General features: G+C 35.7%; 9 protein-coding genes and 3 long non-coding RNA genes across 13 annotated transcripts in view; 6 read left to right on the top strand and 6 right to left on the bottom strand.

Annotated features, from left to right (window-relative positions):
* Window positions 1-52,359: 52,359 nt before the first annotated feature.
* On the bottom strand, window positions 52,360-54,086 carry LOC137404923 (protein P200-like). The gene is made up of 2 exons (XM_068091151.1): window positions 54,078-54,086; window positions 52,360-53,799 (listed from the first exon to the last, which is right to left on the bottom strand). The coding sequence occupies exons 1-2, from the start codon at window positions 54,084-54,086 to the stop codon at window positions 52,360-52,362; spliced, it is 1,449 nt and encodes a 482-aa protein (XP_067947252.1).
* A 6-nt stretch (window positions 54,087-54,092) lies between these two features.
* Window positions 54,093-56,687, top strand: LOC137404329 (uncharacterized). The gene is made up of 2 exons (XR_010979665.1): window positions 54,093-54,187; window positions 54,891-56,687. It is a non-coding gene; the product is annotated as an uncharacterized lncRNA (long non-coding RNA).
* A 21,553-nt stretch (window positions 56,688-78,240) lies between these two features.
* Window positions 78,241-81,282, top strand: LOC137403694 (uncharacterized). The gene is made up of 3 exons (XR_010979610.1): window positions 78,241-79,990; window positions 80,233-80,307; window positions 80,743-81,282. It is a non-coding gene; the product is annotated as an uncharacterized lncRNA (long non-coding RNA).
* Window positions 81,283-90,999: 9,717 nt separating this feature from the next.
* Window positions 91,000-94,976, top strand: LOC137403693 (uncharacterized). The gene is made up of 2 exons (XM_068089700.1): window positions 91,000-91,444; window positions 94,558-94,976. Exons 1-2 carry the CDS (start codon window positions 91,032-91,034, stop codon window positions 94,745-94,747), a joined length of 603 nt encoding a protein of 200 aa, XP_067945801.1. The 5' UTR covers window positions 91,000-91,031; the 3' UTR covers window positions 94,748-94,976.
* Window positions 94,977-106,765: 11,789 nt separating this feature from the next.
* On the top strand, window positions 106,766-107,916 carry LOC137403695 (uncharacterized). The gene is made up of 2 exons (XR_010979611.1): window positions 106,766-106,931; window positions 107,638-107,916. It is a non-coding gene; the product is annotated as an uncharacterized lncRNA (long non-coding RNA).
* Window positions 107,917-108,392: 476 nt separating this feature from the next.
* LOC137404094 (chromatin assembly factor 1 subunit B-like) lies at window positions 108,393-148,900 on the bottom strand. The gene is made up of 10 exons (XM_068090248.1): window positions 148,814-148,900; window positions 134,000-134,160; window positions 132,421-132,553; window positions 131,393-131,513; window positions 130,444-130,644; window positions 128,201-128,416; window positions 125,183-125,344; window positions 122,178-122,285; window positions 110,913-111,038; window positions 108,393-109,345 (listed from the first exon to the last, which is right to left on the bottom strand). Exons 1-10 carry the CDS (start codon window positions 148,848-148,850, stop codon window positions 109,141-109,143), a joined length of 1,470 nt encoding a protein of 489 aa, XP_067946349.1. The 5' UTR covers window positions 148,851-148,900; the 3' UTR covers window positions 108,393-109,140.
* A 335-nt stretch (window positions 148,901-149,235) lies between these two features.
* Window positions 149,236-173,955, top strand: LOC137403730 (serine/arginine repetitive matrix protein 1-like). 2 transcript variants are annotated; one of them, XM_068089748.1, is made up of 16 exons: window positions 149,236-149,368; window positions 149,834-149,923; window positions 150,019-150,141; window positions 152,390-152,560; window positions 160,245-160,336; window positions 161,207-161,329; window positions 162,929-163,087; window positions 163,282-163,443; window positions 164,049-164,153; window positions 164,247-164,396; window positions 167,328-167,435; window positions 167,576-169,051; window positions 169,548-169,678; window positions 170,979-171,030; window positions 171,649-171,697; window positions 173,594-173,955. In XM_068089748.1, the coding sequence occupies exons 1-16, from the start codon at window positions 149,345-149,347 to the stop codon at window positions 173,801-173,803; spliced, it is 3,225 nt and encodes a 1,074-aa protein (XP_067945849.1). In that variant the 5' UTR covers window positions 149,236-149,344; the 3' UTR covers window positions 173,804-173,955. The 2 variants fall into 2 exon arrangements, with proteins under 2 accessions (XP_067945849.1, XP_067945850.1); XM_068089749.1 differs by lacking the exons at window positions 149,236-149,368; window positions 149,834-149,923; window positions 150,019-150,141 and adding an exon at window positions 150,426-150,536.
* A 246-nt stretch (window positions 173,956-174,201) lies between these two features.
* LOC137404410 (molecular chaperone MKKS-like) lies at window positions 174,202-189,472 on the bottom strand. Its single transcript, XM_068090609.1, has 9 exons — window positions 189,435-189,472; window positions 187,309-187,557; window positions 185,897-186,024; window positions 183,949-184,164; window positions 181,494-181,636; window positions 180,852-181,023; window positions 177,026-177,210; window positions 176,112-176,284; window positions 174,202-174,854 (listed from the first exon to the last, which is right to left on the bottom strand). Exons 2-9 carry the CDS (start codon window positions 187,548-187,550, stop codon window positions 174,665-174,667), a joined length of 1,449 nt encoding a protein of 482 aa, XP_067946710.1. The 5' UTR covers window positions 187,551-187,557; window positions 189,435-189,472; the 3' UTR covers window positions 174,202-174,664.
* Window positions 189,473-190,306: 834 nt separating this feature from the next.
* Window positions 190,307-198,823, bottom strand: LOC137403799 (protein FAM50 homolog). The gene is made up of 8 exons (XM_068089850.1): window positions 198,628-198,823; window positions 196,891-197,030; window positions 196,169-196,256; window positions 195,914-195,983; window positions 194,128-194,230; window positions 193,071-193,254; window positions 192,525-192,614; window positions 190,307-190,846 (listed from the first exon to the last, which is right to left on the bottom strand). The coding sequence occupies exons 1-8, from the start codon at window positions 198,809-198,811 to the stop codon at window positions 190,707-190,709; spliced, it is 999 nt and encodes a 332-aa protein (XP_067945951.1). The 5' UTR covers window positions 198,812-198,823; the 3' UTR covers window positions 190,307-190,706.
* Window positions 198,824-227,766: 28,943 nt separating this feature from the next.
* Window positions 227,767-242,505, bottom strand: LOC137405474 (uromodulin-like). Its single transcript, XM_068091753.1, has 3 exons — window positions 242,383-242,505; window positions 236,439-236,597; window positions 227,767-228,125 (listed from the first exon to the last, which is right to left on the bottom strand). Exons 1-3 carry the CDS (start codon window positions 242,414-242,416, stop codon window positions 227,854-227,856), a joined length of 465 nt encoding a protein of 154 aa, XP_067947854.1. The 5' UTR covers window positions 242,417-242,505; the 3' UTR covers window positions 227,767-227,853.
* Window positions 242,506-280,125: 37,620 nt separating this feature from the next.
* On the bottom strand, window positions 280,126-283,088 carry LOC137404924 (uncharacterized). Its single transcript, XM_068091152.1, has 4 exons — window positions 282,369-283,088; window positions 280,901-281,947; window positions 280,665-280,794; window positions 280,126-280,409 (listed from the first exon to the last, which is right to left on the bottom strand). The coding sequence occupies exons 1-4, from the start codon at window positions 283,086-283,088 to the stop codon at window positions 280,126-280,128; spliced, it is 2,181 nt and encodes a 726-aa protein (XP_067947253.1).
* Window positions 281,007-288,358, top strand: part of LOC137404457 (uncharacterized) — an 8,909-nt gene continuing 1,557 nt past the window's right edge. The window contains exons 1-4 of the mRNA XM_068090670.1: window positions 281,007-281,100; window positions 281,494-281,681; window positions 287,433-287,526; window positions 287,648-287,941. Of these exons, the coding sequence (XP_067946771.1) occupies window positions 287,466-287,526; window positions 287,648-287,941 (355 nt within the window). The 5' untranslated portion in view covers window positions 281,007-281,100; window positions 281,494-281,681; window positions 287,433-287,465. The remainder of the gene's footprint in view (window positions 281,101-281,493; window positions 281,682-287,432; window positions 287,527-287,647; window positions 287,942-288,358) is intronic.

The following is a 288,358-nucleotide window of genomic DNA, read 5'->3' on the forward strand; positions in this document are numbered from 1 at the left end:
CTCCGCCACGGGGGAAATCGCAAATTACATGATGATGGGCAGGGAACTGCGATTGCCAGACCAGCTCTCAGAACCCGTTGCAGTCGCTGGTTAGGCGGTACAGCCCTACGTACTGGAACTAGCCAGTCGACTGGAAGAAACTTATGAAATCCTCCGGGAACGCCAGATGAAGAACCGAGTGGAGGATGAAGAGGAGCCCCCGTTATTTGAGGCAGGCGACTTGGTACTACTAGTCAACAAGAGACGTCGACGAGGAGAAAACCCCAAATTACAGCCCAAATATGTGGGGCCATATACCGTCACTAGGTGTAACCCTAACCTTACCTACCAAGTGGAGAGGCAAGGTCAAATATCCGTACAAAACGAGGAGAGACTAAAATCATACTATGCAAGCCCGGAAGCCGATGGGAGGCCCCGGCCACCAAGGAACCCACCAAGAGGCCAAACATGAGAGGTGCCACTGGACGGAGAGAGAGGAGGCCGGAAGGGCTGGTAGAGATGCTGCCCACCTTGGAGTGCACTAGAAGGGAGCTCCCTCCGCCAACACAGCAAGGGAGGCTGGACCCGCCCCTTGATATGGACAGTGACACGTTCAGGAGGCGACTTCTGGAAGTCCTGGCCAGAGAAAGAGGATCTGCCTCGGGAAGTCACGATCCTACCGAAGGGGTTGGGGAGGCAACAGAGCGACCCGGTGTACCCAACCCAGAACCAGAGGAACCGAGTCTCGAGCCCTGTCCCGAACCTCCGGTGGAGCCTTCCGGGTAGGACCTGACGGAAGGGCAGGCAGACAACACCCCAGTCGGTGAGACCTCCAACACCGGGGCCACGGAGCAAAGGGATCTACTCCAACCCGACGCTTCTATACCAGCACCAGTTGAAGAAAAAGTGCGAATAAACCCAAAACCAAGGGAAGCAGAAAATAGTATGGGAGGAAGACGAGACGGGAGACCCCGGCGAATGGTGGGACCTCCCATCAGATACGGCCAGGCTGTATGCCACCAGATTGACCCTGAAGACGAAGGGTCGGAAGCCGGAGAAAGACAGGCCAAACGCAGGGAATGGTACTAGTCTACCAAAGTTATGGTGGAAAAACTAGAAACCTTAATAGAGAGGGAAGACCTGAGAACGAATCTAGAATTGATGTCTCAGTACGCAATTTTAAAAGAGTCGATTGCCGAGCTAGAAGAGATGCTGGCCACGAGCCAACACGTGGAAGAGCAACCAGAATCAATTATATCTGACCGAAACATCTTAGAAAAGGAGGCGGGGACTGAGGCAGACGAAGAAAATCAAGGAGTAGGGGAACCGTCCGGCAATGAAAGCTTTCGACAGCAGACTCCGGACGGCGGAAATTTTCAGGAACAGAAGCACGGCGGGACCGGAAAGTGGCCATCTTCTGAAATTGATACTGTCTCCAGTCACTTCACCCGCTGTACGCTGACGAATAACCAGCTCTCTCCACCTCCACAAACCTATATCGCGAAATTCAATATGAGACCGACTTCAGATGAAACCGGAGCGATCGAAGACCAGGAACTGCAGGTATTATTGACAGAACTGGATGAGATCCTAGAAGAAACAGAGGTAACGGCAGAAAGACAAGATGTCGATCAAGAAAAATTACCTGTAAATAATGTAGCCAAGGGAAATACCGCACCCATTGCATATAAGGGGAGAGGCCGGTGGAACCGGCGATAACTAATACTAGAGTGGTGCGATTGGTAGGAAACAGGACGCCCCAGGACAAGGCCAAGTCAAACCAAGCCAGGCAAAATTCTGAGGGCCAGAGTTTTCGAGTCAGGAGCAGAGGGGAACCACTCCAGGGTGGCCCTTCGCTAGAGACTAACCAGAGGCGCCAGTTGCACACTCCACTACTACCAGACAACAGCAGACCCAAGACCCTGTCAGCAGCAAGGTAGCCAGAACCAACGAGAACACACGGCCCCGGCAAGAAGAACACAACCGCAGAGCAGAAAGAGAAGAAGAACGATACCAACGTTACATCAGGATGGCCGATGAATGCCGTAAAGAAGCCCAAATATTGAGAGCACAAGCTCGACGATTCCGCTAAAAACACTCACTTAATTGTTCACCCCTAGGCCAAACAATTGGGGGGAGAGTGTGGAGGACCGGGACATACATGTATATCAATTACTGCACTTATATATATATATATCCTCACTAGCACTTGCCCGAACCTCCCGAACTTCCTTTATGTTATGTAATCACATTCTTGAACTGCCTTTTTGTTATATAATCATATTCCTGAACTGCCTTTTTGTTATATAATCATACGTTTATCCTGTACTAATCTTATTATATCTTGTACATCCTTTGTGCTATAAATAGATTGATGGGTGGAGCTAGACCATAGGCGCTGGCTATATAAGCCAGCGCAGTAAGTAGGCAAGGTGTGCTTGATACCACTCATACTTGTGAACACTTGTGTTGAAGCTATCATTAATAAAACTATTACATACTCGTACGAACTGATTCTATTGACGCCTGCCTGGTTGGCTCACCGATTGCACAAGCAGGCTCATTGTAACCATCAGACGGAACTGCCAGGGTGACTCTAGAAGGCTAGGAGGCGATCCACGGCTTTGTCTAGACTCGATCGGGTGTGTCATGGCACAAGAGATCCAGTCCTAAGACCAGCCACTAGTGGATCCGGACTAGCTTGAGATAGAGACCCAGAAGGCAGGCCGAGGGTTTGGTTTCGGAGCAGGCCTGACTAGGCAAGTCAATCAGGCCTCGGACAAGGCCGGCCAGTAGCTCAGGTTGCGTCTCCCTTGTTAGGAAGTAAAGCTGACTCAGCTACCGGGGTCAGATCCTTTACAGTATATTATAAGGATATTTTTATATGCGTCAAAACAATTTGAATTTTCACAGAGTTGAAAGGGCCGTGACAAAAATTGCAAAGAGCTGCATGCGGCTCTAGAGACGCACTTTGCCCAGCCCTGCTCTAGGCTATAAATACGTACACATTTTTGTATGTATAGTTACATTGATTCTTGTGCACATTTCATACAGGACAAACTACAACCTTCCCTGGATTATTTTACAAGCGTTAGCTAGCTAGAAATTGTCAGCATTGCACCAGCATTTACAGTGCACCATCAAGCAGCATCCTTAATAAGTGATCAAGTAGCTATCTTCTACATTGCACCAAGTTAGCTCGTCTTGACAAGCTAGCCTGTCTTGACCAGCTGTTGTTTTTGCGTAGTTGTCCCCCCGTCGAGCCTCGAGCAACAACAGCTTGTCACCAGACGTACTGCACCTGATGCATCAGCTGCACTTATAGGGAGTTGTTCTCTTTCGTCTACGCGGCTTGGCCGCGATGTTATGTCGGTCGCTCCATTAGTAATCATAACGGATTTCAAGCAAAAATTTATGTAGAAAAAAAACAAGATTACAACGTTTAACCAAAGACCAGTTTTTGTGATAAACTTTAGTAGAACTTAAGAATAAAATAAACTTAAAATAAAATCCATTAGAACAAATAAAACTGACTGATACAGAAATAGAAATAAAACTGACTGAGCGCACAAATAACGACATGTTTAGTCGCTGTTGTTACCTAAGTTCTTAAGTTCTACTAAAGTTTACCGCAGAGACTGGTCGCTGGTTAAACGTTATACTTTAAACTTTTACTATAATATGAACCGAGTTTGCCTGTTTGAAACCACAGTTGGAGGTTGAGATAAAATAATTGCTTTATGTGGGATTTGAACTCACAACATGAAGTTTGGTAGACTGGCTAGTGACTGCCTCTTGGCACATTGCCATAATTGTGCAAATAGTCTTTCTTTATTGACACGTGATAATCTCTCGCAGCCAGAGACTCCCAGGGTACTAGCAATAATAATACCGTATATCCCCGCATATAAACCTACCTCGTGTGTAAGCTGACCCTAGAAAAACAGATATTAAAAAACTGGACTACCAGGGTACTTGTGATAATAACAGTGTAGTAACCATTACTGTAAGCACTTGAATATACTGCTAGCAATCAGGCGAAACATTAAATGTTGACTTGCAATAACTGTAATGGGAATTTTGCTGCAGGCCTGCAAATCATCTCAATGGCATGCGGAGATTCTATGGAACACTCTGGTTACTGGCATTAACCAACTAAAGGAAAGCTAGAAGCGATTGCCTTTCATGCTTATTGAAAATGTTGGGAGGGGGTAGCATCCCTCCTACTTACATGGAAGATATTCGAAGATACAAATAGCCCACATGCAGATGATAAAAGCACTATGGCTTTACCAAAATGAATAAGAAAAAGTACCTACTCCTCTGTGATATATATACGACTTACAAAAAAAGCTAGTATAGTAAATTGCAGAGGGAAGGAGGAGATAACCAAAGAGATAATATTTATCAAACACAAATGTAAACTAAATTTAAAGATTCAACCAGTTTACATTCTGTGAACACAAGTTATCTCTGTCATTATAGAGATGCTGTAATCTGATATAGCATACAGAGTAGTATAGCAAGATAGCTACAGTGTCAAAATATTGAAGATATTGGGGGAAGGTAGCATCCGCAAACTTATGTGGAAAATATTCAAGGAAACAAATAGCATGTGTTCAGCTAATGAAGCTATACATTTGTCATTAATCTGTCTGCTACATAGAGTTAATATAATATATCATGTCATCAATTATATAGTATATGTTAGTCTCTAAATAAAAATCATTATCACTTTTTGAAGACAACTTCCATATTTCTCAGACGTGTCATCCTTTCACAAACCATTCCTCATCTTCCTCAGGATAGTCTGAAACCTGTTCAGACGTGCCAAATGTCTCACTGTCTGTTTCTTCTACTGGAGTAGGATTATTAGGCATAACTCCTAACTGTAACATAACATATGGAAACTATTTTCAAGAAACTTTTACCAGAGAAGTTAAGACCATTGTCTCCCACAGTTGGTCACATTAACCCTTTCGCGGGCAGTGCGACGTTTTTGTCGCTTTGCGATACGGCTACTAATAGGCAGTGCGACGTTTTTGTCGTTTCGGTAACGTATTTTATTATTGCCGTTTCTGGTTAGCTAAATGCCGTTTTTTGCTTACTTTTTTTACCAATAGCAAGCTATGATATAATTGTTTCGGTTAGCCTCAAAAATTGACTTCAAGGTTGAAAAAAACCATCGTTTTTAGCAGTGATGAATAAATAAACTTTCGAAAAAAATTAAAAAATTGTTCTAAATAAGTTATCAACTTTTATTTTTCTTGCTTCGGTTTTAGCTTTTATTTACCGAATTTTTTGAGAGTTTGACTTTAATTTACCGTCATGGCGACTTCTAAAAGAACCTCCCGAGATTATTCTCATAAAGCAAGTACTAGTACCGAAATTACTAAGAGATTCAGAGATGACAGTGACTTTTTAGATTTAGTAGCAAGAGATGACAGTGAATCAGGTTTGAATTGTGATTGTAATGACTTTACATCTGAAAGTGACAGTGATGAAAAGGCTGGTAGCAGTAATGATGAGGATGTGAGTAGGAGTGATGCCAGTGCCTGGAAGAATATAACCAACATATACAGAGATAAATCTCCTACAATTCAGCAGTTTAGAGCAGTGACAGGCCCAGTATTTACTCCAGTAGATGCTTAACCAGTAGAGTATTTTGAAAAGTTTTTTGAGTCTGTCAATCCAAGAAGTACAATTTTGTGGGAACTCTTTGTTGCACGAATAAGTACATGGTGCAAAGACTGTGATGTGGGCCTTTGTAAAGGAGAATGCTTTCGAAAATATTATTCGTAAATAGACAATTATTATGAAAAGCATATATTTTATGTTATACATTTTTATTTGTTTATAATATATATATATATATATATATATATATATATATATATATATATGCCTATGGACATATACATGTATACATATGCACCTTTAAACATAGAGATATGCACATAATAACACACAGAAAAGTGTATGAACCTTTTGAAAAAAATTGATTTTTTGGAAAATTAATTCGCCCATGGGAGCCTGATTTAGTTTTGAAAATTCGCCCACGAAAGGGTTAAACAGTAAACAAAAGCTATTCCTGGCTGTACCAAGTGCATTATTTTGTAATGTAATAAACTTTAAAAACATTAAAATAACCTGTAACATCTAATTATATTTACAAATATTCATATCAGTTAAGAGAAAGAAAGAGAAGAGCTTGTTCAACAAAGCCTAAAGACTGTTTAGTATTATTCTATACAGAGATCTCTATTAAAGTAAGAGAGACGCATAGAGGATATACTGAGGTATGCTGTCTTCTATCAAAGAATTCTTTATCTACCTCTTATTCTAAAGATGTTAAAAGATTTTACTTACAAACCAGCAGACCTGCATATCAGAGACAAGTCTGTATATAGTACACTATGTTGATTTTAGCAGCTACAAAGTACCATCTATGTACTTAAATTATGATACACTATAACAAGTATATATGATGTGTTAAACTTACCAGCTGTCTCTATGCACCACACAAGTAAATATGTAGGTAGACTTGATGTATACAGAGTATATGATGTACTCCTTATTCCAAGCAGTGTTCTTATATTAATGGCTAGTTTTTTATTGTCTACCGCGTTGTGTTGGCGGTTTGGTACTCTTAATCACTCCAAAACGCTCAACCGCTTATGCGCGCATAAGATTCCTACAACATGATAATATTCCCAATATTATCATGATCAAGGATAAACTCACTGATGCATACATCAGATTTATACAGCCTGCCTTAATGCGGGAGGGGTAACACAACCCGCCGTAACACAGTCAATGTGACTAGAGGTCAATTTGAGTCAATCATCTATAGGCTTAATTCTCCAAAACGCTAAAATGCATAAGATTCCTACAACCCTCATTGATATCATGATCAAGGATAAACTCACTTATGCATACATCAGATTTATACAGCCTGCCTTAATGCGGGAGGGGTAACACAACCCGCCGTAACACAGTCAATGTGACTAGAGGTCAATTTGAGTCAATCATCTATAGGCTTAATTCTCCAAAACGCTAAAATGCATAAGATTCCTACAACCCTCATTGATATCATGATCAAGGATAAACTCACTTATGCATACATCAGATTTATACAGCCTGCCTTAATGCGGGAGGGGTAACACAACCCGCCGTAACACAGTCAATGTGATTAGAGGTCAATTTGAGTCAATCATCTATACATGTAGGCTTAATTCTCCAAAACGCTAAAATGCATAAGATTCCCACAACCCTCATTGATATCATGATCAATGATTAAACTCACTCATGCATACATCAGATTTATACAGCCTGCCTTAATGCGGGAGGGGTAACACAACCCGCCGTAACACAGTCAATGTGACTGGAGACACAACTAGTAATTTTACTCACTTGCTTTGTTTGCTCAAACCTTGTCTACAAACGACATACTCAGCTCATACGCCCATGCAATTGGGTTATTCCAAATTACAACAAATAAGTTGCTTTGTAACCTACACTTTATGTATATATATATATATATCTCAAAATTTAGAAATGAACAGTTTGCTTCGTATTTGAACTCATGAAGATTGCACCCCAAGTTTGAAAACAGGCGCCCCTAACCGCAAGGCCAGGCCATTCTCACCATTCTCATCGCGCTTACCATACGTGTAAGGCATACGCTTTTACATACGCTTTTTTGTTAGTGTGACTGTTTGACGCTCTTTCTTCTTAGCCAAACTCTCTTGTTGGATTTTCTCTTTTATCAATGTGTTGGTCAGCTCCAACGTCTCACCTATTTTCCTTTCTCTTTGCCCTTTTCTTGATGCTGCCTTGGAGTAGGGCCTTAGCACTTTCGGTACTGCTTTAAATATTGGTAGTGGCTGATCTGAAGTAAGCAGTAAAGTGGAATCTATACGTTTAATGGCAGATGTAGGGGTGCAAGCCTCACACAAAACTGGAGCTTGACGATTGGTGACAGTGGCTGGCATAAAATCAGCATCTGTGAATTTCTCCCTAGGAAATCTGTGAATTTTCTTGGGGTTATAAGGAAAGATTCCTGCTGCTGTAAATTCAGAGATAATGTTTCAGGTGTCTGAGATCAGTGTAGAACTTTAGCAGCAAAGCCAGCTATCAGGTATAGGCAGATCGTCTTACCGGCATTGTCCAACATCCAAAAATTGTGGGCAGAAGAGTAATACCTACAATTAAGACAACATTGTGTCAAAAATGCATCATAACTGAATCTGATAACGTCAAGAAATATTGGCTCTATAATAAAGTTATATACTTTTTTGTAGTTTCAATAGGCCTTCTTTTCAAAGGTCTATAGACAGATTAGTCTAATGGTTGAAGATGGTTGGTCACATGCGGCAAAAATATGAGAAGCACCACGATGTTTTCTTTCGCCATTTCAATTGCTTCATAGGACAAATAGCTTTGGTGGTAATCCAAAATCAACAACACTGGTGACTCCTTAAAGAATAGAAAAAGCATAAGATTATTATGCTTTATTATTTATCTTGAGGTGTTGACTGATGTTCTAAAAAAGAATCAAGGAGATTGACCAACCAGAAGCTGAGATATACCCAGCCAAACATAGGTCTACCAAAAACATAAGTGTTTTGGTAATCATCAATATATGACGTATGAAATCGACTTGTGTGCCATTGGTCAATTAAGCCAACTAATGCGCTCTCCTATAACAATCACGGCGTTTTAATTGGTTTAATCCCTGGAAGTATAGAACAATCAAATTGGGCCTAACAATCATTGCTCTGAGAATTCCGAACCAGTCCCTCTGACGTGTAGATTAGTTTTAGCATAAAATAATTACACGCATCAATTATTTCGCAACATTTCGCTATATTTAGTTAGTTAGGTCGCTATCTTGCTAGATCAGCTCAGTTTTGTTGTTCTCCCACTTAGCTTCCCTATTCAGACTCACTTTTAGCGCTGTTCAGATTTTTTTAACTATAGCTAATAAATGGAATCCATTAAATCAATCATCAATTTTGGTTATCATTGGGAATTTTCTACAAATTATATTAGTTACATAATTTATTATAGTGACAGTTATATTATTATTTTGTATAATATGCATTATGATTATTATATTAATCGTAAAAAATAATCATAGATAAGATAATAGATAGATAGAAAAATCAAATCAAAAGTTATCGTTTTCTTTTCTTACAGCAAGAGCAGCACGGTTAAGTTATTCTTTTTAAAATTATGGCTGTAGTGAACTTACAGTCTGTTAATAGTGACGATAATCATGAAAATCAACTGAATGCTGCAGAAGGTACACAGTAGAAAAAGGATGAATGAACAAAAATTCACATTCCCATTTCTTATTCTAAACAAACTGCAGATCGTGGATGTCGCATATAGACTATACACGCGCCGTTCGTTGAACAGAGGATCTTCGGAGCATATCCGTGGAGATCGAGTTAAAATTTGAAGCACAATAGTCAAAATCTGCTCTTCTGTTTTGAAAAATCATGGCGAGGGGTTATGGACAAATGCCTTTACCACACAATGTTTGCTTGATTTTCCTGAGAAACCAGAGCTAGTCTATAAATTCTTTACTATCGCGAGAAGTGTTTCACATCTTGTAGCCTAAAACGATCATAATACGTAATGGCGGTAAGGGTGTGCAACTCCGGCACATGACCAATAAGTCGATTTCATACGTCACAGTTCTCGGGATTTTCGAAGGGTTTTCCTCTGATTCGTTATTAGGTAGACCTGTGTTTGGCTGGTTATACCCTAGGACACTTATATTTTGCTAGTATTTAGTTTCGTGAGTAGCTCACAGAGTAAAATTTTGAAGCAATTTAATTTCGCAGCTCTGATGAGTGGGAAAATATAGTGATGTGAAAATAAATGCAATGGAACAAACATAATTATATTCCTCAGGTTCGGTTCACCGATAAAAAAAATTCAATTTGCGACTAGTTTGTAATTGTGAACCGCAGGTAGAATGATGTGGGCAAGGTCGATAATGCAATTTGATCGCTTGCTGCCATTTGTTTCTTGGACTATCAACAGGCCAGTTTTCACTGGGGCAGCTGGCCGGCTGAGCCGCCCCAACTTTTTGGGAATTTTTTACGGTAAGTACAGTCCAACTCGAAAAACTCGCCCTCAGATAAAATGTAACATTTCATCTCAAACACAAGGTCAACTCAAACGGATTTGTTTGGTCAGTTCCAACGCAATGATAAATTCCTTCAGATAACTCGACCTCAACATCCTTTATTCGAAAAGTTATTTGCCCAACGGCCATGGACGCGGTTTTTATCGCTGTAGAATGTCACTTCATTCCAAGCCATAGAGACAAACATCAACCTCTAGTAGTTCTTAGGCATCATTATTATCATCAACAGAGGCAAAATATTTTTTGTTAACGACTTTTATAAAGGTTTGCAAAAGATTCAGTTTTATCAATCATCCGCTTGGCCGTGTCCCATCGAAAGCGTAAAAGCCTCCGAATGAACTTAAAATAAAATCCGCAAAATTGATCTTTGTTAAAACGCTCAAAAGGAAAAGATGTTTTTTTTCTGAGCGTATTAACTGCGGTCATGTTTTGCCTATTTTAATTTAAAAACGTCTCGTCAGTCACATCACTTAAAACAAAACAAATCTAAAAAAAATTACAAGTTATTGAAGAGGTGTCAGTGGTGAATCCAAACCTTTCCAGAGCCATGCTGCTTGTGTAGTACTGCGAGTGTCAGTGCATGTGTCTTATTTTCTTTCAACACACGGTGCTCACTGCATTGATTGACGTCCTCAGCAAACGATAACGCTAACTAATGCATGTGCATTGACATCAAATTCCTATCATTATAAATCATTCCTAATGGGAAAATAATCCTAAATAATTGCAAAATAATAACGTAATAAATTTTGACAGTCAAATTATTTTGTCGGTTTATATTTTAACGATGCTATAGTGGTCGTTAAAAACGTTAAAATAAATGTCGTTATAAAATTCAATTATACAGTATCAATGAACAAAGCTATTTAGTTTCGCTTTTTCGCTCGTTTGTTATGATAGTTTAGTTTCGCACATGAAACTTTCGCGAGAGGATGACACCGCGAAAACGCGAAAGTTAGATGCCGCGAATACATAAGTGTCTTAGGGTATCTCAGCTTCTGGTGGGTCAATCTCCTTGATTCCTTTATTAGAACATCAGTCAACACCTCAAGATAACTAATAAAGCATAATAATATTATGCTTTCTCTATTCTTTAAATGGTTTGCTGAAGCTGATGAAATGTGCAATCTACTTATTGAAGTTTAAAGCTGTCATCCAGTCACTTTCATGAACTAGCCCTAGACTGCCTGATGGAAAATTGGTCATATATGACTCCAGATTACACTAAGGTTTGCGTGGCTAAATAAATGTGACCTCTCGCGTGAAAATCGACCAAAAGTCGGCATTCACTATCATTAGTAATGTAGCTTCAAAGTTATCATTAGGCTTATTGGGGAGCACATGGCTACTTTGTTTATTATTTTACCCTAGACCAATCAGAGTGTGAGGAATTCATTTCTGAAGTCAAAAAGTGATTTCATTGGCTCCTTATGCCGAAATTTTGCGATCGAAGTCGTTGCTATGCGATCGTGACGTCATCAAAATGGCGACTCGTGAAGATTCTAAAACTTCGAATTTTTTTTTAATCTGATGAATCTGAAAAAATTGGCACATTGCTCGATGATATTGATGCTGAAAATGGAGAAACAATGTCTAGAGATACAGATTTTCATGTTACTGATGACCTGTAAGCTCGGATGCCCGAATTTATTAACGATGAAGAAGACGATGTTGAACCTACCGAAGGATTAACTGTTATTCACTCGTATAGTACTCCGGTTAATGACTCATAATCACCTGCTGCCAGCTTACCAGCTCATCCTATGGTGCCTGATGAACCTATTAGCTTCAGTTGCAAGTGTGACTGCATCAACAAATTTGATAGAACTCTGATTTTCAGTCAGCTGACTTACAATAAAGGAATTTCAAAAACAGAGTTAGATTTGATTATCATGGGCCGATTTTCTACTTGTGTGGATGATGGAAACACCACAAACACTTTCGAGCATAAGGAGAAGATCAGAAAAAAGCCTAGATGCAACTTTAAATATCATGGTGAGTCTTATTGAATTTTTTCTGATCAACCCTGTTCATTTTCGGTAATAATAGTATAGGTGTAGTAGCCTACTAGTTGCTGGCCCAGTGTATGCCTCCCTGAGTCACATAAAATTACATCATACAATACATGACTCAGTGATCAGTCGTACTCACTGGCCTGAGGTGTGTTTTCATTCATAATTGATTGCCAGTTGCCACATGACTTATTCAATGGGTCAATGATTGTGTGTTTATTTTTTTGCCTGCTGACATTAATCCTATGGCATGAGCAACCAATCCCTTCGTCACACGATCACTAGGCCACTAAGTCGATTACTCGTAAAAGTGTCTCAGAGTCAGTGTCATCCGTTGTCAATCACCTCATTAGCTCATTCTTTAGATTTTTTTCTAAATTAATTATGAATTAAAAAAAATTCTAAATTTAAGGAGTTTAATTTTAATTTAAAGGAATTTAAGGATTTAATTCTAAATTAAAAGAATTAAGAGCTTTCACAAGTTTTCTATCAGCCAAGCTTACCCCGATACGATGACAGGTTATTCTCATAGATTGTTGTGTGTACTGTTTGCTAACCATGCTACCAGGGTCACTTTAATGCACAGCCATGTTTTTGTTTTGTTTAGGAAAAGAAAAAGTTCAGACGTATCTAGACTTCCCTGCCATGAAGTAAGACTCGAAGTTATCAATGGACTGCCGAATGTGATAAAACCTGAAGGTTTAGACTATGACCGCCAAAAATACTTGCATACTAACATTCAAGAATTTTGCCGTCTTGGCACTGAGGGTTTAGTTTGCCTGAAGCCTTATGGTAAAAGACGTAGAACGTGACCATAGCATGAATTTTAGCCTTTTTCTGAGTCAGATGTGAGTAGGAATGTAATCGTGGTTTAGGGTCTGATACCCCTTGTGTTTTTTACACTCAGTGTTTTGGCAAAATAAACCTCAGTATGGATTTCAGATGTGATGTTAAATCCTGAAGCCTATCAGTTAGTGGTGAGATACCTAGGAGCTTCTCATCTTATTCCTATTGTGCGGTTAGTGTAAAGTATGGATGCTTAAAAATGACAAATCTTTTTCAATTTGAGAGCAGGGTTTACCAGTCTTCTGTTGTCCTGGCCTTAAAATGATGTGCACCAGCTGTTTCAGCACGCTTACTTACCCTATAGACCAAGTTTCACCTCAGTCAGTGAAATACAAATGGCCGTATCCAAGGAGAACCTAACGTAAACAACCTATTTATTTGTGTCGCGTCTTTATTCGCGATTTTCTCCATTTCAGATTTTGGGAGTTTTGGCTGACGTGCCTTCCAAAAATTCGCAATATCTCATGAACTACTTGAGCTAACTCAAAAATTCAAAATGCTTTAAATGCTCCACAAAATTTTGCATCTGGCTGTGTTACTAACTCAAAATCTGAAAATCCCTCATTTTGGTTGATTTTCACATGAGAGGTCACAAATGTAGGTGGAATTGAACTGCCATCAGCGCTTATGTAACAAACAAGGGTGACTAAGATGCTTCTTTCTCCAGAAGGTAACCTGACCAACTTGCTTCATAGCCCTAGGGGCAATAGCCTTTGGGGGTACATGAACTGTAGTTGAGCCAGTTTCGTCAATTTTGTAAGCAGTGAAATTGTTCTTGCCATGGATTTCTTTGAGAATATCAAAGAACTTGCCAACTGTATTTTTGTCAAATGCTGTAGATCTGGCAAGGCTAGTTGCCTTCGGTTTCCTGAGAGATAATGCCGAATTATGTTCCATAAACTTCAAAAACCAATCTTTTTTACAGTTTTCTTTTCATTCCAGAACTGGGGGACACTGATATTTTTAGCAGATGCAAATGAATATGCAAGGCGCTTTTCTTTCTCCATCGTCAATTCAAAATTCATGTGAGAAGACCGTTATCAAATATTCGGCGAGCTTTGCCTCTGATGCAGCGTCAAAAACCTGGTGTGGAGCAACGTAGCCTATATGTTTTTCTTTACAAAATCTAGACAAAGCGGATTTGTGAACACCTGCATTTTTTGCTGCCTCTCTCAAGCTAAAAATGTCCGCAGTCATCAAGTGAACAGTGTACAGAAGCTTCTCATTCGAATTTTTGTTACCTCTGTCAGTGTTTTTTTTGTAGCTGCTCACCAGCTTTGCTGCTAATCTGCAATCGATATGTTTGACATCTACATGTCGGCCCTCCTACATAACATTTACATTACTGTAAAAAAATAATACTACATGTAACAAGATTGCAGCCAAATGGTGCACTACACTAGCAAGTTACTTATACCTGGTATTGCATTAGAGGTGAGGCAAGTTGTCGAGTGTTGGTGAAGCAAGTTGAGACAGTGTCTCAACTTGCCTCACCGACGCTGTCTCAACCAACCCCTCACTTCTTTGGAAGATTAAACTGCTCCAATTTAAAAATGCTTTTTCATTTAAATCTATAAATTTTGTGATTTATGGTGAACATCCAAAACTAAAACGTGGTCAAGTTTCAGCTTTGTGATTCAAACTATTTTCTCAGAATTAAAAATTATCTGTCAATAGAAATATTTAGAAAAATTACTCAAAAATTGAAAATTTTATTCTTACCTGAAGTAGAGTTATCCAATGTCTCTGTATCCAACAAGGATGACACCTACAGGAAGTGCCTTTTATTGAGTAAAAAGGGCAACTCTCTAATATGAAGCAAGCTAGAAATTATGGGACTGTCTCAACTTGCCCATTGTCTTAACTAGCCCAACCTTCCCCTACATATGTAACCTTTGACCTCTATTTTTTCATACATTATTTTAGTTTCATGCTTTTTCTTGAGCCATCAGCTCCAACACTGTTGTGCCATCTGTCAGCTTCCTTTATCAGATACATTCATATGTAATTGCCAATATAAAGTGATATTTTGATGTTTTTCAAGAAACAATATATCTATCAATCTAATTCGCAGATCTTACTAGTCTGTTGGTTTTGGATTAGAGATAAATTGTTCAAGTTTTTAGTTGCAATTAAAGGAATGCAGATGCTCTCATATTTTTAGGAAATGTAACATATAATAGCTTATATAAAATTTCCCTTATCTTTCAAATTTTATAATGAAACTATGATATTATCATTATGTCATATCACTAGTTTCAAACCAGCATTTAATTACATTACTAACTTTCTAATGCTGAACAGAAGGTAAAATCTCACACATCCAGTAAGGGATTGATACATAAAGGAATATCCCATGAGTAACTAGGTATCACTTAAGAAAAAAGGAGTTGTCTACTCAGTACTTCTACGTAAGACAACTCGTAATCTTGGATACATTCTAAATGTCCACAACCTACAATACCGGATGTGACTCATAATCTCAGTAAGTTGAAAGTTGAAAATTATCAAAATTTAGATAGAGGTTCAGCTAAACAAAAGAGCTGCTAAAGCTATTGCAGCAAAGGTGATTTAGTTTTTATGTTGGTTAGAATGAACTATATGGTTAATTCCAAGCCTAAAAAGTTACACTAGAGAATTTGAGTTATGCAATATTTCGTGACGGTTAGAATTACCATAGAAACCACCACTAAATTTAATGATAATCCTACAAATATTTGGGTAAAATTTTTTATTATGAGAATCTTGCATAAAATTAGGTGAATTTTCAGTTTTTTCAAGCATTCTTAAATTTAGTGTGTCATAATATAATATATTTGCTATATGAACTTTAAAATTTTTTTAAAATCGGTTTAATGGTACATAATACATTGACAGAATACAAATGCATGCGACAAAAAGACAATAGGGTAGTCATGAGACACTAATGAACTCGGTAGCACAGCATGATGTGACACCTTGTGGTTACTGACTTGCAGGAATATAGTGCATTTCTTGGCGTTTCATATACTTCACATCTCTTAGCTTGTATTATCTCCTCAATCATTTTGTAATTAAAATGCCACCACCTGTTGTTTTGTTCTTTCTGCTCTTTGCGTAGAGTTCTCTAACATTTACCTTCTTTCCATTCGGGTAGGATGTTTTTAAACTTGAAATGATATATGTTAGTTGCACCAGTAGAGTATTATACCAGATAGCCTGCGTAGCTATTATAGTACTTTACTCCTAAACCGATCCGAGTAGAAAAAATATTGTTTAGTTAATGCATAGAAATTAACAACACATTCATTAATTCAATTAAACAATATTTAGCTAATAATAAAAGTGAATCAATAAGCAAATGTTTCAGTCAATAAATTTATCTATATTTATTTATATATTTATATATATTTATTATATGTATAGAAATCAACAACATATCCACTATCAAATAGAAAAAGATTTAGTCCAAATAAAATTGCATTAATATACAGATGCTGCAGCCAATAAATCTATGTATATTTATTGAATACTATTCAAAATTTACTTTTTATTAATTCCCCTAACTAAAAATTAGTAGCTTTTCTTGCGACTTAATAAATCCTTGATAACTAACATTTGAAATACTAATAATAAATATGTTATATAATATGAAAAATAAATATTTACTCGTAGCATTGTAATCTGTGCCTAGGAGATAATAATTTAAAGTAATATTGTACAATTTGTAATAATTAATAATAATATAATTATTACTATCCTGCTGCTAGTCCCAAACCATCGCACAGTCCCTTTTGCTGTATGTTTGCGTTTTTTTTATTTTTATGCGTCACCTATAAACTTTATGCAATAAAACATCGCACACATTTTATAACTAATGTTATTATTATCATATTTGTAAATAAGATAATATTTATTATTTAGACAATAAATGTGATGAGTAAATTAAAATTGATTAAAAATGAATATAACATAACAAATCTTAAAAATAAATATGAAATATTTGGGAGATATTACATTTATAAGATACGATTCAGTTTCTTAAAAAAAAAAAAAATAAAAGTTTATAAACAATATATATTAATATTTATATTGTTGAAATGAAATTAATTAGTTTCCTTTAATTTTTGCTTTGCTAGATCACTGTTTACCAAAAGAATAACAAGTGATAAAAATATGTCAAAAACACATTAACTTACTTGTTAGTGTAAGCCACAGTATAAATATACAGTATAAAAACTTTATTTTCAATAGGAATTTACTAACAGCTTTCGTATTTGTTCACATCACAAATCTTTCATAGAAATGTATCTATACACTAAAGAGTTGTGACTGTGGTGATCATCAAAGTGATACATACCCTTATCAGTATTACTACATTTATAAAAAAGGTAAAGCCTGTCAATGTTATTAAAACCAATAAAAAGCAACTCACAATGATATTTTCTGGAATTTTTTGTATATTCTATTTTGCCAAAGAAGTACCTAATTTTTGTTCATTGTTGAAAGCAGAGACTGGGATAATTTTGAATTAGCGCTGCTGGTGTAATAATCATAGTTGAGTAAGAGTGCCATGTTCAAGGTCAATTATTATTGTAAAAAAACTACTAGAAGTGTCAAATTTTCTATTTTACTGAAAGCTTGTCTAGATGGTTTAGTGAAATAAATATAATCATTTTTACAAGTGAGCATATTACTATTGTCTGTCGCAAGTTCTAATGACCAGTGGGATGCTGTAATGAAATTGCTAATAACGGTAAAACTAGTTCTTTGAAACTAAACCGCTTGGGAATTATATTTAGACGATTTAAACAAAGATTGTTTTAATTAGTTTGAGAACATTTTGGAAGTTATATTTTATTTTTATACGGAGAGCAACATGAATAAAACTGAATGTTACTTCCAAACACATTGTCATTGCCGCCTCAATAACCAATAAAATATTAGTTTTATTTTTATTTCTTTCTGTGATAATATATATTGTACTATACAGCTTATAATTGGCTAAAATGTGGAAATTATGAAAACAAATAAGTTTACATGTTGAAATATGTTTTCAGTCAAATCTTAACAGGAGGTTCCAAAATCTGGCAAATCTCATAATAAAATTTTTTTTCCACACGCATAAGTAGGTCAGAGAAACCTAAACTTTTATCTATGGTCGGACGGCTGGAGAAACTGCAGTAGGCTGGCTATTGACCATTTAAATGGTTTATCCACTTTTTCAGTTTCTGATTAGTAATTACCTAGCTATAGGGATTATTTAGCAGTCACCTTTCATAGCCGTAGGATCCTTGATCACAAAACGGGTTGTACTAGTTTACATAGCACATGTAACGGACAGATTGACCTGCAAAAAGCTACCCATTTATCATACAGTTAATGATGCATGACATCAGATGAGATGAAAGTTTTCAGCAAACACCAGCATAGAAGGAGCCACTCGCTACAGCTCATAAGGTTAAGATAGAATCAACGGTTATAAGGTAAGATTTGTATTGAATTTACTGGACTGACAGCACAATATGTGCTTGACAATTACTTAGTCTTCCTTTTGTATCTGCCTCTTGTATTGTAACCGTCTCTAACTTGCAAAAGTAGATTTGCAAATAATCTACTTAAACTGAATGAAAATTTGCTAGCAAGGATTTCCTCATACGAATCACAACGACAAAGCATTGATCAAGACAACTTATACTTTCATTCATTCACTAATATTGATGGAAGTATTTGGAGTACATATGGTGATATAACTGAAGCAGTAGATTATGGAGCAAGTCTTCATATGGTGGCAAGTAGCACATCTGGTAGCCCAGAAGTTACATCATAATTTCATTCATAATTAATACATTCATAGTCTATACATGTAAATCTCAAAGTTTGTCTGTGATTCTGTGTGTCTAGCTATAACTATTAAAACCCTGGAATGCAAAATCCGTTTTGCAAAAGATTGATATCAGACCCTCCCGTTCTCCAGACAATAAGCTAAATCATTGATTTAGCCATGATTTATAAATTCATTGGGCGATATATGTCACTATGCGAGTAGAAATACGCATACCGCTCTCCATTACGATGCAACATAATTTTATGCTTGCTCTCCCGGCTCTTATTAGCAACTAGCATTTTATTGGTCAATTACTGCGAATGTGCTGGTTGACCCATTCGTACATATCATGTTTTTCTTGCAGTCAGGCTGAATAAACGTTTATGAGCTCTAATGTGTTATTGTACTAGTATGTTTTGCATTACTTTGTCTCATTTGCGAAACTTCCGTAAGCACAATATTATTTCCTAGAATATCGTGAAAATGATGCTGTAATTTGAACCAAATATAAAATCATTAACTTATTTTGAAATAGCTACTTTAAAATTACCATATAGCCTCATTTTTATGGTTCATCTGGACTGGCAAATTGGCTTAAAAGCCCAACTCCTCGAAATAAAAGCTATTAAACTTCTATCTCAAAAAGTTGCCTTTTTGTTAATGGTGGGCACTTTCCTATATTTCTTTGGTTTATTAGACAATTTGAGAACCGAGGGCGTTTTAGAGAAACGAAGAAGGGTTTGCAAGCACTTTGCACTTACACTTTCCAAAACATAACCGGAAAACAGCAAACTGCAACAACGGCTATTATAATATCTCCGTCCAGGAAAGAGAGATATATCATACATACCTAAATAATTATTTTGATTCTTTTTTTTGATTTTAGCAAAAATTTTATACCATGGGAAGTAGTGAAGCTGTGCAAACTGAACCATCAAGCATGTAACAACTGGTTACCTATATCCTTTACCTTAGCAGATGTTTCTGTTGTTCTTTTACAGTCATGACAATTCTAGTGTCAACCTTGGTTCAGTTTCTTGAGGAATATGATGCTGGTAAAGAACTTAATTGGAACCGTCTTGAAGTTTTGAGCAAAGACATAGCACCAAATGAAATGGGGCGTATTTTGATGATGATTCGTCGATAGTATATTTCTCCTTTGGATGACTCGATCAAATTCTGTGAATGCCAAGATACAGTTCGTATTTTGTTTCAACTGCTGCCACCACTTGAGAGATATCTTGTGCTAAAAATACAGAACACTCAAGGAGATACGGGTTTACACTATACAGCGGCTCATGGCCACACGACAACACTGCAGTATATGCTAGAGGACATACCTGCAGCGTACCTTTTTCAGCTATTTCATATTCGAAACAACAAAGGACAAACAGCTTACGAAGTTGCGCTGTCAAACTTCAATATATCTCTGGCTTCAAGAATGTGTTATTTTGGAGAAAAGGCTAACTGTAGTGCCGGTAAGAGAATTAAACTAATAGTAAGATTTGCTATTGAAAAAGTGACTAAACAACTCAGAGGTCAGAGTGAAAGACTTGAAAGTTTAGCATAAGCTAAAGTTTTCACCAAAAACCCAGTTTTTGAATGTTGAAGAAAAAAGATTTTAATTAACACATCATTAAAATGATTATATAATTACCACGAGTTTTTACCAATTAACGAACGCCAAAACCACATAACAAAAATATATCAAGGTAATATATATATATATATATATATATATATATATATATATATATATATTGTAATGACCCTCTGTTTAAAAGGATTATTAATTATAAGTGCTGGATTGGTGGTTCAAGTAGTTGGTTTATGATTTGCGAATTTAAAGGACTGTATTTCAGGTGTAGATTTAATGTCAAGAATTAGACTGGTTTGTTTTAGCTAAAAACTTAAAAACAGATTATATTTATTAAAAATTCAAACTTTCAATTGCAAAAACATAAAATATATGAAGGCTAATCAAGTCAATGGCTGATACTAATTGCGCAAGTCTAAAAATATAAAGAGTGATACAAGAGCAGAGCGATACGTAGAGCGAGAGTAAAATATGAAATTCGAATTGTTTCTGATCTACGCAGGCTTATATATGTTTGCCTAATCAGTCAGGCAATCATCACATCCGTAGATCACAGACGATTGGGCGCTGCAAAGTTTCCTAGGAAGTAAGCGAGTAAGTACAAAGAAGCAGATAACAATTATGCTAAGCAGTAAAATAGCAGGTGCTAGGAAGTTGGAATAACAAATCGGCGTGTCAGGCTACCAAGAGTCCAGAAAGCTGTTTCCTAATCATATCAAAAATGGTTAAATAAAAGGGGATGAGTAGTTCCGTAAGAGGTGTATAATACTCTTACGACAGGATACATAAATACTAATATAGAAGTTGATTAACATGATGAGTTCCTTTGTTTCACAATGACAGGTATTCATGGGCTGTGTAACTAAAGATTACAAATGCTGGGCGCTTCACAATATATATATATATATATATATATATTATATATATGAGTACTTATGAGAAAGAAAAGGTAGAAAAATATCTCCCTCTTGGAGAAGAAATTGAAAAATGCTGGAATGTAAGAACAACCGTAATCCCAGTAGTGATTGGGGCACTGGGCGCAATAACACCGGCGCATAAAATGTGGCTTGCCCAAATACCAACAACAATCAACTCAGGTGAGTTGCAGAAAAGTGCGCTATTGGGAACAGCTAAGATCTTGAGACGAGTGCTCAAACTCCCAGGTCTCTGGTAGGAGACCCGAGTTAGAGCAGAATTTACCACCCATACGGGGTATCCGGGGTGAGGAAACAATTTTTTTTTTTTATATAGTACTTATGTATATATATATATATATATATTACTTATGTACATATAAATATGTGCTATGTTATGTTACACATACATAGCATACATATACACGTGCGCTAGATAGACAATAAGATAAACAATAAAATAGACAATAAGGTAGACAATAAGATAGACAATAAGATAAACAATAAGGTAGACAATAAGATAGACAATAAGATAGACAATAAGATAAACAATAAGATTGACAATAAGATAGACAATAAGGTAAACAATAAGATAAACAATAAGATAGACAATAAGATAGACAATAAGATTGACAATAAGATAGACAATAAAACAAACAATAAGATAGACAATAAGATAAACAATAAGATAGACAATTAGATTGACAATAAGATAAACAATAAGATTGACAATAAGATAGACAATAAGATAGACAATAAGATAGACAATAAGATAGACAATCATATTCTGTTTTCCAAGTTTTTTATGTGAAGAGGTCTTGAGGTCAAGGCATTTTTAGTAATGAGTTTGCTTTGATGTTCTGACATAGCGGACAAGGAAGAGTTGGAAGCTCAAAGTAAAAACTTGTTGAGAGCAGCTTTCAACTTCCAGAATACTAATCAGCCACCCATCTGTCGAAGACACAAACAGCAAGCGCTTCACGGAGAAACTTTGGATAGAAAAAACCTAAAAGGAGAGAACCAGGTAATAGTTAGGCTGTTAAATTTGTAGAAAAACCTCGGGTCACATGAACATTCTTTTTGACCTGTTTTAGTATTAATTTTCAGAAAAAAATGATGTACAGGCACAAGAAATAGAGCTAACAAGAATTGCTTTTGAAGCAAAGAATCTTGAGAAGGCATCAGAGCTGAATCGCTGTCGAGTTCCACAGCTTGTCAAGGTCGTAGAGAGGCAAGCTCGGCGCATCCACCAACAAGAAGAGCTTTCAAGTTAGTGTTTAACACAGTTAATATAAAAATATTTGGATTGTAAATTGGTACTAAAACCTGTCGCCTTCACTGCTTGTTACAAAACCTTTTTGCTTCATCACTGATTACAGATCAATTGAAAAACATGTTGCATAAAGTTTGCAAATTAAAGAGTGAGATATTAAGGGTCATTTGAATAAATTTTAAATGATTTTATCAAAAACTATTGATATTTTTTATCAGTTGAGATTTTATTTGTTGTATTGGGTGATCTGATAGTCAGGATGTTTTAAGGTTAAATTCAGCAAAACTTGATTGCAGTTAAAATAAAACGCTCAGAAGAAAAAGACATGTCAAAAATTCCTCATCAATGATGTCACTATTCCTGCATATTTTTATAAGTGCTAAATACACGGTTTCATCAGCATCCGATACTCAGAAGTTTACACAGCTTTTAATAAAAATATTGGGACGAACTCTAACCAACCTATATTAAAGCATTTGAATCATCTATAGCGATGTATCTGAGGCTACATTTGACGCTTTTTCCAACAACCGTGAGGAAATACAAAACAAAGTCTATATCAATAGAGGCCTGTAACACTACAATTTCAACACAATAAATAGCCTAGGTCATAAAGAGAGAGACAAACAGGAAGCGTGAGGAAAGGAATTGTTTTTATTTTGAGTGTTTGAACTGCGGTCAAGTTTTGTGGACTTAAATCATAAAACATCCTGGTAGTCAAATTGCCTAAAACCACAAATAAAATCTGAAATGATAGAAAAATATCTCGACTTTCTGATGAAATATTTTAAAATTTGACATAAGTGACCCTTCAAGGGTGCTGTAGGATTTCCCACACATAACCTATTTGGGAACACGTAACACAATAAAAAGACTACTATTGTGGAATGGAGTAAGTGACAGATCAAATACTCAAATGAGTATAAAAATATTTTTAGCTTGCATCGACTTCATTTGTTACAAGACCAGCATTCAATAATTGTAGCCTAAAATGTTAAAATATTTGCAAGGATCTCAGGCCAAAGATGCATCACTATGGATATGCTGATCTAATATCAATAGACCTGATTAGACTATAATAAAGTACTGCTTCATACTGCAATCAGGGCCAAACCTACCAAATTTCTCCTAAAGATACTATAATCTGAATGTATCATATGTCCCAAATTGTGTAGGAATCTAAAATCACTCATATAGTTTTAAACCCAAGCCTTTTGCCATAACTAAGTTTATGTTTCCATCCACAGGGCTATGGAGGCTGGTAAACCATTTTCATTCAGAAGTTAACAACGCTCAGTCAAAGTTGTGTACAGGTGATACTGTACAGCTTTATACTGAGTGCACAAGGTCATTCACTCCCTTGAACAGATCATTCTAAGAACAAGTATACTTCTACCAACAGCAAATAAGATGCTTTGAATCTCCGATAAACACAGTTAATTATATTTTGCATGATTCAGGAAACTTTCTTCACGTTTGCCGTGATTTGCAAGCTTTGAAGTTGAGTGATAATGCAACGAGACATAAGAACTAACCAAGACAGTTGACTAATCTGAAGGGGAGGTTAATGAGTCCCGTAACTTTACCTGTGTTATATATCACTATTAGTAACTATGGAAACCTTCAATATTATGTTAACCACAATATGTGTAGGCTATACATTATTGTAGACGTATACTGTATAATTATAATATATTGTATACGTATATCAGACTGATGGCTGCTTAAAACAATATAGTAGTTATTGACTAACAATTAAGTGCACTTTATATATTTATACGTATATGTTCTTTATAGATATTTCATATCTTATTATAATTCACTCTGCAGATAGCGTATTGAGTGGCTTTCTTTATTATTTTTTATCATCACATTTATAATATATAACACAATATATATGACATAATATATAACATAATATATATAACATGATATATAACATAATATATATAACATGACATATAACATAATATATCACATGATATATAAACATAATATATATAAACATAATATATATAACATAAATATATAACATAATATATATGACATGATATGTATAAATGTATATGGAGCTATCTAAATATGCATATATATGTTGTATATGTATCTAAAATATATGTATCTAGATATATATACATAAAAAATATGTAAATATATAATATATACGCATGTTTATATGTGTCTATATATGGTTATTATCTCTTGGCAGAGGTAAGACAAAAGAATTCTCTTAATATGATATTACTGAGATATATAATTACAATAACATAGCTCCTTGAACATTATCATCTATGACATATATAACTATATTTAATAAAGTACTTATGTCTCTGTTATATTTCTCCTTGTAATTTTGGATGCGGTAAAATATATATTGGCCAACATACTAAAAACAAGAGACCATAACTCCTTCAAAACAGAAGAGGTATACTGCAGAATGGTTAACAGCAGAACAAAGAAAGTTGATCTCCGCCATTGTGAGCATTTGTGACTCAAAGATTGTCTACGGTTCACAATCGGTTCACACTATATTGCCGTATGTAGGTGTTACTCTCACTCTGGTAAACATCTGTGATATCAATGCTCACACTATCACATTTCATGTAACCCATCAGCTTTTATATCAGTGAATAGTAGCTCTCATTATAAAATACGGTCACAGAAACAATGAAATACTAGTACTGAAGCCATTGTCATGAAAGGACACGTAGATGAAACTATCAGTGACAGCCAATCACAATTAAAGTGGTGCACATTTCACAGGATGTCATGGATGCTCAGTGAGCTATTGGGAAGGCTTGATAGCTGCAATCTTTTCTGACATATCCGTGTTGCTCCGGCAATGCCATCGGCTTACGGTGCACATAATCGACGATGAACTCTGAAAGGACGTCGACATACAGCTACATACTGTAAACCCGCCCTTAGCTTACTGCAAGCAGAGGCTGTATGTGTGTTTTAAGAGCAAGATTACATAAACATTGATTTGGTGATCTTGACTGAACATGTCTGATTCCAGAGGAGATATATCCTCGACAACTGGAGACATATACTCAGTTGCAAAGAGCAATGTAAGGTTGGATACCATTCCTGTCACCACCTGTCACTACCTGTCACCACTTATTTGGTAATTGAACATAAGCACGTTGTTGGCTGGTCAGGCATTTTAGACCTGTGAGTATTTTGTACTGATTGAAAGCTATAAGCATACTGTAGATATCAAGTCCACAATTGTTTTGACAGCAGTTACCAAGGTTTGTCATAAGTTCCCCCAGTGTCAACCCTGTTTGTTTCATCAATACAACCCACATATTTTCCTGATTAATTGATTTAACATCGCGCCCTCATATACAAAAAACCTTGAGTTAGACTTGTGCCTGTGATCCTTACAACTTAAAGGTTAGCTTGAGGGCTGACTGCCGCTAAGCCACAAACTCAGCAGAACTTTAGTACAAAACGATATATATATATATGGTTATTTTCATTGTGACATCATGAGTAGGTAACTCTTAAAAATTTATTGGAAAAAAGATACAGAAAGTAACTTCTCTAGATAAACTTTAACATATTTTCTGCAGGCAGCCTGTTTAGGCTCAAAAAAGCAAGTTAGTTTTGCCTGTAGTCTATAGTTATAGAAACAAGAGGGAGATCTACGTTTCTAGTGTATCCTATGGCATCAATTTTGTAAAAGCAGTGTTTGTAGCCCACTGATGAAAGGTTTTTTTCATCGTCAACCCGTGTTGTAAAAGAAAAAATCTTTTAAGGCTTCTGATCTTTACATTGCTGCCAACTTTATTTAGAGACGTCTAAGCTCATCTTTTTCTACTGAGCGCTTTACCTGCAATAAAATTTTTAAGATTCTAATCTTGAAACACTAAAATAACATTTAAAAAACATTAAAACGACAGTAAAATCATCTATAACAACAAATATAACCTCAAATGATAAAAAATATTTATACTTTCTGAAAATACCTTTTCAAAGTTAGTTGACTTTTTAACTCTTTAGCTGATCTGTTTGCACAACAACTTCCTTGGTGTTTTGGATTCCTTATTGCACACTATGGTTTGGAGTTGGAGTGGCAAAACATCAAAAGAATACACGTAACTGTTGGAAAATTTGCTATGTGATAAACATTTACCGTATTTAATCCTATGAGTGTTCATAATATTGGAGTTATCTTCTTTATGTCTTTTTATAAATGTATTATCGTCAATAAGTAGTGTAGCAATGGTTCACTAGTAAAAACAATAGAGTATTTTATCATATACTGAATGTGTTTGTTTAGAAGTTTGACAAAAAAGAATACTTTGTACAAGATTTGAACCCAGAACAATCAGCAAATACACTCAGCACACTATTACACTATGCCTAGTCATTTGGTGTGATTGATTTGGTCACTTGAAAATCTCACACTAGACTTCCAGGAAACTAACATGACAAAAATTTCAGACCATAGCTGTCTGTGAAACATGAACGCTCACACACTTTTCTGCTGTCAATTAATATTACTAACTCAACTATCGTGTGCCATCATGTAACCTAATCAAGATGAAAATGCATTTTAAAATTGCGAGAATTAGAATCAAAATATTTCACATCGACCCAAATCATAAATCTTGAAACTGTAACTAACCTTAAAGTGTTAATGCAAATCTATTTGTTCATTCGTCTTCATTCGTTTCAATTCAAGCAAAATTTACCCACAAGTTCAAAGGCATCAATGAATTTTATCTCACGGTTTTTTTAATAACTTTGTTTATTTATCGTTTTTCTACAAGATATCAATGCTTTCTATAATTTTGGTCTCTAAATTTATAGCAACTTTTGCTTTTACTTATTTATTGCTAGCTCCAAAGATTTTAGTTTTACAGAGAATTTCTGTTTAATTAATACAAATTATCTGTTCAGTGATGTTTTGTGATGCAGGGTTAAAATTAAGCTAACAAAAATAGATTTCACCAATTTTTTACATTACGTTGAAAAAATACTTAGTGACAATCTAAAGAAAGAAATTTGGACGTTTGAAGATTAAAATAGGAAAAACTTGATCGCGATTGATACGCCTACGCTCAGTGCGCAATACGAAAGTGCGATTATGACGTCTATAATTGCAAAGAGACCAACAAAAGAGAAGCATCAAGCTGCAACTTGAACACAATAACCGATGTCTACTGTCACAATAATAACAACTTGTGATGTCATTTCACACATACTTTTATTCTGAGTGTTTTAATTGTGATCAACTTTTATCGATTTTATTCTAGAAACGACCTGGCAGTCAGATCACCTCAAACATCAAAAACAAATGATAAGCAATACTTATGCCTTTTGATAACATTTACACAAAAATTGTGCAAGTTAATCATTAAATTAAAAATAAGAGGAACTGTCAGAAGGCCTGGCACTACCTGAGAGTGTCCACAATTATCAACTCAGTCTGGCTGAGGGTATCACTATGTTTCCATGACACAACTAACACACAAGTCGGAATAAGAGGAACTGTCAGAAGGCCTGGCACTACCTGAGAGTGTCCGCAATTATCAACACAGTCTGGCTGAAGGTATCACTATGTTTCCATGACACAACTAATAGACAAGTTGGAGTCGTCTGCAAGATGGAAACTGTAAAAACCGGCAAGTCTGTTTCTTACGAGTTTTTATTGAATGTTTCATGCTTAAGAGAGGTGGAAATGACACTTGCAAATTGTGTATAAGAAAATGCCGCGCAATTGGTTCCACGGTAAATATTTTCCTGACCTCAGTCGTTCTTAATTTGAAAAAGTGTGGCTAAGTGAGACATCTGTGCACCGCTATGACTTCTGGTGTAAAAATCATTATCTTTTATAACAAAACTCCCGTGTTAATCCGCAACATGTGAATGTCTATTGAAACACTTATCACACGGTAATTCAACATGGGCACACAATTCCAATTCCGCATCATCTGCGCAATGAAAGTGTAATGTGTATCATTCCAATCAGCTAGTGTTACTGAGAAGCAGGCAGGCGGAGGCTAAGCTGACTATTTTGGATAGGCCTGCCCTGTTTCTGTATCTACTTCCATGTGGTTCAAATTCTCAACGCTGATTGCATCATCATATCAACCGCTCTGATTCTATTATCGGTTTAGTTATTGCAATAATAGGGAGGGATATGAACAAGGGGGTGGTAAATGGTAAATGTATAGATGCGAGTGGTTTAGCAGAATTATAAATACAAAATGTGATATAATACAAATTCTTAAAACATAAATAATGTTTGGGATAAATACCAAGGCTGCTAGACCCATCTTAATAATTGGCTTGGCTCTCATTGCATCGTCTTTACCTTCAAATAGGTTTCAGAGGAGAGTTCTCGCTGAAGACTTGCTCTAAAACCTCAAGATTATATTACTTGTCCTAAATAGTCGTTTTACACCTAAGAGGATCTTCCTAGAGATTGTTCTTATTCTTCCTACGGCTGACTCCAGGATGCCTTTACCTTTAAGCATGTTGAAGTGTGAACTATTCTGAGCAGAGAAATGGTCTTCAGCAGCTCTGGCAGTTTTAGTGAGTAGAATGATGTATCACTTTCACCTTGCCAAAAGAGAGTTGATAAATACAAAATTATAGTATAATACAATTGTTAAAGCTGGTCGACACTATACTGCTCTATGTCGGTGCTGTTCTTTTGGAGTTCATCGTTGCTTATGTGCACTGGGGACCGATGGCGTCAAAGAAGCAATGTGGATACGTTGGGGAAGGTTGCAGCTGTCAAACTTTTCCAATATTTCGTCGAGCATTGACGACGATCTGTACAATGCGCATGATTTTGGCGATAGCATATCGCGGTCGCGGATAGCGTGATTTTTTTTTCCGTTTATGATAGCTGCTGCGAGACTAGTATTTGATTTAGGCAGACAAAAATGAAAAGGTTTCTTTGTGATAAGTTAAAAAAAAATGGGAACACTACATCGCAGAGTGTTTATTGATGCGATTGCGGATGCGTTTATTGTTATAGTGTAAAAGCTGTTATCATCAACGTATTGTTGCATAATTGCTGAGATACAGCAATATAGTGTGAACCTAGCCTGGGCACGACTCTCGTGGGGGATTGGGAGAGAGAGCCTGGGACACATAGCAACACGCGAGGAAGACAACTATAAAAGTCAACTTCTGCAGTCGCTAATATCACAATCGATATTTCCGACGGAGTATCATGTGACGGTCTTTTTTATGATGTTCGCGAGTATTATGCATCATTTTTAATCTGAATTGGCAGCAAGCAAATGCTGGTTAGTAAGTATGAAATGTTGGTTGCAAAATAAATCAATTACGGGAGTTATGTTATTTCATATGTTTAATTAATTAGGTTTTGATTTAATTATAATCAAAAGTTAAATCAATTGAATAAAAGATTTTTACAATAACAATACAAATGAATAGCAATAGAACAATAAAATTGAATCACACGCTGCTAATAAAAAAAAGTTTATCTAGTAAAAAGTAATCTCAGTTTTATTTTACTCGCGAGTATTGTGATTGCTCGCGACAGTTATTATGAACAACTTGGACCTACCACTGCAAAATGGTGCCATCTGAAAGCAAATACTCTTTCCAAAGCCAGTAAGAAGAACTATAAATTAGTCAAAACCTGTGATAATATGTTGTAAAGCTTGAGATTGTTGTGGTCTCAGCGTGACTATGCCTAGCTTAGATAGATGAATTTTGAATCGCTCCATTTTTTATCAGTAAATGAAATGAAACTGCTAACGTGAAAACGCAAGAGAATAGTAACCTATGGTTCTTATTGTTTTGTTATCAAACGGGGTATTACATAACTACCCAGTCTATCAAAAACATAGGGTCTTTCACTAGATCAAGTCACGTGACCGTGACGATAGGCTTTTAAATGCGTCACATCTAATACATTGTGAGATCTGAATCTATCGACACACTTCCATTAGTATCAGTCTGAGCAACATATGTGACATATGTCACCCGTTTTGCAGAAGCTATCTTACCTTTTTTCGCTAAGTGTCCCAGGCTCTCTCTCCTCCCACCCCCCCCCCTCCCAGAGAGCCATGCCCAGGCTATCGCGGTCCTTTTGTTATTTTTTGATTATCTGATTATGCAATTCATCACAAGAGCATAGTTCTTCGCCATGCTTCCCAGGCTATAGGCTTCATAGGCTTCTTCCTATGCATCCCAGGCTCTCTCTCCCAATCCCCTACGAGAGCCATGCCCAGGCTAGTGTGAACCAGCCTTAAGCTACACAGCCTCTTAGTATGGGGAGATTTGTCAGTATGAACTCAAGAAAATATAATATATAGCCAGAATATGTGAAAACACGCTGTCATGGCAGTGACAATGCATAAACACCATGAGTCGGATGGTGCCACACAATTTCCACCTTCAGCTGAAAGCCGGTTTAATGGAGTACTGTGGCCAAATCTATGTATAGACCAACATCATAGTCACAGCAATGTCACTAAACCAGTTACCTAATAAAGAAAGAGACTGAAAACTTTATAGTTAATTGGCAACTGTTACTCATTAGAGCGTATGATAATTGTGATGATAATAGAAAGTGTTGTTTACAGTCAAACAGGTGGGCTGGAATATCAGATTAAGAATGATCATGAGGCACGGGGACTGCAGATATTACAGTAACAATTAGATCATTCATAATCAATTTTTCTGGCAGTCCTTGATGCATTCAAACATTAGACGCTATATATTTTCACAGGTATGATAATATTGTTGTATATATATGAGCAATCTTTATTGTGGTAATCAATAGTCATATGTTACAACATGTTTTCCTCAAGGTACTCAAATGTTTGAACACATCAACCATTTGAACAATACCCTCAATTCACGTGTAGAATGCAAATTTATGTATTGTTTAAATGCTTGATGTGCTCGATGAAGAATTAATTGAGCTATTGGAAAATTGCTTGATGTGTTCAACCATTTGAGTCTTTAAACAATGGGAGAGCAAAAAAAATACATGTAGTTTACTTGTCCCGCTAGCAGTTGGTTGTATGAGGAAGCATTGTTTAAATCCTGATGGCATACTAAATGTTTATGCAAGCATGAGCGTTTGACTATGATGACTTTCATGATAGGTAGTAATGTTACACTGGCATTAATACACTAACATAAGTGGAATATTGCACACAAAAGCAACTCATTAATATAGACGCACGGCTTAGGAAAAGGTGTCCTTTATATAAGCCTACACTGAATACATAAGGTCTACATACAGATGTGCTTGTGTGGTACACAGAGACAGCGGGTAAGTTAAACGCATCACATATACTGGTTATAGGTATATCACAACTTAAGTATATAGATGGTATTTTCTAGCTGTTATAATCAACATAGTGTACTATATACAGTCTTGTCTCTGATATACAGGTGTGGTGATTTGTAATTAAAAACTTTTAACATCTTTAGAATAAGAGATAGATAAAGAGTTCTTTGAGAGAAGGCAGCATACATTATCCTCTATGTGTGTCTCTTACTTCTAAAGAGAATTCTGTATAGAGTAATACTAAACAATCTTTAGAGATTGTTGAACAAGCTCTTCTCTTAATTTCTGTTACTGACATGAATAATTGTAAATGCAATTAGTTGTTACAGGTTATTTTAATATTGTTTTCAAATACTTTTATTATATTACAAAATATTCCACTTGAAACAGCCAAGAATAACTTTAGTGCACTGCTTAGGATAGTAATTTGTAGCTGCTCTGGCAACATAGTAAACTAATAGTCTAATATTGTATATTTTAATATTGTTTTTAAATATGTTTATGAGATTGTACAGTATTACAGTTGGTATGGCAAGGAATAGCCTTAGTGCTCTGTTTCCTATGACCAACTGTGAGGAGAAAAGTTCATTTCTTTGGTAGAGTTTACTGAAAACTATTTCTCCATGTTATGTTCCAGTTAGGAGTTATGCCTAATAATCCTCCTCCAGTAGAAGAAACAGAGAGTGAGACATTTGGCAAGTCTGAGCGAGTTTCAGATTACCCTGAGGAAGATGAGGAATGGTTTGTGGAAGCATAACAGGTCTGAGACATATGGAAGTCGTCCCCAAAAAGAGCTATCTGTTTTCATCCCGAGACTATCATATATTATATATAGCGATGACCTGTGATTTATTATATATTATATTCACTCTATAGACAGATTGATGACAATTGTATAGTTTTATGTATAGCTCTATAGCTTTTATTAGCTGAACAAAGGCTATTTTTTCCTTGAATATTTTCCCCAACTTGAATACCCTCCCCAACTTCTTCAAAACTTTGACACTGTATATATTTTGCTATACTACACAGTATGCTATATCAAATTCCATGTACATCTGTAATAACAAAGATAACTTGTGTTCACAGAATAAAAGCTGATCAATTATAGTTAATACTTCAATTTGATTGATGTTGCCTGTTCAGTTATCTCCTTTTCCCTTTGCGATTTGCTACATATATATACACTACCTTATTTTCTAGGTTGTATATATAGTTATCACAGAGGGATGAAAGAGTAGTCTGTGTTGCAAATATAGTCATACCTTGACATATGAGTATATGTCAAGGTATGACCTCAACATTTGGGTGCCCCAACATGGAGAAAATTGAGATACTAGCAGAATTTTGAGCATTGTTTTGCCTTGAGATATGAAAAGAATGTGAGATACGAGCATTCGAGAGTGTTCGCGATGCAGGCGTGATGAGAGAGGCTGCTTTTGAGATCAATATCACTCAGTCTTTCTGGTCAGTTCAGTCTAAAAAAGTTATACACAGACCGGCTAAAAGTGATCGTGAAAGTAAGGAAAAAGCGCAAAACCGAAAGAATATAAAATTTGTGAAAATGATGACAAAATTAGCACCAAGACTAGTGTATGGCTAAGACTTCGTTTCAAGTGTGTGTATAATAAGCTAAATTTACTTAAATTAAAGTTAACGTTTATGTTATGTTACGTAGCATCCCAAAAGTGTAACATACTGAACGAGCTGCCGTCAAGTCTCACTCACACCGTCATTAGCCTGTCACACCGTCATTAGCACCGTTACACCTGTCTCGAAGTTAAAACTCCTTTACAGTACTGTACATAATAATGTTACATTTTATTGTAGATTATAACCATTAAATAGGTATTTGTTACTTCGTGAGTGTAGGTAGTGATTTAGAACAATTAAAAACACATTTATCCATCGTAAGTTCCTGTTTTGGAAATTTTTTCACAAGATAGAACGAATATATTTGTATTTAGCTGTATCACATAGGCAACACGACTTTGAGATACGATATCATTGATATACGAGCTCAGTCCCGAAAGGCATTAAATTTGTATGCGGGTGTATGACTGTATTTATATGTATATCTATATATATTTCTCAAAATATGACACCTGTCATCCGTTTTCTATCGTCTGTTAGTTTTCCGGCTATTGATCTTAAAATCATGATATTCAGCATTTTGATGGATTTGAACTCATGTCGATTATCACATCCACGAATGTTGGGACGCTCTACCACTGAGCTAGAACACCATAGTTATCAGATAGGTTTTCATATAAAATATACAGCATGCGCGTGCTAATTATTTTAGCCTTAGATTTTCCACCAAAAATTTTGAGATTTGTTTGCCTCGGAGCTTGAACATAAATTCGGTTCACGACTAAACTGGAGCATGCGCATTGGAATTAGCAAAGCTCCGGAAACACTTGGAAACGGATAAGCTTCATGAATTCTTATAAAAAGGGAGCTTCCACTTATGCTTCATAAATTCTTTATAAAAAGGGAGAAACCATGTGGGAAGACGCCTCCTCTACCAAAGAATTTTGCTAGGGAGTGAACCCTTCCAGTTGAGTTACCCTAAATTGTTTTGGAGGATGAGTCTCCTTTAAAGATGTAAAGTAAACAGGCCATTGCTGTTTATATTTTCTTTTTCCTACAATTTTTGATGTAACTATCTGTTGTATATTTTTAGTATTGTATTTTCAGGTGTTTCCTGCATCTTTTGTAGTGCAGCAAGACTTATGATGACTTATGACTTATAATATATGCCATGATGGACAAATTTACTCTGAGTGTTGAAATTAGAACACGATTCAGCTTATAATTCCTTCTAGGTGAAGAACAAAATATTTTTTATTTACTTAGGTAAACAGGGTGTATTTTAAGCTTTAAAATCATGCATAGATTTGTGCACATAGAGATGAGAACATCCATTTTGGACATTACATTTTGGTCACCATTGTATTTGGTAGCTGTTGGAATGTCAGAATTCCTTCTCCAAAGCACTGTTAAATATATATGTACCATATTGTCATAAAGATTTCTCTCCCAATCATGTAGTGCCTAGCCAGTGAAGCTACAAAAAGCCACTTACAAACGCTTGTATTCCTAATCACTCCGCGCAGCAGTAGCTTGTAAAAGAGTACAATTGATAAGAATTATGGTAGCATGAATATTTCTAATCAAGACTGCTCAATAGTTTCCTGTGCCTAGCTGACAAGGTTTATGTATTGTTACGCTTCAGTTGTTTTGACGTTGACAGAACATAATTATGTAAGTAGGCTAATCAATCGGAATGGTTCTCACGCGGCAGTAAGCTGCGCATAGGGCACCACCATACATATTCTGTTCGGACTACATTTCCGGACACTGACTCTGTTCGGACTGTGTATCTACTAAATCCACAGAGTTTGAGATAGTAGCCATGTAAGTTACTCTACCTACTACTAGTGCATACATGTGGTTCTTATAATGATAGGAAACCTGGTTGACATTCACCTGGCACGAAAAGAGTATGTAGGTTTGCCGGCAGTTTGGGAATGGTTTGGGCTAATCAAGAGCTTGCACAACAAAACAATGCTTATGAAAGCTGGTTCACCCTCTAGGGTGAGAAAGTTGTGGTATGCTGTTCTCTTTAAAATTTTAGCTGCGTGTAAATAACACTAGCTGTCCACGGATATGGTAAATTTTGATACTTCCATTTATCCTGCGATGAGCCATGAAGTTTTTTATAGGGAAACCTCCTTTTTAAACCATTGGAAAGATTGTCTATCAGAAATAATGAAGCATTACAAAAAATTGGCAGTCTTAGTACTACCAGTTTGTGTGAGAATACCCTTTGAAGCAGTTACTCATTACGCCACCTAACTAGTTCGATACTTATTTTTGCTATGCATAAGATGCGTTGCTAAAGATTGAATAGTGCTGGTTGGAAGTAAATATAACTAAATTATTTCAGTGTAAAAGGTTGTTATTTAAGCGTGAATGTCCAATTTTTCCACTACATTAGACAGAGTAGTATTGAAAAAGATAACCTATTACCACCTTCAATAATTTCATGGGTTATAGTTTGGGAATGCAACCGGAATCAATATTTACCTTAATAGCTAAATATGTTCAACCCCTCTAAAACTGAAACAAACAGTTTTAGTGTACCCACATAACCTCGAAAGGATGACTTCTTGGTTATTACGAAAACATCTATAGCTGCTCTAAACTGTGATGAGCAGTATTAGCATAAGCCCATAACCCGAAAGGTTGACCTTCGTGTTATAATAACAACCCAACTAGTATTCCTATGTAATTGAGACAATCAACGATCATAGGTCATAAACTCGACATAGTGACATGATGACTATGCAAGCCGTAGAAAAATCACAGTCATCTGAGACAATCAGGTTTATCTTAGTCTAAGAACTCTTACACAGTGACAAGCTGTGGTAGAATCAACTTCAAATACATGTATCTAATTATAATACCTACAATGTGACAAAATGAACAAGATGATGGTATAAGTAATAGTTTTCCTCTATTTTATTTACACGCATACATACCTTCCACAAGAAATGAGTCAATTGCAGCAACGGCGAAAAGTAGAATCTAGATGTAGAATTTTGAAGTATAGAAAATTAGCCTGACTAAATGCTCTTACACGCCGATTTATATTTTTCTAGCATAAATCTTAGTACCAATAAGTTTTCAAGGAGCACTAAATTGGTGACTACAAAGACCAATCACACCTAATCCACGTGGATTGCTAAGTTGTTGTTGTTGATTGGTACCAGCGGCAGCAGTAGACACGTTCCATTAACCACTGTCCTGACACACAAGTGTGAATCATAATTTTGCAATCACTACTCTGTCGGGGTAGCTTGGCAGGAAAGAGACAAAGTGTACTGCCAAACAGCCTAAACAAAATGGCCCTACTACCCAAAGCAGGTAATATACATACAATACATAAAGCCATCACAGTATAATTACAACAAACTACTACTTAACAAGTTATTGAACCATTTGGTTTGGGAATCTTTTCGTTAGGACTCGGAATGAAACTAAAATAGCTGGGACAATATATGAACAATATTAGATACCGTACAAACAAGGCCTACTAGATATTAGACACTAGATTATACTATACACTATACTAAATACTAGACTATACTATACACTATACTAGATACTAGACACTAGATTATGCTATCCACTATACTAGATGCTAGACACTATATTATACTGTACACTATACTAGATACTATACAAGATACTAGATGTAAACATCTAGTAAATTGGTCAGAAAATCATAGTCATACAATAGCAAAAATAGGGACACGAAAAAGATAGTGTTTAGACAAATCTCATGAGTTGAAGGTACAAATCAAGATGGCAACTTTGTCTTTTTATAAGTTGGTATTGCGCTCAGCAAAGGCGGCGTGTTCAACTGGTTTGAACCGGAATAAATGTTCATTGACTATAGCAGCTTAGAACTGCATTATTCAACATGGAATTAGCTCAAGCCAAGTGCCTGAATAGATAAGTCGCTGGTATCAAGTCTAAAGATAACTGTTAACACCAACTCAGGCTTTTTATATATGAGGGCTTCAGATGGGGCATTATTTTCGTGCACCGGTTGCCACTGTTGGCATTTCTAGTGTTTTAACTTATAGATTTTTAGGTCACCGATCAGTGGCTAGTTAACGTAGTTCACCAACTAGGAAATGACACTTGATATTCTGCTGTATATGTACATGTACATTGAAGGCAGGTATGCTGAGAAGAATGATGGAGAGTTTTGTTTTTCTTAAAAGCATTACAAAAGTCTATTGAGTCTTTTTTGAAAATCACAGCTTTAGTTGGTTTATGATTTTCATTATACAACTTTTGTTGCTTCTGATTAAAAGAGAAGAGTAATAATCAAGTTAGGCTTGGAATATCTACAACCTTATTAAAATTTAACTGTTAGCCTACTGTGTCAGGGCTAGTTTTGGCTACTTTCATCTACCGTAAAACCTCTAATTGAAAGCCACCTCTATTTGAATGCCACCTCTATTTGACAGCGACTTCTATTTGATCGCCACAATATGACATTCTTTGATCTTTACAAACCTGTAATAGCAAGTGATCAGTAGAAGTGTTTAGAAATGTTAGCGCCATGGCGTTCAATTAAAGGTTTTACGGTAAGTTAGCATTGTTTAAAGTTAATTATTTACGCCTTCTTTGAAAATATAAACCCAGCTATCATGCATATTTGTATTCTTCTAAATTTTTGTTAGCAGTTTTTAAGTACTTAAAAGATCCCATAAAATCTTATCAAAAATAACTTCAGTAGATATTGCGTTAAAGACAATCTTTGCTACAGTCGACATCTGTTGGGTCATATGCTCAGTTATTTTCTCCGACTTACTAAAGTTTTTTGATGACAGCATGTCGGTGTACATTGTTTATATAAGCTCTATGAGTCTGTGGGTCACTGTTAGGTGTACTGACAGTAATCTCCATATTCCTAGAGACATAGATATCTATTAATATATACTCATCATTGTTAGGTTAACTAATAATGCATGAAACACATATAAATAACCTTGTACAACATAGATATGCGCTCACTAAACAGTATGAAAAATGACATTCATGCTATTTAGACACATAGATATTGTATCGTATTGTATGAAAACGGAATTGCTCGAGATTTATGCGGATCAGACCTGATTAAACTTGCCGCATAAATCCGATTTTGGAGCCAATTTGTGTCCGATCAGAACTGGTACCTACGTCAGAAATAATCGGCTTCCGGCCAAAGAAATAGGTCCTAATCTGACTTGGACAAGTCTAGAAAAACGTCCAGAAAAATAACAGAAAATTACTTTTAATATAAAAAGACCAACTTGTGCTCAGGCTCATCAGTCGTTTGCCAGCGCTTTAACGAGACTGAAGTAGAGCACGCAGAGCTTACATACTCACAAGTAAGCAATTTGTGTTGATTCCAGGTTATTAAAACTTCAGATGGGAAACACTAAAGGGAGATGTTTTAAATTTAAATTGAGTGTTAAGTTAATTTTATAAATTATATTATGTTTGGAAGATAAATGTTCAATTATTTTATACAGTTGAAGATAATTGATATTTATTGTATTGAGATTTAACTATAACTGGACAAAGTGACTCTGGAAGTTTTGGTTGCTATAAATAAAGCCAGGGTTAACCGACAAACTAATAAATCATCTAATAAACTAAAATTTTATTGCTTATAGTATGGTGTGAAGAAGACCCCCAAACTTGCATTTTCACTAATTTTCAGGCTCACTAATGTAGTATACGTTTTGCCTACCACTAATGCAGTGAGTGAGAAATCCTTTTTTGCATTGAAGCCAATCGAAACATCAATGAGGAGCACTATGGGGAAGGCTCATCTAAATAATCCTCTAATATCACACATATATAAAGATGTTGAAATAGATACAGAATCAGTAGTGAAAGATTTCTGCCATGGATACATTGACAGAACAAGAGTTATTGCAATAAAGAAATAATAGCTCTTGTTCTGTCAATGTTCCTTAGAGGAAATCTGTAGTGTCATGAGTTTTATATCGTTCATTGAATAAAAAGAAAGTTTTGCCAACCATGAACCATAAACAATATATTTATGTAGACTTTGATGCTTACAATTTATTGCATTTATGGATACTTTGAGAGTTGGTTATGCTTAAAAGGTCCGAAGCATCGGGGTGGTGCCCCGAACCCTGTTGCGGGGCTTACACCGCCCTCAAACCTCGGGATGTTTATAACTAGTCACCAAACATTTGCAGCCCCAACTTGCAACCCGGGAATACAGGCCTGATATTTATTGTATTGAGACTTTCAACTATAACTGGACGAAGTGACTCTGGAAGTTTTGATTGCTATAAATAAAGCCAGGGTTAACTGACAAACTACTAAATCCCACTTTCTTAATTTTGAGTCGTATAAAGCCATTGTTGAAGGTTATAAGTTCACACAGCAGAACGGGTTGCTCAGTTCAAAGTTCAAACATGTAGTGTGTTACGCAATCAATATGTTTCCATTATGCGCAGTACTTTGGAGTTGCGTTCTTTTTGAATCATGGAAACGGCGTCTTCGCACTGAAATCACTGCGCACTGATCGGTGCGAAGCCAATGCAAATTCGCAGCAAGGAAATGGCAATTGCGCAGATTCATTGAGGTCCATAAACTAGAACAAAAGTTATCCTGCTAATCTTGTTTTTTCTTCTGTTCTTCCGACCTTTTTTCACTTAAATTTAATTATGGTCTGCATCCACGAGGATGATGAGGTGATTACTTTCCTGAACTTTGTTACCGATGCCAACACTTCGAAAAATAGGTGGCAAGTCCTAGAGTAACGTTTAGATAATATATTACTTAAAAATACTTATTAAAAATATATTACTTTGTAAAAATTGTGTAAAGGTTTGTAAAACCTTGTGAATGTGTATTGTAAATAAAAGTATAATGACGACAGAAGCATAAAAAGAACATTTTTGACGTTTGGTATCCATGATCGATTCTATTTCTCCATCAGGCGATTCGATTTATACAATTTCTCTTCTCTGGCTAATTTACAGAAAACCACTGGGCAGCATGTAAATGTAGAAACTCCTCGATATGGGAGGTGGCTGCATTGCAGTACTGCGCATCATGGAAACATAGTGATAGACCTTGTAATAAGACTTATATGCTTGCGAGTGAATAATAACTGAATAGCAACAAGATAGACAGAGAAATAGCCAACTAAAAAGATATTAGGGACAAATTTGTAGCACAATAAATAACAATGGTGTGCTGAGCATATTCTTCCTATTACATTTGTAACATCCTGCTTACATCTACTTTACAATCAGTGCATTCGCTTTTGCTTGAGAATATTTGTTACCCCTACAACGACTAATGGTGGATTTGAGATTCAATTTCTGGATATTTTTAGGTTCTTGCTTCATTCTTCTTGTCTGACCCCTAAAATTAGTTGCTCTTGCAATCATTTTAAAGTTATAGTAGTTTTTCATCATAAATCCTTTTAGAAAAAACATTTTGCAAAGTTCAATCAAGCTTCATGTGACACTTTAGAGTAACATGTGGGCATTGTTAATAATTATGTTAAAGATAAATTTGCATGAATTTTTTTGGAAATTCTAACTGAAAGTATCAGTATTTTTTATCATTTTCGATTGTTTTTTGATGTCAAGGCGAACCTGATTGCCAGGATGTTTCACAATCAAAATTGATAAAACTTGATCGCGATTAAAATGTCTAGTTTGATGTTAAGTTGCTGAAATGAAATGTTCAGTTTCTATTTAACTAATAGTCATACCTCTTGTATTATGTGTAGAGCACAACCCAGCGATGTCCTTTGTCCTCGCCGTGAATATAGTTTGACGAATATATGTCTCTCTCTGTGGCGAGTGTCTGTGTGGCTTGGAGGACCACTACTGCATATAGTTAATGTCCTTTTCTATAATAGTTGTGGTTTCATGAGGCCAAGTGTCTGTCTTTCTTGGAAGCTATCTTCTCCTAGCTCACCATTAGCTATCTCACTCTCCGCTCCTTAACACTTCCCTCTATATAACTAGGGTAAGTGCTAATATTAGGTTAGTATACTATAGAATTACATGTTCCTGGTTGTCGTTAACAGCAAGTAAAGGTATAATGTTATCTGAGGTGTAGTCTGTTCAGTATCTCGGTATAGACTACCCAAGGAAAAGAAATGCACTCGCTATTATACTATCTTGTCAAGTGTGAGTTGTCTGTCACTAGGCAAACAATATAATCATGGAGCGGCAACTCCGAATCTCAATAACTATGTGATAAGCAACCAGGCACTGCTGGGAACTGGGAATAGTAATGGCTAAATGAATATGAGTTATTTTACTCATATCAAGTTCAAGCAAAAGTGTGATTATCACATCTATAGACGCAAAGAAATCGACAGAATAGAGACTTGTAATACTGCAGCTTGAATGCAATAGCCAACATTAGCTATCAAAACAATTACAGCTAGCAATGTCATTTTGCTCTTTTTTTTAGCGTTTTAATCGCGATCTAGTTTTTCGATTTTAATCTCAAAACATCCTCAACTTAAACATTAAAAACATGACAAAAATGACAAAAAATACTGTTACTTTTTGATGAAATCCTCTAATATTTCGTGTAAGTTCATTTTTAGGCCCTGACAAACTATACTGCAATTTATGAAAGGCAAAAAGTGTGAAGTAGTCGGAGTGTCTTGACATATCGAAAAGACTATCAACTCTTCAAAATTAGATGAATTCTGAATATTTCTGAGTTTTTGGTGATTCTTCTGTTTCCATCTTTAAAACAATTTTCAAATGTGTTTGCATGTTTTGTAAAAGTTTATTGGTAATATATTTCACATTTTATAAATTAGGTTGAGAAACCAAAACCATATAACAAAGCTCAACATCGTTAGTTGTGACTATTTTGTAAGTAGGATTAGTGAACATAAAAAAGCTTTTCAATTAAAAAAGCCCATACTACAGGGTACTTACAAAAACTCAATGCATTGAAAAGGATGCAGAATTTTTAGAATAAATTATTACTGTTTGATATCATAACATTATAGCGCACTTTCATGGTTTGTCAATTCGTACTGTTTGGATGTTTACAATATACGACTTTTACAATGCGCTTTGGTTGCCATTTTTGTACAATCAGTTTCTTTTGATTTCATTTTTTTAGTTTGTTTGGTGTTTCAGATAATTATATAATGGATCATCACTTTGTCCTTTGTTGTTGGTCCCTTAGGGCTCAGACTACCACAACATTCTCTTCATTGTAGCTCTACATGTGGCTAGGCGTTAGCATTTCCTTTATCAGTTACTGAGGGCATTAATCACTGCATTGCCAATTGTGCAGATCTGCTAGTAGTTTGATAATTTTCTCTCTGCTACTCATTGCTCAATAGAAGAACGTAGCATAAAACTTCCACATGTTGTAAACGTAAAAATAAAGCGAGATATTCTAAAGAACAAACTCTATGAAAGGAGTGGTGGCCATGAAAAAGACCGTGGGGGGAATAACTCCGAAGAGTTGTCTTATTTGGATGCTAACGGTCCCACGGACGTCAGGCTCATCAAGGCGCTCCGGACACCCGTCACAGAAAAACATGGTGAACTGATCAAAGGGAAAAGGTGACGTAGCCAATATATATATAGAGAAGAGACTTCTGGGATAGTGGTTGACCTAGAAAAGATAACAGACGCCATTTATTAAGGCTTTTACGCAGTGAACAATCTTCTATAATTTATTTCTTACCGTTCACTCATTGGAAGACATTTTTTATGTTCATGGTTACATGTCAAAATATTCTAAGTTTCTGTTATAATTAATTGTTAGTGGTTTAAGATTACTTAAACAATATTGTTTTCATTTTTGTTCTACGTTTTCTTGAGATAAGATTTTGTAATTAGCCCTTTTCGTTATCGAAATATGTCTTAATGTTTTTTTACACTTACTGTTTGCTACCCAGTATATGTACTGTAGAATTTCCTGGGCTTTTTGTTAGTGTTTAGATTGTTATGCTATAATGGCTCATTGTCTAGCAATAATTTTTTATTGTTCTGTATGTGAAAATTCTTAGAAACTCGGCAGTCAGCAAGACTATATGATTGGTCGGTTTGAACGATAACCGTCAATCTCTAGGCCAATCGCTTATGTAATATAAATACTGCCACTAATTTTTGGCAGTTCAGCTTGGGTGTGACTCTTGAATTGGATGCATGATTAGTATTACTATAATAAAGTCATTATTGTTGGAGAAATATCGTTTATAATCGTCACTAACAGCAAGCTCACATAAAATGACTACAAATAAATAGGGTAATTAAATAATTATCCTTACAAGAGTTGTGTTCTCTCCTGTTGGTTTCAGCAGGTTACAGCGTTGGTTTCAACGCACTCTGTTGGTTTTAGCACAACGGAAGTGAGTTGGGTTCAGCTCCCTCCTGTTGATTTCAGCAGGTTGTACAGTCAGCAGCGTTTGGTTCAGCGCACTCTGTTGGGTTCAGCAGAGTATAAATGAGTTGGTTTCAGCTCCCTCCTGTTGGGTTCAGCAGGTTGTAGCGCTGGTTAAAGCGCAGAGAACTAGAGCTAGGGGTTGTCCCCACCCCACTCTTGCGAGTTTTCTTCACTGGTGGCAGCAGTGGGATAACAGTGAAGCAATTCTCTCAAACCCTTTTAAATCCAAACATGGTGCGCAAGAGTAGAAGTAAGGACGGCCCATATGATTTATGCACTAGTATGATGGAAAGAGGGCACATACCTGCAAAAGTAGCCATGCAGCCTATTCCTGCTCCTTCATTTGATGGCACAAGTGATGTGGAAGAGTTTTTGCATTGTTTTGAGGCAGTGGCAAAACATAATCAGTGGAGTGAAGAAGAATGTAGGCTACGGTTAACATTGGCATTGAAAGGTCCAGCTACCAGAGGTGTTGGTGGCAATACCTATGAAGAAGTTTGCCATAAACTTAAGGCACAATATAGGCTCAGTACAGACACAGCTAGCGCCATATTAAAATCTATGAAATTAAAGCGAAAGGACAACATATATCATTATGCTGAAAAGGTACAGAAGTTAGTTCAAAAGGCTTTCCCCGAGCTAGATAGCTATCAGCATGACCAGCAAGCCAAACGTGAGTTGATTGCAGCAATTCGGCCTAACTCACAGCTGGCCTGGACACTGCGCTTATCTCCTCCCAGCACCATGACTGATGCCATAGAAACTATTCAGAAGTATCAGGATATGGTAGAATATGATACAAATGTCCACCGAGTAGAGCTAGACGATGTCCAACAACTAAAAAAAGAAATGACAGAGCAAATGCAAATGAGTCAAACAGCTTTGCTCAAACATTTTGCAGAAACGCAGAGTAAGTTTATGCAGCAGATGTTGGAGACGCAAAAGCAAATGGCGGCATCACAGCAAGCAATGATGACACAGCTAACATCGACGACAATGAGAAGCCAACAGCCTCAGAGAGAAGTTCGATGCTACAACTGCAATGGCAGAGGCCATGTCGCTCGTTACTGTGATAAGCCAAAACCATCGGGAAACGACCAAGTTCAGGCAAACTAATTCCCATACTGCCTGAACTTCGTGATGTGGGCAAACTTAGGATACAGGCATGTTGGCTCACCAGTGCATACTATGTTCCTGTACGGATACACCAACAAAAATTTGTCATGTTGCTTGACAGTGGTTGTACAAAGTCCGTACTTCCGAAGAAAGTGCTGGAGACATTGCCTAGCTCATGTTACTCGAAGTTGTTACCTGTGCGAGGTAGCGGGATATTGGCAAATGGGCAGCGAATTTTACTTGAAGGCATGACGAATTTAAAATTTCGACTGGGATCGATACAACTGCAACATCAGTTTGTAGTATCTGATGTGGACAATCACATTCTGCTAGGGTTAGACTTCTTGGAGGATCAAGAATGTCAGATGGATTTCCGTCATTCGCAGCTACGATGTAAAGGCACCGAAGTTGCCTGCTGCGCCGAGGACGGAGAACCCCTTTCGGTGAATGTGCAGGTCAAAAGGAACACAGTTGTTTCGCCAAATACTGAGTGCTTATTGTTGGCAAGGCTTAGTCGAAAGTGGACGTCAGGGCCAGCTTGCATTAAAACTTTACACAAGGTTTTGGGCTTAAAGGTTGTCACATCGCTGTGTGAACCTACAGAGCAAGAGGTCAATATTCGTGTGATGAACACAAGCAATAAACCTATTCATCTACCTTCTGGAAGAAAGGTAGCCGTCTGTATGCCCGTGGAAAGACAAGAACAGTTTCAAAAGGACTGCAATGGAACTAAATGCCCTAAACACTGCAATGAACATTTACCCAGTTGGACGCAATCTCTGTCAGAAATGAAACCAAAGCAAGTCAACACACCGCTGATAAAGCATCAGAAAGTGTTCAGCTCCAGCAAAGGTGATGTTGGTGGCGACCAAGTAGTAAAACACGATGTCTCGGTTATAAAAGATAGACCGCTTATTAATCAGCTAGCATATCGGCTGGGACCGATACAGAAAGCTGAGGTTGAAAAGCCAGTAGAGGAGTTAAAGCAGCACAATTTGTATAAAGGAGGTACAAGGCTCTATTTACAAAAGTGGAAAATGCAAGATGATATGAAAGATGAACCCGCCACCTTTTCTGTCAGAAACAAAGCTTCATTGAAATCATTCTTCACGGGGAAAAGATGCAGCACCAAACTTAAACCAAGAGATGATAATCTCTGCACCATCAGCAAGTATCTGACAAACCGGAAATTTAAAATAGAGTGCAAGGAGGGAACCCCTATTCAATATGAAAGTGATATTAGGCTAAGCACCACCAGAATATGCAGAGAAAGTCTACCTAAGCCAACGGATCGCCCTCCTGACTCCGAGGTGATGGAGCAACCCGTCCCTCTGTTCCAGGAGCAGACGAAGAGATCCAAGATGGGGGATCGCACTATTCCGCCAACTCAGCCTACTAACTTACGTCAGCACCTGCCGGACTACCACCTAGATGTCTGCCACAGAAGTAAGGCCAGTCTGGGACAGAATGAAGTTTTAGGGGAGGATAGTGTTGTAAACGTAAAAATAAAGCGAGATATTCTAAAGAACAAACTCTATGAAAGGAGTGGTGGCCATGAAAAAGACCGTGGGGGGAATAACTCCGAAGAGTTGTCTTATTTAGATGCTATCGGTCCCACGGACGTCAGGCTCATCAAGGCGCTCCGGACACCCGTCACAGAAAAACATGGTGAACTGATCAAAGGGAAAAGGTGACGTAGCCAATATATATATAGAGAAGAGACTTCTGGGATAGTGGTTGACCTAGAAAAGATAACAGACACCATTTATTAAGGCTTTTACGCAGTGAACAATCTTCTATAATTTATTTCTTACCGTTCACTCATTGGAAGACATTTTTTATGTTCATGGTTACATGTCAAAATATTCTAAGTTTCTGTTATAATTAATTGTTAGTGGTTTAAGATTACTTAAACAATATTGTTTTCATTTTTGTTCTACGTTTTCTCGAGATAAGATTTTGTAATTAGCCCTTTTCGTTATCAAAATATGTCTTAATGTTTTTTTACACTTACTGTTTGCTACCCAGTATATGTACTGTAGAATTTCCTGGGCTTTTTGTTAATGTTTAGATTGTTATGCTATAATGGCTCATTGTCTAGCAATAATTTTTTATTGTTCTGTATGTGAAAATTCTTAGAAACTCGGCAGTCAGCAAGACTATATGATTGGTCGGTTTGAACGATAACCATCAATCTCTAGGCCAATCGCTTATGTAATATAAATACTGCCACTAATTTTTAGGCAGTTCAGCTTGGGTGTGACTCTTGAATTGGATGCATGATTAGTATTACTATAATAAAGTCGTTATTGTTGGAGAAATATCGTTTATAATCGTCACTAACAGCAAGCTCACACAAAATGACTACAAATAAATAGGGTAATTAAATAATTATCCTTACAAGAGTTGTGTTCTCTCCTGTTGGTTTCAGCAGGTTACAGCCTTGGTTTCAGCGCACTCTGTTGGTTTCAGCAGAACGGAAGTGAGTTGGGTTCAGCTCCCTCCTGTTGGTTTCAGCAGGTTGTACAGTCAGCATCGTTGGGTTCAGCGCACTCTGTTGGGTTCAGCAAAGCACAAGTGAGTTGGTTTCGGCTCCCTCCTGTTGGGTTCGGCAGGTTGTACAGTTGGCAGCGTTGGTTTCAGCGCACTCTGTTGGTTTCAGCAGAACGGAAGTGAGTTGGTTTCAGCTCCCTCCTGTTGGTTTCAGCAGGTTGTACAGTCAGCAGCGTTGGGTTCAGCGCACTCTGTTGGGTTCAGCAGAGTATAAATGAGTTGGTTTCAGCTCCCTCCTGTTGGGTTCAGCAGGTTGTAGCGCTGGTTAAAGCGCAGAGAACTAGAGCTAGGGGTTGTCCCCACCCCACTTTTGCGAGTTTTCTTCACACACTAATAACCATTTTATTATTTGGCTGGGATGTGCTGTTGAGTATTCGTCTTGGAGTTGTCATAACAATGTTTACAGTTTCCTGTTTCAGCTACTGTAGTTTTGGACTTTTTAACTAAAATAAGCTCAAACAATAAAGGTTGTCATCAAATTTTTTTGAACTGCTTGGCGGAGTGTAATCTTAGACAAATGGTCAATAGGCCGACACATTTTAAAGGAAATATTTTAGACTTGGTCTTAACATCGGACTCAGAATTTATTGAAAAAGTTGAGGTTGTGGAACCTGGTCTGAGTGATCATTTTTTAGTAGAAGTTGAGCTCAACATATCAAGGACTGACAGGGTAGCTAGCAAAGATTTTTATTTTGTATATGAAAAAGCAGATACCATGGCAATCAGGAAATTTTTACTTCAAGCTTTGGAAGACATCAAGGACGCGATAAAAACAGGACACAATATTGACCAATTGTGGAATATTTTTGAGAAAGCCGTTAAATCTGCTGTCAGTGATTTTGTTCCTAAAAAGACAATAAAACAACGAAATAACAGGGAACCAGTATGGTTCAACTCTCAGGCACGTAAGGCTGTGTGCAAACAACGAAAACTATACAATAAGTTTAAAAAAACACACTCTCCTGACTTGATGGCCGAATACAAAATTATGAGACGCGAAAATAAAAAGATGTTTCGCAAAATTGAGCAGGATTATTATAATCGAGTTTTGTACGAACCACTCCGGGCTGGCATAAGCAAACCTTTTTTCTCTTTTATGAGGCGCACTCAGGGTCGCAAGAACAGCCCCTCCGCCCTACTAGCTAATATGCAATCAGAGTCGGAGATGGTTAATAATTTTAACATGTTTTTTCAAAGTGTTTTCACAAAGGCAGATGAATTTTTTCCTGAATACGATTTACCGGATACCAGCACCAGTCCAATAATGGTCACTTGTGAGGGCGTGGAGAAAATGATCGTAGGTCTTGTAAAGGGCAAAGCCCCTGGGCCCGACGGCTTAAGAAAAGAGGACTTCATGGTTGACGTCAGCACAGTGTCAGCAATGCTCACACTGGTTTACCAATACTCTTTAAATACCGGAAGTTTACCTTCTGCATGGAAATTAGCCAATGTCACACCAGTTTATAAAAAAGGCGATAAGACTCTCGCCGGAAATTATCGCCCTGTCTCACTAACATCAATAGCGTGCAAGATGCTTGAACACATCATTTTGAGCTATATCAATAAGAGCCTAGATCTTTCCTCGCATCAGCACGGCTTTAGGCATGGACTGTCGTGTACCACTCAACTGGTCACTGTTGTCCATGATCTTATGGATGCAAATAATGAAAATCAGCAAATACACGCTGCAGTTCTTGACTTTTCGAAGGCCTTTGATAAGGTATCACATTCTCTGCTTATAGTTAAACTTTTAGGTGCTGGGGTCCATCATTCGATTGTTTATTGGATTCAAAATTTTTTAAGCAACCGATTTCAAAAAGTTATTATAAACGGTCATGCATCAGCACCCTTAAAAGTCCACTCTGGAGTGCCGCAGGGCTCCGTTTTGGGGCCCACACTCTTTTTAATATATATTGACAAGGTCGGATCAGTTTTAAAACACTCCACCATCAGACTGTTTGCTGATGACGCTCTTCTGTACAGTCGAATTGATAATCACCATGATTGCATAAATTTTCAGTCTGACCTCACTGCCTTGGAAAATTGGGCCTCTGAGTCCAAAATGATTTTTAATGTAACAAAGTGTCAAATTGTAAATTTTAATTTCACGTCAGACTCTGGCGTCCCAGCTGAGTACAACCTTTATAATACCAATCTGGAAGTTGTGGATAGCTTTAAATATTTGGGCGTGATTATTACAAATACATTGAGCTGGGACCACCATATAACATCGATTTGTACCAAAGCATTACAAACCTTGGGAATGATAAAACGGGTTCTTTTTAATGCTCCTAATAAAGTAAAGAAAATCGCATATTTGACTTTATGTAGACCCGCCTTGGAGTACGCTTGTGAGGTCTGGGACCCTTTTTTAGTCAAACACATATCTCAAATTGAATTTATACAAAGAAGAGCCGTGAGATTTATATGTAATTTGAAAGGAGTTGCTAGCGTAACGGAAGCTCGAGAGAATATCCAGTTGGAAGTTTTAGAGATCAGAAGAAAACGAGCAAGACTCAACCTTTTAATAAACATTTTATCTAATAGCACACACTCAGCGCTAATTGAAAGTTTTAATTTTTTAATGTCCCAACCACACCAGTATGACACCAGATCATCTCGGTCTAACGCTCCAAAGGCAATCGCCTGCAACACAAACACATATTTTAACAGCTTCATTCCACGAACTTCTCGGGATATTAGATTGGGAGATCATTAGAACAGGAAAGTTTTATTAATTGATGTTTTAAATTCACTTGTTCAAATAGATAAATTTTTATTCTTATACAATCTATGCAAACGGTCTCCACTTCCTCCTTTTGAGGTCTCGAGACTCTTTTTAATCAGAATCAGAATCAGAAACTTACTGGCGCGATTTCCTGTTAGCTAGTACGCAAGATAAAATCTGGCGTAGAGCAGATTGATGGTGAGAACGGTAACAAGTTTATTGTCCTTGCATCATTTGACGCAACCAATTGATGTCAGTTAAGGGCGTTGCTATTTCTACACTGTATGGATATTTACCGCAATATTCACTCGTGTAAAATATTGAACGGTATAGTGTGTCGTTTTAATGTGTTAAGAATTACTTGAATAATGTTGTTACGGAACGCTTCAATTTAATGTTTAGCTTGTCTCTAAGTGATTCCAGAAAGAGTTCTGCGTCATTTAAGTCAATGCAGCTTGTGTTGTAGCGTTGAAATCACAATGAGTTGATTAATTGCAAGTGGTGTCGGATGCGAAACATTGTTAGAACAAGCCAGCAAAAATTGTAGGCCTAGCTTTTGTTGCTTTGCAAAGAGGTACAATTTAAAGATGCTATGTGCTACTCAAGCGAATTGCTTGTAATGTGTTTTTGTTAATATTCATTGTCTGTCGTGCAGTGATTTTAATTTTGCATCATTGGATCAATGATATACCGCCCCCACCCCCCCAGCGGGGATGTATATCATTGATTGGATAGCATTTATTCACATCGGGATAATCATATCAAATCTTTGAACTTTGGAAAAAAATTTAAATTCAATGAATTTAAGCACCACTTGTAATTGTCAATTTAGCATTGTAGAGCGTATTTGTCTTATAATGTTCAATTGTTATTATTTGAAAAAACAATATTTGATTCAAGGACAAGTCATAAGTGTTGTATTCGTTAGATGCGACCCTAATCATAAGCTATTATCGGATTGTCATTAGTACTGAATATATTAACGTTTTAGAGTAGCAAGTAGAACCCGGAAAAGTGCTTTATTACCCATAATTCTCACGTCATCTCTAGCATACAATGTGGCAATACACATAAACACTATCAAGGACAATATTGATGTCTATGCATAATTGGTACGAAATAAAGCTAACTCACACTGAGTAAATAATGCAACAATAAGTAAAATGCTTATAATATTTAGATATAATAAACCTGTATTTGAAGGTTGTTATGAATTTTTTAGTCTCTCATGGTTTACATTGCGGCAATATTGTGTTACATAATTTTGCTCATACATCATCAAAATCGTACCATGTATGCATGAGCTCTTTTTCTCGTAATACTACTTACCCTAAGTTTTGCGGTTTGTTGATCAAAAGTCTTTGTCAAAACAAAATTGTGTATGTTTTCTTTACACCCTCTTTGTGGGCAGATCTAAAAAAAAGTTCATCCTTCTTGCATATTGATTTTTACAATCCGCTATGATGTGTGGATTTTATTGAGCAATGTTTTTGGTGCGACATGACAGATCAGATGTGATTATTTAGGTGAATGTGTGTGCCCATTTTATATTCAAATAGGTAAAAATGTTGTGAATTTCGTTTAGTTGATATGATCTTGCTATGAATTGTGCTATGGCAGACAATGAAAAATTTGTGTCAATATTTGTTTCAACATATGAAGTGGTTCCCACAATAGGATATTCCAAGTTTATATACGTATCACCACCTATATGTGCACACAATTCTCTCTCACATAGTTTTGTTCTGAAATAATATTAGCTTCATACCTTCTTTTTTAGTTATAAAATATTACATCAAAAAAAGACTGGTTCGATTAGTAAAAATCACTTAGCGCTAAAACAAGTAACAGAAAAAATTATGCAAACCTCTATGAATCAATTATTTAACAAATATCTACTAAGTCAATTAGTAGTGATGAAAAAAAGAAAGTTAAATTCACGCCAAAGAAAATAAATCTTATAAATATAAATAAATATATATATATTTATTTATATTTATAAGATAAATATAAATAAATATCAAAACAGTTATATGGGATATGTGTGTAAGTTGGGCTAATTTGAACTCTTGGTACTTTCCTTAAGTTCGATTAGCCTTGTATTCCATTACCTCTACCTGCGCACCGTCTATCACTACCTCTACCTGCGCACCGTCTATCACTACCTCTACCTGCACACCGTCTATCACTACCTCTACCTGCACACCGTCTATCACTACCTCTACCTGCGCACCGTCTATCACTACCTCTACCTGCGCACCGTCTATCACTACCTCTACCTGCACACCGTCTATCACTACCTCTACCTGCACACCGTATATCACTACCTCTACCTGCGCACCGTCTATCACTACCTCTACCTGCACACCGTCTATCACTACCTCTACCTGCACACCGTCTATCACTACCTCTACCTGCACACCGTCTATCACTACCTCTACCTGCACACCGTCTATCACTACCTCTACCTGCGCACCGTCTATCACTACCTCTACCTGCGTGCCGTCTATCACTACCTCTACCTCCACACCGTCTATCACTACCTCTACCTGCGCACTGTCTATCACTACCTCAACCTGCACACCGTCTATCACTACCTCTACCTGCGCACTGTCTATCACTACCTTTACCTGCGCACCGTCTATCACTACCTCTACCTGCACACCGTCTATCACTACCTCTACCTGCGCACTGTCTATCACTACCTCTACCTGCGCACCGTCTATCACTACCTCTACCTGCACACCGTCTATCACTACCTCTACCTGCGCACCGTCTATCACTACCTCTACCTGCGCACCGTCTATCACTACCTCTACCTGCGCACTGTCTATCACTACCTCTACCTGCGCACCGTCTATCACTACCTCTACCTGCGCACTGTCTATCACTACCTCTACCTGCGCACCGTCTATCACTACCTCTACCTGCACACTGTCTATCACTACCTCTACCTGCGCACTGTCTATCACTACCTCTACCTGCGCACCGTCTATCACTACCTCTACCTGCACACCGTCTATCACTACCTCTACCTGCGCACTGTCTGTCACTACCTCTACCTGCGCACTGTCTATCACTACCTCTACCCGCGCACCGTCTATCACTACCTCTACCTGCGCACTGTCTATCACTACCTCTACCTGCACACCGTCTATCACTACCTCTACCTGCGCACCGTCTATCACTACCTCTACCTGCACACCGTCTATCACTACCTCTACCTGCACACCGTCTATCACTACCTCTACCTGCACACCGTCTATCACTACCTCTACCTGCGCACCGTCTGTCACTACCTCTACCTGCGCACTGTCTATCACTACCTCTACCCGCGCACCGTCTATCACTACCTCTACCTGCGCACCGTCTATCACTACCTCTACCTGCACACCGTCTATCACTACCTCTACCTGCGCACTGTCTATCACTACCTCTACCTGCGCACTGTCTATCACTACCTCTACCTGCACACCGTCTATCACTACCTCTACCTGCGCACCGTCTGTCACTACCTCTACCTGTGCATCGTCTATCACTATCTCTACCCGTGCACTGTGTTTCTCTTACAACGCCCTCATTTTACCTGTTTGAAATGTAAAATCTATGTTACAATGAATGCTTTTTTATTGATTATTACATTATTTATATGGCCTTGTCATATCATTTTGTTTTTGGGAAGTTCTATCTATATAATGCGTTTATTATAACGCTATGTGTAATTACCTGAAGTATTTGAGTTTTAAAGATTTAGTTTTGCATTTTTGTTGTCTTGAGTGGTCATAGGTTAGTCTATAACTTCTATCATTTATGTTTATAGCGTTCTGTGGGAGATACGAACTTTTAAAACATCAAGACTGTTCATTGGTACAGGGAAGAACTGAGGAAACAGATTTTAGATGAAATCCAGTAAGTCGGCATTGTGCTGTTAAGTTAAAATGTTGGTTTTTGAGACTATCAAATGCGCATGCATGGGTAAAAGTTTTTAAAGAGAAAAGTTAGTAGATCGATAAACAAAAATTTATATATTATTCTGTGACATGAAATATGCAAGTACCAAGATCATAGATCAATTGAAAGTGAGGCAGTTTTACTGTCATATACAAGCATTGAATGTGACCTTCGAATTTTTATTGAAGTAGTGACTTAAATAAAGTTGTCTACACGTAATTCATAGCTTTCATGGTAAGAATATGTCTACATCATATGCGTAGTTCAGCTTATTATTTAATAATGGTTTAATCTTTTAAGGCTTTCAATATTAGTAGTTTGCGTGAAAGTCTGATTGTCAGCATTCTTCTACAGCATTATGTTGTGAGAATCCCAATTTAGCCTCGTATAACTAGTATGTGTTAAATACTACCGACATTTTTAAGGGGCCACCACCCAGCTCCCAGACTGATATTTTTGAAGAGGCCTTAGTTTTTCTTGGTAACAAGTTTTAACCAAAGTAGTTTCATACTTTCATTGGCGAATATACAAAAATAATAAAATTAGATTGAAACTTGCATTTGCTAATAGCCCATCATCTACGCAAACTCACGAAAATGAAATGATAACATGAATCTGTAACATAGTGTGACGAACTTAATCTCTCGTGGCTGTTTTGCAGGGTTGGTCAGCTGAGTCAATTGACTGAAATTACTATATCTGTGATTTACTTCAAGGGGCTTCCTGTTCTTCCTTTTCATCTTCGACAACTACAAGAGGCGGATATCACCAGCGACTTTGATGTCATAAAGAGCCACTCTCAGGTTTTGAGACTGCCAAAGTTACCGAACTGTTTAACTGCCAACATTGTTCAAAGCTAGTGTCATCTACATATGCTCTATGCGTGGAAGAAATTCATGATATGCGAACATTTTTCTTTGCTGCCAGTTTTTGTGGAGAATTTCTGGTTTCTACTGCCCCAACCCTCATTTTTGAATCTACTCTCATAGTCATTGTCAAGAGTTTTCAAAAAGGTGGAAAGGTTTTGACTAAAATGTCAAAATCTGTTGGTTCTTCAACTAGTGAACCAATGAAGGAGGTCGAAATTCATGAACTGAAGTTGCAGTATCTACGGTCAATCCCGTTGATTATGGTGAACAGGATATATACCACATTTTTTATTAGTACATATTAAAAAGCGCAGCTTTTTCTGTTTGATCTCAGTTTGCTGCGAATTTTTAGACTTCTCCTATTGGTCCTTACACATGCTCTTTTTGTCTCTGATGAATTCCTTTTGAGTGCCTTTGAAAGCATTAAGCAACTCCGAAAAGAAATGCTAAATGAGCAATGTGACGACTATCGGGAAAGTTCCAGAAGGTTCTGCAGTCATCAAACACGAAAATGTTTTTGCGGAAGAAATGCCAGTGAAAAGATCGACATCACATGATTGAAGAAAAACATCTTGGAAGAATTTCTTACATGAATCAAATAAAGTAAAGCTGCCAAAATCTGCTGTCCATTTTATAGAGTTAGTATAGGCAAGAGGTATACTAAGTTACTTAGCAAATATGCTAAACGAACACAACATCGTCGGTTATGAGCTCAGATTAGATTCTACATATTTCTGAGGAGAGAGGAGCAAGAAAGGAAAGAGGTAGTTTCAAAAGAAACCTGCTGGAAATGGCTGTCACATTTCTACCATATTTGCCCACTTTCAGCATCTTGTACTATTGTTCATCCACGCTATGGCTCTTTATGGTAGAGGAGGCTGTAATAGCTACTATGGAAAGCATGGAACAATTGAAAAACGATATGCTAGATTGGGCGAATTAGCACCACTGTCATAAAAAAAAAGAATTTTTTTAGAAAGTTCTGTCTTGACCTAGAACTGCGAAGAAATAGCATTATTTTTCAGCAATGATAAGATTGAAGAAAATCCAACTTTGAGTTGTTGGGCCAATGTTTTCAGTTGATGCTGACAGAGCCAAAGAATGCCAGTTACAAACTGACAGTGCCTAATAATGTTCCTGCCTTCAAGCAGGAAACTGAAAGTTCTTTTTATTCCCTGTCAATAATCCTCCCAGCTAATACAAAACTCCGTAAGTTGTGATAAACTTTAGTTTTCAAGTTATTAACTGTAGCAGACGACTTCTAAATGTTCTTATACATATTTTTAGTTTTTCGTATTGAAAGTGTATAACATCTTAATCATGAAGCTTCTTGAGGTGTGTTTAACCCTTATTAACATATTGTTTTGTCCCCTTTAACAGGTTTATCATAGACACTTTTATTATGTTGTGCTGACAACTCTCACTGTATTAACCAATTGATGTTGAATTTTTTGGATAAACAACTGTTTTAGTGTTTAATTATTCTTGAACAATATTTTTAACCTTAAAATCTATTATTGTGATGCTTGAACCAAGTTTTTATGTTTCTGTGTGGACATAAATACATGTATATGACAATCCTGAGCAAATGCCATATCACTTGCAAAATAGTGCGAAATGGTCGATAGCTTTAAGAATGAAACACGTGTTGACAATGAATTGTATATATTTTATTCCCAAATGAAATTTTATTTTTATCATCCAATGTCTTTGAAGTTCAAACAGTCATCATGGCTGCGGGTAGTAGACGACTCCACTTTTCTGGAAGCTTGATAGAAGAACTCTAGTCAAGAGCACTGTTGGGTAATTGGCTAATTTGGCGGACCAATTAGAATACCAAATACTGGAAAATATCATAGCCAAATACCAAATAAAATACCAAATACTTGAAAATCTCAGAGCCAAATACCAAATAAAATACCAAATACTCACAATTTTATAAATCAAATACCAAATCAAATAGTACCACTGGGAAATTTGAGAATCAAATACCAAGTGAAATACCAAATACTGGCAACTGTTCAAACCAAATTCCAAATCAAATAGTAATACGTGGAAATCCCAAGGCAAAATACCAAATACTGCAATTCTTGAAACCAAATTCCAAATCAAATAGTAATACTTGGAAATTTCAAAACGAAATACCAAATAAAATATCAAATATTTGGAAATCTCAGTACCAAATACCAAGTCAAATAGAGATAAGGGAAAATTTTATTAAGATACCAAATAAATTACCAAACATTGCAATTTCTCGATATCAAATAGTTATATTGGGAAGTTTCCGAATCAAATACCAAATAAAATACCAAATACTGGAAATTCTAGAAACCAAATATCAAATAACAGTAGGCTACTGGGAAATTTCAGAACCAAATAATGTATAATCTTACAGAGCCGACTCTAAATTGAATAATGGGAAGTGTCAATTCAATATCAACATCATTATGTTAACTATGCTAAATATTAACTGCTAGAAAGTATCAAGATTAAATTTATTTGCAGACTGAATTATCAAATTATTTAAAAATCACTGATCACGTTCACATCCAACAACTCTGCCCATATAAAAATGTATACATTATTTATTACGTATTTATGTTACATTCAAATTGAATCAATATAATGTAGACAACAAATCGTTTATGGTTGACAGTAATTTTAAAGGTACTTCATTATTCATGGTATGTTCAAATTTAATAAAGATACTATTGACAGAAAATCGAGACAAATACAGAACGGCTTATTGTGATTGTGAGTTCTAAAGAATAAAATACACTATTATATCAAGGTAATTATGTATGCTGATGCAAGTTAGGATTGGGACTAATTAGGTTAGGTTACAATGTAAACTGCTGTATACATTATTGAACATTAAATATTGCCAGACTTCTGCAAGAACGAGTTTGAGCAGATGTGCAGCTGTGCCTCAAACATCTTGTCCCCCATACGCATGCGTTCTGGTCGTAGGAAACGTCAAATAATGCCAAATAAAACGCCAAATAAATTAGCAAATATTTATAAATTCAGAACCAAATACCAAAAAAAATTCTAAATACCGGGCTATCTCAGAACAAAAATATCAAATAAAATATCAAATACTAAAAATTATCCAAACCAAATACCAAATCAAATAGTAAATACTAGGAAGTCGCAGAACCAAATGTCAAATAAAATAGTAATACTGGGCTATCTCAGAACAAAAATATCAAATAAAATACCAAACTCTAAAAATTCTCCAAATCAAATACCAAATCAAATAGTAAATACTAGAAAGTCACAGAACCAAATATCAAATAAAATAGTAATACTGGGAAATCTCAGGACCAAATATCAAATAAAATACCAAGTACTAAAAATTATCGAAACTAAATTCCAATTCAAATAGTAATACTAAGAAATTTCAAAATCAAATACCAAATACTGAGAAATCTAAGAACCAAATATCAAATAAAATACCAAATACTGGAAATTCTCGAAATCAAATACCAAATCAAATAAATATAGTAATTGGTATTTGAATTTGCAAATAGATCTATTTGAAATAAAATCAATTACTCAACCCTGGGACTCAAGAGTTACTTAATTAACTAGTCTAGTTAGTAGTAGTCAGTTAATCATATGTCTATTTGCTATCTGTCAAAATGAAGGGATAATCTAGATGCATGTATATAAATCTCAGCTTTCATCCGTGCGTGATTTAGTCTGTCCATCTATAGCTGTTAAAGTCTTGGAATGAAGCATCCGTATCACAGAAGATTTGATCTCAGAACCTCCCATCCTCCAGACAACTACCTAACCAATGGAGCTACACGAGATGCATGGATCCCTTGGGCAGTATAAGTCGCTAACTAGGTTAAAATGGGCATAGTGACTGCGTTACGGTGTAAGTCACTAAAGCTTGCCCTCACGACTCTTATTAGTAAGTTTAGCAATACGGATACTAGCTTGCTCAAACTAGCCATTGGCAATCTGCCAGGCTAATGGCAAGTGGCAGGCAACTACATTACCTGCGACTGTTTACAAGCTGTTTTAATACCAGTGCTACGCCGGACATTATTCTAGTACATTTATAAAAGTGATGTATAAATTAAATCTGTCAGAATGAAACTATCGTCTTGCAATCTGTCTCGTAAATATTCTGACCTTCAATTTGAAGACATTGCTGACACATCTAAACGTGACATTTCTTTCAAAGGAATTAATGTCAGAAGAAGGGGTCTAGTAGACATCCTTCGCTGGTGGAGCCAGCGTACGGTGCCATATCCATACAAATTCTAGTTTAGTGTGCTTGGCTTGTTGCAATCTAGCTAGAGGTAGAACGAGACATCTCAAGTATTGACCTATCTCGTCCCGGATTGATCTTGTCTTGCCCTAACTATTGCCAAACTCGAGACAGGAAATAGTACTAAAGCGCCTGCGCACGGCTGTTAAAACATGGCTTCTCGCGGTAACAACAACTCCATATATTGTAAGGGATTGCTGGCAACTGCCTTTAAATTTATGTCGGCCACTGAGTCTAATCATGTAGTCCGGACAAAGGCCCTGTTAATATATTGTAGTCCGGTTCTGTGTCCTTAAAACAGATACTGAGTCACATCCAATTACCCTCCAGATAATTCGATTTAATAAATAAGACTGTTGCCGGTAAAATATCTTTATTTTATCGTTTCGTGTCCAAACACCAACTGCCCTTCATAAAATTCGGGCCTCTTTTATATACAACCAATTGCAGGTAAAACTTGCCCGGATCCGGAGAAACCAACTAATAGCTATGTCCACCATAGTCCGCGTTCTGGGTAACAATGACATTATTGTTAGTTCAATATAGGGTAAAAATATATGCAGTAATTCATATAATTTCATGAGTACAATTTCAATATAATTCACATACTACTGTTTATACACAAACAAAACTTAACATAAATGAAACAATAAGAATGAAAGTGTTATCGTGTGTTCTTTTAGTTGCGGTACTTCTTTGTAGATCGGCGGCTATCGGTTTCATTATAATGTAAGACCTATTTAATAGATGGTAAAAATATACATATACAAAGCAATATGTTCATAATTATTATTATCAATCAAGCTCAAAATTCTTGGAAATATTTAACGTTGCTACTTTAGAGTTGTTTGTGTCACTTTTGTTTACAAAAACTACATGTATGCATATCGCTAATAAAATGTTGTATTTAAATCATTTACACCAGGAGAAAATTCGATTTAAAAAGAGGTTTATCAATTTTATATGTCAAGTACGCTAGTACTTGTGTAGTGAAATCATCACCAAATGTTCATTATGTTACTGTCTCGTGTCTCGCATTTTTACAAGACAGTGTCTCGAGTCGAGTCTCAAACTGAAACAACCTGTCTCGTTCCACCTCTAAATCTAGCTATTTTTTCAGACTTGATAATTAGCAATAGAGATGCTCCAATTTTAAATTCAACAGACGATACCGATTCGATCTACCGATTCATATTAAAAACTAATCCCATTCAGATTTTTGTGTTTCATAGATAAGTGTTCATGATATTACAGAGAATATAAATATTAATGTATTCATTTGTTTGTATTTATGAAAGTAAGAAATGTATATATTCACATACTGCGCATGCTCTACCAAAACTTTAACAACCCAAGATGACAACGCCAGCAGCACCCGCGGCAGAACAGCATTTTTTTTATTCCTAACCATCCCTGCAATAGTTTACTCAACGATAATTAGTTTATTAAACAATATCTAGAACCATAATTATTTAGATAAACTTTAAAAGTTGATGTTTAAATACATATAATTAAAAAAAACAAACTACATTCCCAACCAAATCAAAAGAAAACAACGCAACAAACAAACTATATATCGTCAAAATCAAGAGATATAGATAACTTTATGGATCATCTGCTCAATTTACTTTCACAATGCAAGTAAATAGAAATATTACACTGCATTCTCACCATCTTTGTTACCTTGTTCATGAGTGGCTGTAATAAATCTCATAGCTGTAATTGGGAAGTACCACACTTTGATTACGTCCTGGCTGAAGGAAAGAGGTTTCTCAGCTGTGTTGCTGTGGATCAGGCTACGAAAATGAAATAAATAGTGTGGCAGGTCTGGAATTCATAAGATAAAAGTAAGGAATTTGCAGTTAATGATCTTTATTAATGTAACTTGCTAAAATACTGTTCTCTGCTCAATAGTTGATAGTAGTATGTAGAGAGCAGATCTACGCACGTTTGCACTTAAAGTGAGATTTTGGGTACATTTTAGCCCGAGAAGCTGGGGGCATGGTGTTGTCTGATGGAAAGTTTGGGGGGGGCTAGGTGTGTGAGTGTTGGGAGCTAAGGTTATGAAGTGCTCGCTGAGTCATGCTGAGTCATGGTGTGATGAGGTGAGGTGAGGTGAGTCACGCGGTGTGAGGTGAGTCACGGTTGTTTTTGATTTACGGGAACTTGTGGGGTTCCGGTAGAGGTCGCTCTTCCGGGCCGTTTTAGGGGTTGATGGGGAGCTCGGTGGCGGCGGGTTGGCGGACGGTTTGCGAGAGCGTTGGCGTTCGTACGTCTTCTCTTTCTTTGCCGTTCCCGAATGAGAATGACGTGTCTGCAATGGAATTATACGTTATTTTTAGAACTCGAATATATATTGAGTGGTAGTATGATATAAGAGATGAGCTACGGAAGGGATGGTATATAAAGTCAGTTGGAGCTCGATAATCTCGATAGGGTTTACAGACGGATTAGATAATTCGGTTAAAGTAAGAACCTCTTATTATTCACTTCGATTGTAAACTTCATAAATTCTGAAATTATCCACCACTGTTATGGATCCACCACTTTTTAAAAGAAAATATTATGTTATTGGAGCTTCCGAGGACTCAACTTCACGTACTATGAAATTCAACAATATTTCTGAAAGATTATCCCAATAGGACATACAGACAGACTATGACAAAATAGGACTTATAGTAAAACTAAAACATTCAGACAAATTAGTTCATTCAGTTGAACTAAGGAAATAAATACATGTAATACTTACTGAAGAAGCAAATTCTTCCATCCTTTTCTGAGTATGTTTAGGGATATATCCATTTTGCTGGTGAGGTATGGAAATCTACAATAGCATTGATTACAGTCAGACTACAATATACATTCAAACCAACTCATTCAATTAACTCCGAAGAACCAAATTCATCTGTTTTAATCTGAGTAGGGATATAACATACACTTTGCTAAGATATTGGAGTTTGCAATTGCAATGAATACAATCAGCCTAGAACACATAGTTACTACTCAGAAGAGAAGATTCATTGTAACATTCCTACATAACATCTAGATTGAATTTGTAGTACTTACTGTAAACCGTAATCTTTCGTTGAGATCTTGATAGAACTTTTCACGTAAGAGAAATCGACAAGCTTTTCGCTTCCGGTCGCTTATTTCCATTCCATGAGAGCAGTAACCCCATCGCTTCACACATTTATCTGCACATTGTAATCGTTCTTGAAATATCCTTTTTCTGTTGTCTCTGGTACTCATTGTGAAGTTATGAACTGAATTGAAAAGGCATATTCGCTCGAAGGTTTTATAACAAGTAGAAGTGTTGTCGTGGTTCATTAATTTTGTGACCTAATGATATATATAAACAGATTTCGCGAAATTGATCTTCGCGAAATTCACTTTCGCGAAATTCAATTTCGCGAAAGTTGACTATATAATATATATAATGTGTAATTTTTGCGAAATTCACTTTCGCGAAATTCAATTTCGCGAAAATCAATTTCGCGAAAGTTGACTATATAATATATAATGTGTAATTTCACGAAATTGAATTTCGCGAAATTCACTTTCGCGAAATTCAATTTCGCGAAAGTTGACTATATAATGTGTAATTTCGCGAAATTGAATTTCGCGAAATTCACTTTCGCGAAATTCAATTTAGCGAAAGTTGACTATATAATATATATAATGTGTAATTTCGCGAAATCCAATTTCGCGAAATTCACTTTCGCGAAATTCAATTTCGCGAAAGTTGACTATATAATATATATAATGTGTAATTTCGCGAAATTCAATTTCGCGAAATTCACTTTCGCGAAATTCAATTTCGCGAAATTCAATTTCGCGAAAGTTGACTATATAATATATATATAATGTGTAATTTCGCGAAATTCACTTTCGCGAAATTCAATTTCACGAAAATCTGTTTACTATTTTCGCTTCATTGATTCTGTTGGATACGCCACTATTCTTCAATACCCTGTATAAGAAGCTTGCTCAGTGTAATTTTCCTTTTCATCACTTAGTCCTGCTCCTGATGCCTACTTATATACAGATTGAGATTTTGGAGCAATCGAGCGTTGATACCATAAGGCTTGTATGCTTCAGCTAGAATTCTGTTAGCCGGCTACTCGCGATTAAGTTCGTTGAGTGTCGCTGTGTTCAGGCTGTCGTGTGGACAAGCGCCTTGGCATTCGACCTGACTGTTTTCCTAGGCTTGCCTATGGAATTCTCCTGTTTGGTTTGGCTTAACCATTCCATAACAGTCTCTTGCCCAGTAAATAGAGGGATGAGCAAAAAAAGAAGGCCCAATGGACAGATGGAGGAATTGTACTAAGGTAGGTATAGGTAAGTATTCGTTTTGAAGAGAATATAAAGAAAATGAATATATGTATTGTTTTGAATAAATGTAGTATGTATCATTTATTCTCTCAAAGATTGATGAATGATAACAGCGTTCTCTTTACCAAAAGTATTTTGTCATGATTTTATCGAAAGATTGTGTGTTATATATCACTTCACAGTCTTTTCCATATTTTGAAGATATCAGTTAGAATGTGATGCGAGTAGATTCTGGTGTTATTTGGATTAGTTGGGGGAATATTTGAATGAGTGAATTTTTTTTTGTAATTATTCGAAATATTCAATTCGTTTGTCGTTCAGCTTTTGTCATTGGTTACATCATATAGATAGCAACTGAGAAGTTTTTCAAGTTTTGGATTCCATTTTAAGATTCGTCTCTTCTTGATGAACAGGAAAATTACATCAACCCAATGAGATAGATAGGGTAGAGGCGATACGTACATTCACTGTTATTAACTAATGACGACTCGAGCAGTCCACCGTATTGTTGTAGTCAAAACGTAAACAAAAGCATGTGCTCTACCATTGTTGATGTATAGGATGCAGCTAATTATTGGATCAGCAAGCGTACGCACCTACTTCTGTTTACGTAATGGCTTTGCCTTTACAACCATAACTGAACCATAGAGTTATCTCCCCCTAGAGTGATAACTACCCTAGCGTTTCCGGTGCCATCAAGGAGCGTTTAGGCCACGCCCATTTTTTGTGCTAGTCACTCGTAGTGATTGACAGAACAATAACATCAGCCATGAGAATGATCATTAATTTGCACAGTTAAGATAGTAATTAATGCTCATATTAAAGAAATGATGATTATAGTTTATTACTCTGATATATGCTTATTATTTGAAGCAATTCAATACCTACCAAGGATCGCTAACCATATTATGGAAATGTTTACTTTTTCCTATCCATTTCCATCAATGATATGCGACCCCCCACAGCCCCATACAGCAATGATATACAGCCAATGATATACAGCCCCCCTGTATATCATTGTTTTCATAAACATAAATATTTCCATAATTTTAGGGAAATGGATATGGAAATTTTATTTTAGAAATATGGAAATGTTATTGAAATGGAAATAATATGGAAATGTTATTGAAATGGAAGTAATATGGAAATGGAAATAATATAGAAATGAAGTAGGGAAATGTTATGGAAATAATATGGAAATGAATTATGGAAATGGAATTATATGGAAATGAATTATGGAAATTTTATGGAACAGGAAATAATATGAAAATGAATTATGGAAATGTTATGAAAATGGCAATACTATGGAAATGAAATAGGGAAATGTTATGGAAATGAAATTAATATGGAAATAAATTATGGAAATTTTATGGAATTGATATGGAGATGAATTATGGAAATGGAAATTGTGACATACACGTAATCCCTGATATCTATTTGACTTGCAAAGGCACTGAATAGATAGTGTTAAGTAAGTGAGTTAATGCAATCAGTTACTCATAGATAAGATAGATAGTCATACTGAGGTTGTATTGCATTGGTGTGTTGGGAAGCTAATCGACTGCCATCAACTATGAGCTGTACTACCTGAGTTGCCCGAGTAATAAAAAAGTCTGGACAGAAAATTTATTTTTATATAACACTTACCATTCTAACTTTTAAATTTCATATCATGAGAAAATATTTCTAAGCAGTCCAAATGAATTAAGAGGAAAAAGAAAACAACTGTAAAGGTTTTCAAGCTTTTTCAAACAACTACAACTTTTAAATTTCATATCATGAAAGAAGTGTTTTGTTGAAATAAATTAGGAAAAAAAAACTGTAAATGTGTTTAAATGTAAAATAATTAGCAAGTAATGTTGTATAATCGAGCTGGTGGGCCGCGGGCTACGCTAATGCCCGAGGTCATGGTAGTTACAGGTAGTTACGAGAGGTCACGGGAAGTACGAGAGGTTACGGGAAGTACGAGAGGTTGCAGGAGTATAAAGGCGTGGGGAGATTGGGAGTGCTTGCTTCTTTGCATCAACCGCATGTGAGTACACACGTTTATATAACATGGCGCAGTTGACGAAGCTCTGATTTTTTTTCTTGTTTTGTAATCATTAGCGATAAATTTTCTGGTTGCGGGTAAGTTAAAACGGTTGAGTAGACCCTTTCACGGGCGTGCAGGTGAGGTAACGTGGGGTAGGGTAGTGTTGTGAGGTGTAGTAGCGGTGAAGTAGCGGTGTTGGTGAGGTGTAATTATTTATTACATATTCGGAGGTGGGAGTTACACTAATTATACGAGTGGGGTGGAGTGTATTTGTGGCGAGGGAGATATTGTATCGGGTAGAGATGGAGAGTGGGTTTCCGAAGCTGGTGTTTGGAGAGCACGGTGATGGGTCGTGGGAGAGATTCATAGAGGAGATGAATTTATGTATCGAGAGTGCTGTTGAGAGAAGAGGTTACGAAGGTGAAGGTGGCAATAGACACCCTATTATGAGAGGTAGAGGTAGGTTAGTGCCACTATTGGGAGCTATTGGGCACAGTGGTAGAGAAGTATTGAGGGGTGCAGGGTTTGACGTAGATGGCGTAAATTCTACTTATGAAGGAGCAGTGGAGGTTTTACAGGGTTATTATGGTAGACAGGAGAGTATGTTCGTAAAGGGGCATAAGTTCCTTACGGCTAGGCAGACACTTGGGGAAAGTGATAGAGAGTTTTTACAACGGGTAGAGAGTTTGAGCAGATATGCAGAGGTGACTAACAATAATGATAGGGTAAGGTTTGCCCTTATTGTGGCGGTTAACGGGTTGAGAGATAGAGAAGTAAGCAGAGAGTTAATGAAGAATGCCAATCTTACTTGGGCGTTATTGCAGGAGGCATTGAGGGCTCGTGAAATGGCCAACAGCTCTGATAGATTTTTGAGAAATGAGGGTAGAAGTACCGAGTTGAAAAGTGAGGTTAAGAGAGAAGTAGCAAAGGTATCAGAGTTTGATAGCCGAGTGCAGTACAGGAGTAATGATAGAAATAGAAGTTATGATTCAGCAGGTAGATCTTCCCCTAGGGGTAGCCCTAGGAGTAGTAGAGAGTATTATGGTAGTGAAGAGCAAGGTACTAGTAGATATGGGACAAGAGGCAGGGAGTATCACAAGGACAGTGACAGTAGAAAGTATAGAGATAATAGCAGGGAGAGGCATGTCTCTAGATATAGAGCAGGCAGTAGAGAAGGCAGTGAAGGTAGAGTATGCTACAATTGCAAACGTAGTGGGCATGACATGAGGAGTTGTCCCTCCATTAAATGTTTTTGTTGTGGACAGCGAGGACATGTATCCCGTTATTGTAGGGATAGGAGAGAAGTAGGTTATGACGGGCGAGGTAGTAGTAGGAGGTCAGGAGGTAGTCGAGATAATAGCTATGAGCGGTATGGTAGCAGGGACAGTAGTGGGGAGAGGTACAGGGGCCGAGAAAGCCCCCGCGAAATTAGAGGCAAATTTGGCAGGTACAGGGACAACAGTATGGATAGGTTTGAGGGGGAGAAGTATAAGGAGAGGTACCAAGATAGTAGTAAGGGCAGAAGTGTTAGGTTCTCTGGTTCTAGAGATAAGTATAAGTATGAGGATGACAGTTGACTAGGAAGGAGAATTGTAGAGGTTTTGAAGGTCAATGGGAAGAACGTTGAATTTACGTTTGATACTGGGGCAGAGGTGTCGACTGTAACCAAGGGGACGGCCGAAAGGCTGAACCTACGGCTAGAGGAGCCATCTACTGTTTTGGCGGGAATAGATGGTCGTAAGCTAAGAGTAGTCGGTAAAGCAGGTGTTCAGTTGGAAAGTAAATATAGATTTATAGAGACAGAGGTATACGTGGTGAAAGGATTGAGAACAAACGTCTTGGGCATAACTGAGTTAAGGCAGCTTAAATTATTTGCTGTTGTAAACGCGGTATGCGAAAGTAAGTTTGAGGCTGTTAAGGAGTGTAGAAGTATTAAGCCAGTTACGCCGTTTTCGTCAAGAACCATTATTGCTGGGTCAAGTTATGTTTCAGATGATGTCGAGTTGCAAAACCTGACAAATAAGTCTGACAGAGAGAGCGAAGTTAAGAGAGGTCACACGGGTCAAGATTGGTGGACTTGCAAAACCAAGGAAGTGAAGAGTGGCGGATATGTGGAAATTGGTAGCCAACAGGGGACAGCCCGGGGCGCCAGGGATGTGCGGGTGTCTATGGGGTGTGATAGAGAACAGAGTCACGATGAGGTAAGGGAAGGTGCTGAGAAAGTAGCTAAACCAGTGTCTGTAATGGAAAAGGTTTGCTCTTTTTTAGCCGAGATATCCAGCAATGGAAGGTTAGACAGAGAAGGTCATGAGAAAAAGGTAGCGGAGATTGAAAGAGAGGAAAGGGAGGTGCGGAGGAAGTCGAAAGAGAAATTAGCTAAGCTGAAAGCCAAACGGGAGGCAGCAGTCATGGAGTTGGAAAATGTCAAGGCAATCAGGGTAGTGGTGCAGGAGTTAGCCGAGGTTCAGAGGAGAGTTGCTAGTAGCAGACCTGCACTGGTTGCAGGTGAGGTCGAGCTAGATAGGTCTGGGCCTATGCCAACTCCCAGCTCTGTGGTGCCATCCCCTGTGCAGCCGGTTACGGCCCAGGTGGAGACCTCCCACAGGAAGCCTGTCGAGCCTGCCTCTTATTGGGGAGAGCGAGGTAAAGATGGAAGAGACGGAGATGAGGTTGAGGAGTCATTACTGACCCAACCAAAAGACCCCGGGCTTGTCAGGGTTGGTGGAAGTAGTGTTGGAGATGTTGGTGGAAGGAGTGTTGGTAGTGACAGTGGTCACGGTAAAAGTATTGGTAGCGGCGGAGGTCAGAGTGATGGAAAAGCCAGTGCAGACTGGCAATGGAGCTGGCAGTAGCGAGAAGAGTACACTGATTTATACAACAGTAAGAGTGGAGGATCAGGAGAGTGAGGAGAGTAGTGCGGCCGGGTACGACAGCAGCCCCGGGTTGCTCGGGAGTGATGGTACGCAGGAGGTGTCGATGGAGGAAGACCTGGGTTAAAGCGTAAGGTAAACTTCACCAGCAAGGTGAGTTGATGAATGAGTCCCAATGTATTTCTGGAAGGTTAGTGGCCCATACAAAAAAGAAAAGAAAAAGGGCATGTTGTATAATCGAGCTGGTGGGCCGCGGGCTACGCTAATGCCCGAGGTCATGGTAGTTACAGGTAGTTACGAGAGGTCACGGGAAGTACGAGAGGTTACGGGAAGTACGAGAGGTTGCAGGAGTATAAAGGCGTGAGGAGATTGGGAGTGCTTGCTTCTTTGCATCAACCGCATGTGAGTACACACGTTTATATAACAAGTAATGGCTAAATATAATCTGTTTAGCTATGATTACAATGAAAAATTATTTAATAAATAAGGTAATAAAAGAGTCTATTTTATTTTTTTATAATTATAATTTAGTATAATTAAGTACGTTATAATTTATTTTTATTTAACATATAACAACATTTGCCACTTTAACTTTCAAACTACATATTATGAGAAGTGTTTTGTGTAATTGAAATAAATGAAGAGAAGAGAGGAAATAAGAACAACTGTAAATGTTTTCAAGCTTTTTCAAACAACTACAACTTTTAAATTTCATATCATGAAAGAAGTTTTTGTTGACATGAATTAGGAAGAAAAATGAAACTGCAAATGTGTTTAAATGTAAATGTGAAATAATTAGCAAGTGATGGCTAAATATAATCTGTTTAGCTATGATTACAATAAAAAATTATTTAATAAATAAAGTAATAAAAAAGTATTTTTTATTTTTAAATAATTACAATTTAGTATAATTAGGTATAATTTATTTTTATCTAACATATAGCAACATTTGCCACTCTAACTTTCAAACTTTTTGATTGCTTACATCAAGCAAAGATGTCCACTAACTAGTGGACATCTTTGCTTTAAGCTAGTCTATGTATTTGATTGATATGTATTGAAATCTAATATTACATGCAAGGGCTGTTTGTGAACTGTGGTGTCAATGAATCACTCTATCACCATACAGTGTCAATACTTTCAGTTGATGGCAGTCAATTAGCTTCCCATCACACCAATGTAATACAACCCCAGTATGATTATCTATCTTACCTATGAGTAACCAATGATATACAGCCCCCCATGTGTGGGGGCTGTATATCATTGGAGTAACTGATTGCATTAACTCACTTACTTAACACTATCTATTCAGTGCCTTTGCAATGCATATAGCTATTGAATTGCTTTAAATAATAAGCATATATTAGAGTAATAAACTATAATCATCATTTCTTTAATAAGAGCAATAATTACTGGCCATTACTATCTTAACTGTGGAAATTCATGATCATTCTCATGGCTGATGTTATCGTTCTGTCAATCACTGCGAGTGACTAGCACAAAAAAGGGGCGTGGCCTAAACGCTCCTTGTTGGCACCGGAAACGCTCGTGTTGTTGATGGCACAGTTTTCACTCTAGGGGGAGACAACTCTATGAACTGAACTCTCGTCCTACCTCAAGTCACGTGATGTCGCCTATAGTCTGTCTATCTTATTGCGCAAACCTACCTTCATTTTATGAATGGTGAATCATAATCTGTAACTTCGACTTATAACCGAATAGAGCATTTGCAAAATCTCGAACACCACTTCAAGATATACTTATTTCAGAATTTTATCAATTGGATTTGTTATCAGCTCTGACTCATTTAGTCTCCCAAGTAGTTCAGTGTCTTGTGCTCTGCATGGAATCGACTCAGATATTCTGCTTGGAGCGAGTGCAAGTACAATTCTTCATGCAACTTTATTGTTTCATACGGATGTCTCAGAATAATGTTAAATGAAACCGAATGATTGAATAATACCGAGAATGAGAATAAACAGTGATGTAATGGTGTTCCAAAGAACTCAATATTCCTATGTGTAAAGAATTAACTACTACAACATTGTTGAAGTCAAATCAATATTTTTGAAAAAAAAACATGTGATGTCTGACCAATTCCGAAGTAACAATAAAATAAACTTTTTTAGTTTCCAGTTCTACAACAATCGATTCCGATTCAAGACTATATTGATAGATATCGCTCCGAAGAGTTAGTAAATATTCCAGCTTCAATGAGTCAACAAGTGTAATCTTAAAAAATGATTCAGATGATCACAAGGAAAGGAAATGACAAATGTTATTGTTTCTCCAAGACCTCATAGGAAAATTAAAGAACCAACTTCTTACCATAATATGGCTGTAATAATTACAAAAATTGAGTTACCTAGCTTTTCTAATATTGAATTTTTCATGAGTAATAGAGGATTTGAAAGAATTGACCACAGGTTATGAGTAACATAATTAGAAGAGCTGACTCAGATATAGGAGTTCTATGTGGAGATGAACAATTCCTGAATCCGAAGTAAAAATGCAGAGGAAACAAATTAAGAATTCATCGCATGTAGGATTATGACTCAGATAAGCCACTAATCTTTTTGGGTTCACTATAAAAGGTATTCTTCAGTTCGTGATATTCATAATTCTACTATCGCCGTAATCTTGATTTTGAGATCACATTTCCAAAAGAAAGAAAATGGATAAACAACAACGATCTTTGCTGTAAGTACACTTTATAAATTCACATATCGATATCATATATTCATATTTTACATTGTTCTATTAATTATATTCTCAAAAATTACATAATTTTGATTTAGAGAGATTTCCACTGAGAACATGCTAAGCGCTGTACATGGAAGGGACGAGAGTGCTAATGACTTTCGAGAACTCCAAGACTTATCCACTCCGTCCAATTCCAAAGCGACATCGCATCCAAGATCTATATTCGATTCATTCGTGGAGCTGGAGAGAGTTAATTCTCCAGAAAAGTTCTTCGAACCTGAAACAGAGAACAAAATCATAGGTAAGTTTAAATGGGTTACTTTATGTAGTCATCAATAACTCCATCTAGTCAACTGATCTTGGAAAGGAAATATATTGTACAAGGAAATGTAAAACTAGAAGTCTCACCACTAATTTTTAATTTGTAAGTCAAACTTATATTAATACGATTTTAGGAACCAATATCTCCCATTTTATACCATCTAATCAAGTAGTTTTGGATGATGTATAGATTGTACAGGAAAATGTAAAACTGGCAGTCTCGTCGCTAATATTCGAATTGTAGAAAAAGGGGATGATGAGATGTCTACACCATCCAGACAAAAGAAAGGAAAAGCTTTGCTAAGTAAGTCAAAGTTATAACATTATATTGATATTCATCCTATACAACTTTGATCCTCTTTTTAGTTACTATCTCACGCTATTCATCCACTCTATGGAAATACAAAAAACTGTTTTCATTGTTGGTTTTTTAAATTGTAGAAAAAAGAACTCCTCGAAAGTCATCTTCTTCTAGTTATACCGAAGAAGTATTATCTTTATCTTCAAAAATCCCAGAAACTATGACAAATGAATTAAAAATTATAAGAAATCGAATTATTCAAGACAAAAGAACGACTGAACGTCAGATTGATACTTTATCTATATTGATTGGCGACAACATAACTGATTGATATTATTCCAAAAGAATGGATGAGTGAAAGCCTGAATGAGTTTTTAGTAAAAGAATGCTGTACGAATGGAACTTCAATTTATCCGTTACTGTGATATATCCATCATGACTTTATCAACAGACGACAATCTTGTGATATACAATCCTCACGATATTTTTTGTAACATGTATACTTATATGGAAATATAATGACATTAGCATCCCTACACAGCTTCATTTGTCTCATTGTATTTTAACATAAACACAGTTACATTCTACATCGATGGAATAAAAGGTTTATGGTGATTTCGCCGAAATTCTATTAGTCGAAATTCGCATTTGCCGATAGGCCATTTGTCGAAATTGAAGCCTTTCGTCGAAAAGTGTAGTTTTGGTCGAAAACTTAGGCTATTGGTCGAAAACTCAGGTGGTTTAGTCGAAAATAATACTATTGGACAAAAACAACAATAATTCTAATATTATTAGTAAGTTTTCACCTGTTAGTTAAGTTTATCTTCAACTTAGTGTTAGTTTAGTTTTAAGATTTGTGTACTAGCTCCATCAGCTAAACATATGCTATGCTATAACTGCTGTATCAGAAAATACTTCGCATACACACTTGTGATATACATTCAACTGATTTTTTATGGAGTTCTGGACATGCGGGTGTAATAATTTATACATGTACAACGTATTGCATGCTTCTTTACTACATGATAAAATTTGTGAGAGCTTGTTAAAAGCTATCACTACTTTATCGACACGGAAGTTCATTTGTTTCACAGCCTACAGTGAAGTAGGCTGTGAAACAGCCTACTTCATTTGTTTCACAGTGAAGTATTTTGAAAGTGTATCCTAATTTTAGAGTAATGGCTATACATTTTTGTTCAGAATTATAGCACAATGGTAGTGGTATAATACAAGTTTTTTTATGTGCAACTGTGTTATAATCCTGTATACTTTCTAAGCTTGTGGATTTATTCATCAGTATAGCTGTGCAACCACCCTAATCAATTGCATACATACATGTGTATAAGATATGCCTATATGCATATTGTACAAGTATGCTTGTAACTGCATAATTAATATTCATAGAAGCGCATTGATTCATTGTAACTATGATTACAAAAAGTTAATGTTGCAATTTTACAGAGTAGTGCTTTGGGATCTTTCGTGAGAGCTATTTGGAATATTTGTTTATATAATTATGAAGATTCAACTCTCAAAGTTTTAGATTAAAATTGTAGTAGCAGCATTCAAAAATAAATATAAATCAATAAAATTGATTTATTAAACAGTTTATTCAGTAGTGAATGACCTGTTAAAATTAATATATGGCATAATTCATAATATTATTAAGAACAGCAATGACAAATAGCTAAAAATAACAATTATTGATATAATGCCATAATACAGCATCAAATTCTATGTTGGAAAATAAAAGAAAATATAGGTAGTAAAAGTAGCGCAATCAAAAGCCATCAAATGTTGGTGTGAGATTTTTGGCTGCTTTGATAAACTTTGAAAGTGAAATTGCTTTGTTTTTGAATCTGTTCCATAAATTTTCTAATTCTTTATTTCTATATTTTGTGCTGTGTGTCTGTTTTCTTAGTTGCTGCTCATTTTCTAACATTTGTATGACATAGTTTATATTTTCTGCCTCACTATATAGGATGGACAAAAGTAAATACATATTAGGGTGTGAATGCGGTAGCAGCCCATTTAGTTTTCTGTGCCATCCTTCTAAGTCGTTGTTGGTTCTAATTTTTAAACCAAAAACACACTAGTCTTTTGGGCTCTACCCTTGATTATTGGCACTTAACCAAAATCTTTCAAAGTAGTCCAGTAAGCTAAACATTCTATAGTCCTGTTCCTCTATGTCTCTTTCTGCTCTAATACATATATAATTAAACACCTCTTTTACAATGTTGGCTGGTACCAGCGCTAAGGCATACAACATAGTGACCAGTTCTCTCACTTTACCATTCTTATTGCGATAGCCCTTTGATAGTCCATAGTTTTTCATATTCCGGTAGATCGATTGGCAAAAGTGAAAATGACAACCTCTCATTTCTAGTTCTTTCCCAAACACTTCATGGACTGCTTTCCACAGTGCTAAAATGGAGAAAAATATTCTATTTATATTCATTGGCATTGTATTGAAAATCACCATTGTTATCATTGACTAAACCCAAATCGTTGTACTAATCACAGATGCGTCCTGTTACACAACATGGTGATACTGAGACAGCTTAATGTTTTACAAAATTAAAAATTTTCTTTAATGTTTGAAAATGTGTCCATAATATTTTGAAGTGGACATATAACCGCTTAATTTTTGTGACAAATTTAATTTGGAATGGACATAGCAAACCTATTTTACATCATGAAACATTTCAATGTGAACGCCCGTGTAATTAAATGTTCATTCCAGATATCAGTGTTAACAAATACTTACTTATCCAATTCATAGTCAGCCATTGCATATTTTGCATTCAAACCAGGTGCTAGCCGTTATTTAATGTCTTTATATACCTGAAAAGAAATGATGGCGCTGATAACACAATGAGATAGCATTTAAAGAGGAAGTGTTGGGTGAAAATCGACTCTTGTAATACAAATATTCTATAAAGATTTGCACCTGAACATAATCCAATTTTCTTCTTTTTGACATTAATACGTATAAAAGTGGCACTTGTTTGCTGAAGCATCCCTGTCTTATGAAGGCGTATATCATTAGCAACTGCTCAAAAGGCCTTTTCACGCACTTGAAGGTTCCATCCAAATACAGAGTTCTAGATTTCTTTAGTTGATCTAGCTGAGTGTCAGTGGAAAATATTAAGTGCCTTTCGCCATCAATTTAAATGTCCACCCGCAAGAAGTTTTTTAGTATGGTATCAAGTATAAGCTAAAAATATTTTAGATACTGTTTTGATATTTGCGTCACAATTGAATTACCATATAAGATGTTTAGATTACCAATCTCTATTGCAAAGTTAAAGCACAAGTGAAGTTAGGTTTTCCAAGCAGCAGTACACTCAATAAGATTATAATCAATTTTTTTTAATTAAGGCCGGTTATCTTAATTCAATATTTAAATTATGTATGATAAACTTCTAGGTTGACTCACCTCGAAATCTTTTGACTTCGGATGTTTTGGTCTGTTTTTCTCTCTTATTTTATTGGCCATCCTAATTAAATTTTGTCTTGAAAGACTGCTGCTGGTTGCACATTTTGTCATAAATTCTTTCAAGTTGTTGTCTACTATCGAGGTAGCACTTGAGAAAGGTTTCAGTTTTGTTTCATCTTTAATCTATAATATCAGTCAGAGTCATGTACAGCTTTTTTATAGGCTAATATTCAGTATGAAAAGGTTCAGCCAAACATTACATTAAATAAGTTTTCAGGATTATTAATGAGATTGAGTGCTTCTAACATTACTTCTCTTACCTGAGTTATTAAAGCAGTTTGCTCTTGTAGGTATTCTTGCGATAAACACGTGTGTAAGCCAGATGCATTGTATGCAGATTCAAAACTGTCACTCTGGGTAACTTTGGCTCTGCATTCTTTTAGTTTGCTATAAATCCAATAGACTGTCTTTCTACCATCCATTTTTTGTAAATTTTATTGATGACGTAGCTGTACCCATTTAATGACACAATCTCCTTGCTGCTTTCTCCCAGCTGGATAAATCTCATAGTTCACCACACTAGAAAAGTAAATGTTAGTTATGGTTATCTTTCTATAAACCAACACCAGAATCGCAAACATGTGAGGCGAAATAACTGCATTGCATTACCGCCATGAACATAAAACACATGGGAATGGTACATGGTGTTTTTATTTCTGTTTCAGTTCTGCTCTTCGTTGATTTCTCGGATGTTTTTGGTACCACCTGATAGCATGACCCGTAGATGTTCATCTCAATCGATGCTGGACAATAATTCCATAGTTTGAATCGATATAGAAATTTTGTGCCTTAAGACACTTTTCTTTTATATATAATTAATAAGTGAATCCCACATATATTATTGTGTAGTTAGTATATGAGAACCACTCATTGTCGTATTGATGATTTATTAAAGAAGCGATAGATTTTTCTGTCATATTTATTGTATGGTTTGTGCTAATAATAATTATATTTATATTGACTTACGTATCATCAATGTCACTGTTGTTAAAGTCATTAGGTCCTGGATCAAGATGTATAATTGATGATGAGGAATTTGACCCGCTATAAACAAATAATATTATCATATTGTATGCTGCGCTATCAAAACATGTATTAATAATTATGAAAGAGGTACGCTTAATAATTTTATTAATAAACTTTATCTTTAACACAAAGAAAAGAGCCAGCCTATTAATAGATTTTGGCTCAAACCTCTGGAAAGTCATTCCAGGGTTTACACTTTTCCTTGTTTGAGTTTGTTGAGCTTTTGAAACCAATGCTCAACAACTCTAAACACTTTCTCTATATTTATCTTTTTCACGAACTATAAATATGTGTTAGGGTTTTCGTTAGATGAAAGCAATAGAGTTGAAATATACAAAGTTTTAATTGCATATTTAATCTGCTTGCAAATTCTGAATAAAAATGATACACACTATTGAGTTACTCAGTTTTAGTGATTTTCAGTACGGCAGTCTTAAATGAAACATAACATTCTATTGTTTGGCTGTAACTTTAACTGAATTTATCTCAAATTTTGTGAGCTACCATTGAAATACATTATTTTTACAGTGTTTATGTTCATGGTAAATCAGCATATTACGTCTCAAAGATTTTCTGCTCAAGGCTACAGTCATGGCTACCTTACAGCCTCGATGCCGCACCCACATGACATGTGGGTGCGGCACGACATAGCAGGCGACATGACATAACATCCCATACAATGTATAAGATGTTTTAATTTACAATGTATACATACTAAAATATATTTGTATATATATTTATGTTCTGGTAGTATAATCTTGTACTGTGAAGTCAAATCACACATATATAATAATTAAGGTTGTGTCCATTACAAAAACTATTACAGTAGATTGATAAGTCCTTATAGATGACAAGATGTAAAATAAGTTGCAATAACATTGAAGCAATGCAGTAGTGAGCATTTCACAACCATGCAGTGTATATGCATTGAGTACTTTTACTATCACAGCATACATGGAGTACAGCTGCTGCTATTTCCTTATGTTCAGTAAGTATTATTGATGCAATGGAGAATCGCCTACTGCAAATTGTGCAGCTGTAGATGCAATAAGATTGTTGCTAGTACACATTGACTCAACATTATTTTAATGAGCCACAACCCTAATAATCGTATTAACTAGCAACTACAAAAATCAGAAGATATGGCAGTACTATAACTGCAATCGGTTTGTTTGTACTTAGAGTTGTGCTCTCTTAAAAAAATAACATTTTTCGCGAAAGTGTTTGATTATTTCGACCGATAGTCTTAGATTTCGACAAATAGTCTATGAATTCGGCAAATAGTCTTAAATTTCGACTAAAAGTCTACGAATTCGACAAATAGCCTGTCGGCAACAACGGTTTCGACCAATAGATTTTCGACTAAATCTCTATTTCCCGAATAAAACATGGATACATGTATAAAGAAGTTTCAATTAATTTTCACCAATACGAATATCTGAATACAACCTACGTAAAATATTCTGCACGATTGAACCTAATTTTTGATTCACTCGGTCTCTATTCTCAAAATCTTCTCCTGTTCAACAATCTTACCGGCAACCTATGCAGTTGCGCATGTGTAGTAACAGGAATTACGCAGGGATAAATTGTTCGAGCATGTTCTATACAGATGAAACCGAGATATGACGTAGTTTGTCTACCCTAACACCGGATATATGCTCGACTTGAAAATTTTTCCCCGAAGTGGAGTTATCGAAACTTAATTTATCGATAACACTTGTATAATAATGTTTAGTACTTCATCGAATGAGTTGGCAACTATAACTGAAATCCACATGTTATCGTAATTCGTTCCTTACGAAAGTGAATTTTTCGAACTAAGAATACGGAAAATCTACAACTACTAGAATTATTGGACGTTAGACATTCACTTCGAAAATCAAAATTGTGTTGTATATAGACTTCGTAGTGAGAGTAACTGAATCTTTTGTAAATTTATTCCAATCAACATTTTAAAACATTGAGAATTGTACAATCAACCGAATCTTTCTTAGATTCATCTCATGCGAAATTGCAAAATATTGTAAGTTATACAAAACTTATATTCGGTAAATCATCCGTTAATAGTAAATTCAATCCTGTACGATATAACAACATATAATCACTATAAAATTCAATCATATTAACAATTCCTTCACCAAAATTATATCACCGAACAGTTTCCTCAAGTAATCAATGTCTTGATATACAGAGATTGTAATCCTTGCTTATTTTCTCTCTAAATTCCTTCAGATTGCAGGCTCCATCAATCTTAAATAGTTTCAATTCTGAAGAAGACCTAGACTCCTTATAAATCTCATTTCGATCCAAGATCATGAGAGCTGGTACGCTCCATTGAAACGATGAGGAAATGTTATACATTTGAGGATTGATGATTGAACATAATGTCACACGCTCCCCCTTGCACTCGATAACGAATTGCAAAGCGATCTCATTATTGTTATTTTCGTCAGTCTTATTTGCTTGTATTACTTCTAAAGAGGCTGGAATATCCAACTCTTTTAGATCAACCCATTTCCATGGTTCTTGCACGTTCTCGGTTTTAAAAACTGTTGAAGTAGGTGACGATGTTTTCTTCACACCTTCCGTATAACTATCCTCGGATTCAAATAACCGCTTTACTACCGAACTTTTCCTGACTGAACTTCGTAATAACATAGGTTTATTTGATCTAGACTTGGTTGGTCTTCTACATCGTCTTTGTTTTATATTCAATTGGGATATTCTTTCAGAAATATTGTCGAATTTCATAGTACGTGAAGTTGAGTCCTCGGAAGCTCCAATAACAATCAGCACTGACTAGTAACGTATCGTGAATTTATATATTTTCTTTTAAAAAGTGGTGGATCCATAACAGTGGTGGATAATTTCAGAATTTATGAAGTTTACAATCGAAGTGAATAATAAGAGGTTCTTACTTTAACCGAATTATCTAATCCGTCTGTAAACCCTATCGAGATTATTGAGCTCCAACCGCGAAATTCAATTTCGCGAAATTACACATTATATATATTATATTGTCAACTTTCGCGAAATTGAATTTCGCGAAAGTGAATTTCGCGAAATTACACATTATATAGTCAACTTTCGCGAAATTGAATTTCGTGAAATTGAATTTCGTGAAAGTGAATTTCGCAAAATTACACATTATATATATTATATAGTCAACTTTCGCTAAATTGAATTTCGCGAAAGTGAATTTCGCGAAGATCAATTTCGCGAAATCTGTTTATATATATATCATTAGGTCACAAAATTAATGAACCACGACAACACTTCTACTTGTTATAAAACCTTCGAGCGAATATGCCTTTTCAATTCAGTTCTTAACTTCACAATGAGTACCAGAGACAACAGAAAAAGGATATTTCAAGAACGATTACAATGTGCAGATAAATGTGTGAAGCGATGGGGTTACTGCTCTCATGGAATGGAAATAAGCGACCGGAAGCGAAAAGCTTGTCGATTTCTCTTACGTGAAAAGTTCTATCAAGATCTCAACGAAAGATTACGGTTTACAGTAAGTACTACAAATTCAATCTAGATGTTATGTAGGAATGTTACAATGAATCTTCTCTTCTGAGTAGTAACTATGTGTTCTAGGCTGATTGTATTCATTGCAATTGCAAACTCCAATATCTTAGCAAAGTGTATGTTATATCCCTACTCAGATTAAAACAGATGAATTTGGTTCTTCGGAGTTAATTGAATGAGTTGGTTTGAATGTATATTGTAGTCTGACTGTAATCAATGCTATTGTAGATTCCCATACCTCACCAGCAAAATGGATATATCCCTAAACATACTCAGAAAAGGATGGAAGAATTTGCTTCTTCAGTAAGTATTACATGTATTTATTTCCTTAGTTCAACTGAATGAACTAATTTGTCTGAATGTTTTAGTTTTACTATAAGTCCTATTTTGTCATAGTCTGTCTGTATGTCCTATTGGGATAATCTTTCAGAAATATTGTTGAATTTCATAGTACGTGAAGTTGAGTCCTCGGAAGCTTCAATAACATAATATTTTCTTTTAAAAAGTGGTGGATCCATAACAGTGGTGGATAATTTCAGAATTTATGAAGTTTACAATCGAAGTGAATAATAAGAGGTTCTTACTTTAACCGAATTATCTAATCCGTCTGTAAACCCTATCGAGATTATCGAGCTCCAACTGACTTTATATACCATCCCTTCCGTAGCTCATCTCCTATATCATACTACCACTCAATATATATTTGAGTTCTAAAAATAACGTATAATTCCATTGCAGACACGTCATTCTCATTCGGGAACGGCAAAGAAAGAGAAGACGTACGAATGCCAACGCTCTCGCGGAGAAAACCTATACCTTAATCCTATAGTGTCAGCTTCATCGGAGCAAGTTCTAACATATTCTGAATGTGAATATTCAGTTCAAAATTCCACAATCGATATTCTAATTGATTTCAAATTATTCTTCAGAGGAGAATTATGTGGATATAACTCTACTCTTTCAATGTTGCAATGTCCTCCAGGATCGAATTTTCAAGATATTGACTTTATCTGTAATCTTCAGCCTATTTCAAATTTTACTACACCTAAAGATACCTTCATATATGGTAATATTGGAAATAATGAAGGATTAGATTTGTTACTTCCTGTTCAGTTTCTCAATTCTTTGGGAAAATCAACTCTTATTTTAGTTCTTCGATGTGACACAGAAATTGATGAAAGATGTATTCCAAAACTTTCCTTTTTAAAACGAATGACGGAATGATTTTGAATTTTTTGTAACATTTATAGTTTATATTTTATAATAAAAACTTATCTCTCATTCAACCAAATATATAACATTCTCCGGAAAATCAACCCCTCGGTGTCTCAGATGTTAACCCCCTCACTCATCCGGTAATCTCTCGCTCTCCTCGATAATCCGCGAGATCCACTCCGGAAAACCAACCAGCCCTCGATGTCCCAGATATTCACCCCCACTAATCCACCGATAATCCGCAACGATTCGGCCGACTAATCCGCAACGATTCCCCCGACTAATCCCGCGATAATCCACAGTTAATCGGATGACTCATCCCCCACTAATTGGATGACTCATCCACAGATAATCCGCCGATTACGCCAGGAGCGGATCCATACCCCCTCGAATTCAACCCCCTACTCTACACCACAATTTCCCCCCAAACTCTAACATCTCATTCAACTCCACGCAATTCAATCTACACCCCTAGCCAATTTAATTCGCAACCCCCTTTTTCTATCCCCCCCCCCTCCCCGCTGGATCCGTCACTTTTTTGTGTAGATCTGCTCTCTACATACTACTGTTGATCTGTAAAAAGTATCTCAAGTTTCAGATTTTTTTTTAGAACAGATTGGCCGATCGGTAAAAAGCATCCACATCAGAATGATACCAACATCGGGGCAATTCTACTTAGTAGGAAACTGGAAGACAAACAATGAACCCATTTCTATTCACTCATTTTTGAGAGCCAATTCTATGGTAAATAGAGATGTGAAATACCTAAGGTGCAGAGGTTTTGGTGGCTGCTATGCATAGGGCAACTTAATTCTATTCGTAGTTGATTCTATTAGCTATAGTAATAGTAGCTCTCTATTCCTTGTCGAGCCTAAGGCTTGTCTACTTGAGGTTAGGCTTAGGTCCAAGCAGTCGAGCATGCTATTGTTTGCTATATCAGGAAACCAGCTAGCAGTATGACTGAAACACTGGTATCAGAGTCTTATATGAGGTTACTGATGTCCGAGGTCTCAATCAAGGTCATCAGTTTCTCTGCAATTAATGTTTGTTTGGCTGGTAAAAAATAGCTGGGTCCTCTTCCAATTCTCTCTGGGGCATCACTCTTTCTATTCAGTACCACAACGACTCAGAAAATAATGTATATTCCAGCATATAAGTCAATGTTAAAACGGAAAAACCATCGGCTAATATGTGATATAAGCTTTTATGCAGGAAAATACTGTATTTCCTGTGGCCTGACCCTATTATAACGAAATAACTCTGCAAGATGCATGTTTCACCCTGTTTAACCCTCTTATTTTAAAGTATTTAGTACGGCTAGCAACAGATGCCTTAGCAAGGTCATATTTCAAAGCCTCTTGCGCAGAATAGGCTGTTTCACTCAGTTTAAAAATTATCTTTTTTCCTGCTACAATTGTGTTGGTCTAAAGCAGGAGTTGTCTGTGTACACGGCTACAGCCTCCATTTGAGAGACAATTTCCATGATTAAATGTTAGCGCTAGAGAAAATGTATTCTAGAGCTGTCTCTGTGGTTCAGCTGTATAAATCATACAATAACTTCTTTTATAAGATTTGCTACCTTCTTGTGGTAGATTAGTACCTTTAACATAAGATAGCCTGAGAGCATTACTTAGAAAAAAGTTTTGCTAATAAAGCTTAAGCTTGCTTAGTTGAACGTCTTTCAACTGTCTAGCAAACAATTCAGGATTTTTTTTATTTCAGTCAAATTTTTTTATTGAAGTAAATTTTATAATCTTTTAATACTTTTCATTTTTCCACACATTTTTGTTCAGTTAAATTGTCTGTCTGTAGCATGGCACATCAGAATACTGGTGAACCCATATTTCTATACTGCTGACTTACTTGCTTAAGACTGACAATTGCTTATATGTCTTGCATTTGGCAGCTTTGATTAGCAAGCACACAGCAAGATTACTCTGTGTAGCCTTCACGTAAGTTAGTGGAGTTGGGCTACTAGCAGTTTCACACAAAAATATGAATAAGAGACAGACATAAAAAGGCAATATGAAGTATTTAAAGATGTAGTTGCGTCAAAATTTAAGTTGATCTTAAAAGAAAGCATTTTTTTTCTCTATCAGTTGATATGTTGTTTGTTGTGTTACGCGATCGCATTGCCAAGATATTTGAAGATTAAAACCGAAAAAATCTGATCGCCGTAAAAACGCTCAGGCCACAAAAACGTGCCCAGCCTCACCAAAAATGATGTCACGCGTTTGGCAACCTGTCTCTATCTCTCGTATTCACATCGGCTATTTGCGATAAAAGTCTAGTCTTACACGGCTCTATTGGCATATATCTTATTTTGTATTTGCTCGTGTTGGCTAGAATAAAATTTTAAATCCTGCTACAGATGCATTATTATGAATGTTTAAAAGGCCTCAAATAACGAAAATTGAAAATTTGTTCTACTCACTTTCTCCAAATGTTGTGTAAACATTTGGGTACCGACTACCAATTCTACCGGTCTACGGTAATTCTGTCAAGTCACTTTTGTAGAACGCGGTCTTTGTATCGCCCACATTATGTCGCCTATTACCTACGTACTCGTTTCTTGCTAGTAGTATTCTTACCGAATACTAGATAAGTGAAATAAGCAAGCCACCTCTTTGAAAAGAATATAGACAGGGATAGAGTTTTAAGATTGAGAAGTCTGCTGCAAACTGGATTTGAACTCACATTCTCCAGTTCTGCGGACACCCATATACCATATCCGATACACTACAATATTCTGCAAATCATGTTTTGCATTATCTTCAACAATATTATTTTATTATATAATTTTTACAAGCAAAAATATTTTCATCTCGGCATAAAACTTTTATTAAAAATATTCATCAAGTCGTGGCCACTCAGATAGTATTAGCTGATACAATAAGACAAATTCATCTACTGCAACAAACTCAAACAAAACATCATGGCTTATGCAGCACGCATTCAAGTCTCTCTTTCCACTTTATGGCAGTTTCCACACTGACAAAGCTTCTTCGGCTGGTGGGATGACATAAACATTCTGTAATCAGTAAAAAAAATGCAATAAATATATGTCATTCTAAAGCGTATCTATTGACAGCTTCCAAATTGGGAGTTAAATAGATTGCGAGTGTAATTTTAAAAACGAATAAACATTTAATAAAGGCACAAGTACGCCAAGCCAACGATTCGAAGCTTTGGTTCTGGAAATTAAAGATTTGCAATGATCAATCGATTTTACCCACTTCCTACGAGTGAAAATAATTTGTAATCATGACTCTAATTTACCAAAAAAATTCGAAAAAAATATTATAGCTAGGTAAAACGGCAGATAAGCTATGAAACGATGATTGGAGATAGCAAAGAATTATCATTTTATTAATTAGTATATGTATTTATGACTATAAAAAATATTACATTTACTAAAGTATAGAAGACTCTAAGTTAATTTACCTCCATTCTGTCTTCTTCTGCAGCAAAACGCTGCTGACGCCTGTCAGCTTTGGCCATAGGCTGTCTACTCTAATCTTTTACTAAAAGTTGCTCAGATAACTCTGAGTAGCGGTCGCTCGAACTTGAAGCCATTTTAAAACTATGTATAACTTAGTAATTGTTGAAACGCGTTGAATCAGTAAGGAGTAATGAGATCTATTTAGGAGAATCTTCGAGATCACAGACAACGCGTTTTACGAGTGATAACATTTATTACGGCCTATATAAAAATTTCGCACGCATGATTGGCTAACGAATCGACCTCATATTTATCGCTTGTGGTTTCGTTTCAGATAACAAGCTTGTGACGTCACGAAATTGCCACCCGCTGGAACGTGAGCTTTTTAAAAGAGGGCCTCATTCAAACGCATATATCTCTGGACAGGGTTGGTCTACAAAGACAAAAATGGCATCAAATTGTAGCTGATGTTTTAGCCTTTTATGGGTCCTAATTTCATTTTTGACGCAACTACATCTTTAAGCATATTCCTCCTTGGTGCGATCACTTTTTTTGATCATGGGAAATGTAAATACTAACTCGCCAGCGTTTTCGGTACCTAGCCAATTTCTTATTTTTTAATGACCAAAGCCAAAAGTGGAGAATACTCTTTCGATACCTGCACGTAAGCTGATTGCAGTAAAGAGTTTGATGCTATGTCATTTGTTAATCAGATTAGAGAGAGAAAACTGTACCAGTTACGGTTGCTACCCCACAATCTTTCCAGCTTTGAGGCTTACTAGCCAAACTCCTAGGTATTTACTTCAAAGGTCCTTCTGTAGCATTGTATTACACATGCAGTCAATTATTTCCATCAAACTATCCAACAACAACAACCAAAAAATCAATTATTTCCACCAAACTTGCTAATTCATAACAGAGGAGTGTTCACAGATTTGTTATACACACCCTTAAATAAATATTGTTTGTCGAGGAACATTAATTTTGACTAAATCATAAAAAATAAAAAGAAATATTTATGTCATCCTAAAAAAATTATTATTTAAAACATTATTATTTTCAGAACGAAATCAAAATTTTTTGAATTTATGAAATCAATTTAATTTTTATTTAAATCATAATTTAAACTATTTGCTTTTTTGCGCCAATCCTAAAACTTTTCTTAAAAAAAATGCTCAAACAACCCCTAGTAACATGAGGTGACAGTCACTATGTTTCCATGAAGCGCAGTACTGCGAAGCAGCCCCCTCCGAAGTCGAGGGGATTGTACGTTTCCATGTTGCGCAGAGGTTTTCAGCAAATCAGCCAGAGAAAAGAAATTGTATAAATCGAATTGCCTGATGGAGAAATAGAATCGATCACGGATACCGAACATCCGAAACAGTCTTTTTATGCTTCTGTCGTCATTATACTTTTATTCACAATACACATTCACAAGGTTTTACAAACCTTAACACAATTTTTACAAAGTAATATATTTTTAAGCAATATATTATTTAAACGTTAATTTAAGACTTGCCACCTATTTTTCAAAAAGTGTTGGCATCGATAACAAAGTCCAAAAAAGTAATCACCTCATCATCCTCGTGAATACGGACCATAATTAAATTTAGGTGAAAGAAGATCGGAAGAATAGAAAAAACAAGATTAGCGGAATAACCTTTGTACTAGTTTATAGCCCTCGAAGAATCTGTCTCCACAGCATGAGAGCTATGCGCAGCCACTGCGCAATCGCTGTTTCCTTGCTGCGAATTTTCACTAGCTTCGCGCTGATCAGCGCGCAGTGATTTCAGTGCGAAGACGCCGTTTCCATGATTCGGAGATAGCACAACTCCGAAGCACTGCGCATCATGGAAACATAGTGAATGAGTTGCTTCGTAATATGTCGAAATCACTAGAAATCAATGACTATTAACTCCCTCATAAATACTTACAAGTAACCTGGCAGTTGCCTTTTATAGGTCGTGTAATATACAGAGTAATACAGGTGTAATGACTATTTGCACAATCACTCCGCAAAGCAGTTAATTAGAACAGATGCTAGAATGTTGGTCTAGCAAGGTGAATGTTGCAAGTTCAAATCCCGCATGCTACCATATTTTTTCCAACACCCAACTGTGGCTAAGGACAGGCACGGTTCTTATTATTGTTAAAACTGTCAAGCACAAACTGAGCTCCAAAGTCTGAGGACAAAGAAGGAACAAAAACACCTATGATGAAGCAGTTCGACCAAGCCATCTGCTTTGGCGACCATCAATCATACCTTTTGTGAAAGAGGAACAGCTGTGACGTCACATATTGGAATTTTTACAGCTATGTCTGCTGAATTGGCTTCAAGATCTAAAGAATGTGAGAGCTTTGCCAGTTTTAGGCACGTGAAGCTAACATCTGCATGCGGATATAGGCCACTGAGCCGGCTTTCTGCTCTGTGATTGAATGTATGCATGAGGTGATATTCAGCCATTTTTAGCTGTAGGACAAATAGTGATGCTTATTATATCTTATCTACAACATAACAAAAAGGGCTGTTTTAAATAATTGCGGGCTATTTATCTAAGATGTTGGTTGCACTATTTTTGCTATAGTAAAAGCGGTGTCCATCTGTTTGCCCATCCAAAGCCAGGGTTAGAGGTAATGATAAAAAATACCTTTTCACAGAGCAAGAACTTGTGACATTTTCTTTAGTAAATCAACACTCAAAACCTGTGCCAATCTTGTATCAACTCATTCAAATCCAATTCACAAATGCTCCTAAACTGGTGCATTGTAAAACATTCTGTAAATGACATGATGCATGATGTAATCTTTAACATAGAATCACTAAATTATCGGCTGTTTAAAGACTCAGTCTTCTCATAACTGGCTAAAATGTGCACATGTTTAGTCAATAGCTAGCAAAGCACCTGCAGATGCATGTTGGCATAAGGCATGGCCTCTCAGGCTGACAAATGAACAGGTAGTACAGACCCACTCGTAATACTGAATTTTTCAAGTATTCTACTAAACAAAAGTTCCTTATTGCAGAGGTAGGTAAGGCTGTACCAATCCTCCAGACATTTGTAATTAGAAATAGGCATGCGAGAGCAGCTGGCAGAAACCAAGTCATAGATTGTTTATGATTATTTTCTCTAATTATGTGATAGACCGTGCAGTGCAATTAATCTCTATTGTGATAATAGTCGATGAATCTTAGAAATAAACTGGATGAGGCAACTCCTACTTAAAACTGGCATTTACATCAGAGAATAGCCTGCGAAAGAGCATTTTCATTATGCAATGGAGTTGCTGAAATGATGAAATACTATTCCCCATGGCAGTATCCACCTGTTTGAAAATGGTACTGCAGGGAGAGTCCTTGAAGTGGTACCGAGCGCCCTCTCGGGGTGGGGTGAGGTGATGGGGGTCCTGGGGTTCTCCCCGGGAAAATCTTTAGTATAACTAGTCAAAATGGTGCAAATCTAGCACACTTGGCTCCTGATGGGGCACATGTTCTAACAGAAAATTTGACATTATAATCCAGTTTTTTAAATATAAAACTGTTTATTGTGATTGTCTTTAACAACGCTTATTAAAAATATAATGTAAATGGGAGCTGCTAAAGGGGTTGGCCACAGCAAGCGTGAAGTAGAATTATCACCGGGTACAATGCTGAATGGTGTAGGAGATGAGTAGTCTCCTATGAAATAATTTAATTAAATAATATTGTAGAGTTGAAAAGTAAAATTAATAGAGCACCATGTTAAAAATAATGTACTTATACTATAGTCTATAATACTGAGCAAGTAGTAGTAGATTTAACTTTGAGCTATGCATGTTACATGCATAGCTCAAACTTAATTTATTTCTATGAACAAAATCTTTTGTACATAAGCATTCATTTACATATCAACTACTACAAAAAATACAATCATGTACAATTGTCTCTGTATGAAATGCTTGGAAGCATTCCTTTCGGTAGAGTCCAAGGCTATAACGTTGCCGTGCGAGCTACCATAACGATCGTTTTTTTCTGTATATTCCAAATATTATAAGTCTAAAAAGTTTACATGACTTATAGCATTCTAATCACACCAAAAAATTACTTATGATCGGAGAATCAAATACGGTAATAGTTTATTTTACCGATTTGAAAGTCGAGCCGATGTTGACTGGTATTTCCAGCTTTTATTCTTTTCCAAGGAGGCGCGATTTCTTTAGCACAAAGCAACGCCTTTCGGAGATTCGTTTCATATCGTAATTTATCGACTAATATCTTGTTGATGATATTTAAAACTTACTAGCATTCATATCCTATGTTTAACGTTACGAGACGGCAGCTTTATAAACGACTACTAAAAGCGACGTAAATACCGTTTCCCCACGCAACCGGTAAACAACATTTTGGTCATTTCCCCAGCCAAAGTGTTAAAATCAAGCAAAAATGACGTGAATTCCGAAATTTTGAGCCTCAAAAAATGGTACTGCCATGGCAGTAGCTGCAGTATAGGAGGATACGGTCCTGCTAACCCCGCAGCAACTATCATGAAGGAAAGTATAGATGATGCAATCCATGACAACCAATCACCATCGCCGAAGTGGTACACATTGCACAGGCTGTTGTGGATGCTTGGCAAAGTATCGGGATTGTTTAACAGGTGAAATCTTTCTCAATGTAACCGCGTTGCCTCGACAATGCCATTGGTTTACAGTGCATATAGTCAACAAATAATTGCCGAGAGGACAACTCCTACATATGGCAATATAGTGGGAACTGACATTTTTCACAAATTATTTGTAAAAAAGAAAAGTGAACTCAGCAAAATTTATCCTTCCTTGTTAATCGTCATGCAAGTGACCTTGTTAATACAGTACAGCAGATTCTTTTAATACCTGTAATTAGTCAAATGCAATTTCACTTACAGCAAAAGTTCTTCTGCTGGAAGACATTACTTATTATCTAGAGCAGCAAACTGGCAGCAAACTGGCAGCAAACTGGCAGCAAACTTTTGATTGGCACAGGTATAAGATGATGGTCTATCAAGCTGATTGATGTGAGTTCAAATCCTGTTTGAGGCAATCTTTTTTCTAACATAATCAGGTCTTTAGACAAACCTGACTCTTCTTATGGTAAAGATCGTTGCATGGGTGAAGGGCATATGATGTCGTGAGTGCGAACCATAATTTTTGGGACAATCCTTGAGCCCCCCAACCTTCTGGACTGTTTGGAAGTGTGAACTATAACATGTGAGAAAGAAATTATTTGAGTTGTTTCGTTCAAAAGAGAAACTTCTTTTGATAACCGCTTGCCAAGTTTTTAAGTATTCCCGGTAAAAAACCTGTTTATGTTGCCAAAAACTTGTAAAAACACCAACACTACATTAATACAATAGAATGTAATCTAGAGGGAATCAATCTGCCTTGTCTTACCATATTTACATGGTGAATATATATTATATTGAATTATATTAAATTTCAATATATGTTATATTGAAATTATCAGTGAATATATATATTATATGTGGTGAATACATATTATATAGTGACAGGTCATATCATTTTCAATACAAAAGAGGCATTTCAAATGTTGCTCAACGGGCTCTCAAAGTAAAAATTGTCCATGTGACTTAGAGTCATTTTATCTATTGTTTATTAAACATGTTATTATATATTATATAATATATGATATATAATATATATTACACATTATATGTATTACATATAATGTGTTAGGTAATAATATGTAATAATACACATATTATTAGATATAATAGTTCTTTGTTAATTACTGATGCACTCGCTTAAAATTTAATAGTGACTCACAGCATGTAAGATTTTGCTAGTTCAAAGCTCGGTTCAAGGAGTGGTCACGAGCTTTGTTCTATAAATGTAGAATAAATGTTTCAGATATTATGAATAATCATTGAGTATCTAGCTAAAAAGTAAAACATGCAAAAGTTCTGGTGCTGTTGTTGTGAGGTTTAGCGGTAAGACCAGAGTTTCCTCGGCAACAACTCAGAATATCTTTGAGCAGATCCACCCTACACAAGCATGCTATTAAAGACTCACACCTATATATTAGGCTTGTTAAAGTACCAGGCACATGACAAAGCAGTCATAAATAACGCTACCTGGGCTAAGCCTTATAATGTAGCTGTAACAGAGTGAAGAGACGGGCTAGAAAGGCCATTACGTTGTTCAATCATCAGCGTTACCTTCTTGACACGAGAAGGTATGCCAGACATCAATCAAGTTTAAATATTTGCAAAGTTGTCAGAAGATAAATAATGTGAAACAATTTTATCTCATTAGCGACACTCAGTCCTAGCTCTGTCATTGGTTAAGCGGAAAGAATAAGTTCATCCAACTGGCCGTGCGTCTATCAGTCGCAAAAATGAGGGTATCAGTGGCGGCCGCCTTTCTTTGTGTAGTTTTAACGCTTTTGGTACATGAAGGAAACTGTTCAGAAACAGCTGAGAGTAGTAGTGCTCTGGAAACTCGCAAAGTCAGAGTAGCAAGAAGCTATGGAAGTTACTATGGATGGGGAAGATCTCGTGGACGCGGTGGTAATCGAAGGGGCGGTAATCGACGCGGAGGAAGAGGAGGACGAGGAGGAGGACGTGGCAATAGAAGACAAGAAGACGATCAAGAAGATGAGGAGAGACAAGAAAGAGGCAGAGGTGGAAGGAATCGAAGACCTAGCATATTTTCTCGCCTTTTTGGCTCAAGAAGGCGCCAAAGAGGAAGTCCACTCTTTGGAGGCACTTCACTATTTGAGTTTCTAAACGGATTTCTGGATAATGCAGAGTACGTATGCTAAGCATTTGTTATTAATAGACTTGTATGCAGCTATACCATAGTTTATCAAGCCTGCTTCTGATGTCTTCTGCCACATTTAGACTCTGTGCTTCTTATGTACTTCAGTTTAACTCTGGCCTAATTGTATGTGCTTAATCTCAAAATGATATTGACGTCTTTTCTTTGTTTACTTAAGAACTTTACTTGTTTCTTTAAGACTGAAACTAAAATCACAATTGTTTGTGTATTCTAGATTAGCAAAAATGTTTTAAAAAATAGTATAGTCAAAAATTATAGTACTTAGAATGTTTATAAGAGCTCTGAAAATACCGAATCACTGTTTTTTCATGAAAATAAAAACAAAATTTTTGTATTATAGCCCGGTTATGGGACTGGTTGGCAAAATCTTGTTAAAGATTACCTTACACAAAGATTTTGTAGATTTCATCAGAAAGTATCAATAGTTTTCTATCACTAGCGCTTGTTTTTATGTTTGAGGTGATTCGATTGCCAGAATCTTTCAAACTTGAAACCGATAAAACCTGATTGCAATTGAAATGCTTAGAAGAAAAAGACATGCGAGATGACGTGACTAGTTGCTATCATTGCTTTAGTTGATATAAGATATTATATTCAAATTACAGTATTACAAGTCTCCATTCTATCGGTCTCTTTGCAACTATAAATGTCATAATCACACTTTCACTTGATCTGAGCGTTTTAACTGTGATAATGTTTTATAAATTTTAATCTAGAAACATTCTGGCCATCAGATCACCTCAAACATCAACAACAGTCACAAATGATACAACAACCAATACTTGCTGATAAAATTTATTGAAAATTTTGATGAAATTCATCTTTTCTCACATAAAAAAACTTGTTAAAGTTTAATTTTAGCAAAAAAATTAATGCTGGAAAATTTTGTTTTTAGATTATAATCATCTAAAAATAAAGCTGATTAATAGATATATATTTTAAATACAAAGATATCATGGCCTCATTTCCTCCGTCAGTGTGGCTGAGAAAAGCCATTACTATTAGGATAAGTCCACGCCCAAGCCATAATTTTCTAACTTAATCGCTATTAATCTAATCTTCACATCTGCACTGACCTCTTCGTGTTAAATAAAATTCATGTTTTTGCATAGCTCCTTCTTCATAAAATAAATTAATGTATAAAATGTCAGTAAATATGTTTGCTTCTAAAGGACAAATCTATTAGTTCTTATGTTAATGCCTTGTTTTCTAACTGGCTGGAAGGCGTGTGTATCAAAAGGTCAACTGCGAAACCTTTAGAAGCGGTGTAGCTGAGTATTAACACAACAACATAATAGTTGCTTTAAATATAAATAATAAGAATAATAGAAATATATAGTTGGTTAGTTGATCTAAGTAAAACTTGCAAAACATGACCAAAGTTTAGACTCTAAAATTTCTTCAAAATCTAAGATTTCATATTTAGAGCTTTTTAAAGGGTTTGCTAGTGATGTAAAGACTTGCATTTAAAGGAGAATCAAGTATTGAAGCCAATACATCTATACAAGCAGGAGTTGCATGAGGTTCCAAGTTAAGGAACAAGCAACACAACCTTGTGTATAAAGCTGAATTGATTTATTTAGCTGTTTACTTAGTTTCCATGATTTAAGCTCAAATAAACTATTTGTTAAACAATAACTTATTAAATAATTACTGAAAAACTAATTTATATGGACCTTGCTGTAACTCAGCAAATTTTAAAGCTTATGATACTTGAAAATGATTGCACATACATGTAGATTGCGATATAAGTAACCATGACACCATTGTCTTCACTTTTTCTCTTTTAAGCAAATTTAAACCTATATAATGTAAAACTTTATATTTATAATTTTAAAAGCTGCCAAACACAGCCACTTGTTAAGTTATTATAGTAAATAGACTCTTAAGGTGATTTAGAATTGTGGTGCGGTACTTACTTCTACTTTAGCAATCACAAACTTGTTTCAACACATGGTAAACATTTTTGAGTTTGCAGTTAACCTATCGGCAAATCAAGATAACGTATGGTGGCATTGTTCAACGTTTGAGAATTTTCCCGCTGAGAGCTTTTTAGGCACCTGCATTACCTAGTAACAAATACTTCTTGAATTAATTTGCATATGATTAAATTTTATATTCCATATTTCTCCTTGTTTTCTGTTTTCCTCTTTTCCTTTTTCTTCTCTTCCTTTTCTCATTCTTTCCTTTTCTCTATTTTTCCCGCCATTTCCTCATTCCGCTATTTTCAAATGTTTCAACCATATTTTCTCTCTTGTACCCTAAAGGGTACAAGAGAAAAAATATGATTGAAGCATTTTGTATAAGATGTCAGTTTTAATAATCATGAGACGACTAGAGTCATTGTACCACGCTTCTTCATAATATAAGAGCTTCGTTTATGAGAGATTCGAAGAGAGACGACGATGTAACAACAATGGACGTCAATTGAGATTAACTAGGCTCAACAACTTCCTTGACTCTACAATCCTTCCTTGACTATATATATGTAAATAACCTATTTTTGAAAATGTCAGTCTATCATTACATTAATACAAAGAACAGAAAACAGGATGATGAAAACAACGAGGAAAAATAATATGTATGAGAATCTCAACCATAAACTAAGTACATATAGGTAGGTTAACTTGTTCAAATGTTAATCAACTCAACCAGCAAAAGTCGGCTAAAGTCGGCAAAGGTCGGCTAAAAGCCAGAAAAGTCAAAGGGAATATAAGGGACCAATTCAAAGATGCCACAAACCAAACTGTCTAGTTTGAGGAGATTTTTTGTTAAATTGCAGCATGCAAACAAACTGTCAAGTTATTTTTAGCCAGTCTCTATCTTGTAGTCGGTTGTTTCAACAATGTCTGACTGTCTTTTGGTTTCGGCTTTATCACAGATTTTTATGCAACTCTGTTTGTTGCCTTCTCGTACTATCTGTTTGTGTCTAGTTACCTCAACTTCATGTTACACTTGGCTACATCTTTGCATCTCAGTCTGTCTGCCCCAATTTTACTTTCCTTTGTAGAGTTGTAAATAACTATTATATAGGAAGTGAGTAATTATATTTATAGTTCTAAATTGTTTTTCTTGTGCCACAGGGATGATGTCGGTGCGGGTGCTAATGCTGATGCTGATGCTGATGCGGATTTGTCTTCTTCGTCCACCCAATCTTCCTCATCTGTTGGAACTGATTCCACAACTGAAAGTTCTTCCTCCACATCCTCTACAGACTCGACCGTTTCAGCATCATCCTCCTCATCAACGACTTCTCCTACTACACCACTTTAGTAACCAACTCATTGACTTGCTGTTGGGACCTCGGTGATTGTTTCAGATTTTACCAGTGTCTGCTTGCTGTGTAAATGGCCAACTTCCCACTCTATTTTTTTGATTCGCTATTTAAATGTTCTAATATGCCATATTCAAGGTGAGAAGTATTTGTAATAAAGTATTGCGCCCATTTTTATTCTTTCATCATTTGATGCCTACAAAATAAAATGCTCTCTTTCTTACCTAATCATTGTTTTAAATTTTGTACAATTTACTTAAGCAAAATTCTAGTCGAAACACACAAGTTGAACTTTTGGTTTTGCATTTCCTCTTCAGGTTTGAAGAGTTTGAAAATGAGTCCTGCATGAAAGGGGTAGTTGATTTCTTCTAACATTTAGTTGTTTGAAAATAAACATATTGTAAAAGTTAAAACGTTCTAATAGCTATTGTTTTTTTAGAATTTGGTGCTTCAAGCATTCTTTAAAAAAACCATATAAACAAAACCCTCAAAAATTTAAAGAGACTCTCTGTTGAAATTTGAAAGAGAATAAATATCCCTGTTTATAACTATATTGCTTCAAGTTGATTCAAGATTAACCTACACAAAAGATTTAAGTAATCTTATCAGAACGTATTGGTATTTTTTATCACTTGTGATTGCTTTGGATGTTTGAAATGATCTAACCGCCAAGATGTTTCAAGACTAAATTTGACAAACTTGACCGCGGTTAGAGTGCTCAGAACAAGCGAAAGTGTGATTATGACATCTATGGTTGCAAGAGACTGACAGAATAGAGACTTGTAATACTGCAACTTGAACATAAGAGCTGATATCAACTATAGCAACGATAACAAATAGTGATATCATTTCGCAAATATTTGTCTTTTGAGTGTTCTAACCGTGATCAGCTTGTGTTGATTTTAGTTTTGAAACATTCTGGTCAGATCACCTCAAGCATTAAAACCATCGTGAATAATACATTTTCATACCAATACCTTTTGATAAAATCTCCTAAGGTTCTATGCAAGTACATATTTAATGGCTAAAATGATTTGTCACTGATAATAGCATAAAACATTGCCACTTGTCACATTCTGTCTTTCCGCCTATAGAACTCGGTTTAGATTGATTAAGGAGAGTGAAAACTTCTATAAAAACCTTATGACAACCTCAGCAATGAATGAGAGGTCATTGACCTATGCACAGTGTATAAAACACGGTGTATAAAACTTAATTAGGCCTAAATTTGATACTATTAACTACCTCGTCTAGTCTAATCTGTTAAAACTTTTTGTGCTGAGAACAAAATATAACAAAAATAAAATAATTGCGTGTATCAGAATGCTGTGGTGTCATGGTCTAGAACACCTGTCCTGCAAACAACTGGTTGGTGTTCAATCCCTAATAAGGCCACCGGTGGTGACACAAATGGCATTCAACTCTTAGCCGCTCCCTGCAACTGGGTGTTTCTCCAATTGTCAAAGTTCCTCTACCACTGAACTAAGACATGTCTAGCCAAGATTACATAGCCATCGTTTGCACAACAAATGCTCTTAAAACCTTGCAAAGTCTCTGCTCGCAGTCAACTAAGCTGACATCAGTATATCGATCTTCAAAGGATTGCATCACACAGCCAGGTCTCCAATTATACATGGCATAATACAATCATACAACAAACTATATAGTAGTCTGGAATTGAAACTGAAAAATCCAGTTAATCAGTTTCTAATGTTTATAAAACTGAAGTTTTTCATAAATGCATCTCTGACATTCAGTCGCATCATCGCACCAAATCAACAACCCATCTGCTTCCTAGCTCAGTTAAAATGTTTTTTTATTTCCCTCTATGATCGTCTTTTTCTCTGTAAAAAAAATTGCAATGGCCAAAGCTGAATAGCTTGTTGTCTTCAAATTCACAAATCAAAGTCAATACTCAAACTCAGTTGAACCAAAAGATTAAGGTACTCATTCTCCCAAACTCGTCATGCTCATACACGTGTACCAATATACTAATTTCATTGTGGGTGGTCCTCAATGAGTTTAAGCCTAGCACATCTGCCACAGCTTTTGCATATATGTTTCCATGACATGAGCACATTTAAAAAAATTAACACTTACCATTTTTTAAATTTCCTAATGAACCAGTTCCAAAAGCGAAAGAAATGAAATGTTTGAATGTTGCATGTTGGTAAATTTTTCGACATAGAATCAGCTCAAATATGCATTTGAAATTTATATGAACAATTACAAATGACTAACAATGCAAACTTGAAATGTATCATTGGACATATGATTAGTGAAAGAAATCAGCTATAATTCAAATTAAATTATTGTTAGAGAAAGAATACCTAACCACAGTGTCAAGAAACAGCTTATCATAGATTTTACAAAAAAGGGAACTGTTACATTATAATAAACCAGTGATCTGGCCAGTCCAATGTGAGATCTCATATGTGCCGATAACATACAGATATTAACTATCTGCACCATTTTGTACTTCATGTGAAGATGCTTGATTGGTGCAAGTGTTACAGTTTTGATCTACAAAGCTGAGTGTTGCGTGTTTGAACCCTGTATGGAATGATTATTTTTTTAACCTCCAACTGTGGCTTTGGACAGACAAACGAAAGGCTTCTGTTACAGTAAAAGAGATTACAGTAAAAATTGATAAACTTATTAAAAGATGAAAACATTGCTACTTTTCAAGGATAAGTAAAATAGTTTACTAAACATTGAATGACTCAAAACTTTGCCCTCATGCTTTAAGCATCTGTTATGGGTCTAGAACCCTCTTCGGTTTCTAAACTCTGTTCAGATGACCAAAATAAAGCCTCAAAGAGTTAAACAGCTTTTTGCCCGTTTGGCTGCTTTTCATAACGACGACTTGGAGAGGCTGAAGGCCATTTCAAGGCGGGGTACATGAAACCGGCTTGAAAGAACAAAAGTATGTAGAAGTATTCGACAAGCTGAGCCACTTAGCTTGTCGAAGATGGATCACATAATGTGACCTCAAAAGACCAAAAGTGCATACAAATCTTTGACTAGCTGAAAGGATTTTAGAGCTAGTCAAAGATTTTCGCCAAAAATTTTTGGCGATTCACCTTTTCAAAAATGATCACATGATGTGATTTCAAAAGAAAGAAGAGAATGAATTTTAATGGGTTTCTGGGTAGAATTGTGAGCATAAATTTTTTGTCTCGAACCTTTGTAAAGGCCTATAAAACTCTTTGAACCCCTGGAATAGTTTAGGAGGCAATCTATTAGCTAATGGCATAGCTAGAGGCATTTTTTCATTGAAAATTGGCATGTCTTTTCAAGGACCTTCAGTCAAACTCCTACATATAGAATCTTGTTGTATTTTGTAAAATTTGAGGAAATACTATTACGTACAAAGTAATTTCAAATATATGATGTCTAACATTTTTTTAAAGACTGCTAAGCTGGTATCTAAGTTTTAGATATTTAGTGTCAGTATACAGTTATGTTAAGATTTATGAAATTTTTTGTCTGCTCTGCAAAAAAATATATTATGTTTAATCCACTTTTTTCAGAGTTGCCTTACTAAAATCTTGCTAAATGATATGTCCACCAAAAAATTTTTGGCCTTTTGTTTCACCATTTGCTAAAATTATGCTGTTCAGATATCATGTTATGTACAAATAATACATTTTTTCAGCACCAATAGTTGTTAGTGAAAACTATATTTAAAGGGATACCTGAGATTTTCAGTGATTTTCGGGGGATTTTCTATAAATTTTTATGTGAAGATTTTTAAAGTTCAAAGAACACCAGCATATAAACTCACTGGTGTTCTTTGGCATTTAAGTTTATTGATGTTCTTTGAATTTATATGTACAAATATGAAAATAAAACAACAGGTAAAAGACTCTTCTGAGCATTTCCCTGTGATCAAGTTTTGTTGATTTTAATCTTAAAACATCCAGATAGTCAGATCGCCTAAAACGGCAAACAAACTCTCAAATGATAGAAAAATAGCTATACATTCTGATTGAATCTTTTCAAATATATGGTGAGTGACCCTTCATCTAGTATTAGAACTGTCATTAACATGTGAACAACTTACTCCATACACGGATGTACGCTAGCAGTTATGGTGAATGCAGCTGTGTTATTTATACTAATCAATGCAATTAGGAAGATTTAACCAATGAAATCATCCATCATCATTTCTCAATCATATGTAACCCAATTTTATGATGTTTTTCCTGACATATGTGTCATCAGCATAGAATTCCTTGCCAATTTGGCTAAAAAAAATTGGTAGTCATGATGGTTTTAGAGTTGCTTTAAAGCAGTACTCGCTGGACTCTCTGCAGGGATAAATTTGTTCTGATTTCTATTGCTTAAACAACCATGTTTTTTTTCATTGACAATCAATCCCATCTGTTAACTCGGGCTTTGCGCCTCCAATAGTCATGCTACTGCGCATATGGGCCCACATTGCACGTTACTTTTTTTTATAATTTTGTTATGTCATGATTTAATGTGAAATAAAACAAACAAACAAACTCTCATGTCAAATTCATAGTTATCAAATCATAGCTGATGAATATTTGATGCATTATGAGTAGCAGAGCTGGCTACGACGATATCTGAAATGCGTTTGTTGTTAGTTTGGTTATATGTAACCAAAAGTGGTTGCATCACAGGGCACACTTTAATTAGTAATGCCACAGTACAAAGTAACATAGTATTGATTTTATGCAAAAATAGCTTTGGAATATGACATTACTAAAATAAACAGAACATATTAATGCTTTTATGTCGATACTTGCACTTAAGCTGATTGTAGTAAGGAGTTTCTGCTGACCTACCAAGGCCTCGTCAGGTCTTGGTATGTCAGCAAAACTCATTTTGTTTTGCCATTTATATCATTTTTTCTTCTTGCTCTTCCTGTTTTTTTTCTCCTATTTTTCTGTTTTTCTCTTTTTCCTCATCTTCTCCTTTCTCTCATTCTCTCTTTTTTTTCCTTTTTCGGTCTTTCCCTTTTTCCCTCTTTTTCCTCACTCTCTTCTTCCCTTTATCTACATCTCTTAAAGCATTTTGAGAATCCTACTTGTATTGTAAGGAGTAAGAAAGGAAAAATGTTTCAAGTAAAACGGAATACACGATTAGCATATGGTTAATCCTATGGGTATCTATAAACTTGGAGTTATTCTCTAAATGATGTTCACTCTATTAACGACCTGCGATTGAATTTATAGGAATATTTTTAGTGTAAGCCAAAAGGGTTTGTTATTACGCAAGGGTTCTGTTATCATAGCCTAAAAAACCAAAGATTAATAAAATGAAGTATCACCATTCTTACACATACCTACTGTCAGCAAAACCTACTCATCTTGGCTATCATATACAATATTGCATTTTAATAAAAGTTAAGAGTGTTGTATTTTTCCTAAAATGAGAAGGGGTATGCGAGTGGAATCCAAATGACTTATATGCAGCCAATCGTAGAGCCCTTAGGTGTAGCCAATCGCATACCCCATAACTGTAGGGAATAATTGCGAACCCCATAAGTGTAGGTAATTGCGGACTCCTAGGTGTAAGCAGTCCGAAAGCAAACTTCATCTACCTCCTTTTTATCTTCCCTCTTTGTTTCTCCGCTGTCCCTCCTTTTACGTCTCTTTTTCTCTTCTTCTATGCGCATCCTTTTTGTTTAGTATTTACTATAACCTTTACTATAATAATAGCCGTGTCCATCTGTTCAAAGCTAAGCTAAGAGCACCACAAACAAGGATTGCACCTCACTGAAATCAAACCCAAGTATTCAGATTCCCAGCCAAGTGTACTACCAACTGCGCAACTCAACCACTCTTCACTTGTAGGAATAATTGTGCGCATACTTATTATGCATTATGATACAACCTGCCTGGATACAACTGTTCTATAGAGCACCCAACAAACATTGGTGTCAACCAAAACCAAATACTGGTCTTTGACAAACCCCCAACTAGATGTAAACAGAGGTTGCAAATCAGAAGGGCTTTAACAGTGAAGAAATCCTCGCTGCATAGCGAGGATTTCTTCTTACCAATCGATCCGATTTTCTCAAAAACTAATATGAGTCAAAGTGTTTTAGTTTTTCGTAACTCAGCGTTAATGTACAAAGAGATTATTACTATAATATTATTATTATTATAATAGAACATTCATACTTCCATAGCGCTCCTGTTCAGATTATTCCACCCAATTCCATCGCACAATAACTGCTTGATTTTATTACAGACATAAATCTTCCTGTAAGGTAAAGCTGAATGCATACAGTTAAAAGATTAATAGGTTCTACGCTTACATCTTTCCACATATCAAGGGTCTAGAATTGACAAACGTGACTTCAAACTTTCTACCAAGTGCATGTTCAAAAGACTGTGATCCATCGTAAACGTAATTTATTAAACAATCCATAAACGCAACACAATCGTTTGCTTTTACTTAAAAACTCGTTGGCTTGAATTCATAGTTTGGGTGATGAAATTGGTGCCTTTTTATGGTTTGTTTTACCTTCTGTTTTCATGTTGATGAAAGAAAATCTATTTGCTAAGGCTGTACGCTGCTATAGTGTGTAAAACACCTAAAAACTATATCAAGCATGCATTTCACCCGCTGCCTAAATGAAAGTAGAACAACCAACACAATATGAAGCCAACCAACATAAAAACAACCTACACAATAAATAACATCTTAGAAAACCAAGTAAAAATAAATCTATACTATAAAAAAGGCCTTGTCTGTTTGTCCATCTTTCCATTTGTCTGTTCGAAACCATGATTAGAGGTTAATAAAAAGAATTGCGTCACACAGGATTCAAACTTGGACTAGCAGCCAAACACAATACCATCTGTGTCACTCAACAGTCTTGCTACTTGTGAAATCATAGGTTTATAGTTGCAAATACTATGAATACTTGTGCATATAGTTATTACACCTGACGATCTCTCTCGGTGATCCAGACTGTCAGAGAACTAGTTCTTGCTATTTGACAACTTCAACAAATAGAAATTGATGTATTGTGGCGGACGTTGCATTTACTTTCTTTACTCCTATATGCCTTATACTGTCTTGTCCTTTTAAATATCGTGATTCGTCTTCCCTGTCTGTTGTATATACTTATTTCTTATTACTCTGTACGTTTTTTAATCGGCGACGCCAATAATTATTTAATCATACTTATACTTCTTTTTATATTATTATTATATTCAGTTTCGACTGTGTGCTATGTTTTTACTTGTTTTTGTACATATCCACCTTCCTTTTATATGGTAGTAAATTGGGTGACTTGGCAAGATGGGCCAGGCTCCCAGTGGAGTTGTGAATGCCTCTGTTGTACATTGATTGTGGCGCTTACAGTCAAATACAAACTTATTCACTTTGAACTCATACACTCTTTCTCTGCCTGAAACAGGGGTGAATTGCAGTAGCCTGTTAAGGGAAGGCGCTTGACCTTAACAATATGGATAGATGAAAGACAACCAAATAAACAGTTTTGTAAATCTTTACCATAATACCACTACCATATACTAATATCTTTAGAAATATTGGATTTATATAGAAGATGTATCTCAAGGTCAAACAAAGTCAATAAATTACATGATCAGGTTCTCTGAGGAGCTGTGGTAACAATAGCATAAAAGCACTATTACATCTGCAAGATTGTGGCATTACATACACCGCATAACGATCTTGAAGAATTTACTGCCCTGATTTTTGTTTTTAGATCTGCATATGTGTATACTTAGTGTTGGCTTGTTCCTCGTTTTAAGGACCGTTAAAAATTCTTGCTTTGAAAATAATATTATTGCTCAAGAGTTTCCTTGGAGCGTTTCTCTGAGGACGACTACATCAATCAACAAAAAGACCATTACAGTTACTAACAATTTGTTCCTCGTTGAAAATATAAAATTGGATGCGGTTATTTGAAATTCTTTGCGCAACATGAAAATAGTTCAATGTATATTTTAATGTTCCAATGACAGTCAGTACCAGTTGATTTCAAACCAATTTTAAATTTAGTAAAAGACATCTAATTTTGCTGGTTTGTGTCTGTCTGTGGACTATTTTGTGAAAACAACAAACACACCTTTGCTACATGTATAACAACGGAGTGAGTCAATTGCTCATATATGGCACCGAACTATTTATGATCTAATGATCACATCTGAGTACTGATAAGAGTCCATTTTAAAGATGAACTTACAAAATTCTAGATTTTATTGGAAATTATCGGTATTGTTTATGATTTGCGATTGCTTTTGATGTTTGAGGTGATCTGAATACCAGAATGTTTCAAGATTGAAATCAACAAAACTTGATCAAAGTTAAAAAAGCTTAAAAGCTTAAAGATAAAAGTTTAAAATGCTCAGCAGAAAAATAAGTGCAGAAATAACGTCACTAGTTGGTATCGGCTAGTGAGTTCAAGTTGTGGCTTTATGTATCTCTATTCTGTGGCGTTACACGTTTATATTCTGTCAGTCTCTTTGCAACTATAGACATCATAGTCGCACTTTCACTTGATCTTAGCGTTTAAACCGCGATTAAGTTTTGTCAAATTTATCTTGATACAATCTATCTGGTTCGTCAAAACATTTAATTTAAATGTTTTGACGAACATTTAAATTAAATGCCTTTTTAAACACCCTGGACTATCGAATTGAAAATGGAAGAAATGCCGTGCAACGCCAGATTCACTGCGAGTGCTCATTAAGAACCGAATAACATGATTGATATGTTTTTGATATTACAGGCCGAAAGCATTAAAGCCAGCGGCTTTCTTCTTATTAGCAATCGCCAGTTGCACTGCGGGTGGCATAAGGACGAATTTTTTCCTAGCCATGATAAGACACAATTTTCACCCCCACACTTAAAAGTTCAGCCAAGCATTATGGAGTGCATACGCCTTAAAACAAATGCCAGTTCTATAGTGTTGCCCTTAATAATACAAAACTTATTTGATCGTTACTTGCTGCTAAACCTGCTGTAACAGTCTGTATTTAGTCAGCGTATGCAGCACTTGCACTTACAGTGCATCTAGTGAGACTTATTATAGCTTGTAACATAGAGTTCGTATGTCTGTTTAGCTTACAACATACGAATAGCTTACACGAGGTGTGAATGTGTTTTTTTAAACAGCATTGTTGTTCAAACAGAGATTCTGTGATTTTGGCTGAAACTATCACAAAAGAAAGGGGGCTCACACATGTCCCTTAATACTGGATGTGTTTGAGTTCAGTGGCAAGGTAACCCCGATGGCTGGATGCATGTCTAGTTGTGGAGAGCAATTTAAGGTGGGATGTCATTCCTGTTACTACCAGTGACCTTTTTAGGAATTGAGCCCAAACCAGTTGTCCACTAGTCAGGAGTTCTAGACTACTCTATTGGTATTTCTATCTAGTCAGGAGTTCTAGACCACTCTATTGGTATTTCTATTGATAGCAGCTATTTTATTGATATTTTGAGTAGTTGACATTTTGACTGCAAAAACATGAGGTGAAATCTTCTTGAACAAAGACACTACACTACACATGGGTATTTTTTATTGCATAATATTATTATACTTTATATAGTATATTACACATGTATTACAAATATACACGTGTATTTGTGTAGTAACCTCCTAAAGTGAAAAAAGCTTTAGAAATTACTTTATATAATATTGTAAATTTTTATTTGGTTTTGAACTGTGGTGTTCAAGGACATATTTAATTGATCTCAAAAATAGCGTGTATACGAACTTCTTACAAGTACAAACAATTGATGGGGTCTACTAGATATCATTGAGAATTTCTCCTATCGGCTAAGATTCAAGATTTAAATTCAAATCGTCCTTTGTGGATCAAATGCATTAATCCTTCCTTACTCTCTATTAAGATTAGCTGTAATCTTGGAAAACATGTGGATCAACTGAAATGACTGTCAGGCATGTCTTAGTATCTCAGATACGACTCACATTGCTCTAGGGATTTACTAGTTGGTACTAGTGAGCATCAGGGGATGATCTGTCTGAAGGTTGGCAGAGGCAGCATGACTTGTGTGCTGCTCAGAATAAAATGGTGGATTTGTGTTTGATGAAAACAGACTGCTTTATAACTGCATTGAGTCAACACCTGTGAACACAGCAGCTGGTTTCACCAAAGGTAAGTACGAGCTTTGGATGTTACTTTGTATATATGTATACTTTAAAAACCAGTTTGATTGGGGTGACTTCATGCATAAAGCCCTCAACTTCAGAAATATATCTTTCTGAAGTTGAGGGCTTTATGCATGAAGTCACCCCAATCAAACTATTTTAGCTTTGAAGCTAAAATAAGATATAGAGTGACTAAAATTTAATTGCACAACAGCACAAGTAGCACTTTAATTGAACAAGGTAGTGCAACTAACTTTTAACCACTCCATACTTTGTTTATATATATTATTATAAGATTTTATTTGGCTTTGAATTATAGTGTTTAAGGAAATGGTATTCAGCTGCTCTCAAAAGTAGCACGTATACCAACTTACTATGTATAAAAGAGAGCAGACATGGTTTGGTTCTCAGGATGTGGGCTGATTTCGGAAAAACAAGCCGAGGCGGCAGAAAATGTAGTTTAGTTTACTGTTTTTATCCATAACCAATGATTTACAGCCCCCAGTTTGTGGGGGCTGTAAATCATTGCCATAAGAGATATTTGTTGAAAGATGAAACAAAATTACAACTAAAAAAGTTCTGATGCAAAGCTAGATTCCATCCACCACTTCTCCATTACAAACACAAATTCTTTAGCGTGAGATCAGTGTGCTCAATAGTCAATAGTCAATGGAGTGGCATCGTATACACATGAAACTTACTAGCACTGCAGGAACTTAACTGCAGATGGTGAAATATCTTGAGTGAAGCAAAACTAAATTACCACCGTTAAGTTTAATAACTGAGTCATCAGAATCATAGTAGTATAACATGAGAACGGAACATGGCGTACTTTTCTACTAATTCACTTCAGAAAAGGGAAGCTAATTTCTTTAACAGTTATGCTATTCTGCGACTTCTCTGAAGCTTCGACATGGCTGTAACTTTACAGTTGTTATGATGAGAAATAAGAATATCTCAACCTACACGTCAACTACCTAATACTAGATATAATCTGTGTGATATCATAGCTTCGCTGAAGGAGTCACACTCAAAAGAGCTACCAGTGTGGAAGAGAGATTAGCTAACCACAAGATCTCATATTCCAAATCCATTGTCAGATAATTCTATGATAAATGAGGAAAAGGGTTGACTATTACAGTAGGATGAGATGAAGAAGTGCTTGACATGTTGCCATTTTTTATATCATATGGTTGTGGTTTAGCTTATGATCAGCAGCCGTGGTCTACAACACCTGACCGGCAACAACAGGTTGGGGTTCATTTTACCAACCAGACCAACAGTGGTGACAGGAATGAGATCCAACCTTAAATCATTTTCTGCAACTGGGGATGTTTCCAGCCGTCGCCATTCCCTTGCCACTGAACTCAGACATGTTCAGCCAAGATCACAGAAGCCAATTTTTGTGCAACAATGCTCTTAAAGACACACACAGCCTCTGCTTGCAGTAGGCTAGGCAGACATCACACTCGATCTTTGAGGGGTTGCTCACACAGCTCAGGATCGTTCCAAAGATGAGACTCATTCTTGAACCCCCAGAGCTTAGTACAGAGAATAACGACGACCAGCAGGGTTTAAATCTGGAACTGATTTGATTAAACCAGTAATCTAACAGTTAGTTTACTAATAGCTATTACTAAATCTACTAATCATTGTAAACTCTAATCTAATCTGAATAGAGAGCCAGCATGGGTGATCTAAGACCACACAAGAAATAAGCAAAGCTTTCATAGAAGCACTCGAATATGGCTCCATTTAAGAAATTATATCTAGGATAATTCCTTGTTCATCACAACTTGATTCTTCAAATAGATCCAGTTTCATGAAATACAATTTAATATGCATTGTTCACAATTACTAGATTTCACTTTTTTTTAGAAAAAGATGGAGGCAAAGATTCTAATCGTCTTAGTTATAGTTTTGAGCGTCTCATCAGCTCAACTTTTTGACGCTCAGCAATTCTATGAAGGTCGGCGATTAGCACATCCAATTAGAAGGTTTCCATTGAGAGTTTTTGGTAACCAAAGATTTGGAGGATCATTGAGGGAAATCAGAAGGCAAGTATCTAAATGTTGTAGAAATGTGCTTTTGTAAATTACATGACTCAATAAATATTATTTGAAAATAACTAATATTTCACTTTATTGCTATATCATTTCACTTTCCTGTGAAAACATATTTGAAAGTACCTAGCTTAAAACTTTTAAAAATAATATATGTAGGATATTGGCTGTTTTAAAGTGAAACAAACCTGCATCATATGAAATCGAAAAAACAGAGCAAGAATAATAAATATGATCGATAGAAATGATTAAAAAATTCCAAATTAAATTCACAATTCTCAAGAATTTCTGATGAGAATTCCCAAATTTAAAACTAATAAAATTCTCAAACGATTACGCATTAGACTTCTACAACATTTGTTAGGCTAATCATGACCAAGTAAATGTGCCAGTAGCAATTAATTAACTTTACAAATGTTCAGTTGTGAAAAACTGAGAATTTAAACAAAAACCGTTTTTTCCAAAAAGGTTTTTGTTTTAAAAAAACAATAACTTTGGTCTATTTTTAAAATAAAAATGGTTTTTAGTTTTAGTAGCAAAAACGTTTTTTATTGCTTAAAAAACCCAAAAGATTGTTGACAAGATAAGCAAGGCAGCAAAAGTGTAAACATGGATTAACTCTTTGTCAATCTTTCATATGTACCTCAGCAATTTCTTTAACTTGGAATGTATTTTAATAGCTCTTTATTTCATATTGCAGGTTGCTTCGACAACCACCGATCTATGACATCGCAACTACTCCTGGCACGACCCCATCAACCTCAACCCAATACACGACTTATGCTTAAAGTTGAATTTTTTGTTGCTCCACAAAAATAAGATAACTCTATGACAAAATGAGATAACTTCATGGGAAACATATTTTTACTTTATATCATGGACTGAACATGAGTTTTATGGCTTTTCCGGTAATGAGGGTTATTTATTTATTGAACTACATAAATATACTATATGCTGAAATATACTATAAAATGAAATACTTGTGCCCAAGCTTTTATAACTGAGAACTTAAAACAGAGTTATTCCTCAACAGTATTGTAAGTTGTCTTTGCTACTCTAATAAAAGGTTGACTATTGAGGCTGCTGACTGCACTATGACCTTGGAACAGCAGTAATGAAGTGAACTCGAACAAATTTAAATAGAAATGTAGTCTACAAAATTGTTCAACACATAATCGACGATATTAGTTGTTTGAATAGCTAAATATCCCAACATTTGAAAAAACTTTTTTATCAAGTTTATTTTCCTCTATACTATTATCAATAATTATTATGTAAATTATAATAAACTTATTAATTATAATAATTTATTATATAATTTCTTTGATATTATTATTATTACTAATTATTATACTAGCATGTCCCAGAAATGGTAACTCTACAACGTATTCCAACCTGAGATATATTGATGACATGAAAACTTCATGAAAAATAACACAGCTTCAAACTGACAGAGCTAATGGAGAAGCCTATAAAATTACCCAAGTTTGAACTTTTTCAAGTTTTATTAAAAAGATGAAAAACAGTCTAAGCGGTCAACAAGTTGTCTGAAAAACAAGAGCGATATGGATACGACTGCTAGGTATATTTATTCTAAAATAATAGATACATTTTTTAAACGAATTACAAAACATGCACTAAGACCTTGAAGACGAACTTACACCAAGTTTTAATAGATCTTATCAGAAAGTATTGATCTTTTTTATCACTTGTGATTGTATTTGATGTTCGAGGTGATCTGACTGCCAGGATATTTCAATATTAAAATCAACAAAATTTGATGGCGGTTAAAATGATCTGAAGTAAAATAACTGCCAAAATGACATCACTGGTTGGGCGACTGTCTGTCTCTTTCGTATTAATAACGGCTATTGCATTCTTGTCGCAGCACGTCACTAATCGACGGTCTATTTGCTGAAGTGCAACTGTAGACGCAGTAGTCATACTTTTATTTGAATCTGAGTGCTTTAACCTCAATTAGATTTTGTCGATTTTAACCTTGAAACATCCTTGAAACATTCTAGCAATCAGATCACCTCAAACATCAAAAACAGTTGCAAATGATAGAAAAATACCTATACTCTCTGACAAGATCTACTAAAACAGTGTACATTCATCTTCAAAAACAAACTTGGTAATTAGTCATAGTTTGTGAGGAAAATCTGTAACAAAGTTATAAAAACCCAGCAATGGTAACAAAAGGTTAGCACGTAGCGGGTAAACTGCAAGGAGTTGGGGACGGGGTAGCCGAGACACTGGTGCTAGCAGAGACACTGGCACTCAGGTGAGATGATTTCGTGGTGCTGTCTTCCGCCTGATACTCTGTTCCAAGTTTTTTCGTATCCAAGGTAATGATAGTGCAGAATCCATCTATCGAAGAGACTATGAGGTGCGACCCATCAGATGCCCTGAAATATTTCTAAAGAGTAAAATAACAAGCTAATTCTAACGCATGTACTATGGTTAAGTTAGATCACAGTGTCTAGTAGGAAAGAATGTTCAGTTTAGCCAATAGCCCAAACCCGTAGAGTTTCTTGGAGTAAACAAAATTTGCATGAAATCATTGCTGCTGTTATTGGTGTTTAACGTTTTAGTGACATAATGCAATGTCCTAAGTTGATACAGCAAAATAAGTAAGTTTATAAGGAAGTGTTGGGTTTAATCACTCAGTACGATCAACCTTTTAGTTTCCTGTTTCGGTGTCAGGTCACTTAATGAATAGTGATAATCCACAACAACTTATAATAATCCATATAATTGGTGACGATACATAATTGACCGCCGATAATCCATCAATGACTTACGATAACTTGTCAATGACTTACTATAATTTATCAATGACTTATTATAATCTACCTATGCCTTAGTATAATCTGCCTTTGACTAACTATAATCAACCTATGACTAACTATAATCAACCTATGACTTACTATAATCTACCTATGACTTACTATAATCTATCTATGACTTACTATAATCAACCTATGACTTACTATAATCTACCTATGACTTACTATAATCTACCTATGACTTACTATAATCTATCTATGACTTACTATAATCAACCTATGACTTACTATAATCTACCTATGACTTACTATAATCTATCTATGACTTACTATAATCAACCTATGACTTACTATAATCTACCTATGACTTACTATAATCTACCTATGACTTACTATAATCTATCTATGACTTACTATAATCAACCTATGACTTACTATAATATACCTATGACTTACTATAATCTACTTATGACTGATGAAAACGCAAACCGCTACTGATGCCAAACTCCTTAAATCTGATAACACACAGTGGACTCATGTTATATGACGATATAACTGACAATAACCATTAACCTCTGATCATAACCGACCATTACCACTACCGGTCTACCTACAAATAGTTACCATACTTTTCGGACTGTTAGCCGCTACTTTTTTCTGATGATTTTAGCCATGCGGCTTATATAAGGGTGTGGCTAATCCGTGGCTTTTTTCTTCACCTCTAGGGCGCATTAACCAGAATCTCAAATTAGTGCGCCTCTAGCGGTGAAAAAAAAACGAAACAATGCCTCACGGTACAGTTACGTTAGGCACTAAGTAAAAAAGCGTTGGATAATACGAAACTGTGCTGTTCGGCACTGTTCCGTTTTAAACAGCAAAGTTGCTGCCGCGTTAAAAGCACAGTCCTGAGTCCTGCGGCCTATACAAAGGTGTGGCTTATGTATTGTTTTATTATCGTTTTTTGGAAAACAAAGCAGGTGCGGCTTATATAGGGGTGCGGTTTATAGTCCGAAAAGTACGGTATATGTACAACAGAAAAGACTGACTACCCTTCTTAGAATCGTTTCCCTACAAATATCAATGGTAACAAATATTTTCTAAACTTGGTAAACAGCTCCTTGCAACAATGACAGAATACATCAATGACCTCAATTGCCTTACATCCTAGAATAAAGCTTGTTCTTACCACGAGGCGTCTGTCAAAGGCTCATAATGAATAGAAGAAATGCTAGCAAAAGGAGCTTCTTGCTGTGTGTCATAGAGCAGCACGTTGTCGAGAGTAACGACAGCGTAGACCATACGGTAAGGCAAACTACAAGCAATATTATTATTATTATCCTTATTATTGTTGATATAATGTTTGCAGTCAATATATACATGTATATAAATTAGTATAGAACCACATAGAAAACTTATATTGGTTAGCTACTGTCTCGAGTCGAAATCTTCAACCTGATGACTGCACAAGGACGAAACTGACAGTAGCTAACCAATATAAGTATTCTATCTAAATCTCTACTGCCGGGTATTTTGCTAGTATATATGCTAGTGGAATGCCCGATGTTGTACAGGTATAAAAATCAGCTTATAAACAATGGGGGGTAATACACTTGCCATTGGCATAGCACATGGCCGACGGCTAATTTGAGTAAGCTTACTAATAAGAGCTAATTTCTTGCTCTCACGGCTGAGCATGCATAAAATTAAGCTACCGCTCTCCATGACGCTGCGCCGTAATGGAGAGTGGTAGTGTATTTGCACCCTCATACCGACATATATCGCCTAATGAATCCATCAAGCTTGTATGGCTTAATTGGTAAGGGATTGGACTCGCGAAAGGGAGTGTCCGAGATCAAACCTTCTGTGACAGAGATTCTTCATTTCAATATTTTAATAGTTATACTATTAATAGACAGACAAACTTTGTGATTTAGATAAATCTCAATGTTTGTGTGTCTGTTACTCTGTGAGTCCAGCTATAGCTATTAAAATCTTGGAATGAAAAGCTTGCATTGCATCATGCTGAATTTGAACTCACGGAAAATTGCAACTGTATACTTAAAAACCAATAATTGAACCACAAGTCTACAAAGGCTCTTATGATTCCATCACTAGTACTCTATAGGCCTACTCTATACCCTTTTCACGATTTCACAAGCATGATGACGTGTTAATTAATACATGGCACCTACGGGTTACGATGGCCTGTAATGAAATATTTTTTGCCCTGATGGTTTTTCATCCTCGCCATACTAGGGTGAATTTGTTTTCCCGCCACACAAAAACAGTTTCTCTCCATACTAAATTTGGGAATTTGTGTACTGATTATATACATTATTAGGAAATATACATTGCTCGCCATCTCAGTTCGGCGTTATACGTTATGGTAAAAACGGATTCGCAAACAGATAAGTGATAAAATTTTAGTTAAATGTTAAAAGTTTACTAAAATACATACTGAAACTTTCTTCAAGTACGTGTTTAGTAAGCTAAATTCATTTAAAGTCTGTCTTTCGAAGGTAAAAATCCTCCGCACTACGTTCCCACAAAGTACATTGCAATGTTACATTTTCTTGCAGACCAAAACCACAAAATGCACTAAAGCTATTGTACGTAACTATAGTTACTAAGGTTGACATATTGTTTTGTCACTAATTTTTAGTGATGATTTTTACAAGGTGTTTGCATATTTTTGCTTTATAATACAAACACTGAAACGAACTAAAATCATAATTGTATACCAAATAATTTTTTATTGTAATCGTAGCATAACAGACTATATTTAACTTGATAATGATTTCACATTTACATTTAAAAACCTTTACGGTTTCATTTTTCTCCTAATTTATTTCACCAAAACACTTCTTTCATTATATGAAAATTAAATGCTACGATTGTTTGAAAACCTTTACAGTTGCTTTATTTTTTCTCTTAATTCATTTGAATTGCAAAAAAACAATTTTCTCATGATATGAAATTTAAACGTTGGAATGGTAAATGTTGTATATGTTAGGTAAAAACAAAAATTTTGTCCAAAAACTTTTTAATTACCCGGGCATTCGGCTAATATATATATATATATATATATATAATAATAATAATAATATACAGTGAAACTCGGCTAACTTGAACTTCACGGGACCGAGAGAAAGTGTTCGAGTTATCAGAGCGTTCAAGTTATGAGAACACTGTCACAAGTGCATGTATTATTGTATTTATCAGTACATATACAAGCTATATATAAATCAAAAGCATTGATTGCTTGTTGCAAGTTAAGGGACCTCTCATGTAATGTTTTAACAATTTTTATCAGAAAGTATAAATATTTTCCTTTTATTACTTAAGATTCGTTTGTTTGTTTTAGGTGATGTGACTGCCAGGACGTTTTCAGATTAAAATAGGCAAAACTTGATCGCGGTTGAAACTCTCAGAAAAAAAGACATTTTCTTTTGAGCGTTTCAACAAAAACCAGTTTTGCCGATTTTTCCTAAAGTTTATCTGAATGTTGCCTCGCTTCTCCTCGCTTGCGGAGGGCTATCCCAAAGCGGATGTTTGGTAAAATTTGATTTTTTGCAAACCTATAGAAAAGTCGTTAACGAAAACATTTTGCCGATAGTGGTAATAATGACGCCTAAGAACTACTAAAATTTATTGTTTATCTCTATGGCTTGGAATAAAGTGATATTCTAAAGCGATAACAACCGTCTCGTTAGTCGTTGGGCAAAAAAACTGTTCGAGTTAACCAAGTTATAGTCGAGTTATTTAAAGCAATTTATCATTGCGTGGGAACGGGCCGAACAAATCCGTTCGAGTTAACCATGTGTTCGAGATATCATAGGACGAGTTATCCGAGTTTCACTGTATACAAAAAGAAAAAAATACTTAGTTTTAAATGACTACTAGGTTGCTTCAAGCAAACCTGTTTTCTGAAACAAACTTGTAGTGACTTTTAGCTAAGTATTTTTGAAGCTGCCAAAAATGATTGCATGATTTACCGCTTCATACTGGAATTGAACATGGAAACCTGGTTCTCCAGACAGGCGTGCTATCCACTACACAACATGGCCCACTTGCCATAATATGGAATAACTGCGTACATGCTGGACTTATTAAACCAGTTAAAATACATACACTTAAAGCCCTTGCCAAAACACTATTGGAAACTACTAGTGCGCTTGAAAATCATGATTGTGTGAGAGATCATGTGTAATGCAACGATTATAAGCACAATTATGAGCACAGCTCTTATAGTGAAGATTTAGACTAGCTTAAGATACTAGCTTTACTTAGCTTAGTTACTCACATTGAGTGGGTATGAAAAGTTAGCAACGACAATCATATTACCTGCCACCATTTCTCAACTGGTTTTTATTACTCCTGCTATGACGAGCTTTCGCTAGTAACTGATATTACTCTGATACGTACAACTAGATAGCTCACAAGTTCTGACATTCAAAAAACTGAAAACGATCACCCGCTCTTACTCACCCCACCACCACTGGTATTCAAAATTTAAAAAACTGGCCAATTTATTTAATCCCACAGCTTGTCTGATAGTCAAAAAATAAATAAATACCAATTATTGCCACTCCCCACACTTCCCGAAAAAGAATAAAGCAAACAACTGACTACTCATTGTCCTTCATGACACAACCTGGTTTGTCACTTTGTAAAACCAAAGCTAACTAAAGTACACAGTTTTATGTAGAGATGCTTGTCTTTCATAAGAGTTATGGAAAAGTCAAATTTTTTTATTGCATTAAATCAATATCCCACTGCTATTTCCGACAACCGCAATCCTTCTTCGCCGTAAAACAAACCCTCGAATTGAACCTAGACAATGACAGATCTGATGAGAAGAAGTGGACGGAAGACGATTAATGGAGAATTAAAGTGAGATTAAGCGGTGTACAGTAATCCAGAGACAACTGCCAGGCATTGTCTTGTCAAGAGACCATGGCCTATCCCTGTTAACAACATCTGCCCTAGTTCAATTTGCATATTTTGTACTTTACAAATACTGCTGATATCACTGCATTACCAGTGTGGTCCCCAAACAAACACACAATCAATGTGTGATTAGTGTTTGCTATAACCACACTGTAATATGAATCTCATTAAATATTCTATGGTCACCTAGACTTCTGCAGACTTACATTCATGCAACTTAACACTCATGAATTACTTTTGGGCTAAAGATCCACTCTCCACATGATAATTGAACTATCTGATCTTGATCTGGGTGGCTAAACCCCCCACCCGTCTCGATCATATTTTGTGACTTTGATATAAACTCTATTTGAAAACAGCTATCATAGCCACAATGGTTGTAACAATAACCAGCAACCGTAATCATTTTAGAAACCTTCATCCAAACATTTGAAAAACTCATATCGCAACCCTAATAAAGAAACTTTCCTATCCCAATCCCATTTCAAAAACCATCATCCTAACCTATTTTAAATACCAGTAACCCTATTTTACAAACCCTATCCCTGCATGAACTTACTCTACATGTACCCAGCTATCATAGCCACAATGGTTGTAACAATAACCAGCAACCGTAACCATTTTAGAAACCTTCATCCAAACATTTGAAAAACACATATCGCAACCCTAGTAAAGAAACTTTTCTGTCCCAATCCCATCTCAAAAACCATCATCCTAACCTATTTTAAATACCGATGACCCTATTTTACAAACCCTATCCCTGCATGAACTTGAAAACTTCTTGCCATCCAACTTGAAAATTCATATCTTTAGCCTATTTAAAAAAAACTTCTATATGTACCCTGTAATGGAAATATCTATTCCTATCTCATTTGGAAAACCCCTATTTATACTTATTTTAAAATCCTCATCTTGAAAACTCAAACTTCCCTACTTGATTGCCAAACGCCCAATTATACCCAAGTCAGTAACAGCTAATGACGTACTGACTACAGTTGTCGCAACCATTACTAAAAATAGGTTTTTGTGCCTTATTAAAATAGTATATTGCTGTTACGTCAAACCATCGTCGCCCAAATACTGAAACAAGTTTTCATGAAGAAACTTGATAAACTTATGAAGGGTTACGCAGCTTTACAAACACAGAACAATTATAAACCCTTGCAAATTGTATTATATTACCGTATATCGCATTTATCTTCGTCAACAAATGATTGTGTTATAAATGGAATTCAAACTTCAGTGGCTTTAATTATTAGCTTACAGATAATTTATTGAACTGTTATCAAATCTGCAGGAAAGTTCGCCAATATGCCAGAAAACTTAATTACAACAATCTTATGTTACGCTGAATGATTTTTAAGATGCTTATGAAATTCATTTGCAACATTTTGCTTCTGCCTGAATTTTCTTTCTTAAAATTCAGGCAAAACAGCTTTAAACAAGATTAAGCAATGAACTCGGTTGAAAACACAAATAAAACAATTTAGCAAAATCCAAGAAATTTTGAATAATATTTCTACCACATAACTACAAAAAAACACTAATCTCTGTATATTAAATGTTAAGCGAGAATATCTGGTTCAAAGGTAAGAATTTTTCCAAAAAATAGGACTAGATGTTGAGTGATCTCGAGCTCATTGGGTAAAGAATTGATTTCTTTAGTAAGTTGATTTAAGGTTTATGAACTCCACTTTTGTGCTTCAGATAAAGCAAGAGTAACAACATCTTGAATACCTAATGAGCCCTGCGTTCAGCAAATCATAAAGATTTTAGAAAGTGAAAAGTCGCAAGCTGAGTAGAACACCAGCTGATCAGGTGTTGCTAAATATAGTCATTTGTTTCCAAAATTTGATTAGTTTCAATCGGAGCAACTTTTATCATTGATGAAAATGTCGAGACTCCAAACACGTTTCTCTCTATTTTAATAACAATGTTTGTGGAAAGCCTTAACATTATACGAACACATAAAGGCCCATTCTGCTTTAGCAAGCCTAAAATTAATGAGGATATTCTATTCTTGCCTTCTAAAACTTTTTTGACTGTTTTTATTTTCAAAAATTCAAGATCATTGTTTGATTATCGCAAAACAGCCCTGTTAATGGGAAAAAGCAAACACTTGACTAAAAGGGGCTCTTATTCAGATTATCCCTGCCAACTGTTAACAACGTTAACTGTTAACAACAGCTGTTAACAATGCTAGTAAACTGTTAACTAGCAACGGTTAATTAGCAACGGTTAACTAGCAACTGTTAACTAGCAACTGTTAACTAGCAACTGTTAACTAGCAACTAGTTACATGAGGCCAAAGTCTTGACAAGATAAACATCAGTGGATTAGCCTTCTAAATAAACCACAAGTGAAGCTGAAAACGTCAGTATTTTATATATATCACCATGGGCTTTTAGACAACAAGTAATAAAATATAAAAAAATACATCTTACCAGGAAGGCTTTTCCACTTTAATAGTGTGATATCTTTTGGTTAAGTACCACGCCCTTCACGTGTTTTGCCTAGGTTTGTTTTCAATGAGGTCATATTACCGATTCACGGGTTTTGTACAAATGTAACATAGGTCATGATATAAATACTACAAGATGAAAAGTTTAAAAACAGTATCTACAAGTTTAAAAAAACTTTTTCAACAAAGAAATTTAAAAACTGAAAAAAAATTACAAAAAGAATTGAAAATGATTGATTCGAAATTAAACCTATGACAAAAAATTTGTATGCTGGCTGAGGAATGCAAAGAACCATGAGTCGATACACATTTATACAATAAATCCTAGCATTTGGAGCATTTTGTAATGATTCATGAAATATTATATTCTGGTGAAACCTATTTTATAACATAAAATTGTAAAATAAGACCATTAATAGTGCAACATAATTAATTATTAGTATTAATTAACAGTTTTTTAATTGAACAACGTATAAAATCTTTCTAATCTAGATATTTCGCCAAAAGGACTTTTATGCACATCACAGCTTCTGAACAACCTTTCCTGTTACCATCAGAGATGAAATATATACCTAATATTAGTGTCTAATAACTTGGCAGAGATCAAGAGCATGGCAATGGCGACGAGGGTCATTCTGAACAACGGAATATGGTGAGAAGTAGTGATTTGAGATGTCACCTTTTAATTTACTAGCTGCAATAGAGCCTCCTTCAAATGTGCTCTTAAAAAGAGAAGAGATCAGGGTTGAATGAGAGATGAAAGAGTGAAGAAGATTATGGCAGTGATGAGACAGATAATCCTACAACCACGCCCTCACCAGCAGACGATCACACGATTACTACATGTTTATTGCTGTTATTAATTACTCCCTATACTACATCCCGCAATATACTAACAGCTAACACCTTTTTGTTTGGGACACTCACTAATGGAATATTCCAAATTCTTGCCTCGCTTAATTTTGGTGACAACGAGTCAACTTTTTGCATTTAAGAAGCTGTAGGCATTTTTGCATTCGGAAAGTAACCAGAAGATATTTTGGGATTACCTGACAGTTAATTCTATAGTAAGTAACAAAAAGGAACCATAAATGTTCATTGAAAAAGTAATTGATAGTAGAATTTGATTGGTTAATCTTAACTCGTGTAAGCATTATTGACAAATCAGTTTGAGTCATAGTTTAGTGTTACCTACAATGCAAGACTCTGAAGTCTTTCTTTAGCAAACTAAAAATAGTTGAAAAGAAACATGAGTGAGTAAATTCGTTTCAATTTCCAGCGCAGAATAAAGCATTGATTTGATTCAGCACTTATAGTTTAGCCTTAAAATTTAATTTATACAGTATTTTGATAGATTTTATCAGAGAGTATCAATAGTTTTCTATCAATTGCGATTGTTTTTAATGTTTGAGGTGATCTGACTGCCAGGATGTTTTTAGATTAAAATCAACAAAACTTGATCGCAGTTAAGACGCTCAAAAGAAAGATACATGTCAAATGGACGCCATTAGTTGCAGGGCTGCCTCTCTCCTCGTTATTGATATTGGCTATCGCATAAATGTTTCGGCTGAAATCACAAAATATACTATCATATTCAGAAACATGAAAATGTTCGGCGGATAGTCACAGAATTGTCAAAGCTGTGCATGCACACCAGTATCGTAGACGAACCGCTTTCAATTGGCTGAAAAAATTACTCGGACCATACCCATTCCTTTCGCGATCGTTATACAGTCATACTTCGACTTACGAGCTTAATGCGTTCCGAGACTGAGCTCGTATGTTAATTTACTCGCATGTTGGTGCAATTTATTTATATATGGAACAATTAAATATATATTGACTAGTTTCCATACTCTAAAAAATGCAAATAAAACAAGCAAAACAAGATATTGTAACAGAAAGAACATGTTGGTTATTGTCCTAACTTACCACAAGCTTTTAAAAAGCAACAAATAAAAAATAATGCAAGGAAATGTGATTAATTAAAATGTAAAATTAAATACATACAATAGCAGCTAACGCTAGCATTTGCCTGAGAGAGCGATATCCTAGAGAGTTATATAGAGAGTTATTTTTCATTGCAACAGTTGACTTTGATAAATTTAGATTTTATCAGTCTTAAAAGACAAACTTAGAAGCAAACCTAAAAAAGCAAACTGTCATTTTTAACTTAACGTAATTAAAATTTCTACGGCGTTCGTAGTTGGAAGTTTCTCGCTGGTTAGCTGATTTTCGTTTGTTTCGCTTTCACGACTAGCCGGCCGTTTTAGGAGAAACCTATCTGAGAGCGTTTGCCTTTGTCGCCCTTTCAAGTTTTCAACATGTTGCGATTAGGACGAACACAGGTGTCGTCACAAACGATTAATGTACGACCACTAGCCAACTTGTCCGAATGTTTATAGCTTTGATGGATAGCACCGGCCTTTTCACATAGCATCGTTCAGTTACGCTGTCACCGGCCAAATGTTTATCTTTTATCCAATACCTGAGCAGTCTCTCCATCAGCGGTCGTGAAGATCGCTGCGCCGTTTAGAAACTATGGTTAGTCGTTTTGCGAACTAAATAAATGCCCTGAATATAATCCTTCTGTTTAATAATTGTGGATGTATTTCTGTCATATTGCTGAGCTAGCTCCATCACACATACACATTTCGCATATTTTTCAATAATTTTCCGTTTAATATCAATTGTTATCACTTGCTTTTTCTTTGCATTTCATCTTTCATTTTACTGGCAAACTTTCGGTCTACGCACTGTACTTTTAATTCACATAATTCTGCACTGAAAATCGCGCACAAAAACACAGTACAAAAGTATAACCTGAGCAGTGGAAAAATACAGACTGATGCTGTTCTCATAAAACACCTCCGGCATACTTGGCAACTGACTCATGTGCTCGTATCTCAAACATGGCTCGTATGTTAGTGCTAAAACTTGCTTAAAAGCTGGCTTGTATCTCAAGTTTCTCGTACGTTGGATCACTCGTAAGTTGAAGTACTACTGTAGTCCGAGATACATGTAACGACACGCAGCAAAAATACCAATGCAATTTAACATAGTAAATACGATACAACTAATTAGATTGCGCTAGAGATGGCGCTAGAGATCCTGATCTCATATCTGAGCATGCACAGCTTTGACAATTCTGTGAGTTACGGCCCAATATTCTCATATTTTCAAATACTTTGTAATTTCAGCCAAGATAATTGGCATGTGTGGCCATACCGTTAAAGCTGCAGTGTTACGGGTCTCTATTCTGTCGGTCTCTTTGCAACTATAGATGTCATTATTGCACTTTGCTTGAATCTGAACGTTTATTTAACCGTGATCAAGCTTTGTTGATTTTAATCTTGAAACATCCTGGCAGTCAGATCACCTCAAACATCCAAAATAATTGCAAATTATAGAAAAATACTGATACTTTCTGATAAATTCTACTACAGTTCTGTGCAAGCTCATCTTCAAAACAGCGTGCTATACCTTTAAGATGAGCATTACTCCACTGAAATACTGTCAGAGCTAGAGCAAGCAGCAGAATGATCGAAATTTAGATTTGACAAGAACACACTTGTAGGACTTATGAAAACTAGCGAGTGTCACATAATTGACTTGAGGTTAGTTTGGAGTATTACAGTACAGTCATACCTCGAGATACAAGTACCTCAACATACGAGAAATTTGAGGTACATGCATAATTTCAAGCAAGTTTGTGCCTTGAGATATGAGAAAAAATTTGAGATACAAGCAATTAAAACAGCTCTTGATGTGGCAGCTGGGTGGTTGTGCACGTGAGAGGCTGTTTACTAGAACAGTATCGCTCAGTCTTTTTCGTCAGATCAGTTTAAAAAATCCCGGCTAAAAGTGAAAGCGAGGGTAAAAAGAATTAAGCTGGAAAACAATAAAAGATTAAAATGAAGACAAAAATAGAATTAAGTTTTGCGTATAATCAAAACCTACTTTTAAGTGTGTGTTTAGTAAGTTTAATTCATTTAAGTTAAACTTAAGGTTGATGTTATGTTAGTATCACAAAAGTCTGGTGTACCGAACGCATTACCATCAAGTCTCCCTCGCACCGCCGTTAGCCGCTACTTCTGTCTCGAAAGTGAAAACTCCATACAGTACTGTGCATAAAAATATTAAATTTTATTCCAGATCATAACCACTAGATGAATATTTGTTGCGTTGTGAACATAAATGGTGAATTAGTACAACTACAAACACACTTCTCCACTGTAATAGCCTGTTTTAGGTGGTTTTGTGGAGAGGAAACAAATGAATTTGTATTTATTTGCTTTATATAGGAGAAATCGCTTTGAGATATGAAAGAATTGACATACAAGCTCAGTCCTGGAACACATTAAGCTAATAAGCCGAGATATAACTGTAGTCCCTAACCCTCATATGCCGGCTATGAACTATTTACTCAACCATTAGTTTGAAATACACTTAGAGATTCTAATTATGCAAAGGAATTTAATATCATATGATTAGCTGGCTGTGCAGAGCAAAAACATTAGCTTGAAGGCAATGAATCATTTGAAGGAGAGATAATCGTGGATATATTTAAGGTTTGAGAGGAATTCGATTGACTCTTGGGATGCCCGCAGTCAACTTCATGAACACACCATCAATCATAACTTTTGATGTAAGCCTAATTAAGTCGGACATAAAAAAGGCTTTTGGTGACTTTTTTGACTTTTGGTGATTTTTCTTTACTTTTTGACACCATGGTTTATCGGTGTGAGTAGGACCCCCAACTTCAAAAAAGGCGGACTCAGACATAAAGCAAACCTATGTGGGTGGGCCAGCCCCACCATTACCTCCATGAAGGTGTCACATCAAAAAGGAATGTTGTATGCATAGACCAGTCCCCACTGTACTTACCTCAATACATGAGACAACATGAGCCCTGACATTAACTTCATGAAGATATAAGGCTATAAAACTAAGTGGCTCAGGTCAGTCAGTTTATCCCTACTTAAAGATCTTAGTGTATATGATGAAGCTGCATGGCTACATCAGACCCGAAAGGCTTACTTGAAGACTTTAGGCTGGGAGGTGGTTTTAGGCCTGAGAGTGAAGAATCGTGGACAGAATCTGACAGCAATGGCAGGTGACTTGCCTGTTGGCAAGCAGAGGACCGGCCTAAAATGACAAGTACTTTATAAAGTGTCAGAACTGTCTCCACAATGGGAGGTCCCAAGAGGAGAGGATGAAAGCGCAGCATGAAATATTACCTCTGATGTCATAACCTCATCATAGCTTTATTAGTTTAAGATCAAATAATAACTTTTTTGGTGTCAATGATTTACACACTGAGGAATTCTTGTAGACATTTAAACCACCATAAGGTTTCAACCCAAGTAATATTAGCAAGCAGTTAAGCGGATAGAAATAGCAACAAATGACTGCACTCAGACCACAAGCATTTTAAGCTAGACATTATGTGTTTAGCCACAGTTCAGTTTTGGTACAGGGTGTGAAGACACCACGCTGTCTTTATCTATAATGAAAATCATACTTTCTTAAGCTCGCATTGTAGATAAAAGATTCAAGATGGCAGTGCCAAAAAGGCGTTAACCTCGGATGCTGTCATCGGAAAGTAAAATATTATTTTAAACTAATGGTTTGATATCCTATAAATTCAGAGAGTTAATTATAAAAAAGAGATTAGCAGAAGAAATAATTTATATGATGATACAGATGTTTAGGCATTCCGATTGCAATGATTACCTTGTAAGATTTGACAGACACTGAGACTTTGAGTTAAAAATAAGTACTTAGTTATAGAGATAGAATGACAATGTTCCTAATACCAGATTTTTGAGATAGCTCGGGAGTACGACCAATAATATCAAGAATCCATGTTCAACCCAAAATTCCTGGTAAGATGAACTCTTCCAGATCAAGCACTAAGAAAGTTGCTAAATTGAAGGTTTTAAATTAAATCGCCATGATTTAAAGCTGGTTCACACTCTATCGCCTGTAAATACGTAGGCCTATGCCAATTATTCGTCGGCTATGTGCACAATAGAACGATGAAATTGCTGAGATAACACAGATATGCCGAGAAACATTGCAGCAGCCAAACTTTCCCGATATTTTGCCGAGCCAATTTTCCACGTCAGCCAATGTCTGTGCAATGTGCACCCCTTAGGCGATGGTGATTAGTTGTCAAAAATTGCTTAATCTATATTTTCCTTCATGACAGTTGCTGTGGTACTAGTATTTCATAGATTCCGTGACTGAATTTTATAATGAGAACACTACTTCGAAGACTATTCGCCGATGTGAACACGGATGGGTTTGTGATAGTGTTAACATTGTTATCATAACCGATCACCGAAGTATTGTAGGATTAACGCAGACATCATACGGCGATATAGTGTGAACCAGTTTTATGATAGCCAGCACAAAACCAACGTTTTTAACCGGGTTTCTTATAGACAAGTTAGATGTACAATCTCAAAACTTGTTACATAACCACAAAAAAAAATCAATCTCCAAGTTAAACCGAGCATCAACTACGTTGAGAGTATTTTTGGAACGGTACAGGGTCAATTCATAGTGATCTCTGAAACTTATCAAACCTAAGGAGTAAAAATGGTAACATTACCGGAATTTTCACTATCAGTCTTTTTTTTAACGAAAAAAGAAAAGGAAATAATAATAAAAATCACAAACTATTTTAAAGCTTGGAACAAAAAAAAAACCAGCATGGCTGATGACATCCACTCGTCTGACGTTGTCATTGTTCCAGCATGACAGCTGTTGAGTGGCAGAACTGAATATCTGCAGTAAAAGGTACGTGTCCGACAGGTTTCCATTCATCGCATCACTACGATTACCACACAAGTGTTTTCATTTTCAAATTTTACTTTTTTGTGCATTATGACATGGCTAAGTGAAAAACAAGAATAGGCAAAATCACAAAATTGCTACACATTAGCCATCGCCGAGTCAGACAGTTTCGTCTTGGCAAGGTAAGGGCTTTGTTTCCTTGTGTTGGCATAAACATGTGTCTATGCTTGCCAACATTTCAGTAATAAAATGCTTTTATGATATTTGATTCACTTAAAAGGAAACAGAAATTAGTTTACTAAAACTACTTTTCAGAAACAAACGAGAAAACAAGAGACACGATAAAAATAATACTGCCTTGACTGTACAACTAATATACCTTAACAATCTTAGACAAAATATTATTATTGTCTGAAACCTGCAACATAAACTGGTGCCGTGATATGAAGCTGTTCACAACTGCTTCTTCAAATATCCCTATGTAATGCATTTGTTTTGCTTCAAGTATTTATATTAGGTTTTTAGGCTGTTGAATTAAATAAAACGAAACGTAACTTTAGATGACTGCTTGCTCTCGCATATGTCTATCTCGCCATTTGAAGCAAACATTTAGACGGATTAACTTTATTATTTGACGCAATTTAGATTAAAGTTTGTTTTACAGCTGTTTTACAGCCTACAACAGTCATTATGGATTTTAAGCTGTACAATAAATTGAATAATTACTGGATATTCTTACATAAATATTTGATTCAACATACAAATTAGCTGAATCTTACTTCCATGCAACAGTCAAAACTTTTCTGCATTTATCTGTCAACAGTCAATTTGGTAACAAGAAAAACTGCCACTCCTACACATAATAAAAGTGATGTTGATGCATAAAAAATAACAGTTTGGAGTTATTTAACTTTTGCTTATAGAAAAGACGACTTCAAATACACTAAGTTCTACTTTGAAATATGTTATGCATTGTTCAACAACAATGTATACAATGAATACAGAGAACATTGAAACTGAACTGAATAAAACAGCGATCGGCAGGTTTATTGGTAGGGTTATTAGGAAGTTTTTTTGTTAGGTTTATTGCAGGTTCACGGTAAGTTTTTTTGGCAGGTTAATTGGTAAGGTTTTGGGTAGGTTTATTGGTAGGTTAAAAAGAATGATGATGATGAATCTTACACAAAAAGTAAAGGAAATAAAATAACGCAATGGTAAGACAAGAAAGGGACAATACTCACGTTTCCAGGTTTTTCAACTGAAAAAGATAGACTACATTTATTTGCACCATGGAGTCCTCTCCAGTATCTGCAGGAGTATCCTCCATCTCTACCTCATAACAGCCACACGGATACGCCACCAGTTTTCCATCCGGAGAGAAACCTGGCCGTCTGAAAAATGTCCTGCAGAAGACAAAAAACAGATTTCAGAATCAAATGATGGATGAAAGCAGGTTTAGGTATGGTAGCTAATATAATCCCAGCTTACATGACACAGTTAGTGCTGCCTAAGGATTCCTGTTTGTAAAACTGGAAAGTACGTACACTGTGAACACCAATCATCAAAATAGAGCTTCACGATAGGGTGATTTAATTGTTTGGTACCGATTTTTGGCAGTGATTTGTAAGGTAGACGAGTTGAAAATCGCCACAACTTAAAGAGATATCGCCAATTGTATGATATAATCTTGTAATGGTGATTTATCTCATGCCTGATGATTTTCAGACTGAGTGATACAGGAACTAAAACCTACCGGCCTTTTAGTCTTATGATAAGCTCATTAAATGGCCTTCCATGTGCACGGGTGTTCATGAAATAAATGTTTTGAATTATCCCTTATACAAAACAGTTTTTTTAAAAAGTTAAAATATAAAAAGTTAACAAAAATTTATAAGCATTTTCCACAAGATCACAAACCGTCTATTTGCAATAACGAATTATTTGGTAAATTTTGGAAATCGTGAAGCTCTGCATCGGACAACTACTGTAGTTCTGCTATAATAGTAATTATGTTTACATTGCGGTGAATGATGTGAATTTGGAATTGTGGGCACACTGAGTTACTGTGTGATAAGACAGTTACTGTGTTTCCATAGACAGACATTCGCGTGTTGCGGATTAACACGGGTGCTTTGTTGAAAAAGATAAGGACCTCTACACCAGTGATCATAACAGCGCACTCCTGTCTCGCTTAGCGGGATACTTTCAATGCAGGAATGACTAAAATGTTTAAAATGGAATTGTTCGCACGGCATTCTCTTGCGCATCAATTGCAACTGCTGTTTTCATCTTTCGCAAATATGAAAATATTCGATAAATATTTATGAATAGCAAAACTCGCTGGACTTGCCGCGTTATGGAAACATAGTGGGTGAGAGATAAGCAATGAAATCAGAAGTCCACACAGACAACCTGAAGATGCCCTGTTGAAGACTATGTTGCAGCTGTTAACTTGAATGTAATTATGCGAATGCCACAGAAGAATCTCAAATGAAAGTCTTGAATGATGTCGATGGATACCTTGCCATGTATGATTTAGTATTACCGTAAAACCTCTAATTAAACTTCACCTCTATTTAAGCGTCACTATGGGAAAAGGGTTGAAAAATAGAGCGCCACCCTTTAATTGAACGCTACTTCTATTTAAACGCGACTCCTACTTGACCTGCCACTATTCGACATTCTTAAAAGTTGACTTGCAACAAAATTCACATTACAGTTAAATGATATCAAAAGATTCACCATGTCTTACTCTGTTGTGTTGTAGGTGCAAAATATGTGGAAATGTGATTACAAGCTCTTAAAAGCTAAAAACAAACAGTTAATCGCAGCCACACGAGACCGCCGTAGTTCGGATTCTCTTTCCAAAACGGCTCAAATGTGACGTAGTTGTGGTAGATGGTTTCTGTTTACCCATTCCTGCAACCTTATTCGTCGAAATATTTTCACAAATATACTTCACGCATTCAATAAAACCATGTCTATTGTAATGTCTATTGTAATGCTGTCACTTTTAGCACTGATATCTTATAACTTACCGTAAAAATTCATTTAACTTTTTAACCTTACCTTGAAGGAGTACATATCATTGCCTAATAATCATGACGAGCCTGTTGGTCACCTGTGATAATCGAAAAATGCTGCAAAATTATTTTTGAAGTATTGGGTCACATGATCAGATTACGACTTGACGATTAGTTCAAGCCGAAACAAAACTGTAAAGTGGCAAGCATCTATATTTGATGCGGGGTATTCGGTAAAACCCGAAGTGTTTGTCATAAACTAATGCTACGATAAGTTTATATTGAGCTTTTTATTGGCCTTTCAATTCACATGAGAACATCACGTGACAAGACAATAACCAAACTGTTATGACTACGCCAGAGAAATTAACGGTTTCCAATCTACGGCGGCTTTTCGTTTTTGAGCTTTCAAGAGCTTGTAATCACATTTCCACATATTTGGCACCTAAAACACAGCAAAGTAAGACATGGTAAATCTTTTGGTACCAAATAACTGTAATGTGAATTTTGTTGCAAATCAACCTTTGAGGTGGAGGGGGGTTTAAGAGACAGGTTCTCAGGCACCAGACCGAGTTTTGAGCGAAGTATCTTTATCTTGGTAGTAAGGAGTGATGGTGCACAGAGTCTTCGACATAAACCTTATTGCATTTACTTACAAAGCAGGCTCTATTTCTGATCAAGGGCCTGATTAGAAAGATTTTACCATGTGAGAGCCAGTAATAAATTTTAATGGGCTCATTCAAAAGATGGAAGAATGTTAGAAGTCATCTTGCTTCTATCGCTATAATGCAGCATCATATTCTATAAACCTCTTTTTTGAGAATATAATTGCTTAAAAATTTACTCAAAGTGATATATGACGACACAGTAAATTCACTTTTTAAAATCGACTTTTTTAAGACAGTGTGCTAATTCAATTGTTACTATGAAAGAAAACTGCCGATCAAAACTGGTCGATAAACTGCCTTCTTAACTAACAAGCAGCTAGCATGTGACTTTCCTTTTCTCAGATCAAGCGCCCACCAGTGACGAGTAGGCTTGAGGGTAAGCCAAGTGTCGACTAGCTATGAAAAATGTTTTACCTATGTAGCACACTCTGGCTTGCTCCTAACTGAACCATCGAACAATCGCATAAACGGGTTCAAGTCCTGATTGTTACTACAGGCTTTGATAAAAAAGGTGAGCATAGAAATAATAATATAAATACTATTTCATCGTGAACTTCAAGCCACTTACTCGACCATTCCAGTATCGAGGAAGATCTTAAGGTCCTTAGAAGGCCGTGAGCAACCAGGTTCATCTGCCGAGACACTTAGACCTTCCCCTGAATTGTTGATTGACTCTTTGACTTTACAAGGGGTCGGTGTCCGAGGCGTCGACCGCTGTGCTGACTTCATCTTGGAGATTCTCTGCACTGACTCGAACTTGCTTGTGTTGTAGGCAATCGCAGATCTGGAGAGATTGGAAAATGGCGTTTAGAGTAAAGTTCATGCCATGCAAATACTTTCTAATCCCGCACGCCATTAAAGATGTGATGGCGTCAAAAAGTCGATCAAATGAAATTAAGACCGATAAAAACCCAAAACATCAACTACAATTTGTTGTCATTTTTGTCTTTGTAGACTAACCCTGTCTAGAGATAAGCGTTTGAATGAGGCCATCTTTTAAAACGCTCAGATTTGAGCGGGTGCTTTATTCGTGACGTGTATAGTGATACATCTGAAAACAGCCCCCAGCGATAAATATAAGATCTCTTCTTTAGCCGAAAGACTGGTTCATATGGTTTCAACAACCGATACTCGTGGCCAGTGAAAACTGTCAGAATGGAAGCTGTGCTATAACTGGCACTATTGTTGAAAATGCAAAATGACCAGAGTTTGACCTCTTGTCTGATGCCTTCCTACAATGTCACCTAATGTATCAGGATAATGACAGGATACTAGCATGCTAATAGACATTTAGATGAGATTCAAGTGTAAGGTCAAGGACATGGAGATGTCCGCCAATCACATAACACATGAGATTTCCTGATATTCTCAACGGTTCCAATTTAGAAAGTACAGTTTATCAACTTATCTATTGGATGCCAAGAACAAGCTTTATGTGTAGCTTATTTCATTGTCAGATCTTTAAGACGAGCTTGCACCAAATTTTAGCGGATTATATCAGAAAGCATTGGCCTTTTTCTATCGTTTGTGATTGTTTTGGGTGTGATCTGACTATTGAGATGTTTTGAGATTAAAATCGTCAAAGCTCAATCGTGATTAATATGCACAGATCAAGCGAAAGTACGAATCACTATGTTTCCATGATTCGCAGTGCTTCGATGCAGCCCCCTCCGAAGTCGAGGGGATTGTACGTTTCCATGCTGCGCAGTGGTTTTCAGCAAATTAGCCAGAGAAGAGAAATTGTATAAATCGAATCGCTGGATGGATACCTGAAATCGATCATGGATATCGAACGTCAGAAACGGTCTTTTTATGCTTCTGTCGTTATAATACTTTTATTTACAATACACATTCACAAGGTTTTACAAACCTTAACACAACTTTTACAAAGTAATATATTTTTAATACGTATTTTTAAGTACTATATTATTTAAATGTTACTATAGGACTTGCCATTCATTTTTTGAAAAATGTTGGCATAAATAACAAAGTCCAGGGATGTAATCACCTCATCATCCTTGTGGGAGCAGACCATAATTAAATTTACGTGAAAGAAAATCGGAAGAATAAAGAAAACAAGATAAGAGGGATAACTTTAGTACTAGTTTACGGCTCTCGATGAATCTGCCTACACAGCAAGAGAGCTATGCGCAGCCACTGCGCAACTGCCGTTTCCTTGCTGCGAATTTGCACTGGCTTCGCACTGATCAGTGCGCAGTGATTTCAGTGCGAAGACGCCGTTTCCATGATTCGGAGAGGGCGCAACTCCGAAGCACTGCGCGTCATGGAAACAGTGATAATGACATCTATAGTTGCAAGAGACTGACAGAATAGAGACTTGTAATACTGCAACTTGAACATAATAGCTGATATCAACTAAAGCAACGATAACAACTAGTCACCTCATTTCGCATGAATTTTTCTTCTGAGCATTTTAATTGCGATGAAGTTTGTCAATTTTAATCTTGAAATCCTGGCAGACAGATCGCCTCACAAATCAAAAACAATCTCAAATGATAGAAAAATATCGATACTTTCTGATAAAGACAATAACTGATACAAATATAGCAATGACATTTTGGGCGCAGTTTTCTCCCGAGCGTCTTAACCGCAATCATGGTTTGTCAAATTTAATCTTGAAACAGCCTGGCAGCCAGACCACCTCTAACATCAGAGAACCATCACAAATGATAGAAAAATACCGATAAATTTTTATAAAATCTAAAATTTTGTATAAAATCATTTGTAATGCAAACATCGAGCACAATAATAGCCACAATGTCAAACAGTCGTCAAATAACTTTTACTAACCTATCACTGCTGACTGTTGTAATAAACTTGTTGCCTGGATCCCAAGCTACGCCCTGCACATAACCTTTATGATGTTGAAGTAAAGCCCTCTTTTTACAAGTCGCGGTGTTCCAAACATAGGCTGTGTTGTCCATTGTCCCTGATAGTATGAAAGCTGCATCTGGAGACCAAGCTAGGTCATAAACCTCTGAACTGTGACCCCTGCAAAAAGAATTTTAAATCTTTGTGCCGTCACATTTGGTTATTGCACAATAGACTGGCAGCAAAATAAGTGAAATATATAAACTATTCAGTAGGAGTTGTCCAATTATTAATGCAATTCGACAAAAAGCAGACAACACTTAATGACTACCAAATTTTTTATTCAATGATATTAATTACTAGTTTTGAAAACCAACTCTTCAAGGTTCTCTTTCTATCAGTATAAAAAAACTATGAAAACTATATCTGAATAAAATAGGAGTTGTTTGCTCACGGCATACAACCAAACAAATGTCAGATAACACTTGATTCATGAGCCAAACTCCTGTCGCAAACCATTGCATGAATGTACAACCTTAGATTGACATTGTTAATCCTCAACAAAATGATGTTTCTTATTCAATGCCGAAAGGAAAAAAAAAGAACTATTGAGTGAATTGAACAAACATGCTTTGAAAGTTGGTAATTAGTATTGCCGAGGAGTCCAGACAATGAATTGAAGGCTGCAGTAACAAAAGGTTCATAGACTGAAACGTACCATGCTGGATATAGTATGTTGGTGTCAAGGAATAGAAAACGATGTTCGTCATATATGTGGAAGGACAAATAAACAACCATAAAACAACCATCGGAAATATTGATTCGCCACTAAGAAAACCAAAACTCCAGCTAGTAACTATCAATGATGAATTTAACCGATAAACATCCCGTCAGAAAGTTGACACTCATACATTATTCCTATAACAACCTGATTTGTTTGATGACAGTCCAATTTTCAGCATTTTTTACACCTTCATCCTCTTCGGAGAAGATTTCAGGAGCACCATCCATATTGGTCGTGTCCAACTTCCATATAAACAGACACCTGTCTAAAATGCCAACACTTCATAACAAGCTCTAGTCTCCGTAAAACCAGACATAAGAACAAGGAACTGGCATCACAAACAGTGCACCGGTAGCTTGATGTCAGACTAAGATATTAGGTAGTCGTAGCCAAAGTTCATGAAAAAAACTGGATATAAGAACTGAGGTGATTGTCAGTGCTCAGCGCAAAATGATCAAAGAATATTTCACACTTTTATTAACGAAAATGGGTAGGTTGTACATACCGAGATAGTTTTTATACATATGGGTTGATGTGGCTGCTGTGTACTTTAATAATGAAAATTTTCAAACTTGAAATTTTTCAGTATTAACATGATTGGTTCAACAAACGCTATGGTTGTGATATGCCCTAGTTAAGAGGTTAACAGACTGTTAGTTTGTAGGGACTTGCTTAATAGGAGCTGTGCTTGTGACAAGCCAAGTTTAACTGGTGCTTCAATTTTACATGACATGTTTAGCAGGTGTAGTGATTTTGACGACTTGTTTCGCAGGTGCCACGTGAAAAAACTCATTCATCAAGACGCAACACTTACTCTATTGTACACATATTTGATTAATGTGTGTGATTCATCTAGAGGACCACTAATTTTTGTGAAATGCAAAAAAAAAAAACTGAAAAAAATATATAAAAGTACATAAAATATAAAAATAAGCAAAGCAACAACCTTGCGTGGAAAGATTTTTCTCAAAAAACTTTCTTTACAAAATGTTCTGATAACTTGCTGGAGTTTATGCTTGTGTTTGGTGAGACGAATGTGAATGCCAATAAAAGGCGTCTGTTGTGAAATTATATAGTCATAACAAAAAAAAAATCCAACTTTCAATATCAAACTGCATCTATAAACTCCATTAAAACACAAGAAAACAAAGTAAGCTGTTCCATTCACTAACCATCTGATGCCGAGGCCAGGACGTTATTGTTTGGATGAAACCTGACCACGTTGACAGCACAATCATGTCGGCTGAGCTGAGCCAAGTGCTCCACACCGCCAACACCTTCTTCATCTTTAACCAGCTCCCACACCTACGGACACAAAGCTCAGTTGATATGATCATCTTTTCACCTTTTACTAAATATAGCCATTAAACATAACACCAACTACTAATGGAGGACAATATTGAAGGACTGGTGACAAAGTGGCCTATACTAAGATTTCCAATGCGGTGATGATGATCGTGGCATGCATGATTGATTATTAGCTGGCAGTAGTCCCGGCGATGCCTACGATTTGTGTCATGGTCAATCAGACAGCTCGCAAGCGGGGGGGGGGGGGGGGGTTTACGATGCTGACGCTCAGGAACCAGATGGTTTTGAACCAAGTAATTTTAGAGAGCTGACGGAAGGCAGAAGCATGTGAGGTTTGGATCAATTACACACACACTTTTATGCAAGGATTGTCATTATTAATTCAACATATTCAGGATTTTTATTTTGTGTTCTCAGTTCGTATTAATTGTATCATTACTGAATCATCTTTTATTTTAATCGTAGCAAAACCCGACTTAATTTAGCTATTACTTGCTAACTATTTCAGATCTACATCTAAACACTTTACAGTTATTTTATTTTTTTAAATTTATTTGACCTGCACAAAACATTTTCCTCATGATATGAAGTTTGAAAGTTGTTCGGCAAAGTTTGAAAACCTTTACAGTCGTTTTTATTTTCACTCTTAATTTATTTAAACTACACGACACACTTTTCTCATAATATGTAGTTTGAAAGTTAGAATGGCAAATGTTGTTATATGTGAAATACAAATCAAATTTCTGTCCAAAGACTTTTTATTACCCGGGTAACGCCGGATAGTACAGCTAGTTATTCCTAAATATGGGAAAGGGGTCAATTTGCACAGTTGTAAGAAATAGTTGGAAAGCCATGAGTTTATATCTCGCATGAAGCAATTTTTTTTGCCCAACCTCCGTTTATGGCTACGGACAGACAGACTAGTAATCCAGCAGTCTGGTGTACTGTGAGATATTTTCAGGTGTAATAACTATCTGAACACTTATTCTCAAATGAAACATGGTGGTAGAGCGGCGCAGATGGTAGAGTGCCTTGCTGCTAAGCCGAATATTCGGGTTCGAGTCCCGTGTGAGGCATTATTTTTTCCTTGGCTTTGGACAGACACAGCTTTTATTTTGATAAAGATTGCCAAACATGATATTCCCATCATTTGAACAATTCACTGTAACCTGCTAGCAATGAGACCTGACCAATACAAATAGTCCTGATCATGCAACTTGATTGGCTTGTTTGAACCCGACTGAGCATCATTGAAAAATTGCAAACTTTTGTACGTCATAAAAGAAACACCAGTAAACTGTATTTTACTGTGTAACAAGTCATGCAACTCTTAATAGCTTCGATTTCAACTGGGCAAAAGTAAAACATTTCCCATTGTTAATTTTTTTGCAAAATAGCATTTTACAGAATAACAGTAGCAAACTCTTGACATTGGTTACCCACCTGCACATTGCTGTCAGAGCCACCAGTGGCTATTCGTCTTTTTCTGTCATTTTCCATAGGCTGTATATCAACAGAAAATACAGTACCTGTAGGTCCATGCCAGTTGATGAGTGGTGTGTTCACATGCCTTATTACATCATCTCTTCCAAACAATCCACATGCTACATAAACACAAAAAATGAACAGTCATTATACAACCAATAATTGAATTTTCTTTGCATAACAGCTGTTAACATTTCTAAACTGCTGATCTATATAATATTGAAAGATCTTTTGTTTCTTCACGAAAAGCAGGGACATATCTATTTTCTGATGATTCAGGGGAAATATAATCATCTATATTTGTTTTAATGGAAAGCTTGATAGATCATTACAAATGCGCATCAAATAGTGCATGCTTTTTAGCATTAAATATAGAGCCCCTTCCATAAATGTGGAGAATATTAGTTGTTTAAAAAGTAGTCTCCAATTGAGAAAAATAGATGCTTTGTTGAAGACAAACTAAGCCACGGAAACATCGCCCAGGACTATTATAAGCCATGAACACATACTGCCCAGGACTATAAGCCTAAAACACATATCGCCAAAGACTATAAGCCATGGACACAGACCATCCAGGACTATAAGCCTAGGACACACATTGCCCAGTACTATAAGCCTAGGACACATATCACCCAGTACTATAAGCATAGGACACATACCACCCATAACTATAAGCCATGAACACATACCACCCAAGGACTATAAGCTACAGACACATATCACCCCGAACTATAAGCCATGAACACATATCGTAACTTGACAAGCACGACATACTTGTTAGGTTACGATATATTAGCGATGTCCTATGCTAAACAATCTTAGCAGCGTGCTGGAGAGTTATTACATCATCATATTTTCTAAAGGCACTTACTGTTTTGAAGCAAATGTACCACTTTTATTGTAGCTTTATGAAACTGAAACTAAGCAATTTGAGCAATAAAGTGGTAAATTGCATCATGTTGTATGCTAAACTCGGCACACGTTTCTGAATTTGGGTTTGTTCATAATTAAATGAATTTTGAAGGAATTTTTCAAAAAGGCGGTTTGAAAAAATAACTTTTTGCATTCAATAGTAAACGCTCGAAATGTAGGAATCTGTGACTCTCCTAAAGATATGCTATGACTATGTATAACAAAATCATTATTAAACCATGGGTATTTCATGTAACATGTTAAACAAACTATCTTTAAAAACTCAGCTAATATTCAACAGGGGTTTAGAACATTGAGCCGTGATTAACTGTTTCAATTGTATTATGTGACTTGTCTACTATCTATAAAAAACATTCAAAACACTTTGTGTAGATTGATATTCATCAGGCATGCTCTATACTGCAGGCATATTTCTTGTCGCAATGGTGACAAAAAAGATGAAAAATTTAGATTAACACTGTTATTTTTCACCAGATAAATGATCTTTTTAGGATCCTAAATTAGTTTCACACCTATTTGAAGCTGACAAGCGGACCTTCGCTGTAACTTGTGAATTTTCCTTATAACTGTGTCACCTTTGCAACATGTCACCGTTGCAACCTCCCTACAGCAAGTGTTTGTTTGGTCATTATCTACTAACTTATTGTACCAATTATTAAGTATATCATAGTAGTTAAAAATCAAAGGGGATATAGTTAGCTAATGGCCCCAACTAACTACCAATACAACATGTTATTAAACCATCTTGTACAGCTTTCTGGCCTAGACACTGGCGCCCTTCTCAGATTTACGTTTTGTCATGCAATAACTTATTCCAGCTAGATAGACAGAAAATCCAGTCATGTAAATGAATTGGTGACTTTTGAGATAATATTACCAAGTTGCGCATGTGAATAAGTGAATTGAGAGTTGCTATCTCATGTAAGTTGTTCTCATGGCAAACTTGCATTGGTTCAAAGAAAGTTATGGTCTAGCAAAGCTTGAGTAGAATTCTTTTTGCCACATCACATGGCAAAGGACCAGTATATGGATTGGGTGGAGCTTTAAAGAGGCTTGTGCGAAAAAAGTACTGAGTCTCAAGTTGATAGTAAAAGATGTCAAAGATTTTGCCATGACATACATGTATGATAAGTCTACAGCATAAATTAGTGTGATTCCCATTACTACTATTTTTGAAGAGAGGGAATTTTTAGATCAACGTTGGCTGCATATACATGCCTTGAAAGGTATTCAGCAAGTATATAATGGGCCAACAACAAACAAATACTGTTTCATATAGTCGAGTCAGCCAGAGTTCTGATCACAAAAAGCACTCCTTCGTACATCGAGATGGTGTTGAAGCTGAACCTGCTGCACCATGTTCAGATGATGACAGTCACAATGATGAAGGTGGTAATAACCAGAAAATTCCCAAGATAAAAGTAGTCAACTTCGTTTTAATGAAAATAGCCATCAAAGCTATGTAGGGTTGGTTGGAGGGGTAGACGGTGAAGATTATGAGATTTAGTTTTTAAAGCAGGCTAGCTCTAGTACTAATGCTTTTACAGTAAAAACTAATGATATTTCATGAGTGACAATTGACCAGATCCACCATGTCACTGTCTTGTCCGACACTAAACAAGAGAAAGCAATACTGCTTTAAAAAAGACCTATCAATAACAGAGCGAGGTCGTATTCTTAGCTATTATATTATATTATATATATTAATATATTATATATAATATTATATATAATATAATATTATATATTATATATAATATTATATATTATATATAATATTATACATAATATAATATTATATATTATATTATATATAATATTATATTTTTAGAAACTCCATACTTTAAACATGTCTAACAATATCGTTGTACTTTAAGTTTTTTTAAAAATTCTAAATAATCTAATTATTGCTAAATGTACGTGTATATATAAACTCTTGATTTTAGTTAGCACATTACAACTTTGTTAGTATTTACTACATGTTAATTATGTTTAAATTGATAATGTCATTATATTTTATCATGTCAATAAACCATATGCATTAAAACATAATCTATAGCACTAATTCCTTCAAAATTCAGACGAGTTGCAACGGTGACAAGAACCTGTTGCAACGGTGACAAATGTTAAGGCTTGTAATTTACCTTCATCTTGACATATATCACTATGCGACATGATTTCTATTGTAGCTATGCGTGTTCTAAACATAATAACTCAGCAAGACTATTGTGGTGTATCATCATAGATATAGTAAACCCTAGATTGGCGAATAGCTATCAATACAATGAAGCAAAAGTGAGGCCTATAATTGGCTGTTGTTCTCACAATGTTACGTCACAGTGATGTGCATCATTGCAACAGAGCCTTCAGCTGAGCAATGAGTTTAGTAGTGAAAGCATGCTTGTCCAACTAGTTTTTAAGTCATAAACGTAACAATAAGACCAAATTCTTGGTGAAATGTCATCAGAGGAGACTACAACACCCAGGTATGTGAACCCACAATACAAATTTTAAATACTTGGTAAACCTAACCTTTGCACGTGTACTATATCATTGGTTCACGTTGTAAGAAACTACTGGAAACAAAACAACTACCAACTCAACTGAACTTACTTGTCTTATCATGGTCTCATAACAACGAACATACCTTTCAATTATTCTGAATTAAAAGTTAAGTGAATGAATGTTAGGGACTATCAAAAGAAAGAGTGTCTAGACTGATTACAACAACACATATTACAAACTTATCTCTCAGCTGATAGGGTTGTAATCTAGCTTGGCATGATTGATCAAACGCCTTTTTTGTCTCATTCCGAGTAATGTAATGATATTCATTCTACTACATGTATGTATTGTTAATGTGTAGGCTAAGAAAAAGTCAAGCCGCAGCTGGTGCTGTGCCTATGGATGTTCAAGCAATCTTGAGAAATGCCCAGATCTGGCGTTTCATCGCTTTCCAAACGAGAAACCAGCTGAAACCCGTAATGCTTGGATAAAGGCGGTGCGGAAACAGGATTGGACTCCAACATCAAGCTCTGTATTATGCAGTGAACATGTTGAGAAAGACTGCTACAAGATTCCACCAGGTATTGGAAGAAGCCCAATGCTAAAATCTGACGTAATACCTACAATATTTACAGCTTATCCAACCAACCTTCAGCCAAAAGCTATGAAAATACAGACACCAACCATAAGAACAGAAAGCCCGCCGAAACGAGGAAGAACATCTCAGACAGCAGCCAGCACCCTAATACATGACCCTGAAAATACTACACCTGGTGATACTACTATCCATGATGATGAGCAACCTGCAGCTTCTAGCAATCAGGACACACCTACAGCCCCAACAACGAGCTGCCGACGTGGTGGTAGACCTAAACAGCCTGCTGTCACATGTATCTCAATATTAAAAAGAAGAATCAAAACCCTACAGCAGAGAGTCTGTCGATTAAAGCGGAGGAATAGGATTCAAAATAGTTTGATCACAATACGGAAGGACAATAAACTTAACAATATAAAGCTTACATCGGTAGATGGATGTCTCGGAGAATTATTGTCTCATGCACAGTGCATGCCACCAATCTACTCAAAACTATAGCACATCGCTATATTAAAATCAGAATACACTATGCCGCTTCAAAGCAGGAATCTAGTTCAACCAAGCTTAGACAAAAGCTATCTCGTCTAGCTATTTTCAGTCATGTCTAATGGGTGTTTAATACAGTGGTCTAACTTAACTGCTTCTAAATCTCATTTGATTCATTAGTTCGTTATTAGTTTAATTTCTATTTGGTCACTCTTTGTATTATCAATGATATAGAAGCTTCTAAATCATTGGTATTATCCATTACCATGTGTCTAAGATTTTTGCCCTTCTCATCCAAAGTCAGTTTTATATATTACCAATAAAATATGCAGTCTCACATGCACAAACTATGGAAAAATTGAGCAGTTTTTAGTGCTAAGTCAATAGGAGTTAATAGATCAGCTGATTCGCTTTGCACATCACCATGGCATTGCGTCATGCTAATTATAGGCCTCACTTGTTTTGATTATTCGCATATCTAGGGTTTACTATATCTATGTGTATCATAAACCACAGTTTTTCAAATTGCTAAAGTAACTTTTAAAATTGCAATTCTCTGACGTTGCAAGAGTGACACGCGTTTTTGAAATGTTTGAAGAAACTAGATGAGTGGTGCACTTAACCAATATATCATTTCATAGAGAATCGCAAGCTCTTTCGGAAAATGGCGTTTAATAAATTAAAAGACCCTTAATAAGCAACTACAAGCAAAAAACCTCTCTAAATGTTGCAACGGTGATTATGGAAAGATTCATTTGCGTAAGAGGTCTTAAAATCCTGTGTAAACTAAGCCCCTAATATTTGTAAAAATCCTTCCACACATATGACAAACATTGTTTTCTATTTTGTGACACAAACATACTACATTCTATGGTTTGTTTCAGTTTATGAACTTTCTGTGTCTACAACCTTCAATTCAATATCTCAGCTTGTCCACATTACTTTTAGCACACCTTTGTTCAACTGACTCAATAATTCCGGTCTTTTCAATTTTTGCTCATTTCTTTTGGCATGCAATAAAACATCATTTTGTTGATGCTTACCAATGCCAATAAAATGTAATACACACACGCTTTTCTTTCATAATGCTGTGGGCTTTTCTTCGTCCTTCAAACACATCAAAATACATTTAAATCATTAACCAGAATTTGCTAATTGTGTGATATTATACTATGACTTGAGTTAGCAGCTGTGTGTTAATGATGTTAGTATGCTGCCTGTGCAGTCAGTGAGCAATCGTTGACTTGTGTGCCTTGACAGGGCATGGGAGAAAGCTACCATGACAGAAACATAACTTTTGGCAGAAATCACTGGTGGCTCTAATTTAGTTATTGTTTTGGTAGAACCCATCGTTACCAATCAAACTTGGATCAGTTCATTAAGAGCTTGACAGTACACTACGATTTTTTCATTCGCTAGAATGGGGTGTAAGAGTGCATGTCTTGTTATCATGCACATATCAGCAAGTGTATCAATTTCAAGCTTTTTACCTGCAGAGTGACACATTCTCTCCTTTTACATGTGATAGTGAAACTCTATCCTTCGTTTTTTTTGTGTGACATCATTTTATCGTTTTCGGCCATCTTTATAGACAATTTTATCGTTAAAAACAAATCTTTTGCAATGAATTTTTGAAAACAACGCTCGTTTGCAATATTTTTATTATAGTATTAAAACAACATCAAAGAGTACTATTAAATAAAAGAAAAACGATCTTTTTTTACAAATATGGTGGCTTTTTCGTGAACAAGCGCATGTGCAAACGACTTGATGACGTCAAACAAATGATGGATTAAATTATACAACGATCATAGGCCTATTCAAATTAGTTTGTTATAGGTGGATATGAAAAAATTATGTTATGTATAATCAATCTGAATCTACACACAACATCAGTGTTAAAATTGCTTTGTCATCTCATTTTATTTTGACCATGTTTCGTTGATGTACTATTGCTTAGTTTGTGGGAACTAATTTGACTATCACTGGTTCTGGTACTAGTGAAGGTGTTAACCTATTGTAAGCAATAGCGTTATTTACAAGTAAAAAGTACTCCTTAAAACAGCTTATGAATGTTACACCCTAATTCGAACGTTTGTTCATTTGCTCAGTTCCAAACAGCTGTGAGTCTGAACAGTCAAACGAGAGTCATGACGGTCTATAGGTAGACAGTTTCAATAAGTGGTGGGGAAAGAAGACTCCACAGACAGAAGAAAGATGCTCTTCAGCAAGCAGAAGGGAGAGCGTCTAAGCGAGCCCTCGGTAAAAAGGCTGAGTCATTGGAGTTGTTATTTTTTTATAGATGCCCAGCATGGAGAAAGCTAGCCTGTGGGAGTAGGTTCAGTGTTAAGGTTCAATGCTTTATGTCAGGTGTGCGAAAAGAGCTTGTTGGCGTAGGTCTTCAGCTGATGTACGTGTTGTAGACATGTGGGGTGGAGCTCGTAGCTTACTCCTGGCTTAGAATTTACCAAGTGTAACTGAAAAAAAGCTCATAGTCTCAGATTTTGATGATTTTTAATATGTTGTTGCCCATGTTGAAAAACGCTCAAATTTTGATCTTCTAGGGTCATCGGTTCAGGTGCTATGAGGATTTGAACTTTGACCTTTTGTCGCCTGAGTTTGAGGTCATAGCACATCTAGCTGACTTTAGACTCATATAAATCCAAAAATATACAAGTTAGAGGTCTAGATTTTTTAGTGTCCAGACACAATTTCAGTATTTACACAAACAAATAGGTTTGAAATTTTTCAGATGAAAATTGTGGGAGATAACTCCGACCAAAATGACTGAAAAATGCTATTTTAACGACTTCTCAAAAGCAATTATCACCCTAACATGTAATTTGCCATTGTTTCTGTTGATATTTCTGAATTCTTCAAGGCCTCAACTATCCAGAACTAGTCTCATCTTCTCTGTAGCTGCATCGGGTCAGCGTCTAGAAGACATACAAGGTTAACCTCTTTGTCGAAATACTGCAAAAGTAGAGATCAAGGTCAGCCTATGGTTTCAAAAAAGTCACATTTTTCTCCTGTTTTACACCAATTAACATACACAGCTTTCATTTAAATAATCAAAGTTTGTGTTTCAGACTGTAAAATGCTTAAAAGTAAGTTACAAATACCCTCCAAACACCTTTGTAAATCGCCTTAATTAAATGAGATTATCCCCCCTTGTCAAGCTTTAACTTGACTGATTATTATCCTATCAAGTTCAAATTTGCTGTGCGCTTGTGGTTTGTGATTATAGTAGTAATGAGCCTTAAAATATTTTCTTAATTTACATTCCTCAATGTCATCCATTGTTGTAGCTTCAAATGCATATGTTTTGCCTGAGTTGGTGGTAGATGGCGGTGCGACAGCTAATAGAACATGCTCTTGTGGTACCTAGCAGATGTCATCTCGCTTTGGCCATGTGAAACTATTGTTGAGCCTTTGTGCATGAATATCACATTAACATCATTGTTCTCTTGATCATAGCCAATTGCCATCCCCATATACCACCGACCATCATATACACAGGCAAGATATTATCCAGGTTGAGGTGTTAAGGTATTGCTGGTAACATGTGAGTCATCAGTCTTCCCAACTTTGTATCCTTGTAGCACACAATTTTCATCAACCAGTGGTGAAAGTTTGCAAACTTTAATGGCTGTTTTACTGAGTGGCTTGCACTAGTGCTGGTCCCGACAACCAATGACTCGTTGTGTTGCTTTGAACCTTGGTTCCAAAATCCCTGCTCGTTCTGCGACTTCTTCAGTGGGTACATAAAACACCTCCACCCCAGCAATGTTTTCCCTAGCATACTTGTACAGTTGCTCAGCACTGAGCAGTCTTTCTTTTCCTGGCTTAACTAACTGCTTGGAGTGACGGGTGGCCAGCCTCTTGACTACCCCGCCAATCCCATCGCACAGACCTTTTCCATGTGAGGTGGCAAAGAAGCTCCAAGATGCTGTAAGAGTGAAATCAAGCTCATGGTGACATAAGTTGGCAAAGGTCTTGTAATTCTTGTATTGGGCGCCAGATCCATCACTGAAATAATTCATATGAGTCACTTGAGGTAGGTTTTCTTTGATAAATCTGATGAGCGTTCTTAGGAAGGTATACATACATTCCAGAGAACGCTTTCTAGAATGTATACATACATTCCAGAGAACACTCATCAGATTTATCAAAAAAACCTACCTCAAGTGACTCATGTGAATTATTTCAGTGATGGATCTGGTGCCTAATACAAGAATTACAAGACCTTTGCCAACTTATGTCACCATGAGCTTGATTTCAATCTTACAGCATCTTGGAGCTTCTTTGCCACCTCACATGGAAAAGGTCTGTGCGATAGGATTGGCGGGGTAGTCAAAAGACTGGCCACCCGTCACTCCAAGCAGTTAGTTAAGCCAGGAAAAGAAAGACTGCTCAATGCTGAGCAACTGTACAAGTATGCTAGGAAAAACATTGCTGGGGTGGAGGTGTTTTATGTACCCACTGAAGAAGTTGCAGAACGAGCAGCGATTTTGGAACCAAGGTTCAAAGCAGCACGAGTCATTGGTTGTCGGGACCAGCACTGGTGCAAGCCACTCAGTAGAACAGCCATTGAAGTTTGCAAACTTTCACCACTGGTTGATGAAAAATGTATGCTACAAGGATACAAAGTTGGGAAGACAGATGACTCACATGTTACCAGCAATACCTTAACACCTCAACCTGAACAATATCTTGCCTGTATATATGATGGTCGGTGGTATATGGGGATGGCAGGCTATGATCAAGAGAACAATAATGTTAATGTAATTGAGATTCATGCACAAAGGCTCAACAAACAGCTTCACATGGACAAAGCGAGATGACATCTCCTGGGTACCACAAGAGCATGTTCTATTAGCCGTCGCGCCACCACCTATCACCAACTCAGGCAAAACATATGCATTTGAAGCTACAACAATGGATGACATTGAGGAATGTAAGTTAAAAAAATATTTTAAATCTCATTACTATCACAATCACAAACCACAAGCACACAGCAAATTTGAACTTGATAGGATAATAATCAGTCAAGTTAAAGCTTGACAAGGGGGGATTATCTCATTTAATTAAGGCGATTTACAAAGGTGTTTGGAGGGTATTTGGAACTCACTTTTAAGCATTTTACAGTCTGAAACATACACTTTTAATGGTTTAAATGAAAGCTGCATATTTTAATTGGTGTAAAACAGGAGAAAAATGTGTGACTTTGATGAAACCACAGGCTGACCTTGCCCTCTACTTTTGCAGTATTTCGACAAAGAGGTTAACCTTGTATGGCTTCTAGACGCTGACCCGATGCAGCTACAGAGAAGATGAGACTAGTTCTGGATAGCTGCGGCCTTGAGGAATTCAGAAATATTAACAGAAACAATGGCAAATTATATGTTAGGGGTGATAATTGAATAGTTGCTAAAATATCATTTTCAGACATTTTTGGTCGGAGTTATCTCCCATATTAATCATCCGAAAAATTTCAAACCTAATTGTTTGTGTGAATATTGAAATTGTGTGTGGACAAAAAAAATCTAGACCTCTAACTTGTATATTCTTGGAAATATATGAGTATAAAGTCCACTAGATGTGCTATGCCCACAAACTCGGGCGGCAAATGGTCAAGGTTCAAATCCTCATAGCACTTGAACCGATGACCCTAAAAAATCAAAATTTGGGATCTGAGCGTTTTTCAACATGGGCAACAACATTTTAAAAAATCATCAAAATCTGATACTATGAGGTTTTTTTTGATAATAGTATAATAATGATATTTATAAATATAAAAATATTGATTGATATGATATTGAAATCATGACATGAATGCAATGTGCAAAGAAAATAGTGCAAATAGTAAATACACGATATGATAGTCCAAGCATGTTCTAATGTCCTATTCTTGACTAGGTATTTGTAAACAAACACCAGCATGCCAGCCTTCACCACACCGAGACAATTCTCAACTTGCTGTGAACCAGTCCACATTATGAGAACACACACTCAACACTAGCAGTCAGAGTTATATCATCATATTCATAGATTTTATACCGAGCCAGAATCCTTTGAAGCTATTCATTGAAAGATTTTTACAGAAAATGATGAGATGAGTTACTCTGTCATCTCAGTGTAATGTGCTTACAATTCTGTCTCTGGGTGTCAGATTGTTCAATTCAAAATCATGGATTATGAAGTTCAAAGGCTTTTCAGCAGGCTGGTCTTCCAATAAAGCAATAAAATATAACGGTTTAACATGAGGTGAGATAATCAAGTTAGGGAGATAGTACTGGGATAAAGGAATACAATTTAGATCTGAAAAACTTTTTTTAAACTCAAACACTAATTGGTCTAGCCAATCATGCCAATGTCACCTCTTTGGTCAGGCTGTCTTTGTTTGTCTGTGTTGGGTAAGTCTAATAGGCCCCTATGCAAATATTTGATGATTTAGGTGTTATTTAGCATTTATAGACTGTTAGCAATAGTTGTAAGGTGAAAACGGAATGATAAAATGAATATTTTCAAAAATAACGATTTTTTTGACCCAAAAATATATCTACCGGCGATATATATCGATGATATATATCAAGCGATATATATCAAACCAACCCTGGTGAGACGCTCGTGAGATGAGTGAAAAAAAGGTAATTGCGTAAAAGTTGGCAGGTCTGATGCTGACAACTGACTTCACATGCTATCAAGTAACCACTGGCTAACATGATAAGTCCCAAAAGTGCAGGACTGGGAAGAAGCAAGGTGTTGATAGTTTCAGTGGATACTAGGGCTGTGCCCTTAGGTAAGCCAGTACTATTTAAAAATACTTAACAGTGAATAGTAAAGACTTCTACTTTGGTGGCTGGAATTATGTGTATTACTATTTTTACGATATTCAATGTATATTTATATTTTATTACTTCAGATTTTTCCGAGATGAGTGGAAAGAAAATAAATTATCAGGACTCCTACATCCAGCATGAATTTATTTCTACCACAGTGAATATGGATGAAAGGCCACAGTGTGTGCTTTGTACAAAGGAGCTATTAAATGATTCTATAAAGACTACAAAGCTGAAGTAACACTTGCAGAATGTTCATGCACCACATAAAGCCAAAGAAAAATCAGTTTTTGAGCGTCATGGGCAGGCATTAAAACGAATGTAACTGGATTCATCTGGGTCCTTCAGCCAAACAAATCAAAAAGTCACAGAAGCCTCATACGTTGTTCCCATTGAAATCTCTCGACAACTTAAGCCACACACATATGGAAAAAACCTAATTAAACCATGTGCACAGAAAATGGCTGAGATTGTACTGGAAAAAGAATCTGAAACAAAGATAGCATCCGTTGCGCTATCAAATAACACTGTACAGAGAAGGATTGGTGAATTGAGTGAAGATATAAAAGCTCGAGTATTTGATGAGATCGAATCTGCTGCATTTGGCCTATTTTCAATCCAATTGGATGAGTCAATAAATGCTGCTTCCTGCTTACAACTGCTAGTTTTGGCATGGTAGGTGAACTCTGGGATATTGAAGGAGTTTTTTTTCTGTACCTCACTGCAAACAACAACAAAAGCGGCAGATGTTCGCAGAGCAGTAGACGTGTTCTTTGAAGCAGGAAACCTTAACTGGGCAAAGCTGTGTGGTTGCTTTACTGATGGTGCCGCAGCTATGATTGGCTCAAAGTCTGGCTTTCATGCTCTTGTGAAGAAAAAATCACCACAGGTAAAAGGAATGCACTGAATGATTCACCACCAGGCTTTAGTTTCCAAAACACTCCCCACATCACTAGTGAGCATACTGGATAAAATTATACAGATTGTGAACTTTATCAAAGCAAGTGCTCTGAATACAAAGCTTTTCAAGCAGCTATGTGAAGGTATGGATGCAAATCACCAGGTTCTCCCACATCACACCAAAGTACGCTTCAAAAGGAAATGTGATAAAAAGAGTGTTTGAACTGAGGAATGAGCTGAAGTTATTCTTCCAAGAACGCAGTAAATTGGAGATTTTGTCTTAGCTCGATGATGCCGAGTGGATCATGCGCCTTGGCTACTTGACTGACAACTTTGGCCAGCTAAACAAGCTCAACTTACAAATGCAAAACAGAAATGCTAACATTATCAAGTTTGTAGACTGCCTTAAAGCCTTCATTGATAAGCTGGGAAACTGGAAGCGGAAAGTGGCGATGAAGAATGTAGGCATGTTTGAGAACTTGGATATGATTTTGGCAGAGATCAGTAATCAAATACCCAGTTCTATCCAACGTGACATCACAGCTCATCTAAAAGAACTTGAGGAGTTAAGAAGTTATTTTTCCAAAGTGAGTAGTGATCTATTGGATCTGGTCTGAAACCCATTCATGTTTTCAGCTCAAAGGCTGCCTAATGCATGTCAAGATGAGTTCCTTGAACTGAAAAATTATTCCATTGTTAAAGATGTATGGAAAGAGAAAGAGGTTACGGTATTCTGAGCTCTTATGCAGCATTTCTACCCCAATATGGCAGAGCTTGCATTCCAAACTTTACTCCCATTCGTTTCTACTTATCTATGTTAATCCGGCTTTTCAATGCTACTGAATATCAAAACGAAGCAGCACAACAAACTGGAAGTTGAGCCAGATCTCAGATGTGCAATACCATCAACCAACCCAAGCTTAAACAAACTGGCGGAGAAGTAAAAACACAGGTGTCCTTTAGCGGGATATTTCCGAAGCCGAGGCCATAGTCTACACACACAAAAAAACAACAAAGGTTCACATAGTTATGAGCAAAAACAAAAGTATCCACCCAAACATCTCACCAATCCGATGAGCAGCACACACAAAAACTAAACCAATCGACAGAGCCACCCATCATGTCAAAATATTCCAAGTTTCAAGTCATGTCTTGCACAACTCACCTTATGGTTTCTCAAAACTTGTCCCAAAGTCCCTATTAATTTGAGACTGTCCGATTGTTGTTTTAAAAATGGTTCCCGCTAGCCTGACCTGAAGTCCTGATTCAACATCTCACTAACTATCGGAGCATTGCTAAAAGAGGGAATCAAAAAGTTCGGGAGCACTCAGCAATGCCCCGATAGTTACTGATATGTTGAATTAGGACGTTAGGTTAAGCTAGCGGCGACCATTTCTAAAACAGCAATCGGACAGTCTCAAATTAATAAGGACTTTGGGACAAGTTTTGAGAAACCATAAGGTTAGTTGTGCAAGACATGACTTGAAACTTGGAATATTTTGACATGATGGGTGGCTCTGTCGATTGGTTTAGTTTTGTGTGTGCTGCTCATCGGATTGGTGAGATGTTTGGGTGGATACTTTTGTTTTTGCTCATAACTACGTGGACCTTTGTTGTTTTTTTTGTGTGTGTAGACTACGGCCCGGCCTCAGCAATATCCCGCGCTAAAGGACACCTGTGAGTAAAAATGTCCCACCTCACCCTAAGATGAATTCCTATTTTGCTTATATGTATTTTATTCATTCACGCAGCATGTATATACTTCAAAAAGTTTGTGAGAATCATAAATAGAATGTGTTACAAAATTGTAAACTAGACTCTAGTTAAACTACTAAATGCTGTGATACTTAATATTTGGTGCTGTTGAATGCAGAAATGACAAAATATGAAGAAGTATGCAGATTGAAAGCAAAACGAAGCCTGAGTGAATAGTGGGGAATAGAATTTTCGTAGTCTCAAAAGGGGGAAACCAGCAAACCTAACGGCAGACCTGCCAACCCAAGAGTGGGGCAATGCGTGAGATTTGGTTTTGGGGCAATTGATGTATCAATGATAATATACATAAAATTGTGGAAATTGGGGCAAAAATCTCACGCATTTTCATTTTTTCTTTGGGGTGATTGCGTGAGTCTCACGCCCAATGCGGGAGAGTTGGCAGGTATGCCTAATGGGAACCCCTGGTCTAACTAATATAATAATGTTGGGACTGAAAGCATAAAAATGATAACGCCCATACCTGCCAACTCTCACGCATTGGGCGTGAGACTCACGCAATCATCCCAAAAAAATGAAAATGCGTGAGATTTTTGCCCCAATTTCCACAACTTTATATATACTATCATTGATACATCAACTGCCCCAAAACCAAATCTCACGCATTGCCCCACTCTTGGGTTGGCAGGTCTGATAACGCCACAAATGCGTATTACAGAACTACAAATTAACACACAGGGAACGAAGCAAACAAACTCTTTTCTATGTTTTGTAGCTACTTACTTACTTTGTACTTACATTTCTTTTCAACGTTTTGTTGAGTATGTTTAACCATGTTGACGAGTTTCTAATTCCCGCCATCGACGTTTACGCAGTGACGTTCCGGCGAATCAATACGCGAACAAACGCTTATGCGATTCGCCCACTAGTCAAAAAGACTGATTTGGTATGAAAATACTAGACTGTCGAATTCTCTGCGCTCCTAAATATGCCAATGGATTTTAAAGTCGCAACGCGAAAGACGGTTTTGATTTAATCTTCAACCTGCCAAATCTTACTTTTCAAACTTAATTTAGTGATATTATTTTATTTTTTAAACTTTTAATTTTTTTTATTGAATTTTGCAGCAAATAAATATTTTAAGTATTTTAAAAACAGAAATGCAAAACTTACAGCCATCGAAGGGTTTACTTGATAAAGGCTTCAATTAAACTTCTGGTCTTAATATTCAGACATGTTGCTTTCATTTGTCGGTATAGATGCGAAAATTAGCAACTAACTTTATGGTTATATACTTCATTTATTTATAACAAGCTAAAACCTGCAGATATGGCGGATGCTGGATTTTTCAAGGTTAGAAATTGTTGATGGATGTTAATGATTCGGCTTTGTCATACCATGAAGAAACTTCGTGAAACCTGCAAAAAGTGTTATCTCCTATTTTACCCTTTCCCAGCTTCAGAAATTGCAAATATTGTTTTTTTCATATGGTTGCATAAATATGTTTGAAATTTTTTTTACAATTGTATTCTACATTAATGTTAATTGCTCCTTGTGCTTTAGTTTTTGTAACTCGTAACTCCTCGTACATCAATTATTTTTTAAAGAAGTGGATTGAAATGTGACAATTGAAACGTTTGCAATAGCGTACACTCATACGACTTGACGAGAACGTGCTTATCGTTGGAAAATGGAGATATTAACTTATAATATCGAAAACTGCAACTGAATATTGGGACACTTTCCGGGGTTGCATTTAGTTACGCCAATTGCTTTTCATGCGATCAACAAGCTAATGCCAATTAGGAATTGATTTAGGGTACAAGTGCGGACCAGGACACTAGGTTTGCCGACAAAAAGAAGAAGCTGATCAAACAAATGAAATTTGAAGAGATCATCGAGAAAAAGGTATAGTTTTACTTATAATTTACTAGTTGACAGCTTTTTAAAATTATTGCCTCGTAACCATCGCCATTACAATCACTACTGTATTTATATAACAGGTTGATATGTCAAAAGTGGAACTTGACACACTAAAGCCATGGATAACACAGAAAGTGACAGAGATTTTGGGATTTGAAGATGATGTCGTCATAGAGTTCATATTCAATCAACTTGAAGAAAGGGTAGGTCGTATTTAAAAACTACCTGTGACCTGATTTGCTGTATTATGTTTATTTATTAACAGATGCTGCCGCCGCTGCCCTAGATGTATCTGATCTGGAATCGTTAGTGTTAGAACTGACAGTTAATTCACAAATATGATTTATTGGAACTGGTTGCATTTCATTTTTCAATTTTTTGTGCATAAGGTTGTTCTCAGCTGTGGCATAACTGTGCAACTCATCATTGATAATAACTATGTCTGTAATATGTGAATTTTCCATCAAATAGATTATCAGAACAAACGGGCTTCTCTCTGCTAGTGTTTGACCTTCCGTTGAATGATTAAGCATCTAGGATATGGAATGCACACCTCTCTTGTTTCTTACCGCCCATCAAAAAAGAAGCAATAATATTGGTATGTATACAGATTGGCTCCATTTTTTCAGTCTGTTGTAATGTAAGGGAGTCTTAAAATGAATCTCACAGTATATGGCTAATACACAGAAGATTCTGAAGAATTTCAAGACTAAGCCAATCTTCTTCATAGTTCGGCCTATAACAATACTTGTGTTAAGTATTGTTAACTTTAAAACTAATGGCTCTTAGCTAATGGTTTTGAAGTTTGAAGGTTTTGAAATTGAATGGACTATTCAATTATTCAGCTGGTCAAGTCCGACTACAGAATAGACAAAGATATTTTGAAGTAATGATGGTGCAAAACTTATAAGTGGGTTTGAATCTCACTGAAGATGATGATCATCTCTCCTGTACAGTTGGATCGAGGCTAATTTACTATTACTAAAGACGTAGCCCTTCTTTGGCTACTGTGCTCATTGGTAAATGTAGGAGATAGCAGAAGCAACAATCTGTTTGAAGTTAGTCTTATCACTGAGCATGCTTGCATGAATTATTCAACCCACTTGAGTGCATTTTGAGCTTCAATGTTGCTGCAGAGAAAGACCACCAACCATTTTGTTCTTAGCCGTACAATTTATTCCTCAATGATTTCTGTTGTCATGAAGGAGCAATCATTGATACAAACAATTTCTACACTGATCATATACTACTGCTAGGATAGAGATGGGCAGCATTCAACAATTAATTGTTCAAGGGGTATCTAGTTTGTGCTCATTAAGTGATTGGGTGTTTGTTTTGGACTCGAATGCGAATGGACACTGTAAGCTTGGTCCAAAACTTGGTAAGATGATCCAGGACTCATCTTTTTTCTCATTGAGGTGTATCTATATATGCATAAAAGTGTTTGTAATTGTAGTGGATGATTTGTGAGGATGGATACAGGCTACACTTGCACTCGTTAGTTGGTCTATGTAAGATTCATGGAATTTTTGTGCATCCTTTTTTTGTATAGATTTTTGCTTCAGCTAAGCGTACATAAACGTTTTCAAAGTGAGTGGTCATTTAGATTGAATTTGAACATGAACTTGCAAAACATTGTAGCTTTTATCAGAAAATATTGGTATTTTTTTTATTATTTGCCATTGTTTTTTATGTTTGCGGTGATCTGACTGCCCGGATGTTTCTAGATTGAAGTCGGCAAAACTTTATCGAGGTTAGAACACTCGGAAAGAAATGTTTGAAATAATGTCGCCAGTTGCTAATTTGATATTGGCTATTGTGTTCAAGTTGCATCATTACGCCTCTCTATTCCGTCTGTCTGCTTGCAACTATAGATGTCATACTCACACTTTCACTTGATCTAAGCCTTTTAACCGCAATCAAGTTTTGTAATATTGAAACGTCTTGGCAGTTAGATCACTTCCAACATAAAAAACAATTGCAAATGATAAAGTTATATCAACACTTTCTGATAAAATCAACCAAAAATTCTGTTTGAGTTAATCTTGAAATGTAGGCTGGTACTCTGCTTGGTGACCATCCTTGTAACATATTGGGCCAGTTGAAATTGTTTTTTTCAGTTACTGTTTGTTTCTATGCAGATTGGTGTGGAGGGAGACAAGTTCGCTGCCGCATATGACTACTCAACTGGTCAAAGTACCACACCTGATCTCTTTCCAACCGTTGTAGATGCTGATACAGTCTTAAGGCAGTGATTTCTATATGTTATAAGACTTGATCCGAGGGTAACCAGTCGCTGCCTGGCCACTTGTCTGCTCTGCCTTCCCTTAGAGAAGCTTGTTTTGTGCTGACAAGAACATTTTTAACGTAGTTCTATGACAAAAGCATGGTATAGATGTCTGCTAGACCGGACGTTATCTTCTGTGTAAGTCGAAAGTCGCTATGTTTTAGTTTCCTGAGCCGAAGGACATGCAGATCAACCTGACGGGCTTCCTCAATGGCAAGAATGCTCGTGTTTTTATGGGAGGTCTTTGGGAACATCTGTTATCTGCCCAAGAGAATGAGATGGGGGTACCTGAGGCCTTCCTGGAGGCCAAACGAGCTGAGCTGCAGGCAAGGAAGGTGGGTTTCGCTTTGAAATCTGACAAGGTTTTTGTTGGCAATGTTCGCAACCTCAATGTCATTTAAACCAGCTTATTTATCTCTTCATTTTTATTGTTTGATATCAAAAACTGCTTGTTGTCATGTTAGTTTGGAGAGAACTAGTTGTGTGAAAAATGCAGTATTTTTTTAAGATATAAAATTTTAACCTTAGATTTGAGTTAGTAAAGCTGAAGAAAGCTAAAATTGTTAACTTTTTAGCTGCTTTAACAAATTGATAAATGGCCTCATTTTTCGAGAACATGTTGTTTATGTATGTGCAAAGGCCTAAAAATGTTAATAGCTTCGTGAGAATCAGCTTAAAAGGCTTCCTTTTTCAAGCAAGGTTGGGACAATGAATTAGTATATAAGTGTACCAGATGTGTAAGCTGCTTTATTGGTGTGTCTGTGATACGATCATATCAATATACGCATGGTTCTTGACCAGGTATCAGGGACAATATGAATTATTAACACATTAGCCGAATGCCCGGCGTTGCACGGGTATTAAAAACAGCTTATAAACAATGGCAGATCATGTAGTTGCCTGCCATTAGCCTGGCGCATTGCCAATTGCCAAGCTAGACGTATTGCTAAATTTACTAATAAATGTTGTGAGAGCAAGCTAATGTGACATTGCGTAAAGCCTGGTTCCCATATATGTCGCAACGCACCGGCGGCAGCACCGCAGGCTACTGCGGTGAAATGTGAATCTACACGCCGAGGACCGCCGGTGGGTGCCGGCGGTCAACGCAAGAGTTTAGTGCTGTTCAAATTTCGCAAAAAGTCGCAGGCAAAATCCGACCTAAAATGCACTGTACAGGTGAAGGTCAGTCCTTTCAAGACCTCATTGTGAAGAGACCCAGCATGGCCTACGACGAAATCCAGTTGATACTGTTGGTTCAGAAGCACCTAGCTTTATACGACAAACAAGGTGAGTGTAAATTATTATAATAGTATTTTGATTCATTTATCATTCATTTATAATAAATTTTACTCATTTTGACAAATTAATCTTATGAATTATCTTATTGGTTATTTTTATTTCAATAATTTATTTTATTTTAACCATTCCAATGATGTGTGCACAATATATTCGATAGAATATCTGGGAGTGCCAAGTTTACTGATGTAGTATGCACTCACACTTATATATATATATATATATATGTGCACTATAATAATGGCCAATAATACTGTTATGTATTATTAATTGAAAATACTTGGATATGCTATTATATTTAACTACATTTTAAGTTACATTCTATGGTGTAAGTATGTAGAAGTATTTGCTGAATATGTGTGTTTAGTTTGGGACATTTTTGTGACTTGAATTTATTACTGCAGACAAGTTCTACAGAAGACCAAATATGAAGGCAAAACTTAAGGGAAGGGAAACTTCTCCTGAAGAGAAACTTCAGGACAAGGTTCTCTAAACATTTGAAAGATGGAAGAGGTAATTGAATGTTGTGGACTAGCATTCATTCTTTAACTTGAAGCATTTCCAATGTTGATTTTAAAGCTAAATATTAACCGGCTGAATTTTGAATCTCTTTAGGTGCTTCTTGATGTGGAGCAGCCAATGTGGGGCCACTAAAGCCGGAGTTTGAGGTGGCGAGGTTCCTCACCACGCACATCAAACACAGAAAGCCCAAATCAAATTCAGCTGTAGAGGTAAAGGCAGTTGCGCAGCCATTGCCAACAGAGTCTGATGACCCCTTCACACTTGACCCTGCGCCAGCATACCCCGCGCCGGCAGACCATGCGCCGGCAGAGACACGCCCTCGTCCAACACCAACTTCATCTATCATATTTTTACCAACTCCAGCCAGAAAAATAACATGGCAAAATCTACGGATAGTCAAAAGATAATATAAACTATTTAACTGGGCATATCGTGTTAGTTACTCGCAGCTGCCAAACGCTCATAGAATACTTTGTTGGTTTTTCCCAGCTGTCAAATATTAATCAGATAAACAATTTATTTACTAGGTTGATCAGGCTATACTTGCTGCAGTAAAAGAGCAACAGCAAAACAATAGGGATGAGGACATGCTCTTCTGCATGGCACTGGTTCCGAAGCTGCGTAGATTAAAAGGGCGAACTAAATCCAAATGCCATCTGGACATCTTGACTCTCGTTGCCGATGCAGAGCTAAATGCAGAACAGCATCAACCACACCCAGAACCGCCACAGCAATCATTTGCCTCTCCACTTCATATGTAGTCTTAACCCTAACCGTATTTTAACCATAACCATGTTAACTTTGCATTACTATATTTGGGTATCATAATAAACGGAAATTATTATTGCCTTACTATATTATGGTATCATAATAAATAAATGTAATAACTAAATTTACTATGTAAAATAAGTTGCTTAGTCAAGTTTTCTCCCACAACTATTTACGTATTCCACTTGTCAGCTCAGGCCACCTTTTGCGCTGTTAAAATAATTTGTGAACTGCTCCCTTACAAATTTTACGTTAGTTGTATAATTAGGGCCAGCTATGCGAGCTGAGCTAGGTTGACTATTGCGATCTGTTTCACCGCTATCCAGTCACCCGGGATTACATCGCCAGTGCTGTCATAACTGTCCACAAACCCTGCCGGTATATAGGCGGCATCGTCAATTAAGCCTAAGTAATTATGCAGGCAAACGCAAGCCTGCACAATTTTGTTGACTGCATCTACGGCTGCCCCTGAGTGGCTTTTGAAAAATTCGCTAGTGAATTGACATAATTCCAAACTAGTTTTCGATAGTGCGTCTTAACGCCGACAGACGCTAATAATACACCTGCTCTCATGTAAGAATTCGACCTGGATAATGCTTTATCGGCCACGGTTTCACTAGAAAGATGTCTTCACCTACTAGCATGTATGGTAGCAATTTACCGATTTTGCTGAAGGGAGGTCATGTTTCGCATCATTAAAGTCGTTGAACACTGATGACTAGCTAAAAATTGTGGCATCGTTATCTCTCCCAACACTGCGAGTGCTCACATGTGTGAAAAGATAATTGGCATTGCACATTTCCAGTCAAACAGTACTATGAAAATGTTTGTAATTGTAATATGGCGATCCACCAAAATTAGGGCAATCTATCATGTTGTGTTTTCCAACTATCGCCCCCTCCACATTAGGGACATGCCATTTTTCTGTGAATTGTTCACCGATGGTGGCTCATTCTTCCTTGGTCTTGGCATGCAATGATATGTTGAATGAAGACCATCCCATATAGCTTGGCAAACCTCTTTGATTATTTTGCACACAGTGCTACGTCTAATTCGAAAATTGAATGATTGTGATTGTAGTGAATCACTTGCAAGAGAATTTGCCACAGTAAGTTTTATATTGACGACCCAACTGATATACATGATATATTATTAATGGTACTGATTGCTTTAGTGATAAAATCTGTTCACATAAAAAACAAGCAATACATGACATAAACCACCTTAATAGGAACTGGTTAATAACAAATGAAAAATGGTAAATATGGCTATCTGTAGCTAGATACCGGATGGTAAGTGCCAGTGGTTCCTTGTGTGAGATTACCTCTCGACTTGGGCATCGCCTTTCCTTCAGATGTGATGATACCAAACTGAGCAAATGGTCAAACTGTTCTGGTAGCATCTGTATATATCTACAAATATGGCGGGTATAAGTGCAGTTCAAGTTGAAATAGAGTCCCTAGAACACCTATAGGTGGAAGTGGAGACCACCAGACTCGTACAAGTATCTATTAAAATATTCGCATCTCTCTGGTTGTTTTTAGTATAAAACTGTTAAAATACGCATTTCGGTTAGATTAGATAGCTCTTGGCTGTCTCAGAGTGAAGAAGCTCAATATTTATCTAGTGTCGCATAGTCAGGGTGTTTTGATGATACGAATGACCATAGAAAGGTGAATAATACACAATTAATTGCCATCGAAAAGCTAGTTTCACGAATAACAGAGCGACTTGAAACTTTTTCAAAAATAAATACATCTACGATCTACATACCTGAAGACATTCTCTGTCACCACTTGCCAGTTCTCTAAACAGAGAATAAAACTGTCCGTGTCTTTCGGCGTTTGTATATACTTTTAACCCAAAAGCTCCGCGATCGTGACTGTCTTTTTCTTGCTTTTCGTCTCAATTGAAGTAGTACGAGCAATTTTAACCTTCCCTTAAGAGCGGCCATTTTTAAAAATACATTCCGAGGCTGCCTGGCCATGCGGTCACCCGCGACACAAACAACACGTTTTATGGGAACATAAAACCGCGCCTAGCGCTGCCAAGTGTTTATCGCTCGCAATCGATATGGGACCCAGGCTTAAAGATGTAGTTGCGTCAAAAATGAAATTAGGACCCATAAAAGGCTAAAACATCAGCTACAATTTGATGCCATTTTTGTCTTTGTAGACCAACCCTGTCCAGAGATATATGCGTTTGAATGAGGCCCTCTTTTAAAAAGCTCACGTTCCAGCGGGTGCCCATTTCGTGACGTCACAAGCTTGTTATCTGAAACGAAACCACGAGCGATAAATATGAGGTCGATTCGTTAGCCAATCATGCGTGCGAAATTTTTATATAGGCCGTAATAAATGCTATCACTCGTAAAACGCGTTGTCTGTGATCTCGAAGATTCTCATCATAGAGAATTCATTCCCCTCGTTACTGATTCAACGCGTTTCAACAATTACTATGTTATACATAGTTTTAAAATGGCTTCAAGTTCGAGCGACCGCTACTCAGAAAGTAAAATATTAGAGTAGACAGCCTATGGCCAAAGCTGACAGGCGTCAGCAGCGTTTTGCTGCAGAAGAAGACAGAATAGAGGTAAATTAACTTAGTCTTCTATACTTTAGTAAATGTAATATTTTTTTATAGTCATAAATACATATACTAATTAATAAAATGATAATTTTTTGCTATCTCCAATCATCGTTTCATAGCTTATCTGCCGTTTTACCTAGCTATAATATTTTTTCGAATTTTCTTTGGTAAATTAGAGTCATGATTATAAATTATTTTCACTCGTAGGAAGTGGGTAAAATCGATTGATCATTGCAAATCTTTAATTTCCAGAACCAAAGCTTCGAATCGTTGGCTTGGCGTACTTGGGCCTTTATTAAATGTTTATTCGTTTTTAAAATTACACTCGCAATCTATTCAACTCCCAATTTGGAAGCTGTCAATAGATACGCTTTAGAATGACATATCTATGAATGACATACTTATTGCATCTACTTTGTTTACATTTACTTGTTTTACTGATTACAGAATGTTTATGTCGTCCCACCAGCCGAAGAAGCTTTGTCAGTGTGGAAACTGCCATAAAGGAGAAAGCCAGACTTGAATGCGTGCTGGATGATGTTTTGTTTGAGTTTGTTGCAGTAGATGAATTTGTCTTATTGTATCAGCTAATACTATGTGAGTGGCCACGACTTGATGAATATTTTTAATAAAAGCTTTATGCTGAGATGAAAATATTTTTGCTTGTAAAAATTATATAATAAAATAATATTGTTGAAGATAATGCAAAACATGATTTGCAGAATATTGTAGTGAATCGGATATGGTATATGGGTGTCCGCAGAACTGGAGAATGTGAGTTCAAATCCAGTTTGCAGCAGACTTCTCATCCTTAAAACTCTATCCCTGTCTATATTCTTTTCAAAGAGGTGGCTTGCTTATTTCCCTTTTTTTGTATTCGGTAAGAATACTACTAGCAATGATACACAGCAATGTATACAGCTGTATATCATTGCTACTAGTAAGAAACTAGTACGTAGGTAATAGGCGACATAATGTGGGCGGGGCTTATGGGAGGCTGTATATCGTTTGCATGGGTAGCTGCAGAACTGCTGATACAAAGACCGCGTTCTACATAAAGTGACTTGACAGAATTACCGTAGACCGGTAGAATTGGTAGTCGGTACCCAAATGTTTACACAACATTTGGAGAAAGTGAGTAGAACAAATTTTCAATTTTCGTTATTTGAGGCCTTTGAAACATTCATAATAATGCATCTGTAGCAGGATTTAAAATTTTATTCTAGCCAACATGAGCAAATACAAAATAAGATATATGCCAATAGAGCCGCGTTAGACTAGACTTTTATCGCAAATAGCCGATGTGAATACGAGAGATAGAGACAGGTTGCCAAACGCGTGACATCATTTTTGGCGAGGCTGGGCACGTTTTTGTGGCCTGAGCGTTTTTACGGCGATCAGATTTTTTCGGTTTTAATCTTCAAATATCTTGGCAATGCGATCGCGTAACACAACAAACAACATATCAACTGATAGAGAAAAAAAATTCTTTCTTTTAAGATCAACTTAAATTTTGACGCAACTACATCTTTAACGCAGAATGCTATGCATATTTTAACCAAGATCATGACTAGTATCGCTTAATGAGTTGATTGCATCTAGTGTAGCTTAATTGGTTAGGTAATCGCCGGGTGAACGGGAGGTTCTGAGATCAAATCCAACATGAAGCGGAGTTTTCATTTCTACATTTAATAGCTATAGCTAGAAAGACTGAACGACGACAGACTTTGAGATTTATATATATATGAAGACCACAATGGAAAAACCAGTGATGTCACATTTTGGGTTTTTTGCAGTTGTTGCTAGCTACCTGTAGTTTTGGCACTGTCGAATTGTATGATGAATTAAAAAGTTGAAAATACCGGTGCTATCTTATGGAAATGTATTTTTAAATTTCATGCTCGAATGAATAAATAGGTGTCCAAGCCGTAATATGGAAAAATCGGTTGAGTCCAACAGCTAACCAATCAAACAGCGTTTTGCTCGATAACACGGCCTTGCATTGTTTAATGTTGCTTAGCTAGCAGCAATGATCGATGCGTAAGTAACGTGTGCTTGTTTGTTAAATTATTGTTAATAGTGATGGCATCTGGAGGTAGGTCTTAGTATTCAGAATAAACTGAGAAGCTTAGAAAACAGAAAATATGATAGTGCACAAAAGCAGGCTGAAAGGCAAATGGTTTCTAGCCACACAACAGGATAAAATTGCTTATGCAAATGGTAAAAAATGCTTTGAAATTGTGTGCGCAGCTGGCAGGCAGAAATTGTTTACTGATTTTAATCAATTTTACACTACAAGGAATCAACAAGAAGCTTATTTATCTTTGGTAATAACTATGTGTAAAGTGGAGAGAAGAAGGCTCTGTTGAAAGTTACATTGGTCCCGAAGTAGTGGAGTTAGATTTGTTCCGTGATGTATAAGCTTGACAGAACAAAAACTACACACTCATTCACTATTTTCAACAACATGCCAACATGCATGTTTATTTTTGACTACTGAATTACAAAAAACCAGTATTCAGAGTTTAAAACGTTATGTTATGAGCACCAAACTATGTGTCTGTCAATAAACTTACATATATTTGTCATAAACTGTTTTTTCATTGCATGATCCAGTCTCAAAACTTAAAAATTGATTTTCTCGAAACTGCAAAAGTGTGACATCACTGGTTTTCCATTGGGGTCTTCATATAGATTTACAATAAATGCAATATATAAATGCAATCTTTCAACGGATTTGTGCTTTCCAATCATTCACTATAACATGGGATATATTGCTCTTTACATTGCTATTTGCTACACATATTAGTACTTATATGCTACAAAGAGCGCTCTTGGTTGCAGGAGGAAGAAGAAAAGCTCGCTGAGGCTCTGAAAGAATCGGAGCGTGCAATCACTGAACGGCTGAATGCTGAGAGGAAAGAGGAAGCCAAACGGTCAGTCATGTAATGCCAGCTGTCTTTGTCATGGTGGGCTCTGTTATAGTACTGGAGTTATACTGTTCATTAGTCTTTGCTCTGTCATAGTGTTTTCTCTTAAAGTATTTAACTAAATGTTTGGGTAAACTCAACGCTGATGAAATTTGGCTGACGCACGCCAATGCCTTGCAAGCACCCATTGATGATATGTCATTTCAAAATAAACATGTTGCTTGAAGTCGGTCGATACATTTTGTGATTGGCTAAAATAGCTGATTATCAGCTCCAAGATTGGAATTACCAAGACAACGACAGCAAAGCTTCAGACAAACAACTATTGATTTATTGACCATGATATTTTTACTTCCAACAAATAATGGAAGTCACTAGCATATAGTAAAACCATTTATAAAACATTTTAGATAATTCTTTGGAAAAAATAATTTATTTTTCACAGTTGGATTTATGGCATGATCCTAAAGTATTTTTGTACTTGGCTACTTTCATTGTTGATGTGGAACATTTTGTGCTTGAAATAGAACAATACAAATAGCTGCATAAATATTATTGCTATCCCAAATTATTGATTATCCATATTAGATAATGAATATACTGACATAATGATACTGGAAAATTTTGCATTCTCATTGGTAATTTATTTATCAAAATGACGCGTCGTTCAGTAGTGTCAGTGTGCGGACCCACAACTATTTACACTGTGAGTCCACCATGAATTTTATTGGAATGTATAAGCAGGCCTTTCAACTTTACATACTCTGTTTTTCATAGTTCTTCTGTTAGACAACAGCTTCTTCATCTTGGTTTCTTCATTGCTAATTTTGTGTTGCTTATGGGTTTCCATATCAATCATGTGTAGGCCTGTTACAGACGTGGCAGAGATGATCGTGATAGGGGCAGAAGGGAGCGTCGTCATTCTCCTAAAGAAGAGAAACCAAAAGTAGAGAGGGTAGAGAAAGTGGAGCGTGTTGAAGAGAATGGAAGAGGAGACAGGTGAGTTTAGGTGTAAGATTTTAAATGAAATGCCTGCAAATGAAATGGGAAAATATGTTTTCTGTTTGCATAGATGGTTTGAGTGAATGGCACTATTTTACATGGTTATTAAGGCCCTGATGACATTTGAACCAAACTCTCTGAAGCAATTGAAATTTTTAAACTGCAGCCACACAGATCAGACTCTAACTAAAAATACTATTTAACAATTCCCTATTTTATAATTGACCTGGGGTTGAATCATAGTTGAATCAAGCATATGTGAAAATATAAAGTTATTGCTGGACTGTCTAATAATGTTTTATAAAATTAATGTGAACTTTGGCTGTGTAGGACTGAACCAAAAGGAGGGTTGGCTGAAAATGTTCAGTTGCATGCTTTTGTATTGTAATTAATTTGGGTATAGTCATACTTCGACTTACGAGCTTAATGCGTTCCGAGACAGCTCGTATGTCAATTTACTCGCATGTTGGTGCAATTTATTTATATATAGAACAATTAAATATATATTGATTGGTTTCGATACTCTAAAAAAATGCAAATAAAACACTCAAACAAGGTATTGTAACAGAAAAAACATGTTGGTTATTGTCCTAACTTACCATAAGCTTTTAAAAAGCAACAAATAAAAAATAATGCAAGAAAATGTGATTAATTAAAATGTAAAATTAAATACATACATTAGCAGCTAACGTAGCATTTGCCAGAGAGGGAGATATCCTAGGGAGTTACAGAGAGTTATCCTTCATTACAACGGTTGACTTTGATAAATTCGGTCGTGAAGATCGCTGCGCCGTTTAAAAACTATGGTTAAGTCCTTTTGCAAACTAAATGCCCTGAATAATCCTTCTGTTTGATAATTGTGAATGTATTTCTGTCATATTGCTGAGCTAGCTCAATCACGCATACACACTTCGCACATTTTTCAATAATTTTCCGTTTAATAATTGTTATCATTTGCTTTTTCTTTGCATTTCATCTTTCATTTTACTGGCAAACTTTCGGTCTACGCACAGTACTGTACTTTTAATTCACATAATTCTGCACTGAAAATCACGCACAAAAAACACGGTACTAAAGTATAACCTGAGCAGTTGAAAAATACAGAGTGATGCTGTTCTCATAAAACACCTTCGGCATACTTGGCAACTGACTCACGTGCTCGTATCTCAAACATGGCTCGTATGTTAGTGCTAAAACTTGCTTAAAAGCTGGCTCGTATCTCAAGTTTCTCGTACGTTGGAGCACTCGTAAGTTGAAGTATTACTGTACTTCTAATCTTGTGCTTTCGATATTGCTTAGAAGCTTTGCATGGACAATTGAGCGAGCGTCTGTGGTATTAATCTGTTAAATCTAGCTTTCTTTGTTTGAACTAATGACAATATACAATTACTCCAACCTTCACTACAGTAAGGGCTGTATCCCTCTGTACTTCCATATGAAGGCATGTTTACAGGTTGGAAAAAGATTGCATAATTTGGGATTGAAATCGTCACTCTTGGCTTAATAGCCCTGAGCGCTATTATTCGTGCTAACCATTTGCCTTCCTGGATTCTAGAATACACATGTTTATATATATGCTGCACATTGTATGTGTAGCGGAAGTGACAAAATTGCTGGAATGGCCAATGGTGACGCTGAGCAAGTTGAGGCTGGGCCGGAGGAGCCCCCGAAAGAAGTTAAATCTGAGACCGAGAAGAAGCGCCACTACAGACACCGACAGAGCAGCAACAGTTCAGATGAAGGAAGGAGACGGAGGTAAGCAAATCCCTTTGTTCCCAGTGACTATAAGATAGGAGTGACCTTTTCAGACTAACCATTTTACTGGTCCATCAGATTCAGCTTGTTGTTCTTTTCTAGACTCATATCAATGATAGCATATATAATTTGTTTTGGTTCTCACATTGCTTGCCAGTGATGTGTATGATTTTTTATTCGCTTTTGTTATTCAGGTCTAGAAGTCCTCGAAGGAGGTCAAGGGATAGGAAATCAAGAGAGCGAAGGTCAAGGTCAAAAAGGTCACGGGAAAGAAGGTCAAGAGAGAAAAGATCCCGAGAGCGAAGGAGATCCTCTAGAGAGCGGAGACCTAGCCCAAGATCCCGCGGCGGTCGCAGGTATCTTTCACCCACGTTTTGCAATACCTGAACAATCATTAGATGTGCTCCTTTTGTAGTAGAATGTTGTCTGGTATTAAATCTGGTGTTAGCTTTAACTTTAATATAATTTTTAATTTCATTTGAACGACCTCAGCATATAGCTCTCAAGGATTATGTGTGGAAGGTTATAAAGGCCCAAGCAACAGCTTACCAGTCAGGAAACTGAACCATGTCATACCGCCTAAAAACATGAGTATACAACTCCACAAAACGCAGCATATGAATGTCATCTGCTCAACAATTTATGGGCAATATTGTGTAAAGGTTATTAAACCTGAACTAACAGAAAACACAACAACATACATCAGGGATCATAAATGCAAGAAAGAGACGATTATCAGTTTGCACCCTGTTAGATGTACAAATCTACTGCCGGTGCTCCTGACAATTATACCGCTAACATCTCATCTCTTGCTTGCCATAACTATAAATATTTTGATAACTCTCACACACAAACATGGGTACATAACAAAATAACTCAGTTAACAACATCACAACTTGTGTAGAAGAACTTGTTGACTTCAGCTGCATAGTTTGAATTTGTTATGACCTCTGCATTACAGGTCAAGGTCACCACAGCGACACAACAGACCTGCAGTTCAACATCGATACCGAAGCCCTCCTCGTGGTCGACGATATTCACCTCCCCGACCTCCCCCTCGTCGAAGGTATTTATTTTAGCATCCTCTTACCGCTCATTCAGCTCTCCTGCTATTTTGTGAGTCTTTATTTGGTTACCTCTCTCAACATTCTATTTGTAGGATTTCACCGCAGCGTAGGCCCTCTCCACTTCCCAGAGAGGTGAAGTCACTTAGCCCTCTGTCGAGAGCTAGAGCGGAAGCTAAAGCAAATGCAAGATCTCCTTCCTCCTCTGCATCGGATTCATCTCCACACCCTGTCAGAGGCCGTCGGTGAGCTTATCTTTTTATCTCACATACTTTTACAATTAATCTTTTCCTTATTTTAGCGATTGTTCCTGAGACCATCGGACTTCTTAAATATTAACAATAATCGCATATCCAATACTTTCACTTGCTCTGCTGGAATTCGTTTCTGCAAAAAACTTATTTTGGCATATTATCGGTTTTTGTTGTTTTTCCAACTAGAATTTCTTTTAAAGCTTCAAACCATGGTTTACCGCCAAATATAGATAAATTTGCTGTTACTAGTATCAGTGAAACTACTTTATCACTAGAGTTGAGCTTTTCTCAAGCAAACGAAAGACGAAGAGTTGTCTAAAGAATGTTTGAAATACTCAGAAAGATCGTCATCAGCAATCTTTGAAGCGCAATGTTAAAGAGCTTCCTTGCTTGTGCGGCAGATATACCTTTCTAGCTCTTGTGCATGCTTTCTTCCCATCTATATCAACTGGAAAAGGAAATTTGACAAAGATAACGTTGTTATATTGTTGTTAGTTCATGTTCAACAGACACTGACTACAATGATTTTCGTTTAGTGAAATGAAGACATAACATCTGACATCCCGTAAAACATCTATTTGAGCGCTGTAGTTTTTAATCCTTCCCTTATAGTGGTGTTGTATCAGAGGTGGTGGTCAAATAAAGGTGGCGCTGTATTAGAGGTGGTGGTCAAATAAAGGTGGCGCTCAAATAGAGGTTTTACGGTAACTTTATCGTCACAAGGTTGTTGACGAATTTATTAAAGATGTCACCTTAAATTAATGTTACTTTCAAGGTTGATAGACAGCATGTTGAAATTACATCTACAATGTATTTAAAACAATATAATATAAACAATATAATCTTGGTAGTTTGTTTTTTTACAATGATTATGTTAGAACAAAAGACCAGCTTTGTTGACAAAAACACTTGCCATGCAAGCTCCAAGCTGTGACATGTAGATGCCCATTTGGTTTGGCAAACCATGGGCATAATATGCGGACAGATAGTTAACGCAAAGATGCGTGACAAAATTGCTTGTGTTGGCCACAATTCTAAGACATTTAAACTCTGGTAGCGGCGTTACGCGTTTTAGTTGCCCAACTTGGCAGATAATTATAATACATCGTCGAAGCAGTTTCCACTAATACAGTATACGCTCTTATAACGTAAATTCCAGTTAATGTAATATAATTGTGACATTTTATTTTCCTACTAAACAAAATCCAAATAACTTGAAGTTCCAAGTCAGATGAGTTGTCAAATTCGATTTTAACGTTAGTCTATCTCATCACACTTGCGAAAGAAAACCCAACAAACGTATAGCGTTATATCTTATATATAAGTATACAACTTTCGCAACAATCTGGTTCGCCGTGATAGCTCGTCAGATGTGTCGACTAAACAGAGAATAGGGTAGCTGCCATTGTTCATGAATACAAAGACGATCAATTGGTGCAGGTGTTACAGCGTCGGTTCACCAATCCGAATCTCATGAGTTGTAGTATCGTCAAAAGTTCTCTTTTTATCCTAACTGTGACCCCCCTGGATGCAGATAGATAATGACCAGGTAATGCCGATTTTTTGTAACACTTTGTTTTGCGTTGTTGTAGAGGTATAAAACATTTGTTGTTAGTTTTACTTGGAAGTGTGCACTTTGCTGCTTAAAAAAATAAGCAAATCATTGTAAATGAACATCGAAGATGTGCGCTCCCCATCAACTTTTTGTAGGACTACTGCAATCATGGTCTATAAATATAAAACCAGTGAGAATGATCATAAAAAGGAGAAAAGTTGCCAATATAAACTAATAATGGTACAGCCCGCAAATTAAAAAAGTCAAGTTGTTTCCTTTTTGGATGCCTAAAGGAGTAAGTTTTAAAAGATCTTGGAACAGATTAAGCAATTCACATCTATTTTACTGTTCTTATAAAACGTACAATCACTATAACGTAAACGTCCCCGGAACGGATTATCTACGTTGTAGGAGCGTGTACTGTACCAAAATGTCTGCACATTGGTTATAGAATTGCACCAATCAGCTTGTGCTTACATCTTGTGGAGTGCGCTAGCGAGAAATTGAATAAAAAAATTCTGTAAAAGTTAGCTATTCTTGGAATTCATCTGTTAAAAACCTATTAACGCATGCTTTTCTTTCTTGAATAAGGATTGTGGAATATTATATTATATAATATAATATTATAATATAATTATATAGTGTCACAGCTGTTTTTGGTCGGTTTTTTGCAAATATGGCGAATCTTTCTGTCCATTTTCATGATTTTAAAAATGTTGATAAAACTTGGTGTTTGGTTGAAATTAATCAAAAACATTGTTTAAATCCCATTCTGAAATGTTATATGTTGAAGCTCTTATATTTTTGTGCTGTCAGTTGAGCTTTAATGCCACACACACGAGTCATTATGGCGGTTTCCATCATAATGAACAACATAGGTGCGCCACTATAACTACTTTTTTAAGTGACGTGTTAGAGTCGTGAGAAAGTTTCTTTTAAATGTATTTTTCATGCTGTGTGCGTAACCCTTCTGAATGTTTGTGTAATTAACTGTGTGTATGTGTAATTGTGTAAGGAGTTCACAGTTTGAAAGTTTGGTGTATGCTGTACTAAAAGGTTTCAGTACAATAAAAATATAGTGCAAATAACTAATCTATGTACTTATTAATTATGGTTATTATACATATAGCACCTCCCAGCCTTCTGCAACTCCTCTATAATATCATCTAGTATTTTTCAGATATCATTAACTATACTTCTTAGTAACTAGGTAAAATATTCAAAATATGCTTTGAACCTTTGGTTCAGAGCATATTGGTTGGAAATATTTGTGGTGAAAATTTCGGTCCGGTCCCTCTCCGTATGATGTCACTTTTATGTGATGCTCTAGTTTCTTTCCAGGATGCAGTTTCTTCTCCTATTTTTAGAAGCTCTTCAGGCGACAGTGTGGAGATGAGGGATAAGCAAGTTAGAAGGAGGCGGTCTAGAAGTTTCCCCAAACATTCGCCAGTCAAGTTGTCTCGGCGTCGAAGCAGGTAAACTTTGACTGGATTCATTTTGGAACTAGTTGTTCATTTATGTTTACCAGCGTGTAATGGTTTGCATCGTATAGTATGCATCGTGAATCCGTTTAAGATTGTTCTACTTCCCTAGCATATTAGTTTGTCACTTTTAGGTCTCCGAATCGGAAAGCTCAGAGGCAGGCTAGCCGACGAAGCAGCTCTCGAAGCCCTCCACCTAGAAAAAGAGGAAGATTGAGAAGTGACAGTCACTCTCCTGGGCCTGTTGCAAGAAGTCCTCCAAGAAGAAGGCGGCAACGATCGCCTAGCCAGAGAATCTCTGCAAGTCCTCCACCTCAGACTAGAAGACGACCCATGTCACCAGAGAGATCATCTAGTCGGTCACCTAAAAGAATCCAAGCCCGTCGTGGGCGTAAAAGGGATTCAACTAGTCCGAGAAGGCGATCGGTTAGCCCTAGGCGACGCCGAAGTTCTGGAGGTTCACCGGGGGGTGGGTCGAAAAAGAGACCAGCGAGAAGACAAGTCTCTCCTAGTCCTCCAAGAAGGCGATCGCCAAGTGCTTCTCCTCGTAGGAGGTCTAATAAGCAGAAATCTGGTTCTCCTGCCGGAAGGAGGCTATCAGTTACTCCACCACCAAAGATGAAGGGTCGGAGACAAATGAAGCACTCTCCTAGTGTATCGCCTGGTAAAGAAGCCTCACCAAGTCCTCCACGCAGGCGTGATCCCTCCGACAGTCCCAGACGATCCAAAAAAATTCAGAGTAGTGGTTCACGTCGAAATAGAACTCCAGATAGTCCACCCCAGAGGAGAAGGCCATCAGGTAGTCCACCTCAGAGACGCAGTGTGTCAGGTAGTCCAGTACAGAGACGGAGAATATCTGGTAGTCCGCCTCTGAGACGAAGAGTTTCTGGTAGTCCGCGCAAGAGACGCAGAGGATCCCGTAGCCCCGCTCCCAGGAGGAGAGGACATGGTAGCCCCCCTCCACGACGCAGGGAATCGGGTAGCCCACCTCCACGGCGCAGGGGTTCTGGTAGCCCACCTCCAAGGCGCAGGGGATCTGGTAGCCCGCCTCCAAGACGCAGGGGATCTGGTAGCCCGCCTCCAAGACGCAGGGGATCTGGTAGCCCGCCTCAAAGGCGCAGGGGATCTGGTAGCCCGCCTCAAAGGCGCAGAGGATCTGGTAGCCCGCCTCAAAGGCGCAGAGGATCTGGTAGCCCGCCTCAAAGGCGCAGAGGATCTGGTAGCCCGCCTCTAAGACGTAGGGGATCTGGTAGCCCACCTCAAAGACGTAGGGGATCCGGTAGCCCACCTCAAAGACGCAGAGGATCTGGTAGTCCTCCGAGAAGAGAGTCTGGAAGTCCCAGGCCAAGGAATCGGCGTGAGAGAAGGGAAAGCAGTAATACGGAAATGAATAATGGTTCGTTCAGTCCTTCCCCAAGAAAAAGGCGGCCTTCGCGCAGTCCTGTGAAAAGAAGAAAGCGTTCAGTCAGTCCCAAGCGTACCATACAACGATTGTCTCATCGCTCACCTGACAAAAGAGAGCGATCCGGCGGTAGAAGGAGGTTATCAAAAAGTCCTGAAGATAATCGACGGTCTCCCATGAGGCGGCCACGATCATTATCTAAAAGCTGGTATGTATCACCCAGTGTCAAGCGAGAATCCTAAAATTTGTTTGGTCTTCCTGTGATCACTACGCTAGTTTGATTTACCATCCAATATTACTACGATAGATTGGACTCACCTTTTTCTGATTGCAACACTGTATGTAATTGGCGCTCCTGTGATTACTATATATATAGATTTGATTGGCCTTGCTGATGTTATTGCGCATGTTTTAATAGGTCTTCCGCATAACATGTTAGTTGGAAACTTGATTCGGCTTGTTGTTGTTATGTTGGAGGAGTTCGAATCCCATACAATGCAATATTTGTTTGCAATGATTGGAAATGACTATTATTATGGTATAGATTAGCTTTTTAATTCTTGTTGCCAGAGATTCAACAGTCTTTATTTTTGTCAGATAGTTACCCTATTGGTGCGGCATCCCTTTCCTTCCACAAAAATCTATGGCTTCATTAACATGCTGCATAAACGTCAGTGGCTATCATAGACGGGTCACTATTGCAGGTCACCTGACACTATGAAACCGTCCCCCAGCCCTTCTATGCAGCGTCGGCGCAGTGACTCTGGGTCACCCAAAATATCATCACCTAGAAGCTCATCCAAGCGACGGACTGGCAGCAGGCAAAAAAAATCTGGTAAGCATATATATATATAGGGCATCTTTTTATGCTTGCAATGAAAGATGCTTAAGGACATGTTGTACTCTGGAAGTATGCATAAGTGGATGTCTAGGTAACGGTGAAGTAAAGTGTCAGACCAATTAGTTGGGATGCATTTCTTCAATAGGCTAATTCAGACCAATTTTGTTAACCTGACATATATGTTATCTGTCATACATATATTAGAGATAGTTATATATCAATGAAATGCTTTGACTATAATAAGGAACCCATCCAATCTAGTTTTATAGAAAAATTTTAATCTCTTCGTTTAGTGAGCAGTTTTCATTGCAACGTCAAGATGTTTGCTAAAAGCCACATATCTAGAGGATTAGCCCCACCAAATAATAAAACTAATTTCCTGATCCCAACAGCCATATCACAAGGAACTGTTCAAATCTCTAAAAATGGGTATTTGGAAGTTCCAATCAAAGAAGCATTTTTATTACAAATGCGGCAATTAGTGATAGTTGTATATATGCTCCTTTAAATAGTGTCTAAGTTGACCAAAAGTGATAAACTACATTGTGAACATGATAAGAAACCAGAAGGTATGTAGTTTTGAAGATCCATCTCTAAAAACAAGAAAGGCATTAACTTCAAAGCTGAAAAACCACGCATGGCTGATCGTGTATCCCGGCTACATATATATATATGTATATATATATATATATGTATATATATATATAGCTGTATATCCCAGCTGTATATTGTCTGGCACTGTAGTTACAACATGCGTTGAAGCAACTACTGTTGCGATAATGTTATGGAAAATTGTGACACATCGAGGGCTTTTTGACTGGTTGGCACGGAGTTGTTTTTTTGATTTAGAACACTCGCACATACAATATATAGCTGTATGACTATGGAGTAGAATGTTTGTGAAGTTGTCAAGTTGAAGTCTTCGTTATGCCAGTTTTTTTAATTGCATTTTATTGGCTATTCATAGTACTTGATGCAGTTGCTCATATTAGCCATGAGAAAGGAAAAAATGATCTGTCTTATAATTTATTTGGTGAGATGAGCATAGCTGTTCAGAGCTGTTCAAAAAACTTGCTAGAGATACATAATACTTGTCTTTCATATCTTTAGTTTAAATCTCTGTTTGGAGGCAGGTAATCAAAACACAATACAGCTGGTTGATACCCAGCTGTGTGTTATTTGTTGATTACATTACAGAAGGTTTTTCGGTACCAATATATGTAACTGAGTGAACACGTTGATGATTAGCGCATTTCCCATCACATTGTTGACCATGGCTTGCTGGATGTTACAGATTCTCCAGAACCCCGCAGGGAGCCAAAAGAGACTGGGGAATCAAGCAACAGGTAAGGTGCCGCATGCCAACTTATCCAAAAATCATAAGTATGCATTGACTACCTTGCGATTGTGTAGTACTGACTCTCACTGTTGGCTTTAAATCAATCTTAATGAAACTTGTGAATTCAGTGATGTGGAAAATAAACTGGATCTCTTTGTAGGAAAATTGAAGTTCTGATTTACAACATTATGTATATCATTCGAGATGAGCTAGTAAAATACATTCGGTGTGATCGCATCTGTATAGATGGTTATCTTCAATCATTAAATAATAAAGTGCTCAGAATTTTGCCTACATAATAATTTCAAAGCATAATTTTACAGCTGTTTGGTTTACGTATTTGAAATCAGGACAAGCAGAAGATTAATTTAATATATAATTTATAACTATTGAATAAATTCAAAATCATTAACGATGTAAATGAAATTTTAGTTTTTCTACAAAGTGGTCATTTATGTGGCACACCATTGCAGCTTTATGCGCGTCACACAAAGCTTTTCGTTGATCAACATTTTTATACAGTATGTATTTACATTATATATTCTCATCTGGGTTGAGAATGTGCTGGAATATTAAGTTAAATAACAGTTTTGTTGCAGCTAATGCATGTCTCATTTGTTTGCAGTGATATGAAAAAAGTCACATCGAAGGTAAAGATACACACGGACTCTGAGGTGAGATGTAGTTCTACAGTACTTAGTCTGGTTTTAATGGCCTCCAGTTCAGCTAACCTAACCTTTGAATATCTGTCTCTCGGAAGGCTAGTCGATTTACAGCTTCCTGTTGAGATCTTTTCAAGTGTTTTATGCGAAGGGGAGGATGTATGATACACTAAAATGACCTGCACTAAACCCTTACTGATTCCATATAATTTCAACATAGATTGTTCTGATCGTATGTTTCAAATATGCCTGATGGTCGGCTTATCCTTCTGGTAGCCCAAGTAGTGCATGAACATGGCAAAGCTTGGACATCAATTTGTAATTGTCCATGTAGGAAACATGCACACGGATCGGAGTTCATGTATGATAGATAGCTGTTAAAGGAGTGGTTTAGCTGCGATCAAGTTGTGTCAATTTTAATCTTGAAACATCGTGGATGTCAGATCATCTCAAACATCCAAAATAATCGCAAATGATAAAAAATCTGTACGCTTTCCGATAAAATCTACTAAAAAGCTTGTGCAATCTTTAAACTGATTATAAACTTGGTGAAAGATGTTTTTAATCTACATTCAATCTATAAAACATTGACATACGAGGCTATTATGAGTATCCTTCGATGAAAACCTGTCACAGTAGACGCTCCTATAACGTAAATTCCAAATAACGTAAAGAATTTATGTAGAGTTGATACTTCGTACTACATAAACAATTCCCAATAAAGTTAAGTGTCAAGTCAGGGCAAAATCTCGAATTCGATTTGAATGGTAACCTATCTCCGCCACATTTGTGAAAAAGACAAAGTATGTATAGCATTATATATATTATATATATATACAACTTCCATGACATTCTAGTTTGTCGTGACAGGTTGTCAGATGTGTCGACAAAACAGGATAATTAGCTGTGCGATTGTTCATAAAAACTTGAAGGCGACCGGTTGGTGCAGGCGTTACTGCATCTACCAATCTGAATGTCAGGAGTGGGAGTATAGGCGAAAGTAATCTTTTATTCTAACCTTGACCCCTGGATACAAATAGAAGACGAACAGTTCTACACCGCTCTTTTTATAGTAAAAATATTTTTGTTGTGTTTTAATGTAGATGTATAAAATATTTATTAGTTTTCCTTTACAAAATAGACTTAACTGTCTAGAAAAAATAAACAATTATCATAAATGGATGTTGAATATGTGCTCTAATAGTCGTAATGTCGAATATCATCGAATGTCTCTAAATGTCGAATATGGTCTATAAAACCAGTGAAATTAATCAGAAAAAGGAGAAAAGTCGTTGATGAAAACCAATAACACTGCAGTTATGGTACATTTAAAAGTTATGTCTAGTTTTTCCTTTTTGTATGTATGGCCAAAGGGGTAAGTTTGAAAAGCTCTTGGAATGGCTTAGGCAAGTTACATGTATTTTACTGTTCGTATTATGTAAAATCCATATAACATAAAACGCTCCCGGAACAAATTATGTACTTTGTATGATTGTCTACTGTATTCTTAATCTCTCATTTTCTCTACAACCTATTCAATCAAGAATGCTACTCAACAACTAGCAAATGCTATTTGGTAGGATACTTGGCTGACATATTTAATGCAGCTCCATTGTGTTATTTCTAGCATGCATAGATAGGGTTACCATTATACTTGACCCAATCATGTCTTGAAGATATTGTCGAGATTGACAGCACATCAGCTTGTCATTTTTACTAAAGTACATAAATTACATAATTTTTTTATTATATATTTCAATACATCAGAGTCTTGATGTCTTGAAGCATAATTAATTATGGTTCAAGACATCAAGACTCTGATGTATTGAAATATAAAATAAAGCACCATAAATTACATAACTTTTTTAAACAATCAAACGAACTAAAAACAACTATATTCTTGTTTAGGTTGGGGTATCAGGTGATGAGCGGAAGAAGAAAGTGAAAAAACACAAAAAAGAGAAAAAATCAAAGAAATCGAAGAGCAAGCGAAAGAGAGAAGATAGTGAAAGCGAAGCTGATGAGAAACTGGAAGTTCTAGAAAAGGACTTGAGGAGAAAAGCGCTAGAGTCTATGAAGAAGAAACAAGCTCGTGGTGACCAATCAGGATCAGACTGAGCGGATGTTGAGCGAGAGATTGGCTGATCCGGGAAGGTGACAGCGCCATACCTGGATGAATATGTTGTATATATATTTGTTGAGCTCTTTTCATACTGATAGTATAGTTGTATATAGTCTGAGAAAAATAAAGACTGTTGATAACCGTGTAACTTTAGTTGTGACTGTGTGAGTTTGTGGAGTGCAGGGAAGGTCTTGAAGGCCCATTTGTGTCAAAATTCAATATAGAATCTCATGCCACGGCAGCACATAACAGCAGAAATACATGTAATAAAAATCAAAGGCAACAATGAAGGAGGCGTAATTACCTGCTTGACAACACAGTTTTAATGTCTGAACGGAACTGATGTTAACTAAATTGACCTCCAACAACATGGGTCTCATTGATGTGTAGCATAGCTCAAACCTACTTCATAATGAAACGTTTTTTTATGCTGACCATAGCGAATATATACATATCCACTTGCAATTTACAAATGCACCACAATGCCACATCAATTGAGGTTGTCTTCCTGTGGCCATTTCCTGCTACCAAAAATTATGATATACACACGATATTTGACCAATCGGTAGTGATGTGAAACAAAGTGTCTGCAAGCACTAAACAGGAAAACGAATGATGCTGGGGATTCTGGGACATGCTGGGACATTTTTGTTGTTGAGACAAGCAAAAATGTACATACAGTTTATTATCAAGTTCCATCGTATGCAGTAAATAATACAAAAGGAGGCTTCAATGGAGTTAGCCAATTTGAAGCAATTTCTCTTTTGGAACTTTATGTTCTATACAAGAGATATATCTAAAATCCCTGGGAATATAAATCAATGCTATCATTTTATGGATTATGTATGAGAAGACGACTATGTTTCCTTGATTACATTGCCAGTGCGTATTATGGCAGTGGCAATAGACACAGCAGTTGTTACAGCTTTGTGTTGTGCTATATAGCAGTCTTTGACGTCTGTGCCTTCCCTAGATCGATTGTTGTCTGTGTGTTTGTCCATGCCGACACTACATAGGAGGGCAGACGTAAAGTCATCTACCACCATCCTAAAATAAACAAATGACGATTTAACTTACTGCTCAGTGAGACGAAAGTAGGAGTAATACTAGCAGAATACTGACACAGTTCACAAACCTACAGTAACTGAGCAATCTTAAAACCATCTCCCTGTAAACATACGAGTAGTCCTCGTTTAACAGCCACTCAAAGTTACGACAGCGTGTTAACAATTGTCAAAAATCATGACTACAGATATTACACATGCACATTAGCCATGACATAGATTTTATACACATAACATATCAGGTGTCACACTAATATCTGCCATAGTTGAAGCATTATAAAAAAAACTGTTCAACATACAAACGCTAAATGAAAGGAAAACGCTAAAACAGTAAACATAAAGAATAAGTGAAAATATGAATGATTCTACTGTAATGGACTCTACAGTAATGGACTCTACTGTAATGGACTCTACTGTAATGGACTCTACTGTAATGGACTCTACAGTAACCTAACATTTGAAAACATGCTCATGCACAAGCAAAGTCAAGATTAAAAACAAAGTTAAAAATTAATGTACTGGGTAAAAGTCTACACTTATTATTAAAACGCAAATAGAAAGTAAAGAGAGAGGACAGGTGACGAACTGCGGCAGTGTAAATAGCCTATACGTATGCAATACAGTAGCATATTACCAAGCAAAATGCCTATCAAAGGAAGCTCGAAGGGTAGAGGGGTTCATTTAATGATGGAATTGCTTAGTGACGGGGTCTTCAAAATGTAACACCGTTTTCTAAGCAAGGACAACTTTTCGTGTTTCGCGCAACATAGAATTCGATCAAAAGGGTTGATTCTATGTGCTGTAGACCTGAGCAGCAACAGCAGAATTGTTCTGAGAAATGCGCTGCAGGAAGGCAAACATGAAAATTGCTAAAACTTTCCAGTTGCCCCATCAATTTCCATTGGATTGACATTGTGATAATAAGTCTTTTATAACCCACTCTGATGCAAACAGATGATTCCATGCTTCTAAGCGGAGGTTACAATGTAATGAGAAAGGCTAAAATCAACTTGTTTTTGAAGCATCTAAAAATGCAAAGTTCAGATCGTTCACTCTGTCTGCTAATTCCACAATATGAAAAAATAATATTTTGGAAATGAAGAATCTGAAGATGGAAAAAGGCTGAATTCACTACTGATATCATAGAGTTCTAGCATATATATTGAAACCTTAGGAGCTCTGTAGTGATGAACACGAACCCGACAAAAAAGCAATGAAGTCTAATCAATTAAACGTCTACCTTAACCGACTCATATTAGCTCCGAATTTCTTCACATCCTCAGCAGAGAGGCCTTCGGCCAACCGCTTTACAGAAGATGACAACTCAGACTGCCAGAGGCCGCCCCCAGGCAGCATTCTGTCATCTATCAGCAGGTGCACTCCAAGCACATCCAATGCTTGCATGCAACTCACCTAGAGAGAAAATTAGTCATATTGTGAGTTATCGGTTCAAATCATTAAGGTTGACAAAAAAAACAGATAACTCCCACTTCATTAATATAATTTTACTGTCCCTTATTAGCAAACCTGGCAGAAATGTGGTGAGAATTTATTAGCTACCCTGCTGCACCTCTAGTGTTTGCAAATAGCAGCTTGTTTTCAATATCGATAAGCATGCTACTTTGAAAAATCTCTGCGCTCATTAGCATTATCTGAACAAAGTCTGGGTCTAAAACAAATCCAACAAGCCTGTTGAAACAATATTTAGCCAACACAGAAGTTATCTTAACTTGTTCAAGTACATAAACAAGAGGAAACAACTCATGAATGTGTTGAAGTTTTAGTGAGACGCGTGTCAATGACTACGCGTAGTTGAAATACTAAAATAACTGTACATTATCTATTCAGATGTCTATTGTTGCATCTTAAAACATACAAAATCACTTTTGTGCTGTTAGGTATTGATCAATTCGAAGTTTTTCCCTACATCATTCTTTTGCTGATAGCAAAGTTTTTTTAATGATGAAACACAAATAATGCAGTTAAAGGAAATACTAATTTTTTTGTATTTATTTACCACGGAAAACCCATGAATGGTCTATTTCAACCTTTCTTACATAACTGATTCAGGAAAGCTGCCAGAAATAATTTCTGTAATAAACAGCTACAGAGCTTATCGAAGTAACCTGTCATTCCTCTTCAGTAGTGACTCACTTCTATTTCTCGGCTGATTTGTTCCGTCCAATGACAGAGCTGGAGAGTGAAAGTTGGTTTACAGTCGCTGTCATGACCTTGCAAAAGCAGATAGGTATCGCCGCTGTGCTCTATGTGTGTAACATTCAGAATAGAGCTAGTGGCGACCATCTTTGTGTCGACAATGGAAGAGTAAGGAGTTCGACCTAAAGAATGATTTACCAATCAACATTTATTTTCCCTAATGCTTCTTGCTACACAAAAAACTAATGGCGGATTAGTTACAATTAAAATAAAATTCAGGTTAAAATGATGAAACGACTAAATATACATTTTAAAATTATATTTGGCATCCATATCATTTCCAAAAGGAAATGCTTTCCATAATGTATCATTAAAATTATAATTTGAAGAAAGTAAATGTGAGAACAAGTTTGACTTCCAAGAAGGTGATTTTTTTGAAGAAATCTCATGTATTTTATCAGTCGGTTAAGTGTAGTTTTAATGGTAGTACAGTATTAAGTCTGTCAGTGAAATGGAGAAGTAAGTAGTTGTCTTTCCTTGGATAATAATGCTAGTTCAAAACAAAAAGACCAGATATGTAATTTTAACTCTTTTAAAACCTTTATGACGAGAAACAGATTAAAACATATTTGTTTATACGAAAGAGAAAGAATGCATAGATGAAGGCACAAATCAGTAGATATGTAGATCTGAGAAATTATGCGCAAGGGAGTGGACTGTGTGAAAACTTTATGTTTTGCTATTGCTTGTTTAGTTACCCTAGGACACTAATATTTCGCTAGTATTTAGTTTCGTGAGTAGCACACAGAGTAAAATTTCGCTGCAACTTAATTTCGCAGCTCTGATGAGTGCGAAAATATAGTGATGTGAAAATAAATACAGTGGAACAAACAAATTAGATTCCTCAGGTCCGGTCCTCTAGTAAAAAAAAGTTGTTATATTTGCGACTAGTTTGTATTTGTAACCCGCAGGTATAAATGTATGGCAGAAATCGATAATTCAACGTGATCGCTTGCTGCCATTTGTTTCTTGGACTATCAATGACGTCTCGGTCCTTTCCGTCGTGACCGATATGGTACCAATATTAGATCTCAAGTATTTATAGCAAGCGATGGCCATGGCACGTTTTGAGTTCACAATATTTCAAATTTAAAAAAAATCAAATACAGTACATGTCTCATAAAAAAGAAAATAGATAACAACCAACATCACAACCAGAACTGTATAACATGGTTGGACCTGGTGAGGGTTGTTATCGTTTTTGGTTGGCAGTAAAATTCATCACTACAATAAGTATTATTTAATTGTATGACTTCACCTACCAGACTTTCATCCTCATCAGTTACAAATTCGGTGACTAAACTGATATCATCATCTTCTTCGTTTGTCTTGGTTTTTCCAAAAAAACTTGTTATCTTAATTTGCTTCGCCATGCTGCTCATTCGGTGTATTAACGAATTTACTAGAAATTTCCCAATGAGCTCAATCACACACAAAATTATCTGCATTTCTAATATAACGATTTTGTTGTGGATATCAATGAACTACAGGGCCGTATTCCCTTGGACAGTTGGCCGGCTAAGACGCCCCAACTTTTTAGGAATTTCATAGTCCAACGGCTATAGAAAGGTTTTTATCGCTGTAGAATATCACTTTATTCGAAGCCATAGATACAAACATCAACTTTTAGTAGTTCTTAGGCGTCATTATTATCTTCATCAGTGGCAAAATATTCTTGTAAACGACTTCTATAAAGGTTTGCAAAATATCAAGTTTTAGCAAACATCTGCTTGCCCATATCCTACTTAATGAACTTGAAATAAAATCGGCAAAAATCATCTTTGTTAAAACGCTTAAAAGAAAAAGATGTCTTCTTTCTGAGCTTTTTAACTGCATGCAAGTTTTGCCTGTTTTAATTTTAAAACGTTTTGTCAGTCACATCAGCTAAAACAAAGCAAATCTCAAAAAATAGAAAAATGTTGATACTTGCCAATAAAATTTTTTAAAACTTCACGTGAGAGGCCCGGCTGAGGCCCTACATAAGAGAAACCTGTTGGGAGCTTACAGCACCCCCCCCCCTCCTTCTCCACACCCCAGATGTTCATAACTAGTCGTCTAACATTAGCCACCCAACTTGCAACCAGTGAATACAGGCCTGCGTAGAACATAGCTATTTAATTTCGAATTTTCGCTAGTTTGTTATGATAGTTTAGTTTCGCGCAAGAATTTTTCGCGTGATGATGACTCCGCGAAAACGCGAAAGTTAGATGCCGCGAATACTTAAGTGTCCTAGGGTAGCACTCTTCAACAGATCAAGTTAGTCTTCGGTTGACCATTAACAAAGCTGAGAGAAGCCTTGTTGACTTTTTCTCTTTTTCTAATATTCTATTTTTTCCAAGGTTTTTAACCATGAATTCCTATGAAGACTTTTCAAGCATTGTCTAAACAGCAGTAAATTGAAGGTTGTTGTTTGTAAAAAAGGGTTAATTGAATGTAGGTGAAATTATATAGAGCCTCCGTGTCTGTGATACAACAAATTTTTCCATTTAATCACTGAAGAGCGCACAAACCTGAAGGTGGTTGTTAGGCACAGGTATTAGAGTCGGTCTACCAAGGCACAGGTATTAGAGTCGGTCTACCAAGGCACAGGTATTAGAGTCGGTCTACCAAGGCACAGGTATTAGAGTCGGTCTACCAAGGCACAGGTATTAGAGTCGGTCTACCAAGGCACAGGTATTAGAGTCGGTCTACCAAGCGTAGTAATGCAAGTTTGAATCCAAGTTATAGAAATTTGTATCGCAACCTGTAACCTTCGCTGAAGAGTGTGACACACAGCAAAGACACACGCAATCGTTTTAATATATATACATATATATATACATGTATATATATATATATATATATTCATTGTATATATGTATTAATTAGAACATTAAATAGTCCAATAAATTACTCCATCTTATTACTCCATCTTAGCACTCTGATTTTAGTTGTACGTATGATACATTTCAATATGTATACATATACATGTATATATATATCAATACGATAGCGATAAAATATTAGTGAAAACCCTAAATGCATATTTTGGACATAAATACAAAAGTCTCTCTGGCATTCAGGAAATAATGTGTAGTAAACTTTTATACGGCAAATAACATAACTGTAAATGAATTGATAATGAAACTGCAGGACAAAAGTGATCAAGAATTTTCTACATAAGGATAATCTATACATACAAAACTCAGTGTTTGTTTTTGTTAAACCCCGTGTCCAGTTATAGCAAATAAAATCTAGCAGTGAAGAGTCTCCACAACACTAGATTTGATCTCAGGACCTCCCGATCTAAAGGTGGCAAACTTGACCATTAAGCTACACGGTATACAATGACTTCCTCGGGCAAATAGTCATTACATTGGTTAAGACACTCACGCTTGAAGCGCGGATTTGGGGTACTAATAACTAGCACTGCTGACCGTTACGCGTAGCGATTAAACTGACCCAAAATGCGGGTAATACTTTAGTAAAGATCTAGCTTTCCAGGTAAGTTAATAAAATTTGTTAGATACAGTAAGTATTCTATTACCTGTACAACGCCACGCATTCATCTAGTTGGCTTATATTGTTACTCTTAAAAGAATGTGAACAATAGGTGACGCTGGCAGATGCACCTCATTCATTTGATGTGTTTACAAAGAACTTCACCTCAATCCACACCATTATCAATTTCCTTATTTACTGTTGGTACCAAAAGGTGCTTTGTTTCATCTCCAAACAACCGGCTCTCACAAACAACGTGATAAAATCAATAAGTCTCTCTAACCTGTGAGGTGAGAGAGCCTGGCCATGGTGAGTCCGAGCCTTTCCAGGTAGCGCATGCCATGAAATTCTATCATCAGTTTTATTCTGGGATGGATGACTTTCTGGCAGATGAAAAGAGAAACGTGGTTGGTCGCTAAAAGCTCCACCATTTGTTCTATTCGACCAATGAGTGCCTGCAAAATGCATGAGTGTCAATTAGGGAATTGCGAAGAGGTAAAATTATTCCTGACCATGCGGAGAGTCTGGGTGAAAGACCTTAAGGATAAATGGATCAGCCTGTTTGAAAGCTACAAGAGATAGATAGGCTCTAATTTAAAAAAAAAGATCAAACAGTTTCACATGGCAGCTGATTCAATTTTTAGATAACCTGTAGTTCACTGCTGTATTTTGAAACCTAAAAAACAAACAAAATTAAACAAAAAGTTTTCACTATTATATAAAAAAACCATTTATCATCCCAACTTTATACTGCAACAAAAATAAATAAAAACAACACAAAGAGGTATGATGGTATCCAAATACTCATTATACAAACATAAAGCAAAAGCTAATTTCATGCCAAATCGCATCACAAAGTGCCACAAATTTAATGGATTAAAAGGCTCAGCATGAATATGTACATACTAGTAACTAGTTATCTTACCTCAGTGAGGGGAGTTGCGCTACCTCTAAATGTTACTTCAAGAAGCTCATCGGTATCTCCTAAGAGAGAGCAGGAAACAAGAGCTGCCCGGTACTGGCCAGGAGCCAAGATGATAGGAGAATGGTGAGCATCTATCATAACTCCTGCATAAAGAGAATGCTGCGATGGGAGTTGCCCACTCTTTAATTAAAATTGGAATGCCAAAACCTATGCGGTAGCCAATCAATCATATTACGACTTTGAGAGTTTGGCAATCTTTTTAAGGCTAAAATATAATTATCTCCCTATACTTCGCAATCAAACTCATGAACTAGTCGTATCAACTCCAGAAAAACCAATTTCATTGAATCTTCCCCAAACTGCATGCGGAAAACTGGATCCCTCAATGCTACCTCTTAGCTTAGACGCACCGAATAGATAGTCCTGAAACAAAAATACACACCAATCAAATAAACTACAGCACCGTGTTATGATGTCTTAGGATGAAAATAGGAAAAGTTTCTCTGAGTAATTAAAAATTTTCCTTATATTTTCTAGCCGAGTTACAAAAAAACAGTAACTGAAACCTATGAGAAGCACTTGTCATGGACCAATTCATTTAGTAATTAAAGAAATGTATTACTTACGTTGTTCTAAGCCTCCATATAATAGTAATATAATGGAAGAGTGATGGATAAAATGAGAGGACTACAGTGTGCATGTGTAAGTCCAGTTGTGCTAAATAATCAGCCATGACATAGCCCGGTTAAGGTGCCAATTCTTAAAGGTTGACTTGCAACAAAATTCACATTACAGTTATTTGATATCAAAAAAGTTCACCATGTCTTACTCTGTTGTGTTGTAAGTGCCAAATATGTAGAAATGTGATTACAAGCTCTTAAAAGCTCAAAAACGAAAAGCGGCCATAGATTGGAATATCTTTATTTCGATGGCGTAGCCACGAAATTTGGTTATCGTCTTGTCATGTATGTTCTCACGTGAATTGAAAGGCCAATACAAAGCTCAACATAAAACTTATCGTAGTACTAGTTTATGACAAACACTTCGGGTTTTACCGAAGACCCCGTATCAAATATATACGCTCGCTACTTTACAGTTTTGTTTCAGCATTATTCAATCGTCAAGTCGTTCTCTGATCATGTGACCCAATACTTCGCAAATAATTTTTGCAGCACTTTTCGATTATCGCAGGTGACCAACAGGCTCGTTATGATTATCAGACAATTATATGTACTCCTTCGAGCTAAAGTTAAAAAGTTTAACGATTTTTTATGGTAAGTTATAAGATATCAGTGCTAAAAGTGACAGCATTACAATGACGATAAAATAGACGCGTAAGAACAATAGACATAGTTTTATTGAATGCGTGAAGTACATTTGTGAAAATATTTCGACGAATAAGGTTGCAAGAAAGTGTAAACACAAACCATCTCTCACAACTACATCACATTTGAGCCGTTTTGGAAAGGGAATCCAAACTATGGCGTTCTCGTGTGGCTGCGATTTTCTGTTCGTTTTTGAGCTTTTAAGAGCTTGTAATCACCTTTCCACATATTTTGCACCTACAACACAACAGAGTAAGACATGGTGAATCTTTTCATATCAAATAACGGTAATGTGAATTTTGTTGCAAGTCAACCTTTAAAGCTACATTAGAAAAAAGCCAAATCGTTACATTTACCTACACAGCTTATGCCCACCCAGTTCATAGACAAAATGCATCCAGCAGGTATGACACGCTATCAACGAAACATAGGAAAAGTTTATCCTACAGTCATGAGTGAAAATATGAAGCTACCAACTATAACTTATATTTCTGAAATATATATCCAGGTGTAAAAGCAAAGAATACTAGAACTTTGCATCATTTTAATGCTCAGAATCTCCTCTGTCCGTTTTTTATGTACTGGTCGTCTAAAGTAATACTATGGTTGTTACCTTGCTAAGCATAGTTTTTTTTATCACAAAATGCTATTTTGAGAAATAAATATTTAAAATGTCAAAAATAATTGAATTTATTCTTCTGGGAAATAGAAAACTCAAACACTTGAGAAAACTTTAAAAAATTTAACACAATTGCTTGAAAAAAATAATTCACGTCTATTAAATTTTGCTAATGTTTCAATAATGCAGAGCACATCTCAGTGAGGAACGTATTACGTAATTAAAAGGATTAAAGTGTTAACCCAAAAACAACCAAATAACATCGCAAAAAAGAGTATATTTGAAGATTAAAATAATATATAACTTAATTATATTAAAGTTGATTATAATGGACTTACTGAGTCCAAAAGTTCTGATGTATGAAAATTATATGGCAGCTCCATACTTTCGAACATGACTGTACATTTACGTAAAACAAGTTGAAACTGTAAAAGGCCTGCCATGAATTCATGAAAACTGAAATGATTTTTACAAAACATAATCACTGCTGTGATATACAATGTATATATACCTTTATGAAGAGTGGCTGATGGCTGTGTGTCAATACCTCCTATATAGGCGAGAGTGTGGAGGGAAACATCACCAGAGGAGAGTATGAACACTTGAGCAAGATGAGTAACGAGATTATTGAGGATGGAGGGTGGTGTATGGGGCAGCAGTTTGCTCTTTAAGATGCCTCTCAGCACACCTGCCATATTTTCTATCTTCAGCTCTAACCTCTCATTGGCTGACAGGGTGGACATCAAACATCTTATTTACTCAAATGACAATGAAATTCTTGTTAGCGCAAGAGCTGCATTAACGATGTTGCCTAGCATTTTATTTTTTGACCAATGAAATGGGAGCTGTATCATATCATTGAGCTTTGAAAAACCTCAAGGGCTGAATGAATTGCTTTCATGCCAAGAGTACAACACCTTAAGGTGCCTCCAACTTGAGAACCAATTTAGGACAAAATGTTTTTCCGGACTTCCTGAAGCAGAGCTCGAACCTCTGCCCCTTTGACTGATAGTTAAAAGCACTAACCACTACACCATAGATGCCACTGAGAACACAACTAGGTTAAGTGTTATTATTCAGTCGCTTTTAGAAGTTACATAAAATAACAAGCTCAATAAAGTACAATAAGTGGGTAACACAGATGCAAAACATATCGCGTTCTACACAATTCCCACAGAATATATTCTTCAACACCAAGTTTTTAGTTAGAGAACTCTGAGTAGGTTCTTTGAGTCAACGAAAATATGACACTATTCATCGAGAATATATGAATACGACTTGAAAAAAGTCAGTAAGCTTTTGGTCAAAGCTATATACACATACATACAGGCATGCCATCAATGCTAACCATTAGGCACCACATAAACGACAGAAAACAGCTTGCAGCAAGCGAGACTCAGCAAGACATCATAATGAGCATGCAGTACATTTATAGTAAGTGTAAGGAGAATTAAAACCTATAAAAGAGGGCCAAGAATAGTGAGGAATGGCACTGAAACGGTATGAAAAAATAACAGAATTCACAATAATTTACAGATTGATGAACTACCAATTAGGCTTCACCTAGCTTTTGAAAGTACGTAACTATTTATATTTGAAAATCTAATTTCAGAAAACACATTCTGTGCACACGTGTATGCACAGATACATACGATCACAAGTAGTAACAAACAAGCACTGGCTATGAATCAATGAACAGAATGTTTCAAACTATCATGGTTGGATATACCAGTAGGCCTATCTCAGATAGGGTGCACTCCTACCCTCCCGTCATAAACGAAGCAAAGTTAGCCTGCAGCTAGAGCATTTTATCGCTCCAAACCCAGTGAAGATCATCTCTATGGCATGCCAGTAGGAATTGCATTGTGATTATGTATAAAAGCCCACACAACCTTTCGCAAGCAGCTAAACCAGGTAATGAAAGTTACAGGTAAGGTTACTATCATTCCAAAATAAGTTATATACACCCTAATAGACAGAATTCCACTTACCTGATGTATGTGCATTTAAAAGCGTGCATTCTCATCTATAGATAAAATTGTAAGCAGATGAATACTTATAATATCAACAAACTGCAGTTGAGAAATGGGCAATTTTATACTTGCCAAACAAGTTCAACAGGTGTAATGAAGCTTTCGTTTAATGATCCTTGAAACGCGTATGTACATAGAGTAGATAAATTCAAAATAGCTCATTATCCATCTGAAGATTGATAAAATGATGGAGACTTTCGACAAGAAAATAACTACCCAAAGTGAATTTACAAGTCAATCCCAAGTATTGTTCAACTCCAAAATGAGCACATAACTTCAAAATAAACTTGCTAGGCTTCAAATGAGTGAAAGATGTCTTGATGAAGTTAGCCAAATTACTGCAGAGAGCCCAACTCCCAAAACATACACTCAATTGCTATTACAAAAGTGGATAAGCATTGAGCAGATAATTCCAAAGTAACTCACCAATTTTCTGAAGAATGAGAGATGACTGGTGGGAGAGCCAGCCAAGGACTTTGGCGTAGAGAGTAGGATGACAGGCACTCTTGTAGAAGCTAACAACCAGCTTGCAGACCAGGATGCCAATGAGACACCTGGTGAATAATACACAGTTGAACGCGAGATGGAGAAGACATCTGATGGGTGACAAGACATCACCCATCAGACGTCTATTGCAGCTGTAGAAATCCTTGGATTTGCCTTAAATTCAAACCATATGCCCTTTTCGGACATCTTATGGCTTTCTTAATGTTAACTAAGTTGAACCAGCAAAAAGCGTTTAGATTCCCACAATATAACCACTGACAGATGTCCATATTGTGCTTTAAAATCATTAAATCATTGACTAGAGATCAGATGATACGAAAAATAAATAAACTTTCACTGTTATTGTACGGCAAAGAATGGAGGTTCAAAAAGGAGTAATTGTATTAGCTATTGCAAATATTTCAGGTCAACATGCAAACCATTTCTCACATAAAGCATTGTCTAGGAGGAGTGACAAGTCAAGTATAACAACTTTATACAGCGATAGCCTCTTCATGCTTGGAATCGCTTTCCTTTGTGGAATGGGGTGTGGAAATACTGACAACTGAATCTGTAGTTTAATTGCTGACTATGAACGCTTCATATATTTGTTAATAACAAATATATACAATATAATAATTAACGATAATAAATAATATAATAACTAAACTGAAAAGTTTGTTCATTTTTTATGTTTTCAGTACAGCTCAGAATGAACGATTTTGCGAGTGTTGTTTTTTCTAAATATTTAAACAATTTGATGAAAACACAACTTCATCAAATACTAAACTTTGCTGGTTTTTAGCTGTCGCTATAGCGACTTAACACAACTCCGACTGATAGACAGCGTCTCATGCCAAACAAAAATTTTTAAGTGATGCATATCCAAAAATATTAGGAGGAATAACAATACACAATATTGCAAAAAATCTTTCTAAAGCCACACACCATACAAAAAAGTATGGCCTGCTATTGTCTTGTCCAAAGTAGATAGCCTACAACATAAACATGACAAGACTATGTACTTGTCCTTTGGTTTCATTCTAGCTCCCATGATGAACAATTATAATCTTTACTCCAACAAGAGCCATGTCATTGCGAAGCACTAAAGGGTTAAAACATTGGGAAAAAATATTGCACTGCACGAGAATTGAACCTGGATATTTGGCTCCCCATTCAAGGACACTAGCAGTCGTACTACTTGACAACTTTCCTGTTTTAAGAATAATTGTGCACATATTTATTCCACCGGACTGCCTGGGTACTAGTTATACCGAGAAAATCATACTTGATGACAAAAGAATTGCTGACCCTACAAACAAAATAAGCTAAGAACTTGCCAAAAGACTTACCCGCCATCTTTGAACTGCTGCCGATGGTGCAGAACAGCGGTGAGAAGGAGCTGAACCAAAGGATTGTCTGTAGAGTAGCGCTGAACAAATGTTAAAGAGTGTCTAGTGACAGTGACTGGACCCCGACATGAATTTTGTAACAACAAACCACCTGTTGCTCGTCCACAAGGCTTGCATCGTATCTCCTTGAACAAACTCAGAAGTTTTAGCAATTCCTGCTCAGTGGCATCTCGGTGAGTCATCACATCTCTAGAAAGAGAGCCATATTTGCCAATGTACTGACATATTTGCTAGTGTGCTGACATATTTGCTAGTGTACTGATATATTTGCTAGTGTACTGGCATATTTGCTAGTGTAGTGACATATTTGCTAGTGTACTGACACATTTGCTAGTGTACTGATATATTTGCTAGTATACTGATATATTTGCTAGTGTACTGACATATTTGCTAGTGTACTGACACATTTGCTAGTGTACTGAGATATTTGCTAGTGTACTGACATATTTGCTAGTGCACTGACATATTTGCTAGTGTACTGATATATTTGCTAGTGTACTGACATATTTCCTAGTGTACTGATATATTTGCTAGTGTACTGGCATATTTGCTCGTGTACTGACATATTTGCTAGTATACTGACACATTTGCTAGTGTACTGATATATTTGCTAGTATACTGATATATTTGCTAGTGTACTGACATATTTGCTAGTGTACTGACACATTTGCTAGTGTACTGAGATATTTGCTAGTGTACTGACATATTTGCTAGTGCACTGACATATTTGCCAGTGTATTGATATATTTGCTAGTGCACTGACATATTACCTAGCGTACTGACATATTTGCTAGTGTACTGGCAGGTGTGCTAGTGTGCTGATATGCATATGTATACAAATGCAGCAAATTATAATACAAAAATCCAATAAAGAGAGGCTACATATTTAATCTTTTTATTATAATGCAGCCACTATAGTGCTTTCATGGCATCAATAATACAAAATCCGTGACATCATATCAATAAATATTGCAAGCTATCTTACAGCTGCAATGAAAATTTTCAGAGTAAAATTCCAAATTAAAAACAAAAATTGAATAAACGAAATATTGCTATCATCATTCCAAATAAGCTAGAAATTTCCACGTGAACATTTTACCCACTAACTTATTAATCACTAATTACTTTTCAATCTGAAAAACTACATATCAAGATTAGAGGTTCATATTAAAAGTACTTGTACATTCTTACATATACGTAAGCTCACGAAGAAAACGTATAAAATGCTGCCAGTGACAACCAATAAACAATGAGTCATGTGTCAAGCGTTCGTAGTTAAAAACAGAAAGAAAATCATTGTTAACCAAACGGTTGTGAAAAGCAAATCTTGATAGCCTACACAGCTTAAAAAGCTTATACAGTGGCTAGTTCAGTTCACATCAACATAGATATATAGCTAAAAAGTACTTATATGCATTTGAAAATGCTAGTTATGAATATTTTTTGTCATTCAGAGAAATGGTTACCAAATACAAAAGCTCACAATAGACATATTTTCAACTATCATGACCATAGACTATTATACATGTTGCGCAGAGTGTTAAAAACTGCAGACACAAAAACAAGACAGGTTGCCTATGAGACTTTGATAAAACCGAGACTTGAATATGGATGCCAAGTTTGGGATCCATACCTAAAGGGAGATATAAATAAATTGGAAAAACTGCAAAACAAAAGCACTGCGCTTCATATCTAGAGGTCAGGTTAGTTTTTCAAAACTACAGGCACAGACATTGTTTCATTAGCAGTGAAAAGGAGGGAAAAAGTGTCTTTGTTATTTAGATTGAAATCTAGTGAGTTTATACGAGATACACACAATAAAGCACCAAAACGCTCATATGATGCGCGTACACCTTCGGGTCTTTTTGTACCAACAATTAAAACAAACGCACTTTTTAATTCTTTTTGGCGTCGTGCTATAAGGGATATCCGAGGGGGAGGTCGTAGGTTGCACTGAATAAATGTATATACTTATGGCTTTTGTATTTTTGTTATAGAATAATAGGTAAATAAACATTAATATGTATGAAAAAAAAGTTATGACTAATTAATAAATGAGTTCTCACGCTTTTTGATTAATATTGAGGATCCTAGTGAGAAAACTCCATTCTGATCATTAAATAAAAAACTAAAGCAGCTAAATACAAAATCAGCAAATGCTATTCTCTTCTTCTTTCGGACACAATAGAGAAGGAACAAGTGGTGCGCCTCATAAATTAAAGTCATTAGCCAGCATTTATCAGTAGTGTCTTACTATGTCACGACTATATGTTATAGAGCAGTATGTTAGAAGCATCGGTATGTTACGAGAGCAGTTAGCAAGCAATTTATTAAATGATCAATCGATTGTAACGGGTACATGTTACCGTAATAAAAACGTAAGTTGCACATTGACGTAGTTTAGTTATATTTTAGTTAGTATAATCATTTCTACATATAAATTGGGTAATGACTTCCAACCACTGTCAAAAGCGTATAAACGAATTTATCAGTAAGTAGTATCGTAAATTCAAAGCGACGAGACTTCTATATAAAGCACCGAAATGGAGTCACTTGAAAAACCCTAGACCAATAGCGCGACGGAGGGGCCTTCGTGAACCAATAGGTGACATACCATATTTAAGGATTATTATGATAAGTGATAAGTATTCTGTGCGTGTGAACTTGTCGAAAGACTGTCTTGCTCTATCACAGGCTACAAAACATAATCACCCCAGTATGTTATGAGGCAAGTTCTCATAAATTCTCCCTGAGAGCAATAATGTAAACCATGTCATTGTTATGTCATTGCTGAGAGCAATCATCCATAGTGAAGTATGGCTGAATATTACAAAGAAGTGCAAAATCGAAAGTGAGTGCAAAATCGAAAGTGAGTGCAAATTTGCACTTGTATCCTTCACGAGCCCCTTATTCCTAGTCATTTATTGCACAATAAGGGGAGCTTAAATTCTACTCAAACTTTAAAAAAACTAAAATGAACATTTAGTTTATTTGAAACCCAATAAATGATAAGATAAACATTGTACCTGTAATGAATGTAGTCATGAGCATGAAAATGGTAAATATAAAAAGGCATTGCCATACATGACCATATAACTTTATACAACTAAGAAATAATAATCGCTGCAGGAATACAAAATAATGAGTGAGCCCCATCCGACACATTTAAAGATGTCTTACATGAAACCAAAAAGACTGATATCATATTGTTAATATATCCTCACATTAACAAGCAACCAGCCATATGCTCCTAAGGACTGCGGCAAACATTCTACATATAATTCTGTACAGTTCATAAATACAGTTATAAACAATTGGGCGACATATAAAATAATATTTCATTTGACAGTAAACTTGTTCTTTTCCTTATCCGATATAGAATATCCGTCCCATTTCTTCTCTGGGTCGAACACTTCCCATCGGCAAGCTGGGAAGATGTGTTTGTGTCTCTCATACCATGTTCTCATAACCACTTTTCCTGCAAACGAAAAGTGTTGGGTGATTCGCAGTGATACCTGTCGGAGCAACATGTGTGAGCACATTTCAAGAACATATAGAGTGAATGAAAACAACGTAGCTGACTTTACATTGAACAATTACCTCTATGAAATTGAATGGCTGTACTATGAACAATTACCTCTATGAAATTGTATGACTGCACTACGAAAAATTACCTCTATTAAATTGAATGACTGTACTATGAAGAATTACCTCTATGAAATTGTATGACTGTATTATGAAAAATTACCTCTATTAAATTGTATGACTGTACTACGAACAATTACCTCTATGAAATTGCATGACTGTACTATAAACAATTACCTCTATGAAATTGTATGACTGGAATATGAACAATTACCTCTATGAAATTGTATGACTGTACTATGAACTAGGAACCAGATGAAAGTTAGAAACCAAATATTATACCAACCTGGCATGAAGTGTTTACGAGTGAAGTTTGAATGAAATCAGCTAAAAATGCTGAATTCCACATTTCCACGCACGCACACACCCACACCGCACACACACGTGAGCACACTTTGTCATTCAACAACTGACCAACTGGGATTTGATAATATACAGGTAGTCGTCGACGTACGACCGCATTTGATTCTGGCCGGCCGTATGACGCTTGGATGTAAGTCGATTCTGCACATTCTGCTGATTCTAATCTAACTTAAATGAATTTAGCTTACTAAACACACTTGAAGGAAGTTTTAGTATGTATTTTAGTGAACTTCAAACTTTTACCTAAGATTTTATCATTTATCTGTTCGCGAATCCATTTTTAACATAACGGATAACGCTGAACTCGCCATGGCGAGCAACGTATATACGTATCTTAATAAAATATATAATCAGTACACAAATCAACATATTTTAATTTCGAGAAAAATTATTATTGATATCGTGTGACAGAAAAAATTCGCCCAACAAAAAAATAACAAAAAAGCTTTACGAAAATAACGAAGAACGGCTTACGCTACACGTCGCACTGAACTGCCTGACCTTCCCACAGACGTGATCGTAAAGTCGGGTGGACACACGGCGCATAGGCCAAAAGTCGACAACTACCTGTAAATGTACCAGCTTTAATAAATTCTGTTTAAAAATATCTGTTATTCCGTTGTAATGTCCAGCCTCTTTGGTATTCACATAAATTCCTTATATTTTGTAACTACAGATAAAATAGGCAACAAATGAACAAAAAAATATAAGGCGGAAAAATGTGAAAACGCATAGTGTTTAGATGGACTAACAGGCAGACAGACACACTGACAATGTGGGATTTACTAATATAGAGATGTGTAGGTCTATGATTTAAGTCTTGTCATTCAAACCCATGTTTGTGCTTAGTAAAATACCTCCATGTTCAGAAAGACCCGAGTTCTGATAGTAAAACAAAGAAACAACTATTAACCATCTATTAACAACTATTAGAAACTATTAACAACTGAATAACAGGGAAAGTGAGCCAGTAAGACCAACTATCTCTGAGAAATAAACATTTTGCTCTAAAACCTCCTAAATACTACAAGACTGACACAATAGCCATCATCGATAATGGGTAGAGCTACTGGTATATGTGACACAGTATATATGCTTCTACAGAATAACGATATGACTAATCAGGTCAAACCTTTAGTATGACTCACCAGCGTGACTTTCATTTTTTTCTACAGCGGCATCTGATTTGATTCTCACATCTTCCTGCACATCGAAATTGAATAAAGGCCCGCTCTTTCCTGCACACATGAAAACAGCAAGTTAGAGCTATGTATGTGTGAGAAATAGACGAGTATGACATTTGTGAAGTCAAAAACAAGCAGTTTTCTTATCATTTCATATAAGACTTGTTGAAATTTATGTCGAAACTATTAATAAAAAACCTGTTTAGTTATCAGCGTGACAAGAACAAGGTCAAAGTGACAAGAACAAGGTCAAAGTTTAGAGTGAAAGGCTTCACTAAAAATAAAAGTGTAAACTACTTGATTCCTTGTTCATCTCAGCAAGTCACTCAGACATAAAATACAATCAAATGAATAAATTTGTTATCTGCATCAGTTCACTATGTTATGGCTTCTAAGAATCAACCTTGCTTTGCTCTCTGCTATAGAGACTCTCCACAGAGCTCTTTAGGTAGTTCAGGTAACTATCAGCATTGCTACCTGTTAAACTAGCGTGAAATCAAGGTAGCTTACCTCTAGCCTTAGTGACTATAAACTCAAAGAAGGTCGAATGATGAGGCAGTATGAGGTCTTCCTTAACATACATAAGTTGGTCAGCTGAGGCTACCTTTAACTCAGCATAAACATCTTCTTTCCGAAGGTTCTCCAGAGATCTTTGTAGGAATTGGTAAATGCTGTTACCCTTCTTCATCGTAGTCTACACAAAGAAAACCTAACATCTACAGAGAGGAATCATTGTCTACATAGAGTTATCACAGTTTGAGAACTGGGCTATCTGAAGAATTAAACTTTAGTCTACTCTATGTGTTAAACACTAGGCGTAAACCTATCTTTCAGCAAGCCACCACATAGGAACATGTAGGAACAGAATATTTCAAGTTTAAAAGGCAACACATGCAATTAAACAGACAAAATGACATCTATCAAAAGCTCTACAATCTTCCATGAGATATAGCACCTGCTGAAACAAGAAACGTTTGACACAAAACATGTCACAACGTATGGCATGAGTCAAAGCTCTGACACCAGCTAAAAAGCATGCCAAAAAACATGACACCTGTCAAAACCTGATATGTATGAAAATTCTTTCAGTCACTTTAAATGCAAATCAAGAAGAATTACGCCATTGTTATGATATAAACTCTTTGATGTATTTAACAGTATTACATTCGGTATCCATAATACCATTGTCAGAAGGCGCCAATGCATTCTCTTTTATCAGTTAACTCCTAGCATTAAAAAGTTAATTATTGTTTGGCTTCATAGTCCACAGCTTTGGCATTGTGGAGCAACAAAAAACACCAGCTGAAGCTATCCTAGCGCAAGATACATGATAAATTTCAAGCTTAGCCAAACCTACAATAGGTTTCTGGCCAGACAAAACCTGCAGCCAGTGCATCATTTTAAAGTAGAGTTGTCTACTCCTGCAGCTCTTACGATCTTTGTCAATTGCATCAGTGGTCTTCAGTTGAAGTTTAAAGTTTGCTATTCTTGCATTAATCCTTCAGCTACCGTTGACAGCTTATCATCAGCTGTTTATAACCTGTTAACTATTGTCAAAGGAGCTCACCTGCCGCCTGTGACCTTTGCCATCCCAGTAAGAGTATGTGACAGTTATTTCTTCGTTCTTTATATCCTCTTGTTTCTGCATCCACTCCGCAGCCAGCTTCGCTCTGCAGACCGCATACAAATAAATATGCAATAATTTAAAAAAGTATGCTACATACAGGTGTAAAATACACACACAAATATACAGAGTGTCCGTAAAGTCCTGATATAACTTTGTGATTCATTAAGTTCTTTCACATAATTTTATACACCTCTACATGGGCACCATTAATTACACGAAGCACACCAAGTCGATATTCCAGTTCTTGCCATGTTCGCTGCAGGACATGCTAATCAATAGTGGCAATGGCTTTAGAAATCCCTGTTTTCATATCAGTTAGGTCATGAACTTTTGTTGTATAAACGATATCTTTCACATAACCTTCACATAAACAAACTGCACATCTGACTTTGTCTCAATGAGTTAAGATACACATTGCGCCTTCTGTTGAGGAGTATCCATCCTAACCTATCCAGCTTGCCTTCTGTTACTGGAATGACTGTTATTTCCATTGTCTGAAACCAAGACTGCAAAGGGAAAGGGAATTTTCCCCTTTCCCCTCGGTAAACAAACTTTATGAATCCCTGATTAAAATAAAACAAATCTGGTTAACGTATCTCAACAACTGGCTTAGTAATAAATTTCTTAAGTTGTATCAGGACTTTACACACACCGTGTATGGCATTTGGAAAACAATTATATATTTGCTCAAAATGTGTCACCTTTATGGAGAGATGTCTAAAGGAGGAGTGCTACACCCAAGTCTACACATTTGGCACAAGCGGTACAGGCGAGACTTTAAACTTAATCGAAAGCTCGAAAGTGAGTAGTCATGCCGGCCAATAAAAAAGAGAATAATTGCTGTTATAGTTATGCAGTAAACTACCTACTTTATTAAATAACTCGATAACAAAAGATCCATTATTAGACTTGTAATATTTAAAGATGAACGATAAAAATAAAAAAACAAATTACAACTGAAGTATAAAAAAACAAAATTTGCCAACTTCTTTAATATTTTAATAGCGACGTAAGATCATTTCCGGCGCTAGATAGTGATACATAATACAAAACGATATATATCAATTAAAGATACACTAAAATTAAAGACGAACATACACAAAACCTTAGTCGATTTTATCGGAAAGTATCAGCATGTTTATCATTTGCAATTGTTTTTGATGTTTGAGATGATCCCACTGCCAGGTTGCGTCAAAATCAAAATAACTTGATTGTAGGCAAAATACTCAGATCAAGTGAAAGTGTGATTATGACTATAGTTGCAAAGAGACTGACAGAACAGCGACGCATAACGGTGCAACTTGAACACAATAGCTGATATCAACTATCGCAACGATAGCAGTTAGTGATGTCATTCCAAACGTAGCTTTTTTCTAAGCGCTTAAACCGGGATCAAGTTTTGTCGATTTTAATCTTGAAACATCCTGGCAGTCAAATGATCAACAAAATCTCGAATGATAGAAAAATATCTATACATACATTCGGATAGAATTCTCTAGAATTAAATGTGATCACATCTTCATGTGCCACATTTAGATTCCTTGGCTCCTCACTTGGCTTAAACAAATAGAAAAAACTAGGAGTTGTCTACTCATCTCAACACTTTTTATAATGTATTCCTATTGCTCCTTGTTTAGATTTTCATCCGCCTTCCATGACCTATAATTTATAGTAGCCAAAGTGGCCGACAACTGTCAATTGTTAGTCCAGAACACCCCAAACCCACCTGAGGATTCTTTCTTCCTCCTCCCTCTCCCTGTCAGGAAGAAAGCTTGTGTCCACATCAGGATTCATACCTGGAATCATAAAATATGATAAACCTTATTAAGCATCTACTAGTTATTGCTTGAAGACGGAAGATGATACATGCGAATCTTGTACAGGGCAGCTTTTTCTAACGCTCTTAGGGTGACTTCAGACAGAAGTGGCTTTGAACGAATCAACACAAGTGATGAAAAGATGTTTACGATAATTCAGTTACCAAGTCGTTTTTTCTGTGGTAACTCTGGCTCTTCCTCCCCAGAATCCTCTTCTTCCTCATCTTCAAATTGAAATGATAGCGCACCTTTCTACAGAATACAGTAACGCCCGACTACATTTTAGCGAAAGCATTTAAAATGCATTAGAATATTATATTTATCTATTACTGTTATTACTAGTACCCTGCACAGTCTAGTGTTCTCTGAGAGATCATCAGGTGTTCTGTGAGAGATCATCAGGTGTTCTGTGAGAGATCATCAGGTGAAGCACAGACAATCAGTATGTTTATAACTATCACTACATAAAATAACTAATGAAGAACATAGGTAGCAAAATGCTGGATTTGGAAGCTGAATGTTGCAAGTTCAAACCTTGTACAAGGGACTCTTTTTCCCAAAATCATTTTTCAGACAAGCAGACACGTTTCTTATTATAGTAAAAATCTACATCTATTATTATCTAAAGAATCAAATTTATAGCGTAATGGCGAATCAAGACTTTGGAAATGCATTTCCACATTTTTGACCGATTTCACACAGTCTTCTGCGAAGTCATGAGAACATTTGTTTGTAAAATTCTTTCTGGTTCTTGTGAAACACCCTCCTGCGTGCTGATTGACAATGAATGAAATCCCCAGATAACATCTGGCTTATTGGCAGTCACAGATTTCCGCAAAACGAAACAGGAAATGCCCGATAAAAATTTTATATGGCGATGTCCTACCTGAGCTTTGTCTTTGGCCTTCTGTTTCTTTAGCTCCGCCTTACTTAGCCTTGACTCTTTGTCTTTTTGAGCGAGCTGAGTCTCCCGCTCCTTAATCATTACTTCCTGTTTCGCTCTCATCTCATCCAATGTCACCAGACCTGTGACACACCAGCCAATCATGTCTTAAAGGAATGCGTTGTGTGGAAGAAATAACCTAGCGGTCATTTAAGGCTGGTTTATGATATCGACTTTATCTTGCTATTGATGCCACAATACTTTGGTGATTGTCGATGATAACAATGTGCGTAGTATCACAAACCCATCCACATTTGAATAATCCGTGACGTAGCATTCTATTTTTTTTCTTAATTTTTCATGAAGAAACTTTGTCGTTTTTGGGGGCTTGAATCAAATACTAGTCCCTCAGCAACTACCATAAATGGAACTAAATAAATCATACTATCCATGACAGCGAATCATCATCGCTGAATTCGTGCACACTGCACAGGCTGTCATCGATGCTTGGCGAAAATACCGGGAAGATTTGACAGCAGCTAACTTTCTTAACATGTCTGGGCTGTGTCATCGAGGCTATCAGTTTATGGTGCATATAGTTGACCACGAATGCCAAAAGGACAACTTCGAAATACGGCATAATAGTCTAAGCCAGCCTTTAACGACTTCATGAAACGAAATAATTTTTTGTTTTGTTACACACAAATGTGATTATATCATAACTTGTTCATTTGTATAATGAAAATCATTATAGAAATTGTAGCCATAGTGTGAGGGGTTTGCCACAAAAATTCTGTTCACACTCTTTTTTCACACTGTAACCATTTCACATTTCCTGCTGAAATTGTTACAGTGTAGTGCTGGACTTTACAGCCAAACATTGATTCAATCAGCTGGTTAAGGCCAGGGAATATCGATGGAAAATGTCATTTATTCAACACAAGGTACACGCAAGCACTAAACCCTCTAAAAGCATATTGCACCATGCCAAGACTGAGTTATTTTAAACTAGTAAATAAAGTGACCCGGCTATATACACTAGTACCCTGACAGACTAGTGCACCGGGAGAGATCATCAGGTGTGTCAACAACTGAAATCGGAATAATTATGACATAACCGCTAGTCCATATCAACACACATTGATCTTCCAAAGGCACAACATACGTCTATTACTTTTTTTCAAGGAAAGTTTGGTAAAAATAGACTGACTGCATTGCAGACCAAAACTAGAAAGTATTCCACATCAAAGGAAGGATAACTCCATTTAGAACAGATAATGTAGTTGCATTAGACATAGCAAGGTGCATATTTTTTGTGCATTTAGGAAAATATTTGGGTGAGTAAGATTATTACTATTGTCATTATTGTTGTCATTATTGTTGTTATTATTGTTCTAAAACTGACAAATATAATTAACATCATTTTTGTATTAATGCTAGAAATGTTTATTCATAGGCAAGCCTTTCTTTGACTTCATATAATTGTTTACTTTTCATAGCATTTAGTGAAGAAAAAAACCATTTGATCATATTCAAATCATAAATAATTTATACCGAAATCACGCTTCAGAAAAACCAGATTTACAGGCGTCGTCATTTGGCAAACTATCAGGGCAATCAGTCGATCAATGACATAAAACTCACCAATAGTGTCGACCAATAACACAGGAAACTAACGGTAGTGTCGACCAATGACATGAAAACTGACGATAGTGTCGATCAATGACATATAAGACTCACCAATAGTGTCCGACCGCAGCTGCTGCTCAATGGCATCATAGTGGGCAGCAAACTTATTACTAATGCTGCCGACCTGCAACTCCTCTTCTATTTTCTTTTTCTTTATCTGCAAGTCTTCCTGCTCCTTCTGTCTCTTCTTTTGAAAGGTGGCAGCCCGGTGAGCCTCCTTGGCAGAGAACGCCATGAGTGGTTTTCTCTACAGGCTGAAATCAATAACATAGTCATAGTCTTGTTGTGAGCGACTTTTTGAATAAAAACTCTAGTTTGTTGATGACAGCAGTACGCTGATAGTAATTTCCCTTAACCCTTTCGTACCTTAATGATTTTTCCCAAATTTAAGTGTTTTGTAAAACCTAACGACTGATACATATAAGTCGTCGCAACTTTTAGACCTATGGAAAAGGCTTGGATACCAGATTATTCAGCCTAAAACTTTACTACAGTTGATGCAATGAAAGAGTCTACAAATGTGCTGCAGAATGAGATAGAACTTTTTTGGCCCTTCCCCCCCCACTACCATGACCAACAACTTCAGCATGTTCGAATTTCAAACATTTATCACGATTACTATAGCTTATGGCATTATTATTATTGTTATAATTAAAATAGTCACAGCAATTAGTAGAATTACTTGGCCTTGGATCAGTGGACTTCGATAGACAATTATCATAAGTCAATTGATCTATAATTTGTGACAGGCATCGCAAAGTGTCGCCTCTGTAGCTTTAATGTACCGGACACATTACAGCCTGTGGCTGGTCATTGCTAAGAAATTGTGATAAAAAATTGAAGTTTTTGCCAAGTTAAACTCAGCTCAGCACTGGCTGTAAACATGTTTTCTATTGGCTCAGCGCAGGCAGATGATTGTTCTCTTTTGTCCATGTACAGACATGATAGGCTAATTGTTCAACTACTAACTAATCAGAAACACTTTGTACGAAGCCTACTAAAGTCACACCATGCGGCTCTTGAATCGGACACAAACGTTTTGCCGAGCCACACTAGGTAACCCGGCATGTCGATCATGTCGAGGTATGACTAGGTTGATGGGTATGTTGCCTTGTCAAAACGAGGCTATACAGCTGGAAGAGTGCAGCAAGAAAAGCTGTTTCGAGGAATTTACACAATTATGAGGCACTCAGACAGTCAAGGAAGCAATTGGTCGAAGTGACAGAATGACAATAACGAAAATTAATTATATCTACTAAGTAGCTTAGTGATCAACACTTGTCATGGTCAAAGTCTACACATGTGAAACACCACTAAACACACGCCATCATCACGATGTGCTCCTTTAGGGAAAGCTCCCTAGAGACACTAGGAAGGACAGCTTCCTAGCTTCCGAACTGACACGCCTAGTGGGTGTCAGTTTTCTCCCTACAACCCCTTTTAAAGCTCAAATGGTACAGTGAGAGTTTAAAAGGGAAACGATAATAGTACGCAGAAAAGGGAAACTCTAGCAGATGATGCCAGCCAAAACCAATGAAGTGGCTGATTCAGATAAACTATATTGGTACCTACTCTAGCTGATGAACTGGCTGGTAGCACTACCTGGTACCTACCTCTTTCAACTATTACTTGCCAAAGGAATATTTTGGCTGAGTAGAAAAATGTAACAGTCAATGTTCGGAAAGCCATGATTTCTTTTTAAAAAAAATCTAAAAACACCAGATTGTTTTTTCGAATTAACTTGGTTTGTTCGATTTTAGTGATCTTTTGATAAATGTTATTTTTTCACCCATGCAAATTGTCTGTGAATTGCATTGAACATTAGAATGCTGGTGAAGCCACATTTCAGTATTAGTGACTTACATGCTTCAATTTGACAAATTGTTATATTTCTTGTATTCAACAGTCATATTTACCTATAATGTGCAAATTTCATATAATGTAGTAGAGTATGGCTACTAGCAGTTTCACACTAAGTACAAATAAAAGGCAAAGACATAAAAAGATCTGATGACATACATGTATGTAAGCACGTTCTTTTTTATGTGATCGATGCAATTGATCATGCAAAAATTTAAATACCAGTTTTCCGTTTTTTACTACTTAGCCGGTTTCATATCTTTGAATGAATGAAATCAAAGGGAGAGAATACTTTTCAATGCTTGGATTTGAGCAGATCGCAGTAAATATTTTCATGTACTAATGTAATTTATTGAACATGAAAAAGCATAAAAAAACCAGTACCAGTTACAGTTACAGCCTCACAATTAATCCTGTTTTGAGATTTACTAAATGAGCCCATAGGTCCTAATTTTAAAGATCCTTCTGGAGCATTGTACTACACATGCAGTTAATTATCTTCATCAAACTTGCTCATTCATGACAGAAGAGTGTTCACTAAATTGCTACACACACAAAAATGAGGATGTTTGTCGACAAACGTTAATTTTTGCAAAACTATGGAAAACTAAAGAAGTCGTGATATTTTTAGGAAAGCAACATGATTTAAAAGAAATGATTTTTTGTGTCGACCCTGGCTATAGTATCTATTGTCTATCATCAGACCGAGTCTCCTACATAAATTGCTCACCAGCAAATATCACATCTGACATGCGCCAGGTCACTGATCACCAGAGTTGCCGCGATTTCAATATCGGAATCGGTATCGGTGCCGATATGGGTGTAAAGTATCTGAATCGGTATCGGCCGATCTTTTCTTAAAAAATCGGACACTTGAGATACTTTTTACAGATCAATTATTTAGCAGAGAACAGTATTTTAGCCTGCTACACTAATAAAAAATCATCAGCTGCAAGTTCCTTACTTTTACCTAATGAATTCCGGGCCTGTCACAAAATCTATTTCATGTCTATAGCCTAATAAACATCCACACAGCTGAGGAATCTTTTGGCTTTAGTCAGGACGAAATCACGAAGTACGGTATTTCCCACTTACAGATATGATTATGATTATTATGATATGATTTATTGCAGCCAATCACGAACAAGAGAACAATGATGAGAAACAAGAATGCGGTGTAATGTTTCTATCTACTAGCATTACGAAAGTAATTTGAGCAGTCGATGCATAAAGTTATCTATCTCTCTTGATACTGATGATATGATGTATGGTTTGTATCGCATAAAATAACCTCAGTGGCTCATCGGTATTTAGCCTGTCCTCCATCATCTGTGGCGAGTGAGTGCTTCTTCAGTACGACTGGCTACATCGATAGTGATAAAAGATAACGATGTCTCACTGAGATAATTGAATCACTAACGCTAATTAAAAGAAACATTTAGAAATATATTTGCTCTAAACTTGTACAGGCACAGCAGTTCATTCAGTAGCAAAAGAGAGACTTCATTATCACAGAGAAAGTTGTACCACAAACAGTAATTACCTATATTAAAAACAGATTTAAAAAAACATGGACTGTTTTGTTACTAGATGCACGGTATGGCAGTATGTGAATATATATACATGTATATCTTTTTTCTATTAATACAAACAAATAAATACATCAATATTTATATTTACTTTGCATTATATTTATATTTGCATAATAAAACTAACAATTACCTATGCAACACAAAAGATCTGAATCGGTATCTGAATCGGATTATTTTTCAATAAGAATCGGTATATCGAATCGGCTGGTGAAATTAGAATCGGGGCATCTCTACTGATCACACTATTAAATACTATTGCGCCGATAATGCCCAGTGCACCCGCGAGTTACGATGCCTTTGTTATATGGTTTTTCGTCTTACAATGTCGCACACAATGTTTTTTTATCCCGGCCATATGACATTGTTTTCACCTAACGACATAGGCAAAAATTTCTCTCGAAATTCAAATTTGGCAGTTGGTGCAGTGAATACGTGGGAATACCGGAGACACCGATATGCTATGTGCCAAATCCCTCCCACAATACCTTAAAGAGTTACGATGCTCGCTCTCATTCAGTTCAGCGTTGTTTGTTGTAAGTTATAGTAAAAACAAAACCGGAAACAGATACATGACAAAATTCTAGACGATGATAAAATTAAAGTTTAGTTTACTAAAATACATCCTAAAAATTAGTTTCAAGTGTGTATTTAGTTCGCTAAATGAATTCAAGTTAAATCCAAAGTTTATGTTATACATCATACGCGTTATAAGTAAGAACTCCCTACGGTACGTACTAGAGCTGCGCAACGATTATAAAAATTAATCGCGATTAATAACTGGTCTGAACCAGTTGATCTTCGATTAATTTTAGAATTAATATTGCAAAAACCCGCATATTCAAAAGCAAATAATACAGCTACATATAAATTAATTATATTTGAGACAATTGATAGCAGGAGCACATGTTATGTACAACATACACAAGTTACAACGTAATAATTATTATAAGTATGAAAACAGTTTATTAAAGTCTATAATTAAGTCAGTTACGAGTTGAGGCAGCACAGTTTATTCACATTATCCGAATAAATAGATATCTTCTTCCTACATACAATATTGCCAGCTTAAAGAATAGCCACTCACAGGGGACAGCTGTAGTGGTCATACCAGCCAACTCTCACGCATTGGGCATGAGACTCACGCAATCATCCCAAAGAAAAAATGAAAATGCGTGAGATGTTTGCCCCAATTTCCACAATTGTATATATACAATCATTGATACATCAATTGCCCAGAAACCAAATCTCACGCATTACTCCACTCTTGGGTTGGCAGGTCTGGTAGTGGTAAATATTGTCTGCGACAGCTGGTGCTGATTTCTGCGCGGTAGGATGAGAATTAGTTAAATTATCTTTTAATGATAATGCGCTGTGGTGGTAGGCAAATTCTTTCTGGCATTTAGTGCACTTCGCTTTCTTGTTTACACTTCCAACAACGTAATGAAATGCGCTAGCTAGTATGGAAGAAATTTTTCTGCTTCCATGTTCCAATAAAGTGTCAATCTTATATTACTAATTTTCTAAAGCTTTAATATGATTGTTATTTTTGAAGAATGAAAATAAATGCATAATTTTCATAAAAATAAACAAAAAAATAGACAGTGAGATACACGTATTGAATAATACTGAAATTGCTTTTCTTGCTATTACCTACAAACATGTTCGTACAGCCAACAACATGGCCGCTTACGGTTAGATCGGTGCGGTGCTTGTGTATTGTATAAACAAGTTTAAAGTTAGCGACTCACTTTGTGTTTTCATAGTTGAGTGCAAAATAATTGTGGTTGTATATAATTGGTAAGAAAGTGCTGCTTGTCATAATATTTATCTGTTAGTAAATTAAATGGCAGTAACCTGCTATGTTAGTGTTATATATTGAACAATACAAAGGAACCGCACCACCTCGATTGTATTTTATTTGAAGATTAATTGGCTCAACTCAGTTAATCGTGTATTGATTGCGTTAATCGTTTAATTAACGCGACCATTGTGCAGCTCTAGTACATACTGAACATAGCACATTGTAATGTTACATTTTATTGCAGATCATAACTACTAAATACAATAAAGTTCTTGCAAGTAACTATAGTTACCAAAGCTAACATACTATTTAGTTACTAATTTTTAATTTGTACAGGACGTATATAAAAAATTTTATGCTTTTACCAAAGGGTGTTTGCATTAGATAACCCTCTATACAACATTTTGGCCTCACGATGCTAACACCGTCACAAATTAATGTCGTATGACGGAGGTCTCCTGCAATTGCACAGCAACATCAACAAACTGCAAGCTGAGAATGAACATGTAACATATCTGATAAGCAGCTGTACATTTAGGATTTCCATGTTCAGTACAACCGATCTCCTAAAAGCCCTAAACTTGTTGTAGTGAAGAGGTAATGTAATATAAACATTATTACAGAACATTATAACATATTTGCTTTGTATGGGTTTCGATCTCTTGACATTCACTTTTGAAGGTCAGCGTTCTACCATCTGCACCACTCGACCGAATTCTAAAGTTATAGAATCTTTAGTATCATAATTTTGAAAACATCATAAATTACTGTACCTCAACATCAATAAATGTAATGACAACATGAACATTCACACTCAGCATCGCCAACACTTTGTCTTCAATAAACCAATAAAATAAATTGCTAGTTGTGAGCCACTATCTTGCACCACACAAACCTGAACATGTAGAAAAACTGTGAAAAAAATTATGAAAAATACTTTCTACTACTGAGGCGAAGGAACAACTCTTTATTACAGTTGGTGGCCCTGAAAAGGGCTGAGGGAATGGGAGCGGGATAAAGCTGTATGTGCACTGGAAGTCAAGCAGCCCTAGGAATTCAGTATCACCAAAGCGGGGTGAAAGTTATAATAGTGGCGCCTTTAGGCGAGCCACAACAAACCCCAAAGATCGACAGGGTGTGAGCGCCTTTTCTCGCGCCAGTCACCATCTTGTCCACTTGACCTCCTTAGAGTATGAATTTCTGATTTTGTATTGGATTGAGCCTCAACCCCACAAAAGCTCAATCTCTATTTGTGGGGATGAGGTGCCCAGCCCGCCCTCCATTCTATCTGGGTACCAATGGACTGCCGATGGATGAATTCCAGAGGCGCTGCCCAATTTTCATGCTAATCAAAATAGCAATTGCAGATATTGCACCAATGAACATGCGCACATAAAAGACGTCGGAGTACCATGCATGCAATTACAGGTAGTGAAGTTGCAGGGCTTGCGGTTGAGTGCAATGTCGATTGATGACGACTAGCAAATTAACATGGGCTTATATACACGAATTGACAGTTCAAATCATGATGATGATCAACCACTACTGAAAAGTAAAGCCTGGTTCCCATATGTGTCACAAAGCACCGGTGCCAGCATTGCAGGCTATCAGCGGTGAACTGAGAACCTACGCCCCGGGTACCACCGGCAGTTGCCGGCGGCAGCGCAATAGTTTAGCGCTGAACAAATTTCGCAAAAGGCGGCAGGCAAAACCTTCCTGAAATGCACTGTACAGGTGAAGGTCACCATTATACAATTGGCAGCATGGTGAGCGAACATTTTATTTGATTACGCAATTATATTTAGCGATGCAGCTTATATTGAACAGATGCCGCCGAGCCAAACGTCGCAAACGTTTTGCTGCGCAAGTTACCGTTGGAGTCTCGCAATCAATATGGGAACCAGGCTTAAGAGGCTCGTCATAATAAAGACAGACCGGAATCTGATCACTAACAGAATCATTATAAGGCAACTGCTGACCTAGATTTACAAGCAGCCAAGTCATCAAAAACAAAGATTGATGATGACGTGGGCATTACATGGATGGTTACTGAAATAGAAACAAATAAATAAAATAAAAATTTAGTTTTCCTTTTTCTTTTTTGGCCTTTTTTCTCACTAAAATGAAACAGAAATATTTGCAATTTACTATGATGACGCTTGCGCCAGTTAATCTAATAAAACTCTACTTCTATTATAAAATGAGAACTTGAATTGGTTCAAGCAAAAAATGAGGAGCAACAGTACCTTTTCGGGTAGAATATGATTTATTAGCTCATTTGCACCTGTACGCGAGTTAACTCGCATATTTATAACGTTGCTATGCACCCAACGCAAATTATCTCGCCTCTAGATTTTACCTACTCAATGTATCACTATTTTTAAAATATGAAAGCACATCTTTGATTAGTTATAAAGAAAAAACTTTGGCCAATCAGATGAACATACAAATATTTTTCAATGACATCTCTGGCAAAAGTTATGACCAAAATAGAACACTCATAATGACATCTACCTACACCACCGACAATTATCATGGCGAGTTTAAATTTTATTGGTCGTGATAAATTTTTTTCAACTCCAGACGTAAATATGCAGATTCAGAAGTGATAAGATAATGAAAGACTGCATAAATCAAAACAAAACATTATTTTAAAATGTTTCAAAGTTCTTAACTTTTAATTTTGCCAACTTGAACCGTTATGCTTGAATAAAAATGCACTTTTTAGGCTGTCAGCCGTAGTCAGCCTAAAGTTGTCATTCGCTTTCAATAGCATCATATTGATTCTTACCGCTGTATATATAAAGGCTGAAAAGTCATGAACAGAATTATTGAACATTTTTATTTCTTGAAACATGTTTATGACAGTTTATTTGAGTTATATTGGCATGTAGGTTAGAGTAGGTTAGCTATTTTTTGGTTTGAAAGATGATACTCCCGCGGCAAAGTTCGAAAATAGAGTTTCATAATTTTCATGTTCAAGACTAACTGTATACGTATAAATAATAGTCATTACTGTCAATTGTGTGTAATAAATGAGTATTTTAGCCAAACTTTGTATATTTTGCAATTTTCATGATGCAAGTCTAACTTTGATTCAAAAAATAACAATTTTTTTCAACTCCGAAATTTTCTGAAACTACTTTCTTTGAGCTACAGATTTACATGAAAGGGATGTGAGTTGTCTATATGAATGTAATATCATTTGAAAGAGGAGACTTGGCTGGTTCTTGTACGACTTGAATGAGTAAATTATCTCAAGTCTGTCGCTTGTAGTAGTAATTTGAATTATGACAACTTTTTGAAAAATGACCGGTTTTTGAGGTTAATCGCCCGGAAATTAGTCAGGTACGAATGAATTAAAAGATATATAATAATTTATGTCAATGTATTTTTGACTAGAATAAACTTTTTCAGTAATTTTTTACCTAATTCCTGTTGACGAGCCTCAAGTGTATCTATAGCATGCTCTTTCATACGGCTAGTGACACTTTCTGATTGCCCTAGTCTAAAAATTCATTTAATGGCATTCTTCTGTATGATTTTTAGCATATGGGTCTTCCCACAGAGCTAGCCCACAGGTGTGTGGTTAAACAAATCAAAATTTTCATGTTTAAATTATCAAAAATTAACAACAGTATCATAATGGATCAGTGTTTACTTGAATAGAACCAATCCAAACATCAATTGACACAAAGTACGACTTCCAGCGACCAGCACTTATTGATATAAAAAGCATTATTATGTGGTGTCCCCGACAGTTTTTGTTGCAAAGTGTGAGATGAAAGTATTGGGGTCTGAAATGTTGTTAATAATCTGGTAAATTTGCCAAATATATTAACCAAAAGATAGAAACACATATGCATACTGGAGGTTAATATTACTTCAAATTATTGGCTTATTGTTTGCAATTGGCAATGGTACCGATGTAAAAGGGACACTACATCACCTGGTCTCCCTGTTACATCTGCAACCTATATAAGGATAGCTAACCTAAATAACTGGAATCAAAAGATGTGTGACACATGTATGATCACTGTTATTGTATGTTGGAAATAACATTACTTCAAATTAATGACATAGTGTTATCATTCGACAACATTACTAGTGTAACCGGGAAATGGTGTCCCCTTGTATCTCTGTTCCATCGGCAACCTATATGTATGGTAAGACAGGCAATAGTTTTATGTAAAGTAGCCTATATTTTTTGCCCTCCATAGTTAACTGTTCTTATGGCATTGTAACCTTTATTACCCAAGTATTAAAGCAGGTGAAAGATGATTACGCTTGTGTCTTTTTGTTTGTTAAAAAAATCGAATAAAGGTGACTGCATATTATGTAGTTTTTGATGACCAAGTGGACATACCATGTGGCGTTACTCTTATTACACTTTATTTTCTATCTGTAACTTTTGTGGTATTCACAACTTTGCTGATGAGTAATTGTAACCACAGTGATTAGATTTGTCAGAGCGTTTTTTGATAATTGATGTATTCACTTAAAGGTATGATACGGTGTCCCATGTTACACCGACAACCTGTCTTTAACCTGTTGTATAAACACCAATATACTGCGAAATTTACCGTAATGACACAGTAAAAAACTGTTTTTTTTACCAAACTTGAGTAGTTGAGCTTCCTAAAAGTCATGCTAAATCTAGTGTAGGGGTGATTTGAGATTTTTACCTCCATGTCAGACTTTGTGCGTGAGTTCTATGGAAAGACCCATATATATGAAAGACTTATTATATGGTGACCACACCTGACAGTGTTATTCAATAATTGACCTCACAACTGTTTTATAAGCAATCAGTTTGGTCTGATAGAAAGTGTTAAAAAGACTTCTTATCAAGCCTGGCTCTTGTTACCTTTCTTGGCAACTTTTGATGTGTTCATGCTATTTGAAATTATTTTATATAAAAATGCTGAAATATTTTACACCGTGGGTTAAGAGTGCTATTTAGTTTCAAAGATAACTAGGAACGCTCTTTTCGCCCTCCATATGAACACACTTGGCAGGGTTAAAAATCATGACCCATTAGACAGACCAGTCACAGACAGTGCTGTCAGGTATATCTTGAAGACCAGCAGCCTCACATTCGGTGATATCTATGCCTAATAGTATGCCATCTGCATACAGTCAGAAGAATGCGCCCTTCACAGCCAGCGGTGGGTCGTTCGCAAAAAGCAAAAACAGCAAAGGGCCCAAAACCGATCCCCGCAGGACTCGAGGAGAAAACACACAACTCTGACCTTCTACCGTTAACAGTAACAAACAAAGTTTGGTTCCTCAACCACATGTCAACCCACTGCACTACATGAACATCTAATCTATAGACCAATTTTACTGACAAGTAGACGATGAGGCACCTTATCAAAGGCCTTAGCAAAGTAAAATAAATGAGATGATAAGCCTTTTGCTCAGCTAAAGCCTGTGGTGCATAATGAATAACATCAAGAAGTTGAATTGCGGTGCTATACCGTCTGCGGAAACCATGTTGGCTACTATTTATCAGATTGAAATGGTCTAAGTTTTGACAGATAAAACTAGCTGTTACATACCTAATCATTTTTGATATAACAGAAGTGAGTTATAGGTCTGTTATGGCGCCTTACAGTGCCTCAATTTTGCACCCAGAGTTGATAAGCCGAGTTATTGTTACAAACTTGAGTTGGTAAAAGTAAGGTGCAATATATTGGTATTACGGTAGCATAACCGTAGTTCTGGTTATATTAACAATGGTGCACCAACAGGCACTCGTTAGCCAATAAAAATTAAACAGTGTATGTATGTACTGTAAAACTAAAACATATTGCTTTCACCAGCAACTTGAGTTTACAACGCACAAGTTATAAACCAATTTTGAAGAACTCGGCTTCTGCAAACTGGGAAAATCTGCTCGAAAGCAAATTGAAAAACCCGAGTTACTGTTTCCGAGTTGGCAATGATCCAACTCGAGCTTTGAAATATAACTCGGTTTATCAACTCGGATTGCAAATCTGGGACACTCTAATTCGCCATAAATTCTAGTTTTACAGTACATATATAAATAGTTTAATTTTTATTAGCTAATGGGTGCCTGTCGGTGTACCATTGTTAATATAACCAGATCTATGGTTATGCTACCGTAATTCCTGTATATTGCACCTTATTTTTACAAACTCGAGTTTGTAAATATAACTCGAGTTGTAAACACAACTCGAGTTCATCAAAAACCCAGCCCAAGATCTTTGAGCAGCAAACCGAGTTCAACAACTCGGTTTGAGAACATGGAACACGAGGCACTGTAAGGCTCCATAGGTCTGTAGTTATTAGACAAATCTCTCCTCTCACCTTGAAACATGGAAACAACAGTAGCTGTTCACCAGTGATTAGGAACATATCCTTGGTCTAAACAGGCTTGCATTATAAATGTAAAACATGGTAAGCATTTTTTTATTTCCCTGCCAAATGCTTTCAGACAGTATAGCGATTATTAACAAGGCCATGAGCCTTCTGGATGTCTAATGAGTTTAATAGATTGAAAATTCCCACCTCTGCTATTATTATCTTTCCCCTTTATCCCAGGGGAAGCATAGGTAAAGAAAAACTAGGTGTTCATACCTGCCAACTCTCACGCATTGGGCGTGAGACTCACGCAATAACCCCAAAGAGAAAATAGAAATGCGTGAGATTTTTGCCCCAATTTCCACAATTTTATATATACTATCATTGATACATCAATTGCCCCAAAACCAAATCTCACGCATTGCCCCACTCTTAAGTTGGCAGGCCTGTAGGTGTTGGATTCATGTCTTTATTAAACTCTGATGAAAAATAAGTTGCAAAGGCATTGACAATATCCCAGTAGAAGTATTATTTGGGCCTCCAAGATTGTTTGTCTAATTTATGATTTCTTATCATAAATCATAAATACCTCATAATAGTTGATCCCAAAACCTCGTGATTATTATTGAAGGATTATTGAAGTTAGAAGTGGCTTGCTAGTGCCTTTTTTCATGTTCTTAAACACGTAAAGAATGTATCCACTTAAGTTATTTTACATGTTTAATGTAACTTGTTTAGCCTGCTTTTGTTTTCAAAATAACATTGAAAATACGGAAACGTTGAAAAAATTAGTGAAGCGCAAATCAAGGCTGCAATCTGTGCGCCTTCTTAGTTTCTCGAAACAAACGAAACTATTTGGATAATCTGTCACAATTTGAAATAAACTCATGCCAAAAAAAGTATTCAACAAGCTCATGGCAGTGTTTTACCAAATCAACAGCATTACATCCAGAGGATATACGTTTATCATATTTCTACGATGAAACGTTCGAAAAAATATCGTTCAACGATTAAACGAAGCCAAAGAAAGTGGGTTAGCGATAAGTGTAGTCGGTAAATCTAATCTCACGTCAATATGTATCAAGGGCTTTCGTTGTCGCAATTTATGTCGCGATTATGTCTTTCTATGATTTGATCCGCTCGTTTTATTGTAGCTTGAAGGCTATATAAATAAGCTAAGTTTCTAAGACTTTTTAAATCGATCTGAGGCTGTTTTAAAACACATAAACGTATGGTATTATACATAAAGTACCAGTACGTATTATATCAGTAAATATTTACTGTAAGGTTTTACCAAAGGAAAATCCAGGACGCGTCAAAAGGGTTTGGGATAGTCTAAGAGTCATGATCCCGAACAACAGAAAAAAAGTACGGACACTGGTGCTGCATCGGTCTCATTTATTAACATGATGGTGAGTTTCCAACATGATATTTTTGTTGAAAAACATTTTAGATAATATATTAGTAAATTTTGGTATTTAACAGCTTCTTCTACAACAAAATTAATTTTTCTATTTACAAACTTTAAGTTATAGTCAATGCCAACTGTTTGTATGACGTATATCCTTCTCAATTGTTACCTCTTTATTTGCATTGATTGTCGCAACTTTACTCCGCGTGTTTGGAAAAATCAAAGCGAATCTGAAGGAATAAAAATTCTTTCTTCATAGCGCTGTCTAATCTTAGAGGTTATGGCAGGGTAGATACATTTCTATCAGATATGCAGGTATCATTTAACATCTACTCTTAATTAAATATCGACTAATAGCGTGCTGATTAACACTGTATTTGTGCGGTAGAATATGAGAAAAAAAGAAGAGAGATTTTAAACAAATTATGTAATAATTAATGAACGAAAGACGCGAGAGCTTTTGTTCGTTTCAGATAGAGACAGTACCTCATTATGCAGCTGCATGCTTTGGATTATTATTATTGTAGCTATTATTTGTTTATAAGAGTACAATAACTGTTGTATTTCAGTAGTAGTGGCTCACTTTAATTATTAGTTGTTTATAATGTTAGGCCAATGTGCTTGTCGGTGTTTGCAATGATATACAGGCCCCATGGGAGGCTGTATATCATTGGTGTTTGTTAGTTCGTTAGTATCATAGATTGTCAATATCATCGGTGCTGTGAACTTTATTGATAGCCCATAACCAGAATTCTGTCACAACAATAGGCTATTTATAAAAAATGAAAGCACATTAAACACCAAACAAAAGATAGTTAAAGAAAACATTAAGTAGGTAACACAATACAACACAAGTTATAAATGATGGGGATTGGGAACTAGTAGAAGAACAATAATAATGTCTCATTGTTGTTAGAGTAGAGTCTATTGGGTTTATTATTGAGTGTGGAAGTATGCACATAGAAGTGTGCGGATGTGTTTTCGTGCGCTCTTGAACTCGAGGCTTGTTACATTGTTTTGCTAGAGTTGGTTATTTACTGTTTATTGTGACTTATTCAGTATTATTATATAACACTATATTAACTACTAACCGCCAATATCTCTGTTGAGCTTTTGCTATTGAAGTGGCTTGGGCGCTTCTGGTGCCGCTATTTTCTTGGATCTAATTGCCAAATGTGTAGTTTGTGGATTGCGAATAGTGTTTTAACTTTGCACCCTTTATTGGTGTTTTTCGTTTAGATCTCAAACTTCCGTTCCAAGAGTTTTTCTGGGTCTGTGGAAGTTTTTGGTGGTTGAATAATAATATCTTTCATTCACTCCACAAATCGTGCAATCTTTTTGTTGTTGTTGTGTACTTATTATAGTCTGACTATGACTGATGGGTCAGGCAGATCTGGTTCTTTGACTTGTTTCAAGACGACTTCGGCTAGAAATACCGCAAATATTTTAAAGTCATTTTAGCTGCTAGTCCTGCAACTGGTCACTCCTCAAAAGTAACTTGATTGGCGGGCTGATCAAGATATGTGGAGCAAATTTCGAAAGCTTTATATGATGACTTTTGTAACAGGTGGGTTCATCCAGACTGTGACAGTCGTATATCAGCCAAGCTATATAGTGAGCTTAGCAAAAGTATGTGTGTGCGTGCGTGTGTGTGTGCAAAGAATGCAGGTTAAAATTATCTGACACTCAAGTTATATTATTAGCTGAGAAAGCTAACACATCCTGAGATGATCCTTTAAATGCGCTTAAAAATCAGATTAAGTTTATTAAGGAAAAATTATGACTTCACTTAGTTTAAATATAACACAAGTTGAGGGCCTGATTAAGAGTGTCCAGTGTTGTAGAAACTTTGTCATGCAGCCTTTCTGCAATGCAAGAAGGACTTGCACTGCAAAACCTGGCAGTGCAACAGTCAGTAATTAGTATTGGACTCACAATCAGCAAATCAATCAAGTATCAATTGCCAAATATAAACCTGACAAATATGTGGTTCTATACAGTTTCACAAATAGAAGTTTAGGTCATAATAACATTGTTATTAGGCATCACGTCATTACTTTTATTGACATTGACTTTTCTTCATGACTCTTCAGCTGTTATAACTTTCCTTAATAAAAACGACTCAAATGATCGCATACTAATTGTACAATTCCAGATCGAAAAATCAGCTGAAAAACCGTTAAAATATGAAACTCTGTGGCTGAAGATTGGCAGAAAAGGCTGCTTTAGGTTAACACAAAAACTCTTGATATTTTCTAAAAAGCACGGATGAGTTATGATGTTGTTGTTTTCCTCGTTGGCTTGACAACAAGGAGAACAAAAAAAGATATCATATCAACACAAGATATGAACTTGTGTTGTTTGCGAAACACGTTAACGGCTCCACTGTAAATTGGAGTAGGAATACTATCAACTGCAAAATGTAAGAAAGATCATTAAACAATTTTTACTAGGTGAAGCTAAATGAGCAAATTCTCAATGTTCAGTAACAGCTTTAAGGCCCATGCACACTATCGCTCAAATCAAATCATGATGTTTTTTTCTGTTACTATATATATGCTCAGTTAATATAGATAGGCTTTGTTACTATATGCGAGCCTGGTTACTATGTATATGTGGAGGTCTGTTACTATATGTAATCCCAATTACTATATGTGGGCGCAGTTACTACATGTATATGTGGGGGTCAGTTACCATATGTGGGCCCCGTTACCATATGCAGATCCAGTAACTATATTTGGCCCTAGTTGCTATATGTGGGCCCAGGGAAATGATCAACTCTTATTGACCTCAATATGCTGAGCTGGTTTTTCTGGTAGGAATTTTCTTTTTATTCTCAAGTTACCGGACCTCACATTGATTACTCCTGATCAGTTGTCAGTTTTTGAGTGGTTGAGTTTGTAACCAATCCGTACTTGCTGAATATCATGTCTTCAACTTTTTTTTAATGATGTATCGGGTACTACTTGTCCTGCTAAACAACTTGGGTTAGTTGTAACAGTTCTCCAACTAGAAAAATGGGATAGCAATTTGCCTTTTTCAAATTAGTGGACTAATTGCTTCTTTGGATTAAAAGGCTGAAACTTTGATTTAGCTCCTAGTAGCAGTCTCTATTTTAAATATCTTTATCAAAGATATTTAAAGGTTTTCTTTGGCTTTTAATTTTATAATATTTCGAAGCACCTTCAGTGGCTTTCATAAGAAGATAGCCTGTTGATTTACCGATTATTCAGTATGTACAGTTATAACTGCACTGAGTAGCTTGAAGTTCTTCGCTTGGATTTGGTTGGCAACATAGTTGCATTGTTCTCGACCTTGATCTTTGTTCATCTGAATTGGATAAAACATGAACTTTCACTCTAGACTCTAGAGCTTGTTTCATGACTGTCATATGGTGTCAGTTGTTTAATATTGTTGTTTGTTCTTTAGGGTAGGATACCCATGCTGAACGACAAATGTTTATTTTTTGGTGCAAATGATTGAGATGATCTTCTGTAAATGCTTTGCTTATAGAATATCTATTTAAGACGGCTTTGCCAGACCTAACAGTAACCAACAGATCTAAGTCATACTTTTAGAGTTTGTCGACAGCTTCCCCAAAAGCAGTTGTTTTTCCTGCTTTTTAAACTGTTTTATCAACTGCGTTTTCCAAAAGCAGTTGTTCTTTGTTGTCCCTTCATGTTTTTTTATGAAATTCTGCAGCTGTTATGGTAAAAATCATCTACACTTCTGTGGTTGTTACAGTAAAAAAAAATCTCAACCTCTGTGGATGTTGGGGTAAAAATCAACACTTCTTTGGGTGTTATAGTAAAAATCATCTCAACCTTTGTAGGTGTTATGGTTGAAATCATCACAATTTCTGTGGTTGTAATGGTAAAAATCAGCTAAACTTAAATCTTAATCAAATATACTCTGGTATGAGAAGGAAAGGCACATGATGGGGGGAAGTCAGATTTTAATATTCAAAAGCTGTTTCTCAGCTGTTCAAGCTTGGGTTTCTCACCTTGTAACATAAAGGAATACCTGAAGTGTTACCCTATTAAGTAGAGTCTGGTGTGGGGACTGTTGTAGATATGAATAAGAACATGAGGTTCCCTGCTGGACTTGTCATCTGTCTTATCATTCAAAGTTTAACTGGAGGATGTATAGGGGTCAAAGAGTAAGTCAATTCTTATTTCAATTCTTTTTACATAAATACTTCAATATTTGAGGTCATTGTAGCGGCATTACACAAAGATTTCTTCATTTATTTAGCGCTAAAAGGCATTATTATTTCAATGAAAGATATTTATTAGGAGGCCTATTAAAGCTATCAATTATTTTACAACCAGCAGTAAACATAGCCGAGAGTTTGTTGCTTTTCAATCCGATGGTTGGCAGAATGCGTCTAGATTTTTATCATGAATGCTACACTGCTTTCATGACAACAATCCTTGATGGTTTTGACAATCCTCAATCCTAAATGACAATTCATTGACAGCAATTGTCCTTGATGCATGCGAAGACACGCTCTCACGTTTCTAATCAGATGGGTGTTTAAGAGGCTGGTTCCCTTAAACACCCATCTCTTGGCATCTCTTGTTGGCAATTTGACTTCAAAACTCTGTCTGGTTCTTCTGAACCAGACAGAGTTTTGAAGCCCAACTTTTTTCATGACTCTGCAAAAAGCTTGGAGAATATCCATGGGAAGTTTGGACGAAATAAGCCAAAAATGTGAAAAGGCAGTGTTTACATAGACTAACTGACACAGACAATGAGATTGTGGGATTTATTAATATAGATATGAAAATTGCTAAAGTTTTCCAGAATTTATAGAACAATTTTAGCTTGAAGTCTTTTAAAAAACGGTTACAAAATGTTTTTATGTCGCAAAATAGCTTAATATAGCACAGCAAAAAACCACCTGTAACTTGGAAATGACTGAATTGAAAGCACACATATAAAACTTGTCTTACTGCACTGGCAAAATGCGGTTCTCACAGAAAACATAAGACAGTGTTTTATTATGATTTTTCCCTCCTGACATACTTGCAATAAAAGTATTTGGGCTAGTGGGCAATGAGGAGCTATTGACCTTCTGAAATGTTGCACAATATTTGGCTACATCTAATCTATAAATTCTGCAATTATCTCTCCTTTTTATTTTTTTGTCTATAAGTCTGATTTGCAATGACCTAAACTGCATTGACCGGTATAAATAGAGTTAATATATATTTATAAAACAGGCATAGCTTACTTTTCTACTCATCAATAGATATATTTATTGTTTTTTCCTTAGATACTTTGAGCAAAATTCCCGCTGTCAGTAACAGTAGTACTTGTTTAGGCTAAATTTAGTCAAATGATGCTAGATGTTATATATCCTCAATATGTTGTTTTGATATTGAGGATTCTACCAATGATTCCAAATAGATTGATAGATTTGTAAGAAATCAACCTTGGTTTATACTCCATGTGAAATTCACAATGTTTTGTGGTGGTATAATAGTCGTTGAAAAGCTTTTCTCACTTAAATTTTAGGTGGGTATGTACTAGCAAATATAGCGAGTACACAAAGCAGTATTGCAAAGACAGTGGTCCTACAAAAGGATGCTATTTTGTCCCGCATTTTAATGAGTATCGGAGTTGTTCTACCATTTGCAACAATGTCAGAACAATGTCATTGGATGAAGGGAAATGTAATGATTTGTGTGGAGGTGAGTAGCGAGACAAGGTAGGTGCTGTGCAAGTCTGATGAGATTTGGTTATCCTAAAGCCTGGTTCACGTTATATCACTAAATGACTATGTGACTATGACTATATGACCTTATATGACTATGTGGGAGTTAATTCCACAATAGTTCCGTGATCGTCTATAGCAGGGTTTCTTAACCAGTGGGAAATTTGAGGATCTGAGGTGGGAAATTCTCAAGCTTCAGATTGAGAATTTCCCACCTCAGATTGAGAATGGTGCAGATACATGTTTTTTTGTGGGTAAAACTGTATTAATACGGAAACCAAGCCTTGTGATGTATCAAGCAGCTTTTTGGACAATTAAATTACTTTATTCTTGTGTTTATCTTGAACTTTATTTTTCCATAAATAAAAAGTATATCATGACAAACTATCCATAAAATATGATTTCTATCACAGTTTAATTAATAATTGATTTATTTTGACTGTATGGCAAAATGCTATCTGAAAAGCCTCCTCCTGCAATCTGAGAGTGGCAAAAATACCACAATTTTTGGCTGCTAGAGAGGGGGAAATCTCGAAGTATGGTTTGTAAAAGTGGGAAATACACTGAAAAAGGTTAAGAACCACTGGTCTATAGTAACGATGTTCACACAATCCATCCATGTTTGCATCTGCGAATAGTCCGCTGCATAGTGTTCACATTCTACAATGCAGTCAAAATTATGAAATACTAATCCTGCTGCAACTGTCATGGAAGAAAGTATAGATCAAGCATTTTGCGACAACCAATCACCGTTTTGCACACTGACATTGCGCAAGCTGTTCATCAAATGTTCATGGGTTTTCATCGAACTGTCGAAAAGGTTTGACAGCTGCAATCTCTCCTTATGCATCGGTGATGTCATCATCGGTGATGTCATCACTTTATTGCGCACATAGTTGGTGAATGATTGATGAGAAGACCATGACAACATATGGCGATATAGTGTGAACCAGGCTTAATGTCATGATTTTTATAGAAATTTGTAAAAAAAAAAAGGTTTGCTACTGCGATAAAAAAATTGTATTTTTTGCCAATTTTCTCTCCATATTTGCGCTCAGTATAATTTTTCATACAAAACTCTTTTGATTCTTATTACATTGAATTTGAAACCTGAATATTCACCATAGTCAGCGAACCAAAACCTGAATATTCACCATAGCCAGCGAACCAAAACCTGAATATTCACCATAGCCAGCGAACCAAAACCTGAATATTCACCATAGCCAGCGAACCAAAACCTGAATATTCGCCATAGCCAGCGAACCAAAACCTGAATGAATATTCACCATAGCCAGCGAACCAAAACCTGGGTATTCACCATAGCCAGCGAACCAAAACCTGGGTATTCACCATAGTCATCGAATCAAAACCTGAATATTCACCATAGCCAGCGAATCAAAACCTGGGTATTCACCATAGCCAGCGAATCAAAACCTGAATATACACCATAGCCAGCGAACCAAATCCTGGGTATTCACAAAATAGCCAGCGACTAAAAGACTTATTTCAAGCCTTTTAAAAGTTTTACTGAAATAACACATGTTTCAAGTCGCATGCAGTACTAGCCGAATGCGTGGCTCTGCACGCGTATTAAAAAACTGTTTATAAACGGTGGCAGGTAATGGAGTTGCCTGCCACCTGCACTTAGACTGGCACATTGCCAATGGCTAATTTGAGTAAACTAGTCTCTGTATTGCTAAACTTACTAATACAGCCGTGAGAGCAAGCTTTAGTGACATTGCGGTAGGTAGCGCAGAGTTTCTATGCATTTTTTTAACCAGATAATGACCCATGCCGCCCAATGAATCCATTGCGTTTTATATAGCTTAATGGGTTAGCTTGCCACATTGTGAACAGGAAGTTCTGAGATCAAATCTTTAGGATATGGATTTTATTTGGTTGCTAGATTTTCATCACTGTAGCTAGACAGACAGACAGACAGACATACAGACACTGAATGACAAACTTTAAGGTTTATAAATATAGATTCACAAGGAGTACATAAACAGTCCTGTGAAGATTGAGTGTCATGTCTGCTTAGTTTACTGCAAGCAGAGGCTGTGTCTTTCAAAGATCATGCTTATACAAACAATGATGTGAGCTTTTCTGACCATTTCCGAGTCCAGTAGGGAGGCAACCTTGATGATTGGCGACATGCTCAGTTGCATAGAGCAATTTAAGGTTGAATGCCATTCTTGTCACCACCGGTCACTACCTGTCACCATTAGTGGCCTTTTCTTGGGAACTGAACCCAAATCTGTTGTTAGCCAGCCATTTCAGACCACTAGACATCGATGAATAACGATGTAATTGTCGTAAATGAGAATTTTAGTTTTCCAACGAAGTGGTGTAGTTTATTTACATATTTACCATATATTTTAGACAAAATATTATTATATTTTAATAAATATAATAATATTTTGTTTAAGATCGCTGAGATATAGTAGCTGCACAATCGTGGACAGATTATTGTTATTACAATTTGTTATCATCATTGCTATTATTGCTATTTAGCACACCACTGTATGCCACCTTCTACATGTAGCTTGGTTATATACAGTGTATATATTATGGGTATATATATTTATAGGTTACCTTTCCGATTATGGAGATTGTATTCCTACTGATGTCACAGTGAGCGCAGAGCTGAGTTCCACCACTGCTACTGTACAGAGTGTGACTAGCCTTGTTAGGGGGACAACTTTTTCCTTGATGTACCAGCAATCACTGCCACCTTGGGCCATAGCGGTCGTGGTCGTCATTTTTTGCGTGTTTGCGATTATAGCAGTCGCATTAGTACTGCTGGCAAAGTGGAAAAAGAAATTTTGTTGGGCAGGTAAACACCGCTACATTCTGTTTAGTAGATTTTTCACAAAGTGTCGGTATTTTTCTATAAATTGTGACTGTTTTTGATGTTTGATGTGATCTGACTGCCCGGATGTTGCAAGATTAAAATCGACAAAACTTGATTGCAGTTAAAGTGTTCAGAAAAAAAACCTCTCCAAAAATTACCTCATCCTATGGAATACTATGGAATATATTGTACACCCACTTATTGCACTTGCCATCTTTTATGGCTTCACACTTAATGCTTCAGCTAGCATTAAATGTGAAGACATTGGTTATTCTAACTTTAAGTTAAACCATAACTGTCGCGTACAACTTTTATCGTATTTACTAGGTAAATCAGACACGCTGATTCCGATTTTGTACTCAAAATAAAGATTAGTTCACTAACTTTCAGAGTAATGAAGGCTTTTTTACAGCATTTTAATATCGGTCACGAAAACAACACGATCGGCACAACAAGCTCCGCCCATAAATACGTGACGTAACCTAGCTTTTTAGGAACAGAAGTTGCGTAGGGATGTTTGACCGATTTAGAATAATAGAGATAGATGTTTTAAAATCCGTTAATATCTAAATTCAGCCTTAAAAATAATCTAAGTATTTTCTGAAAGGTAGATAAGCTATTTAACATTGCATATTTAAAAAAGCGCGATAACAACGCTAGCTTGTGATAAAGCTGCGCTTTTTGAGCTCACTTTTCTAAGCGTTCAGCCCATTTAAACATCATGTAACAAACCGTTAGAGCAGCTTTGCTCAGTGCCCATAATGACGAGAATGGCCGCGCATCAAGAACTGCTACATCTACAGGCAATGCAACTGGGATGCCTCCTGAAATGGAAATGGAAATTAGAGATGAGCCAGCCCCAAGTAATGGTGAGGCAGTCAGAGATGGTAATTCTGCACCGGTGGATACAGCATATGAAAATGGTAATGCACATGGAAGTCAAGCAGCAGCCAGACATAACACTCCAACCGGAAACAACACTCCATCAGAGAATAGACCAACAACACCACTGACTTTGACAATCATTCCAAAAATACCAATTCAAGCCTCTGGTATGTTGTCTTCTGTTGATGCTGATGCATTTTTTTACTATCTACCTGCCTACCTTACTTGAACCTGAATAAGAAATTACCTTGCAAGTTGAGTCGTACCTCTTTTATGCACGTGTGCAGGTTTATATTTTGATTGCCCAGTCAACCCCCAAGGAGTGGGCTCACTATACTATTTGAAAAGCAAATTATAGAATGTGATTAAAAATTGTAATTCTTGCTACAATTTGTACACATGCAAGTAGTCGAATTTACAGTAACCAGCACGAGACACATCAAACAATGTAGCGAGCTAACGCATTGAGAGTGTTAAAATAGGTTTATATATATTCATGTAAATATATTCACACATATATTTAAATATATATATATATATATACAGTAGGTATATGCATATACTGTATATATATATATATATATATATATATATATATATATATATATATATATATATATATATATATATATGTACCCTACAGTATGTATATACATATACTGTATGTATATATATATATATATATATATGTACCCTACAGTATGTATATACATATACTGTATATATATATATATATGTACCCTACAGTATACATATATGTATATGTATACGTATATATATATATATATATATATATGTATATATATATGTATATATATATATGTATATATATATATATATATTTAAATATATATGTATACAGTATATATATATTTAAATATATATGTATACAGTATATATATATTTAAATATATATGTATACAGTATATATATATTTAAATATATATGTATACAGTATATATATATATATTTAAATACATTCTCTATCCTCTACATTCTCTATCTAGTTACCCAAAGTTAGACAACATTGTTAGAAGCTAAACTGTTTATATTAGCGAAAGTCATAGATAATATCCCTGCTTATGATGAAAAGCTAAGCTTGTTAGTTTAATTAGAGACAATAATATTGTTTGTAGCAAATCTGAAACACTATCCTAGCTTTTTAACTCTTTCGTCGGGTACTGCGACTCTTGCCAGATGCTGATCAGTTCCAGATGACTCTTGTAGGTGCAGCTTTGCCAGGCTTTATACAAATAGTTTCTGATTAGTGAGTATCTAATTAATTAGCCTATCATGTCAGGTTTTAAATGAAAGAAAACAATTGGCAGCATGTGTTGAGCCAATAGAAAATGTTTTAAATCTATTTAGCTATTGTTAGTAATTAATTCCCAGCATTGCACGTGTAATAAAAAACAGTTTATAAAAAGTGGCAGATACTGTAGTTGCCTACCACTTGCCATTAGCCTGGCACATTGCCACTGATAATTTGAGTAAGCTACTATCTGTACTGCTAAACTTACAAATAAGAGCTGTGAGAGTAAGCTTTAGTGACGCTGCTTAACACGGAGTGCAATGCATATTTTAGCTGACATAACGACTCATATTGCTTAAAGAATCCATTGCATCTTGTATAGCTTAATTGGTCAAATTATTGCCTGGTGAACAGGAAGTTTTGAGATCAGTTCTAGCACAAAGCGGATCTTTCATTTTTATATTTTAATAGCTACAGCCAGACACACTGAACGACAGACTGAGATTTACATATATAGATTATTTTTAACTATTATTATTATTATTACCCTACAGGATGAATTTATTCCCGGAGTTATATTTCGCGAAAATTGTCTTTTCATGCATATTCGCGGATGAATTTATTCGCGGCTGAAAACTGCCGCTCTCTAGGAAAAGTTAACTCTATTGCCGCTAGTAATAGTTATTACTATGCATGCGCACACCGCGTGTTCCGGTTTATATTTAGCTTACAACTGCGAGGCGATCATGCTATTCTACGGTAAACAATTTTTGCTGCGTCCAGAGGTTTTCACGAATATTCATCGCTTTGGAGGCCTTTGATAAGCCAACAACTTGTGGTAAGTAATGAGTTTTTACATTTACTAAATTAGTTGAATTTTACTTTGGTTCTTCGGTAAAACGCGATACTACCATATTTTTTCCATCCCTACTGCTTCATTATTTGTTTTAGTGTGAGAGAGAGAGATTTTTCATCATACACCGAAGAACAATGATTGCAAGGGTGGTAGATGTCATTTTTAGAAGATCACCAATCATTCAGGGAGGTCTGGAAATTGAGGTTGAAGTGACCGCAGCTACTTACGAGAAGAGTATATCTGTTTTTACAAAAGGAACAAAAACGCCTTTACGAGCACAAATCTTTGGCCAACCGGCAGAACTTTGCAATAGTAAGCCACGAGGAGAGTTCTGATGATAACTTCCTTACCAGCCATGTAGTAGCGAGAGAATCGCCTTCAACACCTACCCAAGACAGTGACAGCGACAGATCTGCCATTAGTAAAATAACTAGTCAGAAAGCACCATTACACGCTAGTATTCACATATCAAGAGTACTAGTTTAATTTTATTGCTAGACAACCGACATATGGACTAAACTGTTTGTATTTACTCCATTCATCGTTTGTAAAATTTTATTTGTATTTGAAATATTTTATTTGTACACTCAAGTTGTAATAAATCATAATATATCTATACATGAAATAAATTATATAATTTAATCATGTTTGCTACAGCGATATCAAGGAGTTGTTGTCGATGAAGGGGTCTAGGTTGACTGGTTGCCTCTCTGCCAATATTCCTGCCTTGATGAATATTACTACTTGTCTCTAGTTTTCGTAATCGAAGTAGGTTGTTTCATTCTCAATCTGCAGTAAACACAAAAAAGAAAAAATATTAACGAGTGTTGAGGAAGTACAAAATCAATAGCTGAAGTATTTGATGAAAGCGATCAGTTTTTAAACAAAAGAATTAACTAATGCAGCTGATTATGGAAAAACGCATCTGCACTGCAAATCAAATACATACCATAATGTCCAGATCAGAATCATGATCGTCCTTGACTTTGGTATTAGAGATTGATTAAGTTGATTCTAATGTAGAAAGACTATAGGAGAGCTTTTTTGCTATGCTGAAGCCATGCCGAATAACTTGTAAAAACTTTGAATAATTTTGTATAAAGTTTGACGCAATGGCAATAAAGCTCGAAGCTTGGCGATGATTTTAAAGATGTTTTGGAACTCGGCTACGTTTAGTACTTCTGCCTCGCGGCTATTTTCGCGATGACGCCATTCTGCACATCTTGTAACAACCTCGAATAATTTTGTAAATAAATGTTATGCATTGCCAATGGTGTTAGCTCAAAGCTCAGGCAATGATTTTAAAAATGTTTTGGAACTCAATTACGTTTAGTATTTACATTAAAAACTAGGCTAGCGACTAGTTTTCAATTTGATGCAGTAGTTATTCTCTCTTGTGATTAAAAATAGAACTGATTATTCACTGTATTTAATTATTCGCGGGATTGACTGTTCGCGAAATCGCGAATTTTTATGCCCAACGAATATTTTCATCCTGTAGGGTAATATATTTTCGCTTTGCAAAACTCTTTTATTTCAGCATTGATCAGTCATGTCAGACGCAATACAGTTGCGATTTTTCACAACTTTTATATATATGGATTTTGAAAGATTTTTGTTGAAAAATGATAGTGTAGTTATTAATTAACTGAGTGTACTTATTTTCATTTCTACTGATAATAATACATGTAATGCCATAAACTGTAATAATATTGATAAATCTGAGTTGGGTGTGCTCACATCCTTTTCCAAAATGGCTGAAATGTGGTCAGGCTCATTGTGCAACACATATATGATGCTTTTTATGGCATCAACTGATCTACAGTTTTATGTTGATTAACTTGGTATCAAAATATTGTTATAGTCCGTGTGCTTCATAAGTTATGACGATTCATACACAAATATGTAATTATGTTCTGGAAAAAATTATTTTGTTTGCGGAAGAGTTAATAAATCATGCTTGTCATTTGACATTGCAATTAAATTATCTGAAAACCAAATGATATTCAAAAAAACTACATTAGCAAATTAATAGCTGATAAAAATAATTTTCGTTGTTTTTTTCGTTTATTTTATTATTATTGTACATATGGGCTCAGTGGTGTGCAGGTTTGAAGATGTTGATGGGAGCAGAACTTATTTTAATTAAGACTTTATATTTTAAACTCACTTAGTTTAAATATTTTTCTACTATTTACATTGATTTGAAATTTTTACGAAGTTTTAATGTTCACTTACAAAGCTACAAAGTTTAAAGTAACTTTGAAATTAATGTTTTACAAATGATCCCTGTTGTCGAGAAATATATTTGTTCAAATTTTATGCTGTATGTTGAAAATCTTTGTAGAACCATTCGTAAGTGATAGTTTAACTTTACTTGTAAATAAAGGTTTGACTGTACTTGTAGGCAGAGATTTGACTGTACTTGTAAGTAGAGGTTTGACTGTACTTGTATGTAGAAGTTTGACTGTACTTGTAGGTGGAGGTTTGACTGTACTTGTAAGTAGATCATTACCCCTTATTCTCACAATTCTATTTAAAGGCCTGGAGGGCAGATGCACCGGGACTAATGGCCCTGATGATTGCCCACTAACCCCCACCTCTCCTCCAAATTCAAATTGCCTGGTTCCCATCCAACCTCAAACCAATGAGACGTCTCGTCTCCTGCGAGAGGAACGTTCTTCCGAAGAATAATACTTTAGGCTTATCATTACGTTTAGTCAAGCCGATGCAACAGAATCACTTTTATTCTTAACTTGAAACTAGGAGTAAAACTAAATTCGCTGAATCCTGACCAACGGACTGTTTTAAAATTTTATTTACCTTACAATGAGAAACTGTTGCTTTGGTTAAGTAGATGGCCTAATTAGTAGTCATTAACCTGATATCGCTGCTTAATTTTCTCTACCTTACATTAATCGGGTTTATCAATTGGCGTATGTTTGTGTTTGAAGGTTGCATAGCCATTACAGTAGCTTATTGTTACACATTCCTCTTTGAAGTGACATTCCGGTGCTATCTGTTATGCAAAAGGTTGTTTTAATTGTAACCAAGGTAACTTTTTCTCTTATTTCTTAGCAGCTCAACTTTTGTACACTCCAATTTTTAAAAAAAAATTTTATATTTTCAGTTTTCTTAATACTTGTGGGACCATTTTTTTACCTCTTTTCTTTCTCTTCCTGTCTCTATTTAGTCAATATGATATGCTTATCATTTTTCAGCATTCTGGTTCAGGGATTATATAGTAATTTATGATTATTTAGTTCTGTATATTCATATGTTTAGTTGATTTTATACTTATTGTTGACCCTACAACTGTTTTACTGTTAACCCTACGCCGTTTTATACAGAAGGTTGACCCAAAATATGGCTATACATATCTTGGTGACACTTTCACTTTTGACCCACAACTCATCGAAGTTACAAGAAATAACAGATTTAGTTGGATAGAAAGAAAAAACAACTTTTCTCAAAGTTGCGGATATTATGGCAGAGGGAGACAGCTAGGCTATCCGGTATTTTTAGTCAAATTCACCGTGTTATGCAGGATTTTTTTCCAAAAGCAGACATTTTTGTGTGTGTAGCCTCACGTTGTAAAGCAAGTGTGAATCCTACAGTTGGGACTATTTTACTGCTTTCGATAAATTCTTTAGTGCCATTCATGAGAAATCAGAGAGCATGCTGAAAATTTCCATTAAAAAAATAGTTGCAAAAATACATGCAGAGAGAACAAGTTAGCAAATAGTAAATCTTTTTTAGTATTTCTGCATGTGTGCTAGGTGACCCTCACTGAGGGGCCGTCTTCAAAGCCTGTCCGCCATTTCCTTTAGAACTGTTGCAAGGCAGTTTCACAATAGTTTTAGATATCTAATACATTGAGTTATGGGATAATCTGGAATATACAGTAGTGCATGTTATACAATGATTTGAGTTATACAATAGTTTGGTTTATACAATAGTTTGAGTTGTACAATAGTTTGAGTTATACAGTAGTTTGAGTTGTACAATAGTTTGAGTTGTACAATGATTTGAGTTATACAATAGTTTGGTTTATACAATAGTTTGAGTTGTACAATAGTTTGAGTTATACAATAGTTTGAGTTGTACAATAGTTTGAGTTATACAGTAGTTTGAGTTGTACAATAGTTTGAGTTATACAATAGTTTGAGTTATACAATAGTTTGAGTTATACAATAGTTTGAGTTGTACAATAGTTTGAGTTATACAATAGTTTGAGTTATACAGTAGTTTGAGTTGTACAATAGTTTGAGTTGTACAATGATTTGAGTTATACAATAGTTTGGTTTATACAATAGTTTGAGTTGTACAATAGTTTGAGTTATACAATAGTTTGAGTTGTACAATAGTTTGAGTTATACAGTAGTTTGAGTTGTACAATAGTTTGAGTTATACAATAGTTTGAGTTGTACAATAGTTTGAGTTATACAGTAGTTTGAGTTGTACAATAGTTTGAGTTATACAATAGTTTGAGTTGTACAGTAGTTTGAGTTATACAGTAGTTTGAGTTGTACAATAGTTTGAGTTATACAATAGTTTGAGTTATACAGTAGTTTGCGCTATATAATTAATCAAGTTAATATACAGCTTATTTCAGTTTCATCAAGATGATAACAAAAACCAACCTCAGCACGATATCGAGTGTCAAGTACATTTATCTGCATAAAAACAGTTCAAAAATTGCAAAAATAGTTTTTACATTTTACATGCTGCAGAAAGCAGAGCTGCAGAACTCTGTGTAGTCGGATGGAACTCTGTAGATGAAGTCAAATTGGGTTCGATTAGAGCATCTCATTACTTCCAAGGGTCGTGGATTCAACTTGCATTTGTCTGGTTTGTTGTATCTCCGCTCAGAACCATAGACAGTAATGGTTACCACTTCCTTTACTTTTTCTGGCATTGTGGCATCTGTCCAATATGGAATCTGCGTTCCACAGCTGCCTAACCGTGGGCAGGTGTTTTGGAGGCGAGTTCCTAAAACCCGCATAAAAATAAAACTTGTGAAAAATGCTATGGATAAGACTAACTGAATGCCCTGCGTTGCAAGTGTAACAAAGAGGTCTTTAGACGCCAAATTTATTTGTATTTAGCATATAACCACATTTGCCATTCTAACTTTCAAACTACATATCATGAGAAAAGTGTTTTGTGTAGTTGAAATAAATTTAAAGGTGAAAATAAAAACAACTAAAGGTTTTCTAACTTTGTCAACAACTGTAACTTTCAAACTTCATATCATGAGGAAAATGATTTGTGTCAATCAAAAAAGTTACAAAAAATAAAAAAAACCATAAAAGGGTTTAAATTTAAAAGTGAAATAATTAGCAAGTATTAATTAAATTAAGTCTGTTTTGCTACGATTACAATAAAATATGATTTGGTAATGATACAATTAATACAAATTAAAAAAAATAAAAATCCTTAATTTGTTTAATTGATAATAGCAATTCTTTCAATTCTTGTGTATATAATAAAAGGTCACTGTTCCACCAGAAGCTATCTATCAGAACCATGAATTCAACCATACTGCTACCTTTCGATACTGGTACAAATGTAAAAACAAAATATCGTACTGTCTTTGTTTGACCGATGGGAAAAAGAATGTAGAGGCTTTTTCTACGGAGATAATACGATTGTCCAAATGAATAGAATTAGCCTTGACTACGAAATAGCAGCTGAACCTTACGAAAAACCAAAAATAGAAGTTCAAGAAAGCACGCTAAAGCATCAGGTTCCGTAAAGTTATTAGAACTCATAGAGTTTCAAATAATAGGCTACATGGTGTATGATAGTGTCTTTGATCAATACGTCTTGTATAGCTCAGTGGTAGAGTGCGTGTATTTAAAACTTGCTGTTGCAGTTTCCGTGAGTTGAAATCCATCATAATGTGAAATTTTAATGCCAAGATTTTAATAGCTAAAGCTGGACATACACAAACACAAACAGACACACCAACTTTGAAAACTATAGAAAAAGGCTGTAGCTTTATCTGTTCTTGAACTCTCAAATATTAAGTATGTCGCTTTGCTTACCGCAAGCAAAGGTTCTCCACATTTTTAAGGGCATTGTCGAAAAAACAATGGCTTTGTGATCTTGTAAAGAGACGTGACATGTATGAGTCCAGTGACAAAAAACCTCTATGACTGGAGGACATACCCACTGGCGGAAAGCAATTGAAGGGTGGATTTCATGCCTGTTACCACCAGTGGCCTTACGTGGGAGTTGAACCACAACCTGTTGGTTGCAGCCAGGCTTTCTAGCCCACTAGGCTGCAGCTGCTCTCCTAAAGGGCAGCTTACTAGCGGTATGATACACAAAAGTTCAAGGTTGAACTTTTGTGTATCATTTTTATGGTTGCCCCGCAGCAATGGTTCTCTAATATAGCAACCCTAAAAGATTATATGCATTGCTTGTAACACCATCTCTAGAATCCGTCACACATGGAGGCCAGGCACTAGATTATACTTAATGCTCTGATCTTTCATTATGGAAACTGTGAGAGATCATTGGGTGTAAAAAAGAACAGAGAATAACTTTATGCACAATAATTCTACTATGTGCAATCCTTATACTTAGTGCAGATAATGCAGGTAGTGCAGGTACTTAGTGCACGTGGTGATGCAATCAGCACCATGATGGTGGTCCTGATTGTCACAGGTTTGAATCCAACGTGATGGAACCTTTTTTCTAACCTGCAACCAGGGCTCCAAGCAGACACGGCTCTCATTAGGGTGAAAATTGTGTTGTATTACACGCATTGAAAAAATGACAGGTGTCAGAAGCGATTGTGACAGCATCATGACAAAAAATAACAAATCGATTTCTAGTGATTTACAGTGGTGTGTGAAATACTTGGGACACCTATGCAATTATGCTATAAATGCTTACATAATGTTTAAATTGCTCTAGACTGAGTAATATTGAAGTTAATCTTATAATTGTACACATCAATGAAAAGCTCAGAGTGTAAGGAATGCACTCATCTTACTTTCAACAAGATAAAGTAAATTACTGATATGTTGTCTCCATGTTTGGAGCACATGGACCATAATCTCGTTTCACTGTTTAGACCTGTTCTTCAATTCATTTGTCTCTCTAATTTGGCTTTTGATGCAAGTGAAAATGTCAAAACTGTATTAAAGTTATCTCGAAGACATTCTTTCATCTCATTTCTGTGAATTGTTTGTCGTAACTTTCTCAGACATTTACAGTTTTCGTATAAAAGGCTGAGCAGAAGTTTGATAAATTTATTTGATTTCATCATGTCATCTCTTCGCGACAAGAAGTATTCTGTGGTGCACCTTTACTGTAAACAGAACAAGACTGTGAGAGAAATTGCTGCAGAATTGAAAATTGCAAAATCTACAATGCATAATATTATAAAGAAATGGAAAGAAGTTGGAAAGATTGACGATCAGAGAGCAGGAAACAGTGGACAGAAATGAAAGTCAGATTTTCATAGCGATAGGGTCTTGCGTAGATTGGGTCGAGACAGCAGGCGTAAATCCTGTGCTGAGTTAGCTGTTGACTGGAAAAAGACAACAGGTGTAGAAGCAAGCAGGTTTACAGTGACAAGAAGGTTGAAAGAGGGTGGGCTAAGCAGACGCCGTGCCAGGAAGAAACCATTGCTTTCATCTGTTCAGAAGAAAAAGAGATTGGATTGGGCAAAAGCACATCAAGACTGGGCAGTTGAAGATTGGCATAAGGTTATCTTCAGCAATGAAAGTTCTATTAATATTGAATGTCACAGTGGCAATACATGGGTCAACCGACGACCAGGAGAGGAATATTACCCAGAATACATTGATCAAACATTAAAACACCCTGCGGCGGTGATGGTTTGGGGGTGCATGTCAGCTAAAGGTGTAGACAGAATTGAATTCATAGAAGGCACAGTCAACAGCGCAAAATGCCAGAAGGTTTTTGAAGAAAGATTGCTGCCAACTGCAAGACAGCAATATGGAGCCAGTCAGTGGATATTCCAAGATGATAATGCTCCGTGTCATCGGTCCAAAGTTATAAATGCCTGGATCCGGCAGAATGACATCACACGTCTTGACTGGCCTCCTCAATCTCCGGATCTGAATCCGATTGAAAACTTGTGGAAGACACTGAAAAATATCTTGAGGAAAGATGGGAGAGCTTCAAGCAAACTTGTACTGAAAGAGAGGATAGTGAAGGCCTGGCACAGGGTGATATCTCAAGAAGAACTTCTGAGACTGATTGAAAGCATGCCCCATCGCTGCCGCATGGTTATTTCCAGCAAAGGTGGTTCAATTAAGTACTGATGTATCACTACACAACCCCAATGGCCCTTTTCAGGGCCACCAACATATGCAAGTGTTGTTCATTAGATTCTATAACTCATTTAGTGACACGAAACGCAGTTCCATTTATGAATTAAATTGTAGAAAAATACAGGTTTTCTTTAATGATGAGCTTTGAAGCCCAGTATCTCATGGGAAATTGCAATTAGTGCAATTATCTTATTATTATTATTATTAGATTCCTAACATTCTGAGGATTCCAAAAATGTGTGGGTTCATATATATGTAACAGGAGTTTGATACAAAAAGGATGTTTTACAGCTAAATATTAATATTCTTCTTTGCGTCCCAAGTATTTTGCACCCAACTTGTAGTGTTACACGAGTTTCAATTTTCAATCCATGTAAAAACCAAAAGTGAATTTATCCTTTTTAGCAAGTATTTGGGAGTTTGTACTTGTGAATTTAGTCATATAATAATAGAGTTGCTCTGATTATGGTATCGGAATCGCTATCGGTGCCGATACGGGTGTTAAGTATCGGTATCGGCAGATTTTTTTCTTTAAAAATTTGAAACCTGAGATACTTTCTACAGATCAACTATGTAGCAGAAAACAGGATTTTAGCCTGCTACATTGATAAAAACTATCAGCTGCAAGTTCCTTACTCTTACCTAATGAATTCGAGGTCTGCCACACTATTTATTTTATGTCTATAGCCTGATCAACATCAACACAGCTGAGGAGCCTTTCTGCTTTAGTCTGGACATGATCACAAAGTGTGGTATTTCCCAATTACAACGATAGGATTTATTGCAGCCAATCATGAACAAGATAACAAAGAAAGGAAACAAGAATTCTGTGTAATATTCCTATTTACTAGCATTACGAAAGTGATTTGAACAGACGATGCAGAGAGTTATCTATCGCTCTCTTCATGCTGACGATATAATGTATCGTTTGTATTGACAAAATAACCCCAGTGGCATATCGGTATTTAGCCTGCCCTCCATCATCTGTGGCAAGCGAGTTTCTCTTTAGTACGACTGGCTACATTGATAGTGATAGAAGAGAGGGACTTCTCACTAAGAGAATTGAATTACTAACGGTAAAGAAAAGAATCGTTGATTTGCCCTAAACTTCTACAGGTGCAGCAGTTCGTTCAGCAATAGAAGAGAGACTTCATTATCACAGAGAAAGCTGTACCACTAACAGTAATTACTATCATTGATTACAAACTACAAGAAACATGGACTGTTTTGTTACTGCATGTACGGTGTGTTAGTATGTGAATATATATACATATCTATTTTTTCCATAAATTAATACAAAAAACTAGATACATTAATGTTTATATTTTCTCTAATAAAATGAACAATTATCTATGCAACACAAAAAACCTGAGCCGAATTATTTTTCAATAAGAATCGGTACATCGGATCGGTATCTGAATCGGCTGGTGAATTTAGAATCGGGGCATCTTTATATAGTAATCTACTTAACTTTAAAGTAAGAATTAGAAAACATTAAACAGCTATGGTCAAAAACAGTCGGCCCTGGTTTGTCTAATCCTTTTTAAATGATAATTGCAAGTTTTCAACTCATTTTAACTTATGTGCTATGAACAGATTGCCTCTAGCAATTATTTTGAAAGTGTTATTGCTAGCTCCATTGACAATTCTCTATTTAACATCCATTCTTTTAACAAAGGGAAATACTAAATGCTATATTTTAAACAATTTATGTGATTTGATTCTTTAACAGGATGCCTTTTTAGGATTTTTGTATGCAAGTTTGAAAACAAAACTTGTACTTAAATCAAATTATTACCAATAAGGTTATTACAAAGTAAAAGCCATCCCTAATCTGTTGAAGCAAGTATTTTTACACGAATGCATTTTACATTGTAACTTTCACTTCCGAGACTAAAGGCATCAATAAGTACTTAAAATTAAAAAACTAATTTTATCATAAAAGCTAATCTTGGTAAAAGATAGATAATCAACAGCCGTGACAAAATACTAGAACTATTTTGATCAGCAATGTAAGCCAATAACTTATTACATAAGATTGCGTAATTGTAATTATAATGTGTTCCTATGCCACTATGTCCTATGTCTAGCTTGAAAGTATATCATGCGCTATTTAAAAAAAACTATGTAAAAATAAATATACAATCAATTTACGGGTAAAATCAAAGTTAACAAAATGGTTTTTATTATTACTCAATCTTAAAGACTTGGTAAATCTAAAGGTTTACTAATAGAGTGATGATAGAAGTAAATGACGTAAGCTAGTACATTTTACATGATTAATCGTTTCAAGTGAATTGTTTAATGTTTTTAATTTTCAAGTAGCAGTTTTTAACTTTTTCACTTTTTGCAGATAAAACTAATCATTTGAAAAATTTTGAATGTTACAAATTAACCCACATCGGTTCTTGTGCGCCGTGAAAAATCATCTCGTGTAATATCTATGCGCACAATTATTCTTAGATAAGGAAAGGTGGTTGAGTAGGGCAGATGGCAGTGCACCAGACTAGGAATGCAAATATGTGGGTTCGATTCTTGACTGAGGCAATATTTTTTGCTAATGCTCCAAGCGCGACTTTTGGCAGACGGACGAACAGACATTTTTATTGGTGCAAGCTATTAGCCTGCAGTAATCGGCTGCTTCCTGGCGCTTAAGCGAAAGTTGTACAGCTACTTATTCTCTGTGCTTTATCGCCAGGCCTGAAGATCTCTCACCGTGCTTAGACTACCAGGGTCCTACTATTTCATCATATACAGCCAAGTGTTGAGATATGACGTTCATCCATTCTAAGATTTTCTCAGTAGGTCAAAACAGTTGTATGCTGGACAATATTCCGAAATAATATACCGCATTTCATTCAATTCATCCTGCAGACCACAAAACTAAGGCAACTAATTATAGCTTTAAGAAAATACATTATATAAACTTATGTAAAAACTAAATATTCAAAATGTAATATTAAAATAAATATAATATATATAATAATAATAAAAAAAAATAATATGAAGTTATGTAATTTAAAAACTAAATTTTACATAAAAAGCAAAATTAATAAAGTATACCCTAATAATAAACAATAATAGCAATTTTTATTGTTAGGTTACCAAATAGAAGGGAAAACTGTCGCATAGGCTTAGTAGTCAATAAAATAAGCTTACTCTAACTTTGATAAAGTAAAAGCTAATTTGGTCATTTTGATTTTGTTTTACCAGCTGCTCCCTTTCACTTATAAAACTGATTTGACAAAATTTAAAAGACATTATGCGTAGGAAGCTGCCGTGTTCCACTTACTGCTCCACAAGGAAACAGACCAATCGAGTGCAAGGCAACAAATGTACATGCATTTCACAAGTATATAAAACAGTCAAGAAAAGTGAACAAATGAACTTTAAAGGATATAAATAATAAATAAGAAATAAATAAACAAAATTTTAATTAAGAACGTCAAAGAATGAGAAGTCCAAGTTTTTTGTTTTGCGTGGCTTATTTGGTTACTTTTGAATTTTTGCCTCTCAATTGGCTCATCCTTGGTAGAATGGTCAACTCACCAGCTGACCTTCGGCCGACCGAAAGTATTACCAGCAATCATGTTGCCTGCCGAGTCAGGGCTTGGAACAGTCGTGGTGTTGGTTGCCTCAGTATCGGCTCGGCAACCGGCTCTGGCCCCTGTAGTGTTTCGCCACAGTATTTTATAAAGTATGCAGGGTCAAATATTAGTTTAAGTTTTGCGTGACCTGTTGAGATTTTGTATGTCAATGTGATCGGGAGTCAACGTTTGTCTGTGTAAGAAAAATGTGCTGTTTCATTGTCTTATAATTGTTGTTAAATGTTAACTTTTTCAATGCACTGTTTTGGATAAAAACAAACAACAATCCAATATAATATTTAAATATATATATTTATATATGTATTTATTTATATATGTGACAGCTCATGTCATTTTCAATACACATGAGACATTTTATATAGTGCACAATGGGCTACCAAAGTGAAAATTGTCAATGTGGCTTAGACTTTTGTGAAGCCAAGTCATTCCAAACATTCATGAAAATGTAATGTTTGTAGCATGCGGTTACTACCGACCTTCCTAAACATCAACAAATAAGACTGCTTAAAGTCCTTTAAAGACAAATTACTCAGTTTTTGGTGTTGGCTATATTGACCAACCCCAGCTTTGATAAAAAGCTGTATTTCAGGTTAACTTGCTTCTATTTAAATTCCAAAAACACTTTTAAAAAGCTGATAAATTTCTCTATTACATAGGGCTAAATAACAATTTTGTGATCCAACCTCTTTTGTATTGAAAATGACATGACAATATTATGATATTATAATGATATTACAATAATTAATTAATTAATAACTAATAATATTATTAATAATTAATCATAATAAAAATAATGAATTATTATAATAATATTACAATAATATGACATATTCTAAAACAATGTTTAACTTTGCTGGCCATTAAACCGTTGCCATAGCGATGCAGCATTGTTTCAATGACACATTCTTTGCTATAATATTAGTTGTCTGTTGATCTGTCCAAAGCCATTTAGAAATTAGAAAAAAGACTCCTTTCAATGGGATTCAAACTCATGACTGTACACCTATAATTGCATTTTCGGTAATGTTTGTTTTTGCAACAAATATTAGACTATCTCAAACAAAATCTCAAAATCAAATCAAACAATGCGGCCATGATGCATTAGGAATAGCATCTGGTTTTTACCTAGTTAGCGCTTTTAATCAGAACAACAACAATTTGTGCTTGTCAGTACTACTGCTGGTGAGTCAGCGAGCCAAACAATTGTAAATTGTTCCACGAGAAGGCAATTTCTAATAAAAATAAACGTGTTTATCCAGCAACACATTTAACAAATTGGTTAAACTGCCAATGGCACCAGTTGTGAGAGTTCGGAAACGTTCAAATGTTGCAAATATATAAAATTGATCAGTAAAGTGAGGAACACATATTTCCTTAAATACCTGCATCGCCAGTAAAGCGAAACCATCCGAGGTCTTTCCAGAAAGTGCAGGCATATCCATCCTTTGAGTGGGGTCCACCAGGGCGATGGGTAGCACCATTGGAATTGATTCTCCAGGCCTCATTCAGTTCCGTCGGTGCCCAGCATGGATCTGAACTTGCTTCGAAATTAATTGAAATGCATTTTTACTTCTTGTCTATAGAGCTACACTCTACCACTATAAGGTAGATATGATGTGACATAATATTATGTTTTATGTTAAAAACAATAAATAATAAACAACAATAATAATTTCATTGTCGCTACCAAAGAGACAGAAAAACAGTAGTGTAGGTAGGCAGCAGTAGGCTTAGAGATATAAATAGTGTAAGGGAAACTGGCGGTTCCCTTTGTCCTCCACAAGGCAGTCAAACAACAACATCGATTGTTAAGTACTAAAAAAATATATATTTATTATATAAATGTAGACAATGACACATGCATGACAGGCAATCAAAAACATGCACACAGAGAGTGTGCGCAGTATGACTCCGCCTCACCAACCAATTCTTCCGCCTTTTACATGTATATTTTTATTTACATTTAGGCTCCACCCATTTTTTTATTTTTTTAAACGATTTCTTCTCTGTCTCCTTGGTTTCTCGGTCTTTTTCTCAGTAGTCCGAGTTCTTACCGGTGGCCGAGCCTCCCTCGGCGGTTTGGAACTATGACTGTGGTGGCCAGGAAGTTTATCGCCGTGCCCCTAATCACAGTGCTCTGCCATTACAATGTGTTGCAAAGCTCAAAGTACGAGGGTCAGTCAATAAGTAGTAGGAATTTTCTCATAACTTTTGTTCTATTTTATCTAGCAATTTAATATTTTAGAAACTTTTATAAATGGGAGTTGTCATCTCTGACCCAAAAATTCATTACTTTAGTGATTCAACTTTTGATATTATTTATATTCAAAATGGCCGCCAAGCTGAAAACATGCACACTCAATAGAGCAAAGAGCTGTTATAAAATTTTTGAGAGCTGAAGGTGTGAAAACAAGATTCATACACAGAAGAATGAAACAACAATATGGGGAAAGCTGTATGTCACAAACAAACTGCTATAGGTAGGTCGATGAATTCAAGAATTCAGCTAATTACTGATAAGCCCAGAAGTGTTAGACCAGTGAATGTTTCAACTTCAGACACAGAATCTGAGGTAAAAAAGCTGATTAAATCTGATAGAAGACTCACTATAGATGATGTTGCTGAGACCATGGACCTTTCACATGAAACTGCACACAATATTGTCCATAAGAAGCTAGCTTTCAACAAAGTCAGAGCACGCTGGGACCGAAGATGCTGACTGATGATCACAAAGCGCAGCGTGTTATGGCTGCCAGACAGTGCATGAGAAGACTCAGACTAGAAGGAGATGGTTTCCTATCTAGGGTTATAACCACAGATGAAACCTGGGTGTATAATTACGAACCGGAATCAAAACGACAATCAATGAAGTGGAAGCATACAACCTCTCCTGTGAAGAAGAAGTTGAAGTCCCAGAGGATGGCACGGAAAGTAATGCTCACAGTATTCTGGGCTTCATAAACATCCTGTAATCAATAAAACAAAAGCAATAAGTATATGTCATTCATAGATATTTAATTCTATTGCGTATATACTGTAAGCTTTCAAATTAGGAGTTAAATAGATTGCGAGTGTAATTTTAAAAAAGAATAAATGTTTAACAAAAGCATAAGTACCCCAAGCTAACGATTCGAAGCTTTGGTTCTGGAAGCTAAAGATGTGCGTTGATCAATCGATTTTCTTCACTTTCTACAAGTGAGAAGTGAACATCTAAAGTCAAATCATAAATCTAATTTACTAGCTAAAACTACCAAAGAAAATTTGAAGCAAATAAAACTAGCTTAAACGATAAAAAATAATAAGGCGATGATTGGTGATAGCAAAAAGTTATTATTCTAATAATTAGTAAATGTATTCATGAGTACTAAAAGTATTACCTTTAGTGTATTCAATTCAACAATCTAAGCCATTGTATTGCTAGATGCTATGGATTAAAAAGAAGCCGTCGAGATCTCATTATGCGTCCTTATCTCGCATGCGCACACAGGAAATTACATTATAACCTTAAACAGGGAAATATAATCTGAATGTAAACACAACAGTATATCTATAGGAGACTCAAAGTAAAAGATAAATTTACCTCCATTCTCCTATCTTCCTCTAGCACTTTAACCACCTGATGCTTAAAAAAATCGGAGTCACCTTCGCAGTAACTATACAGTAATTTTTACAATTCTGTTGCTGGTCAATAAAACGTGTCGATCGAGTAATTCATTAAAGAAACGATGTTAATTAATTTAATAAATATCAATGTCTATACGATTTAATAATAGAGTAAAATATCTAAATTTGAGATCACAAACAATGCATTTTACGAGTGATAACATCTTTTACGAACTACATAAAAATTTCGTGCTGATGATTGGCTAACGAAGCGACCTTATATTTATTGCTCGTGGCTTCTTTTCAGATGTATCACTAGTTACGTCACAAATGAAACACTCACTGGAATGTGAGCTTTTTAAAACATGACCTCATTCAAACGCATATATCTCTGGACAAGGTTAGTCTACGAAGACAAAAATAACACCTAATTGTAGCTGATGCGTTAGCGTTTTATTGGTCTTAATTTCATCAAATCGAACTTTTTGATTCAACCACATCTTTAAAGCATAACCAACTGTTGATTGCGTAACAGATTTCGTTTCAACAAAGCTATAATATAGAACTGTCTATTCTGTGAGAAGAAACAGAGATCAAGCTTGTAACTGGTTTTTGACCAGTTTCATTGCTGTCCTTTTTATCAATTCAGAGAGTTCACTATAAACTTGATTCTTTACAATCAGTGTACCAATAATCAATTCGGTTGAACCCTAAAAATTTAAACAATTTCAACAAACTTCTAAAAAGTCTCTAAATGCTTATTCACCAGCACACGTTCATCATCGGTTCATGACTCAAAATAGTCTGGAAAATTATAAGTAGTACCATATTATTCTTCATCTGCATTATAATCATCTATCACATACCAACGAACGAGTCGAGTCAATTTTTTCACGATATCGTCCGAGTAAAATTGTTATTATAATGAAGGAATTAAATAAAGATATTTGGAAACAGTTGGAAATGGGTGTAAGATTTCTAGTCAAACGCCGTGTGCAAAACTTAATTTAATAGGTTTAGGTTGTTTCTTAAAAACTGCATTTGTAAACAGAGCCATGCGGATACCATTATACCAGCTGTTAGAGTTTCTGAAACAACCTGCGCATTGCCAGAATATTGGCCATCAGAGTTCAAAACGTTATGACAAAGACCTATAGTACTTTGTCTCGCCTATTTTTGATGCATTCTTGTTACAAATATTCATAAATTTATTGTCAAAAGCAGAAGATCAAGAATTCTAATTTGTTACTGTACTATATCGTGCAGAGAATTAATAAAAGTGATTTACATGTAAATTAACATTGAAATTGTGCGGTCTCCTTAACGTAAAGTAAAATTACCGCAATCCTAAATAATAAACCAAGTGAAAGTGAAAAGAAAAAAAAGAAAAGATGTTGATACAAACCGATAACACCACAGTTAATGTATAGTCTGTAGATAAAAAAGTTAGGTTTAGTTTTTTCATTTGAGTGGCCAAAGAAATAAGTATGGATCGATCCTGTAACAGTTTAGGCAATTTACATATATTTCATTTTTCATACACTCTTTTTCATATACCTTTTCATATACTTTTTAAACTTCCTATAACGTAAACGTTTTTTTAAACGGGTGAGGTGCCTTGTAGGAATGTCTGCTGTATTAATACATCAAACTTTGTCCCTGTGTGCGTTTATATCTGTTAGTTCACATATGATTTCCACTCGTTTAGCTGTTTTCTTCCAATCTTCCTATGCATATGTTTCGCTAAAGTATTTGATTTCTAAACTTTATCTGATTCCTGAGACATCCTTTTAAACACCTACCTGCATCCTGTCTGATTAAAAAGAGCCGCGGGCATCACCAGGCCTACTGACAACTAATAATATAAAAGATTTGTATTGTTAGTTTATTTAAGAGGTATGTGAAAAATGGTTTAGGTTTGGTGGTGAAGCGAGTGACAAAAATATGTGGCATAGCTCATTTTAACTTGCTTTAATTTTTATTAATTGAAGTTTAAAGTAGTTGAATTATGTGCTTTTCAATAGTTTGACGTGTTATTTTTCGTTCTGCCAGTTTTTTAATTTTAGCTTAAAAATAACTTTCCAAAAAACTTTATAGACATCCCATGCTGAATTTCCTTTACTATTTCAAAATAATCAAATGCTCCGAATCAATCTATATTTATATAAATCTCAGTGTTTGTCGTTTATTCAAACCCTGTGTTCAATTATAGCAATTAAAATCTATCAATGAAAAATCATCATGGTATTTGATTTGATCTCAGGACCTCCAGACTTGGAAACAGCAAACTTAACCATCAAGCTACACAGAATACTATGGCTTCATATGGCACATTGTCATTAAATCATTTAAAATACTCAAGCTGTAAGCTTGCTTGGGATTAATAACTAGCACAATTGACCCGTAAGTGTAGCTATAGTTAAGTTGACCCAAAACACAGGTGTTGTTTTAGTATCGACTTTAGTAAAGATCTAGCTTTTTAGGTAAGTTACTCAAATATATTAGGTAACTTTTCTATTATCCGTGCAACACAGGGTATTCACCTCGCATATACTGTATATATACAAAAATATTGTATGTAGAAGTGATGATAAGGCAGGCCTGTATTCCTGGTTGCAAGTTGGGGCGGCAAATGTTAGGCGACTAGTTATGAACACCTGGGGGTTTGGAGGGGGCGGTGTAAGCCCCCAATAGGTTTCTCTCATGTAGGACCTCAACCGGGCCTCTCATGTAAAGTTTAAAAAATTTCATTGGATAGTATAAACATTTTTCTAGTATTTGAGATTTGTTTGTTTTAGGCGTTGTGACTGTCAGGACGTTTTTAGATTAAAATGAGCAAAACTTGACGGTAGTTAAAACCCTCAGAGAAAAGAAATCTTTTTCTTTTGAGCGGTTTAACAAAGATAATTTTTGTCGATTTTATTTTAATTTTATCCCAAGGTATTCACGCTTTCGATGGGCCGTTGCCAAGCGAATCTTTGGTAAAACTTGACCTTTTGCAAACTTTTATAAAAGTCAATAACACAACTATTTTACCGATGATAATAATAATGACGCCTAAGAACTGCTAAAGGTTGATGTTTATCTCTGTGGCTTGAAATAAAGTGATATTCTACAGCGATAAAAACCGTTCCCGTAGCCGTTGGGCAAACAATTGTTTTAGTTAATGATGTTGAGGTCAAGTTATCTAAAGCAGTTTATCATTGCGGGAAACGGACCAAACACAGCTGTTCGAGTTTGTTCGAGATAAACCAAACCATGTGTTTGAGTTAAAATTTTACATTTTATATGAAGGCGAGTTATCCGAGTTTGACTGTACTTAGCAGCCGAAAGTTCCTAAAAAGTTGGGGCGGCTCAGCCGGCCAGTCGCCCCAGGGAATACGGGCCTGTGATAAGGTGATGTTGAGTGTACATTTGGTTTCCTGATCAATCATAAATTCAATTTATATAATTCTTTTCTTAGAGTTGTACTTATCGCAAAAATTATTACCAATTTAAACATGAATTTAGACATATTCATGCTTGTTTAGAATTATGTTTTTAAAATATAATAGTCAGGTTATTATATTTGTAAAAGTCTTTCTTGCAAGCTAAGATTTATGAGCACATTGGCCCTGTTAAAACGTAAGAGATGTTGTACACATTTAACAATAAATCTATATTCGGATATAGTTTATACTTAACGCCTCTAGTATCATCTAAATTCAAAAATCAACAACTCACCCCGGGCTTCGCAATCAATTAGATCCTGTACCATCTGGTTATACTCTGTTTTGGCTTTATCTAGTTGCCCTTTTGAAATTGCTTCCAAATCCCTTTTTGGATGTGTCAGAATATGTTCTGGACATTTCTTGTCAAGCAATTCATGCAGGTATAAAATACGATTTTTATAGAGGATGGTCTCTCTTTCCAGCTTATACTGCAGAGGGAGCACCTCTGCTTGAGCGGCCAGAGCCAACAACGATAGCAAAGCAATTAGGAATGCGGCCATGCTTCTTTTGTCTGCTTGGCTCGACTCTAAACCTTACCATTTCCAACCAAATTCATCGCTATCTAATGCACCTGCGAGGTGTGTCAAACGAGTGTTGAACTCCTACAGGAAAAAGCTACGCTGGATGTCACGAAATACAATCAGATTTCTACTGATGGCATAAAAATATTTTAAATTACCATCACACATGACAACTTGATAAGCTAATTAGTTATTCAGACACAACTTTTGTAGAAGTCCTCTAATTCAAACATTTTGCTCAAACCTAAAATTATAAAAATGTTTCACTTTAATCAAAGATTGTCGAACCCTGAATTGATTAAAAATAAACTCTGTTTTAAAATTGTTAATGTCAAATAATTTATTTTTTGAATTCTGAAAAAATCTAAGGCAGTTTTTTAACAAACGAAACAATTTATAATGATGTTTTTAGGGAAAGTGAAAGGATATGATTGAGCCGTTTCAATTTCTTTCAGTATAAGTTATGCTCCCGGCAACACTTGTGTCAGTGCCCACCGAAGTTGTGAGATAAGGTTTAGCGTTGCTGCTTGTGCAATGAACATCTGTAGATTCCCAATGATTCGTAGTAGTTGTGAAGCTGTAATGGTAGACATTATAACTATCGGAGATGAACAACTTCTCTTTCATTAAAGCAATTGAGTTTTTGACTCCATGATAAATTGGACCTTATCCTTGGTCAGCTAAACAAACCGGAAGCTTCTATAACTTTACAACAGGTTAATGCCAAACAGTTTCGCATATCTTTTCTCTTACAGTCTATACTTAATTTTTCACACAGGTTTTCTGGTCTAGCCTCTGTCACCTTCTAAAGATACTTTTCCCCTATTAATCGGCCTCACGTTATGATTTCAGCAATATTTAAGATCACAGATTCGCCTGTGGTAATGCCTTACCATAACTTCATACATGAAGTCAGCTGGTACATATTTGCTCGATTAGCTCATGTTCTGCAACAACTTTTAGAAGCTTCCAGAAAACTGATGCGAAGACAAAGACTGGTTGGACTGCTAAAATATTTGTAATGTTGTCAATTTTTTGATCGAGCATCTCATTCTCCTTTGTAAGAGTTTCTGTGTAAATTGTTTTGTTTTGAAGGAAAGAGGCAAAAACCTGGAGCAGTAAGCATAAGAAAAATGAGTAAAAACCTGTCTTGAAACCAGTCGTTTCAATTCATTTATGTCTTTTAGGAATATTTTGCAGCACCGGGCATTTATCTATCTATCTATCTTCCTACTTACCTATCTATCTATCTGTCTATTTATATCTATGTATATATATATATTTCTCAAAGTATGTGAGTAGATTTGTCTGTCATTCCGGGTATAGCTATAGTGCCCGCTGATTATTTTACCGATGTGGCCACGCTTACGATGCCCCTGTTAAAACAGACAATTATATTTAAACATTTTGGGACCTAAGTATATGCAACACGATGCTTCTTCGTCTTTTTTTCGTTAGGGCAAATTTGTTTTTCACGAAACCAATAATTTTTTTTTTTTCAATTTGAAGTTTGATGATCAGTATACCGATTATATACATTATTAAAAGATACACGTCACTGAACCCACCATGGTGAGTATCTGTATCTGTTATTCGGTATATCTAGTATCCATTATAATAAACACGATTCGTTAATGTAACGGATAAAATTTTTGTTAAAAGTTTGAAGTTTAGAAAAATACAAACTAAAACTTCCTTCAAGTATGTGGTTAGTAAATTAAATTCATTTAAGTTAAGTTAAGTGTTTATGTTACACGTCTGTCTCGAAGGTAAGAACTTTCCACATAGTACATTGTAATGTTATATCTTGCACATCATAACCACGAAATGCGCTAAAGTCATTGTAGGTACCTATGGTTACCAACATTAACATAGTATTTGGTACTATTTTTAATGATGAGGATTTTTACCAGGAGGTGATTGCATTAGATAATTACTATGGGTTTCTATACCGCTCTATGTACATCTACAGCCTACGGTATTTTCGCATCCCAATTTTTGCATGCCAACACTGAAACGAACTGAAGTCATATAATTGTATACCAAATAATTTTTGATTGTAATCGTAGCGAAATAGACTATATTTAGCCATTAATCTTTAATGAATTCATTTTTACATTTAAACACCTTTACATTTTTATTTTCTTTTTAATTTATTTTAACAATACACTTCTTACAAGTTTTGAAATTTAAACTTAGAGTTGATTGAAAACCTTTAGAGTTGCTTTATTTATCTTTAATTTAGTGGTTCTGGTTAGTTGTCCAGCACAAAACCCTTTCCTCATGATGTGATGTTTAAAAGTTACAGTTGTTTGACAAAGTTTGAAAACCTTTGCAGTTGTTTTTATTTTCTTTCCTAATTTATTTCAATTACACAAAACATTTCTTTTATGATATGTAGTTTGAAAGCTAGAATGGTAAATGTTGCTATTTGTTAAATACAATTCAATTTTCTGTCCACAAACTTTTTTATTGACCGAGAAACTTTGGATATCACAGCTAGTTAATCTATATATGCAAATTTCAAAGTTTGTCGTCATCTTTTATTTGGTCTGTTAAGCTACAGTGATTAGTATTTAGCAAAGACAAATCTGTGTCGCAGAAGAATCAACCTCGGAACTTCTCGTTCACCAAAAGATAACCTAACCAATGAAGCTACACCAGATGCAATGGATTTATTGGGCGAAATGAATCGTAATTTGGGGTGAAATACTCATATGCAATATAACTAAAGCTTGATCTCACGGCTTTTATTAGGAAGTTTAGCAGTACAGATAGTAGCTTACTCAAATTAGCCACTGTCAGTGTGCCAGGCTAATGGCAAGTGGCAGACAACCATATTACTAGCCACTAAATATAAGCTGTTTTAATACGCGTGCAACGCCGAAATTAGGCTAGTCTATATATATAACTGTGTGCGTCTGTCTGGCATTTATATGTCCACTTATCACACTAAAGTTTTAGAAACAAAAAATTCATTTCACACTGGAATTGAACTCAGGAACCCTAGTTCTACAGACAGGCTTGCTATCCACTACACCACACAGCCTACAGAGTAACTGGGCACATACTTATTACACCTGTCAAGCATTAATAGTGATTGGTTAAAATATCCATACTTCGTGCTTCAGGCTTCAAGGGTAGGTTCAAACTAATTTATCAAAAAACAAAATTTGCTAAAAGAGAAATACCATCTCAGATTTATGGCATGTTGGGAAAATCTGGGATGGTATTTTTCTTTTAGCTAAATTTTTCTTTTGATAAATTAGTTTGAACCTGCCATTGTAGCCTGAAGTATGAAGTATGGGTATTTTAATCAAGCACTATTAATGCTTGACAGATGTAATAAGTATGTTCACAATTATTACGTGTACTTAGTATTAACTCAATTAAACTTACAGCACACACAAAAATAAACAAATATTTTCTTTATAAAGTGGAATGGTGAATGTTGTATATATGTTCATTAAAATAGATTTTAAGCACAAAAACTTTTTAATACCTGCGCAACCCCTAGCATTCACCTAGTAGTTGTATATAAGATGGTGTGAGAGACACGGGTACACTCTACTTATGCTAATAATTATACAGAGTTTATCTGGTTGGATTGATTCAAAGTTTGGGATACCGGCTGATTGTCTCTGTGTGTATGTTTTACCATTATTAATTACCATCATGTTTGCTGTCATTATTTAGTTTGTTAACTAAAGAAATAACAACACAAGTAATGACTATGCTTTTGTGGAAAATATATTTAAACATAACAAACAGATTATAAAAATTTTACAACATAGTTATTTCAAAACCAATTTATACTTACTTAACAACTAAACAATTATTAGTAAAACTGTTTATAATCCAGCAAAATCCTTAAATTTTCTCAAAACCCTGAATTGAAGGAACTCAATTTATCATATAGTGGAAATTTCTCATTGCAATATTCTTCTAAATTCCGCCAAACGTTTCTACAATATCTAAGTTACCCTTTGACTCTTCACTCTATTGGATTAGTAGTAAAGGTTACCGTAGCATGACTAATACAGTGATTCATTAAACCATTTAGAGTTTCATTTTCTTATATATAGAAGCGTACTAAATACATTGGCTTGTATAATTCAAATAGCTTTTATAGTCGGTGGCTTTGCAAAAGTCTTCGTTTATAAGCTAGTTTTAAATATTTAAGTAGACTATACTGCTGTTATTCATACTGAATGTTGTTTATCTTGTTATTTTTATTTAGAGTTTGTGATATCTACTAACGGTCTCCTCAATGCATGTAAGTTTTACTATAATGAATTACAATCATTTTTAGACTGGTTATTTTGTTTAGTAACAAATTTGTTTCTCAACAATGTAAGTTTATGTTTACTATGCTTTAGAGTTTGGAAAACATCTCTAAGCATTACAAGTTACATTGAAGATTTCCCAAAATATTGATTTCACGATCAAGTAGTAACTATTTGCTGTATTTCTGTAACTTTTTAGAGATAAAGCGATTAGTTTTCTGATACAGTTAAACAAATGATCAAACGTTTGCTGTAAAAGGGTGGCTGGACTCTATTAGAAAAGAACATAAATAACTGAAAACTTTCAGTCAGATTACAGTTTCAACATTTCTCATTATGCTAAGATTTTACCACTCAAGTCACTTGTTTTTTATGGTAATTAATTGGATGCATTGCTAAAATGAGTAGTTTGCTAAAGTTCTCTAAAGTTGTATCACAATTTCTTTCTCTTTTGTTAATTTGTATTATATACCTTAATGACATAGCTAAGCGTTTCTTTATTCAAGCCGTTCATATGAGCAATGACTGTTACTATTTAGTTGAGAAATCTGCGAAATTGTAATTGAATGATATTTTTTCTATGACCAACGAAACTGACCTAAAAAAGCATGATCTTTGTAAAACAGTGGACAGGTCTTTCTGGAATTAGGAGACGTAACCCGGCCTGAACATAAATTAAACTGTTTAATACAGTATTGTTTACATCCCCCTTTACCTATAAAATCATACAAATTGCAATATAAAATCAGACTATAACTTATTTCTAAAGCAGTCTTTTTGTTCTCTGCAGCGAACAATCTTACCAACAATAGACTACCTGCTACTAAAGGTCAAAGAAAACGTTTACTGTTATTGTGCTAAAAATTCAGACAACATGAAATGATTGTAGATTTACTGTATTTGATATGTGATCTTAGCATATCCAAAAATAAAAAAACGACATACAAAATAAAGTAAAAAATGATGTAGCTTGTCAAACGTAAATCACATTGGTTTGCAAGTTGATGATAACCTTTATATGTGTGTGTTTGTGTGTGTTTTATTTCATCAGTTAGTAAAAAATAACTTTAAGCCAAAATAAAGATAAAGTTACAATATTGATTAGTTTGAACAAAAAAATAAAGCTTAGTTCCTATTGTTAAGGCGTGATGAGGCCCAAATGCGCAGTAGCACTGCAGCTAGTCGAGGCGCTGGGCCCATGTAGAAAAAGAGTGTTCATATTTAGGTAAAGAATACGACAAGTAGAGTATTAAGTTGGCTGCTTCTAATCTTATTTAAAATGAAATTTTAGTCTTGAAAAGAAATGTAGAAAACTGTAGAGAACTGAGGTATTTTAGGATTTTATAAACTATAAATTGAAAACGAAGTGGAAGATTCACTGATACACTGGTTTACCATTGCTTATTGACAGCTTCAGAACTGAAAAATCTATAACAAAGTAGCGTAATTTTTTACACCATTTTTTTACTTGATTCGAGTTACTTGCCATCAGCCAATAACCAATAGTAAACCTCTTGTGTGGTACTGATTTGTCATTAGATAAGGACAATGTTAGGGTAGTAGTGATCTACAGTGATTTTCATTAGTATTAACACTCGCTGAGTAGGTAATAGAATTATGATTAAACTATGGTGTCTAATAATTTTGATGAGACCAGAAAGTTACACATCAAAATCAAGCTGAGACTCCATTATTTTCGATAAAATTAATAGAGATTGTAAATAGTTCTCTCACTCTCATAATTGAGTGGGTTTCACAGCATTTTCTTCCTTGATTGTTTACCCACAGATACATTCAAAAATACCTGAAAGAATAATTTTGATCGTCAAACAAATTTTTAACAAAAAACTTTAAAGCATATGAATAATTCTAACTTGTCCTGAACTGTAATAAAGAAAAAGCCCATTTTGAACAGTTTTCATTGTTTAAAAATTTAGCTGATATCCCAATGAATCTCACGAAAGCTTAGACAGATAGATATTATTTGTATTCACACTAGTCAATGTCATTTAACATCAAATTAGACCATGAAGCAAAAAAAGCAAAAACAGAAAAGATTGAAATAACTGATGTGTATTGTAAAAAGTTATATAGCGTAATAAGCTTCCTCCATGGATAAGGAATAGTTTATAAATAAATATCAAAGGAATGAGGAGGTAATATCTCAACTGTGTGTTACACCATTGAACAATTTTAGGAGAGAGGAGACTACAAAAAAGGAGATGGTCGTAGATGTTTTAGCCTGTTAATGAAACGGGGTCAACAAGTACTTGTGTCAATGTGTATGGCAAACAGATTCATGAGTAGCATGAGTGGTGCTCAACTCAGTGTTGAAGCATTTATCAGCTGGTGCTCAGACCTCATCTTCAACAGTAAGAGAGGTACTTATAAAAACGGTTTGAGAGGCCGAAAAGAAACCATTTGTTAACAAATTCCAAAGAAAAAGACAATGGCAATAAGCTAAAGACCAAAAAGATTTGAATGTAGAACAGTGGTCAAAAGTAATGGTTTTCTAATTAGTAAAAACAAAGAAATGCTTTTTTAAATGTATTTATCTTCGATTTTGTTTTGCAGACTGCATGTTGATTCATGTTTCTTTTTTAGTGAACATTCTGATTGAGAACCAACATTTCATGAAGCAATGTACTCTACTAAATAAAGAGAAGCTTTATAGATCATCTGTAAAAAGGCTATCATGGGTTCTCACACTTTGCGTATGCTACACATTGTGTTATGAATTCAGAAGAATCTCAAAGGTTTCACTGCTAAACTCGGATGCAATGATCTTCAATGACATTTCACCTCAGACAGCAGCACAAGGCTGATACAACAGAATGTGCCAGCACTTATTACTTTGTTGAGTAGAAAGAAAACACTAAATCAAAAACATAATGACCAGCTAGGAAATACCCTTTCGTTAACCCATTGTGTATGTTTTTATCTTACATCCCATCATTGAAATGATAGATTTAAAACTAAGATACAATGCTCATTGTTATTCTGTTTCCTGTTTTTTATAGCAACTAAATGATAGAGAGAGCTACTAAGGTCTAAAGTATATATATGTATGCTTTTGTTAGATGATAGAAACAGAAACTAGTTCAACACTTCAGTTGTCCTCTGCAGATTTTAAAATATTATGGCTGATGAAGGCATATTAGCTAAAGATCCAAAAATATCTGTCTAAAAGTATACAAATGCTGATCAGTATGACTATGTTAGCAAAACATTGACTTTTCAATTTTTTGTTCAAACTATGCATTATATCAAGTAACATACAAATGAGTAAAGGAATTGTTTTAGAATCTTCATCTAAAGACAATCTGAACCTAGCTAATTATTACAAAAAAATCTTTAATACTTATGGTTACACAGTTTTCCATAATTCACCAACTGGTCAGTAATGTATGGTAAATTGAGAAAATGTCTTTAATTAGCATGATTACTGAACAAATACGAGGTTACTACTGCTACCTCTCAGGTTTGCCATAATAGACCTGTATTGTGAGATGTTTTTTTCAATGGATAACCATTTACTACTGCTGTATGAATAGAGTTATCAAGTGATTATAATAGAAGCTTTCAGATAGCTAGTTTATCTGTTTAATGATTTTGCTTTCTGATTTTTCAAGTGATTTGGCTGATGAGATTATATTAGCCTGGGATCCTTAAATATTCAAACCCTAGTATGCAAACTATTATAAAAACTACAAAAAACCAAGATCAAACTCGCTGAATAGAACCTTGAACCTACTTCAGGTATAAATACTGGATCAAATGCGATTTGAGTAGAAAAACTTTTTCTCATAAAAAAGCTGTGTTTCATATTAAATATACAACATAAATAACGAGTAAGTTGTAAGTTACTATTTCTTTGTAGACTGTAATAAAGGTGTGCTATTTGTAAGGTAGGTGATTGCATTAGTGTTTGCGGTTGTAGCTCTGATTAATGATTGTTAGCTGAGTTGGTTGTTTGGGCAGGGAGGTAAAGGCTTTGGTCCATAACTGTTCAATGAACGTGATAAATAAGAAAGCTTTAGGTTGTTGTTGGTAATAAAAATGTTTATTTTTTTAATGCAAGTAAAGAGAAAAAGCAATTAATTGTTTTGTAACTACGAATAGACAGTTGTTTGTTATGTATTCGTAAATTAATTAGCATAATCCACATAAATTTGCCAAAAAAATTGATCAATATATACCCAGCCATTGTACTAGACCTAAATTTTTCATTGCATTTTTTAAAAATCTAATCGGGTGGTCTGTATTATTACTCATATTAGTTCATATCTTTCTAAGAGTAATGAGTGTCTGGCTGCTTTGGGTACATCATATGGCTACAATGAGTGTTAACCTTGTTTGATAAAATGGAGAATAATATAAAGGTAAAAACAGGATGCATATGAAAAAGACTAAATCATGTTCACAAAATAACCTAAGACAAGCTGTGACAAAGTATGTTACTCTTTGATAGAATTTAAAGTCTTTTTAGCTCATAACTACATGACATATATAACATTAGAATTATATATTAGTGTTGTATATAAATATATAACACTTTGGGTACACAAAGCTACACTACTTCAACATTGCATTTCATGAAACTAACAAGCAAGAATAACTGAAAAAAACAATTGATAATCCAGTCACATGATTTCTTTATAGAAAATGAATCAGGAGTCTTTTGCGCCAGCAAAGTTTAACTCACATCCTTACGATGGAAATCTTTTCTTACATCAACCAGCTAATACAAGCACTTCTATGTCTCCTTTAGAATACCCAACAGAGGTGTATATATCTTCTATCTCAGAAGGTAAGGAACAGTAATTACCATACTGTATCAATATACCAAACAACATTTATATGTTTACGTAAAAATATGTTACAAGTTCTTTCATCACTAAACTAAGTTGAAAAATAGAATTATTAGGCACATAGACTAGTTAATACAGCAAAATAATAGGATAGAAAACTTTTAATTTTATAATTATTTCAAATAACTCTTGTTAAAAAGAACGCATAATAATAAAGCAGTTCATGGTCAGAATATGTAATATTTTGTAGACCAATCCACTTCAGAGAACTCAATGAGAAGTTTTCTAACTAATGGATATGAACCAGATGTCTTTAAAGCAAATGCTGGACATACAGTGTCTACTGTAAACAGTGTCTACAATGAGCAGACCGCAGATAAAGCTAACACTGCCTATGAGGCAGACTTCTACACTGTAAACAGGTTTGAATTGATCGTGTCTTTAAATTGAGAAGGTACTTTTTATTTAGCTTTTTTATACTGAGCCCTATTGTTTAGTACAACAGGAGCAATGCTTGCTAGTGAAAGCTACTTTTTACCGACTCTAGAAATGAAACATCACAGTGAAGATTAGGTGACGTATTGATTTGATTGATTAATATATTGACAACTTTTAGTGACTCATAGCTATTACATAGAAACCGGGAAGCATCAGCTATGGCAGATAAAACTTTTTAATTTAAGCTAGTTTATCTGTAAAAGTCTACATGTAGATTATGGCGTTTCTGATAAGATAGAGAGCACAGAGACTTAAAGAACATTAGATTGCAGTTTAGTTTTAGTTGTATAAATAACCGAACTCACATAGTTTTGGTAGAATATCTACTCTAGGTTTTTAAACTAGTATGCATCAGGTGATTTACAATAATTTTTGCCTTATCAGAAAATGCTACAATTTAGCAATACAACAAATTTGCTTATGACAACTCAATGTTTTTATCTTTTTCGCAAACTTTAACAAGAGTGCAAGTACCAAGAAAATCAAGCGTATCAAGAAAATCTTTCTTTCAAAGGGTTCTGAATGGTAATGTGAATGACACGCTTTCTTTGCCATCACTCTCTGATCAGCCAGTCTACACACCTCTTGAACCAATGACTAATTGGGAACAACAACAACCTGCTCAGCAGATGGTAAGACCCAAACTGGCATTAAACTATTCTGAACAATACAGTTAATCAATATATTGCCCTCTGTTCTATTCAATCCATCCCAAATCTACTCTAATCAGATTTTGCTTCTGCAACAGTTTAGTGCTCAGACTGCCCTACCTAGCCAATGGAACTCTTCAATTGTGGCCACAAACCCTTACGCAATTAATCTGGTGCCAACAGAAAGGCACAAACATTGCTTTGTACCATTGCAACAGCAAACTGTTGAATTTGAAACTGCACTACAACAGAATGCCCAGTCTGTGCCAAATGATGGCTCAACGAAAACAACAGCAAACCACACATTTTCAGCTCAATCTTCTGAAGGCAGTTCTAATCAGAGACATTGGTTAACTGCTACCAGCCACCTCATGCCACCCCAAAGTCTTCCAATGCCAGAGACTGGTTAGCAGAATCAACATCTTCTAGAATGCATTTCATTTTCAACTTTGTTGGCTAGAGAGTAAAGGAATTAATTTTTAAAGTTCTTGAATGTTTTAGCCTGCTCTCTACTCTGTTTACTCAAAGGCTGTGGTTTTTAGCCGTAGAATTTTTGCATGTTTAGAGGGTGTTTGTTAGTGTTAAACTTCTGTGAAACTATTTTTTCTCTCAATTTTACCCAGTTCTTTGTTTTGTTTGAAGAAAGTTTCAAAAGATTTTACAAGCATGACCAGCCATTTCTAGAACTAATCGCAAAGGTGAGTATATACAGTCTCCATTTGCATCACTTTATTTTACTTTAGTTTATCTAATACAAGTGCAAAAGTTATGATCTGAGAGAAAATAATTTCAGACTATTTACTACTTTTAGTAATTTTATTTTTGGTCAAAGTACTTATTATAAACTTTAAATAAAGAAGCAAGATAGTTTTTAGCCAAAATTGCTTCTTATTTTTGCCCCTTTGGCAAAAAAAATCAAATGAATAAATGCTTTGGTGGTTTGGGCCACATTCCATTGCACCTTAGTTCAAAACTGGTTGTTTGCCGCAAAGCTTGCCTGCTCGATGTATCAGATGCCAAGTTGGAGCGTGTAGTCTTTACTAGACCACTCTTAAAGACTGCTTTAAACTTGTGTTTATTTTGTTTTTTATATGTGAAGAAATTTGAATAGCCATACAATTTAAAATAAAATACGCTGACTGTATTTTTGCATAGTCATCGATGACTATGGAGCTCCATTATCTCTGTTCTGTTGTAGGCCATACTCAGCAGAGAGACTAAAAAGATGAGGGTCAGTGAAATTTTTGCTTGGTTCATGGAAATGTTTCCTGGCTATACCAAGGCAAATGAGTCATCATGGAAAAACAGGTTTGAATGTGAAGTACAAATATTTTAAGCGTATTTCCAAGTTAAATAGTTGAAATATTTGAATGCATTTGTCTGATTCTGATCACATGAGTGTCTTATGTTGATGTATGTCAGTTAACTTGGTAGCCATAATAACAACATCATTAGAGTATAGTAAAGCAAAAAATAACAAGATGGCTGACATGTCCGTTGCGCTGTCTTACAGTGAAAAAGAAAACCAGAAATACTGTTTAACTACATAAATCTTAAGAATGGAACATAGTCATCTTTTAACCACCTGCTATATTTTAAAGGGATTATATACTGACTATTCTGCAACGCAAGTCTTCCATTGACTGGTAAATGGAAATATGCTGAATCTTTTCTCCGCGCAGTTTTAAAATATTTATCTCAAATACTGGCTAACATCTAGTGAGCTTCATCTTCAGCTCTTTATCAGTTGTGTTTGAAATTTTAAAACCATGATTTCTATTTTTGGAAGATAGAAATAGAGACTTTGCCCTTTTCTCTTGATGCAACTTTATCATACTCAGTTGGCTGTCTGCTCAACTTCCTGTTTTATGTCAAAACCAACTTCCGTGTTACGCGTAGTTTATCAAATGCTCTCTAATTAATTGTTTTATTATGAATTTTTTATCTATAATGTTTTTAATCAAAACTTTTAAAAACTTCAAATAAAAACTTGAAAGATTCCTCATGAATATCACATTAATATTAAAAGTTGAAACATTATAAAATACAGACAAGCTAACAAAAAGTCAAAACTGAAATTGACATTTTTTTATTGCATATAATTATTCAAAGAGCAGCCAACTACCAGAAAAAGGTGTTATAGCAGCAAAGTCTATATTTGCCAAAACATTTACCGAGAAAAATAAATTGCGATAAATAAAAGTGCTTGTGCCAAATGATTGTAAAATGAATCCTGATAAATACATTTTTATCAGGAGTAATTTTATGATAACTTGATTAGGTCATCGACTAGTGTTAATTATTATTTATGCAGTCCAAGGTTTAGTCGAAAAAGACTCAAATGTTGTAAAAGCCACATGTTTTTTTTGTCATTTAACAGCATCTGTGCTTTTGTTGAACTTTGTGTAAGATAGCCTCGTGTCAATTAAAATTCCTTGCAAACTTGAATATGAGCATGTTTCTCTTGGTTCTGATACGTTTAACTGATTTTGCTAAATATATCAACCTCACTGTATTTAGCTGTGTGTGGATTGCAAGAGTGTTACTATTGCTCCATGAAGAGTTAGAAAAATGAAAGAGCTGATTTCAATTTTTTCTTGAAGGTGCTTATTTAAAATTTTGCTCACATAACAGTATATTAAATGACTGACAGCATTCAATTACGCAAATGGCAGACAGAGAGAGTCGAACACTTACAATGTTTTTTAACTCACTCATAATGTAGAAGGACATGATACTGCATAAGATTTCCAACATTCTAATATTAGACTCCTTGAAAAGATGAAAATTTTGATAAATACTGGTAGGATAACAAAGTTTGTCAAAAAATTACATTGCATTCTATTGATGAAATGCAACTTCTCAACACTTCTATATATATTTCATTTTACACATTATACATCCAGACCCAAGCCAACCAAAAAGTTCACATATGGGTAGAACCTCTAAAGGTTTTAAGTTTCATGAATAGAATAGATGATAAGTTTATATTAGATTATCAAAACTGCAACTTCCTTTATTTCAGGGTGCGACATGACTTAACTAAGTTGAAGTGTTTTTTGAAGGCAGATAGAGTAGGTAGAGGCAGAGGTCACTATTGGTCAATTGACAAGCAGTTCATGGTAAGATAATTTTGCTCTTGTAGACGTTCACTAAATTTCTATTTGGTTCATCGTCTGTTTAATTGATCATCTCAGTTAGGGGAAAATCTAAAATATATGAAAATCAATAATAAAAACCTTGTCAAACAAATTTTAACTTTCAACAGAAAAATAATTTATAGTCTGTAACATTTGGAGTGGGTTTAAAAAATTTTTATTCTTCAACAAATGACACCTATGTATATAGAAAACGTTTTGGTCACTAGGGACTATCAGAGGTCAATTAGCTTAAAGCTGCTAATTGATTGATTTAATATTTGCTGTTTTGTTGCAACAAATCAAACTATCAAGCGTTAAGTTGTATAAATGGTGAGCGCTGTTTGAAATATTTTTTTAAACCTTATTAGAATGTAGTTTGAATGTTGCCTTTAATGTAATTTTTCCAGGATGCATTTGAAAAAGGTGACTTTAAACTGATGGCTATAAAGAAAAGGAAACTTGTCGGAAAGAAAAGCAACACAAAAGAACCAAGCGAATATCAAACCAGCAAAAATTATTTACTGTCTTCACCAAATACTGCAATGATATGTAGGTTACAATTATAATACACCTGATCACCTATTGCTCTCTTGGTAGTTGATGATCTATTTACATGTATAATAAGCTAGAAAATGGAACCAACGACAGATGTTTAATATTACCTTTATTAAAATAAACCTGAACCTCCAGTAAACAGTTACATATTTTTTAAACTAAAAAAAAATTAGTGAAATTAGTGTAATATTGCGGTGTACAATATTTCATGCATAACAGACTACACATGTTTTAGTATATGTATTCTTCCATAGCAATAACTTAACTTCATGTTTTGTTGTAGTGACAAGAACTCCAGACCTTTCATCTACCAACTAAACAATATCTCTAAATTATGAACTAGGGTGCTCATGATTTATTTTATAAATGTACAGAGGTTTCTTATGGTTAAAACATCTGAACCAAGATTGGTTTAGAAACAATCAGACACCCGAAGTCAAATATAATTGCCTATCACACTCGTCGTTAAAAAGAATGTGTTATCTTGTTCAGGTATACATCATAGATTTCTTTACTATATAGTTAAGTTTCTCATTTTTGGGTCAGATGCCTAGAATTCATTAATACTAAAAATGATATTTTCTAAAAACGTTCTGAAGTTTTCATGAACGCAGCTAATGCATTGCTTTTTCTAACCCAAAAACAACAAAAAAAAGATAATGGTGGTTCTGAAAAATTTTTAAGTCATAAATAGACAATAAACAAAATATTAAATTATTCAAAAAATGTACACATTTCCTATTGCTAGAACATCAGAACAAAAAATTGTTTCAAAAAAGATCAGACATCCGAAATCAAATATAGTTGCCTATCAACTTTGTTGTTGACGAATATGTGTTATTTTTTAGGTATATATTATAAACTTAACAGCTATATAGCTGAGTTTTTCATACTTTGAATTCATTGATACCAAGTACGTTAGCTTTCTAACAAAACTTCCGAAGTTTTCATTAACGCAGCCAATGGATCACTTTTCTAACTCGAAAACGGCACAAAAAATAATTTCAGTTTCAATAATTTCTAAGTTGTAAATAGAAAATAGACAAAAAATGAGCTCAATTGTAGAAGTAGATGTAAAACAGATGTTCCATTAACTAATGGTAATGTCAATGATAGTCTGTGTTTAAAATAAAGCTGCTCTCATCACTTGTTTTATTTCTATTAATTCGACACAATGAAGTGTGAAGTAATAATAGTTTGCGTCAAAACTAATCTGCCTGTATTATAACCGATTTACTTCATAAGTTAACTGCTCATATGCTTGCTGCTTAGCTAATGGGCAGCAGGATACAAGTGTCTTGAAAAAACTCTCGTTATATGAGTTTCATCTCCAAAAAGAGAACACCATTTTGTGCTTACATTAATTCATAAAAACTTTTACAACCATTTTGCACTGTTAACTGCAGAAAGAAGCACTGTTCTAAAATAAATAAAGTTTATTAAATATACATGTTTACCATGATTTCTTTTAAGATTAATAACAATTTATACTATCTTAAATCATTTGGCGTTTGTTAGAAAATCTAATCAACTTATCCAAACTCAATGTTTATTCCATTTTTAGTTACTTGCATAGAGTTACATGAGAAAAAACAACATTAGCGTGAGTCATACGTTTAATAAAGCGAGAATCTTTGCTTCAAAATACAACTCACTCAACAATAAAAACATTTAATGACCCCTGACATTATTAAAAAAATTGAATTTAGTGTATTCCTCTTTTAGCTAAGATCTAAAATGATTTGGTCCACAATACATCTAAATCCATGTAGATTCAATCTCAAGTGTTCAACTGAATACAACGAAATAACCATGATACATGATAGCAATATATTTTACTATTGAAAAGTGACAAATGTCTGAAAAGTAAAGCTAATGAAGACCTTTTATGTTATTTGTAAATGTGAAGACAGAGCTAAGTGTTCCATATTTTTAAAAAGGTTTCAAAACCTCATTTATTCTAAAAAAACTAAAATATTTATAATTAATGTTATGCCAAGCAGTGTCTAACTGTATATTCAATATCTATAAAAAAGAAAAGAATCATTTTACTTACAGAAACCTGTGCACGTCTGGGAGCACCTGCTATAACATGACAAAAAGTAACAAACACGGATTTTAATATAAATTTCTATCTAAAATGCAGACTGCCTGTTCTTTAACGCCAGTGCTTTTATAAACATTTTCCAATAAAAAACTTGACGTTTTGTACAAAACTTTTTTTGCACCAGCAAGCACCAGCAAGCACTCGCTATACCATATGGTATTCTGTAGATGTACATTCAGTTTACTTACTGAGAGTCATAACTCGGTGTACATACTGAACTTTGTAATCAAACAAAGCGTCGCTGAGCAATCAACAGCTAATATTCAATGACTGAAACTCCCACTAATTATTTTATTATTAGTACGTACCCTGCGATAATAATGACTCTCTAAAATTAGACTTGACAATGCAGAGTAAAAAAGTTTGATCGTAGAGTGCATCATCAAACGATGTTACAGCAGAGGAGCAGCGGGGCGTTCAACAACAACAACTTGGCCACAAAAAGAAATATGTACTTTAATAGCATTCTGAGGTCATTGTAGACTTGAGACCAAAAATGCAAGCTTAAAACAGAGGCCCAGAAAAATAACTGACGATTGGATAAAGAGAAAAATGCATATCTGAACAAAAATCGAATAATTACTATGAAAGAGGCAAAAATCGGTAAGCTGAAAGGGGAAACTTACATTAAAAAGGTGGAAAAACAGTGTTAATGCTTTTTATAGAAAGTAATAGCAGCTCGAGAGCTACAACAAGTTTTTATAGACAGTCATCACACAGTTTTCATGAGCCCTGCCTCCTTCTGTATGACTACTGACAGAAAAGTAGGAGAATATTCAGAGGTGGTTCAACTACTCAAGTCATATGCAAATATGCATAAGGTATTGTTTAAGACATTTTTGATGAAGACAAGGCAAACTATGTAATAATTAAATATTACTTCGCTATAAAGCAGTCGCTGTGGAGAAATGAGTGAAACAAGGAAGTCTCTAAAAAAACCTCTTGTTTTATTTCAACCTGAAACAGTGGAAACCTAGTCAAACCGTACAGTATAGCACTTATGGTGCAACGATATAGGTGCTATATAAAAAAAAACAAACAAATAGAGCAAACAGTTGGAAATTCTCAATGAGTCTTTACCCAAGTGACCCGATGTTTATTCTATGGTTGTTTTTATGATCACACGCAGACAAAAGTGTAGGTGTAAAAAAGATGGAGAGAACATATTGTGTGTGTGTGTGCGTGCGTGTGTGTTTGTACGAGTGTACGAGTGTGTGTGTGTATGTACATGTGTGTGTGTGTGTACGAGTGTACGAGTGTGTGTGTATGTACATGTGTGTGTGTGTCTGCGTGTGCGCGCGAGTGTAAATGTGTATATGAGTATGTGTGTATATGTGTATAATATATGTGTATATGTGTATATATGTGTGTATGTGTATGTGTATATATGTATATATGTGTGTATGTGTGTATGTAAGTATATGCGCGCAAGCGTGTGTAAATGCGCGCATGCATGTGTATGTGCGCACATGGGTGTATGTGTGCGCATACGTGTGTATGTGCGTGCATGTGAGTGTGATTTGAGTTACACGATCAGTATTCATTTAGTTCTATTGGAATCAAGAAGCCTGGAATTATATTCTCTCAACTATCTATTTTTAATACTAGCTGTCCGAAACAACAATTACCTGTTTGACAATGCAAAAAAACCATTAACTAAAACACCTCTAAATTACAAAAAAATAAAACTGTTATAGAACAAAGGTTTGCATATCATAGCTTTAAATCACTAACCCTCTAAGGAGACTGATGCATCAGAAAATATACACTTATCAGCCTTCGACAAGCTGTAATCAAACTACCCTGACTCTCATAAAATTATGACAAATATTTGACAGAATCAGAAAACTTCTCATGCACTTTTCCTTAGTGTACCCTTACTAGAGTACTACTAAAGACACCCCAAACTTGCAGTCACTGATAAAGATTCAAAATTTTCTAGTATATCAGTAAAGACAGATATCAGAAGAAAGCAATGCCTAAAATGCGAGATATATCGGCAGTAGTGCAACAAACAAAACATCTTGTATACCAAAGGATCATCAAGAGTAACGATAATTACAAAAAAAACCAAAAATAAACAGATTGGAAACTTTAAAGTAGAAGGAATTCATACAAAAGTTGCATCAATTAGCTTGCCAATGAAACTTCCAAAACATTAGAGGCAACGAAGCGTACTTTGCCAACATCTGCAGAATAAGACCAAAATAACAAGAGTGAGTCATCATTTCTTATCATCACATACCAATGACACGCTCGAGACACATCCACTCAAATACTAACATTCGACAACATAAAGAACAAACTTAGAGTGCCTAAGCACCTTCTCACAGACATCCAGAAAAATCTATGAAAGAGAGTGGTTCTAAAGAATCAGCCTTTATCTTTTGTCTGCTAAGGCTTTTGTTTTTCTAACTGTTGAACATCTTTACCTATGAACTGTCATGACTCTCCTTTGATGGTCAAAACTAGTATTCATATAGAACTAAGTAAAAAAAACAAAATTGGATAAAAAAAAATCTGGTTTGATTGAACCAAAAGAATAATAAAAAGTAAACTAGATGTGCAAATACTTCATTATTTATCGCCAAATGCTCAAATAAAAATCAATAAATCAGTTTCTAGTCAGCTCTAATATTGCTATATAGCTACTAAATTAACCAGAAATTTCTTTATAACACAAACACAAGGAAAAATTGAACTATTGTCAAGAATCATCTTTTTAACCAAAAATGTAACTAATTTATCACCATCTATATACTTTATGGAAATTACAAACTGTTTGTTTGTTTGCTTAGCCACTTTATTCTGATTGGTTGACCTGCACAGCCTTCAAAATTTGAAACAAAAACATCAAGATTATAATTATTAAATGAACAATACATTTTCTACGATCGAATGACAACAGCATCTGACTACAACTCACAGTATTTAGGGTTTGCCTCTCCTCAAGGTCGCCAAGCAATTTTGTTTTGGTTGTCTGTAACACTTAAACCTAGTTTCTTTTCTGTAATAAATGTCTTTTATTATCTTAACACTTTTCCTATCAAATACCCAAAAGTGGTCGGAACGTCAAGGTAAATAGTAGGGCAATTTGATCACTGAACAAGGCAGCAAGAAAGCTGCTATAGAGATTTCTTTTCACCAGGAACTTTATAAATGTCTCTAAAATGCAGACTATTCATAACCATTACAAAACTGCTTATTGACATCATTTGGCTGAATAAGTAGAAAATAAAAATTTAGTAAGCCAGTAGCATAAGAAGGTAGGCTTTCTAATGGTGAACATTAGCTAAACCAGCCACCAACTTTTTAAATGTTTTCATTATCAACCACTTCCCAGTCTTTGCAGCGTTTTTGTAGACTGTATCTATTAGACTCATTTCCTATAATATTCATGGCAGCCGACATTACCAAATGCTATAAATAGTCAGTACTCATCTGTAAAATACTCATCTGGTTAACAATTTTAACATCACCCTCTGCCAAGCTTTTATAAAATAAAAATCCTTTAGTTTCAAATCACACAGTTTGATAATCTTTATTTGCTCCAGTTATATTGCCAGTAGATAATTTCTCATTTTTTCTGTCGCCTTTTTAGTTTTGGTAAGAACAGGGTCAATAATCCCTTCAGACTTTATTATATAATGCATATTGTGTGAAACGCTACATTATACATATTATACATGTTATATATGTTATAGTTATTATAATTATTTAACAAATATATTATACATATTATGTACATTATAAATATTATACATATCATATCTGCAACGCCACCAAAAATCAAAAATCTAAACTACCAGAACTTCAGAGCAAACCGAGGCATGACATGAAAAGATAAACTAAGTACAAAGCAGCTGCAATATCATCGGTAACAAATGCCTGCATCATGAATGACTAGAATGAAGCAGGAAGGATAAGGCAAATCCCAAAGAAGCGCAAATCTCTGAGCAGTCTCAGGCATGAAATGAGCTAAAAAACAAATGCCCACTAGCAGCTAGGGTTGCTGAAACTCTTTAAAAGACTAATGAATGTGAACAATCAAACAAAGTTTTTATGGCTCGAAGCCGATTTCAATATGCAATTGCTCTTCACCTCTTTTACCAGGTGAACAACCCAAACAAAGAAGAAGAGTATAGGTGCAGCATTGTTAAAAGATTGAGAACGGACATAATCCTGCACTTCAAAACCTACTTCAGGAACATAACAGACATGTGAAAGATATTAAAAATTCTTTTTTAAGGTTGCTGGAGAATGCAGACAAATTTAGCTGTTTGTTGCAGAAAAGAAACCCACTTAAGAAATGAACAGAGTGATAGATGATGTTGTCATTCAATGTTTTTAATGCAATGAGCAGGATAAGTATATGTTTTATGTGTCATTCCAGTATAAAATATCCTTTCTTTTGAGCTATAAGAAACTAGAGTTATCTCAAATACAGTCTGAAATTGAGAAAAGTATGTTACTCTTTTCAAACTAACAACCACTGAGGATCCGGAGGAATAGTAACTCTGATGCCAGAACAAAAAGAGATAATTCAGATCTCAAGATACATCACATACTTGACTATTAATATAAAGATATCACTCTACTAAACTTAACCTTTTAGAATAGTTTTTTATGAGAGCATAGCTACTTTATTAGTACAATCATAATATTTATTATACTCATATATAGTTGCCATATTTATTACTCTTGTCTTGAGCTATTATTACAGAGGCCTGACTTGTCTCAATAAACCAATACCTAGTTTTGCACTCAGGAAAAATAGTTTTACTTCTTTACTGCAACAAGCACTCAATACCTGCGAATACCGTAACTCTGATAGCAAAAATCAGCATCTAATTCATGTCTTCAGATGAATTAGATACTGGGACCCTAATGGTCCCACTCTGAACTTGAAAAAAGCATTCTCAGTTTTTATCGTATTTCATAAAATGTTTTCATAGTTGCCAGGATTATAAGTCTTAAATTTAACATAATATATACAACCATGCTACTTCTGTTATTTATGTTTAGTTTTGACTAGAAAAAACTCTATGTCATAACAGTTAGAATCAGTTGATTTTTGACCTACCAGCTTAGTAATTGCAACATTGGTATGCTTGCTTCTCCTAAGTTAAACATAGAAATGTTAGCCTTACCTATATAGATACTCGTCGGTACTACAAATTTTAACATTAAGAAGTTATTCCTTAATTGACATTGAATGGAAATAGTCATTGGTTGAAACTTTCCTATAAGAATGAAAAAATTGAACAAGATAATGAGCCAACTAAACCTTATTTTAGTCAGCCCAATCGGAACATGACAGAGCGGTTAGTAAACTAGCAAAAGAAGCCTCTGGAAGAGAATACTATTGGTCAATAGATAAACAGCTTATAGTGAGTCAATTCACATTATGGTGTAATAAATGTAATAAAGGTCATCGAGGTAATCAAGCCTTTAAGTTTCATCTTACCAAAGGTTATAAGATAAGACAAATCTAATGGGAGAGAGTGGCCTCACTACCTTTATTATTTATGTTCAATTTTGACTAGAAGATAAAAAACTCTGCGTCAACATAATTAGACCTGACTGATAATTTGCTTATCAGCTTATCAATTGCAACACTGGTATGCTTGTTACTCCTAAGTTATACATGAAAAATGTCAGTACCACGTATATAAATACTGGTTTGTATTACAGTATCACATTTAGCAATTCTATTCTCTACACAAGATTGAAAGAGAAAAGCCATTGGTTAAAACTTTGCTATATTTATTACAGAAAAGGGACAAAATTATAAACCAACTAAAGAATATTTTAGTCAGCAAAATCAGAGCCAGACGTAGTGGTTAGTAAACTAGCAAAAGAAGTCTCTGGAAGAGAATACTACTGGACAATAAATAAACAATTCATAATGAATTCATTCACATCTGGATGTAATATATGCAATGGAAGTGATCGGGCCTTTTAATATTGTTTTGTTAAAAATAATAAGATAAGGCAAGGATAATGTAAGAGAGTGACTTTGACATTCAAGTGACCTCAATCTATGATAAATAAGGAAACCCACGAAGATATATGAAGTTCTTCTTGTACTGGATTTGTCAGAAACATTTTGTTATAATCCAAATTTCATATCGCTCTAGAGAAAACTTGATTGAAGCCGTACAAAAGATCGTTAGCAAATTAAACAGTAAAATACATGCATCATATGAGATAGACTCAATTTATAGAGTGGGATAGCATTGGGAAATTTTAGTGCACTTTTCAGTCAGATGCATTTTGTTCTGCTTATAAAAAGTCACCAGTATCTACTACCGATCTTGGTTTTAAAGAAACAAGAAAAATGTTTGTTAATGGGCTTTTCAGTTTCACTCAAGCCGAGCTATATAAAGTGACTCAAGATTTAAAAAAACAGCATGACTAAGTTTTCCTGGACCGTCAAACAGAAAATATATTTAAGGAAAACTAGTGACTCTCCTTCTATCTTAGTTAAATCTGAACAGTTTTTAAATGAACTGTCTGCTGAAGAATAAGTTCATAACTTGACTTGTTTACTTGTGAATGTTTTTGTTCTTTGTATTCACTTTATTTTTTCTTCTCTTTTCAACTTTATAGATTGTCTTTTTCATTGTTCTAACCATACACTTGATCTTTTTTAAAAAACAAAAAGTTTTCTTTGCCTAATAATTTTAAATAATCAAAGTTTATGAAGTAATTTTAGCCAACTTGAAAACTTTTCAGGTTCTCTTTCTAAATCTGTCGACATTGTGTGTCTAACTGAAACCTTTATTTACGAGTATGAACAACATTACTTTCCCCTGATTATATTTTCAGGAAAAGAAAGAGACAGTCAGGGAGGTGGTGTTGGGGCCAATGTGAGCTGTGCCATTGCAACGAGTGTGGACATGAGCCCGGTTGGCACATTTGGTACAGAGTCATTGGCTATCAGGTTGCATGGATCTTTAGCAAATTAGCAGGTGGTCTTGTTATCACAATCATCTACCACCAACCAAGTTCAATGTACATGAATTTCTAGATGACCTGGAGCAGTATCTTCATGCAACAAAAGCCTTAAACTTTCATGTATTCATGGTATAAATGCTGAACGTGCTGAAAAAAACTGGGATTAGCAATGAATATAAAATTAATTTTGCAAGAACAAATTATCATAGTTTAATTAATATTTCTACTCAAACTGAGTCATGTAAAGATCATATCTGCTTAAACTTTGGCGAAAAATATTTTTCATCAGGAAAAATTACTACTTCCATATCAGATCATTTTCCGACATTTGTCTTAATTGAATATATCTTTGAAAAACTTTCCAAAAATTTCCGATATCTAAGAGACCTCATGCATTTTAAAGAAAACAAATTATTAGCAGAATGTTTTAACACAGGTTGGTACAAGCTTGTCTGCTCTCATACTGGTGTAAATACTATGTATGATGAATTTTTGAGCAAGTTTCTATCATAGTGTGAAGAGCATACTTTTTTAAAAACTATTCGGCGTTTTCTAGACAACAAAACTATAGAAATTTTTGGATAACTGATGAAATTTTATTAATGATAAGAAAGAGTAGATATTTAAACAATCTTTGAATTTCCCTTTAAATCCAAAATTGAAACAAAAATTCAAAATTTTCCAAAATCTGGTATATAAGAGACTTCATAATGCAAAATCCTCGTAGGTTAAAAACTTACTAGAGTCAGCAAGAAATACCAAAATATATTAGCAAACTTTAAATCAGCAATTAGGTAAATCAACAATATGTAACGGTGCTCCAACATCAATTATTCACAACAATACAGAAATTAAGAACTCACAAGAGATAGCCAACTGTTTCAACCAGTATTTTGCCTCCATAGAACCTACATTAGCCGAGGCCTTTAACTCATTTGCACCCAACGCGAGTTAACTCGCATATTTATAACGTAGCTATGCACCCAACGCGAGTTAACTCGCGTCTGATATTTACCAACGCCTTGCATCGTTATTTTTAAATTATAAAAGAATATTTTTGATTAGTTAGAATGAAAAATTTCTGGCCAATCAGACAAACTTTAAAATATGCCTCTATGAAGTCTCCGGCGAAAGTTATAACCAATTTAGTACACCCATCTCAGTTTCTATCAAAACCGGAAATCGTCGTGCCGACTTGAAATTTTATCGTTCGTGATAATTTTTTTCAACTCCAGAAGTAAATATGCAGATTCAGAAGTGGTAAGACATTCAAAGACTGCATAAATCAAATCAAAACATTATTTCTAGTGTTTTAAAGTTTTTATTAACTTTTAATTTTGTCAATTTGTATCGTTATGCTCGAATAAAAATGCACTCTTCACGCTGCCAGCCGTAGTCGGACTAACGTTATCTTTCAGTTTCGATAGGATCATATTGATTCTTAGAGCTGTCTATGAAGTCTGAAAAGTCAAAAACAGAGTTATTGAACATATTTTTATTATTTGAAACATTTTCATAATGTTTTATTCGAGTTATATTGGCATATAGATTTGCTATGATTTTGTTTGAAGGATGATGCTCGTGAGGAAAAGTTCGAAGTTAAAGTTTCATGATTTTCGTGTTCATCACAAACTGCATATGTATAAATAATAATCATAAATATGTATTGTCTGTAATAAATGAGTAATTTCAGTCAAACTTTGTATATTTTGTAATTTTTATGGTGCAAATCTAACTTTGTTTCAGCAAATGACAATTTTTTCAAAATTCGAAATTTCCTGAAACTACCTTCTTTGAGGCACGGATCTACATAAAAGGGATACAAGGTGTCTATATGAATGTAATATATTTTGAAAGAGGAAACTTGGTTGGTTCTTTTGAAGTTTGATTAAATAAATTATTTCAAGTCTGTCTCCTGTAGTAGTAATTTGAATTACGACAATTTTCTGAAAAATAAGCGGTATCTGGGGCTAATCGCCTAGAAATTCGTCGGGTGCGAATGAGTTAACAACACTCCAGGCCTGCGGGAAAATGTATAAAATGTTTATCTGTTACCAACAGACCTGCAGTTTCAGTTTAGCAATGTTGATGAGGATTATGTTGAGGGTTTGTTGCATAAGCTAAATGCAAATAAAGCTACAGGATTAGATTCAATTCCAGCAAAACTTGTGAAAATTGCATCACCTGCTTTAGCTTATCTTCTAGCTCATGTTATAAATAATAGCTTCCAATTAATTATATTCACTGACAGCCTTAAAATAGCAAAAGTTAAACCTTTGTTCAAGAAGGGGTCACCAAAGATTTTATCAAATTATAGACCTATATCTATATTGCCAGTTTTTAGTGAAAATTTGGAGAAATTTGCAAAAGCGCAAATATGCCAACATTTAAAAATAACAGCTTTCTCATGACACAACAATTTGGTTTCAGACAAAACTGAAATACTAGCCAAGCATTAATTAAGCTCACAAATAAAGTTTTATTGGCAATGAACCATGGCTGAAAAGTACTAGCGATATTTTCTGATTTTAGTAAGGCTTTTGACACTATTGACCACAATATACTGATTCACAAATTAAAATATATGCACTTTTCATCGTTTTTTACTCACTGGATAAAAAGCTATTTGGATTATAGAAAACAGGTAACCTTTATGAAAATTACAAATCTAAATAATTAAATATAAATTCTTCAAGGTTCTATCCTAGGTCCAATCTTGGTATTAATATATATTAATGATCTTGTGTTATCTTTTAATCATTTAAAACCTATTCTATATGCTAATGATACAAATTTATTTTTTGAGGCTAACAATTTGAATAATGGACATTGATATATTGAATTAATTGAACAATGGTGTAATACAAATAAGTTAACTGTAAACATAAACAAAACAATGTACATTGTAATGAGAAATCATTAAAAGAAAGTTAAGTTATAAAGATCAATAAAATTATTTGACTCAGAGTTAAAGGAGACATTTTCGATCAAATTCTTAGACTTACGCAAAACCTTTACATTTACTAGTTTTAGAGCTAATGTTAAAAGCCATTCGTTAAGCCTAGATTAATTCAGACCTTTTGCTTTAGTTTACCAATTTCTGTGGACTCAGGGCTTCGACTAGCTGCAGTGCTACTGCGCATGTGAGCCTCATCGTGCCTCAGCGAGTGGAAACTAAGCTTTCATTTATTTTGTTCCACCTAATCAATATTATAACTATATCTTCATTTTTGATGAATATTATATTTCTAATAATTGATGAAATAAAATACACACATACACACAAACCTTAATAAGGATGTTAAATGAGAATACCAACATTCGATGAAACCTGCTAAACATGCTGAATTAGGAAATTCAACAGTGTTTAGCAAGCTGGACGCAAACTGCTGATATTGACAGATGAGGTTACACCCGGATTCACAGAGACTAACTACATTCATAACTCCATTGAGAGATACTTCTATAAGAGGCTACCATTTGGTATTAGTTCTGTGCGTGAGATGTTTCAGAGAAAAATGAATAAAGTTATAATAGATTTGAAAGGTTAATTTTTCAGATCGATGATGTCTTAATTTACGGAGCTTCAAAGGAAGAACATGACAAACAGTTAAAAACAGTATTACATAGGCTAGAGTAAGCTGGAATCACTCTAAACGCAGGTAAGTGCGGATTTTAAGTGACAGAGATTAAGTGCATAGGACAAATAATAGACAGTAATTCAGTCATAGCAGATCCAGAGAAAATTCGGGCTATCATGAGCTTTCCAGTACCCACCAATAAAAAAGAACAGAAGCGTTTTTTGGAATTGTGAATTATCTATGTAAAGTTACACCTTTATTAGCCGGCAGAACACATCTAAGACAGCTGCTAACAAAACATAGGTATTGGAGTATAGAGTGAATAGCACAATAGTCAATTTACGTTGGTTATAAACGTCTTTTCAGATACCCAGATATGTCAGATATCAGTTGTCAGTTGTCAGATATGTACTGTCGACATATTCCTTAACGACAGAGATTACGAAGTTTCGATTCGTCATAAGACGGATTAAGAGCAGTAAGTACTGCATTACTGCAGAAAGTAGATGATGAATGGAAGCCTAATGAAAATGAGTCATGATTATTGACATCTGCTGAGAAAAGGCTCAAATAGAGAACGAGGCGTTTGTAATAGCATGGTCTTGTTTTAAATTTAACTAATATATAGTTGTCATGCACTTCTCAGTAGAGACAGATCATAAGCCACTATTAGCTGTTTTGTATGCTAGGGAGCTAACAAAATTGCATATCAGAGTACAAAGATTTTAGATTTTAGATTGCCCTTTCGTGCGCAACGTCCACACATGTGTACACCATTTTATAGCAGCTACGAAATGTTGTTTTGAGCATATACAGCAACTTCAATTGAAGCATTAGCTAGATTCTGGAGTTGACTTTTCACCATGTGAGTCAAATTTTGTCATGAGGTCAAGGTCAATGTTTTGGAGAGAAATTCAGTTTGGAGTGCTCATCAAAGGTTAGTACTGAAATATAATGACATGTTTTGTAGCGCTATTGGATTGCTGTGCATCTGCAAAACCTTTTGATTTTTGTTTTCCTGGTTATAAAAGTGACAAGAATACAATAGAAAAGCAGAAACTGAAGTAAATTATGTGGTTAAAAGATTAAGGCCACTTCAGTGGATGTCCACACATGTGTACGCCATACAACAATTGAACTTGCATTGCACTAACAAGTGTACATTATGCATTGCATCCATTGTTGCTGGAATGCAGATTTCAAGACATGAGTTGCTTTATGAGCATGAAATATATGCACAGTATGCTATTGGAGAGACTAAGGCAGTGTTACACAACTACTATTATGATTCTAGATAGAAAGAAGGCAGCGTATCAATCCAAGGATTTTTTTCGATGATTTACTTACAGCTGCTCTTAACAGCAAATAGTGAGGATAATTTGATAAGTGATGACAGTGACCTAGATGAGGATTGAGCCCACAAAATCAGTTGAAAGGGTATGTGAAAACTGAAAGTAGCAGCGATGAGGAGTATAGCTGTAATAAATCCTCAGCTCTCTCTGAAAGTTTGGCTAACAGTATTGATTAACCATTTATATCGATAGTCACGTCTACTCAAAAGTCGATCACAAAAGGACAGCAATCAAAAGCGCAAGCACCACTTACCAGAGAAAAAAAACTGCCTCACCAAAGAAGCTGTCTAAGCCTTCAAGTCTCACCTAGAATGAAAATTGTGATAATAGCCACGTAAACAACATCCCTGCTTTTTCTGGAAAGCACAAAGTCACTATTCCTCTATGAATATATATTGAATATTGAGGATCAACATCGTCATGACTTACATCCCTTACTCCAGAAAACGTATGTACTGGTCACCCAACACTGGCTTGAGACGCAACTAGAATGCTAAAGCCATGTCTGTGAATAGATTTGAGAGAATACAGCAATTTCTACACTTTGCTGATAACACAGAAAACACAGAATCGACCAATTGCTTGAAAAAGATTCGACCATTTTTTGGTGCAATAAATTCAACATTCAAGGCTGCTGTCACACCTGAGGAGTTTCATAGTGTAGATGAGATGATGGTATCATTTACTGGAAAAAGTTCGCTAAAGCAGTACACACGCAGCAAATCTAAAAATGGGAATACAAGGTCTGGGTACGGTCAGGTGTGTCTGGGTATGTTTATGATTTTGAAATCTACCAAGGAACTAATGAAAATCGACTTGAAAAAGAGTTGGGTTTATGTGCAGATGTAGTGATGCGCTTGTGTTTAGGGTTGAAGGAAAGTATCACAAAGGTTTTTTTGACAACCTGTTCACCACTATGGGGCTGTTGAAAACACTTCATGAGAAAAAAATTCTCAGCACTGGTCTGCTGAGGAAAAACAGACTGTTGGGTGCTGAGAATGTGTTGGCTGGGGATAAGAGCATGAAAAGATGAAAAGAATTCTTGTACGTAACAAACCAGTTTGATGTCACTGTTGTAAAGTGGAATGACAACAGCTTGGACCATACAGCGAGAAAATTTGCTGGAGTCAAGCCTTTAAGCTATGTACAGAGATGGGGCAAAAAAGGGAAGGCAAAAGTGAACATCACAAAGACATTTGCCATAGCAATTTGCAACCAGCACATGGGGGAGTGGATTTGACCGATTTCCTTGTTTCTTGTTATTGCCCCAACGTGAAGCAGAAGAAATGGTGCCTACGGATCTTTTTTTATTTCTTGAATCTTGCCATTTCAAACAGCTGGGTCATTTACAGATGGCTTGAAGAAGGCTCTTCCCTTGATCTGCTGGCTTTTCGAAGCAGCATTGCAACAGCCCTAATTGGTAAATGTTTATTATTGGAAAGCAAGAAAGGCAGAGGTCGACCAGCATCTGTTCAAGCAGTACCTCCTGCTAAATTGTCTCGGCTACAACCTCCATCTATCATCCAAAGGAATCTGTCGCTTGACCGTTTTTTAGAAAAAAACGTGCAGACCAATTCTTCATGATGCAGAAGCATGGTTTGCACAAAGCGGCGCAGATATATGTGTGGTGTCTGCCAAGTCTACCTCTGTCCGGAGTGCCTTGCTGACTATCATCTGTAACTCGTTGATCAGACACTCGTCTGCATATCAAGACTATTGCTGCATCTCCTCATGATTTGAGGTTGTCAAAGTTCATTCGCAATTTGGTAATGTTTGCAAAATATATGCCGGCTTAGTGATACAAATATATCTCATAATATATATGTCATACATGTATATGTGATAGATCTTGTAAAATATTCATATTATGACAGCCTAAACAACATATTTTTTCTGTAATTAGTTCTACATCCACATGCGTAGACAATGTGAATTGGTGAATGGATGCATTGTGTACACATATCTGGACACGGTAAAAAAGAATTGATGTCATTGAGCAGTTCAAAATTTGCTTATATCAGAAAAAACTAGTCTTAAAGCTGATTGTAAAATCCAATTTCTTAGTGGTTTGGTTAACTAGAAAGTAATTCATACTAGAAAGGGATAAATTGACATCTGCTGAAACAACTTACACTCAAATAGAGAAAAAGGCGTTTGTGATAGCATGGGCTTGTGATAACTTTAACTTATATATACAGTGTAGCTATCATGCACTTCTCAGTAGAGACAGATCATAAGCCACTATTAACTGTTTTGTATGCTAGGGAGCTAACAAAAGTACATATCAGAGTACAAAGATTTTAAAACTATAATTATGGCATACGGCTACTCTGTTAGTAAAAAAATTAGTGCTAGTATAATAGATGTTCTATCGCGAGCTCTTGTAAAAGGCAAGTTGGTAAACGTGGATGGTTGACTTGGAAGTCAATTCACACGCTATAACATTTAAAGTAGGCACTGGCGCCGCAGTCACTGCCATTCAGTTTAAGTTAATAAAAATTATGGACAAAGCCCAACACTCACAGAAAATATTTCAGGAAGCTAGAAATCATGAGCTAAAAGTAGCGGGCAAGGCAGTAGTAAAATTATTTACTGAAACAAAATATATGCGAGAAACTGTATATTTTGTAGATAATTTAATACTTACCTTTGCTGGGTAAGCAAACTATTTAAAGCTTGGTTTGATACAGTTTGTAAGAGCTGTAGAAATGAAAAAGAAGCATGACTAGAGAACATAATGAAAAAAGTTGTTTCAAGGATTAGGATCAATGAATTCCCAAGTCACTGTCGATAGAAAAGGAAGTAAGTCCATTCGTTCAAATAACTTTCAGGAGAATAGAGGCTGCTAGAAATGAGCCATTAAAAGTGAAGTAACGGCGAATTGAGAAACTAGGGGTTATAGAAAAAATTGAGAAGCCAAAGCAGTGGCCCACTGCATGTATAGTGGTTCCAAAGAAGAATGGGAAGCTCAGAGTCTGTATTGATTTTACAAACCTTATTAAGGCTGTTAGAATAGAATATTGCTGATATTGGAAATGAGGTTGCATCCAGAATCACAGAGACTAACTACATTCATAACTCCAATTGGGAGATACCCCTGTAAGAGGCTACCATTGGTATTAATTCAGTGTCTAAAATCTTTCAGAGGGAATTAATAACATTTTGTTAGAAAACTACTGACTTGACTTTGACATACTGATTTGACTTTGACGAGAGTTTAACAACTTGCATTGTTAAATATATGGTAGTGTTACTGTTGAGTAATCTGAAAGTAGCAAACCTGTATACCTTTTTCACTTTCTTAAATCTATGTGTTTTAAAAGCATTATAAAATGGTATTGACACCTAGGGCAATCCGCGCAAGTTATAACTAACAGAACATAACATACCACTCAAAATCTTGGCAACAGCTAAACTTGATCATATGTAAAATCTTTCTACGACGTAAAGAGTTTATGAAAAACCAAAATTTCTAAGTGATGACAATCTACAGGCACTTCCAACATTTGAATAAAACAAAACATAATCAAATGTACTCTTAAACAATACTGATATGACTATAAAACAGAAGAAGGAGAAGGAGAAACAGGTGTGTCCTCAAGCTACTCAAGCTGCTCAAGTGGACATGGAGTTAAGAAAAGCAGCTGAAATATTGCCAACATAAGAGCTTAATCATATGTAAAGCTTTTTTATGACTAACAAGGTTGAAAAGTAGAAAAATGAGGCATTTTAGCAACCAATATGAAAGTTAAAACAACACTATGTGTGCACTTCAAAAATTTAAAATAAGCCTGTCCATAGTACTTACCTTTAGCCACTATTGGTATAAAAACAACAAAAAACAGGTATTTTCTAAAGCAGATGTCTACTTAAGCTACTGTCAAATAAAACTAAAAAAGCAGCAAAGCTTTGTGTTTGAAAAGCTTTTTATTATTGGAACTTGGTCTAGCTGTCGTACAGCAGGTCTAGCAGGCCACATGTAGTTACGCAAAATATTCTAGAACAGTTGATGAATTTTCCACAATGCTACAGAAAATTTCATCAGTTGACAAAAGAACTGAAAGAAGAAGCTCTGAACACAAAATCTTACTGGGGTGCTTTTTTAGCTGTAAAAAACACTGGGGAACATTCTACTTAATAAACATTTTATTAAAGTTTTACCACAAAAAAGAAAAACAGTACATTTAAAAAAAACAATTATATATAAAGCAAATGATGAGCTGTGAATTGTAAACACCAAAACATAAATGGTTGAGATATTTGAAATCTTAGTTTATTGACAATAACAACTTTCATTTTAAATGCTTGCAACAGCAAAAAATTTGAATACAAAACTTCATGAGTCAAAAACTGTAGAGTCCGAATGGCTATATTCAAAGAAGCATAAATCAACCCCAAAAAAGTACCTTGAGAAAATAGAACTGAGTAATTTTACCTCAGATTGCACTACGAAGACTGAAGCAAAGCTTCCTAATGAATCTGGAGTAAAAGATTTTTGTAAAAGATTTTTTCGTGCTCAAAACAAGCTACTATCATACTCTTACTTGACTGAAGATAAGCTTGAAGCTCTGAAGCAATTCTGGTGTTCCAATTATTGGTAATAACTAACCTTTGTACCGTTTACTAGCTTATTTACAAAAAAGTCCAATAACAAAGCACTTGTATCGGTCATTTATCTACAACGCTATTCACTAGTAGTAAACATACATGAAAGAAATGCAGCGATAGACTAGCATTTAACAGAATATTAGTTACACTGCTAATAGGTAGTTCGGTTGATATAATTATAAAAAAGATGGTTTTTTTACCCAAAGTAAAATATTCTAATGTGCATGTCAGTATTAACATCAGAAAGTCGGTGGCTTGAATTAAATAATAAAAGTCAATATTATCATAAAGAAAGATGACATCAAAGAAGATTATTGTTGGCTCTTAAAACTGGAAGAAAATATGGTATTTATATGGTATTTATGAGTATGGTAAGTTTATTCAACTTGATGCTATAGCTATTAGTAACCATATCATATATTTTGACAGCTTTAGACAAAAGATAAAAAGACTACTATCTCAAACATGAGATGACCGAAATATTTTAAATTTTGTTCTGTACCGCATTTATAGAAGCTTTTTAAATTAATGATAACTGATTTGTTATTTAATAATAATTATAAAATTAAACTTACAGTATTCTATTAGTGTTTGCCATATCAACACTGAGCATAATAAACAGTTTTCACTTACCATCAATGGCTACTTTTGACCAAAATGAAATCAAAATTTGCCTAAATTCTCTAACGTTTTCATGTGCAAAAAACTTTAGGACAGAGCGTCAAGTGAAATATAGTTAGAATGCCATTTACCAGTAAAAAATGTTTGAACTATACTAAACAAAATAAATGATGAACTGACCGCTTTAAGACAAAAAAAACCAAAGCTTATAAAGCCCACAATGCTGAGCTGTATTGAATGAATTACCTGACTTTGCTTACCCTTTCTTACCGGCATTAGACAAATAAAGCAATTATTATAGCTGAGTAGATGAGCGAAGACTAGCTAAACAAGCTACTCTAACAAATCATTACTATAATAAGATCAGGGTCAGTCTGTCTGTCCAAAATTATATTGAGAGCGTTAAAAAATTGCCTTCCACAGGAATCATACACAGTGCATCAGATTAAAAGGCAAACATTGTACCCCTACATGACTTACCCACCTTACCACTTCAGGAGATGATCATGCATATGTAGGCTACTCATGACAATCTCTCACAGTAGACTGGCAATAATAACAATAACTACACTCAGTAGTCCACATATTTGTCTATATGTTTGAAACAGCTCTTATGGCTTTAAGATTATGTCTAATTATAAAAGGCCTGGATATGGGAGGTTTGCAAAATCATGTCTTCAGTCAGAAATCAGCAACAAGCTAGTTCTTTCAGCTTGACTGCCATTTAACAAAAAACTTGCTTTCATTAAAAAAACAATTCCAAAAATGAGTGAAGATCTGGTATGCTGAGAAAGCTAAACTTGAAAAATATTGTATCAAATAGTTCAACAACTTCAATCATTCAAGTAATAAAATCATACCAATCACATAGCATGTCAGTTTTTTGATGCTACCTGTTTGTATTAGTTTCCTAAGTTGTCTCTTTGTATATGTTTATCTCTGATGTTATCTGTCTGTGTTTGCCTGCATCTGATACTACAAGTCTCATCTGGTTGCATCTTATTTTATCTGTGTGAACATGCTGTTTTAATCGGATATTATTTTGTCATATTTGTGTGAAACTTATGGTACCTGTTTATATCTGATTTTACAAGTTTATATCTTAGGTTTATGGTTTTTTTCTAAAATTAATGTAGCTAAAACTTTGGTTCGTTTAAATCTTTAAAAACTTTGAAAACTCAACTTTAAAAATTACGAGCATCTGTTTACTAACCAAAAAGTACTTCAGCCATCAAATATGTTAACTAAGTAAACAATGCAGGAACAAACAAAGGATTAATTTATTTTGATTAGGCAATCTCACATTTTCTTCCATTTATCCATGCAAATATTTACAAAATCTAAGCTAAATGCAACTCCTTTTCATTTAAAAAAACATCAGTAGCCATACATACAAATGTGATTCACAATTAGTCAGCTGCTGTTAAAGATACTAAAAATATCTCTTAATGTTTTAAATAACATTCAGGTTTAGAAAGATTAATACATAGAAGCTCAATCTTTATGATAGATATTAGTTAACAAAATACATCGTATCACCACCCACTCACCATTCTGCTGTCTTTATCAGTTTAAAACTTTATAATAGATCAGCAAAAATGAATGTTAACACATGACACCCACTAGTAATTGAATTAAAATATTTACTTTACCATGGTTGTGTGTTAGGGTTCAGACAACAAACCAATGCACTAATAAAAGCTGTAAGCAAATCAGCTAACTTCTAGAAGCAGTGAAACTTTACAAAGACTCAGCAATGACTACAGTAAACTCACTGACAGATTCGTAACTTTTACTGTAGTTAGAACAGTGTTTATTTATCTACTCAAAGCCAGGGTTGGGAATCGCGATGAAGCATTGCTTTTTGCCAGAGTCAAGCTCATAATATGTGGCTTTGTAGACTGAAATCCTAAAACCTCCATCAATTAACCATCTTCCAGTGCATCGCAAAAAGTTTTTATCGGCACTTTGTTGATACCCCTGATATTCTCTCATGACACACCAGACTGCTAAGGTACTATTTTACTAAAAACTTTAAAATGACTAAATAAAGTATACATGTAAATATTCACGTTGAATTCCCCCTGGTTAGGGGTGGACAATTTGCACTTTTGTACATGGCTCTTTTCCCAGTGATGATTTAATCCTGTGGTCCTATAGAGCCTCCTTGGAAGATTCAGTAGCATTAACTAAATAATAAGACCTCAATTAGGATCAAAACAACTTGAATTAAGTTTGTACCCAAAAACTAGGGTACAAACTAAGTCTAATTGTGTAAGTCTAATCTCATTGACTCGCTAAATTTGGAAACACATAATAATATCTTCAACTTAACGTGTTTCACAATGAGAAAAATTCAAGTATGCTGTGCCCTTGGGTTAGGATGACCCTGTTATACAATTATTTTGTCGTACGAAGCGGAACCTGATGGTTTTCGTATTTGCCAAACAAATCATTTTTGCCTTATAAATTCAATAAAAGTCTGGCTCAAAAATAAATTTGGCAGGCATTGCACTTATTATTTTGAATTAACAAAGATGCCAAAATTCTGTTTGCCAAAAACACTCTCACAATGTCTGAAAGAGATGTGATGACTAGTTTCTTTCGGCTCAGCATTTTTCCCATGAAAAATGATATTATTATTCCTTTAAAACCACTAGTAAAGTTGAAGTTGTGATTCTTTTGAACAGAGAGTAAAGAATCAGACAGCTTTGCTTCGCGTGCTAACAAAATCCCGCTTCATTATGTATTAAATTTATTTTCAAGTATACAGTATCATATTTATTACTGATACGTTTTTGTCTTGTCTCTGCTTTTCCCACTACTTGTAAAAGGTCAAGCCATTTCACTCCAAAGATACATGCGCAATAATAAAATTTATTTTTCGGTTTGATGGCCATTAAATGGACAAATATGTAAAAGGGTGTTTTCAAGAAAAGCGCCGCTTGAGATTTATTGTCAAATTTGATTGAAAATGTTTTAATGAGGTTTATTAAAATTTATAGTGAAAACAAAGTCAGTAAACCCTTGGCAATCAAGATTTGCGAGGAAAAAGTTAAAGTTCTGTAAAATAGTTAAAAATACATACTACTACTACAACTTGAAACAAATGTTTTTCCTTTCTGAAGTTTGAACTATTTAGTGTTTTTATGGGTTTTGTAAGTACCTCCCGAGTTAAAAAAGTAAGTTCGTAAGTACCTCCTGAGTTAGAAAAGTAAGTTTGTAAGTACCTTCCGAGTTAGAAAAGTAAGTTCGTAATTGTTGTATTGTATTATCACGAAAAGTCTTGTATTACAGAAAACACAGCTAACATGTAAGAAACACATAAAGGAACTGACTTAGTTAGCAAGCCCATAGCTGTGGGTCATTAGACAACTATGGGATTATAGCACAGCTAAAAGAAAGCGTGACTGCACAGCTAATATGTAACACATCTCTCTCACTATTCTGAGTTTATGGTTAGTCATCACCTTGCTAGAACTTAGATCTGTCAAAGTAATCAGGTCATCTTGTATTACGAGTAGGATATCTGGGACTTTGTACTGGCCTCTCATCAGGTACAGATTGGGCAGATTGGATGTTAAAATCCTTTGAAGCTGTAATGATATTGTCATTAGTCGATGTATCATTAACTTGAAGTCTAGCTTGTAGCTAATTGGCATGTCGTCTCCATACACGGTCTGCAGAACTGGTAAAATGGTACATGGTGCAGAACTGGTAAAATTCTTTTGACACAAATTGTAGGCTGTTATTCGTAACAATAGTCTAAGGAAAACCTTCATGTACAAAGATCTGTCGTAGCGTGTCAATTGTGTCCTTACAAGTAGTTTTTCTTACATCTAGCATAGCAACGTTCGAATATCGGGAAATTGCATCCACACAAACCAACCGCATCTGACCTTTAAAAGGTCCTGCATAATCCAAATGACTTCGTTTCCATGGTAGATGGGTAAACGGCCAACATTGGTAAGTCTTGGCTGGGTCATTAGCACAGATTCGGCGAGGTTCAAAGCTTTGATTAGCTGTTCTATGTCTGCATTGATGCTAGGCCACTATGCGTATCGACGAGTAAGCTGTTTTACTTTTTCTACACCACAGTGTGATGTATGCAGCAAGTCTAACACTTTCCTCCTCAGAGCCTGTGGATTGACAAATCTGGTGGTGTCATTACGTTGCAAAAGCACAGCTTCCCCATGAACAAAAAGTGACTCCCTCATATTCAAATATGGCCGCAAATGTTCATAGCTAGCTGTAAGCTTATTAGCCAAAGGCCATTTAGTATCCACTATTTCACTATCGGTAGTGACGTGTCTTCCATGGTTTCTTGTTTAACAGCCTCATCGTCAAGGGGACCATGATTGAGCTTCTGTTGTATAGTGTGTGAGACCTCAATGCTCTCCTTCTCTTCATCGTGGTAAAACTTCGGGTCAGCTCCTATAGGTAACCTGGACAAGCCATCTGCATTGCCATGCTGTGCTGCAGGTTTGTACCCGATGTCATACTGATAAGCCATCAGTGTGAGGGCCCATCTCTGTAGTCGCTGAGCTGTTAAAACAGGGATATTCTTTTCTGGTGAAAACATAGCAACCAGGGGTTTATGATCATTAATGAGCGTAAAACGTCTCCAATATAGATACTGTCTAAACTTAATCACTCCATAGATGATAGAAAGCGCTTCTTTCTCTATCTGTGAGTGATTCTTATGGTGCACGCTCAATGTCTTTGACGCATATGCTAGTGGTTTTTCAGCTCAATTTTCCTTTTGTAGGAGTACTGCCCCAATTCCATAGTTAGACGCGTCTGTTGCTAGAACCAGCGGTCTACTCTGGTCAAAATTGGTAAGCTCGGTAGCCTTGATGACACTTTCTTTAAGAACATGAAAGGCCTTGTCACACTCGTCAGTCCAGTCAAACTCGACATTTTCACGAATAAACTTGTAGAGGGGGCTGCTTTGCTAGACAGGTCAGCAATGTATGAACCATAGTAGTTAATCTTGCCCAAAAATGCTTATGGATGTTATAAGTTCTGTGGTCGTGGAAGCCGTTCAATAGCCTTATTGCAGAGGTCGAGGGAGTCTTGCCGTTCTTGTCTATTATGTGACCTAGGTAATCAACAGCGTTCTTAAAGAACTCGCATTTCTCTCTCTGTATATGGAGCCCATACTCCTGTAGTCTAGCTAAAAGTTTGTCGAGATTGCACCAGTGTTCACTCTTACTGCTATCAGTGACAATCAGATCATCCAAGTATGCTGCAACTCCAGGTAAGTGAGCAATCATTGAGTCCATGCATTGCAGAAACTGTGCTTGGCTTGATGCCAATCCAAAACACATTCTGTTGTAACAAAACAAACCACATTGAGTGTTGATGACACACAACTTCTTTGCATTATCATCTAGCTCTAGTTGCAAGTAGGCATCTGCCAGGTCTATCTTGGAAAAGTGTACCCCGCCTCTCAACTTCTCTAGCAACTCCTCATGGCTTGGTAATGGGTGTTGATCGATTGATATTTCTTGGTTCAACATCCTGAAATCACCACATATACGCACTCTTTCATTTGGTTTGGAAACTGCTACTATTGGAGCAGCATAATCACTAAATTCCACATTTTCCAGAACACCAGCTTTAACTAATCGATCCAGCGCTTCTTTTACAGCTTGGCATCTAGAGAATGGCACTACACGAGGTTTAGAAAAGCTTGGTGTGCTTCCTGGTTTCAAGCGTACTGGTACTTTTAGCTTTTTACATCCACCAAGGCCTGCCTTAAAGACATCAGAGTACTTAGAGAAGAGTGCAGCGATTTTGTTCCTTAATCCAATAGGGTTATTTCCTGTGACGGTACAGGTAACATCACAACTACCCTGTGTCAATATAGCTAGTCCCTGCTGTGAGAGATCAAGTTTGTCACTCAAATCTAGACCAAAAAGGTTTGAACCTTGTGTTGTGTTTACAACAATAAGTTTGAGATTTTGTTCTTCCACATCTCCTACCTTGACACTAACTGAACAATATCCTTTAATCTGTAACTCACTCTGCCTATACGCTTTAAGATGAGTACTGACAGGTAATGGGGGGGGGTGACCCAATACTTTGGTAGCCTTGCAAATCAACTATATAGCAAGTAGCCGCTGTGTCCCATTGAAACATTTAATCATGACCATTGACAACAGTTGCGATCCAAACCTTTCTATTGACTCGTTGGAAAAGATTATCTGAAACTGCATGTACTGAATGATAAAGTTCACTTGCATCAGTGAGCACACTTAACACAAAGTTTTCAACTGTCCTAGCAGACTGTTCTGCCTGACTTTGTGTTGCTGTCTTAGCCATACAGACAGCCTCAATGTGACCTTTGACCTCACATTACTTGCAGACAAACGCTCTGCAGGAAAAAATTTTTCTGTCATCTTTAATGTAACAGCTAGGGCAAGACTTCAACATAGCTGTGTTCTCTGCATTAGCTTGTTGCTTTCCATCGGTTTGTTGACCTCGGCGTGATCTTTGCTTGTACTGACCTGACATTTTGTTTACTGTGTTTTCAATAGCTGGAGAAGTTGTCTCCCTCTTGAGAATTTTATCGGTCTCTGTTGTCTTGATGAATGCTGCAGCATTCTTAAGAACATCATTAAGAGAGGGATCAGCATCAAGTAGACACTGGCGACTTACATCACCATGTGGCATCTCTTCAATGGTTAAGTCACGAATTTGTTCATTAACATAACTAGTGCCACAGCCTGTGCTTTTGCATGTGAAAGCACAGTGCCGTGCGAGTCCACAAAGTTCTGCAGCCCAATCAACATAGGACGGATCAGTCTTCATCTTACATTGAGAAAATTCAAATCTTGATGCCTGAACATGTATGGTATCTGCAAAGTGTTCATTAAGTTTCTCCGACAACTCAGTAAATGACTTGCTTGTAATATCCTCTGCGCCAATTAAGTTTGACAACAAGTCGTATGTCTCAGCTCCTACCCAAGATAGTAAGTGTGCTTGTTTCTGACTGTCATCTACCACCCAATACACATTAATGTGCTGATTAAAACGTTGAAGGTACTGGTTCCATTTTTCTTTACTCTTGTCGTATGCTTCAAACTTGGGTATAGCGACAGCTACTGGTATTGGTGCAGCACTATCACTCTGGGTAGCTTCAAACAAGGAGATAAACTGCTTCTGTAGATCAGCGTTTTGTTGCTGGAACTGTGGTTGCTGTTTCTGCATAGCATCGATCAAAGCTTTTATGTTAGGATCCATAGCAAGACAATAGAGAAATTGCTGACTGTGAGTCCACAATGTTTGTTTCTAACACCAGTTGTTGTATTGTATTATCACGAAAAGTCTTGTATTACAGAAAACCCAGCTATAATATTTAAGAAACACATAAGGGAACTGACTTAGTTAGCAAGCCCATAGCGATGGGTCATTAGATAATTATGGGATTATAGCACAGCTAAAAGAAAGCGTGACTGCACAGCTAATATGTAACAGTAAGTACCTCCCGAGTTAGAAAAGTAAGTTCGTAAGTACCTCCCGAGTTAAAAAATTGAGTTACTTATGTTGATGACATTATAGTCGATTCAAATTCAGATTTTTGTGATCACATAGACAATTAAAGTAGCAGCACTGCCTCTGATGATGGTGAAATGATTAGTTTTGTAAGAGTAAGGAACATTGTACAGGATCGTTTTAGCTTCGTATCGATCGTTGCTTCACATAGCGTTAGCAATGCACCAAGTATAGATACATTGAATTTTTTGCACAAAACTATTACAATGTATTTACCATGTTGGCAAAATAGATTATATAACAAAAATGTTCTAGACAAAGTTTGAAGTGGAAAAAAATTGTATGCATATCATGAAGCAGAATTGGCATTTTTCAGTAAAACAGCTTGCAGTAGACCAATAGCTAAATTTGTACATGAACGGCAGTGAAATGATTAAAACAGGGTTATATTATTACAAAAACTACAATATTTGTCGATTTAAAAATACTCATGAACTCACTATATTAATTAATACTATGTATTCATAGCTGGGGCAATTCATCAATTGCATAGTTATCTTTTTGTAGCCAACTGTTCCATTTCACAAATTAGAAGCTAAAATAACCTTGCAGGTTTCAGTAAGTGTTAACAGGTGTGTTAGCAAGTCTGTAATGTAATGTAAGGTAAGCAAATCTTTAAAAATTGAGCGTGATCTCTCCTAAGCTGACTGCAAACAGAGGCGGTGCTTGTTTTAAAAGTTTTGTTACACAAACAATGTCTCTGTGACTTTGTTTAGACATGTCAGAATATAGTGGCAAAAAAGCTTGACAACCAAAGATGGACTTAGCTGCAGAAAGCATTTTAAGTTTGAATGAGTCTGGATATGTTTAATTTTTACCTTTAAAAAGTGGACATTGACTTGAGCGACTAACTACTATGGGTGAGATTGAGCTATATAGCAATATGATGAGGTTTACCTAATATTATGGTAACTTGAGACAGTGGAAGTTTACAATTTTTATCTCTTTAATTCAACCTATTTTGAAAAAAGTTTCTCACCAAAACTAAACAATTTCACAGGATTTTTGGAAAGTTTATGTTGTATAAATATGTTGTATATACTTTTGGGAAAGCTCCATGTACAACTAAAGTTACTACTATTATACACTTTAACTGAACTTAACTGTCTCAGAGCACATTGATATAAATTGAAGGTATTTTATATTTAAAGATAACCAACAGCAAGAAATGTTTGTGAGTATAGTTAAAATTTGAACAAATCTCTTCAAGTCAAAAATTCAACTGCGATTTAAGTGTTACTAGCAATGCCACGACTTGTGTTATTAACCTAGACTATATAAATTTGGTGGTGGTAAAAAAACTCCCATTATTCTTGGATAAGCCAACAAGAATTAATGGTTTGGTAAAACCCATGCTGTTTGCAGCTTAGGAAATATCTACAGTAATTAAATGCGTAGAATCATCAAAAACCATGTATTATTTTCAGATTATTTTCTTATGTATGATCTAGTTACAAGTGATAAACATTTTAAATAATTTATACACAAAACGAGAGTTTAAAACTATAAACATGACTAAATAGATTGTGATAAAGGTATTTTCCTAAAAAGGTTTTCAAACTCTTCTCAGCTTAGTAGATTTTACGTATCAAAGATATAAGCATCACACCAGATAAACTGAAATTAAACTAGTACCTATATGCATGCCCAATATACTGTAAAATTACTAGGCACAAATCTAAGTTTTACTAGCTCAACAAATACCAAGATTACATTTCAAGAATATTAAATTTGCTACCATCAAGTTAGTGTTTTAACACCCTTTTTAAGCTGTCTGATCCATGGTAAATTCACTACCAAACAACCAAGCTTTAACAGCTGGATTAGTTAAATTTGTATGTTTACGTAAAATCCTTACTGGAACATTGAGTCTTAAACTGAAGAATTTGTTGGTTACAACAGATTTGAAGTTAATTGGGAAGTCACTACCTCTTTTTGTTAGTTGATATTTGACAGCTCAATGAAGACACTAGAAATACAAAGCATAGCTACAGCAATGATCGCTACAGATAAGATAGGAAAGTTATTGTTTTAAGCGAAAACAAAAAATTCTATTATAATTCGGCATTATGTGTTTTCAGTGCCTTTCTGAAAAATCACCATTCAAACTAATTAATTAGTACTTAATTTATTATACCCAAATATTTAAACCTGTTACAGAAAGTGCTAACTTTGCTAAGTCAAATTTAAGACAGAAGGTCTGGCGCTAATTAAGATTTTATGGCTGGTAATAGTTTATATTAACAGATTTGTACAAGAAACTACAACTCCAACAATAAAAAATGTGTAGAAAGTAGGTATAACTTAATAATAATGTCCATATAATTATATACGTACATACATATATAAAATACATACCAAAATATGTATATACACATGCATACATATATATAGGTATTTATATTTACATCAATATTTATATATATGTTGCGTGAGGCTATGACGTATATATATATAAATATATATATATATATATATATATATATATATACATATATACATATATATATATATACACACTATATATATACACTATATATACACTATATATATACACTATATATATACACTATATATATACACTATATATACACTATATATACACTATATATATATACACTATATATATTCAAACGTCATTGACTTACGACTGATTGCAGTTCACAAAAGATAAGTAAACTATCTAATCATGTACTAAGTTATACTGCTCCAATCTATGTGGAGCACTGTGGTTTTACTTCTAAGTATGATAAATTTCAATATATATTTAAAACAAAAAAGTGGCCAAATTAACTAATGAACACTATAATAGTAGAAATGTTTTTCAACACAAACATACTTGACACACACTTTGTGACATGTTACATCGCAGGATAAGATATACCAGGATAAGATACTTACACTTAGCAATATAGAAATGAAGCATGTCATTTTCTTGCCAGTAAAATTGTATGATGGCAGTATTATTTTGCTATGAGCTTATTAAGCTAATAAAACGGTATAACTAGTAAAAAGGCTTATTCATAAAGTAATACATTATTATCTTACTTTACTTAAAATATACAGTGATACTTTATACTCTGTCTTTTATTTTTGGTTTAAACATGAGAGCTAGAAACAGACGTGTAAATCAGATGATTAATACATGTCACAGTATGACTATTATTTTTAGAGTTAGATTGGGTATTACTTTAACGTTCTAAGTTATAGTTAGTGATCTGGAAACAGAGAAAAAGGTTACATTGAAAAATCACTGTCATATGAGTGTAACTAAAATCTGGAATATTTATGGATTTTCACCTGTTTTGTAAACATACAAGAGGTGTTGTGTACATTATGTTGGTTTGTATTCTAGTAAATACTTTGCTATGTACTGTGCTAAGCTGGCTGTTACAATTAGAACAATTCAGCTTCAGTAAAATTTATGTGTATTTCCAATTAGAGAATTATGATTGTATTTTGAACAGAAGAACAGAAAAAAATATGTATTTGCACAATTTCATGTGGTTTGCCTGTCCTAGACTAAATAACGATAACATGAAACTGTCTTCTTGAATATTGGTCATTTTCGCCTAACTATTGCTGTCAATAGAACAAATAAAACAGCACTAGAGAAACATCATAAAACTATAGGTTGCTGCCTCTGTAAGAAATATTAAGCCAGTGAAATAAATTTTTATTTAAAGCTACTTGAAAAATACCTGACACCACACTTAAAACGCTTCATCTTTTTAATATGATAGTATTAGAGACACTTTTTAGTTTTTTCTGGAATGTAGGCATACAATTTTTTAAATTAATCTTTTCTTAGCTATGATAACTCATTTTTAACCAAGTAATTAGATGTGAAGTTGGTTGATGTAGAGAATAGGTTACAGTTTAGAAGTCTCACCTTAGAGTATATTTGTAGAAAATGAAAAGATTTCTTTGTTTCTATCTTAGCATCAGTTGGAAATAGGTTTCTTTTTGTTCTTCATAAAACTCATCATCCAATCATTTACTACTTTAAGTAAAAATCAATATTTAATACAGGCTCTTTTGTTAACAGAGCAATAAATATGCTGGATGGTGTGTAAAGAGACCAGATTTGTTTGCACCATGGAAGGGAAAATAAAACTGCTACTAGGTAAGTACAGGATTAGGTACATGAGTGTAACTGAATGTATTTAGTATAGAGGTTGGCAAGAACACTTGATGCTAAATCTATCCTCAATTTTAAAGTATTGTTACTTCAGTTGAAATTTTAGGCATATCCCTAAGGCTCATGCTTGCTAGAGGTAATGGCAATGAAAAGTTATTCAACAAAGTTGCTTTACCAAAGGACAACCTACTAGATATTTCCAACATCAGCATAGCTACAAGGGAAATCAGATGCGCTGAACAATGCATTTCACAAGAGGAATGCTATGGCTTCATCTACGAAAGCTCTAACAAGTCATGCGGTTTGTTCGGCTGTTTTAACCTTGAAGAAGAAAAATATCTCGTTGGAGAAAATGGCATCAAGATCTATGTAATGGCAATTGATCATCATCTTGCTCAAGGTAAAATTTGGTTAAAAACTTAGAAATGTTTGGACCCGCTTGATGCAAAACAACTCCAGATATTTATAAGGTTTTACAAAGGTTTTAGCATTATGAATGGCAGCAAAATACTAGCCTCCAATAAATGGGAAATATTGAATAAAGATAAGAATAATAAAAACACATTATTTCAAGATCTGGTGCCAGTTTTTTATGGAGTAAGTTATAAAGTGACTCTGAAATACAAATGTATATTGTCAAGCCTATTTGATCATTGGTAACCATTTTGATAACTAACATGTATTTGGTTATAACTTATATTTCCTTGGTTTTTATTTTCTATTTCTAAACTGCAGTGCTAACCAAAAAACCTATAGAAAAAAAACGGCCAAAATAGTTATTGAATAAATTAATTGTAAAATTAAGAATAGTGCATAA

Source organism: Watersipora subatra, chromosome 9 (genome assembly GCF_963576615.1).
Source record: "Watersipora subatra chromosome 9, tzWatSuba1.1, whole genome shotgun sequence".
In the NCBI taxonomy this organism is placed as follows: Eukaryota; Metazoa; Bryozoa; class Gymnolaemata; order Cheilostomatida; family Watersiporidae; genus Watersipora; species Watersipora subatra.

Excerpts from the sequence above, each read along its gene's own strand:
- LOC137403693 (XM_068089700.1), top strand. The coding sequence starts at position 91,032 with ATGAGGGTATCAGTGGCGGCCGCCTTTCTTTGTGTAGTTTTAACGCTT. Across the intron at positions 91,445-94,557 it reads GGATTTCTGGATAATGCAGA|GGATGATGTCGGTGCGGGTG; the intron begins GTACGTATGCTA and ends CTTGTGCCACAG.
- LOC137404094 (XM_068090248.1), bottom strand. The coding sequence starts at position 148,850 with ATGGTTAAACATACTCAACAAAACGTTGAAAAGAAAT. Across the intron at positions 128,417-130,443 it reads ACAACAGTCAGCAGTGATAG|ATCTGCGATTGCCTACAACA; the intron begins GTTAGTAAAAGT and ends CAATCTCTCCAG. Across the intron at positions 109,346-110,912 it reads CCTTTGACAGACGCCTCGTG|GGCATCTGATGGGTCGCACC; the intron begins GTAAGAACAAGC and ends GAAATATTTCAG.
- LOC137403730 (XM_068089748.1), top strand. The coding sequence starts at position 149,345 with ATGGCGGATGCTGGATTTTTCAAG. Across the intron at positions 163,444-164,048 it reads AGATCCCGCGGCGGTCGCAG|GTCAAGGTCACCACAGCGAC; the intron begins GTATCTTTCACC and ends TCTGCATTACAG. Across the intron at positions 167,436-167,575 it reads TTGTCTCGGCGTCGAAGCAG|GTCTCCGAATCGGAAAGCTC; the intron begins GTAAACTTTGAC and ends TGTCACTTTTAG.
- LOC137404410 (XM_068090609.1), bottom strand. The coding sequence starts at position 187,550 with ATGACTCACCGAGATGCCACTGAGCAGGAATTGCTAAAACTTCTGAGT. Across the intron at positions 177,211-180,851 it reads CAGGCTCTCTCACCTCACAG|GTCGAACTCCTTACTCTTCC; the intron begins GTTAGAGAGACT and ends ATCATTCTTTAG. Across the intron at positions 176,285-177,025 it reads AAATCAGCCGAGAAATAGAA|GTGAGTTGCATGCAAGCATT; the intron begins GTGAGTCACTAC and ends TTTTCTCTCTAG.
- LOC137403799 (XM_068089850.1), bottom strand. The coding sequence starts at position 198,811 with ATGGCGTTCTCTGCCAAGGAGGCTCACCGGGCTGCCACCTTTCAAAAG. Across the intron at positions 196,257-196,890 it reads AGGCCAAAGACAAAGCTCAG|AAAGGTGCGCTATCATTTCA; the intron begins GTAGGACATCGC and ends TGTATTCTGTAG. Across the intron at positions 192,615-193,070 it reads TATAGTCACTAAGGCTAGAG|GAAAGAGCGGGCCTTTATTC; the intron begins GTAAGCTACCTT and ends TCATGTGTGCAG.
- LOC137405474 (XM_068091753.1), bottom strand. The coding sequence starts at position 242,416 with ATGGTACAGGATCTAATTGATTGCGAAGCCCGGG. Across the intron at positions 236,598-242,382 it reads AATTGATTGCGAAGCCCGGG|CAAGTTCAGATCCATGCTGG; the intron begins GTGAGTTGTTGA and ends TTAATTTCGAAG. Across the intron at positions 228,126-236,438 it reads TCGCTTTACTGGCGATGCAG|GAACTCGCCTCCAAAACACC; the intron begins GTATTTAAGGAA and ends TGCGGGTTTTAG.
- LOC137404924 (XM_068091152.1), bottom strand. The coding sequence starts at position 283,088 with ATGGATCCTAACATAAAAGCTTTGATCGATGCTATGCAGAAACAGCAA. Across the intron at positions 281,948-282,368 it reads CTCCAGCTATTGAAAACACA|TTGATTTGCAAGGCTACCAA; the intron begins GTAAACAAAATG and ends CTTGCTATATAG. Across the intron at positions 280,795-280,900 it reads GCAAGACTCCCTCGACCTCT|CAAAGCAGCCCCCTCTACAA; the intron begins GCAATAAGGCTA and ends TGACCTGTCTAG.